The 284,009-nt window shown below is 40.2% G+C and overlaps 1 protein-coding gene across 1 annotated transcript; it reads right to left on the bottom strand.

Moving 5' to 3' along the window:
- Nucleotides 1-82,767: 82,767 nt before the first annotated feature.
- CDH20 (cadherin 20) lies at nt 82,768-260,337 on the bottom strand. Its single transcript, XM_045527604.1, has 12 exons — nt 259,951-260,337; nt 123,766-124,172; nt 115,485-115,779; nt 114,794-114,913; nt 112,196-112,363; nt 108,031-108,218; nt 101,509-101,762; nt 99,555-99,691; nt 97,402-97,523; nt 92,818-92,935; nt 88,289-88,540; nt 82,768-84,348 (listed from the first exon to the last, which is right to left on the bottom strand). The coding sequence occupies exons 2-12, from the start codon at nt 124,009-124,011 to the stop codon at nt 83,843-83,845; spliced, it is 2,406 nt and encodes an 801-aa protein (XP_045383560.1). The 5' UTR covers nt 124,012-124,172; nt 259,951-260,337; the 3' UTR covers nt 82,768-83,842.
- Between the last annotated feature and the right edge of the window lie 23,672 nt (nt 260,338-284,009).

The following is a 284,009-nucleotide window of genomic DNA, read 5'->3' as shown; positions in this document are numbered from 1 at the left end:
TTTGTTATTTTTTGTTGTTTTCTGTGCATGAGTGTGTGAGTTATATGCAACTTGGAAAATATTAAATAGTTCTCACGGCTCCCAAGGTGAAGAGATGTGTGAGTTACATATGCTTCACGAGGCCTGGGCTCAAAACTAGTGTGAGTTAAATACAACTCATATGGCAATTGATGTGTTAAACCTATACTTTTTTCACTGATATGAAGACACACACATAATCCACAGGACTGAAGTCACAGGGATTGCTTATTTTCTCCTTTGTAAGAAGTCTTAATTCATGTGATTCTAATTGATATCTTAGCAGCAATAGAGTTTCTTTTAAACATTCTACTCTGTGGTAGTAGGGCCTTTGTTTCTTCCACTAAACACAAACCAAAATTGATTAGGTGGCATTTTGATCTTTCTTTTAAGAAAATAGATCTACCTCCTTTGAAACCTGTTATTAGTCTATCTGTGTTTCTCTGTTCAAGTAAAACAAACTGAATCTACTACTTGCTTTTTCTAGTAACAGAGGAGGACTTTTTCTAGTAAGAAGAGGGAAAGATCTAGGTTCCTAATTAAAAAGACAATTTTTAAAAGGCCCTGGTGTGTGCCTTCTGAGGGAGGGGGAAGGTTACCAAGGTTCTCTCAACAGTTTTCACTTCTTATAGACAGCCCTCCCTCCAGTTACCAGATACTGGACTTTTAGTTTAATTTAAGAAAACAAGAGTTAGGTGCTGACACTGATCAATTGTGAAGGTCATAATGATTAAGCAAATATGCTGTCACTAATGAAATGATCCCAGATTAAAGGAGAATGAGAAGAGAAAGAGAAGAAGAGGAACTCGTTCATGACTTTTTTTTTTTTTATGATGATAATGGTTCTAAAATGTTCGAAGTAATGCATCCATGTAGTTTTAAAAAATCAAATGATGGCCGGGCGTGGTGGCTCACGCCTGTAATCCTAGCCCTCTGGGAGGCCGAGGCGGGTGGATCGCTCAAGGTCAGGAGTTCGAGACCAGCCTGAGCGAGACCCCCGTCTCTACTAAAAATAGAAATAAAAATTATCTGGACAACTAAAAATATATATAGAAAAAATTAGCCAGGCGTGGTGGCACATGCCTGTAGTCCCAGCTACTTGGGAGGCTGAGACAGTAGGATCACTTAAGCCCAGGAGTTTGAGGTTGCTGTGAGCGAGGCTGACGCCACGGCACTCACTCTAGCCCAGGCAACAGAGTGAGACTCTGTCTCAAAAAAAAAAAAAAAAAAAAAATCAAATGATGCTAAAAGACATATAAGGAAATGCATCAGGGTATTGAGTCATTCTAGGCCCCTCCACCAATACCCATGCTTTTTCGTAAGGCAGCCAGTTCTTTTTTTTTTTTTTTTTTTTTTTTTTTTTTTTTGAGACAGAGTCTCGCTCTGTTGCCCGGGCTAGAGTGAGTGCCGTGGCATCAGCCTGGCTCACAGCAACCTCAGACTCCCGGGCTTAAGCGATCCTACTGCCTCAGCCTCCCGAGTAGCTGGGACTACAGGCATGAGCCACCATGCCCGGCTAATTTTTTGTATATATATTTTTAGTTGGCCAGATAATTTCTTTCTGTTTTTAGTAGAGACGGGGTCTCACTCTTGCTCAGGCTGGTCTCGAACTCCTGACCTCGAGCAATCCACCCGCCTCGGCCTCCCAGAGCTAGGATTACAGGCGTGAGCCACCGCGCCCGGCCAGGCAGCCAGTTCTAATTCATATAAGTAAATAATATGCTTCCTAATAAAAAAACATGCTTATAATCTATTGAGATCAACTTTGCACATTATCATAGTACATTAATTAAGGATTTTGTTTCTTATACACTTCTATTTATTTCCACCTCTTCCCTCATTTCAATATAATTTTAAACCAAAATTTTTGATAAAATCAATATCAGAATTTGTATTTATGAAATGACATAAATATTTTTTACTGCTGAAAATTATACTTTCAGTATACTATCAGTATATTTTCTTTCTCATGCAACTTTTTGTTTTTCTTGGAGTTAGCTTTTGGGTTTTGTATTTGTCAAGTTTTCTATGTGCATATGGCCACTTTTTTCCAAATGCTCTAACGGATATCAAATGTCTATCAAAAATTTTTACAAATGTTTGAATGCAATTACAAATATTATATGAGCCCATACCTACCCGTTCCTCCCACCTCCTCCAAAGCTCTATTTTGAATTTCTCTGTCTCCCTATTCCAATCTGGACTTGTTACCTTTTGGCTGTGCACGTTTGTTTTCCTGGGTGCTGCTTTCTTTCCCATTCTCTCCTGTTTCCTGGGTCCTGTCTGCCTCTTTCTTGAATTATTCCCTTATCCTGCTAAAGTACATCTTCCAAGAAAAAGTACATGGATTGTACATGTCCTTATTTTACCTTTGCACATAATTGGTAATTGACTAATGAGGTATACAGGCTCCATGGTATAAGAGCTGTGCATGGCTCGAGATTAGAAAGCCCCATACGTGGTTTAAAGCTCTATTGTTGCCATCTTGAAATTCTTAGTTTTGAACAAGGGGCTCCACATTTTTATTTTTCACTGGGCCCCACAAATTCTGTAGCTGGCCCTATTGGCTAGATATAGAAATGTAGGTTGAACTAATTTTCCCTCATAATTTTGTTGTCATTGCTCCATTCTCTTCTGGTATTCAATGTTGCTGTTGAAAAGTCTGATGGAATTCTGGTTCCTTTCTGCTGTATTTGGTTCAATCTTTTTCTCTCTGAAAGCTCATACCAGCCTCCCTGTATCTCCACTGAACTGAAATTTTATAATGATGCCTTTGGATTGAATCTTATTTTTTCATTTATTATCTACACACTTGGTGGGCTCTTTCAATCTTGAGGCTTCTTTACTTGAATATAGAGAAAATTTTCTATATTATTTTCATAATTTTCTTTTTTCTATTTTTTTTGATTTTTGTTATGGAATTCTTATTATTTGGATATTGTACTTCCTGAATTGATCTTCTAATTATATTATGGTTTTTTTTTTTTCCTATTATCTATTGGCTTGTTTCTGTTATGCTTTCTGGAATTTTTATCTTTTTACTTTATTTTCCAATGTTTCTATTACATTTATTATTTCAGCTATCATTTATATTGAAGAGTCATAATAAAAAAACTGATTGGAGGGTGTGTGTGTGTGTTGTCACTGTTGTTGACTGGTGGGCTGTATATAAAATGATTTGACAGAGACTTTGTCTTTTCATGGAGGAAACCCCAAATGCCAGCATTCGTAAGTCTTCACTCTGGTATGTCAATTTGTCCAGAGAGCAAATACTAGAATATCCCCAGCTACAGATGTTATTCTAAGAGTAGGCAGGAAAAGAAGAGCATGGTTTTTCACTCTTCAGAATACAGACTTCCATTGAATTCCCATGATTTTTAAAAATCATGCCTCAGACCTTCTCTGCATTCAGCCTGCTGTTCCCCACTTCAGAGATGAAACTGATTCATTTTTTCAGAGAATAAATCTTTAATCTCCTGTGGTGAGAGGATGGGCTGGCGGTACCCAAATGTAGTCTTTTTCACTACTCCCTGGGTCTTTAGCCCCAGGTGACTCCTACTTGCTTTGTACTTTCAAGCCCTGAGTCTTTCCTGAGTTTTGCAGAGCAAACTGACATCCCATCATTGCTTCCTATAAAGGCAGATGGATTTATGCTTCCTCTGTTTGGCTGAGTTTCATGCCATGGTCCATTTTTAATCCTTCCAAACTTGATGACATCTACTGTTAGCTTTCATCTCTACTGCTCTTTTTGTCCTTCTGACTTTATACCTTTCTTATTCCTTTACTTATATATGGTGTTTCAGGAGGGCACAGAGGTACACTTTTTTTTTTTCAGTCCACTACATTTAAATGGAATTCTTAACTAACCTTCTAAAGTCTTTCTAATACTCTAATTCTATGTCAAAATCAAAGCTGGCAATAAAATGGTATGGAGAATATCCAAAAGTGGGAAAAATGTAATATAAAGAGAAAAAAAGAATGCTATTGTTTGACTAAGAATGCTCCTAGCTATATGAGTAGATCTTTAATACCAAGGACAGATAGGGGACTTTTTTTTTTTTCTTTTGAAGGTTATTCAGCTTTCTTGTTTTTGGAAAATACAAGTAATCAAGTGTCAATGTGGGGGAAACCCAGCCCTTTTACATGAGAGAAAAAGTGGAAAATATTTATAGGAAAAAACCTACTTGGGAGACCTAGGTTGGTTTGGATGGAACTTTCTAGCTCTGGAATCTTGTGTAAATTTATTTTAAAAATCATACACAGAAGGAAAAAGAAAAACCCTCTTCAATGAAAACTGTGATAAAAACCTGAAAGGGAAGGGAAAGAAAAGAGTTAAAAATGATTAGGGACTGATGTTGGCAGTTTATTTTGAAATATATGTAAAACATAACAATGTATAGAGGGATGGATCCATGGGTAGATATGTCATAAAGCAAGAGGAGTAAATTATTAATGGCATAATTTAGGTGGTAAGTATATGAGTGTTCATGGTAAACTTCTTTCAACTTTATATTAGAAATTTTTTATAGTACAATGTTGGGGAAAAAAATGAGGATTGCAGTGATAGAGAGAGAGAGATGAAGGAAACAATACTTTCAGACATATACTGACCAGCAAAATGAGCTCAGACATTGTCACCCAGATTTTCCTGGGGAAACATCTCCATGTGGGTTTGAGAATTTCACCTCTAACGACTGAAGTTGATGCTGCATTCTTACAGCTATAGATATACACGGGGTTCCCCTTTCCTGACACTTGCCCTTCAAATCTTAAATGAACACAAGAGCAAAATTCAACTAAAAACTAGAGACTCCCAAGCCACGGCCTGGGCACTTCTACAAGGAGGAAGTGATATTGATTCTTATTGCTGTAGTAGAAGGTCAAATTCCTGACATGCTGATCCCGGAAAATGTTTTTTAGATTGTCCACTTTATCATCATATAAAATCTAACCTTGTAGTTTCAGTTGGCAAGTTCTGATGAGTAGAGCATGGAGCTAATGAAATCTAAGGAGTATTGGCCAAATGGCCTTTAGCCTAAAATAGCACAATTCTGACTTGATATCAGAATTATGGGTTCAGTTATCACACAAACCCATTTGCTTTTTGTATGAAACCACTGTCCAATGGTCACAAACACAACCCTGATCTCAGAGTTATCTTTTGAAGCTGTGCCCTTTGGGTCAAAGGGGAACCGAAAGCAGGTTTATCTCAAACATACTTATCCCCACTTTTGGAAAAACAATTCACTTAATGGCCATAGGAGCTGATTGATAAGGTTAACTTTCTAGGTGTTAAGAGCTCATCTGGGCTCATCTAAAACAACTTTCCTTTTAGAAGGAGAGTATTTTAACAAAGTGTTTTAAAAGTTGACAGTATTATTGGAAGAATGCAGAAATTTTGCCACAGGAAAAGATTCTATATAAATAGAAATATCGAATGTAGTGTCCATGCATTCTATACATTCGTCTATTCTCACGCTGAAAGATGTTGCTGCTATTATTTGGGATAGTGTGTACGGTGTGACGTGACTTGGTGTACAATCAGCATGACTGTGTGCTGTAATCACAGGGCTGCAAGACACGTTATAACTGCTGGGCTGATTTTTTTCAATGATATAGAGCCTATTCATTAGAGAATTACCTCCCAAGGATTGTCTGAACATGTTGATATCTGCCATTTTGAAAGGAAAACTCTTTCATGTTTCTTCAATTTGGTTTTTTTCAGACATCAGGAGCACCCATGAATTAAAAAAAAAGTCATTTGAGCATTCAAATAGGGCATACTTTGAAGGATCTTTCTGGCTATTTTAAACGTTTATTAAAAGGAACTACTTACATGTTGGAACTGGGAAAAAAGCTTGGTTACTTTAGTGCAATCCCCTTCTTTTAGAAATGAAGGACTCGAGGCTAGAGGACCTCTGTGACTTGTTTAGGATTGTGGAAGTGAAGATACCGGAGCAGGCACTAGATATCAGCTCTTCTGACCACTGGTTGGCAGTTTTTCCCTTCACTGTATCATCAGTCCTGTTGAAGACAGAATTTCTGTCCTGGTTTGGAAACGTGTTGTGTTGTTAATCATTTGGCAGAGCTTTCTAAACCCCAAATTAGAAATGCTTTGTTATTTTTGTCCATACTTGTTGAGGGGGGAAAAGACTTTCAAAAGTAGTGGTTACAATAGTATGACAAACAACGTGATTAAAAATGGACAAAAGATGTAAACAGACACTTCGTAAAACAAAATATATGACTAAAAAGCTCATGAAAAAATGTTCATCATCGTTAGTCATCAGGAAAATGCAAGCAAAAGCCCTCATGAGATACCATACACACTCACTGAAATGGCTTACATAAAAAAGTCTATTACAAATACCCAGTTTTGGTGAGGACATGAAACAAGCAGAACTTTCACATCCTGCTGATGGGAAGGTAAGTTAGTACAATCGCTTTGGGAGATTTCTTGGCAGTTTTGTATAAAGTTAGATACACATCTGGGTAAAACACACTTGCCCAGGAGAAATGAAAGGATATGTACATACAGAGACTTGTACATAAATGGTTGTAGCAGTTTATTTGTAATAGTCAAAAACTGAAAAGAATTCAAATGTCCATCTGTTGTTTCCTTATGCTTGAGAAACAAAGAAAAATAAAGAAAAAAATAAAAATAAAACAAATGTCTGTCTGCAGGTGAGTAGATAATTGTATTATGGTATAGTCATGCAAAGCTATGTCCAAGTTCTAACACCTGATGTCTATGAAAGTGACCATATTTGGAAATAGGGTCTTTGCAGATGTAATTAAATTAAAGGTCTCAAGATCACATCATCCTGGATTTAGGGCATCAAATGACTGGTGTCCTAATAAGAGAAAAGACACAAAGGCACACACGTACAGGGAAGAAGGCCACGTGACGATGGAAGCAGACTGGGGTGATGCTGCCACAAGCCAAGGAGCTTTAGGAACCACCAGAAACCAGAAGAGGCAAGGAAGGATCCTCCCTTAGAGCCTTCAGAGATTTCATGGTCCTGCTGACACCTTGACTTTGAACTTCTGGCCTCCAGAACTATGAGAGAATAACTTTCTGTTGTTTTAAGCCATCCAGTTTGTGCTAATTTTTTACAGCACCCCTAGAAAACTAATATACTATATAATTCCATTCACGTAAAGAAAATTCAGACTAATCTGTAGGACAGAAAGCAGATCAGTGATTGCCTGGACTTAGGGATGGAGAAAGGGACGGATCGCAGAAAGGCCAAGCAAACTTGCTGCTGATCGAAGTGTTCTGGGTTTCGATTGTGGTAGTGATTTCGCAGGTGAATACACTCATCAAATTGTAAATGAGCACATTTTAAATAGGTGCATTTTATTGTACATAAATTCACCTCATTAAACTTTATTTCAAAAAAGCAGCAGTTATTTCCTAAACACGTATGATCTCTGAAAGTCAGGAAGAGGGCTGTGAGAATACCTGTGGGGTATGTTATAAAATTTGCGTCAGTTGAGCCTCTCCCTAGAGAAACGTGACGGTTCCATGCCCAGTTTGAGAACTGGATGGTGGGGCACAGTCGTTTTCTGTAAGAATGTTAAATAAATCGTAGTAAAGAAAGTGGTTTCACCAGATAATTCAGTTCTATGTTTTTCTTTTACTTTATAAAGTTCAAAATTAAGGTTGGAACATTAAAAAAAGAAAAAGAAAAACAGCTACGAAGTTGGTCCTATCAGTTCCCGCTGGTTTCCCCAAATAGCTCAACCAACACTGCTTAAGGTAATTGTCTGTCTTTGTGCGTATGCGTGTACGTGTGTGAGAATTTGCAGCACCTCACTGAGGGGGAATATTCAGACTCTGTTGGATAACGTGGCCCTTCCTGTCACTAGATTCTTGTAAATTTCTCAAGAGGACCCTCCCTACTACTCAGTACCCTCTGCCCTGGGCTCCTCGCCCTGTACTGTTTGCATTCCCTGAGCATATTAAAAGATGTGATTCAGAAAGTCTGGAATCTGAATTTTTTTAAAACAAGTTTCCTGGTTCTGGGGTAGGAAGTCCATGGACTATATCTTTAGAAACAATGTCCTTGGGAAAATTAAGTGAGCATTTGCTACCTTTAGTCTTGGGATTTTACAGTTTCACCAGGAGCTCTGTCATGTTTCCATTAATCCTACCTGGAACTCAATGACCCTTTCAGTCTGCGCATGCAAGTCTTTCTTGAGACAGGGAGGGTTTGTCTCTACTATTTATTTAATTAACTCCCCTTCCTCTGCTCCTTCTTTTCTTTCTAAACCTCTGCTTCTTCCATGAAAGGCCTCCCAGATCTGCTTTCAAGTTTCTTTGTTTTGTGCCATAATTTCTTTCATTGTATTTTATCTGTGCAGCAACATAGTTCTTCCAGGGCTCCAAGTTGGTCCTTGATTGTGAATGTGCACTTTTATAAACTGTTCAATAATTAAATTAAAAAGTAATTAAAAATTAATGATATATATTTTTTGGTTCCACAAAGTCTTTTTTTGTGTGCCCTAATTAGATCTCTTTGAGGACTCTTGTTCCTGCTATGGTGAAGTTCTGACTCTTCTATCAAGTCTCTTGTGATTAGAACTGCCTGTGACAGCTGCTGACTTTTGTCTTCCTCCTCTGGCTGCTAAGTCTTCCTTTGCCTGCTCAAGGCTTCTCTATCTTCAGAAATCGAACCAGGCCATTAGGATCTCTCAAGCAACGTGAACCCCACTACCCCTCTGCCTCCCTGAAATTCTCTGTTTAGAAGTCTGATGTGGATTAAGGATGCAAAATTAGGCCTCGGTGTTGAAGTGTGGGGCAGCCAGCAAAAGAAACAGAGGTTTAAGGCTCTTGCTTCTTTGTGGAGTGTTGTCTTTTGGGTATCAGACTCTTTGGAATATATGTAAAGATGTTAATATATTAATATAATAATGTATATTTATGTGTTATGTATAAAGATATAAATTATATTAAGATATAATATATTACAATTTATATCTATACATACACACAAACACACACACACATATATATCTCTCTCTTCTTTTTCTTAATTCTATGCTGGGCCTAGGAGTACCCCTGCTTGGGTGGAGCCCTCTGCCCTAAAAACCCTCGTGGAGGCATTTAGGAAAGAAAATGTACAGGATCACAGATACTTAAGCCTTCATCCAGTCCAGGCAGAAGGATCTCTTTGCTCACTTGTGGTTCAGACTGGCTCCTCAGGTCTGAACTGGCCAGCTGGGGTTTTACGGCCAGAAGTAGCCAGTGGATTATTTACATGTCATCTTGCACATACCCTTCAAGAACTTGTGGCTGCAGCTGGGCAGGAATCAAAAACTCCAACTTGTCTTCCCTTTGTATTCCACTGAGCTGCTCTCGCCCATCCAGGGATGAATTCCTCATCCTTTTCAAAAGAACTCCTCCTCTCCAGATTTTTTTAGTCTCCTACAAATCAAGCAATTGAAAGTAGCTCTTCAGGAAGGGAGCTCTGCAGGACCAGCTCCTGATCCTGTAGCTCAGATTCTCACTGCAGGGGACAGTAGTGGAATGAATAATCACAGAGAAAAATACTCAGGGCTGTGAATTAACTGCCTTTAAGAGGGTAGAGCGAGTCTGATTTAAATCCAGGTGAGAATCGGGTTTTACTCAATCTCATTACACAGCTGAACACAGGCTTGGAGAAGCTCTTAATGAAGGGCTGCAGTTGCTAATTGTTGACTTGATTTTTGCATGAACCACAGTTCTGTTTCCAAAATCTGACCCATCTGATCTGTGCATAAACTTGGAGGTTGAATCAGCAAGTCCACAGGGAAGAACAGCAGGATCCTCTTTTGAGATATATTAAGGGTTCCGGTCATGGCAAGATTTATACCTTTTTAATTAAAAAGAGATATGTGCTTCTCCCTAATTTATCACCAGCTTAGAGAGAGGACTTCTGTCCCAGAGGCTTCTGACTATTGACATCCCAAGGAGATGTCCCTTCTGCAGCCACACTTTCTTGGCTCAGTAGCAGGTGGGGTTTACCTGGATCTCTGAGCCACTGGGAGCCAACAGGTGCCAGAGGGATGAGTAATAACCATGCTGACTTTGGAAAGCCATTGGAGCCACAGACTCAGCAATGAGAGGAAAGGGGAAGACAGTCTAATGTTAGTCAAAGTAAGTCTTTCTCTTATTTACAGGGAGCTTTTCAAGATCCTATACATAAAAGTTTCTTGTGAACCTCACTCACACTAGCCTCATGAGGTCAGTTGTCTCATATCATAGATGAGAAAACTGAGCCTTAGGGACTTGCCTAGGCTCACATGGCTTCTTAGAAACAGAGCTGGGAGTAGAATCCAAGTCTCTTGGTTCCTAGTTTCTACCTCTTGGAGATCTGGCAAGTTGCCTAGATCTGTTGGTGAATACCTTCCTTATCTTTCCCTCTCTCTTTTGACCACAGAGATTATTAACTAGTAACACCTGTGTGGGAAAATCCCTACAGGTGCTGGGAATAGAATCTGTGATGGCAAAGGCAAGATGGCCTGAAGCCAGCGTGAACCAAGCTCACAGACCTTTCCTGCTCCGGGCCTACTGCCCCTCCTGTCTCAGATGCTGTCTGAGGGCAGCCAAGTGCCTGACATGTGGATTCTCAAAGTCCATGCTGGGCTCACACGGAAGAAAACCCTCTCCAGACTATCGTGTTCATAGGTGAGCGCCTCTGGCATCCATTTCTGCAGTTCACCTTCTCGAGGCAGATGTTGACTACTTTTTAGAATTTCATCCTCGGCTCAACACTAGCCACAGGTTTGGTGCAAATGGAAAAGTGGACTCAAACTCAGGTATCTCTTCCGACCTCTGCTGAGTCCAGTGGTGAATTCCACAAAACGTCATAGGTGCTTCTGAATCCCTTTGGTCCCTTTGGTGGAAGTGCGACCGCCAAGGAAAAAAACTTTGCTTTTCCAGCTGCCAACACCAACCAGGTTGTGCCTGTCAGATAACCCTGGTTTGTATCTCTGGCTGAAAGGCAGGGGAGCTGCTTATGAACTGCTAGAGGGATGAGAGCGCGTTGCAACAACCTTGAGTCTGCCTGGCTAGAAGTTGCCCACCTCGCCTAGGCTGCCCATGGTGCCCAGGGTGCCGCGGGAGAGTGGGGGAGAGGCTCTCCCACCGCAAACAACCAGCCCGGGAGCCACGCTGAACTCAGTAAAGGTAACTTCGCACGTTTTCCCATTTTCACAGTAGAAAGAAATATCATAGATCACATTTGGAGGTCTGGGCGAATGTGTGGGGCCGGGGGCAGACTTCAGCCTGCAGCCATGGACGATTTCAGGGCGTGCACCCAGCTCTGCAGTCACATGTGCAGAACGCTTCGGTCTCATACACAGTTACAGCTTAGACTGCAAGTCGTGCTTTCCAGAGGTTGGGTTTTATTTAGTGTCGCGTGCTTGGAGGTACTCAGAGGGACCTTGGCAAAAGCTTTCTTCCGTTTTCTCCGCACTCACCAAGACTGTGGTGGTGAGGGGCAACGTGGTCCGTGCATGGACGGGAGTCGGAGTTCTAGACTCATTTCTGTCACTACCTTGGGCGAATCATTTGAATTTCTTGCTTCTCGTTTTCTGTCGTGTAAAATGGAACCTGGCAACTGCGGGAGTCCCAGTATAATCTAGGCTTTGTTCCGAGCCTCAGCAGGGCTTGAGCCGCACAGGGAATGTGCTGGTTCTGCGTTTTCCCTGAGAGGGACACCTGGAGAGGCTGGACAGAGCTGGTGGGGTGCCCCGCCTTCCGGGGGGCTTGAGCTCTTGCAGTCTCTGTCTCTGCTGTTCCCCAAAGGAGTAAATGTGCTACCATCTTACTTTGAGATATGGCCTACAGCTTTACATTTCAACAGTTTCTTGAGTGTATGACATTAAAATTGCCAACCTTGTTGGGGCTGAAACAGCTTTGCAAAACTAATAATAATAATCTTCCATGAATTCCTTTCTTGGCTTATATTTGGTCAAATGCCAGGGCTGAGATGGCAATAACAAGAAAAAGAATGCTCAGGAAAATTCGCTGAACTTTTCCCCTTTGCCCTGTGCTTATTTTCATGTCTTCATGTGTTTCAAGGTACAACCAAGTTGTTAATGTTTTCTGTTTAATAAACAGAACATCTGTAACCTCCACTCCTGATGTTCCTATCAGCTTGGCTATTAGCTAACGGGGAACTAGCGAGAGCCACGGGACTCAAGGTCACCTTCCTTGTTCTTTCATTTGCATTCTCCATGTAATTCATTGTGTTAATGCTCTTTTTGAAAACACTCTGCTTTAAATACATCATTGCTTTCTCCCTTGGGCCCAGGACAAATAATACAGCCCACATTATACAGAGTCCTACGCTGGATTAGCACAATGATTCATATTTGTGAGCTGTGTTCCTGGGGCTCAAAGAGTGACATTCATTTATACCTTCAAAAATAATCCTCAGAGCACTGAGAAATTAGTCACCAGGCACTGCTGGCTGCTAAATGGCCTACTTTGGCATTGAGACCTGAGAACCGCAGGAGTCTTAGTGTAATCTGGGCTCTGCTCTGAGCTTCAGCAGGGCTTGGGCTGCATGGGGAACGTGCTGGTTCTGAATTTTACCAGAGAGGGACATCTGGAAAGGCAGGACAGAACTGCATTGCTATCCTTGTGTAGTTCATAACCACATCCGACAAAATAAACCCTTGGAGAAGGATGCTTAAGAGATCATGCCTTCTGCAGCAGTATCTCCTTCTCCTTCTATAGTTGGTACTTTCTGTCCCTAAATTCCCCCCATCTCCATCCTCACTTTGTTACTCACTGTATTGTTAAGTCACTTATTTTTATGTTTTTCTTTTACTTTAACCTGTTTTAATGTTAACTTATTGGTTAAAAACTTCAAGGAATTCATAATAACAGTTGAATCATTTTTCTAAAAGTATTCCTCCATGAGATTTTCCAGCATCTTTAGGTTTCCACATTGGCCCACCACGAGCAATTTATAACCACCCATGCTCTCCCTTCCTTTTCTATTTAAGCAGGCAGATTTCCTTAATTCCTTAATTTCCTTAATTCCTTAAACAGAAATATATGGTAGAAAAAATGTAAAAGATCTACACAGAAGTAATATGCTGGTGACTTCAACGGGTACTTTAGGTAGAACAGGTAAATGGACATGAAATAGTTAAGCTGTAAAAGAATATAAACACAACAAAATTCACAGCTCACCAGTTGCCTAGATGGAGGGATTTGGGCAAAAGGGGAATAATGATGTGGCAATGCAAGAAGTAAACTTAGGCTAAAGGTCTTGGGCTAAGCAGGAGAGAAACTTTAACCTGGCCTAGAACCTAAATTAACTCTTTATAACCTTGGTTTGCTCCCTGTTGCCAGTGAGTTTATGCTAAATTGCAAACAGCCAGTGAGATTCCTTGGAGACTTTGATCCTTGATATGCAATCTAAAGATTGAAAGATTATATTCTCTCTCTAATTAAATCCTTCTCTAACCTTGAATTGAGTGCCTGCAAGGTGAGTGGGCAAGACCCAACCTGCTGTGTGGAGTAGATTCCCAGGAAGGCTGGGAGAGTCTGTGTCCTGCTAAAGGGAGATCTCTGATTGCAATTTGCAGGAAGAATTGCTGCAACAGGGCTATATGTTCACATAGGTAAGCAGAGACAGATAGTGAAGCACATCGGAGTGCATTTTTTCTGAGATGCTGAAGTTGACCGGAGTAGCCCTAAGGAGATTACAATCTATCAAATTAATGGGAGCATTTGCATTTAAAAGTCTATGGTCTTCATCAGGGAATTGTAAAGATATAAATCAAAAAAAAGAAAAAAAGAAAAATAAGTCTATGGTCTGTGATCAGGACCCAGCACTCTAATACAAAATAGGCAATTGCAGGCACAAAATCATGCTGTGATTAAAGCCCTAGGGAACACATGGGTTCTAAGTATTTGTGTGAGTTATTTTCCCCTGGGGAGGAAGTACTCAAGGTTCCAAGGGTTTTTCATGTTCTCCCCTATTGCCTTTCCTTTGGCTGTAAGGGCCTTATTTGCTAAATAACTCTATGACATTAGGGACCTTAAAGATGTATTGTTCAGCCAGTTCATTTTGAGAAAATGGAAGTCTCAAAGGCTTAAGTCACCCCTGAAGGTCACACAGCTAACTAGTTTTTCTGTGCCAGGCATTGAACTATTTCATTAAATCAAAATCTCCATGAAGCTCACATCATTATTGTCCCCAGTTTACAAGTGAGGAAATTGAGGCTCAGAGCAACCTGGCCAGTCTTGGGCAGTTTAGTTCCTAATGTCTGTTGGCTGCAGAGCTCCTCAGTTCCGTGTGTCGCCCTGTAACCTGATGCTTCTGTAAATACAGTTGTAGAGAAGGAAGAGCTGCAGTCACTCAATGTTGAAAATTTCAGTACTAGGGATTCCAGATTTGGTGGGGCTGGTGATGCGGGATGGAGACGTAGAGGGGCGAGCTGATCTTTGGAGGCAGACTGTTCAAATTCAAATCCCTGATCAACTGCATAGTAGTTTCTTCTTGCTACAGTAACAAATTGCCATAAATGTAGGAGCACAAAACAACATAAATGTATTATTTTACAGTTCCGGAGTTCCAAGCTCCAGGTGTCAGCAGGGATGCGTGCCTCCTGGAGGCTCCAGGAGAGAATCTGTTCCTTGCCTTTTCCAGCTTCTAGAGGCACCTGCATTCCCTGGCTTGTAGCCCCACCCTGGCATCACAGCAACCTCTGCTGCCATTGTCACACGGACTCTCCTGCCATAAGAACTCTTGTGATTACACTGGGCCCACCTGAATAATCTAGGATAACATCCCCAGCTCAAGATCCTTAATCACATCTGCAAAGTCTCTCTGCCACGTGAGGTAACATGTTCATAGGTTCTGATACGAGGACAGGGACATCTTTGGGAGGCCATTGTTCTACCTGCTCCACTACATGACCAGGAGTAAATTACCTGATCTTTTTAAAGCTCACTTTCCTGCTTGGAAAAAAATTGACAAATAATGGTATTTAATTGGTGGAGTCGTTGTGGGGCTAAAATGAAATTATGTTGCCTTAAAGAGAAAGTAGATGTAGCTGTTAACTATTATCACTATTGTTTAAGACATGAGCCAGGAACTGTCATCATGGACTAAGGTGGGATCTTTTGGGTCAAGGCTTCCAGTCTCTGGGAAAAACTTGCTGAAATACAAATGACCTTGACAGAGTACTTGGCTCTGTGAGGAAACTTTAGAGATTATTTCTTTCAATGTTATTATTTTACAGATGAGGAAACTGAGGAACTGTGAGGAGTTAGGGCCAAATACTAGGTTAGAGGAGACAATTTCCATATAAGACCACACTCATTCACTTCTGACAGCAACTACAAGTTCAGGGAGTTCCCAAATCACTCTCGGGTTTGATAGTTTCCTGGAAAGATGGATAGAACCTAGTGGAAGCTGTCATACTCACAGTTATGATTTATTATAGGGAAAAGATGCATATTAAGATCAGTCAAAGGAAGAGACACAAAGGACAAAACCCAGGAAGGTACCAATGCAGAGTTTCTGTTGTTCCTTCCCTGTGGAGTCAGGATAGCGTTATATTCCAGGCCTCGATTTGTGGCAACCAGGAAGGCTCGCTGAGTCTTGGTGTTCAGAGTTTTTGCTGGGACTCTGTTACATAGGCTACATAGGCATGACTGAGAGAGTGAGTGAGTGCCCGCCCACATGGCAGAGTGATTTCAATCTCCAGTCCCCACCCTAAATCGCATAATTGGTCTTTTGGGCTTGGCCAGTGCCCACCCCAAACATAAGCTCTCCTATAGAAATTATCTCCTAGAAAAGAGGCAAAGGCTGGACCTCCTTTGGAGCAAGGTTAAACTCTATACTATACCGTCCTGAGAAGTTGAATGACTCGACCAAGGTCACATGGCTCTGCCAAAATATTTGCAATTATTAAGACTCAGTAATTCTATGTATTCTTAAATGATTAGTATAGAATATGAGACAATGTAGCATGGGGGTGTTAAGAGCTTGGAACCAGACTATGGGGTCAGGCTACAGCTCTGCCATTTACTACTAAGTGACCCTGGGCAAGTTCCCACTCAATTTGTACCTCAATTTCCTCATTCAGGGGGAAAATAATAAACGCTAACTCATAGTCAACACATGTAAAGTACTTAAAACAATATCTAACATATAATAAGCACTCAATGATTTTAGTTTTTAGTATTTTAAACAGAAAAAATGTTAATAAATCAGAAAGCAAAATTTATTCATAATCTTCTTCCTTTTCTTCTCCTACCTAGTTGATAGCCAAGTGTGTATGCTTCCAAAACTTTTCTATTCATAAACAACAGTGAATCACATTAAATGTGGTCTTCAGTTTGATTTTTACCTAAGATTTTCATTGATTTATTATTTTTAAATGCAAAAGAATATGTTGAACTCATTGAAATACTTAATAAATGTGCAAATGCTAAGTAACAAAATAATGACTTTTTTTTTTGTTTGCACTAGCATTAAATATGTGAGCAGCTAAAAGTCACCTGGGTTACAGAGGCTGAAAAAGTCCTTTTGATTTGTTTAACATCACAATGACAAATGTTGTTTGTCCCTCACACAGTCCTGTTGCAACTCTAGGATTCTTTCATCACGTAAGACAATAGTATTTGTCAGGAAACACTGCTTTCCTAATGTCGAGGAAGAAAAATAACCTTGTGGAAGTTTCTGCTTACCTCAGTGGCAAATTTCCAGTTTTCCAGTTGTGAAGCAGTAAAATATTGTTTTTAGCTGGTATGTCTAAAACCCAAGAGTTGTGTAAAAAAAAAAAAATGACAATTATATTTAAGTAAGGGAAAATTTGATCAAGTTCTTATCCTGTGCAAGGCACTGGGCTGGTGTATTTAAGGGAAATAAGGTCAAAGAAGACCTCATTTTGGGTCCCCTGGGTCTCTCAGCCCACAGGACACCCGGGTGCACAGAACATGGTAAATGCTAAGTAGGTGTTCAGCCCAGAGGATATGGGGCTATGGCAGAAGCACCTTATTCTGGCTGGGCTGGTGAAAGTGGGGACGCTTACGCTGTGCCTGTGGTGATTTCTGGGGCTCTGGTGGGGGAAGGCACCTACTCTGTCAGATGACAGTATGAGACCACATGGATGTCAAATATGGGTGACAACAGGAAGGCATTGCAGAATCGAGGCTGACCGGACATGTACGCACCTTCCATGGATGTTGATTCAGTCCTCTAGAGTCTTTCATCTCACTCAGCGAGAGAATTTAGTGCTGCCTTTTGGGGGAAGGCAGGTAGAAGTGTCCTGAAACATTATACTCTAACAAAAATGACTCTTTCTTCTCTCTCCATTTTGGGTGGAGACTTAATTGATTAATAATAACAGGCATTTACAGAAGTCTTTTTTACCTTTCAAGAGATTTTTAGGGTCCCCAGTATGCTCAGAACAACATTGTGAGAGACATTAAACCCAATGAGGACAGTGAGGGCCAGGCTCGTGGCTTGAGGTGATAACACCACACTGGGAGTGGAATCATGGTCTTCCCTCATTTCCATCTTAGCACTCTTAATATTCTTTGTACTTCGTCTCAGAAACCACTGAGCTTTCTGGATTTCATTTCTTTTTCTTTTAACGGGCACGAGTGTTCAAATTGCAAGGCACGCTGGCACCATTTACATTTTAAGAGGCTTAAATTTTTAATTTTCTTTTCCATTTCATTGGAACACTTTAGAAAGTTGCACTGCTTTTTATTATGCCACATTCTGAACATATCCTACCACTTTGATCCTAACCCCTGCAGAGCCTGGGCAGAGCTGGACTCTCAGGGAATCAGCAGAGGTACTGAGAAGTCCAGCAGGTTGAGAATGTTCCATCAAGCACAAGTGAGCCAAAGCCCTCCACCCCGTGAGACCCCATTATGTGAAGGAGCCGGAGGATGACAGATTAGGATTGCGACTTTCCAACAGCCCAGACACTCACAGCTTCCCTAACATGCCCTCTGCAGCTTCAGATATTTCTGCAGTCTGTGCCCCAAAGCATTATCCAATGGCAGTGTTCTCCCCTGCCCCAGACTGCTGAATTGCATTAGGCTGACTGACACGGATGGGATCTGTTGAATTTGCATCTGAGTGCCGACCTCACTAGATTGCAGGAGGAACAGTTAGTGGCTGCATTAAAATTTCCTGACTTATTTTGGTTTCACCCTTAAGCAACTGCTTAATTGGCTTGTTTCCTTTGAGCCCAAACATTTTCCTGTGGTAGGAGCAGAGAAAATTAATAGCTTCTGGAATATAGAACAATTAGGCAGGGACTTTGGAAAGAATTCTCCCTTTTCTAAGGTTCTTGGCAGGGAATCTTTGTTACCAGCTTAGTGGGCCTAAGTCCTACATCCTAAACATTGCCTGAATCTACCTTGGGTATCGGCTGGTCTATCAGATAAAGGGGAGACGAGTAAATTGGCAACAAGCCTCCGGTCTAGAGAATGAGACCCAGGGTGGTAGGTTAGTGCTCACAAGTTCAGGCAAAAATCGCCTATGGTTCCTGGGAAAGCAGAGAAAACACACAAATGGACAGCATGTCGCTGTTTCTCAGTAGCAATTTCTTTGTCCTTGTCGTCAAATCATCCTTAGTATTGAGTTCCTAAGCACAAGGAATGAGAGCAAAAGGGATTTCTACTTGTGAATTGTGGTGATATCCCTTCATTTAAGTCTTCTTTTGAGCTCTCTATTGGGAGGGCTGTACCAAACAGTTAAAAGAAGTGTGGAATTTCTGTTTTAAATAAAAATACCTAGTTTTGAATTTTCCTGCATCTGTTGACAGCTGGTTAAATATTGTCTTCCTCTCCCAGGGAAATCATTATCCCGGTGGCTAATGCTAGGAACTGTTCAATGCTGCTTCTTTCTTTTCCCCTCTCAAGTCAACCATGCACATTCATTTAGTCAGATATTTTAAAATATTTATATAGACACATCCCCATGTGTGGATATGTATATACATAGATATATATGCATCTAAACTTATAACACAAAAATTAAAAACGTGATAAATGAAGGAAAAGAAATGAAAGATCTAATTTAAACTGGGGTAGTTAGGAATAGCCTTCCTAAAGAAGCAACTTTTGGGAAGGATTGGGCCCAGAAGACAGCAGAAGAGAATTCTGAGGAGAGGGAACAAGCTGAATGAAGGCCCTCAGGGGAGTGGCCGTCCTGAGTAACTGACAGAAGAGTGGCTAATGTAGTAAGCAGGAGCCACATGGCCATCAAGGGTTTTGGAATGTGCTAATCGAAAAGTCAAAGCAATGCAGTGCCTTCAGATGAGTTTAGTTTAAAAAGATCATTCTAGACCAGGCACAGCGGCTCACACCTGTAATCCTAGCACTACTGGGAAGCTGAGGTGGGAGGATTGCTTGAGACCAGGAATTCAAGACCAGCCTGAGCAAGAGCGAGACCAATCTGTCTCTACAAAAGATAGAAAAATTAGCTGGGCATGGTGGCACGTGCCTGTAGTCCCAGCTACTCGGGAGGCTGAGACAAGAGGATCGCTTGAGCCCAGGAGTTTGAAGTTGCAGTGAGCTATTATGGTGCCACTGCACTCCAGCCTGGGCAACAGAGCAAGACCCTGTTTGGCATGAAAATGGAGCAACGTGGGGAGAGAGTGAGGGATTCAAGTTCTCTCCTGTTGATGGATTGGATACAGGAATCAGGGAGGGAGATATTAGAAATGACACTTTTCCTTCTGATTTATGTCCTGACTGGCCAGTTAATTTCACTTCAGGTGCCCTTTCTCCTATGACTGTGTAACTTTTCTCACTCCCAGTCAGAAATAAGCTGAGCTGGTTTTTCGATTCTGTTCCAGGAACTTAACAGGGAGAGGCCAGTCAACTCCACAGGCGGCATCTCTGGCTGAATAAATAAATAATACTGGGTTTATTAACTCCAAATCTTGTACAAACAATTAAATAAGATGGAAGTGACTGAAACCACACTCCATAGTAGTGATTATTTACAGGCTTTACATTATATGTGTTGAACTAGTGCAGATATAAAATGAGTTCTGTTATAAATATCAATTCCTTTTCAGTAAGAAATTGGCTTTATCCCTTAATTAGTGTCAACAAAGAACAGTTTTGGCTTGGGATTTGTTCCTCCTCCAGGTCTGGGGATATGTTTGTTTAGTTGGTTGGTTGCACCATATTGGCTTGTTTCAGGACGTCTGGGTGAGAATATTCATTCCTTGGTTGGAGGCCTCTTAGGAAGAACTCATTTCTATCTGATTCTGCAAATATGTGTAGTGCACTTTGAATAATGGGCTTTATTGATTGACTTCCACAGGAGGCTTTGTTTCTCTTCAAAATGTTCTTTAAATTGTATTGCCTATTAGTAAATAATCATAATTAACAATAAACATAATAGCTACTATGTATTGGATGCTAAGAAACTCTGCTTTTTAGACATAAACTCATAAGGTGGGTGACAGTGTTTCCCATCCAAGTCATGTGGTCAGTAAGAGGTGGAGAAGGGGTCTGAACCCTGGCCAGTTTCAAAGCCAGAGGTCTTGACCATTACCTCAGGTGCCTGAGGAAGGTTCCCAGTAACCTGAGTCCTCTGGGCTAAGGTTCTCTGTGTGGCCACATTCTTTGGTGTGACCTGTGATCACCCTCTGCTTTGGCAATGCGAGGACGTGTTAAACCACCTGAGGAGGAAACAGTGACTTCCTCCTTGGCGTCCCAGCTGAATTTAATCACTTCTAGGTCTAGCGTCCTCTGGGTTACTACATATCCTCTCGGATTTTCTTTTTCTTTTCAAATTTCTTCTGTTACATTAAAACTGGTATCCTTTTCTCCAACTTTATCATTCCCCCTCTAAGCCAAAAAAAAAAAAAAAAAAGATTGAGTCATCACGGCTGATAAAGGTAAGTTTCAGTGATACAGTTATTAAAAAATGTCTGTTCTAGACCTTGTTCTGCCATACAATTCTAATTGTGGATGTTATCTTAGATAAACCATTAACTGCTTCTTCATGCCAAAGCACAGTGGCTGGTACAAAGTAGATATATAACCTGTGTTAGCAGGTGTTGAATCCTAAATATGAACGGGGTTAAGCATTCATTCATGTGACAAACAAGTACCCAGGGCCTCTGTGTGCCAGGCACCATGCCAGGGCCCGGGGTGCATAGATGATGTTGAGATTTGGAAAATCCAGAGTCATCAGCCTTGGATTCTAATTTTGCTCTGCCCCACATGAACCGTGAAGCTTGGTAAATTACTTTCTCTCTCTAAGCCTCAGCTTTCTCATTCAATAGTTAAGGTTAATCGGAGACCTATTGCATAGGCACTGTGTTATGTGGATTGGATGGGAGTTCGTAGAAGGCACTCAGCACAGTGAGTGGTACCTGTTGTTGTTATGGAAGGGAAGACCAAGGGAGGATGAACTAAATCCTCTAATGTCACTGATTTCCATAAGCATTCCCTAAGCACACACATGCCTGTGTACACACGTGCTTATTTATACACAGGGGGAATTTAATGTTGGGGAGAAGGGTGAATATTCACTCTAAAATTCTTTTTATAAAACTAAACAATACATTTTCTACATTAGCCACCCTGTGGAAAGTCAAACTTAGCAATCCGTTTGCCACTAGGATCTGCAGGAGAGAGCGGCGAATTTCAGAGTGGGAGGAGGAAAGGGAGCCGGCAGGGTCAGACAGTTCCTGGAGACGAAAATCTCTGTTTGTCAGAGGGGATGACTGGGTGAAGAATGAGCAAATTCAAACCAAAGACTTTCGGTGCCCCTTGATGTTTCCATAGTATACTAATCCAGGAAAAAAAGGATAGGCTCGGTTTCGATGTAAATTTAGACCCCACAGCAACCCAGCATTAACTGGATTTTCAAAGTGAAGACAGACATGGCCCAGTGAACTGCGGACAGAGAAGCAGACTGGACAGGGCCAGGCTTTGGGAGCCGGCCCCTGTAGTGACATTGCTGCTTGGTGGCAGCCCAGCAGCTGGTGTCAGGCTGAGGTTCAGTGTGGCGTCCAGGACAGAGCAACCAAAGGATATGACGAATGTAGGCAGAGTCCTGGCAGGCACTCAGCACAGGGTGGGGGCATGGGCCTGGCCCCAGAGGTCAGAATGTTCCACCAGGCAGGCACAGTATGACGGAGGAGAATGGGGGAGGTGATACTCAAAGTCCGAGACTGGCAGCTGACATCAGAGACGTGCATCAGCAGGGAGCAGGACTCTAACCTCTGGGCTGGGGCTCAACGATGGGCACTGGCCAGAGCAAGGTGTGTCTTGTTTGCAGACCTTGAACTTCAGTCCTTCTGCATCCCAGGTTTACATGGCAGGATTCAGGACCCAGAACTTAACATGACAACCTGGAAGGACCCAAACACCTCTATTTAAGAGCCTCCCTGACTGGAGGTGGGACTGGGCTTGCAGGTAGGGGTAGGGTCAGGTGTCATTTGCTCTGAGCAATGGAGAGGTGCAGAGGCTAAGAGACCCAGAATTCCTTCCCGAATCTGCACAGACGATTCCTACTCTCTTCTCATCTTCCTACTTTCCAGTTACTGGTATACCATATAGTTTTACTTAATAAAAAAATTCAACATATGCTATTAAAATGGCATCCTGCGTCTAGTAACCATGTGATTTGAGATGTCCAGCACAGCCTCAAGCTGTAATCACTTTATTTTTTTTATTTTTATTTTTTTTTTTTGAGACAAAGTCTCACTTTGTTGCCCGGGCTAGAGTGAGTGCCGTGGCATCAGCCTAGCTCACAGCAACCTCAAACTCCTGGGCTTAAGCGATCCTACTGCCTCAGCCTCCCGAGTAGCTGGGACTACAGGCATGCGCCACCATGCCCGGCTAATTTTTTTTTTTCTATACATATATTTTTTAGTTGGCCAGATAATTTGTTTCTATTTTTAGTAGAGACGGGGCCTCACTCAGGCTGGTCTTGAACTCCTGACCTCAAGCGATCCACCCGCCTCGGCCTCCCAGAGTGCTAGGATTACAGGCGTGAGCCACCGCGCCCGGCCTGTAATCACTTTAATTGTTTTCAATATATGGAAATGATAAAACCAACTTAATTTTTAAACATAATTTTATATATGTCTTTTCCTATAAATTGATGAATAGAACATAATTCACTTGTCCTTCATGATTTCCAATTTGAGGTTTGAAAAGCAGTCTCTAGTATTGAGAAATATTTAAAAAGAACATTATCATTGGGTTGGAAAAGTGATCACATTGGTGACAATTTTTTCTATTGAAAAATACATTTCAAATTTAAAACAGCCACGCTGGAAGTTTCTTCCAGGCAAGATCTGTTTGGAATACAACACAGTGCTGTGCACAGAACCTTCTGTACAAATGGTGCTTAATAAATGTCAAACGTGGCTGAGAGCAGGGAAAGGCTCTTAAAGCAATGCCTCCCTGAAAATTGAAGCCACTGAGTCCAAGGCCCTTTATCCCTGAAATCAAAACAGGACCAATCCTCTGTCCGTGGAATGCTGGCTACTGAAACATGGCCAAGTCAATTAATCATCCTTTTTTTCTCCCTCAGCCCCTCAGGGCTCTCTTCCCATAGTTCCCGTGTAGTGAGTGTCGCAGTGTCGAGTCCATAATCTTGGAGGCATCCTGAAGCGAGGAAAAATTTGTGCACTTCGGTGTAAAACAATGCATTGCCTAGAGGACACCCCTCTGAGTTATCTGACTCTGTGGGGGCTGTTGTACCACCCTGTAAACCCGGTGTAACTGACAGGATGCAAAGTCATTCCTAGCTGTAGATACGCAAGTGCTGTCCTAGCTTTAGAGGTTCAATTGAGTTCTCTCCCCCACTGTGGAAGAAGATAGTTTTGCCTCCATTTGCACATTCATTTCAATATTCCCAGTCTCTGAATGTGTCTGTTTTTCAATTTCTCCCTTGAACCAGTTATAACATCTGCCTAGCACCTTCTTTATGCATAAAATAAAATCTTCAACATGTGTTCATTTTATATCCTTATGAGTCATGATTTTTACCTTTTTTTTAATTATCTTTTAACACTGTCTTTTTCTCGCTCTTAGCTTCTCATCGTTCATTTTGTTCATTCAGTTCTCTTTCTTCTAATGTCTCTCTGATTTTTTGCTTTCTCTGCAACCCGATGCTGCTGTCTCAGCTGAGGTCATTGTCGTTTTTCACATAGGTCACTGCAACCACCTTCTAACTGGTACCCTCTCTGCAACCTTGAGTCTCCCACCCCTCCCACTCTATTCTGCAGGCTTTAGCTCCCTAGATGCAAGTCCTCTCCTATCCCTTTCCTGCTTGAAGCTCCTCAAAGGTTTTGCAGCATCCTCAGACCACTGGCCTTGTTAAGAAATTGGGCCTTTAAGACACACTCTGAGCTGGGCCCACAGGGGCCTCGTAACTCTGTCCTCTGCTCTTCTGCCTTGAAGCTGAAGGCTGACCACCATTAACTTCTTTTTATTATTCTTTTTTTTCCTTTTCTCTGCTTGCTCTAGCATTGTTTGTTTTCTTCTTCTTCCTTTTTCTTTTTTTTTTCCATTTACTTACTTTAATACCCTTCAATACGTTCTCACTTCTGGGCCTTCGCTCATGCTCTTTCTTCTACCTGCCTACCTTCCACATCCACGCTAAGTGGGCCAGCTCCCAGGTACCCATCCATTTCAGCTCAGTGTCACTTTCCAGGGGAGGCCATCTCTGTCATCTGTCCTGTTCTTTCCATACAGAGAGTATGACACTGCAGGGCGACATCTTTATCCCTCAGAGGACTGACTGTAATCTCCGTGGTGACAGGGACTGTTTTCTTTACTCTTGTAACCCCCATGGCCTGGTTTAGACCTCCAATGAATATGTATTAGATGCATGTGACTTAGGGCCTAGGCACTGAGTGTGGCCCAGGAGAGTAGTGGTAACTCTTTTCCTACTAAGATTTTGCAATAGTTATTAAATGATAGAGCTGGATGGTATCCAGAAACCAGCCTCCCCCAAACTCTCCTTGTAAACAAAGAGGTGAATCTGTGTTCTTGGAGCACACAGCAGAGGGTTGCTGGCAGAGCTGGTCCTGCAGCTTGGCTGGGAAGGTGGAACTAAGGTGGGCTGAATTCTAGATCCTGAGACTCAAAATGTGGTCTATGTGACCAGCAGCCCCGGCAGCCCCTGGGGGCTGGTTAGAAATCCACTCTGGGCACCCCCACCCGCCTCCTGAGTCAGAATCTGAATTTTAATTAGATGCCTAGGTGATTTGCATGCACAGTAAAGTTTGAGAAACACTAAGAAGTCCATATTACTAGCTGAGTGATCTTGGGCAAATTACTTAACCACAGTGACACTTCCACAATTGTAGAATGGGGCTCCGAGGGATATAATGAAGATTAAAAGAGTTAATATATACAAAGCGCTTAGAATAGTGGCATTTAGTTAAGGCCTTGACAAATATTAGCTCTTGATAATATGACACCAGACTGGAGAGTGAGACACGCCTTTTGAGATGTCAGACACCCACCTGCAGGGCCAGCCCACAGATGGGTGTGTTCCTGTGAGCCCAAACGTGAAAATCCAGTTTGGAAATTTATTTTCAAGCGTTTGTTTTATTAGTGTGACTCTCTCACGTAGGAAAGATGCGTCTATTTGTGGTCATCTTCAAGAAGGCTTTTTGACTATAGCAGGAGCTGTTAAAGGATAAGGCCAAGCCATTCAGCCTTTCTGTGAATTGTTCTGCATGCAAAGAAATATCTTGCGAGTTTCTTCCTGGTTGTGCTGAGTAAATTCCTTGTGGTTTCCTCTGGCTCCCTTCCCCTCTCTTCCCTCTGTTTCCTCTCTTGCCTTTCTTTCCCCGCTATTGCTCTCCTTCGTACCAGATAGTCCTTCAGTTCTCAGCTTTTCCGGGTGAGCTGAGGTCTTGTATACCTGTTGGTGTGTACATGTGTAAACATTATTGTAGAATAAGATTCTAGATGTGGACTTGCTAAGTCACCAGGTATGCATTTGATAAATTTTAAAGGGCACTGAAAAAATACCTTCCAAATAAAAAATTTTGCTTATATACTTTTATATGCTGTTATATGCCTGCTAACAGTATATAAAAGTTCCAGTTTTTACACACACACATAATTATATTTATCAATATGAAGAGAAAAATGTTATATTCTAGATTTTTATTCTTTTCACATGTTTGGGGGCCATTTGTATTTCTTATGTGAATTTCACATCCCCAATCTTTTTTTTTTTTTCTCTTGATCTTTTTCTTAGGTTTATAGGAGGTCTTTGAATAGTATGGCCATTAACCTAATGACTTGTAAATGATACAATATTTTTTCTCTGTCTCTTGTCTTTTAATTTGATTTTGCTTGTTTACTTCACTTTTGTTGTCACCAGCAGAAGCTTTTATTATTATTATTATTACTACTACATGGTCACATCTACACGTTTGCTTTATGGCTTCTGAGGTTCATGTCTTGTTTGTGCAGCCCCCACCCCACCCCAAGATTAAAAACCTAATAGTGAACCTTAAATTCATATACATGTGGGTGATATGGTTTGGTGCAGCAGCAATACTTTATTAAAAAAATATATAGCCATCCAGTGCCTTGAACTAATAGGCAATTATACTTGTTAAATCATTGAATGACATCCATTAAAGGGAAGTTTGTTTACCAAATCGTTTACAGTAGATTGAGCTCTTCATATTTGCAATAGCTCTAGAGTATTCTCAGTCACATCATTTGATCCTTTTCAAGAAAAAGGACTTAAAATTCTCTTACTATCTTGATGTGCAGAGGTTCTATGGACGGAGGGCCCTTGCTCCTGCTGGTGTGAAGCCAGCATTGGGCTCCTCGCTTGCAGGACTCCCCCCAGCTCCCCCAGACCCCCCGACCGGCTGCCCCACTGCACCTAGGGCAGGGCCTGTCTGGTGGGTGTCCCCAAGTGTTGCCTGGAAATGCAGGTGCTGCACATCTGGGGCCTCTGGAGAAGTGGAAGAGGCCTCTCAGGGAACTTACCATGAGAAAGCAATGAGATGGCACAATTTAGGGAAGTAAAAATTAATGATGGATGAAACTGGCTCATTTTAGAAACCACATCCTGGGCAGAAACAAGCTCCTCAGCGGCTGCTCCTGCAGCCCGGGCCCTGCCCCGGCTTCTCCCGCCGGCCTTCTTCCAGCTGGCCTCGGCCTGTCCCCTCAACGCCGTCCAGCTCTGGCAACAAAAGGGCCTTTTTAAAGCCAAGGCCTTCTGAACACTCCATAGCCTTCCTCCTTGAATATTCTGAAAGGTTCAAAGAAACCAAGGCAGAGGACAGAGTTTCAGAAGCCCCGACACAGCCTGCTGCGTGGTATCTGAGTGGGTCCTGGAACGTACTAGACCCGTGTGGGCAGGAGCCACACTGTGGGCGTCACCGAAGGTGGCACCTGTAAGCCTGGTGTAAACAAGGCTGGGCATCTGCTGGCACACGCGGGCTGATCTCAGCCATAGGTGGACGTGCAGGCTTGGGGATAAAGGGCTCAAGGCCATTAGGGAATCACGGGAAACTCTCCAGGTCTCCGGGGTGACCCTCCAGTCCAGGGCTGCCTTCCCGCTTTTGCTTGGGGGCATCACAAACCTCCTATGCCTAAAAATGCCCCTGTTCCCTATTTCCCTCTCACCTTCAGCTAAGTTGCTCTTCCTTCTACTTGAAATTCGACTCTCCAAGTAGCTCCAGGGAAGCAAGGTGGGGGAGATAAGAGGGAGAGGCGATAAAAAGTGAAAGTGAATCCGGAGCTGACAAGGAACTTTTGAATATTCATAGGAAAAGGCAGGAATCCCGCTGAAAACCGGGCGATGGTGTGGACGTGCCATGCACAGAGTGTATTATTAATAGTTTGCTGGGGCTGCTGTAACACAGCACCACAGAGTGGGTAGCTGAGAACAACAGAAATGTATTGTCTTACAGTTCAGGAGGCCAGAAGTCCCAAAACAAAGTGTCAGCAGGGCCATGCTCCCTGTGAGCCTGTAGGGGAAGGACTGGCCCCGTCCAGCTTTTGGTGGCCCCAGATGGGCCTGGGCAGCATCGCTGCAGCCTTCATGTGTCATTCTCCCTGGGCCTCTTCTCGTCGTCTGCCCTTTGTATATCTCTCTCTGTGCAAATGTTTGTCTGTCTGTCTGTCTGTATTTATTTATTAATGAATGAATAATGAATGACAGAGTCTGGCTCTGTCAGCCTGGCTAGAGTGCATTGGCATCGTTGTGGCTCACTGCAACCTCAAACTCCTGAGCTCAAGCAATCCTCCCGCCTCAGCCTCCCAGAGTGCTAAGATTACAGTTAGGAGCCACCTCACCCGGCCAAATGTCCCCTTTTTATAAGGACACCAGTCATATTGAGTTAGAGCCCACTTTATGACCTAATTTTAACTTGATTACCGTTATGAAGACCCTGTTTCCAAATAAGGTCAATCTTCGGAGGTACTGGGGGTGAGGCTTTCAACATATCTTTTTTTGGGGCAACGGGGTATACCATGCAACCCATAACAGAGAGGAAGAATTTCCAAAAGCTAATAGGCCAGTGAAGAGATTATAGGGGAGGAAAGATTTCTTTCCTCACCCATCCCTAGGGTCATGGCTGGACACCTACATAGCAAATGACAGATTGGCAAGAGAAAACCATGCAAATTTATTTAATGTAAGTTTTATGTGACACGGGAGCCTTCAGAAATGAAGACTCAAAAAAAGAGGAAAACCTGTGTATTTTTATGCTAAGTTTGATGTAGAAGTGGATAGTAGTGGGGAAGTAAGATTAAACAAAAGGGGTGTGATCTGATGGTAATAAACTGGGGGGAGCATATTCAGATTCTCCTCCGTTGTCCCCGTGTCTTCAGAGATAAGGACATTAGTTTTCTCCAGGGATAGGGAGGGTAACTCTGGAATGAAAGTTTTATGGCCTGGCCCGAGGGAGAAGATTGAAAGGAAGGTGAGAGTGACCTTCTGGCTTCTGCTGTTTCTCAGATGCCAAGGGGCCATATTTTGGGATAGCATGTCCTGAACCCCATCAAGATGATCAAAACCATTAGCAATCAGAGGAGTGCAAATTAAAACAACACTTTCCTCCATTAGACTTGCAAAAATTAGACAGTTGTTAATGCCAAATGTTGACTAGAGCGTGAGGACCGAGAAACACTTGTGCTCTGTTGGTGGGCGGGCGTGTAGCTGGAGCTGCCACTCTGGAGTACAAGGTAGAACTTGATTAAGTTTAAAATGTCCCAGCAATTCCTCTTCTAGGAAGATACCCCAGAGAAATTCTCACACAACACCATCATGGCACACACCCAAGGATGTTTGTTACAATTTTATTGTGGTGGCAGGAAATGGGAGGCAACTTGGATGTCCACCAGGAGAAATGGGAGTTAAATGTGATGGATACATGCATAGGGTATTATGCAAAGGATTAGTGCATACTTAATGTGAACTAAAATAAATTCTTAAGGCTTCCCCTGCAACTGGCTGACTTGTATGGACCCTCTCCTGGCCAAGGGGATACCCTAAAACTGAATTGCCTGACATGAGTAGGAAGGTCAGACATGTCTCATCATGCCGCCTCCCTTCTTAGAGACATCCTTTGAAACTCACTCACAGGCCTAAGGTTATGCAAGACAAACCTGCAGGTCCTCAATTTACACAACAAATACATGTCTGGTAGCTTGTCTCTGATTAACAGACTTCCTTTTCTTAAAACATTCCAAGCCTTTAGACAAAAGCTTCATTTTTAACCTATTACAAGTGAAAGAATCTTTAAACCCACCTACCTGTAAGCCCCCCCCCGCCCGTCCCTCCCCCCCCCCCCCCCCGCCTCCATTTTTTGGGCCAAACCAAGGTATGCCTTCCATGTATTGATTTATGACTTTACCTGTAATCCCTGTCTCCCTGAAATGTATAAAACCAAACTGTAACCCAGCCACAGCGAGTCCACTTGCTCAAAGCTTCTTGGGTGTGACTCCAGATCATGGTCTTCAAATTGGCTCAGAATAAACCTCTTTAAATTATTTTACAGAGTTTGGCTTCTTTTTGGTTAATACTAACGACATGGACAGATCTTAACAGTGTAGTGGTTAGTTAAAACAAAAAAAAAAAAAGCTGGTGGCTCATACCTATAATCCCAGAACTTTAGGGAGGATGAGGTAGGAAGACCACTGGAAGCCCAGAGTTCAAGACCAGCCTGGGCAACAAAGCAAGACCCCACATCTCTACAAAAAATTAAAAAAATTAGTCAGGCATGGTGGTGCATACCTGTAGTCCTAGCTACTTGGGAGGCTAAGGCAGATTGCTTGAGCCCAGGAATTCAAGATTACAGTGAGCTATGATTGCACTACTGCACTCCAGCCTGGGTGACAGAGTGAGGGCCTATCTCTTAAAGAAAAAACAAAAACAGGCAAGAAAAAGAGTGAGATATATCATACAAAAAATCTATATATGTGATCAAATGTCAGAGTCATATATATCAAGATATACAAAAAAGGGAAAAAAGAGTGCATGCAAAAATTGGTAAAATCTGTCTAAGGTCTGTAGTCCAGATAATTGTTATATGCCAATGTCAATGTCCTGGTTTTTATATTGGACAATAGTTATGTAGCATTGGAGGAAACCTGGGGAAAGCTTACAGGGGACCACTCTGTACTGTTTACCGTTTAACCATTATTAAGTGTTTAGTTCAGTGGTATTAAGCACTACACATTATCCTACAACCATCACTGCTAACAATCCCCAGAACTTTTCATCATCTCAAACTAAATCTCTGTACCTATTAAACAGTAACTCCCCATTTCCCCTGCTCCAGCCTCTGGTAACCACAATTCTACTTCTGTCTCTACGAACTTGACTATTCTAGGCACCTCAGATAAGTGAAATCATGCAATATTTCTTCCTTTTGCATCTGGCTTATTTCGCTTAGCATAATGTCTTCAAGGTTCGCCCATGTTGTTGCATGGATCAGAATTTCATTCCTTTTTATGGATGAATAATATCCATTGTGTGTATGTATATAAATATACCACACTTTTTATAAATCCATATTCACCTGCTGATGGACACGTCAGTTTTTCCAACCTTTTGGCTATTGTGAGTAATGCTGACATGAACATTGCCATTTAGAGAGCTTCAACCTTCTCTTTGGCATTTCAGCATTTCCAATGCCAACTCGAGACCAGTTAATACAGGCGGAAGGAATTTCTTAATGGGTGTTGTCAATTTTTAAAAATCCAAACAGAACTCAGAGAAGGTTGAGCCAAAGGTTGTAGGTTACAGGCAGGAGAGTAAAAAGCCTGTTTTGTTTTAACGTCATTTAAGTACTTGGCTTCTTTTGAGTAAATACCACTAAACGGCATTTGCCAGAAATCAACCTCAACGGCACACATGTGTGAGGCTCACCCGCGTTGCCCTATTGGAAAGGCTGACAGCTCCTTTAAACAGCAATTTCCCTCACCAGGACGCGGAGGAGAAGACTGATTTCCATTATTTACATTACAGCGGGGACACTTTTCCATTCTGTTTCACTTAGGAAATAAGGAGCTAGAAATCTTTTAATTAAACAACTTGTTTTGCTTTGTTTTATTTTTGTGGTGACTACCTTGGCAGAACCAGCTCTGAGGGGAGGATGTGGCAGGTGGGGCTTCGCTGGGGGAGTCCCCAGGGGGCCTGGACACTCAGTAGGGTGGCTGGCAGCCTTTACCTCCTCAAGCCCCAAAACCTCTTGGCCTGAAAGTCACCTCAAGGAAAGTCAATTTGCTCTGGAAGAACCGAATTCAGAGAGTAGAGGTAGGACTTCTCATGGAAATTTACAGGTGATAAATGCCGCTCAGGAGGACGCCCCTTTTTCTTCCTTAGCCTCAGCACACAGTTTTAGAATAACAAGCAACGTTAGCTAGAGGGAAAATAAATAAATTCAGGAATTCAAATTCCTTTTCCCAATTTACTGGAAAGAGCCTGTTTTCAGTATATAAATCAGTTCGTGTTGGGGTTTTTTTTGCCATTTAAAAAATTATGAAAACCAAATGATGAAAAAGATGTATCATCTGAAGAAAAAAAACTATTTGTTGCTTTTAACTAATCTCAACACAACAGTTCTCAATGCTACTAGAAAACAAAATGTGTGTGGATACTAGCTCGTTTAAGTGAGACTGTATTAACCTGATATTTGGTCACAGTGACAGGTGAATCCTACATATGGGGGCACACAAAAGGATGGCCCAGGGGCTGTATTGGCCGGAGTTTGTACCATTTGGACCCTGCAGTTTTTAGAAAGTGTGAGAAGTCATGCAGGCTTAGTGGCCTTTAGAGAGACTTTAAATAGCCCTCCCCAAGTAAGCAGAGATGGCAAATGCAAAGTGAGCTGAGGTGCAAAGAGCTGCAGAAGGCAGCCTGCCAACAAGCACACACACACACACACACACACACACACACACACACACACACACACACACACACACACACACACCCTGCATGCTGGCTGCTCGGCATGGCCGGGTGGTGCAAGCGCGCGCGCACACACACACACACACACACACACACACACACACACACCCTGCATGCTGGCTGCTCGGCATGGCCGGGTGGTGCTGGGTCCATCTCAGTGAAATGCCCCCAGCATTCTGCTTGATTCCTTCACGAAAATAACACTGGGTATCACCAGGATAGGACCCAAAGCTGCTTAAGCAGAACCCAACAAAGGCTCCAGGAGTACTCTTCTGTGCTTTAGAACACAAGTTCCCTGCAGAAAAGGGAGGAAATTCTGTAGCTTAATAGTTTGGAAGGGGCTGCAACCTTTCCATCCCTCTAGGAAATGCTTGGTCTTAGCATACTACCTTGTTGGAAATCCTGCAGCCAAGAACTCTGTTTAACTTCGAGATGGTTTATAAAATGTCTTCCGGAAACAGCAGTTTGCAAAATGCTCTTGGGGGCTTGGAGATGGGAGAGTTTCCTGAGCTTGAGAAAAGTAACCACTCCCTAAAAAAATGGCCAGATGGGTACCCAGGCAGGGATCCAGTCCCACTTCTCCTTCCTGCCTTGGGAGGAAACAGGCACAGGAGAGTGTGGGGGCCGAGGAGACTGGAATCCTACCCAGTGATTCCTTGGGAAAGGACTTGAATCTGTAAGTGGCCCACCTCAGACAAAGAAGCACCCAACGGAGCCTTAACTCCCATCTTCTGTTCAGCCCAGACTGGGAGAGCTTTTCCACAAGGTCCAGTCAGGAAGCTCTGCCAGAAGGTGAGGAGGGGGCATGTTTGGCCCCTCTGTTGGGTGACCAATTCCTCCCAGCTTTCCAGGACTCTCCAAGTTTTAGCACAGAAAGTCTCCAATTCCAGGAACCCCTTCAGCCCTGGGCAAACCCGAACATTAACTCTCTTAGAAAAAAAGCAACACATTCAATCTAATCTAGTTTTGAAAAGAAAATAAGGGCTAGAGGTCTTCGGCTGTAAAAGATTGCCTTTATCTTGGTCATTCTCGATATGCTTATTTTTGTTACCTCTTAATCTGTTTCCTGGTAGTAAATCTTGCAGAAGAAAATGGACTGTGGGTTTGCCTGGGGCTGGGTAGGGCAAGGTAGCTGGGGACAGCTGGCTTAGAAGGCAGGGAAATCTCTTAATGCCACAGTAGCTGAAGGCAGCTTCGAACAAGAGAGGAAGGCAGGGTACATCCTGGGGCCCGTGGGAAGGAAGCCGGGGAGCTTGTACAAGCTCGTCTGGGCCATGAGTGGCCTGAGAGGGGAAGCTCTTACCTGGGGCCAGAGGGCTTCAGCCTCCAATGGCCTTTCCCACCTCCCTCCACTTAGACCTTCTTCCCCACAATTCAATTCAATTCGGTGGATTAATTCCATACTTTGCTTGATGTTGGGGAGGCAGTAAGCACTTGGGAAAAACGTTAAAATGTGTCCGTGGCTCTTTTCATACCACACTTGTTTTCCTTCCACACTTGTTTTCCTTCCACACTTGTTTTCCTTCCACACTTGTTTTCCTTCCTTCTTTCCTTCCCCACTTTCTTCCTCCTTGCTATCCATCTCTTTCCTTTTCTAGGGCTCAATTTTAAGAGTCTCACTAACCTTCAAGCCCAAGTGCCGCTACTGCCCCCTTGTGTTTTCATGGTGGAAGAACTCAGTCCCAGGGCTGCCCACACACCTAGGGACAGCTGCTGCAGGGGCAGAAAGGGGTGATACCTTTTCTCACCCATCCTAAGGGTCAGGGCTGAGACTCTTGTAACAAATGACAGGTTAACAAGAACAAAGCATGACAAATTTACTCAATCAAAGTTTTACACGACACAAAAGCCTTCAGAAATGAAGAGGCAAACACCCAGGGGAAACTATTTTTACGCTTAGGTTCAATGAAGACAGCATGCAGAAATGTTATTGGACAAAGGGTACGATCTGATGTAGCAGAGTGAGGGGAAAAGCCAGTGAGACCAGTCTGTTCACATTCTTCTTGGCCTCTCTGTGTAGCATCCCTCCTCCCTGGTCTGGGGCAGGATCCCTCTGAAAAGAGAGTGTCCAGGGAGAAGGGAGAGTGACCTTTCTAGGCTTTATGGCTTGCTTTGGGGGAGAAGGGTCTAGTTTCCATGACCTGCCTTGGAGAAGAGGAATTCTGGTTGCTATGAATTGTTTTGGGGGAGAAAAAGGGCAGGAGAAGGTCAGAAGGAGATTTTGCTTCTGAGGCTGCTTCTAAGGTCTTCTGATCTCCTCAATGTGCCAAAGCTGCATATTTGGGGTGTCATTTCCTGAGCCCCGAAGAACCCAAGACTATGGGATGAGCAGACAGCTGTGAATCCAGCTGAAAGGCTAGTTGATTAAACAGAGTTGGCAAAGGAAATACACGCCGAGGTGACATTCAGATGGGTGGCCTGACTGGCATCTGGGAGGCTGTATGGCCTTGGCTAACTGGGGAATTCCCTGAGAGAGAGAGAACACCCTGATCCTGTCTGTGTACGATGAGATAGGGGGGATCTCCATCTTCAGCTTTGATAAGCACACAAAGGCAGGGACCCTGTCTCTTTTAACATTGAATTTTTAATGCTTAGCAGAGCAGCTGGCCCATAGTCACTGAGGTCTATATGAGAGTAAGATGATTATCACAATTACATTATGTCGTAATTATATATGCACGTGTGATGATATTTATTGTCTTTAATATGTGTAAGGCACTGTTCTAAGCATTTTATATGTATTATTTTACTTATTTGTCACAAGCACCCTATAAATTATTATGCCCAATTTGCAAGTGAAGAGAGTAAGGCAGAGGGTAAGTCAGTCACCCAGGGTAACTGGCAGAGTCGGGATTTGAATGCAGCTGTCTGCTGCCTGGGCTGCCGCATAGACTTCTCCATTCTATGTCTCCCACTTATATTTCATTGCAGTGCGAGAACATCTGCCGTTAGCACAATAAAATGCACTTTTTAATCTAGAAAAATGATACGTTATGGTTTATACTTGACCACTCCAAATTATCCAGGGTTCCTTAATATTCTTAACTACTAAAAACCACCATCAAATAATGTGTACATATGTAATTATTAAATTAAAATAAATTTGGCCTGAGGCTGCCTCTGTACCTGAAGTCCCTACCTAATGAACTGCATCCTAAATTAGCACATAAGTAAACTGAAAGCCTAATTTAGGAGTGTATTTTTTGTAGCAAGTAGGTGAGTCTCAGCCAATCACAGCAGCCAAGCTTCGGCCAGTCACAGGCTGCCAGCTGGCCAGGTGCCGCCCAGATACGGCAAGCGCAGAGCTGGAGCGATCAAGCTGGTCTGCACCTCACTTCCACTTTCTGTCCATAAAGGCTGCCTGCCCATGTGGCCGAGGGAAGCTCTCTGAACTTCCCCTGGTTCTGAAGGCTGCCCGGCTCAGGAACCATGCTTTGCTCAAATAAACTTGGTTAAATTTAATTTGTCAAAAGTTTTTCTTTTAGCATGGCAAAAGGGCCATGTCTTGAAGACTATTAGTGTGCATTTCTTTCACCTTTCTGAGCTCCAGGCCTTTTGCCTATTCAGCCTCAGCCTCTGTTTGCCTTGGGGAAAGGAGTTAGAGTGTGGGACTGGAGGATTTGGCAAATGACAGCGTGAGCGCAGAGGACAAGATAGCTTTCAGCTTCAGACATGTGAACGGGAATTAAGATTTTGTTCAATTAATCTTCTGGCCCACGGGGATTGTGGAGAACATGCCTGGAGAGGGAGGTAGACCAAGAATGGTCTGAGTTTACCCAAATTTTTGCCTCATTTGGCTTTGGCTCAAGTAGGGGGAGAAAAAAACCCAAGGGCGGTGGTAGGGCTTTTCTAAACCAAGATGTGCATTAGGACCTTCACAATCTCTTTGGATCAGTTCTCAGAACTGCCCAGCTCAAACTGGGAGACGATTGCACTTGCACTAGAGAGGGAGGGCCCAGGTTGAATTATCCTCAGCTGCCTTTGGATGTCACATTGCATGGATGCTGAGCAGAGAACCATGGGACGTTCCCCAGGCCTGCAGTGGTAGTGTGAAGGGATTTCAGATTTGGTGGAGGTCTTTGGGAGCAGGGGACCACTTCCATAGCAGGTTGAGTGGAGGATGGGCCAGGGGCTTAGGGGTCTATAGCAGTGCAGTTGAGTGAACTTTGGGGAAGGGGTGAGCCAGAATGTAGCACCAGATCTGTGCCCAAACCAAGAAAGACCAGATCATAATTTACACCAGTTGCAGAATTCAGCCATAAATGCCGGCAAAGCAAGCAGCCATATGCTCCCCTGATGCTCAGACGTCGTCTATAGGAGAGAAGCTGGAGGAGAGAAGCTATATGAGAGCCTGAGCACTTTTATCCAGGAGGTAGTGGACATTTCCTAAAGCATTGTTTGCAATGTCAGATTGGATTTAGTTTTAAACTGGTCTGGATACTTAGTTAATTTTTTTTAATTATTAAAAAATCACGAGAGGAAGATTTCTTATGATTACTTACGAACCAGATCACTTAAGAACAAAATCAAAAATTACATATTCTCTGTGTGCAGGTTAGAGTTTGCCACCGTGCTACGATAGATACACCCAGGCAAACGCTTTGAGGACTATGACAATATTGGTTCTTCTGTTTTCACTCTGAGTTGGGCTTTTATTTCCTCAATTATCTGCTCTGCTAGCTTCCTGAATGTGCGAGCTGTCTGCACTGTAGACAGAAGCTACGGTAAGGGGCCACTGGCTTGTCACAAGAATAGGCCAAGTAATTACAACACCCGCATTTGCTAACCACTAATGGGCCGGGGTGTTACAGGTGTGTAGCAATCTGAATAGTTTGAATATCTTATTTATTTAATTTATTTTAAGAGGACTTTTAAAATTGAGATGTAATTTGTATATCATAAAATTAACTCTTTGGTTTTACTTATTTATTTATTTTAGAGACAGGATCTCTCTCTCTCTGTCACCCAGGCTAGAGTGCAGTGGTGTGATCATAGCTCACTGCAACCTCAAACACCTGGGTTTAAGCGAGCCTCCTGCCTCAGCCTCCCCAGTAGCTGGGACTAGAGGTGTGTGCCACCATGCCCAGCTTATTTATTTTTGAATTTTTCATAGAGACAGGGTCTTGTTATGTTGCCCAGGCTGGTCTCCAACTGGACTCAAGTGATCCTCCTGCCTCAGCCTCCCAAAGTGCTAAAATTACAGGCATGAGCCACTGTACCCAAAATTTACTTTTTTTAAGTGAACAATTCAGTAGTTTTAGGTTTATTCACACAATTGTGCAGTTATCACCACTATCTAATTCCAGAACATTTTTGTCACCCCAAAGAAGAAACCCTGTACTCATTAGCAGTCACTCCTCATGCCCCCATCTCTCAGCCCCTGGCCACCGCTAATTTACTTTTTAGCTGTGTGGATTTGCATATTCTGGATTTTTCACTTAAATGGAGTCACACAATATGTGGGGTTTTTTGTGTCTGGCTTATTTCAGTTAGCATGTCTTTAAGGTTCATTCATGTTGCAGCTGGTATCAAAATTTTGTTCCTTTTTATGGCTAAATAATATTCCATTGTACAGATAGACTACATTTTATTTATCCATTTATTAATCAGTGGACATATGGGTTGTTTTTATTTTTTGGCTATTATGAATAATGTTACTATGAAAATTAGTATACAAGTTTTTGTGTAGACATAACAAATTTTCAGTTTTTCTGGCTATATAACCTAGCAGTGGAAATGCTCGGTCATTTGGTTACTCTATGTTTAGTTTTTCAAGGAACTGCCAAACTGTTTTCCAAAGTTGCTGTACCATTTTACATTTCCACTAAAGGTGTGCAAGGGTTTAAATTTCTCCACATCCTCACCAACACTTGTTATTGTCCCTCTTTTTGGCGATAACCGTCCCAGTGGGTGTGAAGTGGTGTCTTGTGTCAGTTATCTTTTCTGAAGATTTCCAATAATTAGCCTACAAGAAATGTCTGCAAATCACCCAAAAAATAAGGAATAAGCTTCCCTTATTTCTCTTAACATTGCTTCACGATTTCTTTCCTTTTAGCTTTGTAGTTTACTACTATTATACCTTTCATAGCTCCACAATAAATACTTCTTTCTAGACTTTTTAAGCAAGTGACTAATCATATAACTTTATATAGTCATTGTAATTGCTCTTCTATATGGAGCTATTTCTTTATCTTCGAAAGCCCCAAAATCAAGTTACTGCAGGTCTTATGATACCCTCTCTGGTGGCATGGGGTAGTTTTTGTGCCCTGTCACACTCTGTATGACAGATGTGTGACCAAACCTTACTCTGTTAATAGCTTTACTTTTTAATTGAACTTTTACCCGTCACGGGCCGAGGGGCAGGTTATATAGCTGATTCTGAGTTAATTACAACTGCCATTATTTTTTATTTGCAGTGCCTGAGCAAGCAGTAAAACAGCAAGTTAAGTCACATTTGCAATGGGACCGTGACTCAATTAGTGTTTTTGAATAATAGACGATAGTAATTAAGGTCACGGCAATCGCAGTAGCAGCATTATGTGGTCGCCTGGCTTCAGCAAAGGCTATTTTATGCCTCTCGAGGGAGGGGGTGCAAGGGAGACAGAACATACCAGACGAGGGCCCTCTCCTTTGTGTCTCTTGCAAACTGGGAGTGGAAGTTCTTGAGAATATCTTCAGTAATTATTCTGCGTCAGTTTATCAGCTTCTATGTCAGAAGCTCAAAATTCAATGTAAAACTCCTAAGTTCTTCAGGGTACTATTTTTAGGTCAGTTAACCTTGTCTCTGAAAAACCAGACTCCTGAGACTGAAAACCATACGCAAACATTACTATGTACCCAGACAACAGGATATGCAGGAGAAAATTAATAGTCCTTTCAATACTGGCTTTGCAAACCCAAGCCTATAAAATTTCTTCCAGTACAAGACCAAACAAAGGGGAAGAGTAGGAGAGGGATGGGGGATAAAAAATTACCCACTGCATACAATGTACACTGTTCAGGTAACGGGTGCCCCAAAGGCCCGGACTTCACCACTATGCAATATAGTGGTGCAATATAGACTTGGGTGTGATCCCTCCAAGAGGGGTCCTGGGGGAGGCGTCTGATTCTCATTTTAGATTTCAGCTGCGCATAGTCCCCTGCCTCCTGAACTGCAAGTACTTACACTGTTGCCTCTAGCCTGATAGAAAATCTATTTAGGAGTAAAGAAAATTTTAATCCAGAAGATGAGGCATTATGAACATTAGGATTAAGAAGGGCTCCCCAAAAGAGAAAACCCAGATTAATGCTCTGAGTACAGTTGACGTGGACATCGAACCATCCTTGAAAGTGAGGAGAGGTTGTCAGAAGAGAGACTAGGTTTGGGGACAGACTGTGTCTAAGCGTCATCCTGTTTCTCCCACACCCCCTCGACTTCACAGTTCTAGCTGCCCAGAAGCCCCAACTTGCCCCAACTCAGAGCAATACAGCTGTCTGTCTCGCCTGCTTCTCGGGGCCACTTGTGGATATTTCCTTCCCAGTTTGCAGTGAGGCTACTTGGAATCTTGAGGCCCACGAGAAAGGCTCCTCGGTGTCACCTTTGTCATAGCGTCAGTAAAACTTACACGGAAGATGTTGCAGTTCAGGTCTGGAGGGTGGCATGCTGGAAACTTATTCAGGAATTCTCCCAGAATTCACACCGACAGGGGAAGGGAAGGAAGCAGGATTGAAGGAAGGGGGTGGCAGGGAGTGGCAGTGGGAGGAAAAGCATAGGGACAGCAAGGAAATCAATTTGTTTGACTACGATGTAGGATGATACCAGAGCAACAGGACAAAAGCCTGCAACGGGGACTGAAGCAAAACAGCTGGAGACGGTATCAAAACTCAGGGCAAAGATCTGGGCCAATAAGAAATTCTGAGCAAGAGAGAAACCTAATGCTGAGTGAATGGGACTATTGAGGCCATGGGAAGCTACCAGGAGGAAGACCCGAGTACCTATCGGTCGGGAAAAGGTAGACTGTTCGGTTTAGCTCCAAATGAGAGACGGAAGTAGAGAGAAGGTTTAAGTTTAGTCAGCTCAGAAATATAAAAGAAATACTTTTTTACTTGCAGTGCCTAAACAAGGAATGTGTACTAATCATTCCTTTATATCTTCCTGGGGTTTAAAAGATTGTCCCTCTTTTGAATTTTAGTCCTCATATTTCTTAATTTAACATTAGATATTTTTTAAGATAGAGCTGATGAAGTTCAGGGCATGGTACCCCAAAATATGGCACCTTGGCATGTCAAATATTTTAAGCTAAAGGAATTTGAGGAAATAGCAGAAGCAGGAAGGTGGGAGTGAAGGAGATCGATCGTAAGACCCTCACGTGAGAGGTACCCTCCCTGTACCCGGAGGAAAGACACATCCTTGTCTATATACAGTTGACCATAGTCCTGTTATATTAATAGACATAAAAATATTAAAAAATAAGTAGAATAAAAATAAAAGATAATTTTAACTTAAAAATAAAGACAATGACAGTTGGAATAATTGCTTCCTACACTTTACTCTGAAGACCACTGTCCTAGAGGGTGACTTTGGTCAGAGTATAGCGGGAACAAAACAATGAATTTAGAGCCACTGATTTTAGATCCCTGTTGTCCACTTATCCACTGTCTCATCTCCTCTGAGTTGCTTAGTTTCAGCAAAATGACAGATCCAGGAACCCCCAGGAGCTCCAACAGGCTAAGATTCCTGGCTGAGCTTTGGTCTGTTTTGGCATCAAATATATTTTGGTGAATATACAAGGAATATGGTGCCTTCCAGCATCCCCAGTAGAGGGAGGGCAGGCAGGGGGAGGAGTAGAGATGGGGCTTTCTATACCAATTGTGGGAAGAGGGCCAAGGTTTTGATTTGTGTCTTTACAGAGCCTTATTTAGCATTCAAAGCCAAAGCCTGCCCCTTAGTTATGAAAATTTCTGAATAGCTACTTGTCACTGAAATTAAAGACTGTTAGAAAAGGAGAGGAGAGTGAAATTTTATTTACTTGCAAATGACTCCAGGCTTCAGTGAATTTAGGATGCAAACCCAGCTTGCCTTCCAGACATTTAGGTGTGAATTAAACCTCCCAGCAACAGTCAGTGTAGTTTAAACACCCTCCCTAGGGTAATAGGGTTTTATCTGAGAAGTTCTGGGTGGGGATGTGGGAAGAAAGGAAAAGGAGTAGAGCATCAATTGATTGTTATGCCAATATGCCCTGAGCAGTGGGGAATGGTCAGTTCTCAGCTCAGGCTTCTCTTCTAGAGAGTTTTGGATACTTGCTGGGTAAAACTCAACTCTCATACAGGTATAAAAATGAACATGTGCTAAAGATTTTACTTAAACTAGTGAGGTATAACAACCAAGTCAAAGGAAAGGTAAAAAAAAAAACAAAACACCAACATATGGAGTAGGAATGTTGAAATTATTGTGCAAAAGCACCCCAAAGTTCCAGTACATTAGGAAAGTGAAGTCATTGGGGCCTCTCCCAGGTAGGACATAATTTGCATGTCTGTAGCCAAGAACTATTTTGCATTGCTATGAGTCCTACACACTCACAGATTTGTAAAATAGCCCAGAGAGGAGTCTGCTAGAGCCTGGACAATACATAGATTTCCACTGAAGCACAAATCTGTCCCCACTGTTTAATTCCAAGGGTCAATGTGAATGGAACCCACTGAAGTTGTGCAGCCCAGTCCCTGATCTCTCTCCCTGTCTTTTCCTTTGGTGTCTTGGAGCTCTGGCTTCAAGTACAGCTCCCAAGCCAAGCCCCACAGAGATGGACTCCTTCAAATTCACAACTTTTATAATAGTTTTTCTTGTCTTATTCCCTACTACCTTTGTGATATCTGGAGAGAGATAGGAAAAGGAGGATGTCTGTTACACTTTTGCTACTTCTGTGGATGACTTCTCTGGGTGCTGTATGAGGAGGCTGGAGTGAGGAAGAGGAGGACAGTATAAGGAAGGAAAAAATAAGTTTCCCTCTCCCATTCATAGTTCTTAGTTGGCATGCAACCCTGTAACAAAAGACAGAGGACAAGAGAGAAACAAATGAAAGTTTATTATGTCAATGGAAAAGAAGGCAAACTCTGTAAAATAATTTTAAAGGAATTTATTCTGAGCCAGATTTGAGGACCATGACTTGGAGCCACTCCCAAGAAGCCTTGAGCAAATGGACTTGCTGTGGCTGGTTTTATACATTTTAGGGAGAAAGGGGTTACAGGTAAAGTCATAAATCAGTACATGGGAGGCATACATTGGTCTGGCCCAAAAAGGTGGGCCATCTCAAAGTGAGGGATTATAGGTTGTAGGTGGGTTTAAAGATTCTTTGACTTGTAATTGGTTAAAGACATGAAGCTTTGTCTAAAGGCTTGGAATGTTTTAAGGTAAGGAGCTCTGTTAATCAGAGACAATCCACAGGACCTATATATTTTGTGTAAATTGAGGGCCTGCAGGTTTGTCTTGCATAGACTTAAGCCTCTTAATGAGTTACAAAGGATGTCTCCAAGAAGGGGGGTAGGGTGTGATAGGGTATGTCTGACCTCCCTCCTCCTGGAAGGCAATTTAGTTTTAGGATATCCCTTTGGCCAGGAGGGGGTCTATTCAATCAGCCAGTGTTGGGGGTGGAGAGCCCTAAGATTTTTATTTTAGTTCAGAATTAACATGTCTACCTCCTGTATACATGGGAGATACTCCGGGAAAGATGAGTAACTCTCACAGAGGTTTTTTTGAGTTCAAGCTTAAATACCATCCTTAACTGCAACAAAGCAAGAAGGGTGTGAGGAAGGCTAGTTATGGGGAGGTATCCAGGAAAAGCATGGTAAACAGACAAGAATAAGGTTTGTTATGAAGATTTGTTGGTGCCTTCTCCATTGGTAACAGTTTCTTGTGGTTTAGACCCATCCTTCTCTTGCTAGTAGAGTGGGAGACACTCTTACAAAGGAGGATTTCCTTCATAGGTGTGAATTTCCCTTACAAAAAGGTAACTTATACTCTTTTTCAGAGCTTCCGTCTGTTACCTAATTATATATGTATGCATGAGAGCTCCCAGAGAAAAAACTGTGGCTCAAGGAGGCAGCCAGGTGATTGAAGTCTATAAACCATCTTAGATTAAACAAAGGGAAAGGGGTTTGGGGCTCCTGCAAAGGGAAAGGCAAGTTACGGGAAGGGGAGGAGAGAAATGTAAGTAAGGGTTGCATATAAGGTTTTACAGGTGATCAGAGTTGTCTCCTAGAGTAGCCCTCTTCCTGGTATGGAGGCACTTTTACAAATGGAAATTTCCTTTACAAAAGGGAAAATTTTTACTTTAGTTTTGGCTGTTAGGGGTAAGTAAAGAGTTTTCCTGCACCTGCTGTTTTTCAATTGCCTTTAGAGCAAAATGATCCACATGCCAAAGTGGCATATTTGGGGGTGGCACATTTGGTACCCTTCATATCTGAGCAAATCTCCACTCAGGCAAACATTTTCTCAAATGATGGTGCATTTGGCTGACAAGTTGCCCAGGGTGGGCGAAAGACTTCAGGGCGTCAGAGAATCTGGCATCAGCCCTCCTGACGTGTCTACCTCATGCCCTTTTTCTATCTCACACTACTGATTCAAATTCAAACACTGGCTCTCCTTAGGGCTTATTAGAATTGGTTGGCTCTAGGCATTACATATTCAGCATTTTGTCTGTGTTCAAAATTTCAGCTTAAAAAGAACTCTCCAAGTTGCACAAGACGTGGTGGAGTTCATTCTTTCAACAGCATATCTCATTGATTTTGTGTTTACCTGAGGTGGCAGCTAGATTATCTTCTTTTCATGTAATAGACCAGAGGGGAAAATGGGTCTTAGACAAACCAGAAGCAAAACTACAAGGAGAACAAATATTTGAGAACTCATTCAAGAATTTTTTTTTTTTTTTTTTTTTTTTTTTTGAGACAGAGTCTTGCTCTGTTGCCCGGGCTATAGTGTCATGGCATCAGCCTAGTTCATAGCAACCTCAAATTCCTGGGCTCAAGTGATTCTCCTGCCTCAGTCTCCCGAGCAGCTGGGACTACAGGTGCTTGCTACCATGCTCTGCTAATTTTTTCTATATTTAGTAGAGATGGGGTCTCACTCTTGCTCAGGTTGGTCTCAAACTCCTGACCTCAAGTGATCCTCCTGCCTCAGCCTCCCAGAGTGCTAAGATTACAGGCATTAGCCACTGAGCCTGGCCTCATTCAAGAATTTTCTGGGGAAAATACTGTGTCCTGGAAAAAGACATTCCAATCAATACAAATTAGTTTCCTAGGAAAAATTCTTAACGTTTTCCTCCTCCTTTATTTTGGCATTGGCATTTTGACTGTAGGATTCAATTCACGCCCCAAGAGGCAGGACATGGTTTGATTTTGTCCAGTGCAAGTCTTGCTGGGAACGGAAAATAAACTAGGTACTAAAAAGGTGTCAGTGCCTTAATGGATGAGAAATGAGTAAGTTCTTCTGGTGCAGGTACCATGTCTTATTCATCTTTATGCCCTCTTAAATGACAAGCACAGTCACCTGTATGTGGTAGATGATTGATAAAGGTTTACTGAACTGAATTATTGAAGACAGGTGAATCTTGGGATTTGATGTGTGCTCTTAATCTTTTGAGGCTATTGTCAAGGACACTGTGAATCTTTTGGGGGGAATGTATGTTCCTTCTTATTTTTAACTGTATTCCTGAAGGTTTATAGTTAGTTATTTAATCAACATGGCATAAAATCTGAGTACATAGCTTATTTACATTCTGCTTTATTTAAATTAGACTTAGGGAAATCTGACTCAGCTTACTCCATTATTAATAGATGACTAAAATATATTCAAAAAAGAAACTTAGATACTGGGTGGGGGGAGGGTTAGTTCAGACCAGGGAGACTTCTAACATATTTGTGAGTACTGAATACTACAAACACTTTGTGCTAGGAAGTTATGGAGTAAGTTTTAAATATAGCCTTGCCTTGGAGTAGTGGAATGACCAGGTCAGTGACTGAGTTTTTTCTGTGTCTCATATCCAGAGTCATTTTTACCCCCATTAAAGTTATGACAGGTAACAACTGTGCTTCCTACAAAACTGAAAAGGTGCTTGCAATGGTCATGTTTGAGTGCAGCATGTAGCAAAGCCTAGTGGGGGCTGCAGACTGAAAGATAATGGTCACTTCTCCACTCAGGATTTCTGTTCATTGTTTTTAAATGAGAAAATAAACGTGGAGATTTTTCAGACAAACATGGTTTCTTGGAAATGAATATAAGTGCTCCCATTGGCGTGCTCTGAAAGCGCAGCGATGCTCGCTGGGATGGATCATGAGCTGACGTTACATTTCCAGGCTGGAGCGCCGGCCTTTATCAGGGCTCAGAGGAAAAGGAGGCTGAGATTGAACAAGGCTGCAAAAGAGCTGACCGCTGAGACCATCACCTTTGCATATAAATTTTAGATCTTCTAATAATATGAAATGGTATGGGTACATTAAAATTCCACATTAGGCCTTTGCTGGCTATAGACATCCAGGCAGTGTAGGGGAGGAAAAAAATCATTTTCTCTCTACGCTTTCTGAGTTCTTCTAGCTGGGATGGAACCCTGTAACAAAAGACCGCTTAGCAAGAGGAAAACAAACAGATGTTTATTAACGTGTCTACCTCACGTTATACATGGGAGACCCGGGGAAAAATGCATAAATCTCAAAGAGATGGCTTTCAGTTCAGGCTTAAATACCATCTTTAACTGAAATAAAGAAGGGTACGGGAAAGGCCAATTATAGAATGAGACCGTATCCAGGAGAAGAATGTAAACAAGGTAGGTGTATGATGCAGATTTGTCAGTGCCTTCTCCATTGATAAATCTCCAGTGATTTGGAGTCATTCTTCTCTTCCCCGTACAGACAGGAGACGCCTTCACACATGAAGATTTCCTTTATAGATAGAAATTTTCTTTACAAAATGGTAATTTATATTCTGTTTTCAGAGCTTCTCCTCTGCCTGTAGTTTCTCAAAATAATCAGCTCAAAATAATTCTTATGCCAAAGAGGTGTATTTTGGGGAGGCATATTTTGGTCTCCTATATGCTCCTCATATTCCTTATAGGGTTTTTTTTGGGGAGGGGGATGGTTAAATTGTTCTACTTTTTAAAATTGTCTACTCTCAGTTACCGTGAACTAAAATAAAATCTTAAGCCCCCTTGCTGACTGAGTGAATCCCCTCTTGGCCAACAGGACCCCAGAAATACCCTAAAGCTGAGCTGCTGGTCATGAGAAGGGAGGTCAGACATGCCTCCTCATGGCCCCCTCCCTTCTTAGAGGTAGCCTTGGTAACTCATTAACAGGCCTAAATTCATACAAGACAAAAGCTTAAATCGTACCTACAGGTCATCGATTTACTTAACAGATCTCTTGAGTCTGGGTATCTGTCCGGTGGTTTGTTTTTGATTAACAGACTTCCTTATCTTAACTTAAAACATTCCAAGCCTTTAGACAAATCTTCATTTCTTTAACCAATCATAAATCAAAGAATCTTTAAACCCACCTGTAATCTATAATCTCTGCTTTGGGATGTCCTGCCTTTTTGAGCCAGACCGATGTATGCCTTCCATGTATTGATTTATGACTTTACCTATAACCCCTGTCTCCCTGAAATGTATAAAGCCAAACTATAACCCAGCCACCACAAAACCACTTGCTCAAGGCTTCTTGGGCGTGGCTCTCCCAGGCCATGATTACACACGTTTGGCTCAGAATAAACCTCTTTAAATTATTTTACAGAGTTTGGGTTCTTTTCTGTTGACATTACATAGTTCTCTGTGTAAACCTTAAGAATGCAATTCAATAAACTCATGAAAATCTTCTCATTTTCTTTGGGCTACTGGAGTGTTGAGTCACTAGAGAGTCTTCCAGGGAAGGGGAAGTGACCAGGTCCCTGGGTCCATCCTTCACTGGCACCCCAGTTATCTCTGCCTGCAGAGGAGCCAAGGCATCCTTCAGACAGGAAATAGGATCTAAGTAAATGGCCACCAGTGTTACCAAAAGGTCAGCACTTGTCCCTGAGGCTGCATTAGAAGAATGAGGACAAGTGGTTTGAGGAGAAGGAAAGAGAAGTCTATTAATTTGCCAGCAAATGAGGAGGTTGTCAGACTCCTGTCTTAAAGTATCAACGTCCTCCTCTGAGCAGCAATACAGAGTTTTTAAAGGGGAGGTTTTCAGCTTCAGGCTATTGCTGTTCAACCACAGGCGATGGTTCTGATTCATCCCATCTCTGGCTACGACAATCTCCTGACGTCTGCCTGGACAATTTCCTTGAGCTGTCTCCTGTGGTCCAAAGGACACTGCCTTGCCCCTCCTGACCACTGGCCTGAGGCAGGGATGCAGGTTTTACTTCCCAGAAGGAGTGGAGGAGGTTTTAGAGAGACAGAAAACATTTTTACCCTTTTTTCAGGCCATTTCCTCTGTCACAACAGTGGCACCGGGAGGTGGAACAGAGGTGCTAATTTAGAACAGAAGTGAGGACTAGTTTCTTCCCCATGCCACCCCACCCCACTACTTTTCATCACTCATATTCTAAAGTATTTTGTGGAAACTAATTGCTTAATCTCCCATCCTTTAGCTTTTAAAATATTTCCTTCTGCCTCAAGTATTTATTTTCAGGCATGTTAATGGAACCCCTCCTCCCAAACTCTGTAAACTCATTTAAAGAGGTTTATTCTGAGCAGACTGCGTATGACCGACAGCCCAGAGCACATGTTTCCAAGAGACTCTGAGAAAATGTGCCCACAGTGGCGAAGTTACATTTTGGTTTTATGTATCCACGGAGGCAGGAATTACATAGAAGAGCATAAATCAATACATGGAAGGTGTACATGGGTTTGGACTAAAATGGCAGGACATGATCTTGAAGGGGGAGGTGCTTACAGGTTATATATGGGTTTGTAACAGAGGGAATGGCCTGGAAAAAATGGCAAAAATATTTTCTATCTCTTTAAAACATCCTCCACTCCTTTTTTTTTTTTTATTTCAGCTTATTATGGGGGTACAAAAGTTTAGGTTATGTATATTGCCCATGCCCCACCCTCAGTCAAAGCTTGAAGCGTGTCCATTCCCTAGACAGTGTGCATCACACTCATATGTAGGTATACACCCACCCCTCCCCCCGCCCCCCACTGCTGGTAGGACTGCAAACTGGTGCAACCCCTGTGGAAAGCAATATGGAGATAACTTAAACAGATACAAGTAGACCTACCATTTGATTCAGCAACCCCATTATTGGGCATTTACCCAAAAGAACAAAAGACATTCTATTACAAAGACATCTCCACTCTTTTTTGAGAGCTAAAGCCTGCCTCCCTAACTCAAGCCAGTAGTTGGGAGGGGCAGGGTAAGTCTTTTGTTTATTTGTGCAACAGGAGATGACTCAGCCCAACCTGGCAAAGGGAGATCCTGGGTGGAGGTGATGCGATTGTCTTCAGCAGAGATGGGATGATCAGAATTACCAACTATAGCTGAACAACAGAATATCAACTTCTCTTGCCTGAAGCTTAGAACCCATCCTTTAAAAGCTCAGTATTTCTGCAAATGTGGAGGAAAAATTTGGATTTTGAGACAAGAGGGTCTGCCATTTTTCCTCCTTTGCCAGCAAAGTAAACTCTCTTTCTTTCTTCCTCAAACCACTTGTCCTTGTTCTTCAGCCTCGTGGACAAGTGCCAAATTTTCAGTAACAGGCTTAAAGATTCTTTGATTTGTAATTGATTAAAGAAACGAAGCTTTGTCTAAAGGCTTGGAGTGTTTTAACTTAAGATAAGGATGGGCCAGGAGTGGTGGCTCACACTTGTAATCCTAGCACTCTGGGAGGCCAAGGCGGGAGGATTGCTTGAGCTCAGGAATTCAGGACCAGCCTGAGCAAGAGCAAGACCCCATCTCTACTAAAAAAAGAAAAGTTAGCCAAGCGTGGTGACGTGCTCCTATAGGACCCCCTTCTCGGGAGGCTGTGGTGGGAGGATGGCTTGAGCCCAGGAGTTTGAGGTTACTGTGAGCGAGGCTGACCCCATGGCACTCCAGCCCAGGCAACACAGTGAGTGAGACTCTGTCTAAAAAAAAACAAGATAAGGATGCTTGTTAATTAGAGACAAGCCACTGGACATTTATCTAAACTCAAGTGATCTGTTAAGTAAATTGATGGCCTGCAGGTGTGGTTTAAGCTTTGTCTTGCCTGGCCCTAGGTCTGTTAATGATTTAGTATCTTATTGTAATGAAGAGTAACTCCAAAATGGAGGGGGCTGACAGGGCATGTCTCACCTTCCTTGATTTCCCAGAGGGCAGCTCAGCTTTAAGGTTTTTCTCGGGTCCCTTTGGCCAAGAGGGGGTCCATTCAGTCGGCTGGGGGTGTTTGAGATTTTTCTTTAGTTCACAGGCAAAAGCAAGCCTTTAAAAGCCTCTTGACTCTTCTCTCTCCATCTTGCCCCTCTGCCTCCTGCACCGGACTGCTGGCGAGCGAGCTGGGGGGTGGAGAGCAGCTGCGATTTCCAGTGAAGAAGTTGCTCAGCGTGAGGAGAGGTGGAGGCTGGGATCACTGCCCATCAGGAGGTGCAGAGCTCTCTCACTCAGACTTCCTGGGAAATGCAGGAGAAATAATAGGCAGCTTGAATGAATTCACAGCCAACCAGCCTGGGTGGTATTCCTTGAAGTCAAGCGCTCATAAATCCCTTCTGGGACAAGAGCTGGTTTGACAACTGGAGGATTTGGGGTGGCCTGCCGGCTCTTTGGGGGCAGCCTTTGGGAAGCTGAAGAAATCAAATCAGGACCTCAGGCCCTTTGCAGACTTGCTTCTACATTCAGTGGCTGATTAAAATCATTTTGCAGCACTTAATATGGCACAATTATCTCCCTTTGGTGGCTCCTGGCTAAAAACAGACTCATATCAGCCTATGACTGACTTGACAGGAAGCCTTTTTGTCCCTGTTTTTGAAATAAAAATAGATATAATCTGAATATATCAAGTGCTTATTTTTAAGGTGAGTCTAATGGAGTCTTTTAAAAATCTAACCTGGCTGTGTGCATAGTAAGAATCATACATTTCGCTATGTTCTTTGCTCAGGCAAATAAATACAGTATCACAGTTGCTTTCTTTGTTCTTGTCAGATGGTTCAGGTTTAGATTTCTTACCCCAGAGGAAGAGGGATGTGTATAAAAAGTACGTTTGACAAAATTGGTTTGCAAATGTAGATGGGTGTGCTTCTGAATGATGATGTTTCCATGTTTTCTTTTCGTTATGGGTTGGAAAGACTGTTTCCCTACTTGCCAAATGTAAACACAGATAAACAAATAAATATAATTAAAATAAACCTCTAAAAACCAAACAACAGGAAGGCCAGAAGCAATCCAATCCCAGTAACGTTTTCATAAATTAATGGCCTATATATGTGGCAGTAGACACTTGGAAAAGATCAAGCTGACAGATGGCACAAATAAAGCCACAGGAAAACTAGGAAGGATGATAAATATTATCTGCGGGCCATTTTTATCCCCCTTGTTAATTAACCGTCCTGCTTTTCTTACAACAGCAAAGCTTATTTTCAATTTTACTCTGATTTTTTTCATTTCATATTGCTTTCTTGCAATCTCTCTCATATTTTCCCTTCTGTGGGTTTTTTTTTTTTTCCTTATCGCGAATCTGCTTCGATTTTCAATCCTGTGTCCTCTCCTACATTTCCTCCAACAAGGATTTTGCGGGGGTGAAAGCAAGGACATTTCCTTTCCCTTCCTGCCAGCTTCCTGACAATTGTCTTGCTATTAATGTCTAACAACTTTCCAGCCCCAGGGAATACACATTCCTTCTTTTTCTATAAATTGCCGTGTGCTGTTCTCCCTGCCCACCGCTGAAAATGCAACACACGCCGTTATTGATCTCACTCTCCCTCTTTTATTCCTGCTAGGAGAATTTTACAAATGAATCGGTTCTGCCATGTGTGGTTCTGCCACATGTCATCTAATGGTTTATGTTTTCTAATGTCCAGTGTGGCAGCCTGGCAGGCTCATTTAGTCAAAAGAACATGGGCTTTGGAAACTGCCAGTCCTTGGTTCCTGTTCTGGTTTTGTCACTTATTAACTGGGTGACCTTGGGTCAGTTCTTTTGTGCCTCTGAGCCAACGTCTTCCTTCCAGCGATTCCTAACATCCGAGTTTGCTGAGGGGTCTCAGGGAGCTGTAGCACATACATCGCTCGCACCCTGTTTTATTTCTCTGCTAGTGTGAAGTGGGAAGGTCATGCCCCATCAAGGAGCCTCTGGCTCAATCATGATTTTCCTTTCTACAGAGTTTAATACCTTCGTTTCTTCCTGCCACAAAGAAAGCACAGCTGCTGAGTCACAGGAGACCTTTCTGTTTTTTAAATAGCTCTGACTGGGCCAATTCTCTAAGAGGCTCTTCTTTGGCCAGAGGAGAACATATTTGAGGACCCATGATCCAGCGGGCACCTGCCATGCCTCTCTTGGTGTCCCTGCTCTCAGATTTTATTAACATCTCTCGGCAGACTATGGGGAGGGGTGGGGGAGCAGAGGGGTCATGCTGGGACTCCCCTTCTAGGCAGACTGGTGGTGGCTCAGGCCTGTAATCCTAGCTCTTTGGGAGGCCAAGATGGGAGGATCATGTGAGACTGGGAGCTTGAGACTAACCTGAGCAAGACCCTGTCTCTACAGGGGAGAAAAAAAAAAAAAAAAAGATAAATCAGCTATTTTGTGTCTTTCTGGCTCCTACTCTGATGCCAATAGGACTTACATTCCTCAGGGATATGCTTTAGTTTCTTTTTGGTGGAGTGGTGTCAGCATCCCTCTTAATAACACTATTCCTACCCCCACATATTTCTTTGCTCTTTTCTTCATCGTTTCCCACTGGCACATCTCAGGGGAAAGAGGAAGTGAGCACCGTTCGTAAGGCCCCAGAGTCTCGGAGCTAGCACAGATGGACTCATGTAGAGTGCTCACATACAGTGCCGTTAGAAAAGTCCAGGGAGAGATGAAGGCTTGCTTCATTGGTTTGAGGTTAGGAAGGCATTCCTCGGGGCCATGCAGAAGAGAAAGGATTCAAAACCTAGTGACTGACAGGGAGGCTGGAGCCTCCAATGTTGGAAGGACGGATTGGTTATGAGTGAGGAGGGCACAGGGAATTAGCTTCCATTCCAGCCTTTCCCATGTGGTGGAGACACAGGGGCTACTGGACATCCATCATTACATTAGTCCTACATTGCAGGGGATGAGTGGGTTGTGATCCCTGAAAAATATCTTTGCTCTTCCTTTTTAGTGAATAACTCCCGTGAAGATTCAACCATATTCTATTATCTTCCATTTTAATAAACACTTCTTTAACCCCACTTACTGTCCAACACCCATTCTATCTTTCTACTACTGGTTACACTTAAACTTCTCCAGAGCTGAATTTGTATTGTTTCAATTCTAAATTAGTCAACTGAAAGATTCCTCTTGCTGTAAGTCATAGAAGAGTCATCTTCTAAGGTCAAGGACAAGGGTCAAGATCAAAGTCGGGTGGTGTGGTGAACTGGAATCATTTCTTTTGAAAATTAATCCCTAATAAATTGGATTGGAGAATAGAAAGGAAGAATAGCTTTGTGAGATTTCTCTTCTGCTGAGTTCTCTGAATTTCCCGTGTTTGTTCTAGATAGATTTTATTCATGCTTGGTTAAGTCTTCTGTTTCCTCCCTTATAGGTTTATTTCAGTTTGGCGTTTGTTTTTCTTTTTCATGCACTCTTATCCTAATGTGCAATTTAATATGTTACTTCTTGGTTTTGTTTCCAAGAAGTGATACACTGCCATGCATCCCTGAGGTTCTGAGATGGTCCATACTCTAAGCTTTGTGCCTTCTGCAGGGATGAAGAGAAGACTTCCCCCTTGCCCTCTGAAGGTTCACTGAAAATCTTGACAAGAGGCAGATAAATAGGAAAAAAGGCACACAGATACTCCATGTAGACAATCCTTTTAAAGGGCAGTAAGTGATTATTAGGGAGAATGAATGGACCAGGGAGACAGAAATTAACTTGTAAATGATTCTCTTTGGAATTTGAATGAGAGGCAGACATTATCTTGTGAAAAAGTCCGTCCAGGTGTTGTTGCATTTTTCATTCTTCCTTTCTGAAATAGATAATGAGATTTCAGGGAGGGTATGGAAGGCAACTGTGGTTTTGGTAAGAAGCTTTCATGGTCAGATAAGGAAATTCCAGAAAGAGTCTCTCCCTGTACTTGGTGGGGAGAGGGACTTTGATTCTGAGGTCTTTCAATTATCAAAAGCACTTAGCATGCACAAGCACCATATTTTGGGGAATCATTTTCTGCACCCCAACACTACATAGCTCCCCTCTAGGAAACTGAGGGGACAGACATTAATTTCTAGGAGTGTCAGCTAATGAAGACAGAAGGATGACCTATGTCTGTTAGATTGGAGGCTGAAGGTACAGAAAACTTAAACTGGCTTAATAATGAACCAGTGAGGACACTAAGAGGAGTCTAAAGGTGGGGGGGCTTCAGGTTCTTCATCTCTGTGATACTCTTGCTGTGAGGTTTTAGTCTGAAATGTTGGTTCTTAGTGTGCTCATGGCCAAAGAATGACCAGACACGCCAAAGTAAGGCAAGCATGAAATGAGGTTTATTGAGGAGAGAAAGATTGGGTTAGAGCAAGAGCAAGATACAGGTTTACAGAGTGTGATACATACCCCACGGATGACAACTAGACCCATTGTCGCAGCAAAGGGGAGGCCCAAAGGAAGGGTGCAAAAAGGGGTTGGCTGTGGTCTGTGTCTTGTCTTACAGTGTCCGGATTGGGACCTCCCTAGTGGCTCAGACATCACTGTGGAACCACTTTGATTGGACAGTTGGGAGTTTCATTACTACGCATGTGGGTTGTTCTAGGTCAGTTTCCAGACTCTATGGTATCTACGCTGCTTGGCCTGTGGGCTACAGAGTCCTCTGCATTCTTTTGCAGCTGGTGTGCTAAGTTATTTATGATTGGCAGATTGGTAGGGTATTCCCTCCTCCTCTAGTTATGGCAGTAGCTCAGTGCAGGATCAAGGTGGGGCAGGACTAATAGGGGGGCCTGGGGCCCACCCTGTCCTTCCCAGGTGGGGCAGTAGCACCAAAGCACCAGCATCCACTTTTGTCCCTAGGAGACCCAGAATCCCTCGCCATTTGCCTCTGCTCTCTTCTGGGTGTTTGTTGGTTTTGTGATCTGAGAGACCAAAATAGATGACTCTTTATCAACTAAGATGGTTCTAAGGTTAAGGAAACAAAAGTTACCCAAGGGTTGAGGGTCAGTTGATGGCTGGCTTGAGTCCATAAGGAGGAGGACATAGCTAGGTTGGAAATGAAAATAATCTCAATTTCTGCAAGTTTGGAATATGTAAACTTGAAAACATCATTGTAAATATAACCATAAAATCTTACTTTGTGTACAAAGATAAAAATGATGTTATCCTGCTAAGTTAAAAAAATTTTCAAGAATCATGGAATTGTAAAGCTGATAGGCAGGGTGAGTATTGATTACTCTTTTATAATATGGCCACTTTAGCTGGTAAACAGAAATGCCAATCCAACTTTGCAGGATTCTCTAAACTATGCTATTGTTTCATACAGTGGGACTCTTGCAAATGATTTTGATTACTATCATGCTATTATTTTAGCATTTGTGGTTATTATGCAAAATATTTTTGCAACCCATAACAATGCCATTCAAATGCTCACAAAATAGGGATGCAAGTGTTCACACAGAAAAATGTGCCCCCAAATCATTAGTTTTTGAAAGAAAGTTATATGTGATAGTATGCCAAGAAGAAGGGAAAACAACATCTATGAAACGTGGTGCAGTTAGTACAGCAGACAGCACTCTGTGAAATATTAGATGTAATGCTGGGAATAGCAAAAACAGCTTTAAAGTAAAAATATGTTACAACTTGTAAATGTGCTCTGAGAATACATCTGTCTTATTTTATATTTATTCCCTGGAGAAAATCATTCTTGAATTATGCAGGTTCAAACTGTACAAGGTCTGGTGAGATGCATCCTTTGTATGAAATAAGACCTCCTCACATTTTTATAACCAGAAATAATCCAACTGAAAAAAAAGCCAGTGCTGCCTGGCACTTAAATAAACAAGTTCCAGGTTGTCTTTTTAATAGGAAAACTGCATTTTTAGACTATATAATCCATCAGTTTGAATTGCTTGGAAAGTGCTTAGCAAAGCCCCATGTGCATATAGGTGTAAAGGAAATGTTTTTTGGTGATAAGAATCAGGTAGTTAATATTTCCAAAGCATTTTGCTCAGACATATGAAGAGCTAAATTAATTTTCCCTTAACTGCTTAGGAGAATGCACAGTTATTAATCTAATTCAGCTTCTTATTAGTGCAAAACTCACAGGAATGCTACAATGTAACGGTCAGCTGTCGACATGATTTATGCCATTTATTATTTTCAAAAGGAGGATGTGTTTTGCATTTTGTTATTTCCATGGGATAACCTCAGCAGAGTGAAATCCTATTTCCAGTTTCTGCGGTATAATAAAAACAGGTTTGGCTTTTCAAGTTCAGTCGCATGATTTGTGTGTGTAGTTTCAATTTGTGATGTGCCAGCCAGTGAACAGCTGATTTAATAACAGTTAAGAACCTCTACTACATAGGAATGACTGAAGTGATAGTTTCTTTAGATCAATAGTATCGCCTGGTTTTACTGAGGAAATAAATCATTTTGCCACATGGTTGCCAAAATGTGAGGGTTTTTTGGATCAATGACACAAACCTATGTTATCTTTGGAGAGACTATGAGACCTTAGTTCATCCATCAAATCAACTTTAATTAAATCTAATTTAATGGACTACTGCCTAATGGAACACTTAAAAGAAAGTCATAGTTGCAGCGCACAGGGCTTTTCTTTTCCTACAAATAGCTAATCCACTAAAAAGACGGCAGCACCCCAGTGGAGCTGGTCAGCAGATTCTCTCTGATGAATTTCCGCGAGTGGCCTCCCTTCTGATATCCTTGCTCAGGTCTTACCTTCTCATGTCAGGGGAAAAAGATACAGCCTATAAAGGCGGGAGCCAAACTGATCTTTAATTAGATTTTCAGTGCTCAAAAATAGGGATCAAGAAACTGCTCCACTTTTCCTATACTCTTTCACACACGCTTTCTTTTAAAAAAAAATTGTGGTAAATATTTATGTAACATAAAATTGACCATTTTAGCATTTTTTTTGTTTTTTTTTTTTTTTGAGACAGAATCTCACTCTGTCGCTGGGGCTAGAGTGCCGTGGCATCAGTCTAGCTCATAGCAACCTCAAACTCCTGGGCTCAAGCCATCTTCCTATCTCAGCCTCTCGTGTAGCTGGGACTACAGGCACGTGCCACCATGCCAAGCTAATTTTTTATATTTTTAGTAGAGATGGGGTCTTGCTCTTCCTCAGGCTGGTCTTGAACTCCTGAGCTCAAGCGATCCTCCCACCTCACCCTCCCAGAGTGCTAGGATTACAGGGGTGAGCCACCGCGCCTGGCCTCATTTCAGCCATTTTGAAGTGTACAATTTAGTGGCATTAATTATATTCACAGTGTAGTGCAACCATCACCACTATCTATTTCCAAAACGTTTTTCTCAGCCCCAACAGAAACTGTATCTTTTAAGTGATAACCCCTCATCCCCCCTCCCTCAGCCCCTGGCAACCTCCAATCTATTCTTTGTCTCTATGAGTTTTCCAATGATAGATAACTCATAGGAGCGACATCATACAATATTTGCCCTTTTTGTGATTGGCTTATTTCACTTGGCATAGTATTTTCAAGGTTCATCCATGTTGTAGCATGTTCCAGAACTTCCTTCCTTTTTAAGTTTGTTTCTGGGAAACCAACCCTTGACACGCAGTGGTAGGACAGTAGAGGTGGGTGCTGTTGTGATCTGGAGGGCACAGGGGAGACTTCCCTGAGGCAGTGCTGTTTGAACAAAGCTCTAAAGAACGTCAGGGTTATCTAGCTAAAGCAGAGAGTGGACAGTGTTCCCGTAGATAGAAGAGCAAGAGAAAACCCAGAGGCAGAAATGAAGCCCAGGGTCTTTAAAGACCTGGCTGGAGAGCTAAGGACCAGAAGGTGGTTGGGATGCAGAAGGTGCTAGATCATGCAGAGCCTTTTTAAGTCTACGTTAAAGATTGTGAATTTGAGAGTTGCACGTGTGCATGCATGCACGCACGTGTGTGTCATGTGTCACGAAGGATTACATGTACGTTTTGAAAAGTCATTCTGGCTGATGTGCGAATCATGGATTAGAAGGGAAAAAGAGCTGGATATGGGATGTCAGAGGGAAACTGTGACAGTCTAGGCGAGGGATGCTTGTGGCCTGGACTGGTGTCATTGCCATCACATGTGGGAAAAATGGATGGATTCAAGAGATGTCACAGAGATAAAATTACTTAAGATGGCAAATTTTATATATATATTTTACTGCAATTAAGAAAAGTCACGAGGCCATGGTGATTGGATATGGGCAGAAAGGACAAGAAGCGGCAAGGATGCCCACGTTTTAGGCAGGGGCGAGTCGGCAGATAGACCCCTGGGGGAGCACTGAGTTTGTGTGAGGAAGTTCACGTGTTCAGTTCTGGACGATTGGTGCAGATGCTATTTATGGAAGTGGATACATAGATTGGGGCCTAATGGACAGGCATGACCACCAGGCACACCTACTGTGGCAAAATCCCAGTCATTGAGAGCTCCAGTTCAGAAGCAGGTCTTGATCCCTGGGAGGAAGTGGCAAGAGCAACGCAGGGTTCCAGCCATAGACAAACCTGCCAGGCAGAGAAGGCTTCAGTTAACAGAACTGACTTTTGGAATAATAAGCCTATCAGAACTGAGCTATCAAGTCAAGGGCAGAAATAATGTTTCCACGCCTATGTATGCAATTTTCCATACTTTGCATTTTCCAAAATAACATGTTCTATTATTGTTTTGGGGTTATGATGGACATTTCTGTTGACCAATGGAGGTAAGAGCCTATAAGGAATGTGAACAGGAAGGGGTGTGAGTGGGGAACAAGCCTGAGGCTTCACCGCTCACCTGGTTAACATGGTTACCAAAGCCGATTGTGATGAGATTTCACACTGGACTTTTCCCAACATTGTTCCCTCATTACACCAAGCCCAAATGTAAAGTTATAGGTTCAAGGAAAAACCAGCCGAAATAATCTAACCATTTTATTATGATAATAAATCAAATTTTATATAAAAGTATCTACAGCGTATGGCCAGGTCTCAGTTTTTGCTCTGTGTCCCTGGAGAATATGCTATAAATCAGATTATTACAGAAGGCAGGGTCAATCTTAAATGTTTTGGAGGTTACACTCTTATTTCAAAGAAGTTAGGGACCAGACTAAGAATAGAAAGTACATGTAAAACCACAACATCTATAAACCTTTATAATCATACAAGTAGTAAAATTATGTTTGAGATCATAAAATAGGCATAAATGTACTGTGTATATGGATTATAAAATAAGCACTAATGTACTATAAAGTATACCTATGTTATATTAAAAGTGAAACTTTATTATGTCATAAATTTCACTCATATCTAGCATGCAGCCAAACAAACAATTAACATTAAATTTGTTTAACTTAAAATTCCAAGGTGCCTTTGAAGTATGGTTTTGATAGCCTGTTTCTCAAAATCTCTCAATAATACTGTTCAAGGGAAGCAGAACTGTCATTTTTTGTTTTTTCCATAGAGATATCTCTTATACTTAACCAAGGAATTATTTTTTTTTAGATATGGGTCCTGCTTTGTTGCTCAGGGAGGAATGCAGTGGCATCATTGTAGTTCACCATAGCCTCAACTCCTGGGCTCAAGCAATCCTCCCTCCTTAGCCTCCTGAGGAGCTGGGACGACTACAGGCCAGGCTCTCCAAGGAGTTACTATTCTCAGGGTTACTCTCGCACTTGGACTCATTCTTTTCATTGCAGAATCTTTACACATTTAAAGATAGGCACTATAAAAACTGTATGGATTCTGAGATTAGCCATCTGTTGAGTCTATTCCTCTTGTTTCTCTTTGTTGCCTCCTTCTCCAACTTCCAACGTCAACTGTCATACAAATGTCCTTTTTTGACTGTCCCAAACCACACTTACTTACTAGTTTCAGAGCCTCCTCTCACAGTGTGAGTCTTGTGGGATGGGGGAGAAGGAGGGCAGAGAAGGGAGGGAGGCTGGGTCCTCCTCTGAGGGCACAGAGCCTGGGATTAGAAAAGCCTCCTGCTCCCTGGCCCTGACAGCCAGAGTGAGGGACAGGACCCTCCAGCCTGGGACTGCAGATCTCTAGAGGGTGATGCACAGATGCAGGGACAGCTGAGACAAGATGCCTTCTGGTGCTCAGAGTCTATGTTGGCCTTGGCCTTGGCCTTGGCCTTGAGTGTCCAACGGAAGCAGCTGCTGCAGCTCTGTCCTGGAGCCATTCTCCCTGCTGTCCAGCCTCACTCCTGACCCTTTCCAAGCCCACTTCTTTAGTCATCTTGTGGAGTTTAAGTGCTAACTGGCAGCCTTCCAACAACTTTCCTTTTGCCCAAGTTAGCCTGAGCTGGCTTCTGTGGCTTGTGGCTATCTGTTGTGCTGGGAGTAGGAGAGGGTGAGAGCTGGTACGGGCATGGCATGTATTTACATGAGGAGTGGAGCAGAGGAATTAGATCAATGTTGCTGTGACGGCGAGATATTATTCTTAGGTTTTTGCTTTTTACACATGGCTGACATTTTTGCAGTGGTAACTTTGGGCATTTTTTATGGGAGCATCCTCATGTTGCATTTTGTCATGGACCTGAAGTCCCGAGGTTCCAGGCTCCTTAGTGCTAAGCTCTTTCATTGCACTCTCTCTCTCTTTCTCTCTTCGCGCCCCCCACCACCCTACACACACTCACTCAGTGGTTACTAAGTCATGACTATATGGCTAGATCATCTGGGTCAACATAGGTATTGGCATCAACCAGACATCGTATTTATTTATTTGTTTGTTGTGATACAAAATCTCACTCTATTGCCCTGGGTAGAGTGCAATGGCATCATCATAGCTCACTGTGACCTCAAACTCCTGGGCTCAAGCAATTCTTCCTCAGCCTCCCGAGTAGCTGAGACTACACGATACCCAGCTAATCTTTCTATTTTTAGCAGAGATGGGGTCCTGCTCTTGCTCAGGCTGGTCTTGAACTTCTGAGCTCAAGTGATCCTCCTGCTTTGGCCTCCTAGAGTGCTAGGATTACAGGTTTGAGCCACCGTTTCCTGCCTTCTGATAGGAACATCCGATCCTGGATGTTTGGATCCAGGCCACATGTCTAGATTTCTCCTTTCCTTCTTTTGCCGAGCTTCCCATCTTGAACCCCTTTTCCCTCTAACATGTGGACTCAGCTGGGCAAACCTGAGTGCAAAACACCAGTTTGGATCTTAACAAGAAGGGGTAGAGGTCTCAAATACTTTCCCCCAGGAGGCTCTGTGCTTCTTGTGCAAACCTCCCACCCTCCCCTCGACAGTAGAGGTGGCTACCAGATTGCCATTCAAGTCATCAAGGAGCCATTCCAGTGACTTGTTTACAACAAAGAGGTTGGCTCCAAAGCTTCAGAATCTAAGATCTGCCAGTACACCCTAAATAGCGTTTCACTGAGAAAAGAAAACAGTGGTAGAGGCTTAAATGTGAGCACTAACTTAGCCTTGAGGGTCTTGGTCCCACTCTGCTTAAGTGCTAGACATGGTGGCCTCATGTGGAAAGGGGCAGGTCCTATTTTTCCTTAGAAGTCCTGCACATAGCCCAGAGTATCTGCTTAATCATATCTTTTGTGGAATGAATGGATCCTTCCTTCCAGCGTCTACACCCAGGAAATGAATTCCCTTAACTATCGAATCTGGAAAGGTTTTAGAACAAGGAGGTCTAACCAAGGAGTTCATAGATTTAATGTCCAGTGACACTTCTCTCTATTCATTAGACTGTTTCAGATTTGTAACTTTGGTTCTATTACACTTGCAAAATTCATCAGAGTTGGAGTTATGTAAAGCAGAGTCAATTTATTAATTTACAATGTGCAATTACCTAGTGTAGCTGCCTGCAAATGGTATTCCCTTTCTGGGTATTTCTCAGATAACTAAATTTAGATCAGAATACTGCTGGGTGAATATATAATTAGACACCAAAGGGAGTTGTGTGTCCCTAAGGGGTATTTCTGACAAGCTATGGTAGCTTAACAGAAATACCTTGCGCCTCTCTAGGGAGGAAGAATATTTCTGTTCAGCCATTGTCTAGGAGAAAATAGCACAGCAGCTGAAGCTTGATTTGGTGACTTCCGGCTTTTATGTTGTATGTGTTTAAATTTTCCAATGCCCCATCCTCCTCTGCATTCAGAAAACCTATACTGCTCACAGCGGTATCAGAGAACAGTTATTTTTACCTTGGTATGAATTCAAATCTATGCATTATCTTTCCAAGGCATTTTACATTTTGAAGCTCTCTTCAGATTATGGGTCCCAAAGCTCTGCCCCTACGGAAGGACACCCATGGATCAGTGAGTGTGGGGGAAGGTATTTGTCGGACAGAGGACGATCGGTCGGTGTTACTGACACCGTCAGGCGGGCTCCTACCCTGTCTATAAATAAGAAGATTCTGTTTCTGCTTTGAAGGTCCAGGACTGTTTGTGTGGAATTACATAACCGTTGGGTGTGTTCTGTGGAAGAAACCCTGACATCGTTCCTCAGCTATGTTTTGTTAAACCCCATGAGGACGTTCATTCATCTTTGCCTCTTGATTCTTCAACTTCCAAAGTACACTTCTATGTCAGGGCTTTTGCTGCTGCTCTGTTCTCTCCTTTGCCTAGAAAACCCCTCCCCCAGGTCACCAGTGGCTCTGTCACTCCCTTCAAATAGAGACCTTCCTCCCACACACCTAGAATGGCAGCCCGTGCCTCCCTCTACCTCCATAGCCTGCTTTACTTTATCCGTAGCACTTCCTACGACCTGCCAATACATTCCACAGATAGTTATTTATTATCTTAGACAAGTGCCTGGCACATGGCTCTCAGTAAATATCTGTCACACAAGTGGATGAATTCATGAATATGTTAAAATGTATTAATCCCAGGTTCAGAGGTTGTTTCTCATGGATTATTTTGGCAGCTGGGCCTTCTCTTTGTTTTTCCTTCTCTCCCTTTCTCCTTATTTTTATTTCTAAAATAATCACTTACTGAGGCATTGAAATCCCAGGTTAATTCTGGAATGGTTTCCTACGTGCCAATAGGGTTATCCACGAGCACTCGCTGCCTTCCTTTCCCAGATGGTAATTTTTTCTGCGTGTGGGTTCTCCATATTTTAGGACCTGCAGCTCTCGGTTGACTGATGACATCATCACGCTTTCCACGTGGCTTGAAGGATGACAAGAGTGAAAAGACTGAGCTTGTGGAAACAGCAGTTGTGCTGGGCTTATTCTTTGCTGGGGCTCTGGTGTCTGGAGCTCCAAAAGCATTTGGTGACCATTTGTCGCATGAGTGGATGTGAATAAATGACAGGAGACTGGATTAGAAGACATGTACACGAGACATGTTAGGAGTAGAATGCCAAATGCCCAGGAAACTAGTTTTTAAAATGTTATAGCTAAGATTCATTTTTTTCCCTTCATTCAAGATCCTTTTTCTACTGCCCTTATTTAAACCCAAAAGGAAATGAGAATGAACGTACCAAATCATTATTTCACATCTTGTCATTAATTATCATTTATCCAAAATTTAAGCTCTGTAATTTAGCTTCAGAGTTACCATTATAGCAAATCAGGAAATGTATTTATAATAATAACATTACTTTTCCCTGTTTACCAATTTTAAAAATAACTGATATACATTCATATGTTAAAAAAGAAGTTTAAAGATATCTAGTGAAAAGTCAAGCCTGTCTCTCACCCCTGTCTTCTAGTTTCCACTCTTATCTCTTGCTATGATTTGAATGTCTCTTCTAAAGCTCATGTTGAAATTTAATTGCTATTGTGACAGTATTGAGAAGTGGGTCCTTTCAGAGGTGATCCTGGGGCACACTTCCTTGCCATGCGATGCCTTCTGTCACGTTATGATGCAACAGGAGGCCCTCGCCAGTTGTGGCTCCTTGATTTTGGACTTCTCTCAGCTTCCAGCACTGTGAGCCAAATAAATCTTTTCTTTACAAGTTACCCAGTCTGTGACATTCTGTTATAGCAGCAGAGAACAGACCAAGACACCTCTAACTGTTGGTCTTCAGTGATAATTCTCATCATTAGTGTGAAAGTTGGTGGGGTTTTTTTTTCTTCATGAAAAAGTATCTTATTAAACTTTTTGATAACTTGCCAATCTTGTAGGTGAAAAAACAACCTTGCTGTCACTTTAATTTACATTTCTCTCTATGAGCGAGGTTGAACATCTCTTCACAGTTTTAAGATTCGTTTGTATTTCCTTTGCTAGAAACTGTTTGTTCTTATTCTTTCCCCATTTTCCTATCAGGTTATTTTTCTACTTATTGTTTATCTGTCAGATCTCTTTATATATCGAAAAAGTGAAAGTCATTGTTGCTGACAGTGGCTTACTAGGGTTAAGTCCACTGGGAAAAAATGGCATAGATTACACTTTATGGACTTAAAATTCACATGTCATTTTAGTGTTTTTAAAAATGAAGATGCATTTATAAACATACCTACAATAATATGCATGTTTTCTAAATAGTAATTGACAAATATAGCTAGTGCCAGCACCTAAATGTGTAATTCACAAATATTGAGAGCTTGAGGAGGGCTTAAATTATCTGGTTCTACTCCCCCAGTTTATATGTAAGAAACTAAGGGCAAGGAAAGTTGGTCACTGGGCTGCAGCTAACAAGCAGCCTGGCTCAAACTGGCTTACACAATAAAAAAAAATGTACTGGTTCACTGAAAAGGAAGCCCAGAATCAGTGTAAGCTTTGGGGCTGGGTGATTCAATTAGCTCAGCAGCATTATCAGGGACACATGTTATTTTCCACCAAAGGGCAGTTGTCAGGGGTTGCTGGTACCAACGGGGTGGTGGTGGCGGTGGCTACTGCTGCTTCCTTATTCTCCTTCAAGAGGAGAAAGACAATGCTGCCTCTAGAAAGCCTCTTGGAAAATGAGGACAAACCTTAGAAGAAGTTTACAGCAAACCTCTTCTCATATCAATAGGCTTTACTAAATCACATGACCCCTCCCAAGCCAATCATTGGCCAGGGGATGGCTCATCCTCAGACGAATCAGGATCAGCCCTGAAGCTGGGGTCAGGTCAGCTTCCAAGGATGCACATAGGCTGCTGGGGAGGGGTGGGGTACCCAAACAAAATCAGAACTCTGTGCTATATAGAATATGTGAAATAGCATTACTTAATGTCTCATTGTGGTTTTAATTGCTAAAATGCAAAAAATAAAATGGATTCACTCAAAATCCATATCAATTGGGGTTCTCCATAGACACAGAACCAAATAGGATACATACACACATCCATAAAGAGAGTCATTTTAAAGAATTGGCTCACACCGTTGTGGGAGCTGGCAAGTCTGAAATCTGTAGGGCAGGCCAGCATGCTGGGAACTCAGGGAAGAGGTGATGGTGCAGTCTTGAGGCAGAATTCCGTCTCCTTCCATAAACCTCAGTCTTTGCTCTTAAGGCCTTCAGCTGATTGGACAAGGCCAACCCATTTTAATGAGGGTACTCTCCTTTACGTAAAAATCAGCTGATTGTAAGCATCAATCACACCTACAAAATACCTTCACAGCCACATCTAATCTAGTGTTTGGCCAAAGGGCATTATAGCCTAGCCAAGTGGACCCGTAAAATTAATCATCACATAATCTTTAACTTCCAATCTTATTTTCCTTAATGTTTCTAACTTCACATTTCTTTGAAGTGGGTGGGTGGCAGTGGTGTGATTTCAGAAACATAAACCTTATGGTGAAGGTGGCAACCACTATAGAAAATACAGGAATTACTGTTTTTCATTCTAGTCCACAGGATCCGTGGAGATGTCTCCAGAGGTAGATGGACTCAGCCCAACCTCACAGCTGAGAACACTTACCCTCTGGTTCAGATTACATCGCTGGCGTGCTGCTGCGGGAAGCAGGGCTGGACAGAAGTTTTTTTTAGTGTCTGCAGCAACATTGAAGGCATGTCCATGTCCCAGCAAGTGTCTCAAACATTGGAACCCAGGCTCAGCAAATAAAGGGAAAAATTAGGGTTAGAAACCTTTAACTATGGATCTATCGAAGCCAGCCTCCAGCTGATAAACCACTCGTCCAATGATGATAATCCACCTGTTTGATAGCACCAATGAATATACAGAGTACGTTTTGGGCATGTGGCTTGACAAATATTCTGGTGCAAATTTATAGGATTTTACTCAATTCTCTCTCAGGCTATTTAAGGTCTGTTTCAGGTGTGTGTTGTTGCAGATTATTTTAAAAATCTTTCTCGTAATCTGCATTTCCTCTGCCTTTATGGGGATAACTTTAACATGCTGGTAATTTTTGTTTTTGCTTGCTGTGATTGTTCTTGTTCATCTCAAAGTGTAGGTTGTTTTCTACCCCGAGTGAAAGGCTCCTTGTCAGAGTTTCACCCTGCCTTATCTAAAAACCTTGTAACTCGCTGAAGACAAATACTGCAGGGTGGCAGTGGGCGTGTGTGTTTATAAGAGGGTGTAGAGCGAACAAAGGGACTTTGGGCAGCGGCCAATTTGGTGCAATTTAGGAATTCTTGCCTTGTGCAGAGCCAGCCCAAACAGTTTCTTTCCTTCAGGCACTTTAATAATTGTCAAAACAAAAAATAAAATAAAAGGTGGCTGTGTCCCCTCTAGGGGTACTGTCTCAGATCTGGAAGCCCCTTTGCGCTCTTGCCTTGGGCCCCCTCAGCACCTCACCTGGGAAGGGGTGCTGTGTCCTACCGTGTCCATGGTTACCGCCCTATTTTAAACGTGGGATGGGGGAGCCCCCGCTGCCAGGGGCAGCCGCAGAACCTATTTCCGCTCCTGGGGAATCTGCGCGTCTCGGGGAGACTTTTCCAGTCGTGCTCCCTGGGACCTTTCTAGGCATTACTGGCCTTCTGGTGTCCACCGTCGAAGTGAGAGTCATTGTGAACATCCATGCAGACGTGTTGAAAAAAAGATAAAATGCTGGCAGTCGTGTGTGCCTGTGGCCTCGTCTTCCAGGTTCCCCAGCTGCGGGGTGGCGCTTCCAGGGTGCAGGTGTAGTTGCAGGTGCAGCCGGAGGCCCGAGGCTCCCGCGGCCCCGGCGAGGCCTGGGGAGGACGAGACGCGCCCTCCTGTGGCCGAAAGCGACACTGCGGGGAGGAGGAAACGCCCTCTGCAACTGTCCCTGCGGACGCTCCTGCTGCTCTGCCCACCGTTTCTTCGCTTTTCTCGACGCTGGGGAAGGAAAGAAGAGCTAAGGATTGTTCCTGTCGCAGCTTTTGCACGGTTTGACGGGACCGCTTCCCTCTCCTCGGCCTTTCAGTGGCTCCAGATTGCTTCTCCGCGGCAGGGACTGTCACAAGCACGCCCCGCCCGGCTTTCGTGCAGGGTGTAGACACCAAGCCTGCGGCCACGAAATCGTGTTAGGGTTTTTTCAAGAACTGCCATCAACTCTGCTACACCACCCCCTCCCACTGCGACAATTTCCCACTGGGGAGCACGTACGTCCCTTGAAAACGGCTGGAGTGTTGTTTTAGGTTATTATAGTCTCATTTCAGTCCTGTTCATTTTTCAGACTGTTATTCCAGACTCCCTTCGCTGCTTTTCTTTTTTCCTCCAGTTCAGCTGGAGCCGCGGACCCGGCGCACACCCTCCCTCCCTCTCTGTGTTCAGGGAGTGTGTACAGTCTGGCTCTGAGAGCCCTCCTTCCCATACGGTCCCAGGCCAGGGTCTTCAAAATGCAAGTCACAAGCCGTTAGTGGATCATAAAATCAATTTAGAAAGTCACAATCTGTCTTTTTTTAAAAAAAAAAAAATGAATAGAACGGAATACAAATTATAGAGCACATTGCATACAATAGAGTATTATTTTATAAAAAGCTTTGTTTCACGTGTGTGTGTGTGTGTGTGTGTGTGTGTGTGTGAAAACAAAGGTGAAAATAGGTGTTGGCTGCCTGGAACGGTATGAATGGAGTCATAACGTAAAACTTCCTTACTATGAGCCATGCCCAGAGAAGTTTGAAAGTCCCTGTTGGAGGCAGATCTTCCAGTGGGAAGGGGGAGGGGAAAGAAGGAGGGCGAAGGGGGAATCTCAGGGACTGTCTGCTGTAGGTTAGTTGTGGAAATATGTCTGGCCCCAGCCTTCTCCTGATTTATTCTGGGCCATCTGAGGCCGGTGGCCTCCGTGGCAGTGGTGTTCTGCTTGCTGGTGTTTGTGGTTGTTTGGGGGCCGTGTTCAGTTTCAGCCTAGCTGAGGATCCCCCGTGTTTCCATTTGGCCTCTCCAGTGTAACACGCCCCAGCTTCTGGGCGTCCAGTTGCTACACGGCTCCTGCTGCACCACAAACATTTGTGTTCATGCGGGGCCCTGGGGACCACGGAGGTTCTCTTCTGCACTCTCTGAGTTTGCCTTGTTTTTCTGTGTACTGCACCTCTGTCTTTAAACCCACAGGCATCACCCCGAAAGGGAAACCTCTAGTCCTGGAATGTATGTAAGTCCTTTCTCTCCCTAAGTGACAAATATTAAGTAGCCCCTTGGAACAAGAACAACACACCTCACTTCCAGGCTTCCAGACACTTATCTTAAGAGTCCTCTCAGCAGGCTACCCTCTGCCGGTGAGCGCCCCAAAGTTCTGCAGTGCAGCGAGCATCTGGCTGGGAAATAAGATACAGTTTTTTCTTTTTGCAGGTATCCCCTACCCTCCACCTTCTGCATTTTTAGGTGCAAGAGAGGCTTTCTTCCTCTTTCCCCCATAAGGAAAGGGGCCAGTCACATGAGCATTACACTGCCAAAGTCCAAACACCACTCTCTGTCTTAGCTTCCTAGGGCTAGGGAAAGGAGGTGGTAGAACTGGTTCTGAGCTGGTCTCAATAAACCCTGCATGGAGGTGGCTGCTCTTGCCTGCTGATATCTCCTTGAACTTGGGGCATGAGGTAATTAGAGCCCTCTCTGACCTCAGCTACAGGACTTAGCTGCAGTTCAGGGACAATAGGAAAAATAATTCCACCTAATATCCTGTTGCACAACCTTTTTTTTTTTTTTTTTAATGTCTACAGTTTTTCTTCCATGGACTTTTTTCTCTAATCCCACCACCCTTGGCTTCCTTTCCTTCCTGCCAAGAGTCTCTTTTCTTACCACCCTGCAAATCCTGACCGTTTCCTCTGAGCAGCCGATGGGAACTGACCCAAGCCTCCGGTGGGCCCCCACCCTTGGCCTCTTTGTCTATTATAGGCTTCGCTTCATTTTGCCTCACAGTGAAATGAGTGGTTTATTTGTCTGCCTCATCCACCAGACTGTATGTCCTATGAATAGCTGTCCCTGCATTCCTCGTAGAGCTTTCCATACAGTGGGTGCTGAAAACGTTCATAGCACGTTAAGTGGCAAAAAGGAGCTTCTTGGTCATCTCTTAGGATGAGTCCTACATAGCTGCCTGGTTGCAATTAGGATTGTCCTTGTTAGCCAATAGCAGCAGGCTCATTTGAAATGTTCATTCTACCAACCCTCTCAAATAACAGTGCCATGCGTTGACTTAGAGTTTACAAAATGTCGTAGCTCACATGATTTTATCTGAAACATTCCTTTTGTCTTTGAAAACAGCTGAGTGAATTAGATGGAGTGGATATTACTCTTTTTATTTTTTAAATAAGGCGTGTGTTCAGGAAGTGCAAGATTTCCGGGATAGTGAACCACAGTTTGTGCTCTGTTCCTCTTGCCTTTTTGCACAGAGCTCTGGCATTCTTTTAGCAAGGTGCTTAGCAAGTCTCATGCTTTCTGGGTAAGTAAATGCCCTCCAAGTACTTGCCCAGGGTCTTTAGTGAGTTGGTTTTGGTTGCATCCCCAGCTGCTGGTGACTTACTGAGTTTATGACATTAGGCAAGCCTCTGCCCTGTACCTGCACCTCAGTCCTTTATCCTGGAAATGAAGATGACAATAGGTGCTGGCTCCCTTGAATGATGTTGTAAAGATTAATGAGAAAATGCAGAGAAGTGTCCTGTGCTCCTGGGAGGAAAGGTTGGTAGAAGCACACAGTCTAATTATAATTTCTTAACGGTTTCAAAGGAGCCTCTGGAAAGCTAGTTCTTGCTTCTAAATTTGGAGAACATGCCTGCCTGGGATGGATGCTTTTCTCTCAACCAGCAGCCCCTGAAACTTCCTGCTTTGTGGGTCTTGACGGCTTTGCTCTGATCCAGCAGCACTCAGTCTGCCCCGGGATCCTTCAGCAAGAGAAGGCAGAACTCCCAGAGGCACTGCCCCCCTCTTCCATGCCCAGAGGAAGGAGCAAGCGTGACCTACTTTGGACAGGCATCCGATGGGGTTCTGTTGCTCTTAGGGAATGGAGATGTGGTCCCTGGTCTAAGGGCAGAAATGTGGCACAGAGCAGTGAGAATGTAAGAAATCTGCTTGGACCTTCCACAAAAATTTTTCCTTCTTACTAAAAGGAAGGCCCAGAAGACCTAGCCCTGTCCTTGGTTTGCTGCCTTTGAATGCAGCATGAGATCTGAACCTTAGAGCTCCTGTAGCCATCGTGCAACTCAATGCAAAAGCCAAGAGAATTGCAGCAACATTGGCCTGACTCCACTGAGTCACCAAAACAACCTGGGATTTCTTGTTTCTTTGCTTAAGCCACTGTTGTGTGCTTTTCTGTTACTTACAGACAGACACTCATAATTGATAGATTACTCTGTCCTGTGTCTACCACGGTCTGGTGGTTCAGGTCTGGCATTAGTCACAGACTCCCTGACCTGGAATGTTACTTTAGAGGTTTTGGAATACTGAATTTTACCCAAGAAAATCTTTGGCTTTGCTCATTTTCTACTCTGTCTTGACCGCCTTCTGGCCACTCTGTCCCTCAGCTACTCATCAAATGATCTATCCTGAATGCAGAAATAAAATCAGAACTAGATCCAGTGCCATGTAAGAAGGAGGTGAGCTTTGACTCCTCTCTTTTCCCATTTCTCAGCTTTCTAATCCAAATATTCAGAGCCCTCAATGTCCCTGACTCTCCACCCTGCTACTCACCTCCATCTATACCTCTCTCTTTCACATCTTAGGTCTTCACAGACCTAACTGGTGCTGGCCCAATACATCACTTTCGCAGATAGTACAGCACTTTCATGTAGTGGAGTTAGTTGCATTTTCAGAGAGGAGCTCTGGGGAAAATGCTGAAAAGTTCGAGAACCTTTCTGGAGCCCAATGCAGACAGTCAGCTACTCCACCTTTGTGACCAGCCCATTCCTGAAATGAGTACATAAACATCCACAGTCTGTCTGGCTTTCAGTTGACCTTTCCTTCTTCCAGAATCGCTGTGGATTAAGGTACCCATAATTAGCCAAGACCTTCAACATTTAATGACTAGCCACAGAGAAGAAATAAAAAGATGAACTGCTTGTCTCAGAAAGCAATAGAACTTTGAAAACAGCTGTAGATTTTCTAGCACCCTCCAAGGAAGGCAGATGTCTTCCCAAGACCTGTAAGAAGGCAGCAGATACCTTGAGATACTTAAAGGAATGATAAAGTAGCTGAACCAATTAAAGCATCCCCAAATACTACAAATTAAAAAAATTAATGCTGAAAGGGATGCTTCAAGGACCATTTGTTTGCCTGTAAGGGTTATGATTTCAAATGATAAAGTTGATTGGAGAAACTCTCAGGCATTAAGTGGTTTGGGAGAAGACCTTAAATTGGCTTTCTCATTGTGCATGAGACAGAAATCTGTGTTTTGGTTGCATTCCAATACAGAGAAACTTAGTTCTCGTGAGATGGAAATGTGCTGATTCTTAGGTAATTAGGATTCTTTCCCAGCCAAAATGAGAAAATTGGCTTTGCCTTATGCTTGGAAAGAAAGTGGAGTGTATACGGAAGCTGGTAGATACTTTACCTGCCAACCAACTCATTAAGATGAATAACAAGTGAATAAACAGAAATTCTATTGAGGGATATGGTATGTGTGCTCAGATATTGGTGACATAGCTATGTGCACATGGAGTCTCATTTTTTCAGATCAACAGGGTAGTTTTAGCTTTTACTTTTGCCTCTTAGGTTTCACATTCTGTCTTCAGTGATTAATGCTGTTCTGTTACTTTAAAAACCCCAAACCTGGCTCTGGTGATTGGCTGTTTATTTGGTTGCCCTGATGTAATCATCGAAGGGAACAGCATTAATGGACCATGGAGTAGTTGACACCCATATGTGGACGGACTGATTTAGATTGACTACTAAAGTGACCCAGTTTATTGTTTGGTAATTGGCCATAAAGTGAGCCAGTGCTAACAGACTTAGTAATTCAGTTGTTCTAAATCACTACTTAGTATGAGATGAGAGAAGAATGGGAATAATGTCGAGTGTTGGTTCTATAATTTTCTTAAATATTTTTGAGGCTCTGCTGTGGGCCAGGTGCTGTTCTAGGTTCTGAGAAGGTGCTGGGGGAGGAATCAAAAGGTGAACAAGATATTATTTCTGATCTTGATGGGTTTTTATTTGGAGAAAGAAGAGTTCAGGCCTCATATCCTACTTTACTCAATTCAGGGAAGAAGCCTGAAAAGCACCGAGGTTTCAAATGTGGAAATGTGTAGGGCTATTGCATAAAGACTCATCATGAGCACGCCAAGCAGGCTGAGAAGCAGTAGAAAGAATACAGTTAAGAGACATTGAATTAGTTTCCTAGGGCCACCATAATAAGATGCCACATATCAGTGGCTTAAAACATTAAGAATTTATTTTCTCACAGTTCTGGATTCCAGAAGTCCAAAACCAAGGTAGGAGTGGTTCTTTCTTGGGTGTTTAGAGGGAGAATCTGTTCATGCCTCTCTCCTAGCTTCTGGTCGTTTCTGGCCATTCTTTGCATTCCTTGGCTTGCAGTTGCACATTCCAATCTTTGTATCCATTGTCACATGGCCTTCTTCCCTCTGTGCCTGTCTATCTCTGGCTTTCTTCTCTTCTTATAAGGACACCAGTACATACGGAATTAAGGGGTTACTCTACTCCAGCATGATGTCAGCTTAAAAATTATATCTGCAATGATCCTATTTCTAAATAAGCTCACATTTGGTAGTTCTGGCAAGGATTTTGGGGGAACACTATTCAACCAAACATTCCACTAGCCCACCAACAAATATTAAGGAATGAACAGGACAGGACAATGAGAACATGAAACAATGTACTTCCAAGAAGGAATCAAAGAGAAGAAAAGCATCGTTTTCCTACTCTTCTCCCCTGAGTTAAATACAGGCACCAAAACTTGAAGTAGGACTGTAGCAGAAGTGATATGATAATTAATTTCCAAGGGAGACATGGGACATTTTATATTATGAGGTGGATACATTTTATTCTTTCCTGATATTTTGTGGTGTTGGAGGATACCTTGTTCTGGGCTTTACTTTAACTCTGGAGAAACTGAGGAATAGGATGAGAAAAGAAAAGAGAAAATAGACAACTTAGGTTTGCTCTAGGCTTGGGGAAACAGAGAAATGGGACCTTTTATGGTTCATTCTAACTTCTGTATAATAGCTCACTTGTATTATACATGGGAGGGGACAGAAATTGGAGGAAGATCTCTCTCCTGGAATCGTAATGTGAATTTGGTTACACTTCCTCTGCATCTCTAGGACACATGAAAATGTTGTGTCCAGAGGGTGGGGGACTCTAGACAGCCAGGCACACAAATAGCTACAATGCCAACGAATGTGAATGTGCTAAGTTCCATGAGAGGTATGCATTCTGTACGTGAGAGCTCTGAAGAGGCAGGAACTGTCTCTGGATCAGGAGGCTTCAGGAGATGGAGCTTAAAGGATGAAGTATGCTTCTGATGGTGGAGATGGGAAGAAAGGACTGTAGACTACAGTGCTATCTTATGTCTGTAATCTCAAAAATTTGTGCTGGTAATTTTGAAGAGAAATGGAAGAAGAATTGGTCAATGAAATCCATTTTTGTTTATGAAAAAAAAAAAAAAAAAAAAAAAAAAAACCTCCACAATTGGGGAACGTGTATTTTTGATGAGGCATCTGTGGTCATCATTCTGTTCAGATCAGTCATATCAGTTGGTTAGTTTCTCTTCTTAAGAGAAGTTAGCAATTGTTGTTGTATTAGTCGGGTTAGGTTAAGTTATGCTGAAGTAATAAATAACTCTAAAATCTCAGGGCTGATCCCTATAAAAGTTGGTGTGTCTGTCATATGATAGCTTTTATTTCCCACTCAGGTGACAGGCTGGTAGGAAGACCCTACTGAATACAATCACCCAGAGATGTAGGCAGACAGAGGCTCCATCCTGGCCTGGACTTTAAAGGTCACTGTAGCAGGAAGAAGAGAACATGGCAAATCTTGCACTTGCCCTTAAGGATCATGCTCATATTTCATGAGCTAAATGGAGTTACATGGCCATGTCTAACTATTATATAAAGTAGTGGAGAAGTGCAGTCCTACTGTGTACCTGGAAGGAGGATGTCTTAGTCAGTTTGAGCTGCCATAATGTAATACCAGAGATTGGGTGGCTTAGACAACAAACATTTACAGTTCTGGAGGCTGAGAGGTCCAAGATCAAGGCACTGGCAGATTTGGTTCTCGGTAAGGCCTCTCTTCCTGGCTTGCAAACAGCTGCTATCTTGCTGTGTCCTCACATGGCTAAGAGAGTGAGCTCTAGTCTCTTCCTCTTTTCATAAAGATGATAATCCCATCATGGGGGTTCTAGTCTCATGACCTCATTTAAAACTAATTACCTTCCAAAGGCCCCATCTCCTCATACTATTGCACTGAAAATTAGAGTTTTGACATACGAAATTTGGGGGGAACGCAAACATGCAGCCTATAACAGAGGAGAACTGGGATATCTGTGAACAGCTCTAATGACTACCAGATTAAGATGCAGACTTCTTCTGCTTTAGAGGTACAACACATTGGCATCACTGTTCTTTTCAGTTTGGGAGAAGGAGAATTCTCCCCTGCAGTGTGGAACTTTGACCAAACAACTGAATACGATGCTGAGCAAACTCTCTGAACATGGTCATGTGTAATCATGTTATTTATAATCAGAGACTTAAAAGGACAAAGGATCTGTGGCCATCCCTTGAATAGTCTTATGAGTAGTATTTAATAATTTAGGCTCCCAAGTGTGCTAGTTAATATAGAGGATATAAAAATAATCTGTCTACTTAAACTTGCTATTTATCTAGTTTACACATTTAGGCCTTATTAGAAAACTTGGCCAAGGACAGTTAAGTCATACAATTAATGTGAACCTCATTTACGTGGCCACGTTTCTCCTGTATTGGCACTGGGCTAGGGGACTAGGGGACACCAACAGAGACTTCTATGCCATGAGTTTCTTTTCTTCAACCTCAAATTTCTTTTTTTGGTTTCTTCTCTTTGAGATCAAATAGGAGGTTCCCATCATTTTCTTTTCCCTCATAGGAAAGTGTTTAGTCAGAGGGAAACAAACCAGGGAAGGTGATACTAAAGGATGATCCCTAATAAAGCTATATTTTGGTGGAGGCTCAAGATTTATCATTGAAATCTAACCGTGAAGAGGGCACTGAAATGAAAAGAGAAGAAAGATGTTCCAAGAAGCCACATCACCTTGTCTTTTTTTTTTTTTTATCAGCAAAAGGATGCTGTAGTTAATAATAGTAACAGATTTCCACTTGTGCTGTGCTATAGTTGTTAGCTGCAACAAAAAACAAAAGAACAACTTTGAATAATGAACAGTCTACCTTCACATTAGGCAACTGTGCTATGGGGAGGCCCTCAATAATGGTGTACTTACTAATTAGAAATATGAGCAGGCATTGACCTTCCAACTTGGCTTTATTATTATTCACTTTACCTGCTCAATGTCGCAGTGGGTGCTGTCACAGGGACTGTGACTAAAAACCCTGATAAAGAGTTTTCTGCCAAGTCCCATAAATAATCCGTTTGCCAAATGTGCCTGAGATGTACATGGCATATGTTTAGATCCACGTAGGAGTCCAGATGGGGTAAGTAGCCTTGAGTTACGGAGCATTTGTACCCTGTTTGTAGGGATGGGGTATACTATACATATGGCAGTTTGCCAGAGTCTTCCTGAAATAGCCTCCTGCTCTTGTTAGGGGAGATTAACCTGGTTACATAAGGTCCTTGGTAACAAAATCCTAACCAATGGCATCTATTAAAAAAAATCTTTACATATAGTGAAATTGCGCTTTCAGGAAAACCTAAGCGTGGAACTCTTGTTCAGATGGTTTACATCAGTTGTCCTTTCCTGGTTTTGTTGTCCACTGCTAAGGCTAATCTTCAGTCCCCCAGGGCTTAAGGTGTAGAAGGGATATCAACAATCTGTAGTTAATAATGTTCTTGGAGACCATTCTATGTGTTTCTATCCTTGGAGGAGCCAATGGCATCCATATCCAAGGTGATTGTTTTCACACACAGCCTCCATATCCTTTTCTGGTTTTAGGTCTGTGCTTTGCTTATGCTTTAACATGGTAATGTGTGTGTAAGTACCTAGCACAGTGTTACTGCACAGCGGGTGCTCAGTCGTTGGAGATTTCCTTCTCCATTCCCTTTCCCAAACTCTGTAGCTCAGCAGCAGTGAGGTCAGCCTGGAGCATGCTGATGAGGCCCTGCACTCCTCTGGGTGTAATTAATATTCATCCTCTAGCAATGCCTCTCATTTGAGAATCTCTTCTTGTACTGTCCATCAGTCAAAGTCCCAAGAAGTCATTGGCAAACACAAAAATTTGAGGTTGATGAGGCTAATCCTCAAGGCAAACACCAGCTCAGACCCCTAGAGTCCCTCAGTGGGCGAGTGAAGAATAGCAGTTAGGGTGAGTGAGTGTCATTGCATCTGGGCCTGGTAGCATTGCATCAGGTTCCTGGGGCAGCCGGGGAATGTCAAGTGTGTGAGACAGAAGGAAAGCACACAGCGTGCTCTTTGAAGGTCGATTCTTTCACTTTGCAGGGCAGCTCTTCACCTACAGAGTGATGGCAAGGGGGATGGCAAGGGGGAGTTCACCAGCCTGGTCCATGTGCTCCAGTGTGGGGCACCTCTCTGAACGCTCTCCTTTTGCTGAGTGCTTTTGCTGAGGCCCACCTGTGCCTGAGGACCAGTGGGCATTTAGTGCTGTTTCCAGCAAGTACATTCTCTGTGACCTCTCTCCTCCCACATCAGTGGAGTCGCATGAATGGAAGTGTCTCTTTGCAGCCATCTGGTGATTCATTCTTCCCTACCCCCTGCCTGGAACCGTGAGAGAGCTGCTCACACGCTGCCAAGGCAGCTAGAGAGGACTGCTGCTGCTGTGGCGGCCAGACTGCAGTGGCACACTCAGAGGCCCTCCCTGTGCACTCAACCACGTGTCACGGCTGAGTTGAAGTTAAAAAAAAAAACTCACACAATGAATGTACTAGTTGATTAATAAGTAAGCTGGTGTATATATGTGTTATAGATACACAGTGACAAGAACACATGAAGGCCTCATGCTTAGTTATTTTTTATGTTAAAATAGATTTTAAAAAATGTATTATATACATTTACATGTACATTATGTATGCATATATCTTAGGGCTGCTGAGATAAACTGCCACGCACTGGGAAGCTTAAAACAACGGAAATTTATTCTCTCATAGTTCTGGAGGTCAGAAGTAAAAAATCAAGGTGTTGCCAGGGTTAGTTCCTTTTGGAGACTCTGAGGGAGAGTCAGTCCTATGCCTTTATCCCAGCTTCCAGTGGTTGCCAACAATCCTTGGCATTCCTTGGTATGTGGAAGCATCACTCCAATCTGTCTCCATCGTCACATGGTGTTCTCTCCCTGTCTCTGTCTCAGTGTACAAACCTCCCTTTTTTTTTTTTTTTTAATAAGGATACCCAGTCATTGGATTAGGACCCACCCTAATCCAGCATGACCTCATCTTAACTTGATTACATCTATAAATAAAGACCCTATTTCCAAATAAGGTCACACTTGTACTGGGGATTTGGACTTGAACATATCTTTTTGGAGTACACAATTCAATCCACAACAAGGCTCAAAGATAAAGCAGTGAAAAAAAGATAGTCTTGTCCAATAAATGGTACTAGAACAGTTGGATATCCATATGCAAAAGAAAAAAAAAGTAAAAGGAAAATGAAAAAGGGCCTTGATCATACCCAACAATCTACAAAAATAAACTCAAAATGGAATATTGACCTAAATGTAAAACCTGAAAGTATATAACTTTTAGAAGAAAACATTGAAAAAATATCCTTGTGACCTTGCGTTAGGCAAAAATTTCTTAGGAATGACACCAAAGGCATTATACATGAGAGAACAAATTGATAAACTGAATTTCATCAAAATCAAAAACTTCTGCTCTTTAAAAAATATTGTCAAGAAAATGAAAAGACAAGCCACACACTGGGACTATATCTTTGCAAAGCATATGTCTGATAAATGACTTGCACCCAGGAAAGACAAAGAAATCACAACTCAATAATAAAAGAACAAATAACCCAATTAAAAATGAATAAAACATCTATATATATGATCAAAGAAGATATTTTGATGGCAAATAAACACATGAAAAGATGCTCAACATTATTAGTCATTAGGATATTGTAAACTAAAACCTCAGAGAGATACTACAACACTCCTATTTAATAGCTGAAATTAAAAAGACTGATTGCACCAAGTATTGGTGTGGATGTAAAAGAAATGGAACTCTCGTACACTGTTGGCGGGAATATAAAATGGTAAAAACACTTTGGAAAAGAGTTTGGAAGTTTTTTTTTTTTTTTAAGCATATACCTACCATCTGATCCAGCCATTCTATGCCTAGGTATTTACCAATAAGAGGAAATATATGTCCATATAAGATTCATACATGAGTGTTCATAGCAGCTTTACTTATAATAGCCAAAAACTGCAAACAACCCAAATGTCCATCCATATGTGATGAATAAAAACATCGTGGTATAATCTATACAATGAAATATTACTCAGCAACAAAAAACAATAAACTATTGATACACATGACATTGATGAATCTCAAAATAATTATGTTGAGTGACAGAAGCCAGATCAAAGAATAAAGTACATATTGTATGATTCCATTTATATAGAAGTCTAGAAAATGCAAGCTAACCCATAGTGATAGAAAGCACATAGTTGCTTGGGGTTGGAGGTGGGTATAGGCCGTAATGGGAGGGAGGTGTTACAGAGGGGCACAAGAAAACTTTTAGGGGGATAAATATACTCACTGTCTTGGTTGTGGTGATGATTTCATGGGTGTACACATATGTTGTTATTAAATTATATGCTTTATATACATGCAGTTTATTGTATGCCAATTGTACCTCAATAAAAATATATTTTGTGCCTATATCTCACATATAAATATATTTGCATGTCAGATATTTTGCTAGGTGTTTTCATGAAATATACATTTACTTCAGAAAGTACTGTGTGGTAGGGATAAAGCTGAATTTCGCCAAAGAGTACTATGTCAATAGAGTAAGAATATATTCTATACAGAGGAAGGCGAGTGGAAGACAGTAAGAAAATGGTGAATGGAACCAAAAGTGATTCCCAGAGTAGGGGAAAGGGGCAGGGTAGAAAAGAGGAAAAGATAACATAGCAGATCATATGTTCCAGTAATGGGCACAATATTATTTCTTTCCACAATGTAGCTCTGACACTCTTCCTATTGAAAGCTGGAGTCCATGTTCCCTCTTGTTCAATGTGGGAAGGCTTGTGATAGCCATTGAGGTAATGCTATGTAACTTCCAAAGTCTTAAAGGTGATTCAGCTTCTGCCTGGTTTTCTTGGGACGTTAACTCTTAGAACTCTGCCCCCATGCTCTAAGGAAGCCCAAGCAGCCACTTAAGGAGTCTGGCTGACAATTGCTGCATCAGGGGTTCTTGTTGATAGCCAGCATCAACCACCAGACATGTGGGTGAGCAAACCTTTGGATAAGTTGAATCCCAGCCCGTGAATTAGCCCCAGCCTTTGAGTCTTCCCCGCTGAGGTCCCAGACATTGTGGAGCAGAGACAAGGTGTTACTGATGAACCATTTCTGAATTCCTGACCTGCAGAATCTATGAGCATAATAACATGGTTATCATTTTACACCACTTTTTTATTTCTTAATTTTTTATATATCAATGGTAACTGAAACAGGTGATAGGAAAGAAGGCAAAGAGATAGAGACAATAATTTACAAAAACTTAGGATCTAACCCACATGAAAAATTAGAAAAGATTATGTAGGTAGTTATACTAGTTTCTGACAGTGGCCACCCTCAGAGAAGTGGTCTAAGGTTTTCTGGGACAGGAGGTAGAGTCCTTGGGATCATGAGCACCAGGAAGATGGCCACAGTGGCCAAAGCATTGGAGTGGAAGGAAAATCCCTCATCATCCCTCATCATCAGCCATCTGATCATGTTTACAAAACCAAGAACATGACCAAACAAATGAGGTAGGATTTGCCGGCTTCCTGACTCAGGAAGAAAGATTTAAGAAAAATTGTGTTTTGAGTTGGTATTATAGTTAATTACATAGAATATAAATTAATATTCATGTTTTTTGCATAACATGAAACAAAAGAGACATATATAAGTCTCATTAGCAGGTCATTTTAAAAAGAAGACCCATTGGTCGGGTATGGTAACTCATGCCGTGTAATCCGAGCACTTGGGAGGCTGAGGCAGGAGGATTGCTTGAGGCCAGGAGTTCAAGACCAGCCTTAGCAACAAAGAGAGACTCTGACTCTACAAAAATTAGCCAGGCATAGTGGTGTGTGCCTGTAGTCCTACCTACTCAGGAGGCTGGAGGCAGAAGGATCATTTGAGCCCAGGAGTTTGAGATTATAGTGAGCTATGATCATGCCACTGCACTCTAGTCTGGGCAACAGAAGGGGACATTGTCTCAAAAAAAAAAAAAAATTAAAAAAGAGGACCACTTGACCTAATTTTATCCACTTCCTATATTAGAAACTTGATCTTTAAGAATCAAGTAGAAGCCTTTCAAATCTAGGTATTTATTAATATATATCATAATATCGATTCTTGTTATCCTTGGCTATGTAAAAAAAAAGAAAAATTTTAAATTAAAAAATATAATAATATCTTGAAAGTTCTTTAACTCTATTATGAAAGTGACAAACGGATTTAAGAGTGAGTTGATCTGCAGTGAGAACTACTTGTAAAGTGTATCCTATGTTTATATAGTCCCAGCATTATATGGATATAGTATGAATTCTGACATCAAGGTCTAGTTCTGCATCACTAGTGAACTAGTGACAACCTTTGATAAATGTGCCTGTACTGATTCTGACTTGTTTGAATTCCGTTTTCAGGATTTATAGATTCTTTCTTGTGTAAACCACTCCATCTTTGCCTTTGCTATCTGTCATGTGTGGATATTCTCTTTCTTAGATTCAGAAAAGTCATTGATAATTTTTATCTTTGCTTGTGTTCTCATTCAGAATATAGTTTCAGACTGAGCCTTATCAATTGATTTCTATAGATGTTCCTGTTTCCCTCCAGCATGTAAATTATAGGCTAGACTATTTAACTGTTAACAAAGAAATGGTTCAATAATTTTAAAGCTCTCTGGTCTCACCTGATCACATTGTCTGTATAGTGGTGATGATGGTTTTCTTTCTTTCTTTTTTTTTTTTTCCCAGAGGTGGATCAGCATTTGTGATTAAACTGTGGTAGTGGAAAAGGAAGTTTCCTTTTCCTACAGTAGCTCATTTGGAGGGGAGAGGTCTCTTTTAGCTGAGAGTATGAGCTGAAATGGATCTCTTATTTTGTGCTTCATTCACACTTCCTATATTATACCATTAAACATCCTCCCAGGGACCAGAAGATGCAGGAGATTCTGTTTAATCACTTCATGCGCAATATCATGGGGACCACATTTGGAGGATGTGGGGCATGATAACCCCCTGTGGTTAGGATAACGGCTGTTCCCAGTTGTAACATAAGCAACACATAGTGAAGTAGTCACAAAATTACCCTCAGGGCTTGTGGTAGAAAGGAAGCATGTTATAGAGGTTAATTTGCTCACATTCATATAATTGGAATGTTGTAGAGCGTAGTTTGGGCTCATGCTTTTTCTTTTGCTTTATTTATTTTTACGTTATGCCCTATCCTTAAACAGGATGTGTGAGAGCTGCCTGCTTTTCATGGGAAGGAAGGGTTAGTATGTTGAAGATAGAAGATGAGCATTTGCCTGGCTGTTAGTGTACCACGTAATATGCACAAAAGCACATCTTGCTGGCTCCTAGACCCTCATCAGTTTTCTCATACATTTCTGTCAAACTGTCCTTGTTATTGAAAGAAAAGATACAAAACATCACTCTGCTGATGGATGAGATGCAATGCAAGTGGGCTGATAACCTAATCTTCATATGTTCAAGAGTGAGCAACTATAGAGGTTCTCAAAATGTGGTCCCTGGACGAGCAGGATCAGCATTACCCACAAATGTGTTAGAAATGCCAATTGCCTCTGATTTATTGAATCAGAAATTCTGAGGGTGAGAGAGTTTACCAAATTAGGTAATTCTGATACATATTCAAATTTGAGAACTGTTGCTATCACCAAGGCTCTTAGAAAAGTATTTTGTTCACAATTTGTCCTCAACTGTGAGGATGATTATATAAAATATTCTTTAGTAATAGAATGTCAAAGAAAGAGATCTCTTCCATCATGGAAGCACTAAGCACTTATTAAGCACCTACTGTATGCAAAGAACTACGTTAGCTACTGTAGGAAAAGGAAAGAGGAATAAAATATGGTCTCAATCTTCTGTGAACTCACCTAGGGTTGATGAGTGGAACATATTTGATTTGCCAATAAAATAGATGTAAGTAGCCCACTAGCCTGTATCCTTGGAGGCTATGTGTAACACCCTCTCATAAAATTAAAAATATGGGCTAAATTTACCATTGTATCATTGACATGACCAAGCCATCCTTTGGTCTTTTCAGAGGTGAGTGAATAAAGAGTGTTCACTAAAAGCTTAACAATTTGAACCATAATGTTCATTTGGTCAGAGAACTGAAATAGAAAGCACACCCTCACATTTCTTTGCCATTGCTTTTGCCTTATGAATCAGCCCCAGCCCCAGGAATCTGAGGTTAGATCAGGATTACGAAGTCATCTTCTACCTGCTCGGCCATTAAACAAATGTGGAATACACTTTCCCTTCTATTTAAGTTTTATTAAAAGAAGTGCTAAGGTACTGAGATGCAGTACATCATATTTATTACCAAAATTATTAACAAATATACAAAACTTATACATGTAATTTTCTTACATCCATTTATTCTCTATAATACTGATTTTTGTTCAAGTAGGTTATCTACAGTATGTAAACATCCCTTGGATTGACCTCACACAGATTAGGAAAGCCCTCTAACCCATGCTTTTATCAGATACTTCTTTTTATTTGGCTTTCGTTTGTAGCATCTAATCTCCACATTTGGCACATGGAAGAGACATCTACAGTGCAAAAGAGGCAGATTTTCTGCTTTCATTCTGAACAATTTTTGCAGGGGCACAGTCAAAGAGCTGAGAGGAGAACACGAGCACTCTAACTTGGTGGTGTTGGCTTAGCTGTAACGCCAGCAACTCTTGATTCAGCCATTAAACTTGAGCACAAAGTCAATGTCTCTTCCTTCTCCCACCCTCCCACCCATCCCCCATGCAAGGCCGATTCAGTCTTAACCTTGTCTCAAAAGGGTTAAAAGCCATTCCATCCATCCCAGGACAAGAAGGTTAATTTCAGGGAGGAACAATTTTTCTGTGTTCTCATGTGTGGGTTGGTTTCTGTGGTTGGTTTGATGAGCCAGCAAAACTATGAAATGGAGACTAAAATACAAGAAAAACGGATACCAGAGGAGCACCTTCTGCTTTCAACCGCCACCTCTATATCCAAGACCAGAGCCTTTTGCGGTGGCCAGGTGCCAAAGACTCTGGCAAATGACAAGGAAAAGACAAGCTTGCCTCCAAGCCTTTGAATATGATTCAGGAAAATTATAAAGAAAAGAAAAAAAAAAGGTAATTGGAGATTCTGCCCTCCTCTTCCTGGATTTCCTTTTGATTATTTAACTTAATCTAACCAAGTAAAGCTGATCCAGAGAGCGCTCCGTTCGGCCCGCTCAGCCCCACGCTCCCTCTCCAGCACAGTATGGCCCTTGTGGGCGGCCGCGGCCCGTCCGCGAAGCACCCGCGGGCGGAGAGCGTCTGGATTTGGACGCGCGCCTGCCTCCCGGCTTCCGTCACCACAGGGGCCCCGGGCCCTCCGCCGCCCCGTAGAGCTCGGCCAACTTCCGGAAGCGCGGCCCCCAGTCCGTGAGGAAGTCGAAGCTCTGCTCGGAGTCCGACGTGGCCGACTGCAGCGAGCTCAGCGACCCGGCCACAGAGCCGTCCCCCTCGAACATGTATGTCTGGAGGGAGTCGAAGGGCGGGGCCCACAGGTCCATGTCGGCCTCGTAGAGCTTGGCCAGCACGTAGCTGTGGACGGTGCCGTGCGCGGCGCACGTCTGCGGCACGTAGCGGGAGAGGCTCTCGATCTCCGGCAGCATGTCCTGCCGCGTCCGGGCGGCCGCTCCTGCCTGCGCCTCGCGGGGGTTCCACATGGCCGCGATGTCGAAGGCCTCGGTGTCCTCCTCGCCACCGCCTTCGTCGTCGTAGCGGACGATGTTCTCGTGGATGTTCTCCTCGTCATCGATGACGTACGGTTGTTTCCGGTGCCGCCTCATGGACAAAATGAGCAGCACCAGCACTGGCAGAAACGAGAAGACAGGCTGTTTAACCAGACCTGGCTGTGTGCGCCGTGACCGAGGGTTCTTGCCTGACCACAGATACGGGAAGGGGACTGAGTGTTGAGTTCAGAGACGGCATTTGGGTATTTTAAACCCCGGAAAGTTCTAACTTCAGTCTACCTCGTTGTTACTCTTTATGCCGTGTCGGATTGAGAGCTCGTGGACCAGTGAAGCCCTGTGTTTTTTGCAAGTGGTACAATTAGAAGTTGCATGTAAAGTCTCTTTACATCAGCTTACTGTTTTGAAATAGTGTGTATGTGCACACCCAACACCCAGTGTAAAATCTCATTAACAAGGCACTGTGGCCTGCTGTGGGGTAGGGTAAGCTAAGGACCAGATCATGTTCTTTATATGATAATGAATATACATTTCTCTTATTATAATGTGGAGATCTTATTATGTAGGTGGAATTCTGCTTTCTTATATTAGCATCTTAATAAGATTGTACTCTCTATGTAATCATATGTTAATACGCACAGACACACATACTAAGTATGAGCTAAAGTTTTAGTCTTTTTATACCTCCTGCAAAAGATAAGAGAACGTAAATGACCCCTGGGGTCCAATAACCTCAGATTCCTCAGAAAAGGCTTTCCTTTAGAGAGGTGATTTTGGCTTTCTGGACCCAATGGTGTTCATGGAAGAGAGAGGATAAGCAGTGACATTTTATATAATTCACCATGTTATCAGAGAAGCACCACACTGTTAGATGTGCCCTTGCAGGTTTGGATAAAATTTTATCCCAACAAATGCATTTTTTTTTCCAGGATGTGTTCACTCAGGTTTAAAGGAGAGATAGAGATAATCCCATTAAGCTGTTTATCTCTGTGACTGAAAACGTTTTCCAGGAAGTGTGTTGAGGTTTTAGTTGTAGAACTGCTATTGATTTTTTTCCTGGTGTGCTTTGTTACAGCCAGTGAGCAGTGACAGTTTGACAGCACTGCAAAATAAGATCCCAGTTTATCCAAGGGGAAAAAATGGAGTATAGTCATATGTGCAGTAAGAGATTACAGACTGACTAATAAAACTCACAGTAATGATTTTTAAAAAATTTGAACATAGATATTTTTTGTAGATTGCAATTAATGATATTAATACCTAATATTTTCCTGAATACCTTGGGTGACAAAATGCACACACAGGAACCAATGATATACTCTTGTATATTTTCTCTATGTGCAAAAATAGGAATGGACTCAAAGGACTGTGGGGATTTCAGAGAAAGAGACTAATAGGACTCTAAGGAAGTGAGGGCTTGAACTGGGTATCAAAGGCTGGAGAAATGGGATTCTAAGTGAACATGCTGTGTTTGTGGGATTCAGTAAACAGTAACTAAACCCAAATATTTTTAAGGCTCTGTGCTAAGCAGTGGGGAAACAACATTGAATATGACATGGTTTCTGCTCTTATGAGCTTGCATTCTAAGGAGATTATAGATGCTGGTGATTAATACAAATCAGACAGTGATAAGGGCTATCATAGGGTCACAAGTGTTGTCGGGAGAGTACAGAGGCAAGGCCAGTGAGTTCTGCTCAGCAGACTGAGAAGGGCCTCACACAGGTGACCTTGAAGTGGTAGGGGTGGTGTGTTGGAAGATGCTAGCAAGCAAAATTGGAAAAGTCTTTGAGGATCTGCTGGAGAGAATTCTTATAGTCATGGAGAATTAAGCAGTTTATATAGAACTGCTTCATCTCTTGAAAAATAAAAATTGACATGTCTTATTTTTTAGGTAATCTGATTTAAATAACAAGTATTGTATAATGCCCTGAAAATCAGATTTTGGGAAAAATGGTCCTATTCAGCTGGACGGCTTCCCTGACAGTCAGATCTAGGGATGTTTATTCTTTAGGTACCATAGCCACAGTACATAAGGCTTATGAGATTTTCTAGGGACTAGGTACATATTTGAGAGATGGAAAAAAAACCCACAAAGCCAAAATTAATGTGTTTATTTAATTGTCCATAAAATGTAGTATTTTGTTGACAACTACAACGGAAATCTTACAGTTTTATGGACTGTTTTTAATGTGGATATGCATTCTTAGAAATAAGAGTGCTTATAACTGTGAGGCTGTTATGACAGCTCTGCTCAATTTAGCTCCTGAAAACTGTTTACTTATTCTGTACAATTCAAAAGACAAGACATCATGAGTTTGGGACGGATAAAATAAATTATCCCTTGCATGCCATTTCTCACTTGAGAATCTATCTGAGCCAGTCTTTTTAAATAAGTATTTCTGTAATGATGGGTCTTTGTGGGCCAGGGTGAACTTATAACATAGACATTTTCTAAAGATAGAAGTAAAGACAGCCAGTCTGGAAATTTCTCCTAGGAGCAAGTTTCTTCAAAGGCCTCTTGCAGGTTGTCTTGTTCTGCACTCAAGGACTCCCAATGCCATCGTATGGACACTCAAGGAATTGCAGGGAGGTTGGACTTGTAGGGAGGTTTTATTTGTCAGTGCAGTCATGGACTAGAAACCACAGCAATTCTCTCTCTTCCAGGGATCCAAGGACTGAGAAAGGTTATACTTTTTCTCCCCTCATATAAGACTGAAGTAAAACAACAAAATTAAACTACATGCTGTGTTTTAAAATGTGTTCTGAGATGCATATTCCACAGACCTAGCTAGAAAGTCAGTCAAGTGCTGTCCTTTCACACAGGTAGGGATTTTTTTCTTTATTCTGACCCAGACTCTTGGTGTAGAGGTGAACTTGGGATCAAGGGTATATGTGGATATCAGCACATCTATTCTTATTCAAATACCCATTGATTTACTTTTTTTTCCCCGTCAGAGAAAGCTGGGATTTCTTTTATATTGAATAACATTACTATTTACTAAATGTGCTTTTCTCCAAGCAAGATATGTGTGCTGTGGATTAATGTATAAGAAGAGTAGGGATATATGTACAGATATTTTCTTGGTTTCAGGAGTTGGTTTAGATTTTTTTTTGTTTTTGAATGTGGACTTAAAAAACAATCGCATGGATGGCCTTATGCACAAGGGAGTTGGGTGGCTGCCTTGCAGTGTGACTTGAGAAGAGGAAGAAAGGATCCCCTACCCCAGTAATCCTTTCCCACTAGCCTGTCATCACATCTTTTTATTTCAGCAGCAGAGGCAAACTGGCCCTGTTTTGTCAGTGCCCTTTGTTAGATGGCCACAGTGCCCGGGAGGGTGCTAACGCCTCTAAACAGCGTATTCCCCAAATCCATGTGCCTCATACCATCACTTCCTTCAGATCTCTGCTCAAAGGTCTCTTTATCACTGAGGGATTTACCCTGACCACGCTATTTGAAATGGCACCTATCCCTGTCCCCGTCCCCCTGGGACACTCTTCCCTTCTCAGTATTACCAGCTCCGAAATCAGGGGATGAACATTTAGCAGAAGAGCAGTGCTGCTGGGATGCAGGGATGCCCAGTGTATGGTCCGCCTGCATTTCAGTCCTGGCTCTGCCTCTGACATTGGCCTTGGGTCTGTCACTTACCTCTATGTGATTTAGCTACTCCTTATCTGAAATTAATGGGTTAGAAGAGGTGATCACTTTATCCTGTCCAAAATTACAATTTTGGTTCTGTGATGTCAAAGTGAACTAGCTTGGTTGAGGTAAACTCATGAAGACTGGGACATGTCTGTCTTATTAATCCCAACACTTAGCATGGACCTCCTGCTCTTAGTAGATGATTGATAAACATATGTTCTTTGATATTGTCAGAGAGGCCTTGAAGGAAGGGACTATCTTCATTTTTTTTTTTTACTTTTTCCCAGCTTCACTCTACCACTCTTTCAGTAAGCATGATTTGAAAACCACCAATTCTGAATAGGTGTTATGATGGTAACTGACTGATTATCTAAGTAAGCATTTGCAGAACCCCACAGAACAGAAAGGATCCCCTTACTCACCCAAGAGGACGAAGACACAGGCCAGGATGGCAATGAGGGCACCCCGGCTCAAACTGACTGGGAGCATGTAGGCCTCGGGGCTGCAGGACATGACGTGGCCATCGTCGTCACAGCTGCACACCTGGATGGTCAGAGTGCCTGTGCTGCTCAGCACTGGCTGCCCACTGTCTGCTATCAGGATGGGCAGGTAAAAGACACTCTGCTCCTGCTGCCGGAAGCCAGACCTCCTCGTTAGAATCCGGGCAGTGTTATCTGAAGAAGCAAGGGGTTCCAGGATTGAAAAAGGGAAGGTAAATTAATTTCTTGGATTGAGGAAAGCAAGGGGGCAGGGACAGCATATAGGAAGGAGAGAGGAGGATAGTCAAACGTGCCCTGGAGGTGCTCAGCTACAGCTAAGGCAGGTTTGCCTGGATCAGCATTTGGATTCAGAAACCAAGATTTTTGCTTGCTTTTAGGCAAAACCCTGACGCCTAGGAGAGAAAGCTTTTCCGGAGAGTCTGTCTTACCCTTTGTGACATAAAGTGCCCAGGGTGAACTGTCAGACTTCAAATCTAACAAAAATGTCCCTGGGAAAGCTTGACAGAAATGAACAATCACTGGTGACTTGTGGTCCCTGTTTGTTCCTGCTCAGCAGCTTGCCAAGGCCCCAGTGCTGCCTTGTGCCTCCGGGAAGAGAATGCCGAGGAGCCCATGCGGCTGTGGTGGCAGATTGCTTATTTTTGCCACTTTGGCTAGAATTCATGTCTCTTGCTATTTTCTTTTATGCCTCTGAAATGCAGTTACCAACTCCTCCTGTGCTTCCTCAAGAACCTGCTCATTTAGCAGAAGCTTATTTGAAATCCCCTAATCATATGACACACCCCGTTATTTCTCCCGGCTTGGTGGTCTAAGTTTAAGCAGTTAGTGTGAACTTGGTGAAAATTTGTTCCTGATCAGCAATACTAGTTATTTTTCCTTCAGTTTTAAAGGGGATTAGCCAGTTATTAGACGTGTTTCTACCAAGCTGAGATGTGCGCACATGTGTGTATGTGTGTTTACATTTATATTTGCCTACTGTCACGTTCTGGGATTTTTGATTTTTTAACCTGTGTTTTCAAGTTTTCTGGAGTGGGTTTGAATTCTAAAGTAGATACATTTTTGCAAAGCTCAGACAATTTTCAGCAGAGGAAAAATTTGAGAGATGTGGTAGGACCTATAAGAAATGACTCTCAAAATGAATACCACCAACATGGAATATCCTCTGGATGTGTTTCATATTTCACAGGAAAGAGTCTAGGACTTCACAAAAAATTGTGAGAGCCTAACCAAAGTAAACATTATTGATGATCATCAATATTTCTGGTTCTCCTTCCCTTCTTGCACATAATAAAGGATTATACTTTCTTTCCTATCCTCTTGAATTTTGGCATGTCTGTGTGATTTGCTTTAGTTGATGAAATATGAGCAATAGTGATTTGTGTCACTTCTAGGCAGAAGCATATCAAGAGCTGGCATATGATTCTCTGTTTTCTCGTGCCTTGCTGTGGCTGTGTGAGGTGGAGATCTAAGCAGCCTAGGACGCTGCTACAGATGGTAGACAGTTGTCTTGGAGCACCTGGACATAGTGGGCATTATGTGAGCAGGAAATTAACTTTAGTTGCACTAAGCCACTGAGATTTTGGTGGTGGTGGTTCATGTAGCATAACTTGGCCTATTCTGACTAACACATTATCCCTTAATTAACTTTTCCCTTTCCTCTTCCCCCTGCTTTTTATGGTAGCAGCTTGTTGAGTGTTCGTGTGTCATGTACTTGCACTTTACATGCAGTATCTCATTTAATCTTCACCACAATTTGGTGAGATAGTAATAACCTCACCCTTTTACAGTAAGACAATTAAGGCCTAGAGAGATTTTGTAATTTGTTCCAAGTCACTAACCTAGTTAGTAGCAGAACTGGGATTTGCACTCTGGTCTCTCTGACTCTAAAACACACACTGCTTGGCCTTTTTTTCTTTAATCTTAAATAATAGAACAAGAAACATAATAATATGGGCCAAGCACAGTGTCTCATGCCTGTAATCCCAGCACTTCAGAAGGCCAAGGCAGTAGGATCACTTGAGGCCGGTAGTTTGAGAACAGCCTGGGCATCCTGTCTCTACAAAAACATAAAAATGAATAAAAAATTAGCCGGGCATGGTGTCAAGTGTCTGTAGTCCCAGCTACTTGGAAGGCTGAGGCAGGAGGATCACTTGAGTCCAGGAATTCAGGACTGCAGTGAGTTATGGTCATGTCACTGCACTCCAGCCTGGGCGACAGAGCAAGACCCTGTCTCAAAAAAGAAAAAAAAAAAAAAAGATGAAAGAAAAAAAATCAGACTATCGTGTTGCTGAGTCCATTTCTGGAAGGGAACCAACATATAGTAGTCACTTGGGAAATTTTTGTTGAATGTGATATAATTAAAGATTTAGTAATCCATTTGGAATCAATATTTGTTTTTAAGGTGACACAAAACACAGTGTGCGTGTGGCTAAAACAGGGCCCAACTTCTTCTTCTTTTTTTTTTTTTTATTAAATGCCAGGACGGCCGCAGGGCGGAGCCCGAGGTTGCCACCAGCCCCAGGGCCCAACTTCTAGTCCCAATTTTAACACCTACTCTCTGATCTTGGGCCATTTGCTTACTTTCCTCATCTATCAAATGGGACAGTGAGAATCACTGGGATCAGTAGCTTCCTTAAAACCTTAGAGAATTATAAATATCAAATAAAGCAAAGCGTGGGAAAATGCTTTTGTAATGAAGTGTTATATACACACAATCTTGTCGTAATGTTTTGGGGCTACATAGTAAAAGAAGCTTTACTTGAGATAGTGCCCTGTTGTGTTCACAAAAGGACATATTTTGGGCATGGGAGCAGGGGTGCTTGACAGCGGATCCACCACATGAGATGCTGGTCAGTTTTTCAATCAGCTGCAGGAAAGGATGCTCATGGAGTAAATTGTCACAAGGAGATGAAGAGTTCATGCTCTCTGTTGAAAATGTGCTGACTTCTCTTGTGGGAAACCTTCCAAAAGATAAGTCATGTGTTTTTTTTGTTCGTCCTGTTCCAGTGGCCCATCTTTTTAAGGTATTGGTTCCATGAATTGGTGCCCAAAGGCATCTTTAAGAAATTTTCAGCATTTTGCTGCATATTGTTTCTGTTTTGATTCTGACAAATGCCAGAGTGAAGGACTAGAGTGACAGCTGAAAATCTAAAGAAACAATATAATGTGTTTCATACCCCCCGACCCCCAGGGTTTCCTTTGCAAAATCAGCCATGTAGCAACGGAAACTACTTTTTGCAGGAAGGGTTTCCCTATGAAGCAGATAAATGAATAGTTCAAAACTTTGACCCAATAAAAATCTCAGGCCATTTAATTATAGTATTTGTGTTTTTATGATTCATACTGTCCTCCCTTCTAGAATTATTATAGTGATTTTATGATAATATTAAAAAGGTTGATGGGATATCTTAGAAGAATGCTTTTCATGTAGAAAAAAACAGACAGGTTTGAGATTCTCAAGTTTTATAGCAGAAGACTATCATGTGGAGTGGAATTAATACTTTTAATCTCAAATTATTGATATTTCAGACTAAGACCAGGCATGCCTAATCGTGACTTTTTGTTACCCTTTGTTTAGACTTTTGCAAAGTGGCAATGTTTTAGAATTGGAATGAAAATGAGGCTACTGCAGCCCTAAGAAGTGATTACCTCTCCAAGGTCAGATGGTTAGTTGGTAGCAGAGTTAACAGAATGGGTTCGTTTGACAGATTTATTAATAACTTATTTTTTCCATTACTTCACCTTTCTTTGAAGCAATCATCTAGCAAAAGAACACAAGTCTCTCCTTTTCCCATCTGTGCTCAAAGAAGAGTGTGCTGGGTCTATAAACCCCTTCTAAGAGGGGTTTAGAATTTTGTTCCAGCAAAGCTGTAGTGCACTTTCTGGAAAGGGAACCTCACCTGAATGTGTCTCTCTAAGCCATTATAAAGTAATAAAGTTGTTTCATTGCCAGAACAGCTGTGTGTGTTCCTATATTTGCCCTTTGCTATGTCTGTTGCTTAGGCTTTGTCTCCCTTTTGTTCTGAGAGCTTTTCACTGCTTCCCACTTTGATCCTTGCATAGACATGTTCCTTCAGGTTTTTCTCTTTATCTAGGCCACTTTCTGTCATCTTTCTCAGAATCTTCCCAGTGTTACAGAACACATAAACAGGGCTGGTATCTTTGGGAATCAATGAAGGATTTTGCCTCTGTGCTTTGCAATGTGTCTGGCACAGAACACATCCTCGGTAAATATCTGTTGAGTAACTGACTGAATGAAAGTTTTTAGAGTCAGCAGAGGGCTCTCTTTGGTTTTATGTTCTGAAACAAAACTTTAAAAGATACTGCAAATTAATGTCCTCCCTGCTATTAAAGAGCAGGTGACCTTAGACACTATTTGCACAGTATAGTAACCAAAAGTAGCCAGCCTAAGCTGGAGAAAAGCAGAGATAGCCAACTGTCCACTTGATTACCTTGGTTGTCCCTTACGGTGAAGTTGGGATTGTTAGCAGCCTCAGGGGCCAAGCTGTAGTAGAAATGCTGACCATTGCGTGGGTCGTCTTGGTCCACTGCACTCACTGTCTGGATCAGCTGAGGGAGGGAAATGGAATTGGGTGAGTTGGAGCCAAAGGAGAAAGCTTCAGGGCCCAGTGAAATCCCAAACTCAGAAATCCAGTGGTGGGTTGTTTTACCTAATGAGAAGGGCATCATGGAACTTACCTGGAAAGTCTCCATACTGTCACACAACTGAGGGTTTCATTTTGGTTTATTGTTGGGCCTGAATGTTAATAGACATAGCATAAATGTTACCTAAATACCTCAGATGTTAGACATCAATATAGCTTCTATTTCTACTCCACAGCCAGCCATTTTTAGGTAGTATAAATAGGAGACTTTGAGTTAAAGGACTGGGGTGCCACAAGGTCCTGCTTGACCCCAAATTTTCCTCCTCTCACCCATCTGCTTTACCTCATCACTGGGTGAACATTTCAGGGTTAAATTGCTGTCTTTGAGAAGCCCCTATTTAAGAATGACCACTACCTAGAAGGGAAGTAACCAGACCTCAGCATTAGCTCCGTCAGGTTAAGGGAAAACATGAAGGAGGGCGTCACAGGCAGCCACGTTTTGTTGGCAGGAGGGGGAGCTAGAAAAGGCATAGAGCACAAGACCTCAGGTGGGATGTATGGAAGAGCCTAGAGTCGGAAGCAAAGCTGGGCGGTGGGGAGAGCAGGAGGTGGGGTGGCTTCCTCTTGAGCTCTTTGGCCAAGTTTTGTCTTATGCACAGTGCGTTTCAAAGGAGTAAGTTGCATGAAGGCTGTGGAGACCATGATGGAAAAGCTATTATAAAAAGCAATGTGAAACAGACTGGAGCAGTAGTGGGCAGGCTAGGGGGGTATAGAAAAGGTTTTGAATGGTTGTCTCATTCCTATGTGTTTGCTCCTTTACCAATGGACAGCACCCACTACTCCTACCCTTCTTGGGCCTGGCTCTGTAGACTTATCACTCCTGCTGTTAAAAACCAGCTATGATCCTGCCAGCTTAGAAACCAGCACATCAGAGGTCAGCTTGAGGGCCCACAGGGGCTTGCTTGGTCTGTATTTCTTCATCTGTACCTTAAGGGAGGTAATGCAACCCTCACAACATGCTGCAGATTAACAGAGGGGAAGCTCCCTGCAAGAGGCCACCGTGTTGCTCACATCCTGCTTCAATGAAGGACTTGTTGCCCTGGCCTTCACCTGCCAGTCTCTTCAGGGATTACCAGTTGCAGAGAGCCACCTCACCCACGGTCACCACATCTTCCAGGGCAACCCACGTCCAGTGGCTGATTGATGTGATAATATACAGGCCTGGCCATCCCATCTCAGCTTGGAAAAACTCTAATTCTAGACTGTCTGTGAAGTTAGCCCAGGCAGTTTGTAGGTCTGCATTGCAGCTGGACTTCTCCTTTTACCCAGTCCTGCTTTCCTTCCTTCCCTCCCACAGGTGTTGGCCCTATGGGCTCTTCTTCATAAACACTTTCTTTACTAGAACTCCATCTCAAGGTATGTCTCCCAGAGAACCCAGCTGTGGAACCTAAAAGTAGGGGGAACAGTGTTACAAGAAAGGCAAGTAGGCTGGGAGAGGTGGCTCATGCCTATAATCCCAGCATTTTGGGAGGCTGGGGATCACATGAGGCTAGGAGTTTGAGACCAGCCTGGGCAACATAGCGAGACCCTGTTTCTACAAAAAATTAAAAAAAAAAATTAGCCAGATGTGGTGGCATGCACCTGTAGTCCCAGCTACCTGGGAAGCTGAGGCAGGAGGATTGCTTGAGCCCAGGAGTTCGAGGTTTCAGTGAGCTATGATCATACCACTGCACTCAAGTCTGGGCAACAGAGTGAGACCCTGTCTCTAAAAGAAAAAAAAAAAAAGAAGACAAGGGGTCAGGCGAGTAGAGTAGTGGAGATAAACTTGCCCACAGCCCCTAGCCTCACACCAGTGCTGCTCACATACTGGGGTCACCTGCCTGCCCCATCCCCACCTGGAGACAAAGCCTGCACTTTTCTGCTTGCTTATAGTACCACACATTATATATAGAGGTAACGTATTTCTTGAGGAATGTTATAAGTAGGCGATTCTATATAACGTGGCAAACATAGGTGGGAAAATCATTTCAGAACATCTGACCTGTGAATTGTGTATATATTGGTGAGCTTGGGGCCTGAGGCGCGGGGCTGGTTGGTTACAGGGTTTCAGAGAATGAACGAGTGAAGACACTGATCTGTATGTCTGGGCTAGGAGCAACCTGGCCGGCTCTCCTGCTATCTATTCCCCTGGCAGGTCACATTGCTTCCTCAGCCCCACTTGTCATGCAGTATTCTGCTCAGTTGGTTTCATTCTGGCCTTGGCCATCACCAAGTGTGTCATCTGATTTCTTTATGGGCTTCCTTCATAGCTGCTCCCTGAGAGAAGAGCGTGTATCTGGGCTTGGCAGACATGAAGCTGACGACAGTGTTCAGCAAGTAAACACAAGGAGGCCTGATTCTTTATAAACCAGACATGCCTCCTGAGCTGCGTACTTCTGAAAATCTTCAAAACATTTCCTAGAGCCCCAGTCAAAGGGTAGGATTGTCAGTATCGTGGGGTATAGGTGACAGGTGCGACAGACTTGTGGCTCATGCCCTGAACTTGAAGTCACAGATAAGCTGTACTTCAAAACACTGTATAATAGACCATTAAAAGATCTATTTAGAAATAATAGCAGAGGTGGTTAAAGTGTGGTTCACCTGTTAGAATGCACCTTCTATTCTGAAGCCCTTTAAGAAAGAGAGTGTTTCGTTTTGGGGGGAGGGGGTTTAATTTATTGTCCTACTTATCACCCTCTTTGTATTATAGATTCAAATTAGTCTGTTTTGTCATAAAATACATATTAATCATAATCCCAATATTTTATAATATAAACAAATTTTATTCTATATAATCTATATAGTCTTATTATAAAACAAAAATTATTAAAAGCCCAAACCCCTTCACTTAAAACTCAACTACCTTAGCACAGTAGCTATACTGTTTTTGCCTTTTCCCTCCCAATCTCTGTTCACATGCAGACATAACCTTACATAACCGCAAGCATGTATATGTAGTTTTTATATCTCCTTTCTTATAATAACATGGATCATTTCTTGTGCTATAAAGTCTGCATTGTAACTTTTATTAGCTGCATAATATTTCAGGCCCTTCTAGACTAGAAATTCAATAATGTGGTAGTAGAATTATCCTAGACTTGTTGAAAAAAAAATTTTAGGATGGGTATAGACCATTGCACCAAGTTTCAAGAATTGATGGAGAAGGTAATTTTAGGTAGAATCACTATAGAACACCTTTCCTCCCCGCCCCCAGGGGTGGGAGTCACTTTTTGCTTTGACTGAGTGGAATGATAAAAATGTGTTGAATCAATCTTTGATGAGTTCAGGGAGCTAATCAAAGTTTTGGTTCTATGCAGACATAGTCTCTCTGTGCAGTAAGATGCTGGAGGTGCTGTTTCAGGAGAGTGAGAGAAGTGAAAACCAAGCTAGATCATGGCCAGAGGCCTGAATTACCATAGCAGGAGCCCTGGCCTTATAAACATGCACTTTCCATCACCCCAACTTCCATACTAAAAGAATCCTGACCCATTTGACCCACCACCAGCATCCTCAGGCCCGTGGGGCATACTCCGGGGCAGTAAATTAGGACTATGAGGGAATTTTCTGGGTCACCGGCAGAGGAGGAAGGAGCCTTACACAAGCAGGAGCAGAGTAGAGGAGATAGACAAGTCATGGTCCAGGCGACAGCCTGACAATTGCGTTCGTACATGGTCCCTCCACATGCAGTCTGGATGGTTCTCAATGACACCACTTGGAATTTGATCAAATATTCAGTTAGGTTTAAAGGCATACCTTAAAGAATATACAGTGTCTCTGAAGATTATGGAACTACAGTTATTTCAAATTAGTAGAGCTTTGCTTTCCTCTTAAAATTCACCTGACATGAGCAGCACTAAGAAAATGGGTGTCTTATTTGAGTGACGAGAGAGGAAAGGTAATTCCAAGTAATAAAGCATTGTGAAATAGGCCAGGCAGTCCCTAAACAATGTACTTGTTGCCAGAAGTTAAGAAAGGGAGGTGGGAAGATACAGAAAATAATTTTTTCCCTCCTGCAAAATGCTTTTAGGAATTGGGGTTATACTCAGGAAAAGAGAAGACTCTTTCTCTGTCCCCTGATTTGCATGGTCCCTCACTTCCAGGACCCAGTGTGTGTTATTAGAGTTGGCACTATGCAGTTCAGCGTGTGTGTACAGGCTGCTCTGTGAATTGAGCCACCTGCAAAGCACTGTTTCGATCATAAAATGTAATGTAGACTCCAAATAGTTGTCTTAACAAGTACGCAGTTGAGACCTGACATACAGAATTTACAGAACACTTTGTAAACTGTTAGTTTCTGGAGTTGAAATGTATTTGATGGAGAATTTGGTTATTTGTAACAGTTGTTTCCATTTTTCGGGGTAACCCAGGTGTGCCGTTCGCAGGGTACTATACCTGTCCCACTTTGGCATTCTCACAGACGAAAGCTTCATAGAATCTGGGAAACTCTGGGGCATTGTCATTCACATCTAAGACTCTGATTGTGACAGAAACGCTTCCAACCTGGGAGGGATTGTCTAAAGAGAACACAAGGAAAACCAAAACACAGGAGTTTAGTAATGCAGAAAAAGAATGCTCTTTCCTAGAAGTCAGTATTTACCTGGTCAGTCTGGTTTTTAGAGGAATGGATAAAGTACATGGAAATGGTAACACAAGTATGGGATACATATGTCGCCTACTCAGAGTGTGGCCAGACATAAGAGGCATGGGCAGAACAAGGTGTGTGTTGGAGAGTGTGTTTGCTATTAGGAGTATGAGGGGAAAAAATGTCACAAAATGAATCTTAAAAAGAGGTTTGAATCTCCCCCTTGGCTCACACTTCTGTTTATGGAATGAAAGGCAGGTCAACTCTATATTCTAGGCTTTGAAACAGCCCATTTCTGATTGGATGCATACTATGTGGCACTGCTTGGCTTTATTCCTGTGGAATAATCAGCTCTTTGAATTATATTTCCAAAGGTTTCAAATTACTCACTGGAATACAGATAACACTGCACATTCATTCCTGCTTAGGGACTAAGGGGATATTACGGGATCAAACACACACCAAATCCATATTGTTGGCTGGGGCAGAAGTTCTCCTAGTCACTCATGAGGAAATGTTTTTTTGGTCTGTGTCTTTTGCTTGGCACTGCCACACACGAGACAATTTCACAGCCCCAGGAGTGTCCCCCCGTCTTTTTCCGTTTTTGTCACCACCCCAAGGAGATGAAATAGAAATAACAAGACACAGAAATTATTCTTGCTGAATAATTTTACTAAATCCCAGAATGCATTGTTCTTCTGGTTCGTTTTTTTTTCTTTCTTTCTCAAAAATAACTATGCTCTATGATTTTCCCCCTAAGTACTTCTATTGCTTGGTTACCAGAAAGTGCCAGCATAATTAAAATTTATTTTGTCATTATAACAGTGGTATTTGTATACAGAAGGAATAATGAAAATTTCATGAAAAACATAGAGAGGAGAAATATCCACAATCCTACCACCAGAGGTATCCATTATATATGTAACATTATACAGTATATGTGTCCAAAAATGTAGAGCTACACACACACACACACACACACACACACACACACACACACACACATTACAGTTAAGCAAATAAGAGTTGGATTCAGAACTTTAATATTTTAGGACAAGATTATCCTGTGTCACTGCATATGCTTTGAAAGCATAGGTGTCAAGGTCTATATGATATTCTCGTTTTACTATAGGTTGTATCACAATTTATTTAGTCAATTTCCTATTACTGGACATTTAAGTAATTGCCATTTTCCCCTCTATTTTAAAATAACATTGCAGTGGACATTTTTGTATATAAATCTTTGTTGATGTCTATAATTATTCCCCTAAGATAATTACTAGCAGTAGAATTCCTGAGAAAAAGAGTATGAATATTTTGGGGAATCTTAATATATATTGCCAAATTGCACTCCTGAATTGCTGTGCCTAGATATTGCCAATAGTTTTGAGATCACCATTTTTCTGAACCTTTACCATCACAGGTATTATGAAAGCAATTGAACGTGGTAGTTTATAATTGAATTTTTATTAAATTTGTAATATATATTCTAGTCTTTATTAATTTTCCATTCCATTTATAAGTTTGTTACATTAATAAATGTCTTTTATTGTAAGATATCTCAAATTCTTGTAGACATAGATGTGTGTGTCTGTAAGAAGAGTAATATGTTATAAATGCTTCCTTTCATCCAATAATAATGTTTTATACTATTTATGCATTCATGATTTTATTACATATTGAAAGCCTCATAGATTTCTCAGGAATCTTCCCTTTTCCTCATAGCTACTTGGGGTAAGTATGCTATCTTTTCTTGCTTTTGCATGTTTTGTGTGCACAGAACTAAGTACACAGGAGATACTCAAAAAATATTTGAATTGAATGCATTCCCTTACTTGCATAAACCATAGATACCATTTCTTCCCTTAAAGAATATGATTTTTATTACAAATTCTAGAAACCTCCACTTTTTAACAACACACATTTTGTCACTGCATGGAGACCAATTTATTGTGCTACTTACTCATTTCCATAGCAAGGACAGTGATATTATGCCAAGAAAATTCTTCCCGGTCTAGGGGTCTTGCAGTCATTAGGGCACCTGTTGTAATATCAACATAGAAAAATCTTCCAGGGTCACTGCTTCTGTCAATGGAGTATCTGCAAAAACATGGATTATGTATATCATTTTCTATTTACTGGCTGGGGAGTCCTTACCTATAGAATTCTTTTAGCAGGATGGACCATGCCTGTCTAGGTTACTTATTTGTTATTCAGTAGTGCGACTCCTAACAGAATCCTATTTCCAGTGTTTACCACACAGGGATCCAGGGTCAGAATCTGGAAAGAAGATGTGGAAGTATCCATAGAATATTCTGGCGGTTTTAGAAATGGGATCTGATTTTTTCAAGTTTTGCTTATTTTATTTCAAACAGTTTCTCCCATAAAGTTTTACTCTGTAAAATTTTCCCCACAGTATCTTCTCTGATATGAGTAGATTAAAGTATTATAGATTAATAGATATATAATTAATATAGATCAGAAGGCATATATTCTCAGCTTATGAAAATATAAATTTACAGTAGAATCTGCTTCAATTTTGTTGTGATTGTTTTGGGGATAATATAGTTTCACTAATTTCTCCCTGTTCTCTTTTACATTTACAAAGCTTAAGGTTGAAATATCACTTCTGGAAAGCTGTTATAACTCATAATATAAAGATTAGTTGCCTTGGAAAAGTAAAATAGCAGAATTTAAGCAAAATCATTTTAGCCATTTTAATGCCTGAACATGTGAAATGTTTACTAGTGGGTTAGAGGCAGCAGATTTCTCCCTAGGACAGTTATTCTCTGGAGAGAGCCATTCTTATTAAACTATAAAAGCACATTTTCATTAAATACAAAATAGCACCAGGTGAGAGAAGGAGCCAGCTGACAGAAAAGGCATTTGATAAATTGGGGTGTGTTTAAAATGTGTTATCTACACTAAAGCCCCAGATTCATTTTACTGTGTGGCTTTCAGCAATTAACGTGACAGATGGCCTCAAACAGCCTTGGAATCCTGGTCTTTTGTGTCAGGCTTCAGAGGCTTGGCAGTTGTTCTGGAAGGTTGAGGTGTCAACCTGCCCACCAGCTATTTGCACTTTGGTTCCAGAATTGATGGAAAATGGCCATGATTGTAAGAGCAATTCCCTTCTTGAAGGGAAGCATCTTGGTTGGAATCTTTAATTTCAAAACATACCTTGGAGAAACAGATATGTGGGATTGCAGTACAAAGGCCTGTCTGGCCAGTCTGCATGGCATTGGAGCCATTGACAACAGGAATATTTTCTATGTCTGTTCTTTCCATAGTATTTGGAAAATGTTATTTTCTCCATTTTTAAAAGTAAAAAATTTCAAAGGTTCATGGAAGTTGGGAGAATGTGCAATGATCACCTGTATGTTCACCACTAAAAATCAACAGTTTGTAACATTTTGACATCTGTGATATCTAACATTTGATATCTGACTAAGCTTTATCTGAATTGGTGATTCTCAGCTGGGGGTGATTTTGTATGACTTCCCCTGGGACATTTGACAATATCCAGGGACATTTTATGTTGTTACCACTCAGGGGGTGCTACTGGCATTTTGTGGGTAAAAGAGATGCTGCTAAACATTGTTCAGTGTACAGGACAACCCACCACAACAGCACAGAATTATCCAAGCCCAAATGTCAATAGGACCACGATTGAAAACTAAGGAGTGTGTGTGTGTGTATACGTGTGACTGAACCAATTGCAAGTCAGTTGTAGACATAATGACACTTCATTTCTACATACCATGACAAGGCCATGTTATTTAAACAGAAAAATCTTAAAGAGGAAAGTCTCCAGAGATGGGATAGAGAAGGAAGAAGCAAAGGGAAAAGTGCAAGAAAATTACGTACAAGGGAAGAAAGATTCCAGGGTATAAGAAAAGGTGAAATTGTGGGAAAACCTGATTGAGTTGTTGGTTACATCTGGGTCCTTGGCAGAAATGATCTGTATGGTTGTCCCAATCGCCACATCCTCAGGCACCTCCACAAAGTAAAAGCCGGGTTCAAACACAGGGGGCTCATCCACGTCTTCCACACTGATGTGCACCGTCGTCGTGTCCTGAAACGGGCCCAGATTCAGAAAACGCATCTCCAGGTGAGAATTGGCTCCTTCCACCTTTAAGGTGTAGCTTTTCTTGCTTTCAAAACTCAGGGGCTGAAAAGTAATGACAGGAAAATCAATTAGCCACTATAGCATGTATGTTAAGGTTCAAAAGGATGTCCAGTATCAGTGGCTGGTAGGAAGATTCCCAAATTCATTAAAATGATGGAAAAGAGGTAAAGGGGGAAAAGGAAATTTTTCTCTTATTCTATAGTTCCTGGTCTAAATGTCAGTTTCAATACCTTGGGTAAGGAAGATAAGGAAGATGCCAGACACTTCAGACATAGTTAAGAAAGCGAGTGTGATGATGAGGAAAGCCATTATCCTGGGCAAGCTTGGCTTTCACGTGTCCATTCTTTTTAATCAGCATGGTCTTTAGAGACAGTCCTGAGAACCCCGTAAGTTCAGGGCCTACTTTGCCTAGGACTGTCTCAGTTCTGAAATGAAAAGTTTTATTTCCTGGGAACTCCATTTGTCCCAGGCAAACTGGGACAGTTGGTCACCTTCTCTGTAGAGACGCTTGCTCATTTGAAAAGATGTCATGACAATCAAGAATGAGTTTTTGTTCTGTTCCAGAATATCCATGCAGCTGAGGCTTGGGCTTTTTCTGTTTTCTTTCTTTAAAAAAAAATTCCTCTTGAGTACAAAGACAGTAGTGATTCTTTCCAAGAAACTATCGTAAGTACCTCACAAGGGTTCTTGGGGCACTGTGTCAGATCAATATATATGTATTTAGTTCATCATAGATGATTCCTTTTAAATCCTAATTTGACACCTCATTTTGTAGTTGAAGAAACTGAGACTGAGGGAGCTCAGGAGACTGGACTAAGCTGACATGGTTATGTAGTTGGAGCTGAAATATATTTAGATTGTTTCCAGTTTTTGAAGGTTGTGAATAAACCTGCTGTGAACATTTGTTTACAGATTTATGTATGAACATAGGTTTTCATTTCACTTGGGTAAATACCCAGGAGTGGGATTGTCAATATATTTTTAACTTTATAAGAAACTTCCAAACCAATTTTCAAAATGGTAATACCATTTAAATTCCCACCAGGAATGTATGAGAGTTCTAGTTTCTCCACATCCTTGTCAGTACTTGGTTTTGTCAGTTTTTTTTTTTTATTTTATCTATCCTAGAGTGTGTGAAGTGGTATCTCATTATGGTTTTAATTTGCACTTCGCTAATGTCTAATGATGTATCTTTTTATGTCTTCTTGAAGAGTTTTTTATTCTATATTCAAGTCCATTGTCAGACATAAAATTTGCAGATATTTTCTCCGGATCTGTGATTTGTCTTTTCAATTCTCTTAACAGTGTCTTTTGAAGAGAGAAACTCTTAATTTTGATGAAGTTTTATCACTTTTTCTTTTGTAGATTGGGATTCTGGTTTCATATTGAATAAATCTTTGTCTAATCAGAGTCATAAATATTTTCTGCTATGTTTCCTTTTAGAAATGTTATAGCTTTAGTTTCTTTTGTTTACATTTAGATATATAATCCATTTGGGTTTATTTTTGTGAGGTATAATCAAGGTTCATTTTCCTTGGCATATTGTATCCAGTTGTTCCAGCACCATCTGTTGAAAGCACTAGAGTAAGTTTTTAATAATTGTTGACATTTCTTTTTAAATAAGTTACTTAATGACTTTTAAACTGTTTAAGATTATTGTCTTCGTCACTTCCACCTTTAAAATGGAAGGAAAACATTGCCCTAAATATCCTATGCTTTAAATTGCCCACACTTGACATAGCAGTTTGGTTTTTCCCCCTTGAATAGTTTGTGCTATTATTATTTTAAACACCAAAGAATTGTTTATTTTTATATTCATAATGGTAAATCAAAGATTAGTAATGTCTGAAAACCCAAGTTCCAAATTCAAGAAATTTCCTAGAATTTGAGCACACAAAAAAAGAAAAGCCATTATATTCTTAAAAATTGAGTCAGGAAAGTTATAGCACAAAATAGTAATGCAGCTTTAATTATTCATGAAGCAGAATTAAGTATTTTCTCCTCTGTTTTCATAGCACAGTATCATACTTCCATTATAGCTCTTCTTATTTGGTATTACAAATATTTCTTTCTGTGTTGATCTTCTTCCCTAGACTGAAGGGCAAAGGCTATAACTTGATCAGATTTTTATTCCCCAGTGCCCAGCAAAACCTAAAACCCCAAAGGTAGCAAAAAATATTGTTACATTGAATAGCGTCAAATGTTTCTCAGTGTGAGTGTTAACATGTACTGGTTGAGTGGTAATGTATACAGATTTTATGTTATCATACTTCAATAATTCTCAATTCATATTTTTTCAATTTGGAAATGGGGTTGCTTCTCCAATTGATGACACCTTACAATTGTGTAGGCTCGATAGGAGAAGACGGATGTAGCTGTTAGTGCTGTACAAGCCAGACCTGGTCAAGGCCGTTCATGTTGTTGTCCTTGAGTTCAGTTCCTCACATTGTTGGTACTGCATGTGTTGAACTTTCCTGCCTTCTAGAATGTCTTCAAAAAGATTATATTATGGTTTGGCCTTGAAACAAAAGGTGTATAGGAAGAATGGCATGGAAACAACAGCAGAAAGTAAAGCTGACACTGGTGAATTAAGTTTGTCTGTGTCTGTAGGAGCTCTTTAAATAACTATAAACCAAGAAATAAGAAAGCATTGTATCATTTAAGTTGGCAAGAATTTTTCTTAAATGGTGCATAAAATGATGAGATTTATAATTAATGGCATCTTAGATTTGATAAAATAAAGAAATTTTTGTTCTTTGTGACCTGGCTAAGAGGAGAATGGACTCTCAGCAATTGCTTCTTGTTGCTGGAAGATGGAAGACGTGCTGGAGACTAGAAAATGGCACAACAGCATGCTCATTCAGAGTAAAGAACATTCTGAAAATTATATATTTCAAGATACATTTCAAGCATTTAAGTTAAGAGACTGAAAATCAATTGATTGATTACTTAAAAGCTAAAAAGACCCAAGATACTGAGTAGTAATCAGTGTGGTTTTATGAAGAGACCCAATTCTATCAATTCAACTTAATTTCTCTGTTTGAAAAAGTATGTGCTTTTTAGACAAATATTAATAATAGGCCTGAGGGAAATAAATCAAAAGCAGAACTTTTGTTTCAGTTTTATATGGCATTGTTAATGACAAAGTGGGAAGATGAGAGTGGATCAGACATCTGAGTGAATATTGTTCCAAAGGCATAGATTGAGCGGTCAATAGCCTCTAAAGTATTTATCATCTGTGATTTGTCCATCTATCCAACTTATTGACTTTGTTCTTAATTCCATTTTCTGGCAGCTCATAAGTTCAGAAGAGAAATAAAAATTACCTTGGCAAAACTGATACATGTTTTGATTAAACATGCATATAGTTTTAGTAATGACAATAAAAGACAGTGTTCTGTCTTAGGAGGTTTCATCTTTTCTCCAGGTAAAGGAGCTGGAGAAAAGACATCTCAAGATTTCTTTCAGGTACAGAATCGTAATAGCTAACAGGTTTTTTAAAACGAATGGCTTATAATAAGGTCTAAACTATATTGTGATAATTTGACACAAATTATTAATATCATATAAATATATTATTATCAATATTATTTTCAATTATCCAATATATTAAGATAGAAAATAAAATTTCACTATTGAGTATCCCAAAAGCTCTTTTTCTGGTTGCTTAATTTTTTGACTAGAACTTTTGTAATAAAGAAACAATAATTATCCAAAACTTTGAGCTTTTATGTTATTTACAGTTATTAGTTATGGTTAGCAATGTATTATTTTTTACTTGAGGTGTGCCGCATGGTAGGGACATGTGCCTATGTGGCACACCAAATAGGTACTGTTATTTTCAGTCACTTTTTATAATTCTAGTATGTGTTATTTTCAAAGAATGAGAATAAAATAAGAAATTACAGTATTTTAATCACATCCAGATTTATTTGATGATTTAGAAGTTAATTCTCAGCATTTTGTACTGTTTTGAGGTCATTGTGTGCTGGTTATAAAGATCTCTGGTTTGTGGAATTCTGGATATATCTATTGATTGCACCTTAAATAAATATAGAACAAGCATGTGAACTCATCCCTTCTTCCCTTTTAAAGCAGTGTTAATTCAGTTCTGTGAAACATCATAAAGTTATAAACGCACATTAACTTGTGCCACATTTTAAGTTAAGACTTTGTTACCTTTGCCAAGGTCATCGATGACCTCCATGTTCCTAAAGTCTGTGGTTAATTTCAATGTTCTTACTTCACCTGCAGCAGTGTTTGTCACAGGTGATCACTCCTTTCCCTGGGACACACTTTCTTCATGTCTTCAGGACACGCACTCCCCAGAGCTCCCTCCTGCCTCCCTGGTCTTGCCTTGGTCTCCTTGCTTGTCCTGACCCTTCATGTTGGGGTGCCTCAGGGCTCATTCCACTGTCCTCTTTCTGTCTATACTCAGTCCCTTGGAATCTCATTCTGTTTTATTTGCTTTAAATGGCATCCCCAGATTTATGTTTCCAGCCCAGAACTCTTCTCCCAACTCCCAATTCTTATAAACTAAGCCACTCCACCTGTCTACTTGGGGTGTCCAATAGGCACTGTAAGTGTGACCTGTCCAGGACTGAATCCCAGTACTTGCCTTCCCCTGCCACCTGCTCTACTTACAGACTTCCCTGTCTCAGTGAATGGCAACTCCATTCTTATTGCTCAGTTGACTCTTCTCTTTCTTTGATATCCTCATCCAATTTTTTAGGAAATCCTATAGGCTCTACTATCAAAATACATACAAATTCTGACAACTTCTCACCACCTCCATTCCCACTACCTTGGGCTAAGCCACCATCATATCTTACCTGGATTACTGCAGTGAGTTCTCAATAGGTTTTCCTGTTTCCGTCCTTGCTTCTTTATTTTTTTTCCCAACACAGCCTACAGAGTTACTATTTGATAATGAAAGACTAGTCATGTTACACATCTGTCAAAATCCTCCAGTCATTCCCCACTTAGAGTAAAAACCAAAGTCCTTATAGTCACCCTATATATATGGTCCTATGCAATCTGGCCCCTTTGTTACATTTCTGACCTCATCTACTAAAAGTCTCCCGCTCTGCTAAGCCTTATAAACTCCTTTGCTGTTCTTGAAATACAGCAGACATAGTCCTACCTCAGGGTCTTTGCACTAGCTGTCTTTTGCCTGGAACACATTCCTCAACAGCTGCACGCTCATTCTCTTCTCTCCAGAGCTGCCATATACACTTCTTACCAAATTTCATTTATAGAGCACCTATAATGTGCACTTTTAAATTGCCTGAACCTCTGCTGTGTCTCTGCTCACTTTAAGTCTTTGCATAAATGTCCCTTCTCTGTGAGGCCAATCCCAACAACTGAATTTAAATTTGAAGTCATGTTGGCTCTCCTGATCTCACTGATTTTGTTCTGTTTTGTCCCTCTCCCACAGCAGTTACCACCGTCTAATGTAATACTTCATTGTCTTAATTTGCTGTTTTCAGTCCCCTTACTAGAATGTAAGATCCAAGAGGGCAGGAATTTGGGGTTGTTTTAGTTACTGTCTACATTAAATGCCTAAAACAATACTAGGCACATATATTCAAAATAGAGAAGGAAGATTACATCAACAAGTTTTAAAAGTAATGGGTTTCATTACATATATATTTACTAGGATATTAAAGCTTACATTTTAAAAAAGTTTTATCTTGCAGCTGAGTATATCCATATGTGTCTTCTGTCACAAAAAGAATTGATAGCTTATATTCAGAAAACTTGGAACCTTATCACAAAAACAAGAAGTTTCAAGTGATATAACAATTATTGTGCAACTATGTTTGATAGAGCCTTTTCAAGTTGAATTAGCAGTTATGATCTTTGAGAAGCAATTAAAAAATCCCTGCATGTTATTTATTGATTCATAAAATAATATTATGGCTTGCTTTATTGTTATTTATGGTACATTATGATCAAATGTGTGTATTCAAGTGCAAATATTGATCAAGTCATTATTAACATCATTAGAGAATTAAGCTACAACAGTTTTTTAAGTGGCTAAGTAGTAGAAACTATATATTTATAATATATTTTTATTATTGATGTGACCTGGTACCTTTTTGTAAAATGATGGCACAACTAGTGTTTGCATGTAAGCACAAGGAGTAAGAGAGTTTAAAAAATAATAATAATAATAATAATAATAGGGAAAGAGCTTTTGTCAAGAGGATTTGAAGCAATCCATAGCAGTAGTACAACAGTCCTTACCAGCATTTCATATACATTCAGGATACCCATGAAAGTGATTTGGAAGAAGCAGTTGGATTACCTTCTTTACAGTTATGATGCCGACTTGGAAATTGGGATCTGTGCTGATGTCAAAGGCATCTGCACCATCTCCATCCACGATAGTGTATTTCATCTCTGCATTGATTCCTTCATCCAAGTCCTTGGCAAACACTCTCCCCACAGTGGAGCTAACTGGAGCTGATTCCAACACACTCATCTGATAATGTTCTATAAAAAAAGCAAGAACATACATATTCTTGATAATCTGTCACTATAAAAAAATACCTCGGCATTATTACATCATATCAGGCATGTTGTGCAAAGCATCTTTTTCTTGGTTCAAAAATTAAACCTAGAGTTTTAGAGATGAAAATTGAGGTCCAGAGAGGCTGAGACAATGGTCATATCGGTCATAGCCTGTCCAGGATGTTCAATGAGGAAGAGTCAAAATAGCTTCACCATGATACTAACAACAGGACAGGATGAAAGCGAAGCTATTTCTCATCCTAGTGAATGAACCTTCGGAGTGATAGGAAGTACCTTGCTTTCCAGTCTTTCAGTACTTCCTAACCAATTGAACTATTTCCCCAAATGCAAATTCCTTCTGAGAAAGACAGAAAAAACACTGTGGTCACAAAGTACATATTTATTCTGTTGACATTTCTAATGCCCACTTTCCCTTCATGGCCTGGCCAGTGTGCTGAGTGCCTCCTCTATGATCACCTGCTCAGAGATGATGGAGACCAGTGGTCTACAAAGGAGGAACAGCCACGGAGAGGAAGCTCCACCAGCTCCATGTGTTGTCCCTCAGTGTGTCTTTGGACTTGAGATTGCCCACTGGCTGCCTCTTCATGGACAGACCCCTGAGGCTTCTTGTTCTCTTGTTCCAGCAGAAAATACCAAAAAAAGTTCTCACGTGTGTAACAAGCTCAGAGTTGGTAAAGTTCTCGTTTTTGACTTGATATCCTGAATTTACAATTAAATTTAGTTCATTTTCATCTCCATGAAGTTAGATCTTTGCCAGCGTACCTTTTCTGGGGCTTAACTTTTTGACATTCTTTGTTATTTCATCAATCATAATGTGACTGATGAAATCACAAAGAAAAATCATACAATCTCCTTTTCAATATGTACAAGGTCTCTTTTATTTTAATATACTCTGTAAACTATGGGAAAGCTTGGGGTGTGAGAGCTCGAGTTTCACAAAGATTCAGGGAGGGGTGTCAGCACCCAGCCAGCTCACAGCACGCTACCTTGCACAGGAGACAAAATGATGCTCGTGCTTTAAAAATACTAGCTGGGAAATCTTTAATGTCTGTGCTAGCAGTTGGATTTCATGATCTCTTTCCATTCACTCCTGAAGTTGTTGATGGATTACACTTTGCTATTGCAGAACTTTTGGGAAAAACAAACACGCATCTGCCTGCAATTTTGCCCACCCAGGAAAGCTATGTCATGTGTTTAAACATACACATACAATTTCTACTTGTGATGCATTGTATTAGAAATAAATAGCTTGAGATCTTGATATTCCATTATATTTCATTCAATTAAAGGTGTCTGAGGGTAATGTAAGATAGTAGGTGTGTCATTTCGTCAACATCCCATAATCAGTTATGGTAATATTTGTGAAAAAGAAGCAAAATGAAATTCCTACAATGAGGAATCACATGATTAATAAGGCAGAAAAGTATATCCAAGATAGGTTTAGGGAATGCTGAGATCATCTAAGCTTAGTTTTAGCCAACAGATGGGGAAATGTTTAATGGCAAGATAAAGCAAATTTTTAAAGTCCAAAAATAATGACCATTTTAGAAGAAGCAGAGATGGCATGTAAAGAATGCTTAGAGACACAGAGATTTAAATTACTTTATACATTCACATTTTGTCTTCCATGAAGACAGGATAGAGTTCTTTCACTCTATCCTAGATTCCCCATTATTACCATATTTTGAAAAACCAGCAACTCCAAACGTATGCTTTGGAATTGTGTTAAGATGTTGGTTTGGGGGGCAAGACGAAACCCCCAGTTATCCTTGTATTGTGTTCTGCTGTTGTGAAGCTGCCATGTTTGGGGCAAAATGACCCCCCTGTAATGTGTACAAATCCCTGTACTTACGAGCTATGGAATAACTTGGTTCTCCTGCCCCTTCTGCCTCTACCAGAGACACATGTCTACTGTCAAATTTAAAAAGCCAGATAGTTGAAGGATGTTCAAGAATATGTACCCTACAGTGTGTGCAGTGTGAATCATTCGTGGAATAATAAAGATGGAACCCACAGGATCAGCAAAGCAACAAAAAGTCCATGCATGTGGCATTTCACAAACCATTTCATGGTGCTCTTGTGGTCTGCACTGTAGGACCAATGTGACCAATCAACTCAATAACCTACTTACTTGCTCTCTTTGTGAAATGCTTGTCTAATATCCTGCCTTTTTCTACCACGAATGCTCATGGGGACTTTGCGAATACCAGTTGCCTGTAAATATTTGAGCTCTCTTTCTGTGTTTACAGCCATACAATGGAAGGTTGACTTGGTCTGGCCAATTTAAAATGCAGCTGTTCAGCAGATAGTCTGGCTAGTCTGGCTTGATTCTTTCTGATTTTAGTTTGTTTGTTTATTTATTTATTTTTTAACCCCATTTCCCTGGTTAAATCTTTCACCTGGAATTATGTCTCCTGTTCTCATTTCTCCAGCGACTCCTTTCAGGCGTCTGCTTCTCAAACGCTCATCTCCATTCCCGGGCTTTGTTCCATAGTCAAAGCTCTATATTTCCACCTTCCTTAAGGACATTCAACCTGATTGTCCTGCTGTCACTTCATATTCAAATCTGAATTTGTCTCCCTCCTTCGCTGCCACTAGTTCCATTATGCATCCTCTGTTTTTATTAGTAGCACAATCCTTCTCCCTGTCACTCAGACTTAAAATATCATCATCATCTTTGACTCCACCCTCTGCCTCAGTTCTCTTGGCAAAGAAATCAAGATGCAGAAGTCCACATCTTGTCCCACTGCACTCCTGCCGTGTTTCCTTAAGTCTTTATGGGTTCCAATCTGGACCACTCTAAACGCCTCCTAACACACTCCCTGCTTCTGCCCTGGCCAGCCCATCCTGTACGTGGCTACCAGAATAGCCTTTCTTTATGTCTCCAAAAACTTCTCTGTGGCTTCCAGTAGAAATACAGCACATTTGCAAGAGCAGGTCTTGATTTTAGGGTCTTTGAACATAAAATGACATCAGCAACTTTTTTCTATGCCTTTATATATTTATATTTTTCTTACATGCAGGCCTGTACTCACATGAACTCTAGGAGAGTAGAGATTTTGTTTGTTTTATGCACTGCTCTGTGTCCCATACCCTAGAATGGTGCCTGGAACAAATATTTTTTAATGAATGAATAGCTTCCCCCTTCTGCAATGTTTTCCTTTCTGCTTGCCTAAATCCTTTGTATTCCTTAACCCCCTGTTGAGTCCTCATCCTTCTGTGAGCCTTCATTCTCTTGGTTTATTGTGAAAGCCTCATTTTGTGCTATCCAAGTGGCACACCAGTGCTGCTTACTGGCTAACTTTTCCTGTGTATAGAATGTGTTCTCAACAAGTGGATTTTAAGCTTTACAGGGGCAGGGGGCTGGGTTTCAAGCATCTTGTGCTCCTCATGTTCAGAGCCCTCACAAAGCAAGTGCTTCATGCCTCTTGTGAACTGATTGGTTAAGATGATCAGATGGGGGGTGTTCTGTCGACAACTTTGGCATGGTTTCAGTGCATGCCTTCTCAAGAGGGCAATGTCATCCCCTGGGGAGGTGGGCAAAAATAAATTGGTTGAGGGGGAGTGTGAAAAATATCTTATCTATTACAATAGTTTGTGGCTCACCAAAGTTCAACTCTACCCAGCAAATCTTATTCCTTAGGATTTAATTTTATGTGGGGCGGGTGGGTGTAGCAGTCAGGAAAAAAAGTCTAATAAGGCTTCCTAGGGAGGAGATAATGAAAAACAGTTTGAGAAACACCCAAACATTAGTACTATGAAAAGATGGGACCCAGAAGAGAAATGGTTGCATGATGTGAGAATTGCATGATGAATGTAGGAAGGAATCCATAAATAATTGAATTTAACAAGGACACTCAGACTGGCCTTTCTCCAGCACCTCTGTAGCAGGTGTGTCTCTCTGGCCTGAGCTCTGCTTGCCTTGGTTAGGTACTCACTCTGGGGAAAGCGGGGTGGGTTATCATTCACATCCGAGAGGGTGATGTTGACCGTTGTGGTCCCGGCTAATCCTCCAAGCTGCCCTCCCATGTCCTTGGCTTGGATAATCACTTCGTAGTATTCTTTGGCTTCTCTGTCCATGTTCATGAGCGCTGTCCTAATTACACCTGCAGGATAGAAATGACTTTGTTTTTAAAAACAAAACCACAGATCTAGTTTTTAAAAGATCGGTTTCTGTGTTTCTCCCCTGTGCACTGTTAATGTCTAGAGTTGAGATGCAAGTCACCATGTTTTATTAAACTGGAGGCAAAAAATCCCAGCTTCAGAAAAGTGCTGTGCTGAAAGCAAAACTTTGCCGGTTCCCCGTGGCAACATTACCGAAAGCAGACAGGAGGTGGCAGCAAGGGTTCTCTTACAGACCTGGGCAACTGCAGGTTGAAACAAGGCGGGCTCAGACCGCTCTGTTTCACCAAAGAAAACTGGGGCTTTGGGTCCAGAAAACAAAACCTCGTATGTCTACAAATCTGTGAATTTAGACAATTCTCCTTCAGCTCTTCAGCCCCTAGAGCTCTTGCAGCATGAATGACACTTTTTTAGGCAACTCACTGCTTTTCTGCTTTGTCTGGCCTCCCCACTGCCTGTGAGCAGGGTCGGAATTCTGATTGGATTTTCCTTTTGTTATATATTCATTCTGTTTTGTTGTGTTCTCCTGTTTACCTCTGTGCTTTACTGAATTCCAAGAGCTAGGACATAAAAGATGCTCTGCAAGTTGTTTATTTTTATCATGCACAAGAAATGAACTTCCCCAGACAGTGAGTAGCAGCATCACGGTGTGATGATACGATTTCACTTAAGAAGAGGGGCCTAAACCCCACTCCATCAAAATGTGTTGTGTTCCTGCCAAAGATGTGCAGTAATGTTTTATCTCCCTTTTAACCCTTCAACTTAGGAAAGTTGACTTCTACACACTCCAGGCAAAGATTAAAGGCTTCCTTACTGCAGGTTTACAACGTGACCCTTGGCTAAACAGACCTTTTGCATGGAAAGGGAAGGGACTAGGGACAACAATCTGTCCACAGTTTACTCCCATAATGTATATATTGCATTATAGTAATAACATTCAGAAGTGAAATATGCAGCGTTTTCCTTTTTCACATGCCCCCATGGGCACAGCAATAACTATCTTTTCATGTATTTTTGACCTTAACGCTACAGATGCCCCCTGGGACCTGTCAAAATCATGTAAGATTCTTCTTACAATAGAAAGGACACATTGGCCTCTTCCTGCCTGTATTTTTCTTCCCTTTGGGCACCCCTTCATTGTCCCTGCCCCCATTAGTAGAATTATTAAAGTTACTGTTTTATAGAAGTCCCTAACTGCAATCTTTTTTTCTTTCCTCCTACTAACGTACACTCTCTCACTTACTACTTTTATGATACAATTCTGAATGTCTCGTTCTCCTTAGGACTTGGGGAAAAAAAAGTCCTATCAGGTTGCTAATAATAGAGATGTGTTTTTTCTCTTTCAAATAAAGAGGTGACTTTGAGTGTTCACCATTAGCTTTACTCTGAGGCTGTATGTTTCCTTATTCAAGTTCCTTGTTAATTACTCTCAGGTCCTCTGTTTGCTCTTATATAAAATGGGAATAATGATCCTTCCTATATATTTTGCTAGTTCATATTAGGGGGCTAAAATATGGTAATGTTTCTGAAAGGATTTAACAAAGGGGAAAGCCTTGGCACAAGTGCAAGATAACAATGGTATAATAATTACTCTGGCAAACTCAAGCAGTATTAAAGGAATCATCATAGATGAAAACATAAATTCTGTAGTCAAAGTTCTTGGGTAAAATGGAAAAAAAAACAAACAAATAAACAAAACCCCCAAACTTCTCTTAGTTAGTCCTTTTCTGCCACGTTGTTCCTTGCCCATTCACTTCTCCCTGCTGTCCTCCCTGTTACAGCTTCCCAGTCAGGACCTGCCTTTTGAGGGGCCACATCCCATGTGCTGGTTCCCCCCTCATCAAGGCAAGTAACCATTCATTCCGGCCTTGTTCTCTGCTTGGTGCAGAGAGGTTCAGTGGAAAGATCAGCTGACCACACGCCAAGGGACCTGTCTCCACTAGATGAACTTTGGTAGCGCTCGGTTTCCGGGCTTCCTTAACTGTTAAGCGAGTGGTGATGGATTGGATGATTCTCCTGAGGCTCTTTCTAGTTTCACAATCAATGATTCTAGTTCTCTAGGGAGCCCTGGTGAATGTGTCAGCCCTCTCAGGTCATCCTGGAGTTATAAAAGACCTTAGCCCCTGGGAATAAATATAACCACAGGATTTTTGGAAGGCTAGTGAGGGGCTATTTTCTGTGTAGGCCCTTGGCCTCTGCAGTCAGATACCACACACTGTCTGGGCATAGTGCTGCTCTTACCCACCAGGGTGGTGCTAGTTCGCTCCCTTAATCCTAAAGCTCATAATAATCTTCTCTGGTTAATACACTCTCTGGAGAGTCCTTGAAAAGGAGAGTTGGGCATATCATGGCAGCAGCTATAAATTGTTAGGGAATAAAGCAAACACCCGTGACTCGACCCTTGCTTCAGATACCTGTTTTGGAGTCCACAGAAAAGTATGGCTGGCCCTGGAGAATGCTGTACACAACCCGAGCACTGTTGCCGTAGGTTGGGTCGTCAGCATCTGTGGCTGTCACCTGGATAACAGAGGTACCTGAGGAAGAGAAGTGGTGGAAACCTGTTCAGGCCCAGTGGCTAAAGTCTGAATGCAGTCCTGAAGGGTCAGTCTTAGAGCATTTGCAAATGTTATGTTTGCTTCATTGGGAGAGTCCCCTTTCTAGGACAAGCTTCCATAACTCCCATCTTGTACCTATTTAGTGGGGACAAGAGTTATTTGAGTTTTAAATTCTTTATAATAAGTAAGGACAACACAGCCTTTGGGCTCTTCATTGCTATTTGAGTAATACTAAGATACTTCTGTCTTATGAATCAAGTATTCCATCTATCTACTTTTCTATCTAATCTTTTGTTTTTAAAGAATCAGAGCTAAAAAATAGTAATAGCCTTATTATTATGTATTATGGCTGATTCCAATGTCTAAGTAGCTTCCTGCCATTTTGGTTCAGTTTTATAATTTGTGAGCCGTTCCTCACATACTCTCCTTTCTCCTTCTCCGCATATGTGTGTGTGTGTGTGTGTGTGTGTGTGTGTGTGTGTGTGTGTGTGTGTATGAGTCTTCTGTAGAGGAACTGCTGTCTGTGAAAATCAGTGAATCGCCACCTTACCCACTGGTGACATTTCTGGCACAGTGGCAACATAAGGTCCATCCAGGAACTTGGGCTCATTGTCATTGATGTCTTGGATTTTGATGATGAATTCTGACTCTGGCTCCATCGGCCTGCCTGTTCTCCTATCGAGGGCTTGAGCCCTTAAAGTATACTGGGCTCTTTCCTCTCGATCGAGCCTCTGGATGGCGTGGATGTCTCCAGTGGTGTCGTCGATGGTAAATACGACGCCTGCGCCTTCTCCTGAGAGGATGTATTTGATAGATCCATCTCCCCTGTCCATATCTGAATGAAGCTGGGGAGGAAAAAGCACCAAATTCTCATTATGGATACAAATGGAAATTGGAAATAAATTGATTTTCAGTTTGGTACAAACTTATGACCTCCCTTCACGTAGGAAGATTTTTTTTCCACTCACATGTTTGAGAAGCCTGTCTACAAAGAACTACTGTGCACTGAACATGCTTGTATCAAGGAACAAATGTAGGTTGATGAATAAGTAAAGTGTTTCCACATGACATTCAGTATCCTCTACTCACTATTACAGTTTACAATTCCTCTCCCTGAGAAGTGCAGAAAACAGGAACTCTGGAAAGTATCATTCCCCAAAGTGAGAATAGGAGCAAGCCTAATAAGAAGGAACCCTGTCTTTCCATTTAAGAAAAAAATAAAATGGCAGGTCTAAACATCTTTAAAAATTGCTATATATTAATTTTTAGAGTATCAAAAATTTTTATGATGATTCAATTTGGCTGAAAAGCTGATGAAGTGATTCATAACTAGGTTACAGCTACTGGAGTGGGAATACTAGTGACCTCCACGAAGCCTCGTAACTCTGCCATTCTGTGATCCCAGTTCTGAGGTTTCATTTGGTGGGACTATGCTTCCTTATGTCTTAGGTGTCAAATGGAATTTAACTGCTGGTTATTATTCTTTATATCAATGTGTCTCTCCTCTTGGTGGGACCAGTTCTGGGTCCATACTTGAGTCACTTTAATCTCTATGTGGATGGTTGGGTTAGGGACATGCATTTATCTGCCCATCCAACTATATTCCTTCCCAGATTACTTAATAATAATAACTCTCAAAAGGAGTCCAGGAGTACTATTTATCTCAGGCCTAGATATTTCTCTATCTATTTCTGTATCTATAATATCTAATTGTAGATAATGTGTATGGGTGGCAAGGGCCCTACAATTTGCTGCTATCCTCTGGGTAATTGTTTCTTTGTCTCTCTTTAAAGGGGGCAACAAAAAATTAGTTAAATTTAGTCAGTCACTACTGAATCTGTTGTTGCTTGGGTTGTTAGCACTTTGCATAGTTCAGTGATGAAGTTCATGAGATTACTTTATAAAACAGATGACTAGTTTTAAAGATGGGGAAGCCAATATATCTGGCCCGAACACTGTCTATACCAGTTATAAATTGAGGGCCCTTGCTAAATTATTTTATGTTTATAACTGTTAATTTCCTCATATTATAAATGTGGAGAAGAACACTAATAATTACTCTGAAGGGTTGTTGGGATCATTAGAGATTAATGTATGTAAAGCACAGTACTTTCCCATAATAGGAATGCTATAAATGGGACCAATTACGATGATGACATACTTGCATAGAGAAAAGGGCATTAACAAACCCAGCTCTTCTCTGCTCCCTTCAAACCTCCTGGAGTGCAGCAGAGAAGGCAAAAACAACCTGTTGGCTTTTTTGTTGTGCGTAGTCCAATGGTAAAAGCTGCAGAAGGCTGCCTGAAGCATGGCTGGGACAGTGTTAACTCTGAGGATTAAATGGCAGGGACACCAACAAGACTCCTGAAAATGTATTCACAACATCCTCAGACAGGGATGGGTTGGGAGGTTGTGGCTGGCTTTGAGCTGATCTCAGATTGACTCACGGCCAAATCATGCAGGCAACGGTTTTGCTGCCTGGAGAAACTCAGTTGTGCCTTATCTAGAGAAGGGAAATAAGAGAAAAAAATTGACTGAAAAAAATAGCTGTGGATTTTATTTTTTACTTAAAGTATTCTATTTAGAATATGAAATTCTCACATTTCCTCATTCCGTATACACTACTATCATTCTTTTTCTTTCTTCCGTTCTTTTTTTTTGTACAATCCAAATCTTCTACTTATGCCGTTAAAAAAAAGTAGAGGTGTCCAGCTATTATTGTGTGGAATAGAAAGGCATTTTATTTGGAACTAGGTACAAAGAAATGGAAATCTATTCCATTTAGAACTGTGTTCCCAGGCAGAGGAATGAAATTGGGAGGAGAAGGACAAGGATCTCAGGATGTGCTTTAAATTAAAATTATATATACATATAAAACTATGTGTGTCTGTGTGTTTACATATATATAATATATACATATGTATCATAATTTTGAGACATGTGGCATAGGACTTAGAATGAAATAGGTTAATTTAGGGCATAGCAGATTATTTTTAGGGGAAATAGAAGCTGACATGAAGGACATACCCAGGACTATTTTGAGGTGATCTATTTGTCATCTAAAAAATTTTGTCCTGTGAACCTTAAAAAACTAAGCACATGTGTGATCATCACAGGCCAGGGGTACATGCTCGTGGGGAGTGCTTAACAAATCACAGAAGCCACACTCTGCTGCTGAAGGGGTGACCGTGGTTCCTGAGGTTCCTGGCTGGTGTCACACAGAGTCTGGCCTGAAGTTCGGGTCTGTTTTCTTTGCTTTCATCTGTGTTGGGAGAAGAATTTGAGGAACTCTCTGGCCTGTGAGTTCCTTGAGGGCAGAGGCCACGTGATTGTCATCTTAGGGGGGGTCCTGACATGTAGTGCGTGCTCAGTGGGATTTTACTGGGAGAAGGGTACAGGGGTAGGGCTAAAGCTGTTTGTGGAGCAGTGCTACGTTCATTGTGAAAGGGCTAGCAAGCATCTTTCAGGTAGCTTCTGAGCGCGTCTGTGTGTGTGCGTGTGCGGGAGGGGAGACGGGAGAAGGAGGGAGAGACAGCCACTGGGAAGCAGGACGCTATCAGCTATGCAGGGGCCAGGACCTGCCTACATACAACTGATTTCTGAAGAATATAACTGTATCAGTTTGAGATCTAGTTGGAACAAAACCCACACATTATTTCAACAGACTTTAATACGGAGGACTGAAAGGCATAAAAGAAATACTCAGCTATCAGAGAGAGAACAACTCCAGGGAGAAACAGCCAAGGCCCCTTTGGCTGGGGCAACAGAGGGCAGAGGTTGGGGCTCCTGGCATGTGAATGTTTGGAGGGGCTGCCCCTCGAGGCTGGGCCTGTGGCCTCCGAGGAGGGAGTGCTGCCCCCGGGGCTGGGGTGCCCTGTCCCCTGTCCTGAGACCTGGGACTCAGGGCTCTGAGAAGGGGCTGCTGCCCAGTGATGCTGGTATTTCTGAGGGGGCATGATGAGGCTGGAAGGTAAAAGGAGCAAGTCCTTTCTCCCTCCTCCTGCCTCCTCGTCTACTTCTGGTACATTCTATGGGCATTACCTAACAGGGAGTAGACCCGGTTGGAAAAGGAGAAATGGTGGTTTGGAGAGTCCCAGCCCAGCATCACAGAGTATGGGAAGGTGAGTAAAGAGCTGGGAGACACTAGCTTAATAACCTACGCAGCAGTGCACATTTAATATTCTGCTTTACCAGCCGTAGAATACACATTTGGTTTCGAAAATTGCAAAGAAGAGACATTAACAGCTTTTCTCCAAGTCACTCAGCAAATTGGCAGTGTAATAAAAATGTGCTTTATATTTATCCATATTTAATTCAACTACACTGACTGAGCACTAGTTATTTGGAGGAAGGTAAGGAGCTTCTGAGTGCAGTTGGCAGCACATAGTTATGTATAATACATCTTGGGAAAACAGTTTTTTTCCCCCCAAAATCTCTAAGACCGAATAAGACAGGTGAATATCTCACTTATCCTAATAATTCTTTAGTCTTTAAGATCTTCAGCCAAGGGAGTAGTGAATGATGGAAGTGCGTGCAGAATCTGAAAAAACTTAGTTGACTTAGGATTTTGAAAACAAGGGTGAGTTTCCCTCCTTTTGTCATCTTTCAGAGTGCCTTGAGTAGTTCCAGGAATGCCACAAGCGCTTACGATTTGCGGTTAGACAGCTTCCGTGTAGTTGTTAACCTCGGCATGACTTGGACCCACAGATTCGTGCACAAGCACAAGCTCTCTGCGCCCCCCTCTTTGCATATGTCAATATAATCTAGCTTTAACACGACACTGCCTTGTCCCTGGAAAGCCCAGTGTGGATTTTATAAGGCCATACCAATTACAGCTGATAATTGTTGCCATACTCCTTTCTGAAATAAGCAAATACTCTGGCAGGCTCTCTAAACAGACATCTTCCAGAGCTCAAGGTGACAAGCAGAATGCCCCTGGGGTAAAGAGAATGAAAGGTAGAGGAATTCTCTTTCAAAAGACAGTACGGGGGGAGGGGAAAAGTGCCTGGGTAAGTGAATATGTAACTATCATCTTCGTGTGGAGGTAACAGATCAATGCAGGGTAACCCTTCCCTGGATGCTGGTGTGCTGATTGGATCAAATGACCTTTGCGATGCACGGTGTCCTACATCCTGGGTTGGGGTGATTAGGAAAGGGTGTACACTAATCGTGAGTACTAGAGAGTGCGACACAGCTAAGTATTCCCCAACGTCAGAGATGAAGGGATCGGGATGCAGTCAGGCTCAGGTGGATTCCTGATCCCACTTTAACACCACTGACTCTTCTGTGTGTCCTCAGGGCTAAGTCTAAAGCCACCGGCCACATGCGGGTTAATAAAAAGGAAAGCCTATGGCTTCTGTGTAAGTGATGGATATCTCTACCTGGATTTACCTGCTACCCATGGCGTAACTTTGGGCAATGCATATAACCCCTTTGAGCCTGGTTCCCTGGGTTAATTATACTTACCTCACAGTATTATTACAATGATTACATTATAACACTTACGTGAATGTGACTGACACATAGTACTGTGGTAGTCCAATGAAACCCTCATCTTTCTGCACCTCTGTGTGGCCAGTTCTGTGCTAGCTACTCAGTATCAGGGGGGTGTAAATGAGGTTAGGGAGGGGCGTCTCAGTTTCTACCCTTGGGAGGAGGGAGGAGAGCCCTAAATTGTACAGGCACACAAAGCAATTACTGAATACAAACATATTCTTTGCTTAAACTTATTTTGGCAGTAGCCGTGTATTATATGTCTATTTGGGAGAAACGTTTTACAAATACGGAGAAGCTAGAAGTCTTTGGAATTCTGAGCAGATGGAGGAGGTACAGAAGTTGCTTTTACCTGGAACCCTGAGGAATCTGAATGTGGTTGAAGAGAGGAGGTGACCGCATGTCCTAGGCAGGGCAGAAGCATGGGCACACTTCTGGAGTAGGGACAAACGTGGTGTGGGTGTCGGGGCCAGTAAGCAGATTCAGCTTGATTGGGAGGGATGAAGACCTGATTTGAGAACTTGTGAGACGGGGCTGGATGAGGGAAGAGGAAGCCCTTGAACTATATGGTAGGAGCTCTGATAAGCATTCGAGAGCTCCAATGCTTTCTTAATCAGAGGAAAGGGTGCTTCAGGGAGATAAACGTCCTGAGCCCTGGAGGAGGGATGGGAAGACCTCTCCACAGGGCGACAGGCAGCTCGGGCTTAGTTAATCTAATCACGGAGAACAGAGGGGCCGGTAATGACGGAGCCTGGAGGGGAAAAGGTGAGTCCGAGAGAAACTGGCACGGAAATACTGGACAGATGTGGTGACTGATTGTACACGAAGGATAAAGGAGACAATGAAAGGAGAAGGCAAAGAAAATTCACAGGTTTTGAGTTCCAAAGGATTTGCAGCTGCATTAGGTATGCATTACTGAGCTGCTAAATTCTCACAGTGAGCTCCTTGTACTACTGGTACTATTACTACCATTGCCAGTACTGTTACTACTATTGCTACTGTTACTTCTATTTACTACTATGGGATAATGATGATTAAAGTCTTAATCTGGACCAAGTACTGTGCAAAGTGCTTTACATGTGATAGCTTATTTAATCCTTACTACACCATGAGGTATTCATCTATTCATTAATTAAATATGGTTTTGAGCACCTTCTATGAGAGGTACTGTGTTAGGCCTTGCGGATGAAATGGGAGCAAGGTCCTTGTTCTCATTGAGCTTCTAGTCTAGTCAGGGGCTTCAGGCGATAAACACGTAAATAAAAAAATAAATATGGTAGGTTGTGGTTAGAGCTGTGAAAAAATAATGGTGGTGAGAGTCTAAGAGAGGGGCTTGCCTTAGAGAATAGCCAAGGAAGGCTCAGATTCAGAGTGAGCCCTAAAGGGTAAAGGGGTGTTGACCATGAAGGAAGCCAGGGGAAGCACATTTCATTATGGGGGGACATGGAGGTGACGCTTGGCAAGTTGTAGGAACTGCCCGAAGGCCGTGTCTCTGGAACATGAGAGTGAGGGAGAGAATAGCGTGGATGTGTTTGGACACCAGTTGGCAGGGATGGCCTTGTAAGCTGCGGGTGGCATTTGGAGGGTTCAACACACAGAGTGAAGACGCTGAGAAGACTCATGTACGAGAGTGACCTGATCTGATGTAATTTTTGAAAAGATCATGGTGGGGAATAGATTAGAAGGAAGTGTGGGGGGCAGATGAAGGGACTGATTGGGAGGCTACATATTTGCCCAAGTGAGAGATAACAGAGATAAGGGAAATGAAGGGCTTGGGGTTTATTTTGGCTTAGGACTAAGAGTATTGGCAGATGGAGAGAATGTGGAGGCAGGGAAAGGGAAGAATGACCCCCAGGGTCTCTGCTTTTGGGAATTTTGAGTGATGGCAATGCTAAGCTAGGGAAGACCAGGGCAGACCAGGTTCAGCAGGAAAAATGAGTTCATCACGAGACATGCTACATTTGAAAACCTCAAGAGTCAAAAACGTGATGACATCACATATGCCGTAGGATTTATAAGTCTGAAAGCTTGGATGAGTGGTCTAAGCCAGAGACGGAGGTTTTGCATTTCTTGGCAATAGATGGTATTTAAAATCACAGGGATGGTGAGTCCACCCAGGGAATGAGTATGGGTGGAGAAGGGGCCAGGGTGAGGCTGGTAAGCCCCCAAAACCTGGGGTGAGGTGGAGAGAGAAGATAGGCAAATGAGGCTGGGAAAAAAGGAACAGCAGGGATTGTGATGGTTGTGATGCCAAGATAGGAGAGTGAGTCAAGAGGAGGAACAGGGCAGGGCTGTGACTGGGAGGTGTCATACACCGAGGCCAGTGGGTTGGATGGTAGGGAGGCCCTGAGGAGTGGTGGAAAACGCAGCTTCAAGGCAGTGCTGGGCACACAAGGCAGGTAACTGGGTCAAGGAGTGGGTGTTAAGAGAAGAGCTTGTGTAGGCAACTCTTGAGAAGTAGCAGGTCTCTTATTCCCCCCATTCACCATTTGCGGAAGAACAGCCTGTTGGGGCTTGGCGACCTGTCACTCTGGAACTAACTGGCGGGGCTGGGCTTTGAACCCACATGTGTCTGCATGTAAAACCCATGCCCTCAGCCTCTGCACTACACAAATGTTTAAGTTATCATTTGAATGAATTATTTATTTTCTAATTAGTTCCGTGTCTCCCATTCTCACTTGGTTGCTTTCACAAAATGATCTCTGATTAACATCCAAATAAAGTAAACACAGGAGAAAGCCAGGATTAAAAATGAAATGATGATAGATTAAATCAAGGGAACTTGAGTATAAAGTTTATAAATATATTCATTGATTGTCTCCAACTACCCTAAAGCACAGGCTAGGATCTTCTGAAATGAAAAATGTTTGATCCTTTTTTTTTTCATTAAATTTGGGCCTCAGGCAATACCTGTGGAAACGCTATGAAAAATAAAAAGCAAAAAAAATCTGTACTCCCCCCTCTGCATTTCTCAGTTTCTCTCTTCCCCATCCTGTCACTCCTGGGAGGCTGCTGCTGCTGCTCTTCTGGGACTCGAATGGCTCTTGCAGGGTCAGAGGCTTTTCCTCTAAATCCTAATTTCAAGTTTTTCCCACTCAGAACAGAGACATAGAGAAGGAGAGAAATCTTTTCTTTCTGACTGATACCTGACAAAGCAAAAGTTGTATTTTAGCTAGGTGTCAAGTAACATGCCGCTAGTTCGTATTTTTCCCAGACCTCAGACACAGGCTGGGTGAGCAGTCACATTCAATCCATAGTCACATCCAATCCATAGTCACATCCAACTCCGATATCTGATACCCTGACACCAAGTAGGTCCCCTCCTTGGCACCTCTTACCTTGCCGACGTACAAAGGGTCGGTCCCCGTGTACTCTTCCAGAACGAAAAACTGGTTCCAAACCCAGCTCCTCTTGGTCCGCTGATGTGACTGTGGCTTGTCTGACAGGAGGGCTTCTAACTCGCCTGGCGGTGTTGGGGTGCTCGAGAGAACGGAGGTTGTTAGGTCCATCAGCCCCCAGAAGTACAAGGACATGCCAAGTCCAAGCCAGCTCTTTGCATTGCTCATTCTACCAGAAGTCCACATGGGATTGCCAGGTTTTCAGAAAGTTCAGGATGATAAGCTACTGAAACTTGAGTATTTTCCAAATAATAATAATTAAAAAAAAAACAAAAACACAGTTTGTTGGCCACTTATGCTTCCCAAATGAGATCCTGGTTCAAGTCAATCTGCTTGAAGTTGACTTCCTGTCAAGTTAAGGAAAACACAGTGTGATGATGTCAAATTCTTCCCTGCAGGCTGGTTGCAAGTTTTCAAGAAATGTCAGTAAATATTCAGTTTTCTACTCAATGAATTAAAGAATTTGTCATAGCAGGTTATTGCTTTAGAAATGTTGGAGTAATAAATAATGTTTTGATAAAAAGAAGACAACGTATCTTGCTATAATCAATCCCAAACCTTTGGGTATGGATTCAGTGGGAATAAAATTGGTGAATAAATTTCTTCTCAATGGTAACTTAGCTGGAGGGTTATGCTGTATTATTGATTGGCTTGAATTAATAGTGTGCTCTTTGAAATATTTATGATCAGACAGCCTCCTAAACTCTTAAAAATAGCATTCATTTCCAAAATTTACAGCTAATAACTAATATTTCCATTAGCCCAATTGCTTTTCTTAGTTTATTAAAAAAAGTAGCGAAATCAAACTTTCTTTTTTTGCCATCCACAATTATCTTGTGCCTAGTCTTGTTATTGATAATGCTAGAAACCTTGGACTTCATTTATAAGCAGCCATGGATCACTTCTGATTGTAATCATTCTCTGAGCTGATGGTGGAATTCAAGTTTCACACTCTACTGCTTTGGCTCTGAAGCGCTGATAGGGGCCGCTAATGTGACCTTTCTAGGATGTGAATGGTCAGTTAATCATTATATCCTTCACAACAGACTTTAAAGTGCTATTAGTCACATGACACTGTGAGCAAGCCAAGGGAGTTTAGCCAACACATTTCCTTTCTTGACCTGAAAGAGTCATTTAGGCAAAGGGATATTAACTTCTACCCTGGCATACATTTTCATCAGTCAAATTCCTTTTGTTGCTATGAAGTCAGATTTAGCTGGTGACCTCACACATTGGCTGTGACCTCATCAACCTTTGCTTCCCTTACATGGCTCGGTTTAATGAGATGGCATAATACTCAAGTCACTCTGTCAAAACAACCAAACTGTCTTCTGTGGGCTCAATATTATATTTTCACTGCTATTTGAAGAACTACCGTCATCTTCTCAGAACAAATGTGTGTATTTGGAGAGTGCAGATCTGTGCAACTAAATAATGCTTCATTTATACAGGTGGTTTAAAGTGGATGCATGGATGCTAACTCAGTTACCACCTTCCACCTGTCAGTATCAGAACTGGTTTGGGCTTCCTCTCAAACACTGACTATTGAAATGTATGAAAGAATTTTTAAGAAATCTTATAATCATTTCATACAATATGTTATTTCATTTCTGTATAGGAAATCACTTCAATGAGAACTTATAAAAAGGAAAAACCTTAGGGAGACTATAGAACTTTTTAGAATGGGAGGCTGTGCTTCTTACGAGCTCCAGCTCGAAAGGCAGATTGACTGTTAAGCAGCAGCAGGCCAGGTGCGCCTCACTGAGGGTGATGGGTTTGCTAACAAAGAACAGTGGTGCTGCTGAAACGTGAGCTACCAAATATTAGCTGTTCCCTCTCTCTTTGGACCGGTCGACAGAAACCCTGCTCATGTTTCTCTGATCCCTGTGTGAGGGGAGATGTTCTGGAAGAAGGAATCTTAACCCAGGAGATGAGTTGATGAAAAAGATTGATGAGAGATAGCTGTGCTGATTTAGGACCTAGAAAGTGGACTAAAGGGCAGTGCCCAATAAAGCTACTGCCAGAATACTGTGATTGGTAAACCACAAAGGGAATATTCCGTATATTGTAAGACACAAACATATCTATAATTTCTCAAAGAGCACTAGACTAAGAGACAGTTTGGTTCCTGGTTCCATCTTCATTACCTCTGACTTGTTCTATGAACTTTAGTTTCCTTATCTGTTAAGCAGGGACAGCAATTCTCCCACCTACCTCACTGGACTATGATGAGAATCTGATGGGATAACGCAGACGAAAATGCTCTGTAAATGACTAAGTTACCAACTGACATTTGAACAGTCACATAAATTACCTGCATCATGTGTAAAAATGATGGAGCTGAGGCTGCAACATATATTTATTTCATGGGCACCTTTGGGACCAAATTCTGAAAGGGCTTATAATGTATATTATTTCTCATATCTCACATTTGCAATAAGTACTGTTTGGTAGCAGATTCTGGCTTAGCCTACTTCCCTGATAATCAAACACTGTTTTTCCATCAAAGGAAATTTAATGAAGGACTAGTTATTAGATAACTCAACAGTAGAGAAAATTCTTTCATGAATTGCACTTATCAAAGGTAGAACTCAATATATACATATGTATTCTATTTAATGTATTTCCTTTACTGTCTGGGTTTCATATATGTACATTTTGCCTAAGCACACATGCTGATTATTTTCTTGGCTAGTTTTAGCAGCTTGCTTTGGATCTAAGGGTGTGTGTGCACGTGTGTGTCAGGTGTGCAGATGTCCCCTATCCTGCTTCCACTGGCTAAATTTTATGGACAGAATGAAATTTGAGGGATTTTAAGTAGTTCCCTTTATGTTCTCCCATGTCTTGCAAAGTAGGAATGCATTCTTGCCAATTAAAACCCCTTATTTTTACCTAAAGGCATGATCTGAGGAGCTCAAGGAAAAAAGCATTCGTTGGAAGCTTTGTGATGAATATTTTGTAGGTGGTTCCGTGGCTTCTGCTTTCATCTCTCCCTCTCTTGCCCACTTTGGCCTCCTACACACTAGTGCAAAGTTCTCATTTTCTTCTCTTTCACTGCACACGTACGAAAGTGGCTTTGGGGTGTTGTGATCCTGTGGACCCCTTGGTGATCCTGTAAAAGCTCATAGTACCCTCTCAGATTCCCCTTTAGAAACCCGAAGTAACCAAGATGGCAGTGCCTGTCAACTCTCTTAAGATTGTCTTAAATAACTTGATAGTGACAGTTGATGGAAAGCATTTTATTTTTGCTTCCTTAGGGCGGAATGCATAAAAAACACTCTCTGCCTAACTTTTTAGAAGGTAAAAGCTGAGTTATACAACAGTAGCATTATTCTTTTCACAATTAGAGCTGTTTTTATACAAAACAGTTCTATCAGAAATACTAACCAGTTCGCAATTATTATAAATAATATGGTTCTCATATTCATGTTTTTTCCCTACAGGATATGAATAGCAATAATGTGCTTGGGGATGGGCTAATCTAATTGCTGTTGTTCTTATAAAAGAAGATACAGATATATGTGTATTCGTATATATAGATTGCTTTGGAAGACTACATATGCCACGTGAAGAATACATTAGTGAAAATTGACTTCTGTGTTAAATGAGTCTTTTAAAAGTTTTTCCCCCCATCCTCCCTATAGAAAGCAAACAGCTTGGTAATGAACACAGTAGGAAGAAATTAAAGTTGTACATAAAGTGTGCTCTCAGTGAATTGTTTATTTTGTTACTTAAATTCATTGTGATATTTAAAATGTAGCGGGGAGGGATGGTTACTGCTTTCTCCTTGAAATGAACTGGGCTTTTATGGTCTTCCTCTGATTTCTTTCCTCATCGTTCTAGTTTTCCTGAGCTTTTCATGGTTGATGGAAGTACTACTCAGCAAAGCTCACGTGATCTCTCTGTAGAAGTGCTCAGTCGGCTCCACTAATGACTCCCCATATGAAGAGGGGGTATTTTAAGGTTTTGATGTGGCCAAATGCCTTTATGGAGGTAAATGTACACAGTGGTGTCATGGTTTTAAGCAGCTAAACTTCTTAAGCTATCACTTTTACTTATAATAAGAGCCTCCAAAATGCACTTAAAAGAAAAGAATGACTTTATGGCGATCTTAGATATTACAATGAAACATGACAGTGCACCATAAGGTACATCAACATTAAATCAGAATACAACTCAATGTCATAATGTTTTTCAATCTCCCAATCAAGGCTCTCTCTTGAGAAATATAAACAAATTCATTTTACTTAGAAGTCAAAATCTTCTGGTATAGAGCACAGAACGCCCAGGGAATGAATAGCACAGGTGGTCATGAGTCTAAGAGTGAAAAGTTCATATGATGATCATGAATTTGAATATGTACAGTTCACAGATAACAATATTCCCATTGTGGAATTCCATAAAGAAAACATTTTCCATGTCCCTGCAAATAAACTTTCAACATTTCTGGGTTTGTTTGCATTACATCTATGCTACTGACCAAAATCTGTCACTGGGGATTTGTTTTGGAAAGGATGTATGTAGAATGGTTTTGTGTACTGAAAGCTGAGATGGATCTCTGACTGGAAGTCATTTTCATTTACTTTGAAGGTTCCATACATCTCAGTTTCCTACTGGGCAGTCATTAGGTGAGTGGAAGCTCCATTGCTCTTTTGTGGCCATCAACACATCAGCCTACCCAAAGCCAACCCATCTATGGTAGCAATCACCTCTTGACAGAGCCAGAAGAGGTAGTCCAGGTATTGGATTGCCTGGATTTTGAGTTGCACTTTCACTTCCATTCCCCTACCTCGAGCCTCACCTGATTCACAACAACCCCCCTCCTGCCCACTCCTGGCAACTTAACATTTCTGAAATGGGATGTGTCTTAATATCAGGGTGTACTTATTTAATGTGCTTGTAGTGTGCTTTGCTCATCCCTCAAAGAAGCTGTTAATAAATTGATGGTGTGCGTAGAATTGAGGAATTACAATATTATTATTACTATAACTTTTTAAATTGGACAGAAGAAGAAAAATAAAGAATATTTAATTTCCACAGAGATTTCTTAGAAAAAGTGGTCATCACTCTTGCTTTTTCTAAGTTTGGTTATTTATTTTTCTATGAATTCCTTCTCCACCAAGTTCTTCAAAAACTGTGGAAATCCTGAGCCTAAATATTCAGCTTTTAATAGTGCTCACTCAAGCTGTTGTCAGTTCTCTGAAATCTTTGCTTCCCACCACTCCTTCTTGCTCTCCCTTTCCTTCCCACAGCCAAACTGGTCTATTCGAGGGAGTGCTGTATTATAAATGGGACTGCAAAGTTCATAAATGGAACTGTGGGGTGGATGTGGGTGAGGGCAAGGTGTAGGGAGGCTCAGTTGACATTTAGGAACAATATCTAGTTTTATATAAGGGTAGGGATGTGTGTGTGTGTGTGTGTGTGTGTGTGTGTGTGTGTGTGGGTGAGAGGAGTAGAGCAAAAAAGTGGTAGAGAACTTGAATTATATAATTAAGAGCTAGCTTTGAAAAACCTGGTCAGTCCCATAATAAAACCTGCCGTGTGCCACCTGGATATACCATGACCCTCTAGCTATCAATTCCATAGCTCAGGTCATGAATAAAGGCATTTCCACTTCAGAAATCCTTTCTCTAGATTTCATGCCCAATTCCTCTTTGCTTTTCATTCTCATCATAATCAATTTTTGCAGTTGAGGGTGCCCTGTCTTTCTTTCCATACCCTCCAAGGCTGGCAAATAGATTCTTTCTGATCCTTTCACCCATACTTAGTATCTAGTAAATGTTTTAATCCTCAAGGAGGCAGGAAGTTTTTGACCTACTTTACCTTTCCTCCAGTTTTCACTTTTAATCAAGCTAATGAAACTACAGCCCAGTCCATGGGCAATTTCTCTGACTACGGTTAGACAAGAATGGTCAATTTTGATTTTTGAGAGTTGTTCCACATGCTCACTAATTCCTCATCTTATGAGACATTTATAATTGAATTAAATGTGTGCTTATTCATTTAAAAAAGCATGTGTTTAAAATGTAATTCTTCAGCTAATGTTCTTCTTTGATAAGAAGTTGCAAGTAATTGCTGCTCAGTGTTTTCTCATAGGACTTTGCCCTTGTGCAGAATTTTAAGAAGGTAGGATAATCCTGTAGTTTTCCCTGGACTGTAAAGATTGATTCATAGGAAGAAGAATTTCTGGCAAAGGCAAGTTTGCTATCTAAAATTAAGACTTAAAATTTGGGTATCAAATATGTTTAATCAAAGAATGGATTGTGAAGCCAGACAAAATTGGGTTTTGAGATTGGGGCAAGGTATTGCTTTTCCTTTTATTATAAGTCTTTTGGTGCCATCTTTTTTTTTTTTTTTTGACCTATGTAAATATTTTTAATAAATAAAAACTGATTCAAAAATTTAAAAGCAAATTCAAATAAGAAAAATAAATCCTGAAAAGTTGAATATAAAAGACAGCCTCCAAACAGATTGAGTGAATATATTTTATATGTTTTAGAACTTTTTTTTTTACTTTTAAGTGTTCTGAGTGGTCTCAAGCTGTTCTTCCATAAATTCTTAAACAAGATGGAAACAAGGGTGACAGAAAATAAACATCAGTTTCTAAAAATTGTAAAAAAAAAAAAAAGAATGCATCTTATATCAGCATACATACTTACATATTAGTGCTTCTTTTCCCTCCAAAGCTTGCAACTATTATATTTGTGGTATATCTTTCAATTGTGGTTTCAGAGGATCAAGGAAGTGGAAATACTTTAGTGTAGGGATTTTCAGAACTATGTTCTTTTAGGTTTTAGAAGTTCTAAAGCTTTTTCAAGATCTACTGTGAAATTGCTAGGCTCAGCTATCTTCTTACTTCCCCCTTTCCTTTTTACTATTTCCCCGTTATTAATCTCCACCTTAATCTGTATTACACATTTGGCAAGAAAGACTTCTTCAGTAAGTTGGTTAACTGTGGGTGAAAAATAGTCTGTATCTCTGTACTTCACCATCCACCATTTAGTCCTCATGCATTGAATAATCAAATGGAAAAAATTAAACCATGCAGGTTAGTAGAACACGTGGAAAACAAAATAACTACTAAGATAACATGTAGGTGAATATTTTTTTATAATACTGGGTTGGGATAATAATCCCAAAGTATTATCAAAGGTAATAAAGGAAAATGTTAGATTTGATTAAATAATTATTAGAAATTATATTTTCATGTGTGAAAATTAGGCAACATGCATGAAAAAACAAGGGCTTATTCAACCTGCCTCTAATTATATCCTAGAAAAAAAAATCATGGGGCAAGGATTGGTTAAATGTCTTCATTTTGGGGGGGTGTATTTTATCTCCTACTGATTCTTCGGTAAGGATCTCTAGTTCAGTAACTGGAACTATTTTTCAAGCAAGTGTATGAGGTGGTCTCAATGTGGACTCTGAACACATTACATATCTTTCTGCCCCCCAAAGTCTAGTCCCATCAGCTTCTGATAGGATCACTGAATATATACTTAAATTTATATTCTTCTTGGAAAGTTCTATCCAAGAACTTTGTTAATAGGGAATTTACATATTAAAAAAAAGATTTCCAAATGTCCCAACACAAACTGGTCCCAAACTAGGTTCTTCCAAGCAAAGTGGAGCCATTGTGGATCCCAGAAGTGACCAGCACTTCATCAGGGGTGAGAACTGTTTGAGTCAGAATCCTCTCAGCCATGTCAGGCACCTTGGAATCCAGCCTAGTTTTGACATCGAGGTCACCAACTAGACTGAGGCATGCATGAAGGGCTGCAACTGTATTCTCATGCAGTGAGGGAAGGGGGATCCGATCCGCTGGTCTTCCATCATTTGACCTTGGAATGGATCATTTTGGCACTAAGTCCTATTTTCTGGCTAGCTATTTTTATGAAACAAATCACCTCAAAACGCAGTAGCTTAAAACAAGTCATTTTATTAATTTTTGTGGTTTTCTTTGGGGCTGGAATTTGGACATGTCTTGGCTGGGTGGTTCTGGTGTGGGATTTCTCAGGTGTTTGCAGTGGCTAGAACTGGGACAGCTGGGGTCTGGTGCAACTGGGGGCTGCCGGGCATCTCTGTCTCTCCATACGGGCTCATTTAGCACTTTATGTGCGATTTCCACATGCGCTACTTTGGGCCTGGAAGGGCAGTTGGAATCAGGGCTGTGGTGTGAGTGCTCCTGTTCTCAAAGCACAGTGTTTCACCTGTCGGGAGCTAGCCTCAGAATTCCCTTCACTTCACTTCTGCTGCTTTCGATAGGTTATGAGGCACTCCTAAGTACACACACGTCCAAGGTGAAAGGAATTAGACTCCACTTTTTAACAGGTGCTGCAAGTCTCCAGAAGAGCCAGTGGGATGGGAAATACTGTTGTGGCCTTCCTTAGAAATTACAGTCTGCCACACCTGGAATACCAATCGGGCCATCCAGGGCCACTGAGTTTAATGTTCAAGAACTTCGGTAATCTTAGAATAGCAAAGAGCCAATTCCTGTCAAGGACAAAAAGGCAAGTTCTTGCATTTAGAAGGCGGTGGGGGAAATGCCTATTTTTTGATTAAAAAAGAAAAAACAGAATAAGTTTTTTCAGACTGGTCTAATTTCTACTTATGTTGTGACTGAGATGGTTGTCTCTAAAGGAGGGAGTTCTGTGCAAGCTATACATAAAAACTTTTGACTATGTCAATTCAGGCATGACAAATCACAAAATGTTCTGACTGTTCAGTACTGAGTGACTGTTATTGTTATCAATGGATCATTTTCAACTGTAGTGCAATAACAAGTAGAATTATATAGGCGTAAGTTCTGTATGAAGCATTTAATATTCATTTATACTTTTAAGGCTGTCTAAAGTCATGATCACTAAGCATTGAGATTTTTCCAAAATGGAACAAGTAAAAGTGATGGTAGTGAAGTATGTGGCTTGGCCTTAGACAAGGGATCGCTGGAGAAGTATTAGGAGGTACACTGATGATGAATAAAATAAAACCTAGTACCCCTGGAAATGAGAAACTCATTGAACAAATATAAGATTGGTAAGTCACAGTGAATATAATTTATTTCCAATTTCAGTCCTAATTTTCTTTCGTTGTGGGCCCTCCCTGGCTCTGCTTAATCTAGCTTGAAAAATCGCACTTCCAGCTATGCAAGTTGAAATCTAGCTATCCTTCCAAGTCAGTGTAAAATCTCTTCCATCCCCACCCCCTGATATCTGGTTACTTAGACCTGTCAAATTCTACCAATGCTATCTTCTAAGTCTCAAATCTGTTTTTCCTCTCCATTCCTGCTGCCATGGCCGTAGTTCAGGCAGTTGTAAATTTCGTGTCTTTAGCACTAGGCAGCCTTCTCACGGGCGCTCCCCGATCTAATCTCCTCTCCTGTTATCTGCCAGAGTGGTCTTATCAGACCACTCACCTACTGAAAGTTTTCTAATGGCTCTGCTTTTCTTAACTGATAAAATCTAAACTCCTTGGCATGACATTAAGGACTTACATGATATGGCTCCCCCGCTACCATTCCGTCTCATCTGTCCCTGTTCCCCTTGCATTTTTGGTCCCTCCAATAAACTGTAGGTGCTGTATTTTAGCACCTTCATGTTTTTGTTCCAACACAAAGCCCTTTTCCAGGCCCTTCTTTGCTAAGCAGCCTCTCTTTCAGGGGGCATTTATTGGTTCCCAGGCCTGTCTTCTGTGCCCATGCCACTTTGTCCATGAGGTCAGCACAGCCCCATGGTTTGCTTTCTCCACCAGCCTGTGAATTCTCTGAGGACAGCACCTGTCACCTCCGTATCCTCAGAGTTAGCACGGTGTCAGCACCAAGCAGGAATTTAATAAGATTTGGAACAGAATTAAATAAAAAATGAACGACGAGTCAGCAATATAACGTTCTCATCTTGAAGAGAATCTTGGCACTCGAGTGGCAATATTAAAGAGTAGAATCCTGAGGAACCGGCAGGTGGGACTGGGATCCTCTCCAGAACTTGTCAGTTTCTCAGAGCTACTACAATCAAAAGGGGGTTTGGGGAGTGAGGATGGCTTGAAACTTGGAGCAGGTTCAGAGGAGTCCACAGAGCCTTAAAGATGAAATCTAAGTACATGAGGAAAGGAAACCTTGAAGGCAAGGGGAGAAAAGGTCAAAGTGCAGCTCATAACAACATACACATTTTTAAAATTCATCTTCACAGAAGATGATCGTCTCTTAGGAACCGGGAACAGGGAACACAGCCTTCCTTAATCAGTAGCAGAAGAGATTTAAACAGTGATCGGTTTCTTGACAGTGCAGTTTATAAACTGGGACAAGTTGCTTAGGGAGATTAAGAAATCTGCCCTTTTTGGGGTAGAGAGTGATGGTAGGGACAGGGGACTGCAGGAAGGAAGACCTGCCAAAGGTGGGAGATGGAAGGCTTTAAGGTCTTTTACAAACCCTAGAAATCAATGATATCTTAAAATGCTGCTTTTACATAGTAACAAGCATTTATAACATTTCACTCATTTTTGCCTAAGAGAAATGTTGCATTTACAAGCATACGGTGAAAAGAACTAGCTGTCCTTCCCAAGTGCAATCAATTGATGATGATGCTTGATTCTAGCTATTTCTACTCTTACTGGCTGTAAAGTGTCAGCAAAAAAATATTTTTATGACCCCTTGATTGATCTCAGGTAGCACTTGTGGCAAGACAGGGTCGTTAGCTCTGCTGTCTGGAAAAATTGTTGTTATTTGGGAATTACTGTCAGCCTCTCCTGCTTTTATGCTGACATTTTCCCTTCTTTCTGATGTTTAAATACCATATAATGGTGCCACAAAAGTGTTCAAATGTTTCTAGTGGAAACTGCATTAGCAGTTAAAATTCATTTATGTTTCTTTTCTATGTCGGTAAAGGAATTTGAGTTTTTTTGGGATGGAAAATGCTCTTGTGTGTCTTTTGCAATATTTAATTTACTGTTTCTTTTTTGTATGATTCCTTTCACCTTTCCTATACAGTGAAGAATCATTAAAAGAAACTCATATAAACTTTACTAGTTGTTCTTCTACTGTAAAGCTAAGAATAGTTTAACAGGAACCAAGCCATGTGCTCTGATTCATATTAAGGAAAAAGATTTTGCAAATGTTTCTCTTTAAAGCACTAAAAGTAAAGAAAGGTTAAAGAAGGAGGCTAAAAAGAAAGCCTTATTAATGGGGAATATATACTGATAGGTCAAACTGATTCCAATCTTAATAGTTAATTCAAATAATAGAATTGGTTAATAGCATCAAATTAGGAGTAAAGAAAGAGATAAAAATGTATTTCCACAAGTTGTTTCAAAACAACACTTTCACTACCTGATGCCGTATCCCATCAATCTGATTATACTGTTCATAATAAAGTATGCCTTATGATAAAGTCCTGCTGGGAGATGTGTTTAATCAGATGCCTTTGATATTATGTGAGTGAAAGCTACTTTGGACTCCAAAGAATCAAAGAGAAAAATCTTTTGCTCCTGCAATCAATCTTAATCCACTGTGGAAGCAAGTGCTCTCTATTCACCCCATCCTAACCTACTCCCAAACCACAAGCATGACCTAACTGGTTGAGATTTCAGATTTGTCTTTTCAGAAGCCACGAAAGAAACTTGTTTTGCTTAATAACCATGTTCCACATCAACTGCTCATTTCTAAGTTTATCACAAATCAGGTCAAGATAAAGATTTTCTGTTAGCAGGAATTTTAATGGGCACTAGTGACTACAATTAACAGCCACCCAATAGCAATTTAAAATTACTTTCTCAGATGGCTTTGTTAGGCTCCCACAGGAACTAAATTGACACGTTCATTTCCCAAGACAATCTTTCTATTCCATTGACCAATCTTGAACATTTTGTGAAGACATGTTACAGAAATAACAGACGAGATGAAAAGTTTTATAACTTACTTTTCTCTTTCTTCCACGGAGTGTGCTATTTTTGCATTTTCCCCCCTGAAAGCTTGCCACTTGGGTTGTGGAGTTCCCTTCCTGCTGCCAGCTCCCACTGTATGTCAGAACAATTTAAAGTGGTCCTCCTTTTGCCAGTTTGAAATTGGTCTTTAAATTATAATCAGCTCTAAAGGAGGCCATTGGATGTAAGGAATTGAGTCCAGTAACTTTGAGGGGAGTAGGTTTTCCTTCCCGGCTGCCTGTGCCATGGGGTCTGAGCATGTCTCTGGGGGAAGCAAGACCCAGCCAGCCCCCAAGTCGCTGATGCAGCCCAAAGCCACTTGGGAAGGGAGTGAGAACAAAAGGCATCACTTATGTTAGGTGATTAGCAGCAAATGATGTATGGAGGTGGGAGGGAGCCGCTGCTATACAAGGAAGGGGAGCTGGCAGTTGCCCTTGTCAGGAGGGGGGAAGGACAAAGAATGCTGGCCCTGAACATTTGAGGCCCTGGGGGATTTCTTAACAGAATCAAATGGCAAAGGACTGTTTGCAGCCTCCCACAATAAGAGCTAAAGTTCTTTGGACATGTTGGCCTCACAGATAGCTGCAAAGATCTAGTGGCAAATACCTATCAGCTACTTATGCATTTCAGAAACAAAAGATAATGATTGGAAGGCTAATAAATAGCACGCCTTTTTCACTTACCATTGCTTAGTGTTTCCAGTGAGTAAATGTAGTATCTCTCTCAGCTGAGCTGCTCTTTCAAATTATTGTTAATTAAATAATACTCCCTAAGAAATCTGTCATTACTGGCAGCCAGGAATGGGTTTGTTGAGTTTGCCTGAGGCTATAAATGCTCCAACAAAAGGGCTCTTAATTGCCAGAAGAGGTAATTTCATTGGGGATTGTAGTTTATTTTCCCCAATAATTTTACAGTATATTTTATATCTTAAACTTTTCCTTTTTACTTCTATATGTGAAGTTCCATGAAGCCGGAGGGTTCATTCTCTAATGATTCCTCCGTTAAATAAACCATTCTCCATAATGGAAAAAAATGCATGTTGTTATTGAATGTGTAATTTCTATTTCCATTATGAGTAGAGAGAAGCAACTAATAACAGATTTGAAAATTAACTTAATTTCCTCCTGTTCATTTCATTACTTATCCTTTGAAATAAGTGACACTGACTCACTTATTTGCTGGGAGAAATAATATATGGTATGTCATAGACCTAACTCTGACATTACCTCTTGTCAACTGCTTTCCTAGTAGACAGGAGAGTCGGAATGGGCAGAATTATCATCAAATATAGTTGAAAGGGGGACAGATGAGGGCATTTGGCTACAGAGAGCAACATGTGCTATGGCCTAGAATTTAAAGTGACCTTATCTACAAACATTTCCCTTCTGTTCACGAGCAGAGAATAAGGACAAGTATTACGAAAAAGTCACCTTTTTCCCACTGTTATAAAAGTCTCCATATGCCATTTCAAAAAGAAGTGCTATTTCAGCCTTTTCTTAAATGACCTCTTTTTCATCATATGTAATATATTTCTTTCACCTTTTGACTGGTACTTTGGTTTTTTAATCAAGTTACATACTTGTTTCAGAGAAATTACACTTTAGAATGCATCTCTGTGGTATTTCATCCTAACAGTTTCATTTGGTTGAATTAATGTGCAGCTGTGCCTTAGTAAAGAGAAAGAGAAAGAGAGAGAAGATAGAAGAAGGAGGCTCATATAATCCAACCTCCAAGCATAACTTTCTTCAATTTCACATTTCAGTATCATCATAGAGACCTCTGTCTGTAATAAAAGCATAATTTAGGTGGGTAGTACTCAAACATATATAGTCACATTATATCAGTGATTTACTGTTCTGTGGTGAAAATTGTTTCCTTTCTCCCTCTTCACCAAGTTCACGTTTTGTTTTTATCCCTTCCCTATCTAGTGTCACTTGATAATCGTACATTGTCCTTTTTTTTTCTTTCCAGGTTCTTGTCTCTCTCTTTTTCCCATTAAGACGTGAATGGGCAGGCATCTCGGCCAATATGTCTCTACATGGCTGAATACACTTGGAAAAAAGCAGGGTCTCCTTTTGTCCGGACCCTGGATGGCTGCGTGTCATTCCGCACCAACAGGCAGGGCCCCCCTCACAGTAGGAACTTTGCAATAATTGCCAGAACAAATTGAGCTCAGGCTTATCAGTTCCTTTCCTTTTTCAGTTGGAAAATGGAGGGAATAGGGGAACAAGGCCATTTTTGATCCATAACAATACAGCGTAGAAATAGATTGGCTACAGCCAGTGCCCAGTCGTGTTGACGCCCATACTCGTGGGATAGACTGTGCACAGGGACGATAAGGTGTGACCCCGTAACCACAGCACTAACCAAGCCTCACATCCCCACACTCCCCTGGGCACTCGGCTCTGTATGATCTGCATATGCAGCAGTTGGCAGGGGAATTATTGGAACTTGCACAGGCCACCAGGAGAGCTGAGCACAAAGAGATGTGACGGGTCAGTGCTTGTGTTCTTTTTGCATCTGGTGAAGACCAGCAGAGGCAACACTCAAACTGTTTTCACCAGGTAGCAATGAGAAAAACGGTCTTTGGCAATAAATCTGAATATAGGGGAAAGAAACTCATCTCAAAATCCTATTACATCTTTTTCCCCTGTACAAATCTTTATCAGAATCTCTATGAATCATTGATATATTTCATATGTGATATCTGTAGTGTATCTACATTCCCTCTCCCTGTGTTTGGTATATACATATGTGTGTGTATGCTTTTCTTCATTCATTAATTCCACATGTATGCTGGTAGCAGGAAAAAATAATGTACATATGTAAATGTAAGTGTAAGTAGATGCAACAACATAGATGATTTTCTCTCTCTTTTTTTTTTTGTGAGACAGAGTGTCGCTTTGTTGTCCTGGCTAGAGTGAGTGCCGTGGCGTCAGCCTAGCTCACAGCAACCTCAAACTCTTGGACTTAAGTGATCCTTCTGCCTCAGCCTCCCGAGTAGCTGGGACTACAGGCATGCGCCACCATGCCCGGCTAATTTTTTCTATATATATTTTAGTTGGCCAGCTAATTTCTTTCTGTTTTTAGTAGAGACGGGGTCTCGCTCTTGCTCAGGCTGGTCTCAAACCCCTGACCTCGAGCGATCCACCCACCTCGGCCTCCCAGAGTGCTAGGATTACAGGCGTGAGCCACCGCGCCCGGCCAGATGATTTTCTCTTTTTACACACATGCACACATTCATACTCCAAAGGTTGATTCTAAATCTACAAAATACCACGGGCTGACTTCTAGATATCTTTCCACCTTAATGAGAGATTGTGTTGGGCTTCAGAGTCACGTGCACAACCACGACTGTGTGCTGTGTTGTCACTACAGGACAGTGGAGAGGGGAGAGAAGGCAGGGTCTTTGCCAAACTGGGCAGCCAGCCCGGTGCATCCAGACTGCTAGGGCCGCCAGATCACCTGTCTGTGTGGCAGCCCGGTCTGTGTTTTTAAAATAGTGTTATTTATATAGACATTTGGATGTGTGTGTGTTTGTGTGTGTGTGTGTTAATTCTCATTCAACGGGGGTTAAGCTTTGCTCAGCTGCTTCCGAAGTGACTGGAGGTAGACAAGACAAGGAGCCACCGCCGCTGAATGGCTTTCCATCTGCCCTCTGCTTTGCTTGGAAATAACCAGCCAGAGCAACGGTTTTGCTTTGTTCGGTTTTTTTTTGTTGTTGTTGTTCTGATCTGAAGCAGAGGCTGACATGAAATAAACATGGCATTTCCTTTTGAAAATTGAATTCTGAAATTGGCTTCATCTTTTCAGAAGCACAGTGCTATTGCAGTTCCTTCCCAGCTTTGTGAATGTCATCAACAGTTTGCATAGAAAGCTCCAAATCTGGAAGCAGTTACATTTGTTTTTACAATTTTTGGGGGGTGGGGTTGCTTGGTTTTTGGTGGTCACAAAGGGATATGTTGCAGTGGGATGAATAGAAATGGTTTGCCCTCTACAGAAAGAGATGAAGAAAATGAGGGAAGAAATTAATAATAAAGAGCACTTTGCTAGTCTTTTATTAGCAATTTTTAAGGGGACACAGCAAAATGTGAAGCCATGCAAATGTGGCTTTTTGAGGAACTTCATTAGCATCACCCACAAGCTATAGTTTACAATAAATGGCCACTGGGGCCCCCACAGGTCACGGCCCGACGCCAGCTCGCTGCAATTGAACTGACGCTTACGGTAAGGTGCGTCCCCTGGACACGATGTATGAGGTGTGGATGACAGTACATTATCTAAGCCAGTCGCACTGTAGTGATTTGAAATGGGAAGACTTTTAATGCAGCTAGCAGGGGGAAAAGAGGGATGCTAGAGGAATATAGTCCATTAAAAGTCTCCCGGCATTAAATATACTTAAAAGGGGTGGTAAGAAAAAGAGCATTCTTAGAAAACAGTTACCAATATTCTCTGATACTGTGCCCCCCCAAACACACACACACACACACACCCACCCCTACACGCACAGAAATGAAAAGGGATTTTCCTCACTCACAACATCCTTAGCATATCTTGATGCCTTGAATCCTCAGGGGCTGTCAGGAAAAAGTAGTTTTAGCGAGAATGAAAGACTTGGGAAATCCGGGCTATCCACGTTGTCATTTCGGTTCTCCGTGGCTGTGGTGAAAAGGCAAGCGATGCAGTTTTGACTCAGTTTCAGTTGGAACTTGTGATGGAATCATGGCTGCTCTCAGGGACAGTTGAGGCATGTTAACAGTGACAGTGATCACCAAGAAGGGACACGTGCTAGCCACAGATCAGATTCTTCAGTGGAGGCAACGTGACGTGAAGCGTAGCTGGATCGTCTGTGCTCTGAGCTCTGCCCCACGGTTTACAGGCTGTGTGAATTTGGGCAAGTACTTAACGTCTTTGTGTGTCCCTTTCCACACCTGCAAAATGGAGCTCACGGTAGCAAGTTCCTCCACCTATCACGTAAGTGAGGAGATGGGAAGCACCGGGACTGAACTTGGCACACTGGAAGTACTCAGTAAATACCAGCTGTTAGTACTCGTAAGAGAAACAGCATAAGCCTTGGGTCAGGAACGATCAGGTTTAGATTCCACTTCTGTGTTTTTGAGCAAATGATTTAATATTTCTGAGGCTCAGAGAGTTTTTCCAATGCACAAAATTTCAGGGTTGCTGTAAGGATAGAATAATCTTATGTATGCAACAGGAAAAGCACAGTGTGTGGAATATAATAGATGTTCAATAAATGTTTAAGTCTTTCCAAAAGTGGAAAAGACAACACTGCTATGGTGTAAACTATAGTTAGTCTTTCCTCATAATTGTTTGGATCTTTTCCCTCATTGTTTTTGGAGGAAAGGAGTGAATCTTTCCAACTTGGAATTTCATGTCAGTTATTGGCCAGTAGTGGTGGTTTCCTCAAAGCTATTGAAGTTGCAAACTCTGTGTTAGGTGGATAGTGAGAAATGGAAGACTGTTGGTAATAGGATGTAAAATTCTACCCGGCTTGTCAGAAGGACACTCCATTCCTGACATTTTTTGAGCCAAAAAACCCCAAATGCCACAAACATGCTTCTTCATTGTGACTATGTGAAAATTGTTGGATTCTCAAGTAGATGGTAGGGAAAATTATCACAAGTCTCTCCAAATATAGAGGGAATAGGAAACATTTTCCAATAAAAATAATTTGCACAAGTCTAAGTAGAAAACCTGACCAGAGATATTTTAGCAATATGTCTCCCTGATGGCAGACTCACCATTATGTATATAGACTCTTACTAGAGATAGTACCAGACATTTTTTGGAATGTCTGTCCAACATATTTCTGCCCCCAAAGAATGGACCCTGGACCTCCCCCAGGTTAAAGCTATTTGGAACAGGGTGGACACTTGATCCCAGCTGGGCCCAGTAGATCATTTCCTGGGAGCTTAGTGGGCATGCAAGGATGGCTGGGGCGCTGTGCCCTGGAGAGGCAGAGCAGAGGAAGTCGGGCAGAGAAGAGCAAGGCGGGCTGGGCACAGGGAGAGAACAGGCTCTTGTTCCCTCTTCCAGTCCCCAGGGAGGCTGAGTTGAACCTTCTGCCCTTGCATTCTGTGAGTTACCTCTGTCACTGTGCACTAATCTCTCCCTTTTCCTTAAAGCCAGCTTGAGGGAATGTTGCTTCCCTCAGACCAAAACTTTACTAGGAGTTACATCTATCTCCTGGGAAACTGGCCTCACATTGTGGATTCAGGGAAACCCTGTCTGGAGATTTTCATAGAATTAATCCTCTTCCTTGACCCCTAGATTGATTCAAACACCTTTGTTAATAAGGTGAACTGCAGAAGGTAGAGTCTTAACCAGATGGCCTTTGAAGAAATGGTGGTGACATCGTGAGCTCTATGTCTTGTAACTTTACGTGACCAGAGCATCATGTCATAAAAGGATTTCTGAATACTAATTTTGAAGGAATTTACTATGAGACAGCATTTAAGTGAAATGATGTTTTTATTGTAAACATCAGAAAATAAGTGTGAACATTTATGACATAATTAGAGGGTTGTGTTTTTTTTGGTAAAAAGGTGAATAATCACTGTCAGAATTATTTACCTCTTGTAAATATTATATTTGCATTTATTTCAAAAAAGTGATGGTTACTGTTCACAGAGTGAAAAGAAACTATGTGTTCCTCTGAAGCAGTCTTCCTTCATTAAGTTTTCTGTTGTTTACGTGACTAGGACACCGGCTTCCCAGGGCAAATTCCATGTCTGGGCGGGTCACTAGGCTCTCTGTAGAATTAGAATGAGGATATATTTTATCGACTTTGTACTCACAAATATCCCCTTCCATATGTTTTCTGGATGCTTCCATCCGCTATGCTGTTCAACCTTCTTGTTTCATTTCAAATGTTAATTTTTATATAACGAACCATTAAAATTCACTTGGTTTGATGACAAAATTCTAGCTCATGTAATTCTTTCTGTGAGTTAAGAATTATTTTATTTCCAAGTTATCAAAGTTTAAAAATGTCTCAGAGATCAAAAACATCAATTTATTTTTGTAAACCTGGTAACTCTAACAAACTTTGGGATTCTTATGGCCATTTCTATTTTATTTTATTTTATTTTTTTAATTTTTAATTTTTTTTTTTCAGACAAAGTCTCACTCTGTTGCCCGGCTAGAGTGCCACAGCATCAGCCTAGCTCACAGCAACCTCAAACTCCTGGGCTCAAGTGATCCTCCTGCCTCAGCTTCCCAAGTAGCTGGGACTACAGGCACGTGCCACTATGATTGGCTAATTTTTTTTTATTTTTATCAGAGACAGGGGTGGGGGGCTGGGTCTCTAGCTCAGGCTGGTCTCCAATTCCTGACCTCAGGCGATTCTCCCGCCTTGGCCTCCCAGAGTGCTAGGATTACAGCCGTGAGCCACAGTGCCCTGGCCTTATTTTATTATTTTATTTAGTGCAGTGGTTAACATGTGTGCTACTAACAAAAGGTCCACACACAATTAGGAGACAAGCAATGTGCCATTCTTTATAGAAATGGCAGTTGTAACTATCAGATGCAAAGTTATGGTTGAGAGAGGCCAGGGGCTGGAGAATGACTAGAGTTAGCAGACTTGGTGGTGTCTTTGCTTCTTCGGTTTGCTTTTTAGCAGCTATAAGGGTACACATGGAAAAAGTATTGTGTGCCAGTGCCTGTAGACAGTGACCCTATTTTCAATTTCAATTTAAAACAATATCAGGGCATACTCTTGGGCAACCAGGCCAGCTAGTTTATTTCCAGTGAACCCTGTGAAGGGCATGTTTAAAATACTCCCCAGGATTTACTTGGCAGCTGAAGTTGTTTGATATTACAAGGCTTATTTTCTAAATGATTGATTCTTTTTGTGATATTGGCATTTCCTGAAGTTCTGAGTCAAGATTATTGTTGTACAGTGATAGATACTGTTGTGAATTTGCTAAGTATGTTCAGTGGCTTCCCAGATTTTTCTTTAGTAAGCATTGTTCCTATGTAGACCATGATGGAGGGTTCCAACCGGTTTCGCTACAGCCTTGACTGCAACTTCAGCTCTGGGCTTGGCTCATTCATGTCTGCTTTCCAGTTGGAGAGGTCTGCCTGTTTTTCACTCTGACGCGAGTGTTTCCTCCAGCCCCAGGTAGTGATAAATGGGTGTGGTTGCTTTTAGCTCCCTCTGGCTTCAAGTCACAGCCCACATGCACATCCAGACAGTGTTTTGATCAGTGATTCCGTAGTGAGGATAGTCTTGGCAGGGAACCGGCTGTAGCCCGGCTGGGGTGCCCAGGCTAAGGGTGACCAGCACAGTGAATCAAAGCATCCAGAGAACACATGAGGGGTTATTTCTGGAGATTGCCTGGTCTTTGCTAGCAGTAACATATGAAGTGTTTTTTTGGTTTTTTTTTTTGTTTGTTTGCTTTTTTAACGGAGGCAAAAAGAGGGTGTATTGAGGGGTGGATAGAGGGCAGTGGGTGGTGGGGAGTCCCAAGGTTGAGGAGGGGGCTGGGTTTGGACAGGAAGAACAAAGAGGAAAGTGATACTTCATACTGCAGGAAGATGTTAAACTGTTTTTTTTTTTACCTTGTAAAACCACTAAACTGCTCTTCCCTGAGATGTTCCCTTGATTTTTTTTTTTTTTAAAGTTAGGAGTAGATAACCATGCTGCATAAGCAGAAAAACTCTGAGCTTACATAAAGCTTATAATGATGTTATCAATAAAATTTAAAAACAAAATTACCATAGTGGTACATATTTAATTATGCGCACACTTCTTACTGTGCTATGTGGTAATAATGGCAAGCAAATCACATAAACATTGTAACTGGTGTTACTTTTAATAGGGATAGGAACTAATATTTATTGAATCCCTAATGTCCGCTGGGCTCCATGCTGGGTGCTTTACATATGTTATCTCATTTAACATATAGCTTAACAAGGCATTTCCAGGTCCAATGAGGGTGGAGGAGGAAAGAAATCACACTTCTGAGCCTTTCCGAATACCCAGCATTTTTGTTGGTGGAGGCTCACATTTCCCCAATGGTGCAGGGGTCTTTGGCATCTCCTTTGTTTAGGAGTTTGCACTTCCTGAGCCCTGGAATCTTAGTCACACCTGGACAGAGTGAGGACGCAGCCCCTGGGCTGGGAGTTACTCACCATCTGAAAGACAGGAGTTGTTTGAATACCGGGAAGCAGAATCCAAAGCGAGTCCTTTGAGTTTTGGGGGAGAATGTGAGCGAGAGACTTGCTGCAGCCCCCAGCTCTGCTCTCCTCTCTCTCTTTCTCTTTCTCAATGCACAGCCTCCCAAAGGGAAGGCAAGGAAGCCCAGGGGTGTGTTTTAGAGAGGGCCCCTCCACCCCTACCCTTCTCACGCCCTTCCAAACATGTTTATTGACAGTGCCCGGCATCTCACTATTTAGAGTCTGGCTTTTTTTTTTCTTTCATGTTTTGGGATTAGGGATTTATATGAAAGTCTGATAACAATCTTGACTCCACTCTCCAGAAAAAGGTACCAATATTTACACTTCAAGTTAAGACTGCTTGAATTAGAGATTCACGCAGACCGCCAAGGACAGTGTCTGGGAGGATGGGGAGAGTGGGTAAGGAGAGTCTCTCAGACATTTGTTCGACTGAGGAGAACTGACAGGTGCCCAGGAAGGTGCATGAAAGAAATAGAGTCTACACAGGAAGAGGGAAGAGAGACAGCAGAATGTGTCCTTGGAATGGTACTTCAAGGTGAAGATGGGGAAATTGTGAGTCTGAGAAGAAAATTAAGTCTGGGAAAAAGTGAGGTATATAGATACAAGCACAGCATTATAACAACAAAAAGAAGTTGTTTGTTTACCACAATATGTTAAATCACGAATGGTATATAACTTAGTGTGAATTATGCTTGCGAAACATTCAGCTGATATCAAAGAATCACTAATTGTCATGCTAAGTTATTCATGATATTTATGGAGTAAATGACTTTAGGCACTAAGACTTTTATCTCTACCCCTGATGAATCTTTTGAGCTTTATTTATTTTCTGAACCCTGTGCCACCCAGGCAGATGTATTCCTGGAAAACATCAAGGATATTAGTTACTAGCTCCTAGTATTGGTGCTGCCACTATAGATAAGCCCTAGATGCCCTTTTCTCCTTTGTGAGAGAATCGTTGTTGAGTGCTAGTTGGGCACCTTCCATTCGTAACTACTGTTTGATTCCTAACTGTTCTTTTTTTTTTTTTTCAAGACAAGTGAAAAGAAATTTTATTTTAATTTTTGGAGCAAAGAGAATAAATACTGCTGTCATTTTGGTAAAGTTACAGGCTATATTCCATCACTGAGAAAATGTTAGCCATATGATATGGGTTGAATTGTGTCTCCCTAAAAGATATGTTGAAGTCCTTAAAATTGGTACCTGTGAATGTGACCTTATTTGGAAATATGGTCTTTGCAGTTGCAATCAAGTTAAGATGAGGCCATTATGGTGGGCCCTTAATCCGATATGACTGATGTCCTTATATAAACAGGAGAAGACAGAGACACCCAGGGAATGAGGTCATGGGGAGATGGAAACAGAGGTTGGACTTTCGTTGCTACAGACCAAGGGATGCCTGGGAGTACAGAAGCTGGAAAAGTCAAGGCAGGATCCTCTCCTGGTGGCTTTGGAGGGAGCATAGCCCTGCCAAGACCTGGATTTTAAATTTCTAGCTTCTAGAATTGTGAGACAATTAGTTTTAAGCCACTTAGTTTTAAGCCATCTTGTTTGACTTTGTTACATCAACTTAGGAAACTAATATACCATGCTTACTATTTTTCTATAGTAAGTAATCATTTCTATTCTATTTTGAATGAGTTAATTAGTTTTGAATACTCCTGTCTGAGATGCAATAGTCATTATAGTCATAAAAATCTCAAATATTTTCCAAATTAATATTAAATTCAAATCCCCTACTTACATAGACCATTTATATAATTTTATATAATTTATATATGCTATGGCTTAAATTTACCTTTTCACAAAATGCAAAATTGCTATTTTCCTTCTAAAACTAAAAAAATTCATTTTCTTACCCTTAGTGACAATATAAACAACAGTGTCATGTATATTTGTTAGTATTTATTACCTGAGATATTCTAAATAAGATTCTCATTAAAAAATATCAAAAGATATGTTTACTCCTAAAGCAATAAATTACTTGAAAATAAATACTTTAAAAAAAGTATTTAAAAATTGGGTTTTAGTAGCTATCGGTGTCTAGGATATCTAATTATTGGGAAAGATGGCAAAACAAGAAGAAAACACAAATGGCTAAGGAAAAAGGAATCTCAGAAAAACAGCTTATGTAATAAATAAACCATATGCTTGAGGGATGTCAGAAGTCTCAAATTTATTTTGAGACCAGAGCCAGTCTGATCCTGCAAATTACCTTCAGGGAAAGATAGTGGTGCTGCCCAAGTCACTCCCATGGGTGTTTGTCATTCCTCTGACGTCCAGGACTGTTTTAAATTGCAAAGAGGGCAGCCAATTCTGAAATACAATTAGCTGGGTGAGCATAGCCTTTGTAGTGGTGGTTGCCCATTTATGCAGTTCCCTCCCTACACTGCATGAGGTTTCTGTGATCTCCTCCTCCAGTTAAATTAGATGTGTTTTGTATCTTACCCCATGTCCCACTTTATGCCATTTGCCTAAGTGAGATTTATCATAAAGTCTGTTGTTTTGAATTCAGTGCCAAGAAGACTAGTTACAAAGATACCCAAAGGAGTTCATTCCAAGATGACTCTGACGTGAGTATCATTGCAAAATTACGTCAAGGTCACTTGTATTTATTTTTTTTCCCCTAAACAGTTTCTTGACTTTAAAATGCCTTTGGAATTTCAAACTCAAAATTCTAATCCCTTTCAGTGAGCTCAGTCTCTATGCAAAACTTGCTTCCCGCCTGCCAAATTGAAAGCATCTGGATGGAATACTGAATTTAGGTCATTTTTTTTTTTTTAAAACCAATGTGTCCTTCTCTAGAAGAAAGGAAATCAAATCCAATAACATCACACAGAGAAGAAGGTAAAATAGTTCCAGCAAGAGCTTTTCTTTTCAATAGTTGGTTGGAATTAAGTGTGGGACACTTCCCTCTTCCCTCTCTCTCCTTCCCCAGACACCAGATCTTAAAAGAGGTGTCGCCTTCCACTTTCACTTAGCACCATGGCACCGTTCTCTGCTGAGAGGAATGACTAGCGCATTCCTAGTTAGCACCCAAGGTTAGAGAGGACTTTTCTATCTTCCCAGTGGAGGCTACTAGAGTGGTGCCCACAGGGCTTCTCAGACTTGAAAGTGCCCAAGAGTCCTCTGAGGGTTTTGTTAACATGCAGATTTTTATCAGGGCAGCCTGGAGTGGGGCCTCAGCTTTTGCATTTCTAAAAATCTTCTGGGTGGAGCAAACAGCTGTTAGTTGGTAGACCACATCTTGAGTAGCAAGGGGCGGCACACTTTGCATATAGTCCTGACTTTCTCCCACCACCTGGCCATTTCTAGGCTTGGTATGTTGGGTGCATACAGGACTTAGCATTGAGTAGTATCTACCCACACATGGAAGTCATTCCACCACTTCCTCTTTCTCCTTCATCCCGATTCTCTCCCCACTAAATTCACTAACTGATATTTTAAAAATCAGTGCACACAGAAATTTGCCATTACAGGGAAAATATTTTTAACTGAGTAGAGAGAAGGAAAACAAGGAATATAGATTCATCTATTAATACATTGAATGTATATTCCATCACCAGAGAATTCAGAACATAATTTTACCAGAGATGATAGAGTTTCCTTAGTATTTACTTAGCACTAAGGTAAGTAATGGCTACAGTGGTAGCACAGTGAGGCATATTTAATCTTCAGCTTTCCAAGTGCTCTAAATAAAAAAGATTATAATAATATGACCGAAGCTATTATATCCACAGCAGCACTTAAGACTGATAGATATAATGTTCCACTTAGGAGCTATTATGGCACAATTAAGTAGATGGTATTAAAAAGAAGTTTCTTAAAACATTTAAAGTTGTAAAGCTATTCAGAAATAGATCTGTGCTGCTCAAGCAAATACAAACAAGGACTGGAGTCATTTTAGTGGATAATAAAAGAAACCAACAAGCCCAACTCTAGCTCCCCATGGATGAGATTTAAAGCAACAAATCTATGCTACTTTATGCAATTAACATAAAATATACTTAAATTTGGAAGATTTACTCTGCTATCACCTTCCCACACAACAAACACAAATCCCAGGCTAATTTGCCTTCATTAATTCACATGCAATTGCAGGGCTGATTTCTGCTCTCAGATGCTTATGCACAATCTAGCTTGAAGTTAAGTTACTGCATATGGGCCCTTTAGCTTCTGTTCAGATCCTAAAGGAATCACAGGTTATACACATTATGAGCCTTTAAGCCTGATTCCCCACCCCCGAGGGAAGCTCTATCGATGTATTCAGAATCAAAGAGGTTTGTGGAGAACGATTTCTTACCTATCATCTGGCAAAGCTCAGGCCCAGCTGCTTGGCTATGAAAGGGAGAGATCTGTGGTGGCCTCATGTGGGAAGAGATACTTTCCAAGCTGCTGCTTCAATGGGTAACTTTCCTGACCTGACTCTTCCCCAAATATTGCAAAGAATGGGACTAATAAATTATGATCAAGGGCGAAATAAACTGTAACAACTTTTCGTGTTTTGGAATTCTTTTTGGAAAGGGATATTTAGAATATTCCACTCTTCCCCTTAACTAAGGAAAACCATATTCTGAGATAGAACAAATAATAGGTAGTGTATTGGTTCAATATTACAGTCACATAGAGTAAAATGAAAGAGGATGGAGGGGCAGAGAGAGGAGGTTATAGAGAATGAGAAGGCAACCAGGTGGAGAAGGTCTCACACCAACAATCAGGTAGACAGATCTGGAGAGAAGACACAGGGAGGCAGAGGAAATACTATGGTGGAAAGACATGCTGTCATGTTTGTTCAAACATTTGTGTTATGCCGTATATGCATTTTCTTTAAAAGTGTTTAAAGGAAGACTAGCTCCTTTACTCATAAAAAGGATCGACTGAGAATCCAGAGTGTTCACTGGAAGATCTGCATTTTCAAATGAGGTGGACCATAGAGAAGAGGGGAGCGGCAGCGTGGGGTACCCAGGAAGGGGCCGTGGATTGCCATGGCAGTGGCGGCTCCCGGCCTGTCTAGAGGGAAAAGGGGTGGGGCAGAGGCTGGAGAACTCTCAGCTTCCTCTGTTGTGAGTTTTGGTTTGACTCTAGAAAGCACTCAGTTCCCACCTAAAGCGCTAAGATCTTGCCACACATTATATATATTCTATATTTTTTAGTATAGCCTCAAAGAAGGGGCAAACCTCCAACCATGTTCCCCCAATAGCATGTCCGATCCTTCCAACAAGACTGTGAAGTAGGTGGAACAAGCATTAATACCAATACCATCCAGTCAAATGGCCGATGAGGAAACTGAGACCTGTCATTGAATTGCTTGGGGAAAATTACCCAGCTAGGAATGGGTAGTCATGTTCATAACAGTTGAACAGAGAATGGCTCTGCCACTACATGATTTGGGGCAAGTAATTTAATTTTTCTATGCCTCAGTTTCCTCATCTATGAGGAAAATGAGAATAATAAGAAGAGTACCTGGCTTTAAGGTTGTTGTCAGCATTAAATGAGATAGTACAACAAGCATTTAGAACAGTGTTTGGCAAAACGCTTAAGTGCTAAATAAATGCTGGCTATTACTGTAATTATTAGAAAGACTGAGCGATTCAGACTAACTATTCTAGATTCACATCCACAACTCATGTTAATAAACTGTGGTCAGGCAACCACTGAGGAATCAGTGAATAATCAGAAGTTACCACCTCTTTAGCTTCTGGAAATGCTTCAAACACAGACTGATGTTCTAGAGATTTCAAGCAGAATGAAGGTCTATTTAGGAGGGTTTGTGATTGGAATAAGTTCTGCCAGAAATGAATTCATATTATGTACTGAATGTTTATGTCCCTCTCAAATTCCTATGTGGAAATGCTAACCCTACCTAGTACATAGGGCCTTTGGGAGGTAATTAGGTCATGAGGGTGGAGCCTTCATGAGTGGGATTAGTGGCCTTATAAGAGGAAACATGAGAGAGATGCTTTCTTTCTAAACTGTGTGAGGACACAACCAGAAGATGGCCATCCAGGAAGAAGGCCCTCACTAGACACTACATCTGCTGGCACCTTGATTTGGGGCTTCCCGGCTTCTAGAACTGTGTGAAATAAATGTTTGTTGTTTCAGCCACTTAGTCTGTGGCATTCTGTTACAGCAGCCCTAACTTCCTGAGACAGGTTCACTAATCAAGAAGTTTGTTTTAAAGATAAAGTGTTTCCATTGTAAAACGTCTCTCATCCAAACCTAGGTTCTTGTGGCTAAAATTGTTTTGCTCTCAAGACATCTTCCCCCAAACTTTTTTTTTAAATAGTTATGTAATTATATAGTCTGTTTAACCATAAATAGCTTTTATTTTTTAAACATAAAAGCAGCTCTATTAAGAGTAGAAGTCCTTAAGCATTGGAAGAGATTTGGCTTGCAGGTTTTAACTGCCAAATATGAAAAGTGCATCATCTAGTGGTATTACCCATGAACAGCAAAGACAGGCAATCTTAGGTCTGGGAACACCTCACAGGGTCGTCTCCCACATCCTGTGCAGAACACACAATATCCAGGCCAGGTCACGCTTTGCATTTGATAACCTGAAAGAAGGAAAGAAAAAATTCGAGCCTACTACTTTCAAATACATTAAAGTTTATTATCTAGCAGCCAGTTGGTTTCTATACCCACCTAGGTGCAAAGAAAGGAATGGGGACACCTAAACTATAGGCTAGAGGATTAAGGTTAGCAATATACTGTGGAAGGGGCTGCTCCAAACTGTGAAGCTTATTAAATGAGAGGATCATAGAAGTTCATTTTTTTAGAAATCTGTATGGTAAATTCTACAACGAAGAGGGATCTAGAGTTTAAAATTATATGTGTCTGTTTAAACATTTTTCTGTAATTTATAAAATGTTTTTTATAAAAGAGATGCTCAACATGGTATTACCTGTACAATGTACATAACAAATATTAATTTGACAAAATTAAAAGGTCATCTTTTTGATGCCATTTAGCATGGAATTATAAGGTTTTTGTTCTTCATGGTAAATTATATATATTTTTTTGCTTGCTTTTTTAACTCAAGTTTTCATATTTTCATATTCCCACATCTGGCAAATAATTTTATACTTGAATTTCTTAGAAGATAATTATGTGTGGTCAAAATAATATTGTTAGGAGAACAATATGATCATCTTCAGGTTATTTCAATATGCATATTCATGTTTAAAAAGAAGAGGTGACCTTTTTTCCAAAAAATAATTTTATTAATGGCTTCAGAACTTTTGTGTTATATCAATCTCCTTAAAGATTTTACCCATTAATCATACTTTTTAATTAACTAAACTACAGACTTTATTTAGATTTCCCTAACTTTCCCACTAATGTATGTTTCCTATTCTAGGACTCATTCCAGGATCCCACATTGCATTTAGTTGTCCTGTGTCTTTAACCTCGTCCACTCCCTGACAGTTTCTTAATCTTTTCTTGTCTTTCATGATATTGACACTTTTGAAGGTACTGGTTAGGTATTTTTTAGAATGCTCATCATATCATTTAGTAAAATTTTTGTACTTTTAAAATAGAAATAATAGAATTTATGAGCTGGAAGTCACCTTAGAAATCATTTTATTGACTAGTCCAAATTCCTCATTTTACCAACATGGAAAGCAAGGTATCTACGGTTTAAATGGCTTCCTCAAAGTCAGATGGCTAGTGAGTCAGGGCCAGGGCTGGCACTCAGTTCTCTTGCTTCATACCTGATGCTTTTTCAAGGCACAGTGCAAATAATGCCTCTATCTCTGGCATGAGAGACCAGAGATAGAGGCATGGTCACAGTGGGGACTGACAAACCCTGGGGATGCTGTTTTATGCCCCAGGCCTGGAGCTTTGTGCCTGTAGAAGCCACGTGAATGGTGCTCCCCGGAGTTGTATAACTCGGGTGGTACTGATGTGTCCACCTGAACTATTTACAAGATGATTGGATGTGGCTTATAATAAAAGAAACAGTAAAAACAAAAATATAGTAAGATCATGCAGGTTATTCAGACATAATGTGATTGACAAGTGGCCTTGATCTTCTACCCAGACCTTGTTTTTAGAAGAAGGTGGCTGAAGGGCAGAAATTATCTTTGTGTGTGTGTGTGTGTGTGTGTGTGTGTGTGTGTGTGTGTGTGGAGGAGGTGAGGTAGGAAGTGACTCCTTTCACTTGAAGCTTTCTCATTTCAGTGTACAGTGTATTTTCTTCACCATAATCATTCTTTCCTACAAGTCTAATAAATGAAAACATGGTTTTTCTTCCTCCTGGTCCATTATATAGACAGGAACTGGAAGGCTGACCAAAAACAAAACAAAATAAAGCAAAAGACTCAAAACACTGTTTTTCATTAATCTTGCAATTCACAACCCCACATTTTATGTAATAGAACTTATTGGTTCTCTACTTTCTGTTAAGGTGGGGTTTTACTACAGTTACCAAAATAAAAGATATAAGCCAACAGAGTGGGAGAAAAGATTTATAAATCACATATCTGACAAAAAAAAAAAACTAGTATCTAGAACACATAAAGAAATCTTAAAACTCAACAGTAGGAAAAATAAACAATCTAATGAGAACATGGGTAAAAGGCATGAAGAGACAGTTCACCAAAGAAGATATACAGATGGTCAATAAGCACATGGAAAGATGTTCAATATCATTAGTCATTAGAGAAATGCAAATTAAAACCACCATGCGATAGAATTATATACCAATCGGAATGGCTAAAATAAAAAATAGTGCCAACACCAGATGCTGGTGAGGATGCGGAGAAACTGGATTACTCACACATTGCTGGTGGGAATATAAAATGGTACAAACACTCTGGAAAAATAGTTTGGCAGTTTCTTAAAAAAGTTAAACGTGCAACTACCATACCATCCAACAGTTGCACTCCCGGGCACCTATCCCAGAGAAATGAAGACTCATGTTCACACAAAAACCTGTACACAAATGTTTATAGTAGCTTTATTGATAATAACCCCAAAATGGAAACAACCCACATGTCCTTCAGTGAGTGAATGGTTGAACTCTCTATGGTGCATCCACACCATGGAATACCACTCAGCAATAAAGGAAATCATTGACATATGCAATAACTTGGATGAATCTCTAGAGAATTATGCTGAGTTAAAAAAAAAAATCCCAAACGGTTATATGCTGTAAGATTCCTTTAATATGACATTCTTGAAATGATAGAATGATAGAAATGGAGGTCAGATTAATGGCCTTAACTCTAATTCCTGGAATTAGGGAGTAGGTGGAGGTGAGGAGGGACATGGGTGTGGCCATCACAGGGCAACATGAAGGATCTTTGTGCGGATGGGAATGTTCTGTATCTGGACTATAGCAATGCCAATATCCTGGCTGAGTTACTATGCTGCAGTTACCAAGAAGTTACCAATGGGGAGAACGGGGTAAAGGGAACACAGGATCTCACTGTATTATTTCTTAGAATCTGCAATTATCTCAAAATAAAAAGTTTAATTAAAAATAAAAGGCACCATAAGCCAAACATTAAAGAAGGAAAGGGGGTCTACTTTTTACTGTTTACTGAAGATACTGTTGTTTGAATTTTTTAATGAGCAGATATTCATAAAATATAGTGCAATTAAAAATTACCAAAAAAGAGAGGGAAGGAGAATGTGAAATAGTGTGTGGGTGTTAACCAAGGAACTGTTAAGATATAAAAGTTGGCTCTTTACTTCCTTTGAGTCACAGCCAAGAGGGAAACATAAAAGGGTGACATAGTTGTCAAGTAGAAGGAAAAATATGAGTAATTCAAAGACTGGTGCACATTTGGGGCTAATATTATTTTCAATATGCTACAGTATTAAAAACTTAACATATTAGAGATGTCTGTTTGTATATGGTGATTCCTGGCATAGATAAATACATTCATGCTTTTATTGGTATTATGAAACTTCAGTTGGCATTCAAGAGCTCACCTCTAAAATAATAATCCATACTTTTTCTTTCTATAAAAGAAATTTAAAGAAAATAACCATAACCAACTTCTTGGTGGAAAAAACTGAGAATTATTGGAAGGACAGTAACAAATAAACATTTTTGTTTGTCCATCCAACATTTTTGTTGCAATTGGTTTGCAACTACTCTTTTTAACTTATTTTCTGGTGCAAGAGTTTTGCAGTAATTTTAAGTGGTGGTAAAACATCTGTGTTAAATAATAATGTTTTAAAATATAAGATATAAAAAATTTCACATATAAAATACATAAAAACAAAAATATAAAATACCTAGAGTTATGAAGACTAGAAATGTCCAAGGCATATGTGAATAAAATGACAAGATTCTAACAATTAATATAAAATAAGAGCTGATTGGAAGGAGTAGAAGGAGGAGATACCACCAGAAAACAAGAGGAGGGAGGTTGCAAGAGTTTTTTTTTAAGTTCATCTGGAATAGCCAGGAGGGTATAAATTAGTGAGTGGTATTTGTCCTTCCGATACTAAATGTGTTTTAAAGCTCTAATGATTTAATCATTATGGTACTAAGACCACAACAGACAGAAAGATCGATGGAACAGAATACAAATTTCAGAAATAGCTAACTACACACAGAAACTTGGAATACAGTACATGTGGTATTTCTGTTTTTACAAAGGGAAAGCTTCTCAAAATACTATGATCCCTAAGCAGTAATGTGCCATTAAAAAAGTATGCAAAAATATATACATAAATTTATTATAAATTTTACTGATATAAAGGATGCATAGCATACAATTTATAAATAATGGAAACACATAATACTCTTTATTATGTGAAAAAAGTATGCAAATATATATACATAAATTTATTATAAATTTTACTGATATAAAGGATGCATAGCATACAATTTATAAATAATGAAAACACATAATACTCTTTTTTGTAAAAAAGTGTAATTCCATATTGTCAATTGATCCTCCAAGCATGGGTTTCTTGATTTTTTTCTAACTTTGAATCAGCCATGATTTGACAAATGGAGTTTTCTCAATATATTTATTGTCATTAAATCTGATATATGGCTTATTGTTAAACTATTTCTCACCCTTGTATAAATTATTAATTAAACTAAAAATTCTTTTGGCTTTGGCACTAAATCAAGCCCTGATTTCTAGTGCTTACTGATCTTCGTGGTATAAATGCCCCCACTTAGACCTATTAACACAGTCACTGAACGTGGAGTTGTGAGGTGGAGTTGGACTGTGGAGATGCTGGGTAGTTCACCGCTATGGAGTGTTTCCACTATCGAGATATGACAGTCATCACTGACTTTGAGAGTATCTATAGATAATCGTGAAATAATTAGGAGGTAGTGCACTTTGAGTATTTATTACCTTCATTTTTAGTATAATTTATTTAATTTTAAGTTTACATAATTTTAAAATAATGGCTACATTTTACCACCAGTTCTCAAAATTCCTGAAAATTTGGCAATTGACTTTCATAATCTGTTGAGCTCTTACTTCAACATATGACTGTCCTTGAGACAGAATCACAAAGTGAAAGATTTAAAATGTTTAAAATGTTTAAACATAAACAAAGTTAAAAAGAAAAAGATGTAAATAATGGCAAATGGATTAATTGCCTTTCTGAAAGGCAATTTAGCAATACATATAAACATAGAAAATTTACCAGTTGTTTGGTCATACTATTTCACTTTTCTTTCATTCATTAATTCATCAAATTTATTGAGAGCCTATTCTGTGCAAGGAGCTTCTAAGAATTAATTTCATAAGTGCATAAAGATGTATAAGGAAGGAGGTTTACCACAATGTTTTTATGATTACAAAAAATTGAAAATACATAAATGTTCATCAACAAGGGACTGGCTAAGTAAAAGATGGTTTCATTGATACAATGGAATATAAACATTAAAAATAAAGCTGTAGATCAATGTTTATTGTAATGAAAATATGGCCATGGTACATTTAAAGAACAAAGCAAAATCAGCAGTTCTTAAGAGTATATATAGTATGATTCTATTTTGTAAAAAATTATATCTCTATGCTTGCACATACATGGGTAGAGAAAATCTGAAAGGCTATGCACAAATTATTAATAGAGACAAACCTTTCTATTCTGAATGAATTGTTTTATAATGAACATGTGTTACCTCTATAATTAAAAAATGGAACTCTTTTCATTAAAAATTTCTGTGTTAAATATTTCCATCTCATAGAACACACACATTCTAGGAAAAGGGCTTTAGACTTGAAACTAAAAGTCTTTGCATTCATTAATACCATTCCCTCTAGTTGGGTATCTATTTGAAAATTCTCATGATCAAAAGTAAAAACGTTTTTTAAAAAAGAATTTGCATTCCATCTTCATTTTTCTCTAGCCCTGTGACCTTGATTGGGATAATTACCCACTCTGAGCCTTTCCTACCTAAAAGGCAGATAAACCGTGTTCTAATCCATGCTCTTCTCTTACTCACTGGTGACTTTGAGCAGGCTGTTTAGTTTCCCTATGTAAAAAAAATGGGGATAATGATAATGGTAGCACCTGTTTTATAGAGTTATTGTATGAAATGAAGTAAAATATGTGCTCGGTATTTAATAGGTTTTGATTATTCTTATTACATACTATATACAGAATAGGATGATGATGATGATGCTAAAATATACCTCGAAGTTTTGTTGTGGGAATTAAATAAGATACTTGACATCAATAAATACTAGTTACATGTACTCTGAAAGTAATATAATGAAAACAGAGCCTAAGTTTTCTGTATTTCTAGAGAACAGCCAATATAATGTATGTTAGTTATGTCACATCCAGCATCCAGATAGTAAAAGACTGAATGCAAGACTTGCTTTTGGTTAACTGAAGAAAATACTCCCTCTGCGTTCAATTATCCAGTATATTTTTCTATTTTAAAATCTAGGCTGTCTTATTAAACAACACAAATAATACTGTATAATTTTATTTCCAGAAATCTCTATTGGATTATCCTAATTCTTTATGATTCCATTAACTCAAAACCATTTGTACTGCCTTACTTGATATTCTCTGTAAATGGAAGCAATACAATTATGCTATTTTAAATAATTTAAAATGCCATGTTCCCTACTACCTATTCATTTGGACAGTATATTATTCTGTGTACACGGCTATCGGATGCCAACATGCCGCCTGGTCTATTAATACGGAGCCATTAACCATGTAAGGATCAGAGACACTATATATATTAATGATATATTTTAATTTAACACATGACAGCAAGGTAAGGCTGAGCGACAGATCGTATTTAGTTACAAATAAGGGAAGAACTCATTGCTTAGGAGTGTTCAAGTCACAGGTGAATAGCAGAAGGGTTTTATTCCTTCCCTGACAGAATAAATTTATCTCCTTAAAAGTCACCTTTATGCTTTCTACTTATCATCAGGAAGGCTGCATTCTGTATTTCAATTTTATGTGGACAAGACATTAATTTTAAGTGAAAGACATTGTTCTGTGCTGGAATTAAATGAGGTCGTTATAGGTTTGAGTGGTAAAGGTGGAGGGTTTGGGCTCCTGTTTGGCTTTAATGAGAAAAGTGCTGTGTGAATATGGTCCTCTTAACTTTTTTGGCACTGAAAGCAAAATATAAATGGGGCAATGAAGTTGAAAGGCATCAGTAGCTTCTGAAAGTACCTGAAGTTAGGATGTATTAAATACATCTGATGCCATCAGAAAGGGAAGGTAGCATAAGAATGTATCAGTTCTTTCTCGGTCAAGAGATTGATACGGCCACTGAGAATCGATTTTAGATAGAGGAACCTGAAGATTGTTGACTTCCGTTGTTGAGAAAGAAACTTCAGAGGTCACCTTGTTTAAACCATAGTTTAATCCTTTTGACAATAATGTCTATCCATTTCTTAAATATCTTCAGAGAGATATTTGAGTCACTTCTGATATGTAAATGTCACCAAATTGGCAGGGTACAGAGAAAGGTAGTGATTAGAACAGGATGAATATTTAAAACAACCTTAACATGTTCTATAGCTTCGTGAATACCAAGGGGTTTTGTTCAAATAAGGCCACAAAGACCAATTCAGCTCTATTCAGGGAAAGTTCAGGTGATTGTAGAGGAGCATGACCTAATTATTAATTGAATAATGTCTCGTTTTCTTACCTCCTGCCATAGCCACACTTCCTGAAATGGAATTTGCATAATTTTCACTTTCTCGTTTCCCATTCACTCACTTGCGTATCACCTAGAGACACCTGGCTTTTGCTTTCCCTGATAATTGAAATGGCTTTTAAACTTGCCCAAGGTGTTCTTGCCCAGCACACGGACACTGTTCAGGCTTATGTTATTCGACCTCTCTGATGTACCTGAGAGAGGAGGAGGGTTCTTACAGGTATTCTGGACTATTATTCCCATAAATGATGTGACTGGGTGAGGGCTGCGCTTTCTGTAGTTTCCCCTTGAAACTGAGAGAGGTTGAACTATCCTAAACACATCTCTATTCTCGTTTTCCTTTTTCTGTTTTGATAAATATGAGCGTCAGGCCAAACATTGTGTTCTATGCTTTAGATATGTTATCTGATTCAATGCCCCACAATATAAATATGAGGGAGGTAGTTTCACCTTCATTTTATAGGTGAGGAGACTGAAGTTCATAGTGGTTAAGTACCTGCCCAGGGTTACTGTAGCCAGTCAGTAGAGGAGCCTGAATTTAAAGCCAGTGTTGAGTCCTTGTCAGGGATAGAGTAACAGAGGATTGCTGAGAACAGCACTTACGTGGGCAGAAATCTGCCACTCTGGACAAATGTTACAGTGGCAGGAGCAAGTGTCAGTTGGGGTGGTAGAATGCTTTGGGGAAGGACAGGCTGGGTGTGAGTGAGTAGGCGTACGCGTGTGTGTGTCAGGGTCGGCAACACGCCTTCAGACTGGCTGTGTAGGGAAGCAGAGGACAGTGACTAAAGGCATGATGTGAACTGGATCTAAACTTCTCTCGCCAAAGAGAATTGTTTGCTTAGCTCATCAAACTTACAAGGACTAATTAAATGTCTCTTAACCCCATAAATCATGGACATCCCTCACCTTTTTCATTGCTATATCCTGAATCTTTATTTTATTTATTTTTCTTTTTTTTCAGCATATTATGGGGGTACAAATGTTTGGGTTACATATATTGCCCTTGCCCCACCCGAGTCAGAGCTTCAAGCGTGTCCATCCCCCAGACGGTGCGCATCGTACTCATTATGTGTGTATATACCCATCCCCTCCCCCCCCATCTGCCCGACACTGGATGAATGTTATTGCTATATGTGCACTTAGGTGTTGATCAGTAAATACCAGTTTGATGGTGAGTACATGTAGTGTTTATTTTTCCATTCTTGGGATACTTCACTTAGTAGCATGGTTTCCAGCTCTATCCAGGATAATAACAAGAGGTGCTATATCACCATTGTTTTTTTCTGGCAATCTGCAATCTTTAATACAAAGGCAATTAATGAATATTTATTGAATGTGACAATTCCCTTCCTCTTAAGTCCTCTAACATCTATGAAACTACACGCTCCAGGTTGTCCTCCAAGCTCACTGGCTTCTCTTTGTGTGTTCTATTAATATTTTCTCTTACACCTTTTGACATTTCCCAAAAGTCCACCCTTAACATACGTGTTAATCTACTGTACTTATGTTTTAGAGGTTATCAACTCCACCAAATGGCTTTAACACCTGCAAAATCTCTAGTTCAGTTTAAATTTCTCTCCTGAGCATCAGAACTGTATGTCCAACTATATCCCAGTAAACTTCACCTTCCATTCCCACAGGCACCTCAAATTCAATAAATCCAATATGTCCCAACTGAACACACTGGGCCCCCATATTCGAACGTTGATGTCTCTGTCATCTCTTGCTACATTTTTTTCCCAAGGGAAGGTGTAGAACTTTCATTAGATACTTTGAAAGTCCCATGGCCCAAGAAAAATTTAGGACTGCTATACATTCTTCCTAAGATAAAACTCTTTCCTATGAATCAGGATCCCAGTGGTTGGGGCTTAGACTTCTGTGCAGACTTAAGCATGTTGGCCATTGCAAGATTTCTCATCCAAATATTATGCCTCTTTTGGGGATAACAAAATTACTTGGTTTCCACATGTAGCAGCTTGCTTCGATGTGCTATCATTCCTTGTATGCTTATACTCACTTCTGCTTTTAGGGCTGGCTTTCTGTCAGCCTGGTTTGGATGACTGTTAAATTGAAATGAATTGAGACAAGGACAAGCACAGCTCAGGATATAAAAAAGGGAAAAATTTTTTAAAAAGGGCAGAATAGGCAACAGTATCAAATGATACAGAAACAAGAGGAAGGATAAGAAATGAGAAAAGGTAATTAGAAGGATTAGGAGATAATTGGTAACTTTTGAGTAAGTTGAGAAGAATCAGGGGAAAGGAAGATTACCAGGTGATGAATAAAGGGGTAGATAATGAAGAGGGTGTAAAAAATTATCAATATAAAGTGTAGAAAGGGCAGCCATGAAATTCCTGACCACGGAACTGAAGCTGAGAGATGAAAGACTTGAAGGATACAGAGAAAGGGATTCTAGTTCTTGGTGGAGAAGGTCCAGTCCAGAAGCTGTAAGGCAAGGAGGAAGGTGAGAACAGGAAACAGTTAAAAAAGAAGGCGAGCACTACAGTCAAAATTCTGAGTAATGCTGAGGTGGTGGAAGTGTGTGATTTCCATGAGTGGTGGAGCAGAATGGAGGGGAAGTGGGTGAGAAATTGTGAAACAGTGTGTGTAGTGTCATAACACATCTGCAAATTCTTTGATATCCTTCCCTGAAGAGGTATAGTATGACTCTGCTCCCCTTAAATAGGGCTAGCCTGAGTGATTCATTTCTAACAAATAAAATGCAGTGGGTGTAATGCTGGGTGGCTTCTGAGACACAGTTCTTCAAAGATGATATGGCTTCTGTCTGGCTCTCTCTTGAACTTCCAGCTACTATGCTTTGAGGAAGCCAGGCTACGTGCAGAGATCTGTGTGGACAGGCACTTAAGCCTGTGACCCTCCGCCTAGGCCGAGCCCCCAGACAAAGCCAGCACTGGCTTGGCAGTTCTGTAAGTGAACCATCTGGGAAGCGGATCCCCAAACTTTTGGCTGAGTCACCCCAGCTGAGGCCACATCGAGCAGAGAGGAACTTTCCCTTCTGAGTCCTGCCCAAATTACAGATTCGTGGGGAAAATAAATAATTGTTATTATCTTAATCCATCAGATCTGGATGTTTCGTATGCACCAATAGAAAGCTGAAATAGGGTTTTAGCAATGTGATCAGCAGAGATGTTTCTGTATCTGTCAGTGGGGTCTGTCCAAAGAGGGAGAACTTTTGACTTGGAGTGATCTGAGTCTAAACTTTTGGCCATCCATGTGTCTTAGAATAGGTTACTTAACATTTCTGAGCTTCATTTTTCCTACCTGTAAATTGGGAATGTTACAGACCTTGTGAGATTTGGAAATAATTAGTATAAAGCTAATGGCTGTAATGTGGCAGTCATTTAAAAAATGGTAGCTATCCTCTTAATTACTAATAATAAAAGGTTAGAAATGATGTCAAAGCATAGGCTTAACATCAGTTATATTTGTTTTTTCCATCTGGTTCAATTGCTAACTAACTGCGTGGCTTAGGGCAAGTTATTTAATACATAAACTTCTCTGAACCATGCATTCTTTTTGTGAAAATGGAGGATGAAACCTACCTTGTAGGGTTGTTAAAAATTAGAAAATGTGTCCGTAAGACACCCTATATTGCCTGGCACATGGTAGGCACTAAATAAATAGTAGGTGTAAAAATTATAAATATAATAATTAGTGTTATATCCCTGAACTTATTGTGGCTGCTGGCAAGAGTAGGGCAGACAAAAACAATTCTGAGCCAAGCATCGAAACCTTTGAAGGAGTTGGGGGAAGGTTCTAGGCACCAGTAGAAGATGGTAATAAAGTTTCAGAAAGAATGATATTAACAAATGATATAGATTTTAAAAGAAGAAACTTTTGAATAATGAGAGCAGAGCAAAGACTGAGAATAGCATTTAGAGCAACCCCTTTCTTCAACTAGTACTGGGAATAGGAGGAAATAGGCTAAGGAGATTAGAAAAATAATGAGTTTCTAAATATTAGAAAAGGCCACAAAACTCCAGCCTAATGGATCTGAAATTATGGAGAACAAGGGAGGCCGAGAGACTGGCAGGAAAGTAATATGATTGATAAGCAGGATTATTTTGAGGAATTTCAGTGAAGACGAGGAAGACTGAGAGCTCTGCCCCGTTCAACAGACAGCTCATGGCCACAGCCCGCTGTCCGCTCCAGCGCCAGCCACACGCAGCCCTGCGCGGGACTTGGGGGCATCCAGTGGTTCTCCACCTTCGGGCTGAATCTCTCCTGAACTTCCTCAGGCAGATGAATCTATTTTCACCTTAAAAAACTACCAATCAGTAATTTACCAGCTCAATGTCTGGAAACCTTCATTCCCAAATGCTCACATTTGCTAGCTTCAGTCTTTTTTTTTTTCTACAAGGATATTCACCTTCAAGCATTTCCCACACCCTAGGTAATAGCCCTTGAAAATCTCTTTTGGTCTGGACATAAAAACAAGGTTATTCAACAGTTCCTGAGAAAGATATATGTTAGTCTCTGGAAACATTAAAAAATTACTTTATCTATCTAATGAGCACAACGTGTATACCTGTCTTATATACTCACAGCTTTGAGATAACATCACTCATTCATCTAATGTTTAGTAAATATCTACTGTGTATTAATCTAGTCTAGATACCCTGTCCTTCTGCAGCTTGTACCGTATGGTGGAGAATGGGGAGAAAGCACAGTGATGGAGAGACAGACAATAAATAAATAAGTCCCACCAGAAAGAACGTCCATGACATGCAAAATGCTTGACCAACTATAAGCCCAAAACTCTTAAGTGCCTGAAAGAGTCCAGGTATTGGGTGTGTTAAGAGAGGAGAAACAGTAATTGGCCTGGATAGCTGGCCGCCTGCCCACCCACATCGTGCACCTGGAGCCGCTGGACAACTGGCAGACTCCCATTCCTGTCTTGGGCCGTCCACATTTTCCCAGACCTACTGGTGTTGTACTCTCTCCTTTTCCCTTTCTGTCACAGGACGCACGGTGCGGGATAGAAAGTTTCTGTTAGAAACTTTCCAGTTTATGATAGAGCACCCTGAGGAGAGGGTCCCTGACGGCTTCTCCAGTGAGCAGCGTTGCCCACAGTGCAACCCACAACGAGATGAGGAGCTTGTGCCAGAATGTAAATCAGCGCCCTGCTTCCTCTATGCAAGAAAAGCTCACCATGGAAAAAATGTCAGCAGAATAAAGGGTGTGCTTAGTCATGCAGTTGATTTACATTCTATTGTTGGCTCCCTGTTTGTTGCAGACTGGGAACAAATAGTTTGTGGACAGGTGCTGATCTGCGGGCCACACTTTGAGTGGCGCTGCTCTAGATTGGCAAATTTGGGACCATGTTGCTGCATCCAGCCTGCAGACACGTTTCCTCTGCCTGCACACTGTTGCCAACATTTTAACACGTAAAGATTTCACATCAAATTCCACATTTCCAACACCTCTCCAGCACGCCTTGTATCTCTTCAACATCTGATGTCTGGGGGTTCCACACTCCTAAATGGTAACAGCCAGATGGAACGGAGATGTGACCATGCTTTGACACAGGGCATGCACCTTGAAGGAACCCAAGGGACCCGTTGGGCCTGTTTTGCTCATTTATGTTGTCTGCTGGACCCTAGAGGCATTTGATTTCAGAACCCCTACGAGTCATGATGCTCACCAAACAAGCACAACTGTAGCTCAGCCCTGGGAGAGAGAAGAACATAGTTGGGCTGTGATTAAGAATATCCCCCCTTGTTCCTTGCTTTATTCTTGCACGCACTCATGGAGTCTTCTCTCCTACCCTCTCCATCATAAGAGTACTCAAAACTTACTGCATTGCTCAAGGATGAGATTGGGACAGGAGGTGGAAGAAAGGTGAATATGGATATGCTCTTTCGTTCACAGCGAAACCACGAGTAAGTAGTGCCAATCTGGCAAACACTGTTTTCCCAAGAACCTGGGGAATTACATCTACAGATCTGACGGCAAATAAGAGGTGAGGGCCTTACAGGTTGTCTCAAAGGGCCAGATCTGCGTACCATTGCTGACTGCTCAGAGATGAATTACTACTAACCTTCCCAAGAGTGAGTTATATCAAAGCACTGCTTTAGAAAGGGCCTTTTGGTTTCTAATGGTTCAACGATCTTGCTACAAAGATTCTCCTTCCCCTGCTCCCTCTAATCCTTACAAATTTTACAAAATGGTGTTTGATCTGACTTCTCTGAAAGCACATAAGAGTCTCCAGTTTTAGTCAGATTTTTTGATGCCATTTTTCCATTGGTTTGAAGCCTTGACTATGTATTTTCTTGTGCTGTGTGAAGTACACTAATTGAAACTGAACATTCTAAGTGAGTACGTGCTACGATGCAGGAAACTTGATTTTGGGTATCCCTCAAACCACGGTGGCATTCTAAGACAGATGCCCTGCCTGGCAAATCCCCATGACCAGCATGTTGCTTGGTGCTTCCTGAGTTTTGTTTTGCATTTTCTTTGTTTTTGTTTATTTGCTTGCTATAAAATATGATAAGATTTTGTGGGTCCTCAACTGAGAGGACTGGGAGGAGAACTGTGTGCTGGGGTGGTCTTTTCCTCAATCTAAAGCCAACTGAATTTAGAATTTGAAACAAGGCATGTGGGTGGGAGGATACAAAAAGAATACAATTTGTAAGCTTCACACACACAGGAACCCTAATTGGAGGTGGCTTGGCAGGGAATGTGGAATTGTGTACATGCAAGTCTTAAAAACTACATTATAATTAATCTAGATCATACACTTTGGGGAAAAAATTGTATAAATAAACATAAAGCATTTTTACTAAACACAAAATACAGTGTAAACAAAATATAAGAATATTGAAGGGACACAAAATAACGGAATGATAGAAGTTGGGTACTATTAAATGCTTAACAGAAGTTGGCTTTGCAAAAGGTGCTAGGTTCATTGCTATCAACGTGTCTGTACTTTATGGGCACAAAAACTACTCAATGCTTTTTTCTTTGTCTTGCCATCTTCAATGTAATTTATTGAACACCTGCTGTGTGTGAAGTCTATATTTATTGCTTATTTGGTTCACCTAATAAAAAGAACAGACAGTACCTGGATGAGTTCCAGTCAGTCCTTAATTTGTTTTTTTCTTAAGTTCAGTAAAATTGATTCATCAGAATGCTCAACACACATGAGACATAAATATGTTTCATTTATCCAATATTTTGCAAGATGAATATGGGGGGATTTAAAAAGTAAAATTATGAAAAAGGGTTTAGAAAATTATAATAACTAGAATACTACCACTGAGTAGATTGGAGTTGTAAACTCAAACACAACTATATATCAAATCATGATGCATTTCCCCATGTGGGAAATTAAGATGAATTTTAAGAAAAGTGTGCTATGCAAAGGTAAGAGTATGAAACTTCACAGGGCTAATATATGTCAGGGAACTTATAATATCTGACCCTATGATCAATCACTTTTGAAGATAGGAAGATCTTAGATTAAGAACTGTGAATAACAGTCATTTACTATAAATGCTCACTGTACTCTGGGATTCTTAGCTTGCTATTATTTCATTTGTGTGCTTTGAGGTGTGTTAGATTGATTGAAAAAGTAGTTCTAATTCTTTACCCTTTCTTACACCCACATCCTCTGCAATGTGACTGCAGCTCCACCCATCAAGAGTTTGAGTCTACTCTCTTGATTCTTTGAATTTGGGTTGGCCTTGTGACCGATTTGGCCAGTAGAATGCAGCAGAAGTGACAGTGGCCTCAAGCAGAAGTTCCAGTAGGCCTCAAGAGAATTTGTGCATTTTCTCCACTCCTGTGCCCCCTCAGAGCTCAGCCAAAATGTGAGAACAAGCCTAGTCTGTTGGAGGCTGAGAGACCTCTGTGCAGAGCTAAGTAAGCCCATTTGCTCCAGGCAGGCTCCCAGACATGTCAAAAAGTCTAGCCAAGATCAGAAAATGTTCCTAGCTGGCTTGAAGTTCACTACAGAGTCATGAGTAAGTTTCATTAAACCCAGCTGAGGCCAGAACTGTCCAGCTGATTTTAGTCTTGTTAGTAATTATAAGTGGGTGTTGTTTTAAGCCATAAGTTTTGTTACTTTGTTACGCACCATTATTGTGGCAGTAGATAACCGATACAAAAGGAGTGTATTAGTCAGCTGTGGCTGCAATAAAGTTGTAAGACAACTTCCAAATCTTAGTGGTTTTCAGTATTTCTTTTTCTTTTCTCTTTTTATCATAGTGTGGAGGTTGGCTGTGACACCTCTGTTTCAGGCTGTCCGTAGGGTCCAGGACTGTCCCACATGTCCCTCATTCTGGGATCAGGGGCTACCCACGTCATATTTTTCTCATGACATATGGCAGAAACACAAGAGTCAAGCTAAATTATGCAAGCAAATGCCCACTAATATTCTACTGGGGAAAGGAAGTCACATGGCCAAGCCAAAAGTCAGTGTGGCTGTGTACAATTAATCCATACCACTGGACGCTCTGCAAAGTCGCAAGGCAAAAGGAGTGATGTGTAATCCTATTATGGGAAAGAAATGAGGAATTAGGAACAACGGCCGAAGGGGAATTACTCAGGTGGCAGAACAGGGAAACTGTTTTCTGAAATACTTGATGAAACCCATTAAGAGTTTGCCTCAGAAAAAGCCCAAACAGCCCATTAAAGACCTGTGACAACTAGTATGCTAGTATGAGTATGGAATATTTGTTTTCCTAAAGCATAAGTTCTTTGGAATAGGAATATGCCAAAAACGTTTTAATTTTTCTCAGTCTACTCACCTAACTGGCCCCAGATTTTCTTTATGTTCTTTACGTTTGGGGATGATGTGATGCTTCTCCTCTTGGTTTTCTAATTTTAGCTACCTCCCTTTTAGTGAGGTTTCCTTGGGTTTGCAGTATTGTAAAAATAGAAAAAATATCTTTCTTCTCTTAAAAATGGCGGGACCAGCAAAAGGTCATATATGCTACCGTAGGCTAATACACCCTCTAATTATCAAAATGGTTTTCAGTCTGAATTGCGAATTGAATTGAAACAGCTAAATCAGAAACTAAATTCATGTGATTACAGAAATGCAGGACTTTTCCTTCTATACTACATGCTACACACAAAAGTGCTCTAAACACCGTATTGTATATGGTATATTGCAGTCTTCTCTATCTGAGGGCTTCAGAATCTAGACGTTGCTTGTTGTGGTTGACTCTTCACATTGCTTCTTTCATTGACAGGCCTTTCCTTGATCGCTGCCACTTTTATAATATTTTGGAAGTGTAACAGTCACAACACCATTTTTCTTTGTTAAAAATGAATATATACTAGTATCTCAGTATCTACAACCATTTATAGTAAGAACTGATTTGAAATAACATTTTGAAAACAACAGAGGTTCCATAGTTATTTTGGATTGGTTTGCTTTGTGGACTTGTTTGTTAAAGGTGACCTCTGCCTGTCCATCTGTCTGTCTTCCTGTGTGGAATGTGTTGAGGCACCTCTGGGGGCAGCACAGGTGCTTGGGAGAGAGTCAGGCCCTCTGTAGGAACCCTTTCCCACCTCCCCTACCTTCTCTGAATCAGCCCTTCTCTTTTTCCTGTCTCCACTCACACACCTGAGCACACATAATGCCAGAGAAGAAATCCGTTCAGTTCCTCAGGAGCATTCATTGTCAGAGGAGTCAAGGAGAAAGAAAACAAGAGATATGAGCGGAAATTCATTAAAGAATAGAGAGCTAGTGCAGAATGGGAAATAGGTGGAGTAGGACTAGGTGGAAACTTAGACATAGTTTGAAAGCAGAGAAATCGGAAACAGGTCGGCCAAGCTGAAACACACATGTTTAGACACCATTGATCCTACTTTTTAGCCTCAACAGATTATTTTTGGTCACCCACAGCACTTCACTCTACTGCTCAGTTCCTTTGTTCTTAGTTGGAGGAATTTAATAAATTGCCAAATAAAAGCAAGTTAGGCAATTCTACCTTGAGAGTCTCTGTGTTTAGTGTTTCATCCAACCCAACCTGAAAACATAGTGTGGATAGAATAAAGAATTCACTGAGGGTGGGGGAAAGAGTAGTAGAGACAAATTCTACACTGAATATTTTTACGGAATCGAAGAATTGCAGAGCTGGAAAGGAGCCTGCACACTACACTGGCCAACCTTTCATTTTACAGATGGATGGATGTCCAGAGAAGTGAAGTGACTTGCTCAAGGAAATGTGAATGTCAGAGCCAATATTTGAACCCAGGCTCCTGACCCCAGGGACAGTGCGTTTAGCCCAGAACTTCATTTCTGCATGTCCCCTTTGAACCATTTAACGATGATTTCTGTGCAAGGAGAAATCAGGGAAATGTTGCAGTCACTTCTTACGGCATCTGTGGGGTTAACGAATCCTTTCAACATGAAGGCATTTTAGTGCATCTATTCAGCCTCTCATTTAACAATATTTAACAACATCTATGGTAAGTTCCGTATATTATAGTAAGCACACAGGGCCAATAATATTTTATGCATTCTCATCAAGAGTGAAATTGTGAGGGCCATAAATGGCCTGATGGAAGAGGATGATGAGCATGGCGGCTCACAAATTACATTTGCCTGGCTGAAAGAGCTGAGTGACTATGGACGTGAGCCCCTCCCGTCCGACAGGCCCACAGGGAGCCACCTGGCAAGTGGGCAGAACATATGAAGACATCTGCCATTCATGTTTTGTTCTGGTCAAAGGCAGTTGGTAGCAGTGGAATGTGTGCCCTTGCTGGACGTTAATCTTTACTGCTTGCGTGGATTGAGCATTAACGGTTGGACACTTACTAAGTGCAGGACACTATGCTAAGTCCATTCATTCATTCATTCAACCATTGTTTATTGAATGCCTAATATGTTCCAGGCCCTGTTCTATTTCTTTTTTATTCCTCACATTAGCCTTAGGGTACAGGTACACATTTTAGGAAACTGAGACTTAGAGAGGTTAAGTAAAATGTCCCTAAGTCACACAGCTATTTAGTGTCACAGGTTAGGCTTTTAACCACCAACTATGTAGCCTCTCCCACTGTCAGAAAGTCTCCAGATGCAACACAGAACAGGAAAAGCTTGACTGTAATTTATAATACTCAGCTAAGGCTAGTCTTGGATGTCAATGGAGTTAGTAGTTACCCAGAGGGTGCAATTTGAGATTCTTGGGAGAATCTCATGTCCCAAATAGTTTCCATCTAGTGCCACAGTGCCTAAAATCTCACAAATAGAAGTGCTTTCTTTGAGATTACTACACTGATGACTGTCAAATGTAAACACAGGATCTATCCCCAGTTTAGACTTTCTACAAACTTAAATTTGCAGAAGCTTTCTAGATGTTTCAGTGGCATCTCAAATTAAGGCGTCTGAAACTGAACTTTGTTAGTCATTGGGAAATGCAAATCAAACCCACAATGAGATACCACTTCATACCCACTCGGCTGGCTAGAACAAAAAAGATAGGACATAAGAAGTGCTGGTGAGGATGTGGGGGAAGGTATCTAAAGTAGTGGTAACATATGATGTTCATTAATTTCTTTTAACATATACTTGTCCTTATTATATTTCAAAATAAAAAAATGCAATGCAAAAAAAATAAGCACCAAAAATGATAATGCAGGTCTATATTTAATCACAAAGAGTTCTGTATTTGGTTGAACAAAACACCAGGTACCCATATTGGAATGTTTGTATGATCTCCTGTTTGATAAAACATGTATTCTTCATGACACCTACCATTTATTCAGCACCTATTCTGTTTTTGGCACCGTGCTAAGTGATTTATATACATTATCTTATTTAATACTGACATGGTATAGTATAGTCATAAATAATGTACCACTTATCCCCATTTCACAGATGTGAAAACCAAGGCCTGGAGAGATTAAGTCAGTCATTCAAGGTCACACAACCAGCATATACTGTAGTCAGAAAGCTCTCGACTCCAACAGTGCTCTCCACGTGGTTACACTGCCCCTAACAGAGGGAAAAATACATAAAAATGTTAATAATTGTTATCTGCGGGTGGTGTAATGTTTTTTATTTTAGCTTATCTGCATTTTCTAATTTTCTTCAATGAACTTACATTATTTGCATAATAAATAAAGGGGAAAATAAATTGAACCATAAACAACTTTCTCTTGTGAAAGTAGTAGGAGGAGGCGAGGGAAGAAAGGAAAGAAGAAGGAAAAGGAAAAGAAAGACAAGAAAGGAGGGAAGGGAAAGGGAGAAAGAAAGGGAAGCAGGACGTAGGGAGAGAGGAGGGCTGTCTTCCTGACGTGGCTGTGACATGTGTGTGTGCAGCTCTGTGCCATCACAACTCCTCCTGGGCTGGCATTGACTGCAGTCCCACACAGGGGACAGGAGCAGAGGAAAATGTCCTTCAAACACAAGGGCTTGGGAAAGGGACCTCGACACACCTACAGCATTGTGTTCTTTCCAACTGTGGAAGGTTGAGCATTGCAGTACGGAACTGAGTTGTCATTTATAGGAAAGGTCGTATCTCCTCCAAACGGTGGTCATTTAGTAGGATGATTTGAGGTTTTTTGACAGAAGACTATTCTCTACCAAAAAACCTTACCTGGTTTAATTGCCAAGGTATGTTTTGGGCACTGGTCATGGAAGGGGACAGAGTAAGGAGTAGCAGCTAGGGTGGTAGAAGTTACATGGAACACATGTAGGCTGCGGGTCAGGGCAGCCCTGGGACATAGTAAAGTGACTAGAGAATTTCTCTTTCTGAAAGCAAAGGGATCATGTTAATCATTAGCTGGGACCACAGACACAAATCAGGACTGTCCCTGACAAACTGGGAAGTTTGATTACCTTAGAGAAGCCAGATAAATCAGAAGAATAAAGATACTACACAAACCAGACAAAGGATATGGATATAAAAGTCAAAAAAACAAACTTTGAAAACAGCCCAGCCTCATTAGTCATCAAAGAAATTCAAATTAAAGCAACAAAAATCTTTCTTTTTTTCAAAATGGCAAGGATCATTGTAAAAAATAATAGAGCTACTATTTATTGAACTACATATGCCAGGGACTTTCTAGGCCTTTTTTTTTCCTTTAAGATATAAAAAACTTTTCCATTTTAGAATAGTTTTAGATTTACAGAAAAGTTGCAAGGATGTTACAGAGAGTTCTCACATACCCTGTACTCAGTTTTCTCTTACATCACTATGGTGCATTTGTCACAATTAATGAACCAATGTTGATACATCATTATTAACTAAAGTCCATATTTTATTTGGGTTTCCTTAGTTTTTACCTTTTGTTTTTGTCTGTCCCTTATGTGTCACTGTCACTTTCAGGCTACATTTAGTCATCATGTCTCCTTAGTTTATCTGACTTTCATTGTCTTTGATGACCTTTACAATTAGGATGAATACTGGTCAGGTATTTTGCAGAATGTCTTTGAATTTGGATTTGCCTGATATTTTTCCTGTAGTTAGTCAAGGGGTTGTGGAGAGGTCCCTCATGTTGGAGTGGGAGGTCACAGAGAAGCAAGACAGGAAACTAGAAAGAACCATGAGGTACTAGATGGGAGTCCAAGATGTAAGTATGAACTCATGTTTAGCTTAATTTAGATACAGATGTATCCAGAGAAATAACTACAGAAATCTAGGTATACAAGTTAATACACACACAGTATTTCCTAGCTCCATCCCCTGGGCGAGCCTAGAAGTAACAACACCCCTGCAGCAACGAGCACACCTAGTGCCCAGATCTTGGTTTTTAATACCATTCTCCAGTGAAAGGAACCAGGAATCTTTAGGAAATGGCTGATTCTAGGATTGGGGTAGGAAACACACAAGATGAACCTGGAGGATCTTACAGTGCCGGCAAGTATGGAAGTGCTCAAGAAACAGGTGATGGCGTGTCTACAGGTTATCAGAGCCCATCTGAAAGGGTTTGCAATGCCAAAGCTGGAACAATCTGAACAACAAAACAGATAATGTAGTATTCGATTATAACCCAAAGTATAAAGTAAATAGCCATTAGTTTATATTGAAATAAGTTAATAATTAAATAATAAGTTAAATAGGGAAAAAGAGACACATCTCCTTGCAGAATAATTCCAAATAATTTATGCAGATACTCCGCCCTCAAAGAGGTGGAGCACAACTCCCACTCCTTACATGTGGGCTGCATAGGAACTTCTTTTCAGCGAGTGCAGTATGGAAAGGAGTAATTTTACAGCGGAGAAACCTGACAAAAGTGTATCACTCAGGTGATCAAGGTTAACCTCAACCTTGATGTTATCAACATGTATCCTGGGTATGATGTGATGAGAATGGTACTGTCCCTCTGTGGTCGTTTTCTGTTCGTAGTTTGCCTTTGAAATCAACTGACTGGTAGTTACTGAGAACCCCGTATATACCCATCATTGTTTGAAAGACAAAATGAGAGAAATGTATTCCTATTCTCAGAGAGTTTATAATCTAGGTACTGTTTAATCCAGATACTGTGAGATTTATGCCTACAAGCATGAGCAACCTGCAAAACAATTCAGGCATTTTTTTCCTGAAAAGAAAAAAAAGGTGAGGGGATGCTAGGAGTAAGGGGGCAATACCTGGGAGTGAATACTGCACTCTAGGTACTTAGCCCTTTCGCACAGCCCTGTGCTGTCGGGGCGAGCTGTGTGGGTTGCCTCTGAAGTTACAGCTCCCTCGCAGTTACATGTTTGTGTGGCCCAAAACACAGGAGCCGAAGTGTGAGGTTGCTTACAGTCTTTTTTTCAAAGTGTCAACTACAAAGGAACATACATCTGTGGAAGTATGAGAGAGAAGAGTAACTATAATTCCAAACGAGAAATAATAATTGTAAACCATCACTGTTTATCTGGGAAGGGTTAGGGAGGAATTACTTCTCAAGATGAACTCCCCAGAGCTTCTCTGTGCTCTTGATTTGATGGGCACATTGCTAAGAATTGGAGAGGATTGCCAGGGTGGGTTAACTCTTTTATGCCGGAGAGAATCAGAGGAGGGGAGGCTGTCCAGGTATGTGGGGGAGAAGAGGGTGGCAGAACGTTCTGTACTTCTTCCAGGCACTTTGGAGAGGATAAGCAGAACTTGGAAAAAGCTAAAAAAATTCAATTAAGCTGTGGCTACATTTGGAAAACAGGGTTTCTCTTCAGAGCAGAAATCACTGGAAAGGTTGAGTTGACCGGCTATACTTGAATAACATACATACTCATTGTGATTATTTGGAGGTTATAAACAATGGAAAGGGCAGAACACACACACACACAAAAACCATATCTCATCCCAAAGTCAACTTTTACGTAACTTAGAACAACTGAAAGAGGAAATACAACTCTACGTACGATGCAGGAGGTATCCTGCAGAATTCCCTGGTGTAGTCACAGCGTCAACCCCTGGTGCAATGGGCTGTGTTTGAGATAAGGACAATTGAGAAACAGAAGTCAAAAGACATGTGAATTAGCATTTTAAAAATCCAGCACATTATGTTTTCCTAAGAATGTTCCTTATTTGGAACAAAAAAGAAAGAACCCTGACTGTAGTAAAAGAGTCATAGACTTGTGATTCTCTGCATACCCCAGCACCTCCCAGAGACTTGGATAAGGCCCCATCACCACCCAGCAATTCCCATGTAACACTCTCCACTGCTGCGTCCACTGAGGTATGTTACGGGGTGTGGTGCTGTGAATACCAGCTGGAGCTGGGAAGCACTGTGGCATAAACTAGTGGTGATCATTAAAAATAAAGAAAAGAGGACGGGGCACACTGCTGCGCTGCAGGCATAATCTGGACTAGGTGTTCCAGCGTAAGCCTGTGTCAAGCACGTACAGAAGGCTGGAAGGTGGGCCCATTACGGTTCCATTTTCCTGGAAAGAACTAAAGGAACTGGGATGATTGCATCTCAGAGGGAGAGGTGAAATGCACATTTCAGAGGAGAAGTTTGTTTTAGAAACCACGGGCTAGTGTGTGAGAGGTGCAGTGATTCTATGTAGAATCCACTTGTGTCCTCCCCACCCCTGTGAACTCAGGGTTGAGTTCTGCACAAGGGAAACGAACCAAGCACGATGGAGGAGCAAGTAGAAGCTAAGAGCTGAAACACTGAGACACAAGGTGCCAGTGTTCGTGGGGTCTTCTACAGAGACGTGAAATGGAGCTCTTGACCTTGTGGCAAGACAGCCATTATCAGGTGCAGGGGACCCTGGCAGCCTACCACCTACACACTTGCAGTGCAGGGGACATCACCACGATGAACAAGAACAAAGTAGGAGGAAAATGGCCCGTGATGTCCCATGGGTGCCAAGAGGACTCAGTGTGGAGTACACATGAGATATTCTGGGGCCACCCGTACCTCTTTGGCAGTGATCATAAGGCAAGAGAAGGCCAAAGTTACCATAGCCTGGGTAAGGACAGCTCAAGACATGCTCTGACTTGATTGCAGATTCTGTTTTTATACCCCCTGACATCTCCCCACCCTGCAGTCAGCAGGTAAAAAGGATTACCTGGGAAACACGGATTTCTTTCCTTTTATTCCTTGAAAGTGGCTCAAGGGAGACAGGAAAGAATGTCTATTCCTTTTGCTTTTATAGCTTTAAATGTGACCGGCACTTGTGTTAGTCTTACAGCATTTGATGTATTTTTTTGGTCCTGCCTTCTAGAGTGCAAGTTTGTGGAGACGGCGGTATCTTTATCCTTCTGCCTTTGACACCCGATAGATACAATACCAGAAACAAAGTAGGTGCTCAGCAAATACTCGTGAACGAATAGACAAGTTCTAACAGAAGGTTGGCATTGTGTCAGGGGCTCTATTTAGGATCAATTTTAACCTCTTTTGGAATTAATTTGTAGAGAAGGAGGAAACCTGGACAGCTTTACAAGATTTGGCCTTCAAAACCACCGAGCGGGAGGGGAGTTTCCAGATCATTCAGTTTGGTGATATCTGCAGCATGATCAGGGGGCCAGACGGGGTCTGTGAACTGTTGATTGGTTTGCAAGGAATCACAGATGGAAAACTTGCGTGCCCTCCCTTCACTCTGCTCCGACCCCTGATTAGCTCCGTGTTCCCGTCACACTGTTTATTCTCAAAACATGCTTCGGTCACGGCGGCCTCAGTCAGGTCCCCACTTAACTGACCGCAGACGGACCCATTGCGCTCCCTTGCTCGGGGCTTTCATTTCTCTGCTGGAGGCATCACAGAGATCACCAGGGCTGGTGGATGTCCCGACAGAGCACACAGGCCCTGCCACTTAACAAAACCACGAGGACGTGTCACAGGAGCACTGCAGCAAAGAGAAGCAGTGATTGCAAATGTTTATTAAAATTATGACTGACTGCCCTGCAAGGAAAATGAATCATACAATATGCTGCTGATGCAGACCATTAAGTCAGTCCTTGCGGGACAGGCGATATTGACCTGTCGTGGAGAGAACCGTGGGAGACAATGGGCAGATGTTTTAATTCTACTCAGACTCCACCCCTACGAAGGAACAGATTTCACTGTGAGGCTGGAGTTAGAGAGCCTTACTTATGTTGAAAAGCAAAACAAGAAAATAAACCCCAAAACTGCTCCCTTGCTAGCTTCCTAGGCCTATTAAAAAATTCTATATTTCGAGACAATAAAGAACACCATTTTCCTCCTATAATTCCTCTCCTCCCCTAAGGCTTTGAAAAACCATTTTCCAACCCTTTCTAAATTTTATGGCCTTTGCCCTCTTGTATGCCATATTGTATTTCTTGAAAAATGATTTAGTGAGATCTTACTGTGTGCTGCGCCCTGTGCTAAGAGCTTTATGTATGTTAACTCATTTAATCCCCACAGCAACCCTGGAAAAGAGGCTCTCTTTATTTCTATTTTAAACTGGGGCATAGAAGGATGCAGTGACCTTTGCCGTGGTCACCTGCTCACTGCACCCGAGGGGCAGTGAGGGAGGCACTGGGTCCCCATCTGTGCCTCTGCCCCTTGGCCGTCCCTCACACCCCTTCTTCCAGTTCTCTGTCTCCTTCAGAGCTTCTTCCTCTCGGAAGGTATAGGACATACTTTCTATTCTATGGGGCAATGACAGTTGCCACCACTTCCATGTCCCATCTTCCTCTGTTTGAGAACTAAACTAACGAGGGAGTTGGGAGAGCTGTAAATACAGACCCCACAGCCCGATATAAGAATCTCTAGGACATTAGCTTCCCCCTCAGAATACAACCCTCAGCTTTGTCTTGTATCTTTAGTAAGAGGATTTCAGGAGGCAGGGGGAGAGAGAGGGAGTTGAGATAGAGCTAGACCTGGAAATAGAATTAGAGAGATGTATAGAGAGAGAGAAAGAGAGGGAAAGGGGGAAAGAGGGGGAGAGGAAGAGGCAGAGGGAAAGGGAAGGAGGGAAGGAGAGAGTCAGTGAGAGAGGCTGACTCTGTTGAGTAATGAGAGGTATTTTAGAAGTTCTGGAACCTAATTATTTTTTTTTTATTTCAGCTTATTATGGGGGTACAAAAGTTCATGTTATATATATTGCCCATGTACTGCCCGTCCCTCTGAGTCAGAGCTTCAAGCATGTCCATTGCCCAGACAGTGCGCATTGCACTCATTGTGTAGTTATACCCCCATCCCCTCCCCCCACCCTCCATCCCCCCGAGTCAGAACATTCAACTGTGACCATACCCCAGATGGTGAGCAATGCACTCATCGTGTAGGCATACACCCATCCTCTCCCCCCACCCCCCACCTCAGTCTGATACCCAATTGGTGTCATTCCCAAATGTGCATTTAGGTGATGATCAGGGAAACCAATTTGCTGGTGAGTTTCCATTCTTGGGATACTTCACTTAAAAGAATGGGTTCCAACTCTCTCCAGGAGAACAAAAGGGATTCTATATCACCATTATTTCTTATAGCTGAGTAATACTCCATGGTATACATATATCACAATTTACTAATCCATTCATGAATTGATGGGCATTTGGGTTGTTTCCACATCTTTGCAATTGTGAATTGTGCTGCTATAAACATTCAGGTACAGGTGTCTTTGTCATAGAATGCATTATTAATGCTACCATTGATTTGCTTTCTCATTGTTAAAAAATTAGAATGAGAATATTAAGGAATTCCCCAAAATGGTTTGTGGCCAAGGGCCAGATTCTTGTGTTGTTTCTTTTATTGTTGGAAAACAAAAATATGAAGGAGGAAAAAGAAATATGTGAGTTAAAATTATATAAGCAGAGAGTAGGTTCTTATATCAGGTTGGATTCCAATATTATTTCAGTGATACTAAGAAGGCTGCCTCAAAGCCAATATGAAAAAGAATACACATTCTGGGAAATGTTTTTTCATAGATGACATTGACTAATCCTAAATCAATGCTGTTTTGACATTAAATAAAATTCATATATACAAAAGTCTAGATGAATACGATCTCAGTAGGGTAATCACTGTATATTTTATAATCTTCCATAGTATGACAGATATTGTATTGATTGGGAAGGGAATAGTCTCTAACTTAGAGCAAATTAAGTCTAATAATCAGTGCTAATACTGCCATGCTGCCCAATGCCCAGAGAGGTTTTTTGGTTTCCATTGGCTTCCCACTTAGCAAACATCGCACAAGGTGGCAGGCAAGTCTTTAGGGCTTTTACCACACTGCTTGTAAACACAAGCTGATCAAGTCTGCTGTTGAAGCTGTCACTATAATTAACGATAATTTACTGCATATCTCAAAATAGTTGGAAGAGAAGATTTGAAATATTCCCAACACAAAGAAATGATATGTGTTTGAGGTGATGGATATCTTAATTGCCCTGATTTGATCATTACACATTGTATAAAAATATCAAAATATATGTACCCCATAAATATGTACAGCTATTATGTCCCAATTAAAAAAAAAACAACCATGAGTTGAAAGACATCCTTGCAGATACTTGAGTTTGCATTGAATGCAGTGCTGGAGGTTGTCTTATAGCTGTTTTTTGATGAGTGTAGAACGACCAGGCTACAAAAGATACACTTGCTAGACAATAGGAGGAAGGTAAAATTTTGAAAAAATTATGAGCACTTAAAAAGGTTTAAAATCTTTGAAAATGAGATCATTATCTCTGTGCATATGCTCCATCCTTTAACTAATTTAGGTACTTTAGAAAACTATAAAGCACTGTCATGTTGAAAGAATTTAACCTAGAATTTGGAAGTGCAATTTAGAAAACTTAAGAAAAACAAATTTCCAGAACTTCAGATTTATAGAATTAGAACACAAAGCCTTGAATTTAGCCATTTTTATGGTGTTTTCCCCATACACGGAGGCGAGGAGCAGGAACACAGCGTGGAATACATCCCGGTTAAGCAGTCCGTGGCTCTTACGGGCTAGATGTCATAATGCGGCATAGCTCTATTAAATTAAAAAGAGAAAACGAAGTTTCTGGAGAGAGTATGGACTCAAATTTGTAGTATATCATATTCAGGGGGCTGAGGGTAGAGGGAGGATAAGGCCCTGGACCTGGTGGGTGGAGCAGGGATTACTGACATACAGATTAATGGGGTCGTACTGCCCAAGTAGAATCCCCAGAGGAGTGAATTCTTCACAGGAAGGCGCGAGTCCTCAGACGCACTTAGAGCAGCTCAGGATGGAAGACCCTGCTGTCTCTCCACGGAGCACTGAGTGCTCTGATGGAGCCAGCCCTAGAGAGAACTCTGAGAGCACAGGGGGCCCTTCCCCAACTGTCCCCCCTGGGCTCTGTCTGCCTCCTCCCTCTGCTGCTTTGCTGCTGCTCTGAGCCTGGTGACCACAGCTGCTGTGGTCCACCCTTCAGGGGCCCCTTGATGTCCCCAGGATTTGCCCTTGTTCCTATTTCTCCCACTGGACTCCCCACTGCATAACCTCAATAAAAAGAACAGAAAGAAATAAAACCAGATGATAATGATCAAGTTGTGTTTTTATTAAGCAGGTAAATCACTCACCTACCCACAAGACTTATCCTAAGTTACAAAATTAACAATTGGATTTTTTTTCTCTCTTTTTTTCCTGCCACTCTGGAGAGAGCTAATTGCCTAGAAGAAGGGAAAGAAGGGTTGTGAGTATTTTAAATACACAGAAAATATTTCCTCCTTTGCTAACTGTTGATTTTTAAAGAGTTAGGACAGTAAATAAGCAAAAGTTATAGAAAAAACATATCACTTTCTGTAAAAAAAAAAGAATTCCCATATGGATATAATTGAAAGCAAAGTATCGTAATCATTAGAAATATTTTCTCTGTTTTTACTGTTTTTGTAGAATACATTTATGTTAGATAGATGACTCGTGGGCTGTTTTATTTATGAATTATAGGCCCTTTCACACTTGCTAGTTATATTGTAGAAAATGTAACCATTCATATAAGTATATATTTATAAATATATTTATATATTTCATATCTATTTATATATCTATTTATAAATACATGTATATCTTTACTATATCTTTATATAAATATAACATTTAACAAATAAATTTTTGTTCCTTTTTTATAATGTATGCTATGAATAATTTCCTATTAAATCTCATGTAATCAAAAGCTCACAGTATGATGATCCTTTTCCAAATCTTGGCTCCCATGCTGAGTAATACTATTTCCCTGAGATATAGAAATAGTTTGAGGTTTTTTGTAAAAAAATGTAATTTGCAGTTATAACTATGGAGTTTTCTTCTAATAACAGCTTCTCCCAAAAACACAGAGCAAGGGTCAACAGAACTGCTTGGCCAACTAGAAAGCAATCAGAGAATTTTTCTTTCTTTCTTTTTCCTTTTTTTTACTTGTAGCAACGTTATATTTTTCCAGTAAAACACTAATTTCTAATTCAGCACCAACAAATAATATCAAGACAGAGGAGGACAAGGTGGAAAGACAAAAAGAGAATTTGAAAAGCCACAAAGCAGCTTACAGAGAGCCACTAGTTTTCCTTTTGCCTGGAAGCTGCCAATTGCTTTCAGATAAGCTCAAAAGAATATTCTTGAAAGAGAAATGAAATATATGTTTAATTATGTCTTTAAGTTTATGTAGGAAATCACTTTTCTGTCCCATGGAGCTAAAGAACCACTCATGTTAATTTAATCGTGCATTTCATGAATTTTTTTTATATTACCATCCTGATGAAGGTTATGAATGCATGGCCTTAAGACCACATTAATCCCAAATCAATAAACTTCTTTTGTTGTTTTAGATATAAGCACAGTAAGCATGGTAGTGTATAGATCTTTGAAAAACGAGCTCATTTTATGATATGGACGCTATTGAAAATGGAATTTGTGACTATTCAGATGAAAACTACTGTTTTTCTCCCCCCCTCATTGGCTCTGAATAGACCAACTCGATTTTTCCAGTGGAATTTGAATTAATTCTATGTTAGCATGTGCCCCTCTGAAGAAGCAACACTCATATACACACACACACAGTTGTTGATTTTTAAAATGTATTTACTTATTTTGGGTACATATTGGATGTGCATATTTTTAGGGTACACGTGATAATTTGATGCATTCATATAGTCAAATCAGGGTAATGGGGATATCCATCATCGTAACTATTTATCTTTATACTAGGGACATTTGAATTATTCTCTTCTAGCTATTTTGAAATGTGCCATCTATTAATGCTAACTGTAGTCACTGATCTATCGAACACCAGGTGATAGTTTCCATTTGTGAGAGACCTACAAATCCAGAAATAGAGCTGTGTACTCTATAGTTATAAACTACATGATTAAATGGTGAAACATTTAAGCCTGATTGCCAGAGACTCAGAGATTTAGATCCTGGACTTCCCTTTTGGAATATGAAAGTAGAAGTTATGCCTCTGGTAATAATAGTGAATTTGCAAAGATAATAAGAGAGAATATTATGAATTTCATTAAGTGAAATTTATCTTCATGGTCCATGGATTAGATTACACTAGTTTTTAATGTTCTGTATTAGCTGCAATATTCTTGCTATCCTCTTTGTTTTACTGCTCTGCTTCATTTATTACAAAAAAAATTCTTGAACATTTTTTTAGATACCATTTTGCTAATTTCACCACTTTTGCTGTTGATCAAATAACACCTAATTTAATCATTAGTTAGCTATTTAAATTTGGAGAGATCAAGTCATGACTCTCTTTGTTTTTTATAGTTAGCAAAATTTTAGAATGGATTACTCAATAGGAGTTTTTGCACACTCAGCCAGGAACGTGGTGACGACTAGGAGCCAGCTGGAGCATCACAGCTCCTCACTAGACTGCAAGCTGCAAGGGAGGCATCATTCTGTCCTGTGCACCATTGTAGTTCCAGGTAAGAGGCGCAGCACCTCTTACCTGGAAACCACTCAATAAAGTTTTTGAAAGAATAAAAAAATCAGAAGGCTAAAACTAATATCAATTCTTATTTTGAAGTTTAGGTTACTAATTTCGTAGACTGTGGGATCCTATGCAGAAAGTATATCTGGATTTCAGCAAGGATATTGATCAATTTGCATGATACCTTTGTCAAGGGGAAACAAGCGTGTTAGGTCACAGCATAGTTACTCTGGAGCCTGGCTCACGCGGTCACTCAAAAAATATTTGTTGAAAAAAATAAGAGCCTGTGGAGACAGGCTGTATGACATGTTGTGCTCCTACTTAAATCATTTTCATTGAGATAAATGAAGACATTCATAAATTAGGTAAATTGCAGACTTATATTAATAGTTTGCAAGTAGCTCAAGGGCTAATGGAATAGGCAGAAATTAAAAAGATGAAGTACTAAAAGAATAATGTAAATGTTCAGCATGTAGGCTCAAAAAGTAAAAAAAATTAGCTAAGATGTAATTTTCCAGTAGTTAATGTAAATAAGATTTGAGATGTAGTTGATTGCAAACTCAATGTGAATTGACAATATTGTGATGTTGATACTAAAATATAAATGTGGTATGGGGCTACACTAATAAATGATTAACCTTGGGTCCGTGATTCATGAAACCTCTGACATTGTAAACATATTGCATGCATGTGTATTTTTTTTTTTTTGGAGAAAGGGTTCATACCTTTTATTAGATTCTTAATGAGAACAGTGACTCACAAAATACAAAGATCTACTATTTCAGAACAAGATATGTAATAGCCCTATTTTGTACACAGGTCAGGTCAAAGTACACTTGTACCATTATAATCAGTTCTTGGAAATACATTTTAGGAGAGACATTGATAAATTGAAGCATCTCCAGGAGTCAAGCTGGGATAGTGAAAGGTCTGAAAACCATGACCTATAAAGGTGGGTTTGAAGGAACCAGAGGGCTAGGATTGAAGAAGAAATGATTTTACAGAAATATTATATATCACTTCAAAAAATTAATGACTGTTTCAGATTGGGAAAAGATACAAATAGGGATATATCAGGTACTCATGAGGATAGGAGGAAATGGAGATTCTCATAATCTGTTAGTGGATATAAAAGGATATGGTTGTATTGGCATGATCAACATTTTAAAAATGCACATTCGTTTATATGTAATTTAGAGAAATTTTGTACACAAATGCATATGCACAAAAGTACACACACAAAAATATTTACAAGGATGTTTACTCTGGTGGTTTTATTAATTGTTCCAAGTTGAAAATATCTTAAGGGGTTATTATAGTTAAGTTGTATGCATGATACAACTATGGAATACCATGCAGCAGTCAAAATGAAAGAGGCAGATCTATGGGTTCAGAGGTGCAGAGATCATCAAGATTTATCAAGCTAAAATAAAAGCACATTGTATATAATATACATGTATTATAACTTATGGGAAAAACCCATAAAATAAAACAATATATTTTCCTATGTGTATAAAAAGATAAGGATCTAGAATAATTTGTAACAAGCTGACAATAATGGCTCCCTCAGTAGGATTCAGGGGGGGTCAAAGGGCTCTTTATTTGTATACGTTATATTTTTTATACAAAAATGTATTCAACTGGTTCTTTTATAAGAGCCAATAATAATAAGTGGAAGTTATAAATGAATAAAACTCAGTAAATAAAATTTATATAGCATTTTATACATGGAAAAATGGTTAAATAACTTTTTCCACATACGACCAAAGGGGAAACAGGGTAAATTGTATTAGAAAGTTTATTTTAATTACATATAAGGAAGCATTTTTTAGTATTACAAATGTTTTAAAATGGAATCGGTTGCCAATTGTTGGTTCCATCTTCATTGGAAAGGTTGAAACAGAGCTTAGATTCCAAAGCTGTTTTTAAAAGAATTGTCCTATTCAATGGGCAAGATTACTCCTAATTTTCAATTTTGTGAAGTTATGATTCTTTTTTTTGGTGGTTGTTTTATAACTTATGATACTCTTTATTGTCTTAATTTTTGTCACTTTAATTATGATTATTTCAAGTCAACTTGACATATTTTTAAGAAAATAGGGAAAATTTAAAAATTTTTCTCTTTATATGTATAGTTTGGGAAACATACCACATCAAAACTTTTTCTCTTTATTCTAAATTTGACTTTCAAAGTGATGTTTTTATGCACTTATTTATGTTTTTCTTGCATTTAGAATTTCTTACTATGGGAAGTTATTGCTTAATGAGTAGGAAGTTTCAGTTTGAAAAAATTAAAAAGTTCTAGAGATGAATGGTGATGACGTTTGCCCAACAATGTGAATGTCCTTAATGCCATTGAATTGTACACTTAAACATAGTTAAAATAATAAGTTTTATATTATTTGTATTCTACTCAATTATAAATATTAAAAAAATTATTTCCTCTTCTCTGGCAATCATGTACATTAATCAAATTAAAACTCAAATTGGCTGCTATAGAATTCTTTCATTAATAATTTGTATCATTCTTATTCATGCCTTAGTTTTGGGTGTTCCACACTTTTTTAAACAGAATTACTATTGTATGGATATTGAACTAGATGGATATGCTCTTGTAAGAAAGCAAATATAGCCTATAGGATCCCATATCACTCATTTTGACACTTGTATACAATGGAGCCCATATTAATTTGGGCACACTATATTATACCATTTCCAATTAATATCTTTCTATATCTGTCTATAAAAATATAATTAAGTTAGGAAATGACAAAGTACCCTAATTCCCTTAATTCTTTTGGAGCTACTTGTTCTGCACAATGTGAGGGTCATAAGAGGCTAATACATTCATAAGGCTGAGATGAACTGATTTTGCTGAGTAGCTTCCTTTATGCTTCTCTAATTTGAGTCAAGCTGCATGTAACAAGATTCTGAGATCTTCTTACACTTGAATATTCAGTATTCAAGACCCCTGGGAGTCCACACTTTGCTTCTGCTCCTTACTTGTTTAACTTCCTACTGCTTTTATTTCATCCCACACTATCCATAGTACATCTACACGTATATCTGGTAATACTTAATTTTTTAGTTCCTAAAACATGATGCAGGGACTATGTAATCCACAAGAAGACTCATTCATAAGAATTCAAATAAAGACAATTTTGAATAAGACCATGAGGCATGAGAACAACAGATCAGAGTAAGAGATAAAACTATGTCTACATCAAAATTAAGTTTCTTTTGATCTGTTGAGGTTTATTATGAACAGGTTTTCTGACAAACTAATTTTCTTAAGCATACTGCATTAGACTAAGATATATTGAATTTGCATAATAAACTGTGATACAGGAAAAGTGTTTTGTGTGTTCCATTTGAAAATTTCTTTCTATTTGTATGCTTAATGTTACCATCACATTTCTAAGTAGACTCCAGTTTTTCCTAGGAAATTGAAATGCTTTTATGCTCTATTCATTGCAGGGATTTTCCTGCATTTTTTTTTTTTAACATTTCCACCAATGGGGTCCTTTCAGAACACCTACAGAGGATATAAAAAACATATTGTAGTGCATTGTATTGATGTCAACAGAACTGTGTGCTTTCACCCTGGTGTGATGTCAGAACAATGCAGTGCATCTTTCACTGTGCCAACTCATTGGAATAAAAGACCCATTCAGAAAGAAACCCTTGGATGGTCACAGTTTTTAGGAGTTTTTATGCATGGCCACACAAGCTTATAACTTTAAACTTTTCTTACAATGCATTATGTTCTCTTCCCACTGCAGCTGAGCTTTCATATTGAAAAGTGAATATTTTTCTATATAGCAGCTGAAACATCTATTTATTCCTTGGTTAAAAAAATAAAAAATAAATATGCTTTCTAGAATGATTGCATCCCAAGGCCAGGAGTAACACATTTCATTAATGCTACTTTCTATAACCCCTGGTTTTAAGATTGACAGCAGAATGCGGATTTCATAAATTTCACCAAACAACCCCCGAAATAAGAGATTAACAGATGTGGATGTGAATGTTATGATGGATGCTTTGAAAATGAAATTCAAACATTTTTGTTTGTATGCATAAAATAAACACAAAGCATTTCATTTTAGGTAGTTGGGATTTGGGAAGAAAGACAAAATAAAGTACCCTGCTTTAGTTCAGGAATTATTCTTCTTCTCCTGATTCTTCATTTTTTTTGTTGTTGTTGTTAAATTTTCATTTTCCTAATTACTAAAGTCAACTGTGACTATTGAAGAAGTTGGATAATACAAATATAAAGAATAGATTAAACTACCTTGTGGTCCCCTTCCCTACCCTACCCAGAGATGTCCGTTGTTCACACGTTGGTGTGTATCCTTCCTTGGAGTGTGCATGTTGTGCAAATGGCTCATATTGAACATACAATATTATTACCTCATTCTACTCAGTATACCACGAACCTTTTCCTATTTAAGTAAACATTTTAAAGCATCCTTTTTAATGGCTTTAAAGTAGTTCATTATAGATGAACTGTTAGTTTAAAGCAACAGCTTGGTTGTGACATGTAGGCTATTTTTGTTTTTTATTTTTTTATTGCTATTTTAAGTCTTTTTTTATGATTACATACCCCTTTCAGCTAAATCATTGTGTCTCTGCTCCACCCATATTCCTCCAACAGATGGACTGTTGGGCTATTCCTTTTTTGTTTGTTTTCCTACAAAACCCATCATATGTTCCTTGGACATACATATCTTTGTGCACATGTTCAATATTCATATGGTATATCTTCCTAGAAGACAAATGTTGTGTGGCTTTTTAATTTTAATAAATATCACCAAATTGTTTAAAAAGTTGTACCAATTTACACCACCAACAACAGAGTGGATTTCCATTTTTCCATACTCTCTTGAACAAGGTAAATAATAAAATTTTGCCAACTTTATAGGCAAAAATTCACATGTAGCTTAATTTTTATCACCTTAATAATGTAAAAAACTGAGTATCTTTTCCATATTTATTGTCCACTTGTATTTTTAATTCAGTGAATTTTTCTCTTTGAAGCATTTGTGTATTTTCTACTAAATTATGTCTTTTATTGATTTATAGAAACTTAACTCTTTGTTTTCTATACATCTGGCAAATGTGTTCTTTCAAGCCACCACTTTTCTTTTAATTTTACTTATAGTACTTTTTTGACATATAAATATTTTTAATTGTAGTCCAAATTTCAGGCAATTTCTTTACGAGTTCTAGGTCTTATGCCTATGCCAAGAAAGGCCTTCTCCTTTCAAAGATTATGAAAATAGTTACATATGTTTTCTTCCAGGGCTATTATGTTTAGATATTTAATCCATTTGAAATTTGTTTTTGCTTAATAATATGAGGGGAGATCTGACTTTATGCTTTTCCAATTGTCTCCAAGCCATTTCTTTTCCATTCCATCTTTTTACCACTGATTGCAAATATCAACTTAATATACTAAAAGGTCATATTTATTTGAATCTATTTTTCTATTCTGTTCCCTGTTCAAATAATATACTGTTTTAATCATTATAGCCTTATAATGTGTTTTGCTATCTGGAAGGAAGAAGGAGGCTTTATTTACTTTTTCAAGCAAAATTGTTGGGTCAAATTTGTTTTAAGGTTCCAGGAAGGCTGTACCTGATTACACTCTCATTAGAAGTATATGCAAATGCTTATTTCACTTCACCTGACTAATTCTTGCACATATATATTTCATATGTTTTACATATATTTTTAAAATTTCCTGCTTGATAGGTGAAAGATGATATCTCATAAGCTTTATTGTACGTATTTTTAATTACTAGAAAGGTTGATCTCTCTTTCATACATTCAGTTTTGCAATTATTTTTTCAATATTTTCAGTTCAGTTTAATGTGCATATATTAGGGAATCTGTGTGTTTTAGTAACAGCTTATGCCTTAACTAATGAGAACATCATGGTTAATCCAGGATAGGACAATTCCGAAACCAAAAACTAAGGACCTCCCTACCACTAGGAAATCAGGATAATAGTAGTGTCAAAGGACAAAACTATAACAAATATAATTTAGAGATCTTAATTGGCTTTTATTGTGTTTTGTTTTTGTTTTTTTTAGAGATTGAGTGTCTTTCTGTTGCCCAGGCTGGAATGCAGTGGTATGATCATAATTCACTGCAGCTTCAAACTTTTAGACTCAAGTGATCCTTCTGCCTCAGCCTCCTGAGGAGCTGGGACTACAGGTCCATACTACCATGCCCAGGTAAGTTTTTTCATTTTTTGTTTTTTTTAGAGATGGGGCCTTGCTATATTGCCCAGGCTGATCTTGAACTCTTAGCCCCAAGCCTCCTCAGTAGCTTGGATTACACGCGCGACCCACCACGCCTGGCTAGTAAAGATCTTAATTGGCTTTTATTCATGATTCTAGAGCAGGGCCAACATCAGAACCAGAACAGGTTCAAAGAACTCTGGGGCTGCAGTGTGTTCATTTATGGACAGAAAACGGAAGTGACTACAGAGATAGCTTAATTGGTGACTGCTTGGTAATTTGCCTGATTCTAATAAGGGGGCTGAGTGTGATTGGCTGGAGCTCAGCTGCTGGGATTGGCTGAGACTCAGCTATTTGTCACAAAGTAAACCCTTAAGTTGGGCTTTAGTTAGTTTATGTGCTAAGCTAGGTTGCAGTTCATTATGTCAAGACGCAAGCCTAGCGGCATCCTCAGGCCTAATTTTAATGTAACAGTAGCCAATCTTTACTCAGTTCTGTTCTCAGAGCTTTATATTCCTTGGCTTATTAAATCCTCTCAACACTATTGAGAGGGAGGCATTGTATCAGCCTCCCCTTCCTAATGAAAAACTGGGGCTCAAGGAGATGCACAACTTGCCCAAGGCCACAGAGCTAGCAAGTGGCCGGGCTGGGCTGCGGTGTGAACTCAGGCAGTGGGACCTCCCAGACCGAATGTTCCCATCAAGGAGGCTGCTGAGCTGTGAGCCCTTTCCCAGGACAGCCATCAGCCTGTGCTGTAGGGGCCTGCCCCAGGCGGAGGCCAGCAAACACAGAAACAGCTGCCTGTCCCCTCAAAAGTCAGGTCTTAAAGTCTTCGGAAAAGTGTAGATGAGGCTCAGGGGGTTAGGAGCGCTGTGGGGCCCTCCCGTCTCCACCGTGCCCATGTGCAAGACTTGCGTTGTGTGTGGTGGCAAAAATCACATATTGATGAAATCATTTTTTCAAATTTCAGCATTTCAGGTGCAAATGTTTGGGTTACATATATTGCCTTTGCCCCACCCGAGTCAGAGCTTCAAGTGTGTCCATCCCCCAGATGGTGCACATCACACCCATAGGTGTGACTATACCCATCCCCTCCTCCCCTCTCCCACCTGCCCTGATGAATGTGACCACTATATGTGCACATACGTGTTGATCAGTTAACAAAATCATTTCTAAGCGGCTATTTCAAAATACTCAAAATGCTATGGAGGTATAGCATAAGATTTTTTTTTTTTTTAAAGTAGTAACATTCTCAGTCTCTATAAGAAGTCATCCATGTCTGGAAGGAGCAAGTTGTCATTATTTATGCACTTTTTAAAAAATGCACAGTACTATGCTACCGGTTAAACTGTGCTTACTTTTGAGTTGTAATGTGGCAGATAAATAGCTGACACTAGAATTAGAAGGGTCAGGTCTGTTGTTTTTCTTATTAGCATTATCTTTTATCCACAATTGTCAATTTTGTGAAGTTTGGTATCGTTATAACTAGATTATCTGTAAGTCCACATAGTGCAAGATGACTCTTTAAATAAAAAATAGACAGGTGGTGACTTTTCTTTTGGTTTCTATAATTGGCTAAATTAAGGGGACCAAAAGGTTCAGTTACGGTTCTGGTTACCTCCTTATTGCTAACTAGTTTGCTATAAGTGGAGGGAAAGAAAATGAATCTAAAACCAGATATTGGTAAGAAACAAGTCCTAAGACAACATGCTGGTTGTGCCTCATACACAGGTCTAAATTAGGGTTTGAAGTATCTGGGCCATCTCTATGAGGAACAGTATTAAAATCATATCTTGATTATTATAACATTGATCAATGCGTTCTGTTCATTCGGGGGGAGCTGGATTTTTGATATGACATTTTAGAGAGATTAGAACCAGAGATCATCTTGCCTAAAACTCTGTTTCTCTTAGCTCTTCCTCTCTAAACAAATAGTACAAAGTTTCTTATGCAACAAAGTTATTTATGCAAAACCCTAGAAATTATCCCTGTCCTTCACATCTTTCACTTAATAGATCCCCAAATACTGTCAGTTCTGTCCCCCAAATGCACCTTGATTCCTAATTTTCTCCATCTTTGTTGCCACCATTTTTCAACTATTGTCTCTTACCTAGACTTTTTCTCATTGGCTTCCTAACTGGCCTCCTGACTTCTAGTCTCCCCACCTCAACAATATATTCACTCAGTAGCCTAAATGATATATATTTTTAAAAATATTTAAAACATTTTTTTTCTTTTTAATTTTTATTTTGAAATAATTTTAAATTTATATAAAAGTTGCAAAAATAGTGCAAAGCATTCCCATATATCCTTCATTCAGCTTCCCTTAATTTTCACATCCTACGTATTTAACCAATTATAGAAACCAGGAAGTTAACATTGACGCAATACTATTAACTAAGCTACAGACCTTATTCAATTTTCACCAGTTTTTCCACTAATGTTTCTAGCCTAGGACTCAGTCCAGGTTCCTATATTACATTTACTTGTCATCTCTCTTTAGTGTCCTACAGTTTGTGACAGGTCTTTAGTCTTTGTCTTTCATAACCTTGACATTTTTGAAAAGTACTGGTCAGTTCTTTTATAGAATGTTCCCCAATTCAGGTTTGTCTGTTGTTTTCTATGATGAGACTGCGTTATGCAAACCCTAACTCTCCTCAGTACATCATATCGGGGGCTACATGTCTTGCTAAAGACATAAATTAGATTATGCTACGAACCTTCAGTGAGTTTCCATTTCTCCAAGAGAAAAATACAAACTCTTTTAAGATCCTGTGTAATTTGGTCCCTGTTACTTTAATTCATGCCTTTTGTAAGGGCGAACATGATTTAAAAATAAAAGGCTTAATTTTCCCTTTTTGAAAGTAAGAGGAAAGACTCCTCTCCCCACTCCCTATTCTTAGAGCATTTACTTTAGAAAATTTGTAATTGTTAAGTTCTTTCTCTGTCTCTTTGAAATGTATGTAAATCTTTTTGAAAGCTAAATAAGCCTCTTTTTGAAAGCTAAATAAGCCTCTTTGAGACCCAGAAATGTCTTTCTCAAGGACCTGGGAAACATTTTTTTGGAAACGTAGTCACCAAGGAAGACAGTGGCCCTATCTCCCAGTTTGTGTGGGAAGGCGGGCTCCTCGCTCCAAGTTGCGGAAGTACCTCTCGTCATAAAGAGAATTTTATTTTTCTTTTGGAAAAGCCAATTAGTTAACACAGATGGCCACCACCACTACCAAGTAAATTTAGGAAGAACTGCATGCGACAAATGGTGCTGCCAAGTCCTTCTACTTGAGGATCGGTTATTGTTTATCTTGAGAACATGTATGCGATCGTTGCATCTGCTTGGCTGCAGAAGAGGGTGAGATGTCTTGCAGTCTCTGGAATCTCTCAGTGGCTTACCTGGGATGCACATCATATTCTGATTTAGTGCTTATTCAATAAGAAGATTTTATTTTGTCTTCTAGTTTGTGGAGAGGTTTTCTGGATTGGAAGGAGATTTTGTTTTTAATTATATTTCTCCAACACTCTTTCCCATTTACTACGGCTTTCTTTCATATCTTGAAAAGTGCTAAGCTGTTGCTTGCTGTAAATAACCTTCTGCCTGAAACCCTCTACTTTCCTCCACCTCTTCATACAAGTGCCTCCTTTCATTCTTCAGACTGAGCTCAGGCGTAATCTCCCTAAAGACACCTTTCTCAACCACCCTAAGGAAGCGACCTCCTCCAGGGACTCTGTTACGTTATACTGTTTATATCCTGCAGAGTACTTAACACAACCTGTAATTATTGTACTTATTGATTTGTTGATGTATTTGTAGCGTGTTTCCCTCCTCTCCAATGCAAGCTACGGGAGGAAGAGACTCCCCTCCAACGCCACCCCACGTGTCTTGTTTACAGCTGAATCCTCTATGCCTAGAACAGCCTGGCACATCATAGGTGCTTAGTGAATATTTGTGTAGTGAACAAATGAGAGGATGATAGGTAGGTTAGGGTAGTTGTATAATAAAGATGTACATCTGCTTTTGTCACGTTCCTTATCAACTTGTGCAAGTCTCAAACTAGTTTTTAGCAGTATATGTATTTAATGAGGACATAAAAGAATTATATCTAGGAAATAATACATGAAAAATTCACCTTCATACTTGGATAAAAATAGGCCTAAATGCTTGTTTTTCAAATAAGAAAATCTGTGACATTAAAAAAAAACTACTGAAATATTTTAGGAAAGCTTTCATGCTAATTCTGGATACAGCTGGGGCCATTTGAATTGTAGCATTGACTGATTGGCCAGTGTGAACATCAATTAGTCCAGAATAAAGAGCAGGAGACAAATGCCAAGAAGGAGGAAGTGGAGACTCAAACTGTTTAGCAAATCTGCTAGGAATCTGCACATCCTAATAGACAAAGAAGGGACCTTCTGCATAACCCTGAGAGAAAGTGGAAGCCCTAGGGATTGTGATGACACTGGAAGGAAGTGCTTCTCAGTTTTGAGCACGCATTCCACTCTCCTAGAGAGATGGCTGCGCCTCACCCTGAATTTCTGATTCTGTAGGCCTGGAGTGGGGCCCAAGAATTTGCATTTTAACAAGTTCCCAAGTGCTGCTGCTGCTATTCGTCCAGGCTCCACACTTTGAGAACCACTGCTTTAAAGTGTTGCTTGACTAGAGCAGGCTGATGGAGTTTGTTGGTAACAATCTCTGGAGAGTTGGCATTGGCCTTTTACTTTTTATTTTTCTAGAAATATAGTCTTGCTCTGTATGCATCACCCAGGCTGGAGTGCAGTGGCACAATCGTAGGTCACTGCAGCCTCGAACTCCTGGGCTCAAGTGATCCTCCCACCTCAACCTCCTAAGTAGCTGGGACTATAAGGGCATGCCACCACACCTGGCTAATTTTTTATTTTTTTAAATTTTTTGTAGAGACGAGGTCTTGCTATGTTGCCCAAGCTGGTCTCACATTCCTGGCCTCAAGTGATTCTCCTGCCTTGCCTCCCTAAGTACTGGGATTACAGGTGTGAGCCACTGTGCCCAGCTGACAATGGCTTTTTTAAAAAATTAAACTAATGTCCTATTTTTTAATTGTCAACAAAAATTGCCTCTTTTTGCATGCTCCATTTTTAAGGTTTCCGTCTCTATATTTCAGCTCTTACTGAGCATGTACTAGTTATACATATTATTTCATTTAGTCCTTAAAATCACATACCAGGGTAAATAGTATTATCCCTATTTTACCCATGAAGAATTTAAGGTTCTAGGTAGTTTATTGCCCAGTGGTTCACCTGGTCAGTGGGACAGCTAGAGCTTCAACAGGGCTCTCTAACTCCAGGACTCTCTGCTTCTCAGCCTGAGAAATTAAAACTAATTTTAATTTAAGACTAATTGGTAACACCTTGAGGTGTTATATGCCTGAAGTAGAAATTACTCATAGCCTGAGGTGAGCCTGATCTAACATCAAAGGCTGGTGAATTTAAAAAATGTCCTAATGTGAAGTACCGCATCTAGGAGTTTTGTTACCCAAGAAAGATGGTAGCCTTGCTTCCCAAGAGGGTTGAAGTATTTTAAAGTTCACTCTAGCAAAACACTCATTTTCTACATGAGTCTGAGTAATTTATCTAAGTTGCAAAACCAAATTGACCTTTTTTGCTTAATTGCCTACATGAGTCAATGAATTCTCTACCGAAGAGACACCAAGATCAAAGAAGTTCTCCTTAATATCCCACAAATGCATGGATCACCTTGAAAATCTCTGAAAAACTGATATCAAGAAGTAAATGACTGAGTTCATAATTGTTTCCCTTTCTCTAAGCCAAAATTGATGGCCAGTGGGAAGGCGTTGAAATCTAGTGCATACTGACACTATTTATAAGATCTTGATATTTTAGACTTGTATTGCACCATTCATTCTAGGATCATAAAAATGGTTGTTAAAATTTATACCATATTAGTCTGATTAACCCTGAGAAGGGTAAAAATAAAGGATTGAGGAGAAATATTTATTTCACAAGGGTAGGGACTTTAATATACAGAAAGCTGCATAAATCTGCAGATGTTCTAATTAGATTCAGCTGAACTGCTTCAGAATGCAGGATAACATGGATTTACTCTGCCAACTACTAAGAATAACTTTTCTAGTGCAAAAAAATGTTCAAGTTTCAATATTGAAACATAAAATACTCCAGCCCAGGGGATAGATTCTTTTCACATCAATTTCTTCATTGGCTCAGATTCCTTCAGCACTTAAGTTACTCTTTTATTATAAGACTTAAACAGAATTTGCTAAATGGTACCCTAATGGTACTCTTCCCAGTTTATAGTACCTGAAATCCTATTTTCTGTTAATAGTTAAACATTAACCTTAGATCACTAGAATACCATCAAGCAAGTTATTCATATGGTGCTTAATTTACAATCAGGGAGTAGTTTAGACCATGAGAAAATCTGGCTCATAAAGAGGATGACATTAAGGAATCAAGAGATGTATTTCATGGGGTACTTTTGCTAGTCAATTTCTTTTTTTTTTCCCTTGAATACATGTCAGTTTTTAAATCTCAGGAAACTTATTCCTTTGTGTTGGCAGGAGAAATCTATGTTGCCCTGCATTCGGAAGTAGTTTAGTGAATCTTACCGGAGCATTTGTTGAGGCCCAAGTTACAGCCCTGGTGAATACTCCTCCAGCGTGGGAGTCCTACTTGATCCCAAGGCCTGGAATCCCTTTGGATCTAACTTTGAAAAGTTCCATCAGCATCAGAATGCTTTCCACTCCCAGGGAACCTGGCTGTCAGATCCAGCTGGGCCTTTTGACTTAACTGTTTCTAGGTCTTAGAAGGCAATGTTTCTTTACAAAGGATGTCAAGGGGAAACGTGAGAGAGGCTGTCTCTAGAACCTCATGTTCCATCGACTACCCCTTAGACAAACCAACCTTGGGTCAATATTCGCTCAACTATATTTGATAAGCCAACCTATTATCCTTAATTAAAATGTTGGCAGGCAGTATTCATGTGAATTTATGCCAAGGATTTGTTATAATCTCCTTGTTTTATGATTTCCCATTTTGAATAGTGAAAAGAATAATTTCATAAACCCTTCTGAAGGAGAGTCTCTTGCAAAGGCAAATTTTATCTCCATAATCTTTTTGGATCTTTGTGAATTTGTGTGGAACGAAAAAATACATTGGTCAAACATGCTTTAATTTCTTAATAAAAACAATATAGTTGTGAAAAGCATTTTCAGGAAATTGATTTGAAATGGATGTTACCATGGCATAAGCATTAGTTTGCAACATTAGGAACTATGAACATAGAAAAATCAACATTATTTATAGACTTATGAGCTACCTATTACTGTAGAATGAGAGTCAGGAATATTATAAAATATGTAGATCTGTGTCCCAAGCATTTGACCCTGTTGGTTGGCCAGTATCTAAGTTACATTATCTTTTTTCTCAACCTATACATAAACATACATATATATATATAAAACATATATTTATAACATATATATAACCCGATCATTGATGTAAAAACAACAACAAAAGCTGGTCACTGATGTGTAAAACCCAACAATGCCTATAACACAAGGGAACTCAATAGTCTGAGTTCCCTCTGCCTGTTCTACATCCCTCTTCTCATTTCTTGAGCATTTTCCTTTCTCTTCTCACTTCCATCAAAGGGTAGGTTGGGAATGAAAAGAAGATGGAATTGCAATAAGCTTATTAGAATGCTTTGCAGCACACTGCACAAGGAAATATTGGCAGATGAGTTTGAGCATGGGTAAAATAAGTACAAGAATGATTAGTGCCTCTTCTCATTCCAAGATAGCTTTCCCTATTTGCATGGATACTGGAGATGCAGCTGCACAGGGGGCAGAGTCTGATATGCCAGTGGTGGGAGGTGTTCCAGGGAGAGACAACTCTTCCATGGGTTCGATTAGATGTTTTCAGCCCAAGGAAGCCAATCCTTCAACTCTAAGCTTATGTCCAAATGACAGCCACTTCCCCTCCCTCCCTAACTGTTAATACTTACTGTATGACTCAGGCCCTAGTCATCTGGGATTTCCATCCAATGATAATAATCTTTTAGTCATTTTTAAGTTCATATTGAATGTCATCGGGACATCAAAGACTGACCCCAGGGCATTCCTTGATTCTCAATTCCAAGATTTATTCACCAAGCTGGGCTGCTGTCGGGACACTGCCCTAGCTGGAACTATACAATTTTGCCTTTCCTATATGCTCCAAGATGAATAACTTGCCCATTACTCTTTATCATTTGATGTATCTTGGCAAGAACATCAGGCCCCTGTGAATTGAATCCTACAAATAAAATTGTGCTGTATGAGAGTGATGCATGTACCTGAATCTGGCAGAAGCACTTCAGAAATAGCCAATACTCTTTTATAAGAAGAGGGGAGAGTAGAGGTTGTGTTTCTTTTGCCTCTTTTGAAATAAAGGAATTACCTTATAGTAGCAAGATTTCCTTCAAATCTAGGTTTGATAGATACTTATTCCATCTCCTCTTGCTCATTTCACATGCACATTATCTCTGTTATGTGACATATCAGAGAAGAGAGTGCTGCTTTTTGCCTTTAGGTCTTTCCCAAGTTAACCGAAGGAAAGAACGCATTTTTAGTTTGACTTCGATCTCACTAACCATTTATACCCCTAAGTTAAACAGTATCTACTTCACTTTGTACTGTCTGGGCCTGACAGTCTAGACAAGAGTTAATGCTCATTAGCAGACTCTAGAGGCCCCCTGGACCTTCTTAGCCAGAAAGTGTGATGTCACGGTTTTCCTCTTCTGATAGAATTCGGAAAGAGGCTGAGACCATAGGCCAGGGAGAGGGACATGCAACAGGAAGCAGACCTATTGTCCCCTCACTTGGTAACAGTCTCACAGTACAGCAACACATTCAGCTCCCAGGATAAAAGCAGGTGTTTTGCTTTAATTAAGACCAACAAAGACTTTCTGTTCTCAATAGGCTTGTATTTTTAGACACTAAGGTAAGGAGGAAGAGAACATTATCCCATTCTGTGCATAAAAATAAAGGTTCAGCACGAACTGCATAATTAAGAACTGGAAGGGGGAAAATGCAATTCAATTAAAACTGACAGAATAATACACGGAATCAATGGCTTTATTTGGTGTTTAATGATGATACTGTTTTCATTTCATTATACATGAGTCATAACCAGCTTTGCCTTAGTTTAATTGTATTTTTACAGAGTAAACAGAAGTATGCAATTTGCAGTAGACTTATCAATTAAAAAGAGGCTGATTTAAGATTATCATAAATTGATCCCGGAGATCAAAACCAAATTTTTTCCATTCCAATATATTAATTTATTGGAATAACGAGCAATTTTAGGCAGGAGTGGAGAGAGGCATTAGTGGGGGAAGTAAAGAGCTATGTACAAAGAGTAAAGACCGATTTCCAGGGAAAAAAATATGACAATGTATTTTTGATCCAGTGAGATGAACAAAACATGATGGGATTATAGGCTGGAGAGGAAATGCTAGATTGAGCTGCCTATATAAAAGGAGTCATGGTATTGGCACAAAATCAAGTGTAACAGGGAGATACTATTTCTGTATGTGGCCTGATGGCCATATGGATTTTAAAATTGGGGCAGGACATAAGACCCAGGGAGAGTAGAAAAAAGAGGTAAGTGTGGGAAGTTAGGCTTTTTGAGTACTTCATGGAATTAATGGTGAAATATAGAACTTTTTACTCTTGGGCACATTCATTAGAGTAAACTTCTCAGACATTCTATTCCATAGGGTACATACCACTGCCAGTGTTGTGTGAACCCTGCTGAAGACCCAGCATGAATCAGCAGTGAATACTGAATGACTGTAGGGTCGGTCAGGATCTGACAGGTTGGTCACAGCAAAATGTGCCTAGCTTATGTCTTTATTCTATTAGTTGTGGATAAAAGTTTCCTATTTCCCATGCTTGACTAAATTTCAAGTGGACCGTACAAACAAACCCAGGAAGGGACTCTCACCCATGACAACCCTGTGCTCCTCGAGAGCTGATAATGAGTTGGCCCAGGGGAACAGTAATTTTCTCCCTCCTCATGGGGTCAAGGGGACCACCCTGTCCTCCCTGGATGACTTGTGTGGGCCACCCAGGACATACTTACTAGGTTAGATCTTCCCACAGTAAACACATACTTCTAGTGCATTTCTATTTTCTAATATCAGAACAATCTTCATTCTGACGGGGCCATGCTATGCTGATGATTCTTCTATAGTAATCTGGAGTGGGCAGAAAGAAAGCAAAGCAAAGAGAAAAGTATAGAAGCAGAAGTCTTAAAGCCCACAAAACAAATAAAACAGGAAGGCCCGTGCTCTGTAGATGTGATAGATAATCTTAAATTCACAAAAATGGCTCATCTGTAAGAATCACTTTTAGATCTTCTTAAATATTTTAGATTTTCCTTTGTTTTTAGATGTTGAAAAAACGTCAATGTATGTATCAGCAGAAAACTTTTAGATATTTCCATAAGTTATCCCTGAAATATTTAATTCAAAATTTGATCTTCATAACCAGATATATGACTAAATATGTACATATAGATATATTATATATAAAGGAAACTTAATTAAATTGCTATTACTATTTTCAAGTTCTAGAATTATTGTTGAAAAATGACACAGTGTTTACAAGATGATTAAAAACAAGAACTATCATTTATAAAGCAGATGAAACTATAAAATTACAGTATATAAAATATGTACTATGTATGATTTGTATACCAGTTGTGACATACGAACATTGACCCATTCAGACCCTCATATTCATTACAGCCAGTAAACAGCATAATTCCATTGCTAGATGGCTACACAGGCTAGGGATGTGGTTAATTGCTACAGAGCAATAAATTATGCTGCCCTTTTTAGGATTCAAGCAAATTGGTCTTGATCTTGTTGCGTTATGCTTTAGCTCTGCATAACGCAGAGCAGGTGAATCAGACAGAAGACTGCATTTGTTTGGAGTTGTAGCATTCATTCATTCTTTTATTAATTCCTATATCCAACAAAAAGGTTTTGAGCATCTCATATGATTCAGGCATTATACTAAGTGCTAGGTACTTCATTTAATAAACACTTTATAGCACTTACTATGTGCCAGGCATTGGCTCATTTAATTCTCATAACCACTGTATGAGGTGTGTTTCCCTCATTTTCCAGATGAGGAAACTGAGTCACAGAGGTTGAATAACTTTCCCAAGGTCACATGGCTGATAAGTGGCAGAGCTGAGATTAGAACCCAGGCAGGCTGGCTCCAAAGTCCACGCTCTTAATCACAAGATGGATATAGTCTCTGCCCTCCTGGAATGTACAGTCCAGAGGGAATACAGACAATAAACAGGTAAACAAGAAAGAAACAAAAAATGATGAGCTGTGAGAGGGCTTTGAAGGGAGGAAGCAAGGTAATTGAGGATAACGGGCAGCTGCATCAGGTGATCTGGGAAGAGACATTTACACTGAGGCAGGAAGGGCCAGAGGAGCCAGCCCGTGGAGGGCTGAGCAAGTCTCCAAGCCAAGCGAAGGCCACGAATGCTCAAGAAACTCTACAGGGGCCACAGGGCCAGAGTGGGCAGTCGTGTGCGTGTTGCCTCAGGAGGGAGAGGGGTGGATCAGAACAGGAGGACTCCAGACAGAGTGCCTGGAGAAAATGTTATGAAACAGAGAAAACTATTCCCCTAGATGAAACAAAATATTTCTTACAGTATGGGGAGTTTGGGTGGGGATGGGAAGTAGATGAAAGGGAGGGAAGGAGGACAGAGATGTGGGTGGGTCCCAGAGACAGTCTTAGGGAAGTAGCCAACCCCCAGGAATGTCAAAGATATTGACATTAGGCGCAATCTGTTCCGCATCCTGGGTTAGATGCCCATGGAACAAACACCCCCCTCTCCCACCAGAGTAACTGGCAGTGTGTTATGTGGAGACAATGGGGTCACGAATGACTCTGGTGTCCCAGCCTGGCACCAATGCCAAACAGCTCCTGGTCCCTGGGAATATAAATAGTGGAGAGCACAAGTCTTGAAAAGATAATGCAGGCAGCCAAAAAGGGACATCTCAGGGGAGACTTTGTGTAGACAAATGGCAAATGCCCTCAGCAATGTTTTACTACCATGAAAGCTCTGCCTTCTCCCAGAATGTGAGGCCAACCCTGGGAAAGGCAGAGTTGCTGTTTGCTGGGGACTACCTGCCTACCACCCCTGCAGAAAGTAGGCTCAGAATGGAAGAGCAATAATGGAGAGATAAAGTTGGTCTCTTGTACATCTGAGTTTATGGACTGAAGTTTCTACCTGCTTCCTGTGGAGGCATCTTCCAGGTTTGCTAACAATCCACCTGCAGCAAGTGTCTACACTGTGGGTTGATTACAAACTCTAGGATTAAAGCCAAGTCATCTGGAGGCAATATGTGTAACCCTGTGGGAGAGCTGTTGAATGGAAATGAGGTCTACTCTCACAAGTCACTGTTGATTTTGGAAGTATCAGTGGGCTGTGATGGGGGCTGAGTTTGAAAAGGTGTAAGAGAATGTTTCAGACCCTCTGGGCAGATAAGAGGTGGTCTTCAGAAGAAAGGAGAATAGGTGAAGGTACCCTTAGAGATTTTGTTAATTTTTAGTAAATTAAATTATTGATTTTCAGAAGAATAGCTGGAAAGGGGGAACTCTGAAAAGGATTTTTATGGTTTCTAACCTTGGACTGTGATTTTTCTGAATGAGCGGATACTCTGAGGAAAGGAAAGGGCAATTTTAGCAGCACCCATTAAAGTGGGAGTACTCTTCTGTAGTCTCTCTAAGAAATGGCTCTCAAGGTAAAAGTGAATCAAATCTCCCTAATGGTGCTTGTTCCTAATTTGCCACTGGTGTACCTGTCTGCATGGTGTGCATGCATAAACACACACACACACACACATATACGGGGCAGGGGAGCTACTGTGCCTGGGGAGAGAGTGGGAACAAGACTTCACTGCCAGGCCGGTGCAGTCTCAGAGGAGGATGGTTTCTAAGACTATTGGAAAAGTACAGCCTCTCCTTTAAAAAATCTTTTTTATTTGCTTTTGTAAAAAGAAGTTAACATTTTGTCACAGACTATCCAGACATCAAGGGTGTTCTGGGTGATCTCAGGACACCAGGAAAGACCCTGCAAATATAGGCCAGGCTTGGAGGGTGCCTATTTGCCTCTGGCAGAGACATCTATTGCTGGGATTGGTGCCCACCACTAGGAATTGGATGGGGAACCAGCAGCCGACTCAGCTGCTTACACACCCAGTTAAGGGAGGAACATCAAAGTCATGCTTAATATTGCATTTAAAAGGAATGATCTTACTGTTATGTGGATAACTAACTGAAGGAAGGGAAGTATTAAAAATGTTAAATCCACTGAACCAGTTTTAATGGTTTTATAATTTTCTCTATCATTTTTCACCTGGTGCAGTCTAGGCATGGAAAGGAGGAATGTTAGAGATAAGTAAAGACAGGAGAGAATTAATGAATACTGAGAATGGCATCTATGGGTTAGAAGTCATGGGAGGTCATAGGAATTTTTTTAAGTTTTATTTTACAATTAGAGGAAGACCATTCTTGGGCCAAGGGTATATGAGTAGCTTTGCTCCCCTGCTAGAATCTCCAAACAAGCTCTTAAGGTCATAGAATTTTTATAGTGAGAGCACTTGCACAAATGTCTTTGAAATGTATTTATTTTAAAAATTATTTTTATATAACTGGTCAGGAAAAAGATTACATAAGCTTGTGAATATGAAGTAGAAAATAATGTTTAAAAGAAGTCATAGACATTTCTGTCTATGACAAAGTGACTGAGTTGTTGACTAAATATTGACTATAAATCTTCAACCACCCACTATCCACAGGTGCCAATCTGCCTACAGCTATACACAATTTATATAATATGTATTTGATGCCAAAATGCACAGTAAACTTGAATCCTTTAAAAATAACACCATTAGCACCTTGAACCATTGCAGTCTTCTTCTCCCTCAACATCCTTCTTCTTAAGTGAGATCAGAGTAGCCTAATTGGGAAAAATGGCTGGGCCCTGTGCAAAGGTCTGGATTCTTCCCTGCATTGACAGATTGACATTGATTATTGCCAATGCAATTCCAAATTTAAAAAATACAATGTCGAGCTAGGAGCCACTTGACAACTGTTGGAAGCAAAACGTCTGTCCTGTTTCCAAGGTGGTTTTGGGTGGATTTGGTGGGCATTGTGGCACATGGTATGGAAAGCCTAGGAAAAAAAGAAAGCATATGAAGGGGAAATTGATCTTCTCTTTTTTTGGTATACAGTAAAATTTTTGCAAGAAAGCTTCCCATGGCAAGAGGGAGTGGGAGGTGGAAATCTGGAATCGTCAATTCAGTGTAGAATTTCTGAGTTCCAGTACGCAAATGGAAAATAGAACTGACTTGATTATTGACGGCGTTTGGGGAATTAGGGATCTGGGTTCGAGAGGAACTGGTTCTTGGCACCAGAGGTCCAAGTTTGTTGTATTCTTGACCCAGGCAGTGATCCTGCCACAGGGAATTAGTCTGCCGTCTTGCTTCTCACAGTGAGGGACGATAACCAGACCATGCACCATCGATCTTCTGATTGGGGAAGAATAAATTTAGTAGAAAAAAATAACTACTTTTCTGTTTTAAAATTTATGATGAATTATATACATTTTAGTCATAATAATTAAGAAGTTCTTATAATTCTTCATCTATTTCTCATTGATTGTCCAGTAACCGAGTTGCAAATCCCTTTTCTCTCCTTTCCTTTTACTCTTCCTTCCTTCCTTCCTCATAAGATACTTGAGTGCCGATACATGTGAGTCTCTAAAATGTGTTTAATATGTAGCAGGAATATAATTATGAAGAAAGTAGACATGGTCCTGCCCTCGTCCTGCAGAAGGAGATGGACAGTAGTGATATAACCCACAAATACATGATTGGAAACTGTAATAGGGTGACCAAGGAAAAAGGCAGAGAGCTCTGAGAGTATAATTGGCTCTCAATATCTGCGGGGTTGGTTCCAGGACTCCCTGCACATCAATGGATGCTCAGGTCCCTTACAATCTACCCTCTATAACTGTGGGTTCCACATCTGTGGATACAGAGGGTCGACTGTATACAAAAGGAGAGCTGGTCTATGGTGGGTGAGCAGAGAAGACTTCCCGGAGGACATGGCATTTGTGCTGAGCATAGAAAGATGTAGAAGCATTAACAGGCACAGTGTGGAGTATAGGCAAGCAGGTTCCAGAACAAGTGCAAAGGAGCAAGGTTGGAGTGGGCTGGGGGAATGGGAGAATTGAATGAAGGCCACTAGAGGTAAGAGAGAGGGGCGGGAGGTGTAAGTGGATCAGGCAAGGGTGGTAAGCTTCCTGAGCAATGGTAAGCCACCACAATTTTTAAGCAAGGAGCAAAAGAGTCAGATACTGGCACTGTAGAACTATCCCCACAGATGCAGTGTGAATACAGGAGGAAGGCACGAGCAGGAGCTGGGGCACCAGGAGAGACAGGATGTTGTAGGGTAATGATGGAGATGGAGGAAGGGAATTGACTTCAGAAATATGAAGGAGGCAGAACAGTTTTGTTATCTGCTTTTTCTACTTGACATATTGTGCATAGTTTTCTACATTTCAAAAATGTAGGTCTCCATAATTGGGTCTCCATCATAGTTCCTTGTATAGATCAGTGATTACATATTCAATAATCTCCCATTGATGGACTTTTTTTTCAATTATAACTGACTCTGCAAAGAATATCCTTTATGTATTAATTGTCTGATTATTCCCTTAATTCTTACACAAGATGGCAAACCAACTTCCAGAAACATCGTACCAGTTTACTTTCTCACTAATAGCATGAAGTAAGAATTCTGTTTTCCGTCCACTTTCTAAACCCATTGTATTATCAAACTTTTTAGTTTGAGCTGGCTAATAGCTAAAGGAAATGTAATATTGCATTCTTTTGATTACTAATGAGACTGGCCATTTTTCATGTGTTTACTGATCATTTATGTTCATTCTTTTGTGGATTACCTATTTCCTTTGCCTATTTATGTCTGGGAATATTCTTTTCTCTGTTGATTGAACATAACTTTCTTGTAACCCTTTGTCATATGTATGTTGCAGAAATTTTTGTCAGTTTTTTGTTTGCCTTTTAATCTTGTTGACAGGGTTTTCTAGTTCTATTTTGTTTTGTTTTTACCATATATATATTTTTTCACTTTTAAGTAGTCAAGTCTGTCATCTGTCAGTGGTTCTCTTTATGGTTTTACTTTTGTTGATATATTCCAAAGGTCTTCCTGACTTCAAGGCTAGGAAAATATTTTCCAATATTTTCTTTTCTATTATGAATTTATTCCAAAATCAGTATGAGGAGTAAGGGAGGGTTACTTATTTGTTTAGCAAGCACCCAGGCAGCTGTCCCAATACCTTTTATTGAATAACCACTCCTTCCCTCCCTGATTTGAAATGCTATCTTTTTTATTTACAAAATCCCCAAATACATTTGAGCTCAATTCTGAACTCTGTATTCTGTTTCTGATCTCTCATCCTGTGCCAGATTCACGCTGTTTTAATTACTGTTATTTTGTAACACAGTTTTTATATCTGGTAGTGCAATTTTACCCACATTATTCTTCTTTGTCAAGTCTTCCCAGTTATTTTTAAATATTTATTCTTCAAAATGGATTTTAGAATTATTTTGCCAAGTTATACAAAAATATCCTGTTGCAACTTTAGTAGGGATTAAATTCCATTTATAGCTTAATTTTACTCTAGCATTCTGGGTCATTACAAATTTTTTTCAAATATCTCCTATATATAATAGTGGTTGAAGCATTTTAATTTGTGATCAAATAAAATTTAACATATACTGTGATCCATCTTTCTGAAATATATGAGAAATTGGCAAGCTATATGTTATGTAATCCACTAAATCCCTGTATGGTTCTAGATGATTTATTCAACAAATATTTACTGAGCTAGACATATGGCAGGCACTGTTTCAAGTGCTGGGATACATGGTGAACAGGAAGGATCACTGTTCTTACATTCTAGGGGGGAGAGATGTGGAGCTTGCCTTGCCCCAAAGATGGGGGTGGGGGAAGGGTGGGAAGGCCACAGTGACCATAGACAACTCTTATCCAAAACATTTGCTTTGAAAGGAAGAAAGGAAACTGGGCAGCAGTTGGTCACGGGGGCAAAGATGTTTTTGTTTTGTTTTTAAGATGAGAGACACTAGAAATATTTATATGCTGCATAATGATCAACTGAAAGGGACAAAAAAGAAATAAACGAAAGAGAAAGGAAGTGCTCGCAGGTTCCTTCTTTGAAGGTGAGAGTAGGTGGGGTATATTCCACAAGTGGAGAATTAGCTTTTGATAGAAGGAGCAAATTAATGGGAGGAAATTCAGAAAGGGTAGGCCAAGATACAAGTATATTAGCATTTATTTCAATACTGAAATAAAAGAGGTGCTTTTGCATGGGCAATAACCAAATTTATACTCTACTACTTGTTCATCAATTTCAGCAAAAAAATGGAATGTTTTATTCCATTGTTAAGCTGGGATGTCATAACTTCTTTGTTCGAAACTGAATTTTATACAGTGTTGAAATCAGTGCTTAGAACAATGTCTAGCGCATATCTGACAATTCATATTTATTGAACAAATACACAAATTAGTGAATGGACTGTGGTTTTATATTGCTGAATAGAACTGTCATACTGTACAGGTATATCTCCTATATATAGTTGTACTAATTCTTAGTACTTCGTGTCAGTATGTAATATTGATTTAACCTTATTGTGTGGCATAACAGAAAAGGCATTGGACTTGGAAACAGAAGGCTTGGATGTAATTATCTACCCTGACACTTTATAGTTCCTTAAAGCTGGGGAAGTTATTTAGCTTCTTTGGGCTTTACTTTTCTCACTGTGAAATGAGACAATTGGAATAAATCAGTGGTTTTCAATCCTTTTAAATTGTTGGATATTTTCTTCACATGGAAGCTTTCCTGGAGCCCAATATGTAAAGCAAAATAATCTAGGACTTCTGAGATGAAACCGGGGATGTGAGAGAGGGGACATTAACCATTCTGCAGCAATATCCTTGATCCAGTCTTCTAAGGTCTTTAACAATTGCGTAAACTATGACATGTACTAACTGAAGTGATTTTAATATTCTTGTGAGGTAAGGAATGCATCATACTATTACGCCTGAAAAAACTAAGGTTCAGAGTTTATCATTTGCTGTAAACTCTTGCTTAATAAATGGAGGAACTGGGATTAGAGCCCCAGTCTTCTGTTTCCTGTTTGAGTGGTCCTTTTGTTGCTGTCAAATGATTTTCCCTAACTGGCTTTATGTTGATTCAGTGAAGACTGGTTAAAATATCTGAAAGAACTTCTAACAGAAACTATTAATATTACTGTGTGTTTATATTATAGTTCACATCCTCATATATGTCATAAAACCACTTAAAAAATGTTTTCCCAAATATTATTCTACACCTGAATTAGTTAAGTTGCAGAACCTTTAATCAAATTGCTAAAAAATAATGAGCTGTGAGGGATCATTATACTTTCTCAACAGAAATCTCTAAAATGCAAATCAAATGAATTGACTGAACACTTGAATCTGTTTAATTTTGAAATTAGTTTCATTTCTGAAATAATCTTCACATTGAGATAAATGAAGCATATAGTCTTATTTAATGTGCAACACATTAAAATAAGAAATAAATTTTAACCCAAAATATGCATATTGAGGAACTGAAAGTTAATCAAGAATAAACATTGAGTTGGAAGGGAGTGACAGCTTAGGTGGGCACATCACACAAGAGCTATCACCCCAGATTATCTGCCCTTCCCCTGTATGTTCTGTCCTCCTATGTCTGAGTTTCCACATGTTTGCCTTTCTCTTGGAATGCTCTTCTTGGACAGATAAAAATATTACTCATCCTTCAAGGCTCATTTCATAAACTGCGTCCTCTGTAAAGCTCACTATTCCTCGTGGCTCCTCTTCCTTCCTTGGCAGAATCAGTCTCCTCCCTTGCCTCCCCTAGAACTCTGCGCTGTGGGTGTAGCACTCTTTATTTGCCACATAGCTATATAGTCATAAAATCTCTGTCCTCCTTGCCAAGTTTTAATTTCTGCAAGGGCAAAGAACATTAAACATTTTAAAGAGTTTTTCCCATTATAAAAGTAATATATACTCAATGAGACAAAATTCAGAAAAATATAGAAAAGTTAAAATGAGAAAGAATCATTTAATTCATCCATTGCCCTAATACAATCAATGCTTAGAATTTGAAATAATTAATTATAATGTTTCTTCCACCATGGACAAATAAATGCTTTTAATTGGGTAGACATTGTTGGTTTCCGAGTGCTAGAAGACTATAAATCTCTCTGACTCTTGACGTACAGTATAGTTGGCTAGCAGACATATATATATGTCTATGTCTGTGTCTATATACATTATTCTATAGATATTTAGAGTGGAGGAGGCTTTGCTCAAAGTAGGAACAAGCTTTTTAAAGTATTGTGTGAAGGCACTGGACTCTAGAAATCACATGCATGCTTATCAAGAAATTTAGTAGAAATTAATGAATTTTAACCCTTTCGCTGAGTGAGAACAGGTTCTTCACTGAGTTGAGCAAACTGACACACATCCCAGAAGGTGAAAGCATGCTCCTTTGGGTCCTCACAGTTAATGGTCTGAGTGTGGCTGGGAACAAGTACCATGTCTCAGTGACAGTTTCTTCATTACACTGAAGAGTGCGTTGCTGAAACTTGAAGGTCAGACCCTGGCAATTGTCTACCTCAGGCTTCGCACTGGTCCATTCCGTTTTTCTGGCAGGACTGACAGTCTGCGCTACTGTAAGAAAGCCAGGCGAGAAGTGCGTTTGCAGTTGGGACCACACTGTTGGTCACTGGTATCAGTTTACTCTGATCAACATCAGCAATGTCATGGGAGCTGTTTAATTTGTGTAAGTTGAATGGAAGTACAGATGAAGACCGATCGCTAATACTGAAGCTTCTTGCTGACAAAAATTGAGGATAGTCTCAAATTATTCACCCACAGGATAACATCAGTTTAGACACTCTTGCATTTACAACACTTTTAAAGAGTATAAAAGTTATACAGGTTCTCTGTAGAGACTTTGGAAAATGCAGAAATATATAGAGATGTAAATCAAAATCACAGAATTAACTACTGTCAACATTTTCATGTATTTTACTCTCAATCTTTTTATTTTTATATATATTAATAGATATTAATACATAATTGGGATCCAATTATATACTTTCTTTTTGTCATTGAGCTATTGATATTTATATTTTGAGATAGATCATTTTTAAGTAAGTGAATATTCAAACAACATTTTAGAAGTTACCTTACTATTTTGTCATAAGAATGAATGAAGATTAATGTATACTTTCTTCTATTGTTCAGTAGTTAGGCTGGCTTCAATTTTTTCAATACTAGATATAACATTTCAAAGGATATATTTTTATATAAATGCTGTCTAAATTTTTAATTATTCCCTGGGTAAATATGTATTATAGGAATTATCTGAACGAAGGGTATCTTAGTTTGTTCGGGTCTTCTATAACAAAATACCATAAACTGGCTGGGTTATAAGCAACGGGGATTTGTTTATCACACTTCTGGAGGCTGGGAAGTCCAAGATCCAGGCTCAGGCAGATTCAATTTCTGGTTCTTAGATGGTGCCTTCTCCAGGTGTCCTCACATGGTAGAAGGGGTGAGGGAGTCTCCCTTGGGGCTCTTTGTAAGTGCACTAGTCCCATTCACGAGGATTGTGCCCTTGTGACCTCATCAACTGCCCTAGGCCCTACCTCCAGATATCCTCGCCCTGGGGATTAGGTTTCAATGTACAAATTTTGGTGGGCCACAAACATTTAGACCATAACAAAGCTTATGAAGTGTCTAGCAGTCTTTATATTTATTGACAAATTTCTTACCAGAGAAATTAAAGACATTTACCTTTCTACAAGTAATTATTTTAGTATATCCTTAAAAAATATTGAGTATTTGAAATGTTTTATATTTTGGTAGATATAAAAGGTATCTTATTTTTAAGAACTATTCCTCTTGATTACCAGTGACATTGATAAATTTTTCACATATTTATCTACTTGCATTTTCTACATAAACTGTTAATATCTTTTATGTATAGTCTTAATGTTCTTTATATCTCCTGCAAAGTTTTTTTATAACACAATTTGTTTTTGCCTTTTAATTTTATTGATTTTTTCTGAGGTATAGTCCATATAGTTATTGAAATCATATTTTTATGTTGGTTTTTGCCTTGTGATGTTGATGTTTTGATTGTAGTGAAATATATCACTTGTACATATTTCCTTTGCTATTTTTATGCTTAGAAAATTTATCCCCTTCAATAAAAGGAAGCCTCTTCCTAAACGAAGTACAGATATTTATTTGTATTTTAATTTATATTCTTGTTTCTTTTTTATGTTTAAATCTGCTTTGCTTTTGTTTATGTCTTATTGCATTGACAAGATCTTACAGAACACGCTCATATAATAGTGGTGATAATAAGCATCGATTTCTTGTTTGCCATTAATAGATATTGGCTGTTGGCTTAAGGTAAATATAGTTTGTCATGTTAAGACTGTTGCCTTATATTCTTTTTTCACTAAGAATAAAATTAGTATATCACGATGAATTAAAGCCAGGTTTAGAAATAAGAAGTTGGACAAGTTTTGTAGCATCTCTAACCCTTAATTATTAAATGGAGTCTATGATACTATCTTCTTGATAGGGTTAAAGGAGATAATGTATGGAAACCACTCAGCATAGCGCCTGGCACATATGTGTTCAATGAATTTTAGCCATTATTTTCACTAATCTTAGAAAAAGGTGGGAAGTTTATGAAATTCCTCTTTAGTATTTATTGAGCAAATCATGTCACATTTATTTTTGTCCACTAATAGATATTCTTATATTGATGGGATAAAGTACTTAGCTGCAGTGGATTGTTATTTTTATATGCTCTCCAATTTGCTTTTAGTGCTTTTTAAAGGTAAATATTAATGTGGGGCTTTTAATAATTCTTCAGCTAGAAGGTACGAGTGTAAACAGTTGGTTATTATTTAGGCTTAAACCCTGAATGTTAAGAGGATCCTGTAGATTCTGTCAGAAAGTAAAATCAGTATCTCCTTGAATTATCTATCAGATATTTATTTAGCGCTCACAACTGTGGCCGAAGGACATTGTCAGCCAATCATTTTGGCCGCAAAGGCCTAGGAACCCTTTTGTTTAGGTTTCCTAAGATTATTAGGAATGACTAAATGAGAGAAGACGCTACATTATGAAAGGGCACAGTGGCATGGTGCTGTCATTTCTTTCCACCTTTAGAAGATTTATTCCAAAAATTGAAATATTGAAGCCCACCTTAACTTATTGTCAAAATTAGACTGAATTAGGGCCATTAATCAACACAATTCTTATTTTCTTCCTCCTGATGAGATATGAAAAAAGTTATGAATGATGATGATAAATGATTTTAATCTCCTTTTGGATGGAAAATTGAGTGCAGCATTTTCGGAGTGATTTACTATTTTAAAAAGTCTCTCATGTGAAGATACCTAGTAGCCCGAGACAGTCTGTTCACAAAAGTTTTGTGAACTGCTTCCATTCATCTATAAAAATGTAAGAGCCACTGCTCTCTGCTCCTCTCGGTTAAGGGAACAGGAATAAGTGGATTTGTTTTCTGGCTTCTTTTCGGAAAAGAGGAGAAATGCTTCTGTGGCAGATTTGTGTGCCTTGCACCAAGATCTGGCAGTCTCACATATTGCACGCCTGGGGTCTTCACATCGCTTAGGAACGTTTGACTCGTGCCCAGCTCTTCCTGTGGCACCAGTTTCTCCCTCTGCCCCTGTCTGGGGAGTTGCACTGAGGCTTAGCCCCACTGTGGCCGTGCTCAGGGACTCTTTTCCAAACAGCCTGTCTTTTTCCTTGTCTCTCTTTGTAATTCTGGAGGTATGGGTGGGGGAGAAGGGAACCTCCAGTTAATACACTGAAAATAACATCAACTTAAAAATTCAGAACCTAAATGTACTACTTCATTTTTCTATTACTCTCAGTGGAATTTCACATATGTAAATATTTCGGATAACTGAAATTTTCTATCTTAAGCACCAGAACTTTTTAGAAATGTAACATTTTTGATTGAATTCATTCTCAAAGGTATTGCCATTTCTTTTTTTTCTTTTTTCTTCTCTTTTTTTTTTTTGAGATAGAGTCTTGCTCTGTCACCCGGGCTAGAGTGCCGTGGCATCAGCCTAGCTCACAGCAACCTCAAACTCCTGGGCTCAAGTGATTCTCGAGCCCCAGCCTCCCAGAGTGCTAGGATTACAGGCATGAGCCACTGCGGCCGGCCCACATTTCTCTTTAAAAATAGAGGACACAGAACATAACTAAAGTTTTTGATGATTCAATCTGTTAAATAAGCGTTATTGATGATAGTGTGTTGTAATAGTACAAGCAAGTGCTTTTGTGATCACTCACTATAGGCCAAGCATTGTTCTAAGTGTCTCAGCAAATAAGTCATTTACTTACATATAACTCCATGCCATAGGTACAACAATTATCTTCATTTTAGAGAGGCAACTGGGGCCCACGGAGATTGAGAAACTTGTCCGAGACTGTAAGCTAGCTAGCAGAGGAGCTGGACCTCAAACCCATGCCGCTGCAGTTCAGAATCTGTGCCATTTACCACCATATTATGTTCTTTCTCTGTGCCATACGTGGTGGGTCCCTCTGGGCTAGCAGAGGCTGTTGGCCCTGTTGTGCATTTGACTTCTTACATCTGTATGTCATGTTGTCTCCTTAAGCTTCCCTGCTGTCATCCACTATTTCTCACCACTTTCACTCTCCCTGCCTTTCAATTTGCTGCTATTCATGGGATTTGGGGTGGAAAATAAGAATTAAAAAACTTATTAGAATTGTATATCATCGCCGAGTATGAATCCTGCATTAGGCCTGGTTTTGGATAAGGGGAAAAAAATCAGTGTTTTGGAAGTGCCTGGTAAAAAGAATAACAATAATAGCAGTTCTGTATTGGATATCTACTGTTATTCTACACTAAGTACTTCACCTCTGTCATCACATTTAAGGTCTTTGACAACTCCCAACGTGAGGACTGTATTACTCATGCTAATAGAGTAAGAAACTACCAAGAGGTTAAGGGATTTGATAAATTTTCCCTCGACTAGTAAGCTAAAAAAGCTAAAGTCCTCAATCCAGGACTTCCTAACTCCAAAGCCCTTGATTTTTCTCATTCTACTCTTTTGCCTTAGGTATTACTCCATTTTCTTTAGCAAACACTTCTCACTTTAAATAATCTTGCTTATTATTAGCCTTATTACCATGGTGAATAGGATCCTGAGGGAACTGAGTGGTCTGAGGCTTTATATTAAGAACAGTATAAGAAATTTCTGAAGGGTTATTTTAAACATTCCATGATATTTTTACTTCTGATAGCAATGAGCTGACAGATTGGAGTTAGATGTGTGTGAAGTCTGGAAGTCAGCGAGGCTTTGTCACAGGGAGTCACCGAGCACGGATTAGGGGAAGGAAATGGGAAGGATGAGCAAGAGACATTTTGGATGTGAAGTTAACAAAGGTTGTGACCCTACTGGGAGGTAGTAATGAATGGAGGGTCAAGAATGGCTTTGAAGATTCCAGTTTATTTGAACTGGAGACAGGTATCTTATGCCCTGAGATGTGGAATATAAAAGATGGAACAACTTTTGAGGGAGAAGGTGAGTTTTGTTTTAAACATTTTGAAGGTGACAAACTTGTGGGATGTTCAGGAAGAAATGCTCAGAAGACATCTGAAAATGAGGGTCTCTTATCTGATTCTCTTCACGGTTCTTAGATTTTTCTGGTTCCTGATGAGCAACTGGAATGATTTTTTTTTTTGATGGACGTGGATTGTCTTATGTACCAGACGTTTTTGGATCACCTCCCCGACACCTATTCTCCCTTTTACCTTTCTTGAAATTACCTAGATTTTCATCCAGAGCATGATTGGTGACATCTCTCTACTAGAAGAAGGCAGAGAGGACAGGATAGCAATATTGCCCTGAGGACACACAGTTTTGAGGTTCTGTAAGAACTATAAATAAAGAGACCCACTCCAGAATCTTCTGTGTTTAGGGAATAGAGCAACATTATTTTTCATTTTATTTCCTGCCCAAATGATTCTTCCACACAGTACTCCAAGTAAGATGCCGTAGCAGAGATGAAATGAGGACTTCACAGCATATACCTTTAAATCCATGATCTGCTCTTGTTAGGCCTAAAAATAATGCCTTACTTATGATCACAAGTGTAAATGTGTTTTAGAACCTCTTATTTTAGCTCTAAGCATCTTTGTCCCCTATGAATGACTGGCAACTTGGTGATATTTTATTTTCTTCTTTCTTTTAAGAGTAATTTAGTTTAAAATAAGCAAATAGGTAAGCAAAAATGTGCTTTAAGCCTGCTTCTTTAAAGTGAGCAATGCCTCTGTCCTCAGGGGCTGTCAGATTTATGTCCTTAGATGAACAATAATTACATTAATAATTTTAAGGGCTAATTAGCATTTTATAGTAAACACATTGTTCATCACACTAAGGAAAGGGATGGCTGTATCCTTTCTGCAGAATAATGGCTTTTCAAAATCAGAACCCATTTATCTTACTTCAGCAATACATGCCACCAACTGACCAAGAAATACTTCTGTGCTGATTTTTCTCCTGATTCTTGAGTCTTGTTCATTTTTACAACAAAAATTACAGAAATTCAAACATGGAAATATAAAGTAGCTTTAATTTCTACTTGTGTGAACAACAACAGAAAAGAGCAACCGATACCTTGTCATCTGTTCTTCACATACTTCACTTTTTCCAATGTTTCTTTTCTTATTCATTTTGCTATAGCATTTATGATATATGTGCAGTTGGAGTTCACCTCCTCCCTTTTTCTTTCCTCAGTCCCTTGAGATGCAGGAAATTGCCCTGGTTATTTCTTTATTGCATCAACTCCTGAAAATACACTTTGATTTCACTTTAGTTTTTGCAAGCTCAAAGCCAAGTGTGGATAAATCCAAGAAGACTTTTCATCAGGATATTGCCTTCCCTCCCCAGAAGACACCTTCAGGGGGTTTTATCTGCCTGCAGCCACTTTCAGTACTTCCCTAACCCACAGTTGCAGCGACTCTAAATCGACAGCCTTGTCAGAACAAATGATCTAAAATAAACGTCCACTTGTCTGCCTGTATTATGAACCCTGACACGGAAGTTTTGCCTATATCAACTACAAGTTGATAGTCCTTAGAAGCACTTTGCTCACTGTCTTGGTCCAGTGGCTGATGGAGAATAGATATAAAGCCTGAAGTCTAATTTTTTTATTTCAAAATATTAAGGGGGTACAAATGTCTTTGTTGCATGGATACATTGTATAATGCTTAAGTCAGGGCTTTTAGTGTGCCCATCACCAGAATAGTGTTCGTTGTACACGATAGGTAAGTTTTTATCCCTCACCCTCCTCCCACCCTCTCCCCTTCTTGGTTTCCAATGTCCTTTACATCTCTTTGTGCCTGTGTGTGCCCATCATTTAGCTCCCACTTATTAGTGAGAACATGTGGTGTTTGTTTTTCCATTCCTGAGATACTTTACTTAGGATAATTGTCTCAGTTCCATCCATGCTGCTGCAAAAGACATTATTGCATTCCTTTTTATGGCTGAGTAGTACTCCACGGTAAAGGCTAATTTTGAATGGTTCATGATGTTAAAATCCAAATGAAATCATCCAAGGCCCATCTATCTGCTTTCTTCCTCTTGGCAGCTTTCTCAAGGGCAATAGTAAACTCATTTATGTGAAAGCCTTGGTGTCAGCCAGCAAATTATATTAGAACACCCGCGACAATAACCATTTTATGCACAAAGACACCAGACGAGGGAGGCAAATATAAATCACAGGTCCACAGCTTCGTGGGCTAGGCTCCCTTCCGATGCTTTCCTAGCTACTTAATGTTCACTGAAACTTTGGGTATCTTTGGGCTTCATACTGGAAACTATCTTACAATACCCCAAACTATTAGTTAATATTAGGCAGTCTATCTCTGATGTCCTAAAGAATATTTTGTATTTTGTATTCTTATTAAGCTGTAAACTGTAAGCCTAGAAACAAAAAAGTTGGTAAATTTGTATATTCTATATCCTAAAGCCACGGAAGCCAGTGCAATACCATAAGGGGACTTTTCTATTAATGTCTTAAGATTTGGTATTCTCGATAAAGCCATTAAAATTTCAACATTACAAATTTCCCAAACAGCCCTAACAAAAATTTTAAGGGAACATCATGATGCTTCAAGGCTATTGAAATTTTGTGTGCCCAGCACAAATTAAGTAGAAATTATTTGATTGTTAGGTTTATCTGATCTATTAAAATAGCCAGTTGGAATAAAAGAGATTCACTCTTCTGCTGAAAGGATCTCAGCTGATTGTCTGTGTTACACTATCAGAATCATTATCATCTTTTACATCACTTCAGGGGATGCAGACAACCTAAAAGCCTGTAACTTATATAATAAGGGGAAAAACCTAATTGTGGGTTTTATTTTGAAATTTTAATTTTATATCATAATTTTCTAAGTAATCTCAGAAAGCCTTTAAAACTATATAGGAAAATTACTAAGAACAAAAAAGAAGGCCACCGTCTAATTTATCACAAGATCTTCTTAAATTACTACAGGTTCTCTGCCAGCCTGACTATTTGCAGTATATATTCTATTCCTGCTAAGCAGCCTGAGTGTCTCCCATTAATTGTGCTTGGAGTGTGGTTGTTTCCTTAAAATGTATCTCAAGTCACACCTGAGCTGAAGTGCCAAATGCCACTGCTTTAAAAAAAAAAAAAGAAAGAAAGAAAGCAGAACTATTTTCCTCATTATCTACCTGATATTTGTGTCATATTTGATATAATTCAGAGCTTTTTACTAAAGGGAATAAAGACAGTGAACAGTTGTAATGGTTACTTTTAAGTCAGTTTGACTGGGCCGTGGAGTGCCCAGACTTTTGGTGGAACATTACCCTGGGTGTGTCTGGGGGGGCATTTGCAGATGAGATGAACAGGTGAATCAGTGGCCTGAGGAAAGCAGACTGCCCCCCCCCCCGCAACGTGAGGGGCCTCATCCCACTGAAGGCCTGAATAGAATAAAGAGGCTTCATGTGGGGGAACCCCAGTGGCGCACTCGGTTAGCGCCATACTTGTATGTAAGGAGGAATTTGCTCTCTCTGCCTGTCTTCGAGCTGGAATGTTGGTTTTTTTCCCGCCTTTGGTCCTGGATTTGGACTGGAACTTCCACCGTCAGTCTCTTGGGTCTTCAGTTTGCCCAGTGCAGATCTCGAGATGTCTCGGGCTCGGATGTATGTCTGCCATTGGCTCTGTTTCTCCAGACCACCGTGACAAAACATCGGCTAACCAAAGTCAATGTAATTTTGGAAGTGAAGGTATTTTATAATCCTATTGTGTTAAAACTTAATTTAGAATGCCCATACAGGTATTTAATCTGACCCTGGTGCAATGAACCAATAGTGAGCAATCTGCCATTTAGTATTTTAGGCTTTTCTGATAGGAACAGAGGCCTGTTGGCCCGGGGGAGTCTGCAGGGAAGGCAGGGCCATCAGAGGAGCCCTTAGATCCCCCACAGACTGTCTCAAGTTGGCAAAAGGTACAGATTTTTCCTGCTTGGGTGGACTCTTCCTTAAGGAAAGTCCTGCCATTTCTAAAATGTGAAGTAAGTATTCGCTGGGATGTGGAGTCAATCAAATCAGTAAAAGAGTAAGTGGCCTGGTAGGTACAGATCTGTGGGGTGAACAGTAACATAGATCCAATACCTGATTTCTTCCTTCAAGTTTTAGGCCCGCAATGTAAAAAACAGACAGACAGCAATATTAGGGATCCCATAATGAAGTGCTCAAATAAGCAACAGAGATAGGGATTCCTGATTTTGATTTGGTGATGGCCAGATAAACTCCATGTACTTAAAAGAGCTATCTTTGCACTTGTTGGAAAATGTAAAAAAAAAAAAAAAAAAAAAAGTTCATTTGAATTTAAGAAAATAAATATATACCCTGAGTAATCACCAAAGAATTGCAATGAAGCCAAGCCTAATCTCAAAGGGGGGATTGATGATATGAAGGAAGGCTAAGAGCCTGGCTGTTTATGATGCTTTCTGTGTGGGAGGAACCCCGAGGCAGTATAAAGTAGTGGAAGTTTTGTGGCCAGTCCTAACATTTCAGTTTTACTGTGGTAGCCTTTCGGTTTCCTCCCAGTGTTGCTCTCCCCTTGTTCCCTTGTAATAAGAGTTTACCTGGATATGCGATTGCCCAGCTAGAGACCACATCTTCCATACTCCTTTGTGGCTACATATAGTCACGAAATTCAGTTCTCTCCAGTGAAATGTGAATGGATGTACTAATTACAACTTCTACAATTAGTTGCCCAGAAGGGAAATGTTTGGTTTAGACTGCCTTTTTCCACTTTCCCTGTGAGAACCAAAGACTGGAAAAGGCATGTGAGGATGAACTCAGCTGTGACCACGTAAATTCTAAGGTCTCCATGTTGGAAGGAACTCATGTCCCTGAATGACCTCATGGAGCAGCGCTGCCTCACTTTCTGTTATGAAACAGAAATCTACTTTGATTCTGTATTTTTATTGTCATATCATCTTAGCCTTTATCCAGTCTAGCTAATACAGCTAACCATCCTTCTTAATGAAACAGCAGGAGAATCCATAAGTTTATTCCACTGTCACTTCTAGCACCTTCCTTCCATTCATAAACAACTCTGCCTGCACATACACCTATGCCTGACCACTCTCTCCCTGACTTCTGATCTCCTGGGGGCTGTTACACCCTGAACTAGCTCATGAGCTATAAAATGAGCCTTGTAAAGTTACACCTCCAAAGATACACACACACACACACACACACACACACACACACACCACACACTAAACATTTTACTCATAGAAATATTGTCCTACAGAGTAACTTTTCTTACCAATAAATTTCAAGGCTTAAAGGTTTTTAGTGTGTTTATTTTCTCCTTTCTCTCTCTCCCATCTCACATACACATATATTGTATGTGTTTTAATAATAATTTAAAACTAATCATAAATCCAATAAGAGTCACCTTTTTTTGGAAGGAAAAATCAGATTGGAAAACTTCAGTTTTCAAGAGAATCAATACCTAAGAAGCTATCCATTTGTGTTCCATATTTAATGCTAGAAATTGATCTCTTGGATAATGTGAACAATACCACGGTAGTTTGAGGCAAAGTGACCGTCTAATGGAAGAAAATAAGAGGTCGATGGTATTTGATATCCAAATGTAAACCAAAGTCCATTAAAATGTATGGATAAAAATTCAACACAAATATATGGCCCTAATTCTTTTTCTTTAGAAGGAAATTTGTTGATTTATAAAAATATTGCCTTAAAAGACAGTAATGCTGCCCTGTATCTTTTATACATTTGATAGTAAAATAGGGATAGGGGACAGACTGTCGTGTATAGATGTGTGCATTCCTTTAGATGTGTGAACAGGGTCTGCTGGATAGACTTTGAGGTGAGCTGGTTTTACACCCCATGATTGGCCAACAGAGAATCTTGGTGGGACTGCTCTTTTCTAGTGGTAGAGGACACATGCCAATGTGCTGTTATGAAACTTCTTTTTGAAATATTTGCAAGCTAGAACTGCATTCCAGAACTTCATCATATTAAAAAAATATATTCTATCAATGGATAATATTTGCTATTCAGGTCAAAAAATAAAATATGCCTCTGTGCATTCTGGGGCTTTCCATGTGAGCAAATGATTTGCATTTTCAGCAGATGCTTTCCTCAAGTCAATAGGGAACTCCTTCCTACTTCTTCTGGGTCTGATTTCAGTCCAGACTGCTTCCCCATTGAAAAAGAGAAGGAAGAGAATTAGGGAAAGTATTTATTGGTTTACAACCCCATGTAGCTGAGTGATCTCCAGCTCTACTCCATGCCTCTTGCTGGCCTGCCACTCTTCACTCCTCACGCCTTGGAATTATTGTACTCTGAGCACCGATGGAGAAGAGAACACTGGAGGCCTGGAAAATCAAGATGTGCTTACACCTGTTCCATCACAACAAACCTGTCAGTGAAGACAGATTCACGTCAAGTAGAGGGGCTTAGTGACCTCAACCTGCAAGAGACGACAGAGTCACACCAAGTAGGAGGGGCTCAGTGAGTCTCAAGAGAAAGGAAGGACGTGGTGTTTTGACAAAAACACTCCCCAAGTTCCTTTTTTAAAATCATAGCCACTAGACTACCAGGAACCCTGAATTCTATAATACTTTCTGTAGGAATATATAACCTTTCTAAGAATTGCAGATAAAGTTACTAGGTTAATAAATGTAATACTTCATATATATTAAGCAATCAATGTATTATTAGGTGTTATTTTAAATATTAACTAAATATTAATCATTGAAGCCAATGATCTTAATCAATCAAATAAAACTTATTAAGTCTAATACAAAGAAAAACAGTGGGGAAAGGAGAATGCAGTTGGATACTTGCTTTTTTCTTTTGAACAAGATAAGCCCTGGACAATATCAGAGATTAAAGATGGAAGCAGTGAAACAGCTGCTCTGGTTCCTGGTATTATTAAAAATGAGAATAAATTTAAGGATAGTGTCTAGTACATGGTATACAGTTAATAAAATTTTGTTAAATGAATGAACAGTACCTACTACGAAAGGAAGGCTTCTCAGATTGGTGACATTTGAGTTGGTTTTTAAAGGATGAAGAAGGAGTTGACCAGCTGTATGGGAGGGGGAGATGGGGAAGCATTCCAGGCAGAGAATAGCACCTATAACAGCTTCCTTGTTCAGTGACCTACAAGAAGTCTGTGCACGACGGAAGGAGGGAGGGTGGAAGCAGAACAAAGGATTGTTTTGCACTGCATGAGACGTGTCAGCTCTCTTCTCTTCCCACCAAAATCTAGGGTGGTCTGTAATAAGCCTTCCCACTGAGAGAGAGAAAAAAGCAAATCTCAAGCATTTCCACATGCAGCAGGAATTTTGTAGCATCCATAGAGGGATGAATCTCCCCACGATTCAGCACTGCATGACATGCTTCAGTAATTACAAGAAACTAAGTTACAGCTCTTAAACACCTTATACTGATTATGAACTATCAGTAACTGCAGACAAATCCTGAAAATTATCTGCCACAGTTACATCAGTTCTAATGCTAGGAAGTGACTAGCCCAGGGTGGACCAGCCGGGACGGGACCCCAGATGAAGAGCAGTGCACAATGAAGCATGTTCCTTAGCTTCTCTGGTGAGTAGAGATCGGAATTAAAGCCAGATTCATATTACATGTTACTTGATTTATCTATAATATATATATTTTAGTAAATTATATAATATTTATTCCATACAATGGGTTCACTCATTTTCAACTAACCTAATCTTTTTTGCTGTCTTTATAAAGGCCCACAATAAAAGAATCTCTCTAGGGATTGCTAAAGACACCTAAATCCAGTGAACAAAACTGACAAATAATAAAATAAAATGTTGCACCCAGAGTGGATAGAGCAGGAGAGTAGTGCCCTTTACAAATGCATTGAGACCCCATCTTTCAACTGCACTTGCTTTGTATACACAATTCTTTAGTGACCTGAATATGAAACTGCAAGGACGTAATTAAGTCTTTAACAGACAACTGGGAGTGAACTCATTCAAGTCCACAAAAATCTAAAAACTCTGAAAGTGTTTAGAAATGGTTTAAACAGAAAATCTTGCACGAGTTTAAAAAAAGATGAGTAGGTAACTTTGTGTAAAATTGCTAGTTGATCTTTTCGTAGTGTTTTGAAAAACAAACAGAATATGCAAATATTTATCTCCAACAAGGCTTCATTTTTTTTTTAAATAATACACATTTGCTTCTATATACCTTTTTGTAAATGGTAATAATTTTAGTTAAAATTTCTATTCAAAGGACTAGGCTTGAAGTTTTGTGGCTTTGTTTTCTGTTTTTAGATGGAAAAATGACCTTTCAAAAGAGTTAACAGGAATTTTCCCCTATCTGAGACAGTCTTTTTATTCTCAGAGGAGCCACGATGATGGTGGATATTGTTAGTTATGAAGATATAAAGCCAGTACCTCCTTACTACTCTCAGGAAGTGTTGACAACAGACAACTCCATAAAGATGCTTCATATTGAGGTGTTAAGAGTTGGGTTAAATAATGGAGATAGGGTGTAAGACTTGTGCCCCTATAGAGTAAAGATGGTGACAAAAATCTCTCCACTCCCCTCACTTCCCCAATACAGACACTCTAAATTTGAATACAGACTGTTTTATGCCTGAAAATTATGATTTGATTTAAATTGGATCACAAGGAAAGACAGGACTCAGAGAGAAAAGGATACCTGATTTCTTTGTCATTTCATCTTAGAGAAAAGACAGTGACAGTGGAAGACAGTTGAGACTTTGGGAAAATTGTATTGAAAGACTTGAGCTTTTGTTATCTGAGCCAATGGTGCCAAATCAGTCCCTAGTCTTTGAAGAAATGGTAACCCCTGAGGAGAATGGATGCCTGGGGAGAAAGCTAATCTCCACAGGTGTGGAATGAGACATGAAGTGGGTGGTGGATTGGAAAGCACAACTTCCTTCCATATCCGATGGGGTCTCGGTGCCAGACGCCTGGGCAAAGAGATGGCTGGTGATTCCCTGGAAGTGGGTGGTTCTGGGCCCTGCAGGTTTGGGGCTGTGGGCTTTTAAAGTAGCCATTCTAGTAGCACTTGTCAAGTATGGTTTTTGTGTTATACTTTCTTCCATCTTCATTAAAGACTTGGTCTCAAACGCATGTACTGTGGGAAATTAGGATGTGTCCCATGCTTTGGGAGGCAACAGGCAGGAGAACAGTCAACAACTCAAGGTCAGAGTGGGTGTTGGGACTCCCTGGTTGTCTAGTGACTAGGATTCGGCACTTTCAGAGTGGGTGTTGCCAGCAGTCACCATGGAGGACAGCAGCCCAGTAAAGGTTTGAAAATCTGATGGGGACTCATTTCTGGCAGTTAGATGAAGTAATGTTAGTCAATAGCAATTAGGGGATATAAAATAAATGTAATCTTCTGTTAGGGTGAGCAATATATGGGTTTTACACACAACAAAAGTCACTCCTATTGGTGAGAATTAAAACAACACAAAACAAGATAACAAAAGTACACCACAAAGCAGAAGGGTTAGATAAACTGAGTTGGGGGGAGCGATAAAAGATAAGACAAAGTAAAATCCTGCCTTAGAATTACATTAAATCAGTGAGAGTTATTGGTGGCATAGACTTGGTCCTGGGGTTATCATGGACAGAGAATATATAACTGAGACTATATAACTCGATGTATTGGGGGATGTAGTCTAAATTAGGGATCTGCAAACATTTTGTGAAAGGCTAGATGGTAAATACTTTAGGCTTTGAGGACCGTTCAGTCTCTGTCACAGTACTCAACTCTGCAGTTGTAGAACAAAAGCAGACATAGACAATCCATAAATGAATGAGTGTAGCTATGTTTCAATAAAATTTTATTTATGAATACTGAAATTAAACTTCGTGTAATTTTTTTTTTTTAAGAGACAGGGTCTCTCTCTCTCTCTCTGTTACCCAGGCTGGAGTGCAGTGGTGTGATCATAGCTCACTATAATCTCAAAACCCAGAGCTCAAGTGATCCTCCTGCCTCAGTCTCCCAAGTATCTGGGACTACAGGTACGCACCACCACACCCAGCTAATTTTTTTAATATTCTGTAGAGACAGGGTCTTGCTGTGTTGCCAGGCTGGTCTTGAACTCCTGGCTTTAAGCGACCCTCCTGCCTTGGCCTCCCAAAGTGCTGGGATTACAGGTGTTAATCACTGTGCCCAACCAATTTCATGTGATTTTTTAATGTCACAGATTATTATTCTTCTTTTGATTTTTTTCCCAACCATTTAAAAAATGTAAAAACGATTATTAAGCTTGAAAGTCATACAAAACCAAGCAGTGGCCCATAGTTCGCTGACCTCTGGTCTAAATTCGAGGTTCTTATTCGAGATATTGCCCCCTGGGGAGTACTTGGGAAATTTGGGGGAACATTATTTGTCTTCTAATGGAGTCTTTCCTGAGTGTTTACATATTGAAATACATGTTATTTTATTATAAAATATTTTCCTTTTATTGATAAAGCATTATTAAATTAGATACGAGTTGAACATTTGAATGGACCAGTAGGCACAGAAAATGTTTTAGCATGGATATTCTGTGCAATGGAGCAAAACAAAATTTAGTATAGTGAAATTATGGAGGGAAGAAAGCCTGAGAAATTCTGGAGAGCTAGGAAAGACAAATCAAAATTAAATGTATAATAACCATTATTTCAAATTTAAAAATGAGTAAAATATTTTTGTTGATAATTTTTACTTAGTATGCACTATTTGTACAGACGTATTTACACACACATATATTTAGTGAGTGAAAAGTGCACGGGGTTATATAGGTTCCTTCCTGACTATCAACTCCAACCTCATTTTTTTTCTACAGTGATGGTTTCTTCAACTTGCAATTTTCCTCCCACAGGGATATTTAAGAACATGACCTTCAAGTATGAGTTGGGAATGACGGCATTTGAAATACTGTTCTTGAAGTCAGTACATTTCTGAGCAACCAAGCTACTTACAGGTAGCTGTCCTCTACTGGAATATGTAAGAGATGCTGACTTGTAGTAGCGTGTATTTCTGTACCATGATGAAAGAAAGGAGACCATTTGAAAAATGTAAGGCCAATAATCATATTTGTCATGAATTTAGCTGTAGGATATAAAAAGTCATTGCTTTCTACCTCCTAATGAGCTAGTTTTCTTTCGACCATTTATTAGCCTTTCCTGAGACTAATGCCTCTGGCAGCTGTCAGTCATTATTGTATAATGACACATAGACCATGGATATTTTTGGAAAGAAAATACCTCATTTTTCTCTTTAGTTCTATTAAAAAGATTTTTCTCCTTATATCTAAGGCAATACATATTTTATATACATGCATATAAATGGATTACAAAATATGTGTGACCTCATTTTCCTGAGTCCAGCCTCCTCAATTCAGTAAATACCATGTTCCAGTAATACGGAAAACAATCTCAAGAAGATTGTAGTGATTCACTATACAACACCTTAACAAGGGACAATTCAAGACAGATACCATTTCATTATCACCAGTTTTTTTTTTTTCAGTAGCAAACAAAATCCAAAACAAATCAACCAGTTCTAATGAAGAAATATTGCCCTATTGCTCCATCTCATCAATTACAATGGAAAGCACTTTGATTAATGGGAAGTGTGTAAATACAGCAGGTTAATTGCAGGTTACTAATCCCTCCCTCTTGCTTTTCCAAACCTGGAAAACATAAATGCAAGGGAAGATAATCTCTCTTTTAAAAGAATATTTCTTGTTCTTAACATTTATTCTTAATCCATAAGATCTAATCAGAGATCATAGCCCTGTCAACAGTTGTGTTAAAAGGGCTGCTTTGCTGCTCAGTAAAATAGATTTTATTACCATCAGTAACTGTTGCAGGGACTACCTGCCTAGTCGAATTTTTTTTTTATAGTTGGAGAACATTCCACTGTTTAAAAGAATGTTCTGATTATGGTTTTCAATTTAAAAATTGATCTGTCGTTGATGATTATACTTTTCCAAAAAGATACTTTTGATGTTGATCTACTACTGAAAGAGCCAATATTGCAAAGAAAAAGTTAATACTGAAACTTTGTACCTTTTTATGAAGAAAGTTTTAGTTATGCAAAATGAATAAGTTCTAGAGATCCGATGTGCAGTATTGTGACTATAGTTGAAAATACTGTATATTTGAAATTTGTTAAGAGGGTAGATCTCAAGTGCTCTCTCCTTGAGAGAAAGAAAAAAAAAGAAAGGAAAAAAGAAAAAAAAGAAAACGGTAACTATGTGAGGTAAAGAATATGTTAATCAGCTTGATTGTGGTGATCATTTCACAATGTATATGTATACCAAAACATCTAGTAGTACACCTTAAATATAGACAATTTTTATTTGTTGAAAAGAAAAAGAAAAAAGTTACTACTAGAAAAGTAATATGGTGATGATATAACAATTATGAACCTTATCCTACATTCAGTAGGTATTAGACTTACCTGGACCTTAAGCATAGATGTATCCACTTTTAAACTATCTAAATTACTAGATTAGTAACACCTGAAATACCTTTTGGAAAAGGCCATGCCAGGCAGCAGGCATCCTATCAACTTTAATACCACACTCTGTGCTCAAGATGGGGGACTTCCTGTTGTTTTATTTTCTTTGTACAAAGGACTTACTAAGAAAATTATAATAAGTGGACAAAGCAACAACAAATAGCACTCCATAAAGTTTTAACTGTCTTAATGAGAACGAACAGTCACAATTAAGAGAAAACTCTTGGAAATGAAAATTTAAACACCGAATATACACTGCTTCAAAAATACATTGCCTAAAAGCTACAAAGCTCAGTATATATCCATTAACATTCAAGCTGGATATTTTTAGAAAATACTTAATTTGAATAAATACTATGCTTAGAGTTATACATTCCCATTAAAGGTATGTCCTACAATTAAAGAGATTTGAAACCCACAGAATATTTTCTTCTGATTCAGGGAAGCAGTATGGAGTAGAACATGGGCTTTGCAGTCAGACAAACCTGAATTCAAATTCCAATTCTTAAATTGGTACTAACTGCTCAATACTTATGTGCACATATGGAAGTAACATTCACAGGGCGTTGGGCAGGTGGAAGGCAGGAAGAGGGGATGGGTAAATTCACACCTAATGGATACAGTGTGCGATGTCTGGACCTAGGCTTGTAGCTCCGACTTGGGCGATGCAAAGGCAATATATGTAACCAAAGAGTTAGTACCCCCGTAATAGTCTGAAATTTAAAAAATAAAAAAATTTCCAATTCTTTCCCTAAATCACACTTCTCTGAGCCTCCGTTTCCACATTTGAAAATACTCTCTTCCTACCTTGTGGCCTTATGTGAAATAAATGTATCTAGCTGATGCCTAGTAGACCTACGTAATAAGCGATGCCGCTTCTCTTTGTCCTCTTGCTGTTTTGTTTGAATCCAAACCCCAAATCACAGTTTTTATGGAACATTTCCAGGTTCCATGAACTACTTGTATTTTATATCTTATGTTATCATTGATCAGAAATTAGGTTTTTAAGTTACTAAATGTGAGGCATAGCTTTTCTATGTGACCACTAGAATGGGCAAACATGATTTATAGAACCCCCAACTTATTTGGAACTTATTTTTTTTTCCTGAAAAAGAACCAATTTCTACTTTATTTTTTTCCAGGCTGGCTTTATATGAACTCTGTATCTTGGTTATAGATTTTGCCTCCTTTTTTGACATTTGAGAAAATGTCTTTATTCCTCACAAGAATGTTTTTGAAAGTAATGTTTATTAAATAGTGCACTTTTATTTTGATGCAATTGGTTGCTAATCTGTTATTAGGAGATATGATATGTAATAGTAACACCATAAAATTTTTTCAACATTATATGGTTTTTAGATGTAATAGTTTCAACATAAAGCATAAAGTAGTCTTCTAGGACTTTTGGCTCATGTACACAACTATTTAAGTTTTTAATCATTTAAAATATTATATATATATGACATCTGCCTTTATAGTTTGAAAAGGATCTATTTAACCCCAAAACATGTGTTGGCCCTTTACAGTTACCAGTTGTTTCTCCCCTCACTGAACCAGCAGTTCCTTCTAAAAGCCTCTTTTATCAATTATCTACAATATCAACATAGAGCAAATAGAGCAGATTTTCTAACAAACATTTGAAATTAAATAAAGAGGAGGAAAAAAAGAGAGAGAAAGCAAGTATAATAGGTAGAAAATGCCCCCCTCCCCCAATGTCCATGTCCTTATCCCCAGAACCTGTGCGTATGTGACATTATATGGCAAAGGGGGATCAAGGTAGCAGATGGAGTTAGGGCTGTTAATTAGCTGACCTTGAAATAAGGACATTACCCTGGATTATCCAAGGAGGCCCAATGTAATCACAAGGGTCCTGTTTTGAATCGTGTCTCCCCCTAAATTCACATGTTGAAGTCCTAACCTCGAGTACCTCAGAATGTGATGTTATCTGGAGACAGGGTCTTTGCAGAGGTAATCAGGTTAAAATGAAGTCCTTAGAATGAGCCTTAAAAGAATACGACAGGTGTCTTTGTAAGAAGAGGAGATTTGGACACAGATAAGTGCAAGATGAAAAGGAAACGGTGTGAAGACACAGGGAGAAGATGTCTATCTCCAAGCCAAGGAGAGAGGCGTGGGACAGATTGTTTCCTCAGAGCCCTTGGAAGGAATCGACTCTGCTGACACCTTGATCTTGGACTTACAACCTCCAGAACTGTGAAACGATACATTTCTGGTATTTAAGCCACCGAGCTACTTTGTTAGGCAGCCCTAAGAAACGAATGCAGATGCTTTCAATGGAGAAGAGAAGGCCAAGAGTCACAGAATGATTCAACACGAGGACTCGACTGGCCATTGCTGACTTTGAAGGTGGGAGGGGGCCATGGGCCAAGGGATGCAGGCAGCTTCTAGAAACTGGGAAAAGCAAGAAAATGGATTGTGCCATAGAACTTCCAGAAAGGAATGCAGCTCTACTGTTCCCTTGATGTTAGGCTGGTGAGACCCGTCTTGGATTTCTGAACTACAGACCCGTAAGATAATAAATTTGTGTTGTCTTAAGCCATCAAGTAGTCATTTGTTACAGCAGCCATAGAAAACTTACACAGGGAGTTTAATTTCTCTTAGTATGAAATCTGATTATCTTAGGATCTTGCTTGGCTTCCTTTTGTTCTGGTTTTATCTCTTTTGGGTTCAAAGCTTTTGGGCTCTCGCTTACTTTCTTTCCCCTGTCCGCTATTGTACAAAACATGTAAAACATTTTTAAAGGAACTTGTGCTTCTTCTCTTCTTACTTTCTTAAGAATTGCAAACTCTTTTAGGATGTTCCCTTGCTCTACATAAGAGGAAACGTTTTAAAAATGTGCACCTTTTGTAAAAAGGCTAGAGAAGCCCTTTATACTAAGGCACACAATAGACCCATCTTCTTATTCCTCGATTCCTCTCTGAAATTACTTTACGATCCCAGGTACACCTCTTAAGTCACACCACAGATGGGCATAAGAATTAGGAATTGGCTTTACCTATTTTAGTTCAAATATATTCATCCTATATTTTCATAAGCCTCATCTATAGTTTCACAATTTTTCACAGTAATTTAGCATTGTATAAAGTAATAGTAGATAATCTTTAGGTGAAAATACAACCATGCAGAAAGAGATTTTTTACAGTATCTCTGCTTTGTTTCACTACTGGAAATGAAATTAGAAAAAGAAATTAGAAAAAGTTGAAGTCTGTGAGGGGAGGGGCAGGGGGCAACATTATAAATCTTTAAGTAGCATTTAAATATAACAAATTATTTCAAGTTATAATTAAGGCATGCCTGAAATCAGAGATGCTGGCTACTCATTACAGATTAATTTCACATTAAAAATTAAGAAATACAAATCCCATTGCTTTTATAACATATACCAGCTGCTATTCTTTAAAAAAATCAAATACTTGTTATAAAAAAAGAAGGACAAGCATTTATGGAATGTCCAGGTCTTTAATGTATTATATATCTTAGAGATATAATACCATATTCATATTACAAACATTACTTTAAATTTTCTTAACTACATAACTGATGTACTTTAATAAAGTCTGAGGAATTTTTAAATAGTCAAAAGAAGGCCATAAGGGAAGCAAAAGCCCTTTCCATCTAACTTTTAAGAAACATCCTCAGTCTTTGCAGTGCTTACCACAAATACTGTCTACACTAATGATGTTGGTTTAGATTCCTCACTTTATACCAAATGGCAGAATGTGAGTTTATTTTTCTCTGGCCCCTGACATTTACACAAGAAATGAATAATATGTCGGAGAAGAGGATTCAGCAGGCCAGTTTTAGAACCAAATGAAATTTGAGAGTTTAGTATTACAGATTAATTGATAAAGATCTCGCAATAGCCTGTATTTATGAATGACCATTATGAGGATCAACTTAGATAATGTACATGAAAACCATAAGCAGCTTAAAATGCATAATCTTATAAGTAGTGTTGGTTTCTTTAAAGTTACAAATGTAACAATAAAATTCCAGTATTTCTACTGAAAAATTTTTACCTAAGGAGTCTCAAGAACTTTAGAAATATTAAACACATACACCCATGAACGTCAATTTTATTTTGTAAAGAGACATAAGACTTGTGACACCTAGTGCATGGCCAAACATTGTGTCACACTGAAATGTGACTTTTACTATTTCAGTAGCTTAGAAGTTTGTAGAATTCATGAATTACAGAAAACATTTACCTGCTAAGGGACTCAATTTCTAGGAACCTGTAAACCTACTCTATAAACTACAGGGGTTTTTAGGATTGGAAAATATAACATTTTACCTATATAGTCCACAATCTCATCTCTCTGATATATAATTGAACAAAAAATAAGTTTAAAAAAAGGGAGGTTGTCCTGAGTTGCCAGGAGTGAGCTTACAAAAACATTTCATTAAAACTCCTATTTTTACTTACTGGACCATTTTTACTCCTGGGACTCTCACTGGAAATCCATTAAGTATGCCGAGGCATCTGAAAGAAAGTGTGATTGTCTGGTTTACCCAGCAGATTAGAAATAGTTAAAACTCCAAAAGCTGGAAGAATTTAAGAACCCACAGCCTCTGGGGCCATTTAATACAGAGGCAGACAGTGCTGCTGTTTGCAGTGGGACCGGCAGAACCACTGTGTTGTCGTCTGACTCAACGACGGAGGTTTATAATGAGGTTTTTGATTCCTCATTGAGGGGACCCTTTCAAAGACACTGCAGTGGTAATGGTGAAGGCACTGCCGATGCAGTCCACAAAGGTTATTGATCACCTAGTCTGTGTGAAGCGAGGGAGAATGAAGCACAGTTCTTGCTCCTGAGGAGTGTACGGAAGAACTACTCGGCGGTAGAGAGACCAGAAAAAACGTAATTTCTAGATAGTGGGTTAAATGCCCTGAAAGTGCAGATATAATACTGTGAAAGCACAGGTTTTCTCTGGTTAAGAAAAGTGGGATTTCTATCAATATTAAAATAATAAAAATAGTTTCAGATGTTTAAATTTGTAACTCTAACTTAGCTATTTAGAATGAATGACTCATTTCTCAAACAGCTGTAGCCATAGCTTCATCATGCTTGTTTCTCCTAATAGTTGACTTGTTGCAAATATAAACTAAAGAGTTTTAATGAATTTAAAGTAATTATAAAGATGGCCATTTTGTGAGTTGGACGAAAGGTGCAGTTCTAAGTCACTCTAATATGGTCTCACTTCAGCAGTACAAATGGCATCACCCTGTAAGGTGAGCTTTACTAGTACTTTCTTTTCTTTATATCTTCCTTTCTCTCTATTCTTTTTAAAAACAATATAAAAAAGTCACCCAGGGGAGGATCATCTATCTCATTTCATTTAGGTCATGAAGTTACATACCATGGAAGGCCAATTTTTCCTCTGTAAGCTACTACCAACTTTGATGTAATAAAAGGCCGTTACTACCATCCGGTGGGATGAATTCCCTGACTCTTGTTTTAAGTCAGATAAAATAAAATTTTATAGACCTGCTTCATAAATCCACTATAAGTCACCATTCTCTTTGTGGCACACAGCACAAACCCAGAAAATAAGCATCACCTTAAGCCACATGAATACCCGAGATTGACACTCTTTCAGCCAAAAGAACGAAAACAGTTCAAATACACCAAAGCATGCTTTTTTATGTGTTAATTAAAATAGTACCAAATACAATAAAGGAATGTTATATTTTTACTTTCCTGATGTCTCTTATTCATCTGTTTTTACTGTTCATTCTTATCTATGAGAGAGACTTTTTTTTTAATCCCTTCACTATAAATGAGCTACAATAGAAAGGATGGTATTGCACCATTCTTGTTACATTATTACTTGATGGAGAGTAGAATCCCTAAGCAGGAAAATTCTTGGGTCCCGTAAAAAGGACACTGCTCAATAAAGAGATTTACACCCAGGGCTTCTGTAAACAACCTCCACAAGGTGCCTTCCCCTGTATTGCTGCCAGTGATGCTTATCTTAATCCCAGATGGCTCTTGGGATGCTTTAAGTATGTTATTTTTTTGTCATCCAAGCTAGACTGTAAACTTTCCAAAGACAGGACCAAATATCTTGTTTTTGTTTTCTCCACAAATCAAGCATAGATCTGGGCATATCAGATTAATTAACCATAAAAGGTGCATGTGCTGTCATTAATTTCTGCCCCTTGGGTTGTGATGACAGCAAGAACAAGACATAGAACTTCTCCAGGGCATTTAAACTTTCAAAGTTTCTTGTCTCAAAGGCTTTATTTTCTGTGAAGTTTAGTAAACTATGATTTTGCTCCTAATGCATTTCATCATTGGACAAAAGCAGTGACATTTTTTTTAGAAAATTTGGATAAATAATATAAATATGTATATTCAAGCAAAGACCTACTCTACAATGTCTACCATGATGACTTGACTTAAAAACATTGTTCCCCTTGCTCTCACACTTCCCTTCCTCCTCTTTTTATCTCCATGGTATTATACTTATCACTGTCTAACGTAATGTCTAATTTACTTACTTTTTATATTTATTATCTGTCCCCACTAGAATGCAAGTTGCAAGAGGGCTGGGATTTTTGTTTGTTTGTATCCTCAACACTGAGGAGAGCCCTTGGCACATAGTAGACAGTCAATAAATATGTGATGGATAAATTAACGAAATTGGCAGGGCTGACAAGTGGAAAGGACATTGGGCCAGGCGACCTGCCATCTATCTAGCCCTGGCTCTGCCAATACATAGCACTGATATTTTTAGGTCTCCTGTATAATGCAGGAAAGGAGGTCTGTGAGTTATGGATGCATAAACAGAAAAGAATTTCTAAACACTACATTGAACCCTGCCCTATAGAAATTTAAAAACATTTGTTCCTATGTTGCTAGATTTTCTTGAATTTTCTGTAATTTCACTTTTTAAGGGATGGTTTTGAGTTATGGTAGGATAGGAAAACATTTCTCAGAGTACAGTGGATTTATGGGCCGGGCTCTTCCTTCTGCCTCAGACTTGCTGTGTGAACTTGGGTGATCTATTCACCCTCCCTGGAGATGAATTTCTTCTTCTGTAAAATGGAGACCAATAGCTAATATGGTTGCTATAAGACCAAGAGAGTGCTTGAAAAACATAAAGCACTGTGCAACTGTAAGTTAATATGGCAATTATTTTCATTAAAGGTCTATGGAAAGCCAGAGAATCATCTTAGACGAGGGCATCTTAAATCATCGGCTGGCTGGTTTTATTTTCTAATCCCTTATCTTCTGATGCTTTTATAAAATACAACAAAAATGACTTGATAGAAAAACAAAATGAAAAAAAAAATAGAAGCCCCAATTTTAAATTTATTTTTAGAGTTAATAGACAAAATTTCTCTAATTGCTGTAAACATTGCTAAATCCTTACTCTCAATTTCTATACTTAGCTGGTCATGGCCAGGCACTGGCCAGCACTTAGGTGAGCTCTTATGATTCTTCTGTCCTGTTAGTGTAACCAATGAGTGACTGAGCAAAGAGATGCATTTCAAAAAACATGTTTTCTGTTCTTAGCCCAACCGTTGTGATTTTCCCTTATGTACATATTTCAAAAAGCTGATTCACTTACATGGTAAAATTCATAAACAGAAATCAAGCAAACTGAACAACAAATGACTGCAAAACAAAGTACAGTACTGTAAATTTTCTAGAAAGACAGTTTTCGCCCTCATTTTAAGATTTCATTCAAATGTACAGCCCAGACAATGAAGGAATTTGTTTATGTGGGGTTGGGAGATGTCCTTGAGTTCACCTTCTTCTCCCTAGCTCTGTCACTATGGAAGTGTGTAAGCAACATGCTTACAGCTGAAAAGAAAGGTAACCATGAATCGAAGGGGAAAAGTGAGTGGAGTTTGCTTTTGCTCACTAATTGAAATATACTTGTAGTCACCATACAGGGCATGTCAGAGATATTCAGAGAAATAGTCTGAATGATAATTAAATTAATTGTCTACTTTAATGATACAGTACCAAGAACTCAGACCGAGATGTAACACGCACGCTTGCTTGAAAATACTGAGGCATACACCACGGTAGTTTCTACATTGCTAACATCAGTGCGGCAAATATGGTATGATTTCGGCAAATTGCAACTAAAACAGTAAGGGAAAGTATTCAGTGTAGGGAGATATTTATGGTTTTCATGGCCACTTAGGGAAATGCTGTCTCCCGCCATTTCTCTTCCTGCATCTAGCCCTAGGGCAAGTGGCCTTGGAAATGTGTTGGGCCCTTTTGCCTGGCTGTGCTCCGGTATTCACTGTTCCTTTCCCAGGGAATGTTCCCACCTTCGTTGCCATGTAAATTCTTGTTCGTTCTTCAAATGTCATCTCCCTTCTGAGAGCCGACCCAGCGCCACCAGGCAGGGTGTGCAGAGCATCCGTCTCCACAGTGCTTGGCACAGCCTAGCTGCTCCCTGTGTCCTCTGCCTGTGCTCCTCCTGCATGTGGGTACCACTGGGCACGGTGGCTGCCTGGGCAGCATTCAAGAGACTGTGAGCACTTCTAGGGCAGGAATTGTTTCTTCCATTTTGCATTTCCTCTGTAAATGTCAGTGATTAAAACATTTCATTCATTCATTCATTCATACAAACAGGCTTTTTCTCCCTTTCATTCAGCAATCTATCTACTATTGTCAATGTTTGAGAACAGGCTTAATTGTCAAGGCATGAGCCATGCCCTTCCCTTTGCCTGTTTAAATAGTTTGGGGCACCTTTTCTCACGTATCCTACAGGTCATCTCACAGCAAAATTGCCTGAGGAGCTTGTTAAATGTAGATTCCCAGGCTCCACATCTCACCCATTGAATATCAGATCTTAGTTTAGCACTATTTTTACTTCCACTTTAGTCAGATAATCCATCCATGCTCCCCACTCTTACTCAGTGAAATTGGTATGAAAAAATGAAAAATGATTGCATTTTTGACAAGCCTTCCTGTGAGTCTCACATACTGAAATCTGACAACCAGTCTTTCTTGGGGATTTTCTGGAGTCGACTGGAAAAGCTGACCTTGCTCAAAGGACAGCTGCCTGTGTCTCCTGTCACTCTGAGCACACAGATGGAGCTTGGGCCTGATGCTGAACTGAGGGCATCAAGTCATCCCAGCATTTGCCGTGGAAGAGGGGCTGCCAGAGAAACGGCTGTCATGATGGGTGATGCTTGGTCACCAGTGAGTAGAACCCAAGGCCAGAAAGATCAATTTTGGGTCACCTCTAAGGAACATCCATTGTTTTCACACATGTTTAACTCTCCTTCTCAGTAAATCCAAAGATTCTTGTCTCTTTAGAAAATATCCTCAGGAATGGGACAATTTGATGACTTTTTTTTTAATGAACCATGCCTCAGGCTTCTCAAGAAGGACATATCTTAGTTTAGCACTATTTTTACTTCTACTTTATCCAGATAATCCATGCTCCCCACCCTTATCCAGTGAAGTTAGAGTGAAAAGAAAAATGAAATCTTAGAAGATTGGTCATGAAAAGGTTCTCATTTATACCCATGAGGGAAGGGGAAAAAGATTTCTAAGCTTTGTGCTTTTTTTTCTTTTTTCTTTCTTTCTTTCTTTTTTTTTTTTTCTGCTGCTCTCCTAGCTTTTTGTCCCTGCAGCAGAACAAATGAATGTAAAGGAAGAATCTACACCGAAAGAATTCTTTAGAAGATTTAAGCATAATAAATGTTAAATCTTTGGGATAAGGAAAATTAATTCCCTATAAAATGCTCTGCAAAATGTATTATGGGGGATGCAAAATATAGATGGGATAAGAAAGTCACCTTAAGGTCACTTGCTATATCAACCAAATTTGAATTAGAAACAAATCTCAGACAGTTAAAAATATTAGTATTCAAAGATTTATAGATTTCTCTGATAGTAGAATGTGAAAATCAAATGTTTTAACTGTATTTCAGGAAGATTTCTAGAGATGTTTATGAGGAATTATTTAATGTGTGCTCTTGGATTTTAAAAAAGAAAAGGGTGTGGGACTAATTTTGAATAATAGCTCCCAGAAGAAACAAAAAAAAGTTCATTGTACAAAAAGCAGAGGCTTATAAAGGATGAGGGAAACCAAAAGTGCAATGGATATACCAAATAATTTGAAATCATTTCCTCAAATTCATTTTATGACCAACCAAGAAAATCGTGCTTACAAAAGCCAACTAAGCAACATGGAAATTTAAAGAAACATAAAATGTAATTAAAAAATTCAAATAGAATTAAGCCACATTATGCTATTACTCATTTCACAGTCAAACATGGGTATGAATGTTGTGAAGAGAAGGGTTAACAACTCAGAATAGGTCAGGAAAACCACCGATCCACTCATTAAGTCAGAACCAAACTACACAGTATCCCAAAAGTCTCCATACAAAGGAAAAATTTGTAAAATTTTGTAATGAATGTTTTGTAATCCAATACAAAAGTACACTTAGCTACAATTTCCCATTTCCCCTATGTATGGCGACTTTGGGGACACCCTGTAGTAACTCAGCACCTACCTGGTGCAAGGCTCTGTTCCCGGCACTGGATGTGGCAAAGACCAGGAAACCTGCACATTATGAGGTTCTATTCTCACGGAGGTAGACAAGAAGCAGATAAGTAAAAACAATAAAATATTTCAAATATCAAGACATGCTATGATGAAGATAAAGTAACAGTAACAACAAAAACAAAACAAAAGCTGGAGAGCAACTGGGGTGGGGTGAGACTGTTCACTACAGGGACCAGATAGGCTGCCTGTAGGGGCTGACAGTTTGTGCAGAGATCCGAATAATGGGCAGGCACGAACATGCAGCGAGTTGGGCAAGTGCGAGGGTCAAGAGACAGGAGTGAAGAAGCTGTACCTGAGGGAGAGAAAGGCTAGGATTGAAAAGGGAGTGAAGAGAATAGCGAGAAGTCAGAAGAATTGGGTGCCAGATGTGGCAGTTGCTGACCCTATTCAGTCTCCCTTCTCCTTAAAGAACCCTGAATTAGTGTGTGGTGGTAATGTGCCCAGCTTAAAATACAAACAAACAACCCCCCCCAAACACTTGATTTAGTTGTGTTGCAATAGCATTATGACATCATTCTGGTTAATCAGGTGAAGACTACTAGGTGGAAATTCTAGGAAAATTATTATTTTCCTGATTAAAAGACACATTCAGCTGGCATGCAGTACTGTCATTCTTTGCTGTTTCTCCCTGCCTGGAACATAGACACAATGCCTGGAGATAAAGCAACCGTTTTGCAACTATGAGGACAAAAGCCACATGCTAAGGATGGCAGAGCAGGAAAGTCCTTAATGACTTTGCTGAGCAGCTGTACCAGCTCTGCACTGCCAACCTCTAGATTTCTTGTTATAGGAGATGTAAACCTCTTACTTGTTTGATGGTGATAAGTTTACATATCTTGCTTGTTTAAGTATTACAGTGTGCAAGCCATTACAGATGGATTTCTGATTCATGCAGTAGAATGTGTAAGTGGTCAGGGGGCTGATCATGTAGAGTTTATTTGCCATGGTAAAGATTTTTGCATTTTATTATGACTGCAACAAGAAGCCTTTGGAGATTTTTAAGCAAAAGACTGATAATAATCTAGTTTTCTTTTTCGTGGAGAATATTCCGGCTGCTATGTGTAAATCAGACAGCAGGGAGGCAAGATGAGAGAGAACAGAAAGCTGTTGCAAGAAATGGTGTTGTTCCTGCCATTTGCTTTACTACGAGTATTTTGGTATAGTTAAGCCTTTAGAAATTAGAGGTTGCAATAGTACTGTTAGGCAGGTTGTTGAAAAAGCACCTACATGTCTGAGAATATAGGATTAGAAGTCACTCTTTGAAGCAAATACTTCCAAAACTTTGTCAGCAGTACAGGGATACTTGGGTATCTCCTTTTAGATTGCAGATGTTTAAGTGACGAAGAGAGTTAATTAGCGGTTATGTATTCTCTCTCCCTGCCAGAGCTAGCTTATCCTCACCATTGTAAATCTCCCTCCACTTTAATTTTTTTCCTTCTTTTTTGTTTCCTTTGCTAGGGATCATTAAAATATTAGCCAGAGCTGTCAGCCAAACTAATTGAAGGCCACCTGCCTTAAGGATCATCCTAATGAAAAACAAGGAACCTAGAAAATTGATCAAATTGAGTTTCTTAACTGCCTGTGAATTGCTGTTAGCTAGCGAATTAAAATAAGGACCGAAGTAAAATGATAATATATACTCATCCCACAAATTACGGATTAGTAAATTGTTTTTTCCTTATACCTAAGCTGCAGAGGAAGATAAGTATTTTCTTAAGAAATAAAATAATCTTCATTTTAGTATTATATTATTAAAGGTCTTAAGAAGTAAGATTTTGTTAAAATAATATTTCACTTAGAAGTACCTAATTAAGAATGTCTGATTTAAAGATTAAGGAAAAAATAATCTATGTGAGAAAAACATTAAAAAAACCTCAGAAGACATAAGTGGAATAATAATATATAGAGCCTTAAAAATATCTTAAAAGGAGAAAAAGAGAATTATATATACTTCAACACATTGTAGAGATCCAAGAGATAAATGACAACTCTAAAAAGAGTTTATTTTAATTATAATTGAGGACTACGTTTTCAATGGCTATGAGAAGCCTTAGTATTTCCTCCTAAGCTTATGTACCTAGCACTACGGAATTTTAAAGCTGGAGAATCCTTGGGTTGAAATCCATCAGTGTAACTTTGAGGCGTGGAGTCACTCTCTCTTTCCCGGGCCATCCCCAGGGCCAAGGATAGTTTCTTGAATGATGAGGAATCCAGTGCAGAGAATAAGAAGGACTTGACCAAGGTCACAGAGGTAGTTAGAAGTGGAGCTCAAACTTCATCCCTCTCTCCTGATCTCAGTTTAATGTTACATTTTCATCTCTTTCCTTCACTCTTATGCTATGACCTTTATTTTACTTTTCACTGCAGTAATTTATGAAATTTTTTGCCTAATTTTTGCCCAAATCTGTTAATATTTCTATACTTAAAATCCATGAAAACAGACCTCTACATCTTTCATCTTGCTCTTTTGTGGGCTTGGCAGTGCTACTTCATCTTCTTCATTTTTTCAGCATCTGCACTTGTTTTTATTTTTATTTACATATTTATTTTAATCCGGGCCCATGTTCTATGGTTTAGAGTTTTATGAGGACTTGGTTGGCCTAGTCGCCATAGATGAATGGCAGATAATAGTTAATGACCATTATCAGCTGTGGATTGCTTCCAGAGAGACACTTTCACAAATAAAGCGATACATGTTGAATAACTTTCTCAAGCCAACTTGGCTACACATGTTCTTTCCTTGTGTTTGCAAACTACCTGTAGCTACAAATCGTTGTTAGCCTCTCAAGTACAGGCAGATTTCTGTGAGCCTTTGGAGTCTTTCAATCACAATAAAAAAGATACTATATCAGAATTTTACAAATTAACTTATTCTGATCAAATTGACCAAATGTATATATAAATGTTATTTTTTTTGTATTGTGTCTTCTTCATTTTCTGAAAAACAAAAGGTGTTGGTTTGTCTATTTAATGGTAAAAACAGTAGGATGATTTCACCTTCAGCAAAATATCTTATTTCTCATGACAGCCTTATGGATAAGGGGAATAATATGGTCTGAAATAAGGTAAAATTTAGTCAACATATTAACAGGTTGTTGAATGCTAGATCAGTCCAAATCTGGAGGAAGTTCTGTAGCGCTGGGGCAATGGTTCGATGGGATCTTTCGAGGATGGAGTGCCATCCATCCTGGTCAGCCTTGGACTGTTAGTTAAGGCCTGTTTCCTAGCATAAATTTTTACGGCATTCCCTTTCACTCTGAAAAGTGCCCCTGTATGAATGACAAGTTATATGGCCACCCTATTTATAGACAACATTTTTATCCACAACTCATGTGGAGTCAGAAGTACTTAAAAATGTGTAGGTGGCTTAAACCTAGAATAGGATAGCCCAGAATATGACAGAATCAAAAATAAAGATCTTGATAAGCTGGATGGATGGCATAAAATAGAACAGATAATATGTATTAGGGTTTAATGGAGATGGGGGATTATATTTAGATCCTCAAAAGCAACAGTCTATGTACAGTATGAAGGAAGCTTAGCTGTTTATTTGGAAAAGACGTAGGGGTTTTAATGCGCCAGAGACTTGTATGACATTTTCCAAGACTACGGTGTGGCTAATGCCACAGCAAGGAAAGTAGTGTTTCCAGTGTTGGAATAGTGGAATATAGTGCTGAGACCAGTGCCTGCCAAGAGAACGGTCTACAGAGGTGGAGATGTTCCATATAAGCTTGGATCAGTCTAGTAGTGCTCACATGGCTATTGTGCTCTAGAAATGTGGCCAGTGAGACTGAGGAATTGAAGGTTTAATTTTATTTAACTTTCATTAATGTAAGTTTAAAGCTGAAGAGGCTCATGGTCAGTGGCTACTGTTTTGGACTGTGTATGTCAAGATCAAGAGAGACCCCAGTGGGGCTGGAGTTGGCAAACTAGGGAACTGTGGTTGAAGGCCATTTAATAGGTTGTATGCACCTGAGAGACCATTTAATTCAACTGAACAAAATTTTATTGAACATTAAAGTATGTGCAAAGCACTGTGGTAGACACTACAGGATATTCAAAAGCAAGTAAGGCTGTCTGGGTAATGACACAGCTTATCATCTGCCAGAGAAACCAACAGGAACACATAATGCATCTTTAGTGCCAGTATTGTAATGCAAAGTTCATTTTAGAGGAGACCAGGGCAAGCAGAAGTGAGTACCAAGCCATGGATTTGAGAAGCCTTTGTGGAAGAGGCAGGCCTTGAGGAGCAGTCAGATTTAGAGTTTGAGAAAAGCATTTGGATGAGAAAAGAAAGGCCCAGGGTCAGAAAAGTATAAGAGACAAAGGAAACAACATGTATTGTTGCATGTTGTGCAAGAGGGTTATTTGAATGTACATGGGAGAGAAGCTAATGCCACACTGAAAACTTTGGGCTTTGTTTTGTACTCAATGAAATGAATGTTTCTAAGTTGGAAACCGATGTATCAGACCTGTGCTTTGCAGGTGACTGGGGGTGCGGTTAGCAGCGTAACTGTGAAGCAGAAACCACGGGCAGCAGATTTCTGCTAGGGCAAGAGAGAGGAGGCTAACTGCGGGACCACGCTGGCATTCTTCATATGTTTGACGAGCTGTTACAACAAAAGGATGAGAAGTATTCTCTGTAGCACTAGAGGGTCAAAATAGGGTTGCAAATACATACAGGCAGATTTGGATCAATAAAATGAGTAATTTCCTAACAATGAGAGCTTCTATCAATGGGACAGATAGATGCCTTGTAACATAGTGAGTAAGCCCTCGGCCACCTAAGGATATTACAGGAAAAAGTCCAACCAGTTTCCAGATTTTGAGATTTCAAGGACGGTCAAAACAGGGAAAGGGAGGAATTAGACTTGCTAACTTTTCCTTTTGCCAAGTAATAATATTAAATACCCTCCCCCACTCTCCTCCAAACTTACCAGCTACTATTATCACCATTTAAGAGGAGAGGTTATTTTAACACCCTCCCACCCACAAAACAGGAAGGACATCATTTTAAAACAAAGAACGGCCATTCCCAAGAAAGGTTAATGGTCAATCTGATTTCCCCTGCACCCTCCTCCCTACTCCCTCGATGTGTGCTGTGTTTCTCTGAGAACTTCAGCTTCCCTCTTCTCCTCCACAGCCTGGCCAAGGCTAATTAACTTAAATGATATTTAAGTTGAAATACTAATTAGTGCTTGTTTACATCTGCTAGACAGCTAACGTGGTCTGGCAACTAAGGTAATTATTATTTCTCAAGTTTAGATGGGGGAAGTCGTCATCGTTGGAATAGTATCATGACAAGCCCTCAGGCACCTGACGGAACAGTTACAGAAATGGGGTGGTGGTCCAGGTACAGAAGGCTGTAACAATTAGTACAACAAATGTCATTTACAAAGACTCCAGAAATAGTACAAAGAGAGAAATACCAGCCACAAATAGTTGCCACAGAGGGCAAAACTTTCCGTTTCTTTATTATCATAAATCACAAAGCGTCATTGATGCATATTTTATCACAGCACTCTTGCCATATGTGATCTGAAGTTCCCACGCGTATCCCCAGGGACCACAGTCACTGATATAGATAATCAAGAATTCCTTTTATGCTCCTCTCAACACTGCCACGGCTCAGATTGAAATTAGCATCTTTTACAATGAAATACCAGTTGCCGTCACAGACAGGCAGGACAGCTGGGGAGAGAGGCCTGTTTATCCAGTTATTCTTCATGTCTTCGGTTCATTATGGTTTATTAAGATGTGTACTGTAAGTCCCTGAATGGAGAGGTGCTGAGTTTCTGCACAGCGATTATCATTTGAATAGAGGCCTCATGAAGCTGTTCTCTAAGGGGAGGAGGAACGATGAAGGTCAAAGATCAAAAGCATCATCCTAATAAGCATCTTTTTGACACCATAATCATTTATTCTATCAAAACAAGTCATTATAAGATGGCTTTTTCTCACTCTCATAGTTTGAAACATCACTTTCCACTGTAGAACCATTTTGAAAGGAATCTGATAATTGTGACTCAACATGTATTGAGTACCGACCACATGGCAGGAACTATGCTAGATGTGTGTACACATTATCTCATAACATAGTAGGAAGAATACATTTTAAAGAAAGATGTCAAGTTATGTGGCCAAAATCACAGAGCTTATACACAGATTTGGGCATCCCAAAGGTACTTCCTTTTAAACTACTTTCCTTATCATTTTAAAAACCTTGTTTTTAAAAAAAATCAGATTTTGCAGTTATTTTTGTTGTGTAGAGGTAATACAGAGGCAAAATAAACATAGTCTCCATATTCTTCTGATAACAGTTGCGGCTACCATTTATTGTGTTTCCTATGTGTTAGGGAAGGTGCAAAATGCTTTATGTAAGTAATCAAATGTAGTGCCTTTGAGGTCAGCCTTACTCCTCCCACTTTTCAAATGAGTGAACTTGCTCAAAGAGATTGAGTAACTGGTCCAGGAATTTAAGTAACTTGCTCAGAGAGACGGGAACAGTAATTTAAAGCCAGCCTGATGCCAACATCTGTTGGCTGAACCCCGACCCAAAGCTACAGGAGCTTATTATAGGGTGGAGGAGCAACACCCACATCCACAGAGAATGGGATGGCTTATGGCAGTGGCTCTCAACATGTAATCCTGCAGCAGCAGCGTCTGTACCTAGACTGTGTGATTCCTGAGACGCTGCACGTCATTACACAGCGCTGCTCTGTGTCTTCCAAGATTGGTTAAGGAGTTTGCATTTCACTTTATAGCTAAAGTGGAATTACTGACAATTATTTGGTATACTTCCTCCACTCCCGGAGAAGTCACATGGGCACCAAGATGCTGCTTGCTAGCGAAGAAAAGGTTGTGAGCCGTGTCAAAGACCGAAAGATGCAAAGGAGTCCCATTTCTTCTTCCTGGGCACACAGGAAGAGAACAGTTCCTAGCTTCTCTGTTGTTAGGTTGGGGTCCTATGGCAGGGTTCTGGCCAATGAAAGACATTCTCATGATTAGCTATAAAACGTTCCGAAAGATTGTCTGTACTTTCTGTCTTTGCTCCTCTGCTGACTTCAAGGAAAGATTTCTGCCCTTAGAGGAGGTAGAGCCACAAGATGGAAGCAGCCCAAATTTCTGAGTCACTGCTTAGAGGAAAAGCACTCAGAAGGACCACTTGACATGAGGCTGAACTATGATGTGATCAAGAAATAGACTACTATTGTGTTAAGCTACTGAGCCTTTTGTTATAGCAGCTAGCATATATTACCCTAAAATGCTGGCAGTTCACACTTCACCCCTGTTTGCAGCAATGGCTTTGAACCCTCAGATTGTGCCCTTTTCTCTTTCCAATATATTTAATATAACAAGCTTCAGTCATCCACTTATGGTTCCTGTGGATCGAGGATGAAATCTTGCTTGAATTCACCCTCCATCTACATAATTACCATGACATGTCAACTCAAAACCCTTGGGAGTCCTGTCCTACAAGCAAGGGGATTATTGAAGAAAGTACAGTCTCATTAAAAAGTTAAATGTCCTGCTAGGAAGAAGAGAATGGATCAGCAATAATTTCATGATAGAAATTTAAACAAAAATGATGAGGGCTAGAACATAAAGTAGTAGAATGAAGAGAAAAACAGATTCTTTGGGTATTTCTTAAGAGTAGACAGTAATAGAGATTGCTAAGCAACATGAAATGTGAAGGCCACCAAAGCAGTATAGAGGCACTTTGGCAGAGTGACAAGGGAGATAGGAGAAGGACACTGTATCGTAGAGCAATGGCCCAGGGGTCCTGGAATCCAGTCCTAGGGGTAGCCAGACTACTGTGTGACTGCTAGGAAAGTGGCTTAAACTCAGTGGTGGTTCCTTAGTACCTGAGTCAATATAAATGTAACAAATACATTAGCTAATAAACTGTATTGGTAGAAATGCCACTTTTACCTTAATTCTTTTTTCATCCATTTAAATCTTCAGCTTAAGTTAGCTTCAGGAGATATAAACCAAATTACATTGTGACAACCTACAATGTGAGATAGAGCAAAACATCCAATTTTGATATTGTTTGCCCTTCTTTTTTTTGTCACATGCATGTGGCAATTTAGGAGCTTTATACATCCTCTGGCCTAATTTGGGATGTTGTTGCATTTGGTTTTTAGTCTTGGTTTGGAGAGAGATAGCTTGAATGAAGATGTTCCGATTCTCCGTGCAGAACCCCTAGGTGCTGAATCTGTAGATACCCATGGAAAAATAATTGTCACTGTACCGTGTAGGAGTTAGTCTTTAAAAAGCGCATGCCAACAACAGTGAAAAGGGCATACTTCTTTACACGGCAAAAACAGAATGGAGTCATTATAAAATCTGTAGGAAACATTCATTAAGAACTCAAATTCTTTCTAAATTGCCCATTTCCTGGGTGTCTCATATTCATACATCTCAACCTGGGAAGACATATTCAGGGAATGCCTGTGCTCTAGGTTCAACTTGTAAATGAGTATTTCAAACTGCCTTTAATGAATTTCTCTAGTTTTCCCTAGGAAAACACCAATTTTTAGGGCCTAAATTCACCTGTGCATTTTGGATTTGGGTTGGATCTGCTGGGAGGAGGCAGATGGTAGAATTCAAGCAGGAGATCTTTTTAGCTGGTAGGGCACTGAGAACACATTGGCCAAAATGCCACTTACTGCCTAGAATTCAGAGATGGAGACATGGTTAGTTGTTCTGGTAATTCCAGTATTTCTAACAGCCATTCCTAAAGTGATCATTGAAAAAGAGTATGCATTTCAACCCCTGCAGTCTTCAGTCTTAAAAGCACAGCCCACATGCAGTTTAAAAATAAGTTTCCTTCCCCAAATGCATCAGAAAGCTACTCCTAGATTCTAAAGAGTAAAAAGAAAATGTAGTGATTCATATTTTTAAAAGACTGAATTTTTTTCCCTTTGCCATACAATTCTGCTTTACCGCCCTACAACACGACACCTAGATTCCAATGAGTAAAAAGAAAATGCAGTTATTCATGTTTTCAAGAAGCTGAATTTTTTTTCCTCTTTCACTTGATTCTGCTTCACTACCTTCCCAGCACCCGTTTTAACTTTCTTTTTTCCTCTCCTCATTCTAGTTATGCTCTCTTAGCCCTCACCTTCCACCTTTGCAGCCCCTCCTTTCGTGAAATGGGTGACAATCTGAATTTCTCACCCTTCTTTGGCTATGTGGGTCAGGTAATGAGCTGACTGATAGGAGTGTGGACTTAGAACATTCCTGGCACCAAATGGACACAGTGGTATGTTTCAGGGGTGTCATAAAGCCCCGGGCCACTGGCATCCATGTGTCCCCCACCCCATTCAGAGTGGAGAACATGTCATTGCAAAGGACATCACTAGTTGGCTTTGAAGAAGTTTATATACAGTGGGAGGAAGAGAAAATAAACACCTGAGACAACAACAACATTCTCATCACTAGTGAGAATATCAACAAACATCGTGCATGAATGTAATTTAACAGAGGGGAGAGCATCAGAATCTTGGGGTTGGGCAGAGAAATCTATGGCTAATTGAGGTCTCATTCAGAAAGAGAAGATTTGAACCATCTTTTGGGAAAAGTATCAGAAAAGTTTCAAAAGAAATATAGTTTATAGTTTCCTTGAGATGTGGAAAGATATGAGAAAGCTTTTGGCAAAAACAATCCCTAAGAGTCAGGAAAAGGGACGTGTTTAGTACAGAAAGTCCATGCTTTAATTTGAAAACATTATTGAGACCCAAAATGTTCCAGTGGACCAAAAAAAATATGATATGAAATTAATTATAGCCAGGAGAAGGGTTGTTGGTGGACAGATCTGAAAATATGAAATAATACATGTGAAACTAAAATTTGCAAAGGCAAGGCTATATATGCACAGGAAGTACCTTTATTGCTATAATTATGAACTAATGAAATTACATTTGAGTTCTTTAACTGCATACATGGAACACTGGATAGGGATAATCAATAATACTTAGCCAAAAATACATCATGGGTTTAAAAAAAAATTAGCAACATGTCCCTCTGAAAAGCAAGAGGAGTGTTGTCTATGCATTTCTCAAAGTCTCTGAAGAGCTACCTATGGAGGTTCCCCTCCTACTAACTTATATGGAGAAAACTCTAGATTATCCTGGAGGAGGCCCTGTGAGGAGAGGGTAGAGAAGAGATAAGATATAATGTCGCTTCTCCAACAAAAATCATTATTTCAAATTTATTGACAGCACCTCATCTCCTTAATTTCAGCTTTGTTGACAGCTAGTCACTTTGCATGCATAGAATTCTTTTGAAACAATGCATATTCCAATTTGCCTAGGAAACAGAGAAATGTTTAACCGAGATGGTATTTTTGCTTTTGTGTATTTTGCTAGAGATAAACAATCTGGGGAATGTTAGACCTGGGGTTGTGTCATCAACATTTGTTGGCAAAAACTTCCTTGGTTGACCCTCTCAGCACCTCCTCCAATCCCTTGCTCTCAGACTTACAAATTTACAAAGTCACAAGAGTTCTAAAGGAACAGAGAGCAAGAGCAAGAGCACAACGGCTGGACTATTGAGTTATCTGGTACACCCAGCAGAAGGTGAGCCCAGCACTGGTCTTGCAGGTACAGCACCCCAGCACCCCAGCACCCCATGCAGGGAGGAGCTGAAATGAGAGAGAAGGGGAGAACAAGAGCAGTTTCTAAGCTTGGGCATCTGGACTTCACTTATGAGACTTCCTTTCTCTCATGAGAAAAACTGAATTGCTAGATCCCAGGCTTACTTGTATTCAAGTCAAAGATCAAAAACACTTCCCTATTCAACTATAAATTATTTTGGATCGTTTACAATTTCACATAATCCCGACCTCTTCTGTTCTCTCTCAATTAGTGTAAATAATGATAATTGAATTAAACTATAATTAATCTCAAATCTACCTAGATTTCCTGTTTTTTGCAAAACCTCCAAGAGAAACACGTGTCAAACTTGTATTTTATTTTAATGTTTTTGTGTTCCTTGAAAATTCTACTTACACTCATAAATAAAGAATACTTGTCAGAAGCTGTGCTTTTCAATTTTTTAAAAAACATTTTTTTCTGGGTTCCTTCCATAAATTGTTTATTGTTCAATATGGCTGTGACTTTTCAACGCAGTTACTTATTTTTGATGCCTTCAATTTGGCTTAAATATTTCTTTTACCCAGAACCAAATGTATAAAAGGTTTCCTTTCATCTCAAAGATGCAAGAGTTATCTTCCATGGGGCATTAATAATGGTGGAGTCAGGGTGGGGAAGGGAAGTTAGCAGATCCTTTTAACTTTGAGACTGAACATTATAATAAAAATAACTCATAACAATGATGCATTTTCTCTCTTCCCTTCTGATAAATAAGCCCATGACTTAGTGGTCATTCTTTTTCTCTTCTTTATATCACTTACTCTTGCCCTAGTTATTCAAATACCTTAGCCAATGACTTCTACAGGTGCCATGACTTAAGGTCAGCTACACTTCACAGAATTATGAATGGGGTAGAGATGTTAGCCACAATGACTTCTGACACAAAGAACTTGGAAAACCCAGGGCCAAGGTACTGGCAGCAGTCCTTGCCTGGTACAATCTTCAACACTCAGGATCTGTTTGGTTTTAAGTTTGATGAATCTAGAAGGGGTGGCCCCTCTGTTTTCTTCCTATGTCAATCCTATTCTGTCCAAATCCCCCCAAAAACCTATCAGATCCTACACTCTGGGCAGCTCCTGCAGGATTGGAGGCCGTATCTCCTGCGTTCACACTGTGTGCCATACTTCTTAGAGCTGTAGGGTTGTTTCCCGTAATTCATTAAAGAGACATCTGGGTTCTTGATTCAGAATGTTTCCCATGGCCGGGCGCGGTGGCTCACGCCTGTCATCCTAGCCCTCTGGGAGGCCGAGGCGGGTGGATCGCTCAAGGTCGGGAGTTCGAGACCAGCCTGAGCGAGACCCTGTCTCTACTAAAAATAGAAATAAAAATTATCTGGACAACTAAAAATATATATAGAAAAAATTAGCTGGGCATGGTGGCACATGTCTGTAGTCCCAGCTACTCGGGAGGCTGAGGCAGTAGGATCGTTTAAGCCCAGGAGTCTGAGGTTGCTGTGAGCTAGGCTGACGCCATGGCACTCACTCTAGCCAGGGCAACAGAGTGACACTCTGTCTCAAAAAAAAAAAAAGAATGTTTCCCATGATGAAGTATATTGAGAACATTCTTTTTATAAAGAAAGTTTCTCCCTAAGAAATACCATAAAAACCTAGGGGGAAAACATCCAGTGCTAATCTCCATTCCACTTCACAAAGTCATATAGATGTTCTTCAAGCCACACGTTGACATGAAGGAATGGTGCTCTGATGAGTAAATGTTATGGTAAGAGGCTCAGCGAGGCAGTTATTTCAGACATGTACATGGGCGGGCTGCGGAGGGCTGCCAACATCCTGCCCAAAATGATTTCATTAAGAGCAGATGACCCTGATCACTGACAGGTGAAGAAACGGGCTTTTCCTCAGCTCTGCAAGCCACAGGCCCCAGCAAAGCCTCCTGCCTCTTGGCAAAATAACCATCCCACTGAGAGCTGCATAAGATGCCATTTTAAGTCCTATGATAAGTGCTGGGGCCCCCTCCTACAACTGCCCTGATGCTTTGCAAGAATGACAAACGCAGACTTACCGACTTCCATAAACATTTAAGTGCATGTAAGCACCAGGGCAGCAATAACTTTAGAAAGCAAGCGCTGAACTATGTCCTAAGTCTTTTGCTGATTATTAGCTAGAATGGTGGGTAAGAAGCAGCACTTCCTAAGAACAGGAAGTAACCAGATTTAATTTGCAAAGTTAAAGTTAACCTCAACTAAATCAGAGTTACAAATAGGCTGAATCCAGGGCTCTCTAGCAGAATGGTTTAGATTTTCAGTGTCTTTTTGGCACTGAAATAATAAAGGCAGAGAAAGTAGTTTTCCAAATCAGTTTGGTTTTATGAAATATCCAACAAGATAATCATAGACAGAAGATAATCCAGTAAGATAATCATAATCAGAAGAGAGAATGATTCTAATGATGTAATTATCAAAAAAAAAAAAAAACTTGACCATTAGAATTTCCTGAATTTGTAGAAATAAGAGTTATCAATCTTGTTTTACATTAGTACTTTGCGGCCTGGAGGCCTGGGTTCTAATTCCCTAATTTGCAGAATAGCATCTGAAATGCCATTACCAATCTATCCTTTATAGATTTTTTTTAAAAAAATCCTATTTTGCTCATTCACTTAAAATCAACTTATGGCAATCTGCACTATATGAAGGAACCAACATAATGGATAATAGAAAACAGCAAATAATTTTTTAAATGATATATTTTAGTTTTGGGATGATGTTTTTAAGTATTTGCATTTAAATAGCCATATGTCTCAAACCCTAGAAATCGGCAACATTTCAAACTAAAAAGGACATCCCTCCTGAAAGGTGTACTATAATAGTTACAAAACAGACTTTATACATTTGAACAGACTCAGGTTCAAGTAGTAAGGTTAGAATATTAGCGGCATGATCTCAGACCAGTTATTAATACTTAACTTCTCTGTGACTCAGTTTCCTCAGTTACCAAATGGTAAAGATACTTATTTCTACTTCATGGAGTTCTTATCAGGAATAGATAGGATAATGCTGGTGAAGTGCTAGTCACAGTGCTTGGCACACAGTAAGTGATTTTTATTCTATTAATATATGGTACCTGGTAAGATTCTCTTTCCTGCTTATTGCGTTTTATTTACCCCATGACTCTGAATATAAGGGTTAGAGAAAATAATAGATCTTGCTTTTCTTGACAAAATTACACAGAGGAGTAGTTTGCAAAGCCAACCGTAGCCTCTAAGAAAGAGTTCATGTACATCGAGCACTAGTAAGCACCTTGGAGAACCCCTGAGCATTCCGCCATCTTACGTTTGTGCTCAGACTCCCACAAGCCAGTCGTCTGCACTTTCCGTCTAATGACCGGGGCTCCCTGCTCTCCAGGGAAGCCCACTGCAATGTAGAACAGTTCTTCATTAGGAGGCTCATCTTATGCAGGGATGAAATATGTTTCCCTATAGTTTCTACTCAGTGACCCTGGGCCAGTCTCTATGACAATGCAGAATAAATTTATTTTCTATTTCACATGAAGATATTCCAAAATGATTGTTGTAGATGATTGTTATAGTCCCTCTGAGTCTTTTCTACGTCAAGTCTGCCATTTTGAAGACTTTCAAACATTTCTCATCTGGAAGGTACGTTGCTGGGCCTTTTCCAGGCCAGTGGGTACTTTCCACACACACGACTCAGGTAGGACGTGGTCAGTGGAACAGACCAGGGCACCTCAGGTACGCCCTGATCGAGACAAAGCAAGCAAGACTGACTCGTCCCTGGAAAGAGTGGGTATCAAGAGGCCAGAGTTTGCATCCTGGCTCTGCCTTTCCCCAGCTGAGGGGTCTTGGGTGTGCCACTCAAGACACATCCTCACTGGCATGTGTCTGTGTTAAATTTCATCTTGTCAGATCTAGTACATCATATCAGCCTTTTGATCCCATTTCTTCATCTAATGTATTATCTATTCATTCTGGTTTCATTAAGTTCATAAATATGATTGGCATACCATAATGTGCAGATCCATGCCACTAATTAAAGCAAAATGTAATACATGGAAAATCCAGACAGAGGCCTACAACAGGCATTCAGAACCTGTGCTAGGTCAACCAGGACTTCATTGTTTGTTAGAGAAGTATTTATTGAGCATTTATTATGTGCTAGACACAATACCAGGTTCAGGAGATACAAAGATGAACACAAGCATTCCCATCCCTCTCCTCCTAAGGTGTGGAGTCTAGTGAATTATTAATTGGCTTTTTTTGGCATTGTGGTTCAAAAAAATTACTTTTTGTTCCTCTAAACCATTGTTCCAGACTTTTTTGGTACACAGATATAATCATAGTCATCGCCTCATCACCCAAGTTGGGCCCCAAAGGAAAAGAGTTCAGTAGGGAATGAGCTGATCTTAATAAAGGCATGTGGATTTAATCATTTTTCTCCCAAAGTTTTATTTAGTCTTTTTTTTTACAAATCATCTGTAATGTGGCTAATATAACCATAAGAATTCTCTGTATCATGATTTGCAAAATAAATGCCCTACCCTTAAATTGATAATGTGTGCTTTAATAAGAAATGCATGGAGATTGAACTTTAGTATATAAGGCAGTGGTTCTCACCCGGGGTAACTATGGTCCCCAGGGGACATTTGGCAATGTCTGGAGACATCTTTTTATTGTCCGAAGAAAGAGGATACTATTGGCATCTATGAGTAGAAGCCAGGGAAGATCTTATAATGCACAGGGCCAGAAAAATGTCAGTAGTGAGGAAAAGGTTGAGAAGCCCTGCTCTAGAAGAAGCAGTGCAGTTGAGTGCTTAAGACTACAAACATAGGAGACAGAGTCCTGCCCATGGTGACCACTTACCCTTGTGCCTCAGTTTCTGCATCTGCAAAATGATGACGGTAATAATACCGACTTCACAGAGAGGATACATGAGGTAATGCACTTGAACTCCACACAGAGTCTGGCACAAAGCTCATGATTAAATAAATGGTTATTTTTATTGCTCTGTCCAGTTTCTCTCTGAGTACTATACATAGTAACTGACATGAATGAAATATATAGATGTATCCAAAGAAATGTACAGCACTTCTGTATCATGAAGAAATCTGTTGTTTTCCTGTGTTTAAAGAAACAATCCTAAACAATTTGATCTCCAAATGTTAGCCAGCTCCATGAATCGGATGATATCCTCTGTGCTGAGCTGCCTGCAGTATTCCACTGAGATGCTAAACTGCCAGATGAATTAATATTTTAATGACTACTCAAAGATTTTATTTTCAAATATGAGTATGCCTCATATCTTAAGACTGAAATAAATAAATGTTCCCGATATTATGGAGATGAGAGTGTAGGCTAAGGGTAAAGTTAGATACAACTATAACACTTCAAAAATATAATCTTAATGAAAATGTACTTGGATTGCTAGACACTATTTGCTTTAAATACAATTTGATATTAATGACAACACAAAAAATGTTACTTAATCTTTATTTATAAGTTGAACATCCTTGTGAGTTCTTGCCAGTTTGTGGAAAGTATAGGCATAGATTTAGATTCTTATTTAATATCCCAAAAAAGCCTACAAGACACATGCTCTCAAGCGTGGTGCTTGCTTGAGATACACAATGATGTAATGGTGGTGCCTTTGCAAATTCATACTCCAGATGAAGCCTTTGATGCAGAGAATCAAGGGATTTGAAAAAGAGAGATATTGAAAATTGTATTGTTGCTTGCATTAGAAAATGAAGATAAGATGTAATGGACTGTGAATGTTTGTGTCTCCCACAAATTCATACGCTGAAATCCTAGCCCCCAGTAGATTGGTATTAGGAGGTGGGGCCTTGGGGAGATAATTGTTTCCTAAGGGTAGATGCTGCATGAATGGGATTAGTGCCCTTATAAAAGGGACCCCAATGAGCTCTCTTGCCCTCTTTCTGTCATGTGAGAATACAATTAGAAGATGGCAGTCTGGACCCTCACCAGCACTGGACCATGCTGATACCTGATCTTGGACTTCTAGCCTCCAGGACTGTGAAAAATAAGTTTCTGTTGTTTATTAGTCACCCAGTCTATGGCATTTTGTTATAACAGCCCAAACAGACTAAAACATAACAGAACATTGGGGCCTGTGTGTAGGGTGGGCAGAGAGAGAGCTGCATTATCCAGTTGATTTCTCCCAGTGCTTCTCTAACCTCAAACAGTGGCAGGCAGGTGATACTGACTACTCACCAAGTCTATTCACACCATTTGCATGGAAAAAGATCTCCTTAGATGCAAAGATTGAATGTTTATTTCTGTTTTGATACTCACATTCTAGTGCTAATCATCTTTCAAATTAAAAAAAAATATAGATTTAGGTAGCCTTTAAAAATCTGGATGAAATTACTTCTAAATGAAATTCCTTTGGCCAATTTCTAATTAAATTGCTAAATAAAATTAAGTCCGTCGGTTTAAAAACAAATTATGGTAATTTATTCATAATATGCACAATTTAACCCTTTATTAGGACTTGTTAAGGGGCTCAAACACATTGACTTTATCAAATGAAAGTGATAATGAATATGATATAAAATGTACACTATTCCTTCAGGAAAATATTTTATATTAATAGCTTTGACTAAAGATTTTTAGAAATATGTCTAAAATATTTATACTCGTGGGCACATTAAAATGTCTATCCAACAATTTGTATAAGCTATTTAATAAGCTGTATTTTAAATTATTGGTGGAAAGTAGAAATCAAAGTTTGATGCCACCCAAAGATATCATCTGGAGAATAAGAAAGCTGTACTGCACATCTTTTCATGCTGTTTTGACCACAACCCTGACTCTAATCCTAGTACACAATTCTCCCTGGAAAGAAGGGGTGACTGACTCTTCATGCTAATTCTATCCTGGTGTTCTCTTGACTACTAGCTCCTAATTATGCCAACATATTACACTATGTCCTGTTCTCTGGGAAAATACTAAGACCACCTTGTTCATTCAACTAAAGTTAGACCTTAGAAGAAGAAAGTTGATGATTTACCTAAAAATATTTTACTTCCTAATGAGCATCTGGATTTCATGTTGGTTGGAAGGTTAACATATCTTATTTTAGTTATAAATCAGGTATAGGAGCAGATAAGTGTATCAGCCAAAAGTAGTTTCAATGTGAAGTATTATGGGTTAAGTTTCCATCCTCCTGCCAGATGTTGAACACAGAGTTGCAGTTGCATGGTTGGCATTGACCATTTGGCCACATGTCAAATAAACTTCTATAACAACCAGATGTAGCCATTGCCTTGGAATGAAATTATCATTTTATTAATTACCCTTTAATTAGTTGACATAGCAGAGAACATGTGGTAATTTAGTTATGATGGGTCTGATTAAGATTTGGTACTTGTAGGACAGAATCTGTTTGTGTGACTACTTGTAAATAATAATCACTAGATGATAGTACCACATTATGAAGCAATATTGTGCATTTTTAACAACTTATAAATGCATGAACACATTCACTAGTTAGATGAAACAAAAAAAGAAATCCTTTAACTTAACATTTTCCTACTTTCTCACCTCCTTCATGTCCATGCCAGAATATTGCCAATAACTATTACTATTGGTCACAGGCACATCTTCCTAGTTTAAAGAAATAACTTAAAGTAACAAAGATCATTCAAGTATTACAAATTCATCTAACTTGAAAATTCCATTGATTTAATTTTATTTTGCTTATTTAAAAAGTCAAATCACAACATATTTATGAAGAATCTATTGCTATAGAACTATAAAGAAATATCTCTTCCATGCGAGTTACCTCTTTACTCTTTGGAGGTAATGGCATTAGTCAGAATATACTTCAAGCTTTTGATTAGATTGCCAAACATTCCAATATCTTTGTGTTCTAGCAAAGATACCCTCATTTCAGGCAATGTTATGCATGTTTTTAACATTTATATTTTTGCATGGTATTTTTTATGACAGCTCTAAGTTTTAGAAGAAGAAATGAGTGGTATTGTTAAAACTTTATGTATTTTTCAAAGATGTAATAGTTTGTAGCTTCTTTTACTCTTTTATTGTGGTTATTCAATGATATATTTCCATACAAGATGTCCTCTCTTTTATGATTCCTTGAACTCAAAAAAAAAAAAAAAAAAGAATTACATATACCTTGAGGTGAATTGGACCATTTCTATTTTGCATTGTACTTGAGTAATGTTTTGAGTTGGATGTTCTCAAGGTTCTAAAATTAAGTTAATCCATATGTAATCAGGAATGTCCTTAACTAGACAGTTCTGGTTAGTAAGAGATTGGCAGATTATTCTGAAAAACTAGTTAGCAAACCATGGGCAGCAATTAAATATAAAAGACTAAATTTCTTTTTAAAATGGATTGTTGTAATAATTTAATGTGGCAATATGATTTTCTATTTTTAATTGCTGTAGACAGTGCATTTTATAAAGCAGAATTTTATCTTCTAAGAGCTAGATAGTTCCATAATTTTGAACCACTTACACTTTTTAAGACTTCAGTAAGTATTCTGCCTTTGCAATCACTTTTGATTTGTGATGGATAAAAGAAACTGAAGGTTAGTAAAGATATTCTTGCATCTCTGAAACAAGCTGAGACAAGATGACTAGCTTGGAGAAACTAAATATTTCTCTTTATGAGCTTGTACGACCTTATGTTAATTTATCATGCTTTCTTTATAACAATGCTTTATTCCCAGAACAATTATACTTAGCACTGGCACTTAAAAATGTTCCTTTTTAAATTCAAATAATGAGAACTTTGCTCTATATTCCATGTCAATATCAGGATTCAGGGAGAATTGAACTTAATGAATGCATGGTTTTTCATTCCCTCCTCCCCAGCAACATGTATGTAATGCTGTCCATAGTCCCCTACTCATGTCTTCATTTGCAAAAGTCATTTCAGAAAGAATTGATGACAGTGCCATCTTTTAGTAAATAACAGTAAGTCACAGTATACTGCCTATGATAACTGTAGATGCTCAGCTGTTTAAAATCACCTTTATCACTTAAAATATGTTTTCTTTTGTCTCCAAATTAGTATGAAAATACAGAGCAGGCTGCTTCTTCAATTAAACGTGAAAGATTAATCACTGTAGGCAACTGGTTTCACAATAGAAAATAATTAAATGTCAAAAATGGAATATTTACTTCTTTAAACCTTGGATGTCTGAGAAGAAAGTATTGGAGAAACACAAAAATGTGGTGCTTATTCGCATATATTTTGAGTGAGTTGACATGAAGGTTTATACCTAACTACAATCTGTTAATTAATACTGGAATTACCTAATGAATTTATTCTTATTATAGTTTCACATGCTATTTTTAGAGGATGAGAAATTTTGTCCATATCCAGAGTAGAACGTGGGGGAAAATGGCAGCACTGTATCTGAACCCTCCAGTGTTCTGGGATGTGCCTCTTTTTAGGGGGCAGGAGGAGACTAACCAGGATTCTCCAAAGTACCATCAAAGTAAAACAAGTAAATATAAAAGTGAGAAATGTTTCTTTTCTATTTCTCCCTCTCGCTCTTATTTTCACCACTCTGCACTGACTGCAGCACCACCAGATCAGAATGAACAATTAACTGTCTAATTATTCTAGTCACACCAGCTCACAATGAAATCTTTATTCCGTGTTTACAGCAATCTTTGGCAGAGGCTGTCTTGCTGTTTCTAAACTAAGAAGAACTGCCCTTTGGCTCCTCTCGGCATCAGCTGCCTTGGTTTCAGCCCTGGATGCCAATAATCAGACTTCTTTTTCTTCCAAAGTGGACATTTTTTTTAGGGTGAAAAGACCTATTCTCATCACCCCCCCATATATTCTGGCTGATTTATGTTCTTGCCACTGCAGCTCTTCCTTCCGTATCTCTTTACGTTTTTCCTCTCTCCATAGAACACCACCAGGCAAAACCCCATTTTAAGTCCAAAATTGTAAAAAATGCTTAGCCAAACAGTGCTCACTACTATGAGGGATGAAAAATACAACTACTGGTTTATGGTGAAGGGGAAGTCAAGGAAATCCCTTTTGCTTTTCTAAACTGCTGATTTTGTAACTCAAAAGGCATTCAATAATTTCTCCACCAGGGGAAAACATACCCACTTTTCAGTGGCTCTCTTGATTGCTTCCCACTATTTGCTTAAATTCACCAACAGCTGCAGGTCTTTGCAAAGCTTCAGAACTTGGGGAAGATTTACAAATATACAAGTGATTTGAGAGGGTACATGGGAGTGTCTTGGAGATGGCAAGGGAAAACTATGGCACTATGATAGACTGGGGGCACGGGGAGAAGTTAGTACCAATCCAAAGGTAAGAAGGAGGCAATACATTTACCTAATGGAGGAGAGAAAAACACCATGGTTAGCCTTCTTTGGACCATCTGAATGAGTCCCCATCTGAATCTGAGAATGGAGGACAACCAGTGCTGGGTCTGTTAGCCTAAGCTGCTCAACTGCCTTTTCCAGAAGAACATTGCTCTGCAAGGATGATGGCATCTCTCTTCCCATACCAGTCTCCAAACCCTATGTGATGGTTCACCTAACAACCCTTCAATCTATCCTGTCAGCCCCCAGCGCTGACTACAGTCACATTGCCTTTCTGGTGAGAACTGGGTCATAAAATTTTACAGGGCAGAAAGGTAGAAGGGGGCGTTTCAGTAGTGTAAACACTGATTAAATTCCCCGGCAACTCTTCCCAAACGAAAGATAATTTTTCTACAAGTATGCACAAGAATGTCAAGAATGCTAAGTCATTTTTATGTTTGTACTTTCCTTTTCCATTTTAATTTTACACTGCCACATGGCATACATGCTAAAAATGTATCTTCTTAACCTGCCGTGTAGCAAACTTTTCACAAAACATTAAACTGGCATATTTTATAGACTGTCCTTTCCCAGGATGCTCAAAGCATTTTTTTGGATACAAAATTAGATCATCTCACGACAACTGTCCTATTAGGAAGGCATGGCTACTCATCTATCGGCAAACAGGGAAAATCAAAAGTACTGAAAGGAAAGGTCACAACAAAGTCAGGGGCCGCAGCCTCATTAGACTCGGAGAACTTGGTTCACAGCCCCAGTAGACTCTGAGAGCTCCATTCCAACTTAGAATACTTCCCTCTTGCTATTCGTTTGCCTTTTTTTCTCTGGCAGGAAGCGATGTGGCCAGCGAGGAGGCTTGACCTCATCTCCTGCACTCAGCTTAACTCTGCCTCACTGTTCTCCCACACCTTGGCCTTGATTTCTGCTGCATCAGCTGGCCAAGCCTGCGCCCTGGAGGAGATCTGACCAGGGCAAGAGGAGGCAACCACAGGTGCCCTTGTGGCTTCCTGCACGGTTGGGATCTAAGCCTGCCCTGGCCAGGGAGCATGTTTAGTGGGATTGCTAGGGTCACACTTTTCCAGATTGCACAAATACATGAGCGGGAAAAGCTGGGTCAAGTATGGGGTTCCAGATGGCCGTGCCTCCAGGGTTCTGAGCCAGAGGAGGCTAAGGAAGGTGAGCAGATAGGAACTTAAGATTCACCTATAAGCTTGGCTGCGAAGACCCTCTAGTTGCAACTTTCTGTTGTTCTTAGGTAGATTCAGTTCCTTAGTGGGGTCCCTTGACACCATCACAGCTCTAAGGGGGGCAATTTCCTTTGGTGAAAAGACACACATCAGAGACTATAGGAGATCAGGGGACATTTCATTTAAGGGGAGGGGAGTGCAGAGTCAATTTGCAGGCGATTTATAACAATCAGGGAAAACGAAATCCTTCCTGGTGCTCATGCCAGTAACAAAAGCTTTAACAGAAATATTGGTAACACCATAGTCAACTCCGAATGTGCGAGGCGTCCAACTCCCCAGTTCTCTGTTCCTAGCCCCCTTCTTACTTCCTGCCTGGTCTCAGCAGAAAACAAAACAAAACACAAGGCTCTGGCGCTGCCTCCGGGCTGCCCTCCAGGTTCCAGCCCCCACTCCCGCCCCTGAGGCGGATCGCCAGGCGAAGGCTCCCTTCCTTCAGCTTCAGCGCAGCCCGCTGCTAAGTCTCTCCGCTCGCTAAGGCGGGCTGGGACTCCGCGGTAACGTTTTCTTTCCACATCTGAAACTTTCACCCGATCTGACCCCCGCACCCCAGGCTCTCCCTCCACGGCCGCGACAGCAAGCAAAGCCCGAACAACCCGCGCGCAATTCAGAGCCTTCCCTGGGAGTGTCAGGGCCCGGAGACAGGAAATCCGGGGAGTTGGCGATGTCCGGCAGGTGGCACGGACGCGAGTCACCACCACATTCTCTCCTCCCACTGCCGCGCTCAGGCGGGGGCGCTGCGGGAGGCGCGGACCCGGGATCGGCCCCGTAGGTGCCTGCGCCTCCCCTGAGCCGCGGTTTCTGGTCCCCTTCTTGGCGCACATCGCGCGAGGGACGCGGCCACCCTCTCCCCTCCGCAGCCGGAGGGAGGCGCCGCCGCCCGCGGGGCGAGCGAGGGCGAAGCCGGCCCCAGCGCCCCCGCAAGCCTCGCTCTTGGGTCCCCAGTCGCCGTCCCCAGGCGCGCGCAGCCCCCGCTCCCAGTGCGCCGCTTCCCCCCGCGCGCCCCGCTGTGCCCCGGCTTCCCCGCTGCCCGAGAGCAGCTCCCCCAGCGCAGGCAGCCCCTCCACGTCCCCTTCTCCCCCAAAGTCCGAGGAAGTCGAACTCAGACCGGCCCGCAGGCTCGCCGAGGCGGCGGGCAGTTGCGGGGATCGGGCGCCACGCCGGGGGCAGCTTGCCCCAGAGTGCGGGCTCTGGGCGCCCCCCGCCACCCTGCGCCCGGAACCCGGGGACGGCCGCGCGGGCCCGGACCCCAGCCTCCCGCTTTACCTGGCGCGGCGAGCGACTCTCCCGAGACCTTCGGTCCAGACTCCTCCGGGGCGGGCGTCCAGCTCACATCGCTGCCTCCCCCACCGGGCGGCTGGTGGCTCGCTGGGTCCCTTCGCCCCTGCTTGCGGCGCTGTCCCCGGCCCCCCACCCCCCTGCCCCCTCTGTCAAAAGTGTCACAGCTTCTCTGCCTTCGGATGTTTTGCAAAGTCTGCGCGCGGTCGCCGCGAGTTGGGGGGCACTGCCAGGTGCGCCACCCCCGCCGATGCCCCGCCCCGCCCTCCCGCGGGCCCGGCCGGTGAGAAGAGCCGCCTCGTCGCGGTCACCGTCCCCCGAGAGCGGCGCGCGGTCCGCTTCCCCTCCCTCGCGCCTTCCCCAGCCCGAGTGGCTGCTGCCTGCCTGTGCCGCGGGTCCTCATTCCCCTGCTCATGAATATTCTGACAGAGGCTAATGCCGCTGAAGCAAATTGAATTAGCCAATTGGTGCCAGGAATGTGCGCTCCTTCCTTGGAGGAGCTGTCTGGAACCCCACCAGATGAAAGCAATTAACGTCCGGTTGGCACCCTGTGGTTTAGAGCAGTGAGGGGCAAAATGGGTTAATTCTTTAAATGCAGTTTAGATGCCGCATTTAAATGTTTAAACTCCTCTATTGGCTGAGGGAGTTAGGGAGTGTGAAGAGGGAGAGAGAGGAAAGGGGATAGCTAGGCGTGGGGGGTGCGTATTTACATCTAAACTTTCCTCTGAAGTTGGGACTTATTTTGCATAAGGTTGTTGGTTCGGGAAGAGGCAGTTGAGGAGAACAGAAAAAGGCAAATAGGACCAGAAAGGAGATGAGTAGCAACCTGAGTTTAACCTTGACCTTGACGATGCAAAAGACTAATAATTTTCAAGAGGAAGGGCGGGGGGAATAGCGGGAGATGGCAGACTTTGAGGGAAACGACTTTTCAGAATTTCTCCCAGTGCTCAGATTTCCTTCCTTCGCCCTCATAGAAAAACTGTAGATTTTAAGCCTTTGAGTTAAGTAGGGATAGAGCAGAGGTACGTTAAGGCTCAGAAATTGCAGAGAAGGAAGCTGAGACCACCTACCTCCCCCAGATGATGAGAGTCCCCCAACTCAACTTGTTTCTACCATAGGGCCATTCTGGAAGGCAATTCCCGTTGTGTAGTTCAAGTTATTGTTTCTGGGGTCAAATAAACAAGGTCAACAGGATGTTGTACTGTCCTCTTGTCCTGACTCCTGCCCTAGAATGCCGAGTTCTTGACTAAAACTTGGGTGTAGCTGGTGAGTAGAGAGGAACTCTGGCCAACTATGCTTCTGCATTTCCCTTTATAATCTTTAGGGGAGGTGCTTTTAGGATTTCTTCCCCCTCACTGATTTTCCAGATACAGAAAATTGTTTTAATTGAATGGATAGGTTACTAAATGATCTACTTGTACTACTACTTGTTGGCCAAATGATCTACGTGTATAAACAACAGACAAAGCTATGTGTATAAATAACTGCTAACATTTCCAGGTATGTGACAATAGAAAGGAGCATCTCAGTTAAGGCAATTGTGCCATATTTTAATACGTTTCAGTAGGCCTAGAATCAGAACTCATAACAGCAGAGCAGCTAAAGTTTATTGAGAACTCATTATGTGTCAGACATGTGTTACACAAATAATCTCATTTAATTGTTCTAAATACTCTATTCAGTATATACTATCATCTCTCCATTATAATGAGGCAGGCAAGGCTCAAAAAGGTAAGTATAGTTGATCCTTGAACAACATGGGGATTAGGGACGCTGACCCCTGTGTAGTTGAAAAATCCATGTATAACTTTTAACTCTCTCAAAACTTAGCTACTAATAACCCACTGTTGACTGGAACCCTTAACGATAACATAATCAATTAACATGTGGTAACATTTGACATTTAATTGTTAATATGTGTTAACATTTAGTGACCTATCAATTCAATCAAAATTTTATGTGTGTTGTATACTGTATTCTTAAAGTAATCTAAAAAAAAGAAAATGTTATTAAGAAAATCATAAGAGAAAATATATTTACTATTAAGTAGATGTGGATCATCATAAAGATCTTTATTCTCTTGTCTTCACGTTGAGTAGGCTGAAGAAGAGGAAGAAGAGGGGTTAGTCTTACTGTCTCAGGGGTGGCAGAAGCAGAAGAAAATCCACCTATAAGTGGGCTGGTAAAGTTCAACGTACAGTGTTCAAGGATCAACTGTAGTGTGTCCAGGTCACATAGCTCATAAGTAGTGGAGATCAACTTTGACCCAAAGGAATGTGATCAGTAAACCAGAGCCTTGAGGTTACCAGCAGCTTATCCTGCCTCCTTATCTAAAAGGAGAACCAGTTGCTTGGTGCTTTGTTGAAGTGACTTGTTCTTGGTGATAAATTCCTTACCAAAATTTAGAGGAAAAAAGATTTTTTTTTTGATGGTGTGATGGTTAATTTTAATGTGTCAACCTGACTGGGCCAAAGGGTGCTCAGATATTTGATGGAACATTATTCTGGCTGTTTCTGTAGGGGTGTTTTTGGAGGAGATTAACATTTAAATTGGCAGTAGATTGCCTGCCATAATGTGGGGTGGGCCTCATCTAATCAGTTGAAGGCTTGAATAGAGCAAAAGTCTGATCCTCCCCCAAATAAGAGAGAATTCTCCCGCCTAGTAGCTTTCAAACTCAGATATCAGCTTTGCAGATGTTGGACTTGTCAGCTTCCCTCATTGCATGAGCCAATTCCTTATGATTTCTATCTACCATTTATTGATTTTGTTTCTCTGGAGAACTTCAACCAATACAACAGATAGATATACATTTAGTGACTCTACTATTTGTAAATTTCCCATGGATGTCTGAATATTTCCATCTCCCAACACATTGTTTGGCACATAGTATGCAATTGTTTTTCTTAAGATTTCCCAGACCTATTATTCTCTTTTTCCTGTTTTAAAAAAATGTGAGTGAGACATGTTCACAATTAAGTAAAACTTTATCTTTGAGGTACTAAAACTGGACTATATTTTATTAGATTAAAGCAAAATTTATAAATGTTATACAAGGGGAGAAATTTTAGTATTACAATCTTACGGGTAAAATGATCAAGTTAATTCTTTGAATTCAACGCTTGTTGAGTACCTACTAAATGCAAGGCACCTACTATCCAAATGTTTTCTGTTAAAATTCACTTTAAACAGTTGAGGGTCTGCCATATTTTATTTTCTGGAACTTTAGGTTGTTTAAAACCGTTTATTAAAAAAAGCATTGCCTGTTTTATTCCTGTATTAAATACTTATGATTTTCCCCATAATGATTCCTTCCTTACAATGCTTTGTTGGTTCCTCCTTTTATAGAGAGAATCCTCTTAGGATTTAGAAGCAACATTTCACAGAAAAGTCTTCAGATATTGGAGTGTTTATTTATATGAATATGTTAACATTAGTTTATAGCCCATGAAATATTATCAGGATGAATGTTTCCCAAGAGTCCCAGTAGGCGGTGTAGGGGGAGGACCTCCAGGGTCTCAGGTGGGACACAGGCTCTCCTTTGGAGTGAACCAAGTTAACGAGTCTGCAAAGAGGAAATAATGATACCCTATTTATTGAGTGCTTGGCTATTTTCAAATTGCTCTCCTATATGCTATCTCATTCCATCCTCCTGGCAACCCTATGAATTCAGCATTATTATCCATATTTAATTGATGAGGACTCAAAAGCTCACAGAGATTGAGGAACACTCATAGCTTCTCCTAGGAGAAGCTCTAACCCTCCTAGGGTTAGAGCAAGGACTTCAATCCAGGGACAAAGTCACCTTCTCAGTGAAGCCATCTTTGACATCTCCCTCTGCTCACCCTCCCTCTGGCCCGCCATGAACACACGTGGTTCTTCTCTGGTAGAAATACAATTCCCTCCTTCATAGGACTCCTCTAGGACTTCTAAGATATGTAAAGAAATAATTAGAACACAATATGTTGTTCTTACCAATAATCAAAAGCAGTCTGAAGTGAGAAACTTTGTCTTAATCATTTTTGTGTCCTCCAGTTTAGCTGAATGTGAGACAGAATTCCCACCACCACCACCAATCCCAGCAAACTTTTGAAAATGTGTCCCATTGACTTTACTGGCCTATTGGGATTACACAAAAAGTTGGCAGGTGCTTTCAAAATTTAAAAACACCAAATGAGGATATTATTATTATTATTATTATTATTCAAAAATAGATTCAGAAGCAGATATAATAATTTTAGCCTTGATCTCTGGCTGATAAGTTCTATGGGTGAGAAATCAGTTTCATCATTTTTATGTCAGCTACTGTTTTTAGGACATGGATGGATAACACTCGCTGAAATTATAATCATCTGGTTAATAATAGGACTAAGCTGGCCCATTAAGCAAGAAGGTATTAGTCTGGGAAAGGTGAGCCAATGTGTGTGTGTGTGTGTGTGTGTGTGTGTGTGTGTGTGTGTGTATGCAATCTTTCTGCAGTTTACATGTTTTCTGTGAACACGAAGCTTTAGCCACTAGTATAACTGTATTTCTCTAAGGAATGGATCTGCGTTTCTCCTGCAGCATGATCTTTATTAAGAGCTCCCAAGGTTACAGAGTTAATGACAGAGCTGAGGCTCCTGACCCTTGTTCAATGCCATTTTCACTACCCCACACTGACCTGACTGGCAGCCACTGCCCGTATGGTGTGGTTTATGGTTTTAAGATTGAGATGAGAGATAAGCGGTTCAATACCTCGTTATAATTAGTCTCCTGAGTCAGCTAATACCCTTCTAATGCAATTTGGCGATCTAGATTATTCAGTATTACCCATTCAAGATATTTTTGGATTTGTAATGACAATTATTTAGTAGAACTGATGACAATGACACACTAAAAACACTGTCGTGGCTTCACAGCCTATCTTTCCCATAAATATTCATTAATGAATACTTGTTTTGGTACAAAATGCATACATGCAGCATTCGCAAAATTAGGAATTCCTATTAATCTATGATTCTTTATTTTCTGAAGCAGTAATGTACAATTCAGATGATGTTTCCGTACTGATTTTACTAAAGCCATTTGCAGTTTTGTGTTACCTTCTGTTTTTGTGTAACATACATACTTATTCTGTCTTTTGAATTTGTAGGATAATCAGTGAATTTCAGTCATTTTCAGAAGAAGAAACTGGTTCTTTCACTGTTAATGTCTGTCAATTCTTGTGGATGTCTCACTGTGTTTGTGAATATAATAGAGAAAAATGCTTCCCACCACTGTCACCTCCAAGGAAAACTAGCTGTAGAAATTCTGCTCTTGTGACAACATTCTTGAAGTTGACACTACCATTCAGTTGAATCTGACAGACTCGAATACAGTGTCCTTGCTATGGGCAAGGTGCTGTGCTAGTTATTGTAGATGTTTCAAAGAGAAATAAAACCAGTGACTGCTCTCAAGGAGTTTATAATCTGGGAGAGGGGCCTTGATATTTTGCAAAATAAAAGATCTAAGTAAGGCAGGAATGGATAGTTTCTGTTAAAGAATCAAAAAGGAAGTTCTGTGGGAGCCCGTGAGTAGAGGAAGATTCTTTTCAGTAGGGAAGGGACAGGAGGATGGTCCATGGGAGCAGTGATTGTCGGTCTGGCTTCTGAGGAACGGACATTATTTGGATATGGGGCAAGGGGCGGAGGGACAGTCAGTGGAAGAGGCTTGAAGCTGGCAAAGCACAGCAGGGATTTGAGAGACTACTGCGATTGCACTGAGCCCAAGAACACATGATATTAAACAGAGATAAGACTAGACAGATAGGTGGAGCCCAGAAGGCCTTGGACACCATGTGGAGAAACGTATAAGCTATTTTAAAGGCAATGAAGAAGGTGCGGCTTTTCAGCCGGGAGTGACGCAACTACAACTGTGTTTGTATTTGAGTGTGGAACATTTCAAAGTGGGAGACTGCAGAAATGGGGTCCAACTGGGAGACTTGCAGTAGCAGAAGCAAGATGTGATAATGGCTTGAACCAGAGATGTAGCAGCAGCACCAGAAAGTGGAGTGGAGATAGAAAAGAATCATAGCGTGTGTGTTAATGTTATATTGAAATAATGTTTCTTCCTGCCTGTCCTGGATGCTCCTGCCTCAACAACCCTCTGACCCACATACACACACACACACATACACACACACACACACACACACACACACACGAATCTGCATGTGTGTGCATGCCCACATGTGTGCACACACGTGCATACATGTGTACACACTTGCACGTGTGCAATACACACACACAGTGAGCTCCTCAAGACCATGGTTTGAATTTTCCTCTTTGTGTCCCAGCACACAGCACAGTGCCAGGCATTTTGTTGGCACTAGATAGTTGTTGTCTGAATGGAATTAAAAGCAACTGATGTGGGCATCAAGGAAAATGAGGAATTACAAAATACCAGTCCTAGCTAGCAATGGATTTCAGTAGGCAAACTACAAATATTCTTCTGTGTCTTTTATTAATTGGTGTTGGAACAAAGAGCAGGCCTGGGGTTGAAGATGACTTTTTATTATAGAGATGTCTGAGAAGATGAAAACATCTGGTGGAGCTGGTAGTGGGCCCAGCTAGAAAACCATGTGGCTAGAACATAGCTTCTCTCTGAGGTCTGAAAAAAAACTTCTGTGAACTTTTGAACATTTTATCAGAGTTCCCTTTTAATCATTTCAAAGATGTGGTACCCAGAATAAGGTTCCCCAAAGATGTCCACGTCCTAATCCAGACCCTGTATCTATGTTAGATCACATGGCAAAGGGGAATTAGGGTGCTCGTCATCTGACATCCAAACAGGGGGATTGTCCTGGATTATACAAATGGCTCCAGTGTAATCACAAAGGTCCTTCAAAATAGAAAAGGGAGACAGAAGAGGCAGAGTCAGAGTGGTACCACGGAAGGACCCAACTGCTCATTGCTGTCTTTGGAGATGGAGGAAGGGGCCATGAGTCAGACGTGGGGTGGCTTCTAGAAGCTCAAAAAGACAGGAAAATTCTCACCCTAGAGCCTCCAGAAAGAAGCACAGCTCTGCTGACACCTTCATTTTCTCCTAATGAGACACATTGAGACAAATGCCTTCTGACCTCCAGAACTGTAAGATATTATTTAAACCACTAATTTTGTGATCATCTCTTACAGCAGCAATAGAAAACTGATACAGAAAGGATAACCAGCACAGTTACTGTTTTGGATGTATTATTCTATTTTAGGGTACATGGTGCCCAAGCTACATAAGCTATGGTTGTATGACGTTTTGAGATTGAACTATAGAAATATGTTTTGTTATAAAATTTCAAATCTTGGCTTATATATGTGACAGGATTAGTGGTGTGAAGGCAGAGTGTATGTTCTTTGATTATGTCATACTGTGTGCAAGGAGACCGATGGCTTTAAATTAAGCGTCCGATTCAGCCCCTGAGGCAGTACTCATAGATGTAGTAGCATCCCAATTGTTGTGAAATACAGCACCATTGCATGAAAATTACAATGCGTACTTGGAAGCTTGTTTGAGTCACCCAATTTGTGTTTCACTGAAACTAAACAATCATGTTCAAATCGTCATTTTCATATAAGTTCACTTGCAAGTAACATATCATATGGAAGAATATGTTTTAATAATTTCTACTTTCATTATTGCTGTTTGTATTATATGTGTCATGTGTAGTGATTAATAATTCAACAATGAGAGTAGTAACAATATTAAATATTATATCTTCATATAAAAATGTAAGCTATCAGTAACTGAGTGGCAATTTCTACGTTTTAGCACTGTGCGGGTCTGGACTATTATTTTTGTCTTAATGCTTCATCAAAACATAAAGTAAATGGCAGAAAAAACATGAAATATATTCATTTCTAAATTCACATGTACGCTCAGCATGACACATAAGCATAATGATCACTCCTGATTCATAACAAATCTCTTAAAAGCTGGCTAAGGTGCATGTTATTTAAAAATACACTAATTTCTAAAATTATCATGGGCTTTAAATTAATTTTTGAACAGGAACCTCTGGTAAGTGAGTAAAGTTGTCACATGTAGATAGGATTGCTGCAAGTTTTGATATGCAACTACACCAAATGTTAACAGAACATAAAGTAGCCTAAAAATAAAGTATAAAATAGGATGACTAATTTTATGTGGAGAGGCTCTGCAGATGAAGGAAACTTGATTTGCAAGTCTCTTTGTAAGTAAAAACTATTTATTATTCTGACAGTATTCTGAAGTCATTATGCAATAAATAATTGCAAGAAACAGCTCTCAATATACTTATCGATAACCTATTAAAGGCAAAGTTGTAGATTACCTAAATTAGAGAATTAATGCTGTATAACACCAGAAAATTAATAGCCACTATTTATATATTTTTTGGTCATTGAAAAGCATTGAGAACATGAAGGTAGTAGAGTATACTGGCTACGGAGGCTGCCTGCGGAGTCTCACAGTCTGAGTTTGAATCTTGGAGTGGCTACCAACCAGCCGGTGACCTTGAGCAAGTTATTTAACCTTGTTGTGTCTGCATTTCCTGCTCTGTAATGTGGGTATAATAATAGTATCTACCTCACAGGATTCTTATGAGGATCAAATTAGATAATCCATGACAATTGCTTAGCACAGTCTGGCACATAGTAAACATTAGCAATTACCCTCTATTATGTGTATTGATACATAATAGATATACTTATTTATGGGATACATGGGATATTTTGATATGTGCATACAATGTCTAATGGTCAAATTGAGTAATTGGGATATCCATCACCTTAAACATTTATCATTTCTTTATGTTGGGAGCATTCTAAGTCTTCTAGCTATTTTGAAATAAACAATAAACTCTTGTTAACTACGTTATCCTACTGTGCCATCTATCGAACACTAGAATGTATTCCTTCCCTCTTAACTGTATTTTTGCACCCATTAATGAACCTCTCTTCATCCTCCCTATCTTCCACCCTTCCCAGCCTCTGGTAACCGTCATTCTACTCTCTACTTCCATGAGATCAATTTTTTTTTAGGTCTTACATATGAGTGAGAACATGTGATGTTTGTTACTCACTATTGTTAATAAAGAGTTATAAATATCCCTGCTTTCCTATGCTTTTTAATATCATCTTTGTCAAGAAAAGAGATCGAAATATTTTGCTCAATATTATTTGTGCTGGTGTTAAAATAATAAAAATCACACAATTTTCTAATATGAGGGATCTTAGAGACGGTCATATATCCAACCCTCCCATTTGAGTACTGAGCAAACTGAGCTAGAGAGAGTCAAAGGCACTTGCCCAAAGTCACACCATTTATTCCCCTGCATGTGCACATAGGGTGTTTCATGAATCACGTGGATTCGTGAACCAAATCAACTTTACAGAAGTAAAATTCTCACTCTTACAAGGGGGAACAGGCTTTGTCAGTGTGGGATAAACAGAGGGGAGAGGAACAAAAGATTGGAAATTGAAATGTTTTTCACATGAAGGCAGCATGCACCGAAGCATCCAATTGAAACTATTTGGGAAAAAATAGGAAAAAAGCTCACCTCTAAAAGTGGTGGGGTCATGAATTTATCCCAGTTTTTACACATCGAGTGGACCTAGGCAAGTTCTCCTTTTCTTTTGGTTGCATTTTCTCATCTGTAAATGTGACAACTGATCAAACTACCTCCCAGGATGCTCAGGAGGTCAAAACAGATCCAGCTGTGAGAGAGGTACCAGGAAGAGGTCACAGATGCAGGCAGGTAGAGCCAGGGCTGAGGCCGATTCTTGCAACCTCTTGGGATTAGTAATCGGCGTGAGTACCCTGCGATGAAACAGAGAACTTTGGATATGACTTTTTAGCACAGTTACAGTCCACTACAATGAGAACCTGGAAAGGGAGAGACAACAAAAATGTGGCAGAGTCAGGTGAGGGTGAAGAAGGGTGAGGGAATAAGAGAATGAGGAAGGGAAAGAAAAGGAATGATTAAAATCCTTATGTCTGGCTTGTTGCTTTTGCTTCTCATATAGTTTATAGGCAAAAAGAGACAAAATGCATAGAGAAGTAAAGAAAATCTAGGAGGCTTGTGCAAGGGGAAGAGAGCACCATAAACATGCCATCGAAGGTACATTTCGTTGAGAAGATTCTTTTCACAAGGGACGGGAACAGCTGTCCAACAAGAGATTATGTGGCTAGGTACCCTGACTATCAGTTCTCTTAGGATGTACCCTGGGGAAATATTTTTCAGCAAAGCCAATCTGTCCCAGCAAGAAGTTTGATGGGAAGTTTAGATCAACAGAGAAAATAGACTTATTTTGGAGATCTTACAGAACAAAAAGGGACAGGACTCTTAGAAGAAATTTGTTGTGATTTTACTTAGCATATTCAGGCATAAAAATTCTCACCATTCTTTCCAGAAACAGAACAATGGGATTGAAGTAATCAAGCCTTTTTTGGGGGGGGGAGGGAGTGGTGGTGGTGATATCTTTGAAAAAGAAAAAGTCACATTTGGGGATATAAAATTATACCCCAGGGGAAGATGGAGTTTACCCATATTCCAAGAATTTTTCACCTAAGGAGCAATGAAGGACTACAGTTCGTACATGACGGTGCTAATGATGTTGAGAATGATACCAACAGTAGAAATAACTAGCATTTATTAATTGTCTACCATGTGCCAGAGACTGTACCTAGCCTTTGCATGCATTATATTATTCAAATTGCACCACCACCATTGAAGATGGCCACCATGATTATCCCCATAGATGAGGAAGGACAGTGGGGCTTAGAGAGGTTACCTAATTTTACCAGAGTCCAAAGAAAATTGGATTGTAGGGGCAGGTTAAGGAATTATCTCAGTCAGTATGCTGTTAGCGGAAGTCTTTCAGGTGTAGAGAGCAAAGGCACAAGAGTGATCTCCTTATATGGATGGTGGAGGGTCTCTGTGAGGAAGGAGGGCAGATAGATGCAGCTGTCTGAGAGTGCAGCCCAGCTGGAAGCAGAGGAAAGGAGCATCGGCATCTGCCCTTACTGGCGCAAGGGCACCACCTACAGGCGGAAGGCAAGAGAGTACGTGGTTCCGGTTCAATGCCTCCTAAGGTGAGAGTTCAGTGGTTGTTGGGGGCTGAAGTCACCTGGAGGCTTGACTGGGGATTTTATTCGTTTCTGAGCTCTCTCCCTGGCTGCTGGCAGGCCTCAGTGTCTTCCCACATGGCCTGTCCATAGGATGCCTGGCCTGGCCTGGCTGCTGGCTTCGCTTTCCCCAACACTGCCACACGACTGTCTTTCAAGAGAACGATAAAGAGAATGCCCCAGACGAAAGTGCAGTCTTTTTATAACCTAACCTCACTCACTACTGCTATATTATATTAGTGAGAAGCAAGCTGCTCAAGTTAGCCCCCACTCAAGGGATGGAATTACACAGAGCTCAAGCACCAGCAGGTGCCATCACTGGGGAGCATCTTGGCCACCTTCATGATCACACCCTCTTAGCAGTCACTCCTCTTTCTGTGTCTCCAACCTCACTTTCCTCTTTTTCTCTTCCTGCAGTGATGCTAGCCTTTTAGACTCCTTCAGTAACTTCTCACTTCTGCCCACCCCTTTGCTATGTCTTTATTTGTCTCCTTCTTCTTCTTCTTCTTTTTTTTTTGTTCACGCTCATATGCTTTCTGGTTAATATCCTACATGCCCATGGCTTCAAACATATACTTCTCCCTATGTTTTTTATCTCTCACTCTGACCTCAGTCTTCAGCCTCTACCTAATTCATTGCCTGCTGGACTCCGTAGCCTTTCCCGTAACCAGTCTGGCCAAAAAACAAATTTGCCACCCACATTTTGTCCTCCTCTACTCTCCTCTAGGTCAGGGAAAGTTACAACTCTTCATTAAGTTGTAACTTGATGCACAAGTCAGAAACCCGTTTCAGGCACCCCTGAAATGCTTCCCTCTTAGTCATCCTTAACACCCAGCCAGTTATTATGGTCTATCCATTCTAATTCCTAATTATTTCTTGGAGCTCCATCCTCTTTTCTATCCTGACCACTACCTATTCCAATTAAGGTCCTCATCATCTCTTTCTTAGATTGTTAAAACAGTCTGCACAAAGGACTGCCTACCTGCAACGCATTGCTCCTCAAACCCCTGCTCTCCCAGAGGCAAATATCATCAAGTTCCTCCTTTGTATATAATTATATGCTGGCTCCTCTACACTTACAGAATGAAATCTGGAAGAGATAACCAGTGTAGTGGAGGAAGCATAGTTGACTGAGGTTGGGTACGTTAAAAAAAAATACTTTAAGCCTCAGTTTCTTCATCCACAAAATGGAAATAATACCATCATTGCAAACTTGTTAAGATTAAATGAGATAACAGAAACTTCTGCACAGAGAGTGGATTTTCCTAAATAGGGGCTACTGTTGCCAACAGGCTGGCTGCATATCAGGTTTTATCTCTGTTAATGCAGTTAGCACACGTAATTCACTAAAAATGTCATGCTCTCTGTTTTTCTTTAACTTTGCTTTAACTTTGAAGATGCTGTTTTTGGTTTTTGTTATTGTTTTTTTCTACTTGGAGCACCCTTTCATATCCACTTTCCCATCTGCTCTTTGGCTTGCTGCTCGGCAAACTTTGGCTCCTCTTCCAACTTCACCTTCCTCCTCTGTTGCAACCTCTTTGATTACTTCTTACCAACGCAGGGCTCTTGTACCTTCTTTTATAGTGGCATGGCTTTATTGGATGCAGTCATTTCTTTGCATACCTCGCCCCAGAGTAAACTGTAAAAACTGTGAGAATAGAGAGTAGGTATCTTCATTAACTGTATATCCCAGATGCTTAACATCATATCTACCAGAGACGATAAATAAATATTTTTAAAAAAATAGATAAATATTTTCCAACATCTGGAAGAATACTGTTTTTTCCCTATAATTTTAAGGTAATAGTCAAATTGACTTTTAAAATTTGAAAAATCTAGTTCAGGTCTATGGTGGAGGGATAAATTCACTCTAGAATATGTTGCAATTAAAAATACATGCAGAAACTCTATTTAAAAAGACCACAGAAGGATGAAGCATGTCTTAATCAAGCAAGAAAGAGAACAATTATAGGGCAGGAAATGAGACTAAAGGCTTTCAAAGAAGAAATTTATCTGCATAGAAAAAAACAAAGAAATTGGAGCAAGAATAACAGAAACCAAAGAACAAACAAAGGAATAATTTATATATAGGATAAAGTCGATGGAGAAATAAAAGGGGTCACACCATGGCTAATTCATCTGCTTTGCAAGAAGAAAAGGCAGTGCTCGACTGGAGAAAAAACAAATAGATTGGATGGTGCCAAAAGAGATAATGCGAATAATAAAGTACTTTTAAGAACTGTTTCAAGTGCAGGCAGAGCTATGCTCTGAGATTAAAGGAGGTGGAGAAATGACAGATGAAAGACCAAAGAAGTAAAGCAGCTAATGGTAAAGAAACTCTCAACCTCCAGGAGTGGAAAAGAGGCAGATTCTCTTTCCAAGGAGGGTCACCTGAGTCTTCATGTCCTGGCTCAGTTTCCTTCGGAGGCACCTGGTCGTTGGTCGTCCGCTAATCATCTCACTGATCCCGTTCACTTGTCAAACTCAGCTCACTTGAAAAACCAAGCCCAGATTCTCCTAGCTTGCAGGACAGGAATAATCACCAAGAGAGCGTAACACAGGAGGGTCTGTGTATGGAAAACTCTGTGTGTGTGTGTGTGTGTGTTTTAAAGGCAGCCAATTAGTTTCCTGCCATTGAAACAGTTCTACAAATAACTTAATTACTGATAATATCTTTTGCAATATCATTTATACATTTCTCAAAATTAGCAGTGTGTTCAAGTTCTTAGAGATGTCAAACATTTCTAATTTAGGTGGCTTTGTCCCGCATTTTTGAAGCCTGGATAAACAATTGCTCAAAGTTCTTAATAGCACATGGGAGACCAGCAGAGAAGGAGGAGAAGGCAGTTGTTCGAACTTGATTTCACTGATATTTCAAACACTGATTACAGAATTTGTGGGAGAATCCTGGCTGCTGGAAAGCTTGGCAACACCAAAGAGTGTTAAACAGGTTTCTAAGCACTTCCGCAGATCCAGTTTATGTGGCAGAAGACATATGACTGATTTGGTCTTAGGAAGAAACCAAGGGAAGATGCCAAAGAAGAAAGTTTATTAGGTTTAGACTGAAAACAAATTGTGGATCCAGCAAACACACTTTTTCTTTAAGATCATTCAAAGCCATAAGTGCTAGCTAAGCTGCTGTAATGTATGAAGAGCCTCCATACAAAAGCAAAAGACATTCATCTTTACTCACCATGGTGGATAGGAAAATATTACAGGAATAAGAAATGCTTCATAGCCCTTTTCATATTATGAATTTTAGTTTAGTTTTTGTTTTTTTTTTTTTCAGAGAAAAACCAGGGAAACAGTTATCTCATTTAAGGCAAGTAGATTGTAAAGGTGGAAAAGGCTTGAATCCCATATTAACATATGCAGACAATGCTGCACTAGTACTAAGGAAAAATAAAGAGTATTTGAAATATAAGGATTATGCCAGGAAAACTGACAGTGTGATCCTCGAACAAAGGGAAACATCCTAAAAATATAAGAAAGTGGAAGGTATTGAAAATGCATTCAATAAGGACAAGGACAGGAAGAGTTTGGACATGGAGTTTAGAATGAAAAAAGAGGCAACATTAAATAGAAGTGGAAGTAAAGATGTAGAAAAAATAAATGTTGAACATTTATAAGCCATTATTAAAGAACACAGTAGAAGAACGTAAGTAGAAAACAGTTGGGTTTGTAATATGTTTTTTCCCTCATTATTTTTGCCTGAACTTTAGAGAGTATGTCTTTTCAACCATGTTTTTGCTGGAGTCTAAGGGTAGTAGCTTGTTTGTCTAAGTTGCTATTTGGTGCTAATATTCTGTGACTCCAGAGTAAAAAAGGTTGAGTTATGTATAATCCTCATGCAATAAGTTTGCTGAAAACTTTATGTTGGGCCCTATGGGGAATCCAGGCAAATTTATTGATATATTTTGCTAGAGGACGTAAGTGTAGCGAGTTGCCACTGGGTTTTGTTTGATTCTTTGTTTGGAAGGTAGCCTGTGATAACTAGGGACAAAGCTTCTCATTTTACCTTCCTGGCAAAAGGATAACGTCTGCATGAGAACGCATGTTTTGGAATGCAGGAAGAGACAGGTGACTACACGGTTGTGGTGAAGAAGATGATGGTATAGGAGAGAGAAAGACTGAATTTCTTACAGAGAAAACCAGCAAAATTTCGCAGAGAGATGTCAAAGAAGGTTTGTATGTTTGAAACAGAAATCGATGGATTTAGAGTGAGACCATTCAAATCATCCTGTAAAAACTTTAGGAAATAGGAAAGCTAGGGCAAAGTATTGATGTTTTATACAGCGGATTTCTGCATAAAACCAATAGAATGTTCCCGAGGATATCCCACTCGCCCAGGGAGAAAGCAACAGCAGCATCTCATCTCCCCAAATATCACACAGCAAAATATTTTTGGAGTCAAGCAGGCAAGATAATCAGGGAAAGAAGAAAGAAGCAAGTGGAAGTGACCCAAAAAAATGTTTTTTAAGAAAAAGAGCATGAAAACAAGATTTGGGGTGATAACACCTCTTTAGTATAGCTTAGATGTGCAAGATTGTGAATGGATTATCAAACTTTAAAAGTCCTAGAAAGGTGAATATAGCAAATAGAAAATTAAAGATAAAACAGGAGATGATTTAAAATAAATGGAATATGATCACATTGAGTTTGTAAGACATTGATGTGGCACATTTCTAGGAATGCAGCTTTGGAAAATATAAATCTACAAGTTGTATGTGAATTATTTTTATAATTTATTCAGTGGTAGGAAATTAAGGGAGTCATTTAAATAAAATTTTTATAAATATAGGAATCCTCTAATATTTGCAATTAATAGGATTCTAGCCATCCTGTATGGATCTCCACATGCTAACATTCCTACGATTAGATATGCTTAAAAGTAGGATTTTCCAACCACAATTTTAATTAGGATTCTCTGAAGGCTCAGGTATGCTCTGGGATACCTGGAGATGTGGCATACCATCCTGGAGAATTCAGGAAACCTGTCAAAGTTAGACATAAATAGAAAACAATGAGTGACCATTTCTAAAACTCAGTGTCTATGTCAAGACAAAGTAACAAAAACCAACACAATCCTGTCAGCCAGTTACTTCATTTATATTATACAACACACAAACCATGGCTGACTAATTTGTTTTCCCATCATAATTGACCAGATCTTTAGGTATCCTATAGAGAATACTTTTGATTTTCCTTGGAAATGTGCTCTAGTGGTCAGATTATGCCAAAAACAAACCAAACCAAACCCACAGGCTGTGCATCAGTGACGTTAAGTGCTTTAGAAACCTTGTCCCTTAATTCATATAGTGAATAATAATTCCAATGAAGGAAAACTGCAAACACATTAGGCTGGAGTTTGAAGAGACTATTAGAGGAGTAAGTAGTAGAAAACTAGAGCATCCCAGGAAGATACAGTCTCCAGGGAGGACAGAGCCCTGGGTCATGTGAGCACAGGTGGCTGGTACACTTGTGACTTCTGGGATGCGCGAGGGAAAACAGACAGACTGCGCATGGCGGGGTGGGCCGGCACATGCACCTGCCGGCTGTTACCACTGAGCCTGCCCTTCTCCCGAGCCCCAGCTCAGCAGGACACAGGCGAGGGGCGAGAGGGAAGAGTGGGCTGCTTCGCCCGTGGCCGTCATCGGCTGCACCGTATGGATGTCGTTTCAGGGCTGTTCAGCGTTGGGGGGAGCCTCTTAACGCACCAGCTGGCGGACTGTGAGTCAGGCTAGGCAGGAAACGCACGCTCGGCGTGCCAGGGCATTGTGTGTGGTCATCCTGGAGAGTACGAAATCAAATGACAGCACTTTCCTTCGCCCTTCTGTGAACGACACTGCAGGAGCCCCAGGGCCCTGGGAAATGTCTCCAATCTTGTCACCAAACCAGACTCTGCCCTGTGGTCTCTCTGTCACTGGCAGGTGCCTATTTTGATTGGACTTTGTCACTCACGTTGTACTTCCCAGCATTGTTGGAAAAGGCCAAATCCTATTTATTTTGTTTGTTTTTAAAGAGAGAAATTGAAAGGAAGAAAGAAAAAAGGGAAACTGGAAGAAAAATACTCTTTTCAATAACCTGAAATTCAGTGTTGAAATATAATCATGGTAGCAATAACCACAGAGCTCTGCAGAAAATCAAAATTTTAATATAATCCTTCCAGAAAAGGTAATCTTTCAAAATCCTTTTGTGCATCTTTTCAGGATATAGGATTTGGGGCATTTCAGACAAAAGAATAACTGATCTCTAATACTAAAGGATTACCACCATAGGGACAGGAGGAACAACAAATAATGAGTATGATTAAAATATTAGTTAATATTTTTTACTGTATACTCTTGAAATCTTTCCAGCTGGTACATTTGTCTTGCCAGAGAAGCTGATGAATGTGATATTACAACACCCATCGCTGCCCAGCAATGATTGCACTACGTTGTTTGTGTTCTCTCTCAGAGCGCAAGGCAAGGATTTTTCATTAAATGCATCATTTACAGCTCACTGCAGTGGTTCCACAAAGTCAATACATATCCTTAACAGAAAGCCAAGAATGAAGCATGTGAAAGAGAAAGAGAGACAGAGTACATGAGTCCAGCAACTGTCGGGAGATCTAGATGCTCGTTCCATCTGTCCCAGGCTCACTGCCGGCGGCGCTGATAGCAAGCAAATCAGAAGGGTGTATGTCCTAATGTCAATCTATCCTCAGCTGGGCTCACTTGACACTGGGGTTCTGGGTCCGGGAGTAAAGCGGGAAATAGCGGGCAAGTACTATTTGGGGGAAGTTAATAAACCAGCTGGGATATTGTCATCATATTTGAGTCCCTAAAGTAATAGGACATCTTTTCCCCAAATGGAGTAAAGTGACCATTTAATGACTTTCCTCTTTCCCAGCAACTATCAAAACCTACTTAAGGGGGAAGCAAAGTGAAGATTCCTTCTCAATGACATTTTGGGTATCAGTCCGTGAGACGTTGGTAGTGGTTAGGCTGATATGACAGAAGTGGCTTTAACTGGTCCTAGACCTCTAAAACAATGCCAAGTATGCGTTACTAGCTCAGGTGGCGATTCACTTATTTCATAAACAATTTCTGAATCAATACTATGTGCCAGGCACGTTGTGAGGCACAAGGGATTAAAAATAATTACACAGTCATTTTCCGAAGTTTAGGGTTGAGCTAGTGACCTAGAACCATAGAAAGCAGGTACCAAGAATTCCTGACAAATAACTGAATTAAGGTAAATGTAGTTGTGTCTACAAGTACCTAGTTATATTATTAGTAATACAGGACATTTAATTCATCAAAACAACTTAATAGGTGGCAAAATCACGCATATGATGATGGTGATGATTTTGCTTCATGTAGATTGGTCTACCTATAAAAGGAAAATCAACAGTATTCTATAAAGAATTTAAAACTTTTCGATGATTTAAATTTACTATGTCATTAATATAGCAGGATAAATAAGTTAGTCATGTGTTCAAGTAGAGAAATTAATGTGCTCGTGGAAATTTACTGATAAATCTTGAGTAAATTCGTACTCATTTTAATGTCTTTATTTTAGTTTGTTTCAAAATCTGGGCTTCTGAAGGAATTCTGAGCATATTAATACCTACAAGTTAAAAATACTTCCTAGAATACTTTATTTTTAGGGTAATTTTCCCCCCTTTTTCAATGAATGTTGGTGATTTAGTAAACAGTGTGAATAAACAAACTCGTGTTGTGTTTATGGAGAAAGCAAGGCCACCAGGAGAGTATTATTTTAAAATAAAAATCTTGTACCAGCACAGACCGACTGTTCCTACCTGGGTTCCAGCCCCTGCAGCCAAGATCTCAGTCAATCTCTGGGAGAAATTAGGTTTTACAGGTGTCCTCAATGTTTTCCTTCCTTCTCTGGTTTCTGATAATTTACCAGGAAGTCAAAGAAGAAGTGAAGAAGCAGCGTGGTGGTGAGCAGCCTCCCTGAGCTGAAATGAAAAACAAAGGCCTTAGGATTTGCAGAGGGAAACCTGGCTGCTGGGGGCTTTGTCTTTTTAGTTTACTTCTTTGTTCTCTTTTGTGCTCAGGGCCAGGATTACCTGGGCCTGATTCCAGCTGGCATTCACTCTGGCTTGGGTAACCCAATGCCATTTAAATCTCTCACTTGCCAAAGCAGATCCAAATTATTTATTATTATTATGATTTTGGTAAGAGAATTTCCCATTTGGGCATAGATTTTTTTTTTCCTTGTCTTTACTACAATTTTTGGTTACAAATCTATTATTTTACCTTTTACCCATAGTCTTTCTTGGAAAAGGGAAATGAGGGCAGTTGATGGCAGAGAGGACAAGAGGAGGGAGAACTTAACTGTTTTATGGAAGTCATGGGGAATACAGTAGGGACAATGACGCCATTAGAGCTACACAGAATAACTGTCTAATGTCTTCCAAGATTCAGATATGGCTTTTAGAATTTGTTGTTTGGTTTAAGCCATTCAATGAAGAATTTCATTTCTGTGATTCTTCAGTACGAAATGTTCAAATCCACAGACACATAAAACTGCTCTGCTGTCACTAAATTATGTATATCTCATTTGGAAAACTTTCTAAGTTGACTATAAATAAATTAAGTTTTGTTTTGAATAAATGAAGACTTTTTTGTTGACATTCTTAAGATGCCTATATGGCTGCAGGGTTTTAGTGATTATATCAACAGGTAAAAATTTTATATCTAAAACACTTTCTTCACCAAAATTATTTTATATTTTCAAGTGAAGGGATTTAGTCATGATAGCATTCTAGACTTTTCCTGCAATACTAAAATATTTGCATATTTCACACCCATACATAAGTTTAAAATGTAAAATTGGTAAAAAGTTATAATAAGAGCAAGAAGAACAGTGCCTGCTTTATAATAGGAACTTAATAAGTATCTGTTGAATGAATTAATAAATGATAATGGCTTATGTTTTTCAAGTATTAAGTGTGTGATAGGCACTGTGCTACGTATCTTTTTTTAAACAACTTTATTAAGATATAATTCACATGCCAAATAATTCACTCATTGAAAGTATACAATTCAATGGTCTTAGTATATCCACAGATAGGTGCAACCATTACTACTCTATTTTAGAAGTTTTTTTCTAAATCCACCCTTTAGCTATCCCCTCTTGCTCCTTCAGGCTCACTGCCTGCCCTAAACAACCACTGTTCTGCTTTCTATCACTATAGATTTCTCTATTCTTTATGAGACTTTCATATGAATGAATCATATGGAATGTGGCCTTTCATGACTGGTTTCTTTCTCTTACCATCATGTTTTCAAGGCTCATCCAAGTTGTAGCATGTATCAGTACATTTTTTGTGGTAAACGTCTTGTATGTAATTAATTACGACAGCCTTTGAAGGGGGTACTTGTGTGTTGTATTTCCAATTAACATATGAACATAAAGAATATGCCTGGCAATAATTAGGTGACTTGCCCCAGGTCCTCAGCTAATAAATTTCCAGAACGAGCACTTTTAGCCATTCCTCTATTTGTGGGAAGATTCTTCCATGGGGGAGTTTGAGACTTGGATGTCCTTCCAGAGACTGAGGAAGAAGAGGGTCTTAGATATTCCCTGTTGTCATCAGCACTATCTTGGGAGAGAGTAGGAATATAACAGGTCCCTTGGTGCCAGCTGAGCTTTCATTCAGGAAATGTAAATATGTGCCAGTGCCCTTTGAAGCTCAGGCTGTTGTGAGAAGGTCTAAAATAAACAGGTGTTAAAACAGTGGTATGTTTTTTCTTCCTGTTGAGGTTGGAGTTTTCCCTGAGGCATTGAAGTAGACACACTCTGGGGATAGTGACCCCTGGTTTGCCAAAAGGCCGTGGGGAGGCCAGTCTAAAGTAGAAGGAGATGACTCCCATTTGTACAAGAAAACCTTTCCCCATGGCCCCCTCCAAAATCTGGAGTCTCATAAATGCTATCAATTTTTATAGCCCTCACTCACCCAAATGAAGCACACTTGCCTTCATAAACCTCCATCAAAATTTCTTTTTGTGCTATCACTTTTTGCTCCTCAAGCCATTTTGCTGATGTAAACCCTGTTTCACTTGTGAGAATACCAGTTTAACAAACAGGTGGAGAAGACAGTGACGTCCAGACTCTGTTTTGCCTAATCCTGTGAAGGTCCTCTAATACCTGGTCAATGTTATGTGTCTGAGTGAACTAAAGAAATAGAACTGCAGTGGTGTAGAGCAATGCTGGAATGTCCTTATGGGCTTCAGAGGGAGAAGATCAGTCTCCTAACTCCGAAATCTCTATAACCCTGGGGCATGGTAGATGGCGGGGAAATGTCCCCTCTACAATCACACTGCCTTCGAGACAGATATGTGCCCACTAGACTTGCGCTGTGGTTTATTATCCAGGGCCACACACTGGTAGACTGCACTGGAGCACTAGATTCCCCGGTGACACATGTATTTGCCAAGTGATTCTGGAAAGGAAAGAAAGGTTTGTGACCGTACCAATACCAACTAGTCAGTTCTCGGCAGTAAAGGACTGAGTGTGCACTTGGTTAATTCAACAAAGTCCCACTGGGCACCTTTCATGTATGTGCCAGCACAGTTCCAGGAACCTGGGACACACTGGTGAGCTACAGAACCCTGTGATTGTGCACCTGATACTCTAGTGCCTGGTGCATGTCATGGCCTTTGCCTTTTCTATTCATTTTTTAGAAAAAAACACCCAAAACTGGTGAATATGTATTTTTTAGACATTTCACTGATAATTAGAATCTCCATCAGAGGGAAAGTTGGGCAGATTCAAAAACTGAATCCATTTTGCTACTTTATTTCAGTTCTGTTAAAAAGAAATCACATGGCGTTGTGGTTTCACCTAACAGACAAAACGCCATCTTTGCATTACGCTCATATTTCAGTTATCTGTGCCAACCCTCACGCTTATTCCGTGGCTAACTTAGAGCTGGGTCACTTCTGGAGCTTGTTCTGAATGGGTTTCATTTTCGTTTTGCTTCACTGTTGCTGTCAAAAAAGACTTCGGAGATTTTCTCAACACGTAAATAGAGAGGGAATATATTTTGTAGTCCTTTTCTTCAGAAGTATGATCTAGATAAATTCGTACATATTTTATCTCTACCCATCACAGCACAGCACAGCACAAGCCAGTTCAATTACCTCAGCAACAAGCTAGCAATGCAACTTTATCATTTCAATTTTTCATCTTTTCTCTTTGACTTGATGTGTGTTCTATGCAGTATATCAGCAAAATCTCATCAAACCCAGCCTCCTTTAGGCTAATAAATCTCAGTCACAAATTAATCTCACACAAAATGAGAAAAGGAAGATCACAACAGGAAAAAGCTAATGGCCACAGTCAGTCACCACTGTATCTCCCAAGTAAATACTCACAAGCCGTGCTGTAGAAGTTTTCAGATTCTTCAACCAGTGCCAGACTGGTATCACATTGGTCTGTCGCTTTCATTTCTTTGACTATCGTGATTCTGTGAGGGCAACCTGACCTCTGGGTGATTGTTTATCAACCAATAACCGATAGTTGCTATCCCATCAAATCAGTGAGAATTGCTCACACAGCTTAAAAAATGAATATATTCCCCATCGAACTTGGATCCGTGATTACATCCATCTTCCTTTTGGCATAAGAATTAGAGAAGCAGTGGGTGCATTTCTGTCATTAAGATGGAAATGTCCCTTCAAACACCTAGATGGACCCAGAGTCCACTCTAATGGCAACATCATTATCCTCTCATTCTTTGAATGAGGAACTCACTGATGTAAAACGTGGTCTCCAGGCAAGAACCTAAATCATCATGTATCAAGAAACAAAAAGTCATAGTTTGCAATCATGGCAAACTGCTAAACGTCAGAGGAAACAAACAAAAAAGATAGGATCTGGATTGTTTGTTTCTTTTTTCTCAGCGTCCAAAGCAGAGGCCAATGTTATGAGACAATACTGCAAATGAGGATATTATAATACAGCTTTGATTGCACCAAATGTGTTTCGTTAAACATAAATGATCTCTCTTGAGAATTGTTCCAAATGAGTGTGGTACGAATGTCATCATAACCAAGGGCACATGATTATCTTTTCAACAATTTTAAACCACAGTCACCAAAATGTAAACCTTCTTTGTAACATATTTATATATTTTAAAAGTTCTAAAGTGGCTTTTGTCACAATGCACTAAGTTGTTTGTCACTCACAGGAGAATAAACCCTGAACATATTCTTCAAAATGTTGGAGAAATCTGGAAACTAATTAAAGTGATATGATATTTGAGGGGACAAACTCAGGTTTGTTAAATTCTTTGATGTCACCAATTAAAAATGAAAATCATTAAAATATAAATGTATTGTATTTTCTTTCTTTTTTGGTTTGGTACCTAAAGCCATCAGATTAAATTCTCTGCCTCAATTATTATACTCAGGGTTAGCACTTACAACTAAATTTTCTGCCATTTATTTCTTCGGTTTTCCCATTAATTGTAAAAAATAATTCAGAGGTGTCCCAAAAGGGATGGGGAGGAGGTGGTAGTGTCATAGACAGCCAGGAGTATTTGTAAAATGTTCTTCATTTTTGCATGCCTCCCTCTCTCTCTCTCTCTCTCTCTCCCTCTCCCTCTCTCACCTCCCCTCTCTCTACATGAAATCGAAGCAACCATTGACAAATAATTCTATTTATCCTCTTCGTGTGGCTCCTTGGGTCCCTGCCTTAAACTTGATAAAGGCTGAGACTGTAAAGATTTTTAGATATTTCAAGGAACAAAATAGCAAGATGTTTGATAACAGCCAAAAAATGCATGAGAAAAGCAACACTGGAAAACACAGATGACTCGAGGAGCAAGATGTAAACAAATACTGCTGACAGAACTGCTGCATCTTTAGTCTCAAGGTACAACCCAGTTGGCTTTGGTCCCCAAATGATGAGCCCAG

The sequence above is a fragment of the Lemur catta genome, chromosome 16 (genome assembly GCF_020740605.2).
Source record: "Lemur catta isolate mLemCat1 chromosome 16, mLemCat1.pri, whole genome shotgun sequence".
In the NCBI taxonomy this organism is placed as follows: Eukaryota; Metazoa; Chordata; class Mammalia; order Primates; family Lemuridae; genus Lemur; species Lemur catta.
The sequence above is the reverse complement of the archived record's forward strand: the minus strand, read 5'-3'. Positions and strand labels throughout refer to the sequence as shown.

Coding starts and splice junctions, on each gene's coding strand:
- CDH20 (XM_045527604.1), bottom strand. CDS start 124,011: ATGTGGACTTCTGGTAGAATGAGCAATGCAAAGAGCTGGCTTGGACTT. Junction 112,364..114,793: donor TTCTGTGGACTCCAAAACAG/GTATCTGAAGCA, acceptor TCTATCCTGCAG/GTGTAATTAGGACAGCGCTC. Junction 108,219..112,195: donor CCCACCCCGCTTTCCCCAGA/GTGAGTACCTAA, acceptor CTTTTTTTATAG/AACATTATCAGATGAGTGTG.